At 40.9% G+C, this 265,511-nt stretch overlaps 17 protein-coding genes across 34 annotated transcripts; 9 read left to right on the forward strand and 8 right to left on the reverse strand.

Annotated features, from left to right (window-relative positions):
• The first annotated feature begins 31,248 nt into the window (after positions 1-31,248).
• LOC6541198 (protein bunched, class 1/class 3/D/E isoforms) lies at positions 31,249-122,974 on the forward strand. Of its 5 annotated transcripts, XM_001969689.3 has the most exons (6): positions 31,249-31,695; positions 37,344-40,491; positions 40,556-40,602; positions 40,855-41,960; positions 101,887-101,938; positions 120,630-122,974. In XM_001969689.3, exons 2-6 carry the CDS (start codon positions 38,583-38,585, stop codon positions 121,092-121,094), a joined length of 3,579 nt encoding a protein of 1,192 aa, XP_001969725.2. In that variant the 5' UTR covers positions 31,249-31,695; positions 37,344-38,582; the 3' UTR covers positions 121,095-122,974. The 5 variants fall into 5 exon arrangements, with proteins under 5 accessions (XP_001969725.2, XP_015014442.1, XP_015014439.1 ...); XM_015158956.2 differs by lacking the exons at positions 31,249-31,695; positions 37,344-40,491; positions 40,556-40,602; positions 40,855-41,960 and adding an exon at positions 79,641-80,036; XM_015158953.2 differs by lacking the exons at positions 31,249-31,695; positions 37,344-40,491; positions 40,556-40,602; positions 40,855-41,960 and adding an exon at positions 86,795-87,132.
• LOC6543125 (membrane-associated progesterone receptor component 1) lies at positions 81,096-82,028 on the forward strand. The gene has a single exon (XM_001969692.3). The coding sequence runs from the start codon at positions 81,243-81,245 to the stop codon at positions 81,894-81,896; it is 654 nt and encodes a 217-aa protein (XP_001969728.1). The 5' UTR covers positions 81,096-81,242; the 3' UTR covers positions 81,897-82,028.
• A 990-nt stretch (positions 122,975-123,964) lies between the features above and the next one.
• On the reverse strand, positions 123,965-127,360 carry LOC6541280 (solute carrier organic anion transporter family member 1A1). The gene is made up of 6 exons (XM_026979342.1): positions 127,272-127,360; positions 127,018-127,206; positions 126,273-126,429; positions 124,904-126,201; positions 124,183-124,840; positions 123,965-124,146 (listed from the first exon to the last, which is right to left on the reverse strand). The coding sequence occupies exons 1-6, from the start codon at positions 127,336-127,338 to the stop codon at positions 124,083-124,085; spliced, it is 2,433 nt and encodes an 810-aa protein (XP_026835143.1). The 5' UTR covers positions 127,339-127,360; the 3' UTR covers positions 123,965-124,082.
• Positions 127,361-127,854: 494 nt separating this feature from the next.
• LOC6541850 lies at positions 127,855-129,563 on the forward strand. The gene is made up of 5 exons (XM_001969697.3): positions 127,855-127,952; positions 128,009-128,114; positions 128,175-128,424; positions 128,584-129,204; positions 129,352-129,563. Exons 1-5 carry the CDS (start codon positions 127,855-127,857, stop codon positions 129,561-129,563), a joined length of 1,287 nt encoding a protein of 428 aa, XP_001969733.1.
• Positions 129,564-130,012: 449 nt separating this feature from the next.
• Positions 130,013-134,357, forward strand: LOC6542752 (solute carrier organic anion transporter family member 2A1). Its single transcript, XM_001969699.3, has 8 exons — positions 130,013-130,271; positions 131,300-131,649; positions 131,708-131,949; positions 132,011-132,260; positions 132,326-132,816; positions 132,873-133,066; positions 133,127-133,809; positions 133,866-134,357. Exons 2-8 carry the CDS (start codon positions 131,430-131,432, stop codon positions 134,021-134,023), a joined length of 2,238 nt encoding a protein of 745 aa, XP_001969735.1. The 5' UTR covers positions 130,013-130,271; positions 131,300-131,429; the 3' UTR covers positions 134,024-134,357.
• A 1,294-nt stretch (positions 134,358-135,651) lies between these two features.
• On the reverse strand, positions 135,652-141,705 carry LOC6541665 (eukaryotic peptide chain release factor GTP-binding subunit ERF3A). 3 transcript variants are annotated; one of them, XM_001969700.3, is made up of 7 exons: positions 140,685-141,705; positions 138,346-138,531; positions 137,503-138,272; positions 137,352-137,438; positions 137,110-137,286; positions 136,878-137,046; positions 135,652-136,817 (listed from the first exon to the last, which is right to left on the reverse strand). In XM_001969700.3, exons 1-7 carry the CDS (start codon positions 141,112-141,114, stop codon positions 136,774-136,776), a joined length of 1,863 nt encoding a protein of 620 aa, XP_001969736.1. In that variant the 5' UTR covers positions 141,115-141,705; the 3' UTR covers positions 135,652-136,773. The 3 variants fall into 3 exon arrangements, with proteins under 3 accessions (XP_001969736.1, XP_026835144.1, XP_026835145.1); XM_026979343.1 differs by lacking the exon at positions 140,685-141,705 and adding an exon at positions 139,325-139,604 and having other exon boundaries at positions 136,740-136,817; XM_026979344.1 differs by lacking the exon at positions 140,685-141,705 and adding an exon at positions 139,249-139,270 and having other exon boundaries at positions 136,740-136,817.
• A 520-nt stretch (positions 141,706-142,225) lies between these two features.
• LOC6542769 (serine/arginine-rich splicing factor 2) lies at positions 142,226-144,377 on the forward strand. The gene is made up of 4 exons (XM_001969701.3): positions 142,226-142,459; positions 142,584-142,714; positions 143,549-143,963; positions 144,044-144,377. The coding sequence occupies exons 1-3, from the start codon at positions 142,382-142,384 to the stop codon at positions 143,925-143,927; spliced, it is 588 nt and encodes a 195-aa protein (XP_001969737.1). The 5' UTR covers positions 142,226-142,381; the 3' UTR covers positions 143,928-143,963; positions 144,044-144,377.
• A 1,002-nt stretch (positions 144,378-145,379) lies between these two features.
• On the forward strand, positions 145,380-146,523 carry LOC6542479 (uncharacterized protein C1orf194). Its single transcript, XM_001969703.3, has 3 exons — positions 145,380-145,590; positions 145,649-146,064; positions 146,155-146,523. The coding sequence occupies exons 1-3, from the start codon at positions 145,550-145,552 to the stop codon at positions 146,274-146,276; spliced, it is 579 nt and encodes a 192-aa protein (XP_001969739.1). The 5' UTR covers positions 145,380-145,549; the 3' UTR covers positions 146,277-146,523.
• On the reverse strand, positions 146,314-148,401 carry LOC6542751 (probable tRNA (guanine(26)-N(2))-dimethyltransferase). The gene is made up of 4 exons (XM_001969704.3): positions 148,257-148,401; positions 147,746-148,200; positions 146,607-147,686; positions 146,314-146,551 (listed from the first exon to the last, which is right to left on the reverse strand). Exons 1-4 carry the CDS (start codon positions 148,281-148,283, stop codon positions 146,374-146,376), a joined length of 1,740 nt encoding a protein of 579 aa, XP_001969740.1. The 5' UTR covers positions 148,284-148,401; the 3' UTR covers positions 146,314-146,373.
• A 271-nt stretch (positions 148,402-148,672) lies between these two features.
• On the forward strand, positions 148,673-149,506 carry LOC6542202 (heat shock factor-binding protein 1). The gene is made up of 2 exons (XM_001969705.3): positions 148,673-148,935; positions 149,017-149,506. The coding sequence occupies exons 1-2, from the start codon at positions 148,837-148,839 to the stop codon at positions 149,176-149,178; spliced, it is 261 nt and encodes an 86-aa protein (XP_001969741.1). The 5' UTR covers positions 148,673-148,836; the 3' UTR covers positions 149,179-149,506.
• On the reverse strand, positions 149,502-151,604 carry LOC6543067 (protein FAM92A). Of its 2 annotated transcripts, XM_026979214.1 has the most exons (6): positions 151,327-151,604; positions 151,116-151,275; positions 150,911-151,051; positions 150,384-150,854; positions 150,082-150,318; positions 149,502-149,585 (listed from the first exon to the last, which is right to left on the reverse strand). In XM_026979214.1, exons 1-6 carry the CDS (start codon positions 151,464-151,466, stop codon positions 149,526-149,528), a joined length of 1,209 nt encoding a protein of 402 aa, XP_026835015.1. In that variant the 5' UTR covers positions 151,467-151,604; the 3' UTR covers positions 149,502-149,525. The 2 variants fall into 2 exon arrangements, with proteins under 2 accessions (XP_026835015.1, XP_001969742.2); XM_001969706.3 differs by having other exon boundaries at positions 149,547-150,318; positions 151,327-151,503.
• Positions 151,605-154,507: 2,903 nt separating this feature from the next.
• LOC6543049 (retrotransposon-like protein 1) lies at positions 154,508-172,526 on the forward strand. Of its 3 annotated transcripts, XM_026978841.1 has the most exons (5): positions 154,508-154,744; positions 166,456-166,611; positions 168,286-168,470; positions 168,560-168,832; positions 171,824-172,526. In XM_026978841.1, the coding sequence occupies exons 1-5, from the start codon at positions 154,681-154,683 to the stop codon at positions 172,421-172,423; spliced, it is 1,278 nt and encodes a 425-aa protein (XP_026834642.1). In that variant the 5' UTR covers positions 154,508-154,680; the 3' UTR covers positions 172,424-172,526. The 3 variants fall into 3 exon arrangements, with proteins under 3 accessions (XP_026834642.1, XP_026834643.1, XP_026834644.1); XM_026978842.1 differs by lacking the exons at positions 154,508-154,744; positions 166,456-166,611; positions 168,286-168,470; positions 168,560-168,832 and adding an exon at positions 171,512-171,578; XM_026978843.1 differs by lacking the exons at positions 154,508-154,744; positions 166,456-166,611; positions 168,286-168,470; positions 168,560-168,832 and adding an exon at positions 171,536-171,578 and having other exon boundaries at positions 171,885-172,526.
• A 1,866-nt stretch (positions 172,527-174,392) lies between these two features.
• LOC6543239 (polycystic kidney disease 2-like 2 protein) lies at positions 174,393-177,598 on the reverse strand. Its single transcript, XM_001969709.3, has 9 exons — positions 176,881-177,598; positions 176,349-176,812; positions 175,868-176,259; positions 175,585-175,816; positions 175,289-175,516; positions 174,988-175,230; positions 174,682-174,929; positions 174,572-174,622; positions 174,393-174,519 (listed from the first exon to the last, which is right to left on the reverse strand). Exons 1-9 carry the CDS (start codon positions 177,596-177,598, stop codon positions 174,411-174,413), a joined length of 2,685 nt encoding a protein of 894 aa, XP_001969745.1. The 3' UTR covers positions 174,393-174,410.
• A 929-nt stretch (positions 177,599-178,527) lies between these two features.
• Positions 178,528-231,686, reverse strand: LOC6541598 (CUGBP Elav-like family member 2). 9 transcript variants are annotated; one of them, XM_026979726.1, is made up of 10 exons: positions 231,395-231,686; positions 223,039-224,167; positions 217,692-217,912; positions 216,337-216,419; positions 213,400-213,448; positions 190,299-190,477; positions 186,325-186,805; positions 182,229-182,696; positions 180,152-180,292; positions 178,528-179,841 (listed from the first exon to the last, which is right to left on the reverse strand). In XM_026979726.1, exons 2-10 carry the CDS (start codon positions 223,872-223,874, stop codon positions 179,570-179,572), a joined length of 2,730 nt encoding a protein of 909 aa, XP_026835527.1. In that variant the 5' UTR covers positions 223,875-224,167; positions 231,395-231,686; the 3' UTR covers positions 178,528-179,569. The 9 variants fall into 9 exon arrangements, with proteins under 9 accessions (XP_026835527.1, XP_015014930.1, XP_026835526.1 ...); XM_015159444.2 differs by lacking the exon at positions 231,395-231,686 and adding an exon at positions 227,538-228,432 and having other exon boundaries at positions 223,039-224,164; XM_026979725.1 differs by lacking the exon at positions 231,395-231,686 and adding an exon at positions 227,538-228,431.
• LOC26526429 (ribokinase) lies at positions 218,087-219,520 on the reverse strand. The gene is made up of 2 exons (XM_015160019.2): positions 219,357-219,520; positions 218,087-219,303 (listed from the first exon to the last, which is right to left on the reverse strand). The coding sequence occupies exons 1-2, from the start codon at positions 219,410-219,412 to the stop codon at positions 218,097-218,099; spliced, it is 1,263 nt and encodes a 420-aa protein (XP_015015505.1). The 5' UTR covers positions 219,413-219,520; the 3' UTR covers positions 218,087-218,096.
• Positions 231,687-232,068: 382 nt separating the features above from the next.
• On the forward strand, positions 232,069-232,199 carry LOC26527041. Its single transcript, XM_015160108.2, has one exon. The coding sequence runs from the start codon at positions 232,089-232,091 to the stop codon at positions 232,197-232,199; it is 111 nt and encodes a 36-aa protein (XP_015015594.1). The 5' UTR covers positions 232,069-232,088.
• A 4,522-nt stretch (positions 232,200-236,721) lies between these two features.
• On the reverse strand, positions 236,722-237,258 carry LOC6541477. Its single transcript, XM_001969712.1, has one exon. The coding sequence runs from the start codon at positions 237,256-237,258 to the stop codon at positions 236,722-236,724; it is 537 nt and encodes a 178-aa protein (XP_001969748.1).
• Between the last annotated feature and the right edge of the window lie 28,253 nt (positions 237,259-265,511).

Consider the following 265,511-nt stretch of genomic DNA (forward strand, 5'->3'; position numbering starts at 1 on the left):
GACATTTTTAATTTTTTTGAATTTCATAATATCAAAAAACTACAAAAAAATTTAAAAAAAATTAATTTTTTAATTTATATGCAGTTTTTTAGAGAATTGCGCCAGAAATATTTCGAGGTATGCCACTTCAAAATCCGATTAAGATAAGTTGAGTTATGGAGTTTAGAACTTCAGCCTTGGGACATTTTTAATTTTTTTGAATTTCATAATATCAAAAAAACTACGAAAAAATGTAAAAAAAAATTTATTTTTTAATTTAAATGCAGTTTTTTAGAGAATTACTACAGAAACATTTAGAGGTATGCCACTTCAAAATCCGATTAAGATAAGTTGAGTTATGGAGTTTAGAACTTCAGCCTTGGGACATTTTTAATTTTTTTGAATTTCATAATATCAAAAAAACTACGAAAAAATGTAAAAAAAATTTATTTTTTAATTTAAATGCAGTTTTTTAGAGAATTACGACAGAAACATTTAGAGGTATGCCACTTCAAAATCCGATTAAGATAAGTCGAGTTATGGAGTTTAGAAATTCCGCCTTGGGACATTTTTAATTTTTTTGAATTTCATATTATCAAAAAAACTACGAAAAAATGTAAAAAAAAATTTATTTTTTAATTTAAATGCAGTTTTTTAGAGAATTACGACAGAAACATTTAGAGGTATGCCACTTCAAAATCCGATTAAGATAAGTTGAGTTATGGAGTTTAGAACTTCAGCCTTGGGACATTTTTAATTTTTTTGAATTTCATAATATCAAAAAAACTACAAAAAAATTAAAAAAAAATTATTTTTTTAATTTAAATGCAGTTTTTTAGAGAATTGCGCCAGAAACATTTAGAGGTATGCCACTTCAAAATCCGATTAAGATAAGTTGAGTTATGGAGTTTAGAACTTCAGCCTTGAGACATTTTTAATTTTTTTGAATTTCATAATATCAAAAAAACTACAAAAAAATTTTAAAAAAATTATTTTTTTAATTTAAATGCAGTTTTTTAGAGAATTGCACCAGAAACATTTAGAGGTATGCCACTTCAAAATCCGATTAAGATAAGTCGAGTTATGGAGTTTAGAAATTCCGCCTTGGGTCATTTTTAATTTTTTTGAATTTCATAATATCAAAAAAACTACAAAAAAATTACAAAAAAATTATTTTTTTAATTTAAATGAAGTTTTTTAGAGAATTGCGCCAGAAATATTTAGAGGTATGCCACTTCAAAATCCGATTAAGATAAGTTGAGTTATGGAGTTTAGAACTTCAGCCTTGGGACATTTTTAATTTTTTTGAATTTCATAATATCAAAAAAACTACGAAAAAATGTAAAAAAAATTTATTTTTTAATTTAAATGCAGTTTTTTAGAGAATTACGACAGAAACATTTAGAGGTATGCCACTTCAAAATCCGATTAAGATAAGTCGAGTTATGGAGTTTAGAAATTCCGCCTTGGGACATTTTTATTTTTTAATTTAAATGCAGTTTTTTAGAGAATTACGACAGAAACATTTAGAGGTATGCCACTTCAAAATCCGATTAAGATAAGTCGAGTTATGGAGTTTAGAAATTCCGCCTTGGGACATTTTTAACTTTTTTGAATTTCATAATATCAAAAAAACTACAAAAAAATTAAAAAAAAATTATTTTTTTAATTTAAATGCAGTTTTTTAGAGAATTGCGCCAGAAACATTTAGAGGTATGCCACTTCAAAATGCGATTAAGATAAGTTGAGTTATGGAGTTTAGAACTTCAGCCTTGAGACATTTTTAATTTTTTTGAATTTCATAATATCAAAAAAACTAAAAAAAAATTTAAAAAATTTTTTTTTTAAATTTAAATTCAGTTTTTTAGAGAATTGCGCCAGAAATATTTAGAGGTATGCCACTTCAAAATCCGATTAAGATAAGTTGAGTTATGGAGTTTAGAACTTCAGCCTTGGGACATTTTTAATTTTTTTGAATTTCATAATATCAAAAAAACTACGAAAAAATGTAAAAAAAATTTATTTTTTAATTTAAATGCAGTTTTTTAGAGAATTACGACAGAAACATTTAGAGGTATGCCACTTCAAAATCCGATTAAGATAAGTCGAGTTATGGAGTTTAGAAATTCCGCCTTGGGTCATTTTTAATTTTTTTGAATTTCATAATATCAAAAAAACTACAAAAAAATTAAAAAAAAATTATTTTTTTAATTTAAATGCAGTTTTTTAGAGAATTGCGCCAGAAACATTTAGAGGTATGCCACTTCAAAATGCGATTAAGATAAGTTGAGTTATGGAGTTTAGAACTTCAGCCTTGAGACATTTTTAATTTTTTTGAATTTCATAATATCAAAAAAACTACAAAAAAATTTAAAAATTTTTTTTTTTTAATTTAAATGCAGTTTTTTAGAGAATTGCGCCAGAAACATTTAGAGGTATGCCACTTCAAAATCCGATTAAGATAAGTCGAGTTATGGAGTTTAGAAATTCCGCCTTGGGTCATTTTTAATTTTTTTGAATTTCATAATATCAAAAAAACTACAAAAAAATTTTAAAAAAATTATTTTTTTAATTTAAATGCAGTTTTTTAGAGAATTGCGCCAGAAATATTTAGAGGTATGCCACTTCAAAATCCGATTAAGATAAGTTGAGTTATGGAGTTTAGAACTTCAGCCTTGGGACATTTTTAATTTTTTTGAATTTCATAATATCAAAAAAACTACGAAAAAATGTAAAAAAAATTTATTTTTTAATTTAAATGCAGTTTTTTAGAGAATTACGACAGAAACATTTAGAGGTATGCCACTTCAAAATCCGATTAAGATAAGTCGAGTTATGGAGTTTAGAACTTCAGCCTTGGGACATTTTTAATTTTTTTGAATTTCATAATATCAAAAAAACTACGCAAAAATGTAAAAAAAATTTATTTTTTAATTTAAATGCAGTTTTTTAGAGAATTACGACAGAAACATTTAGAGGTATTCCACTTAAAAATCCGATTAGGATAAGTCGAGTTATGGAGTTTAGAAATTCCGCCTTGGGACATTTTTAATGTTTTTGAATTTCATAATATCAAAAAAAATACAAAAAAATAAAAAAAAAATAATTTCAAAATTTAAATGCAGATTTTTAGATACTCCACCCTGAATCATTTAGTGGTATTGTACTTCAAAATCCGAATAAATTAAGTTGAGTTATGGAGTTTAGAAGAAAAGTGTGAACATGACAGTTTTGGGCGGCTTGTGGTCAGTAGAGCGGGCAGGGCCTACTTCTCTGTGTTTAAATAATTGGGGATTGGTTATTTTAATCTTATAGTGCACACAGAAACAAAATAAATACAGTAATACAAAATAATAATTTAGCTACTTATCCACTAAGTCCTCTGTTTTCCCTAACATTTTTAGCTAATCAATCATTAGACGTCTATTAGCGCTTATCTACGGCCAACAATCCATCAAGACCAGTGGAAAAAAGGCATTTTCCACGGTCATCAAATCAATATTCAAAAAGGCTCCACTACCAAATTGGCAACAATCTGTCAGATGCATTTCATAAAGCTCAAAGCGGTGGCGAGAAAAACCCCAGCTTCGTGCTGTAAGGAGTGGAAAAAAGACGAAAATTGCTTTATGAACACGTTTCAATTGCGTTTTGCCAGCTCGCCAGGCATGTTCGATGTCATGTACTCCATGGCTGTAGTCTAGGGAGAGACACTTCTCCGGGCCTGATGAAATCGATCATTTTCCCACGATCGACTGGATCGGATCGGCTAAGATCGGCTCGCCTGTCAGCGGCCCAAGTCTCAATGACTAACTCTAACTGCACAACAAGTGGCCAGTTGGCCAGTTGGCCGGGTAAAAAACCTGACCAATAGCAGGCATTACTTGATTTGTATGTGCTGCTATGTAAATGCTATAAAAGGATTTTGATTACGGCCAAATGCCGGCCCCGCCAGCTGGACGACATGGGCCCAAGGTGTCTGAATTCTACTGGGATGGGATGCGATTCAGGGGGGCTCTGTCTCCCAAAGGCGGAAGCATGACTAGGCGCCTTTCTTGGGTCGAAGGCATTCATTGATCGGTATCAGGAAACTACGATTCGAAAATTTAAATCATGCTCTTCACTCGACCTTTTTTCATGAGTTGTTAATACAATGTAAGATACACAAGTTCCTATTAAAAAAATATATACATATATACTTGCTAACTTACTTTTTGGCCTATTTTCTATCAAATTAATAAGACAGGTTTAGATATTTTGAATAAAAGTCATTTCGATTTTTAATATACATGTTTAAAACAGCAGTGTTTTCCCCTGTCAGTTCGTAAACCTTCATCTTGTTTTTAACAACTAAGTCCCCTTTCCCAACCACAAAACATGAATAAACACTTTTCCTTATTCTAATTAGCAGGTGGTTGCCCTATCCCCTATCAACACCTTCCTACCAATTTCCACTGGTCTTACGCACTCGCCATGACTGGTGAAAAAAAGTATTTGAGCCGCTTAATTGGGGCGGACAGTCAGCTCGATCCGCTCAGTTCTTTGACATGTTTTCTATTTGTCTAATTTGTCAAGTTTTGACTGGAATGTTTTCAGTTAGGAAAACGGAAATGAGCCGACAAAAACTTGTGGCTTGAAGACATTACAATTTTTGGAGTTTGGAATTAATTTGAAAGCGTGGCCAGTTTTTTGGGTTAGGCAGAACGGAAAAAATACATATTTAAATTGATCCCATTGGGCTCGTGTTCAAACAATGCTTATTTTGTGTCTTGATTGAGGCAAGCGTGCTTCGATGTTTATTTACTTGGTCGTCGATTCGTGGCAGGGCATGCACAGAGAAGTTTATCTTTGGAACTCACAAATCGAATCGTATGGTAACCTAATGAGCTTAATGTTTGAGTCTCTTCATATTGAGGCATTTGAAATTTAGCAATATCAATGTGTTTACGAATTAGTTCCTCTCAACATTCTAGCACAACTACTTCTTTAGTACGCAAATTATAATTCTAAAAACTATATAAAAATTCACTGAAACTTTGTTTGTATCAGATACAAATTGATTCTTTACCTTCCGTCCTTGTTTTTTTGGAGTGGAGTACCTAAAATATAAATGCTATTAAGCAGTTACGATTTTAATTATCTCTTACCTTGGCAAACATGTTGGAGTAGTATAAAGACACATATTTTGATGTTTAAAACTTTTCCTTAGCTTCATTTCTTTCATTTCAAGGTGTTTACTTCTTCAGAGTCTGAAACAAACTGAATGTTGGGAGTGAAAAAAACAGTCGAACCACCCTTTCCATAAAAAATGAACACCCATTCAACCCTTTAAATGGTCGCTCACTTCCAGTGCCTGAGTTTTGCATAGAGCCCGTGGTCTCAGCTTTTTTAGAACCATTCCAACCCCTTCGATAAGGAGTTGGAACCAGTTCCGGACGCCAGATGGCGCTGCTGGACTACTTTTGTGCGATTTCCACTGCGCTGACATTTCATTAATGGCACAAAGACTTGTGAATAATTTATATAATTAATACCCCGCTACGTTGGCCACGCACAGCTGGCATTTAGTCGCAACTTAAGGAGAGATCTCTCAGCTGCTGTTTAATAAAATATTTTAAATAATTCCGTAATCTAAATGCAGTCATCGTCAGTGCAACAAAACAAGCCCAAGAACGTTGGCGACGCTTTCCTTCCTCATCGCATTTAACAGGATGCTGAGAAGCTGGCACTGAGAAAGAAATTCTAAATACCAACCAGTCACAGCAGCATCCAGCAGCCAGCACAAATCACAAATTGTCACGTTAATAGTGGCAGCCATCCCCATTCCCATTCCCATTCCCAGCCCCATCTCCATCCCCATCCCGATCTGGAGCCCCATTCCCGAACCCACCTCCATCCTACCTCCGCCTCATTTGAGCTCGTCTTGCATTTCGCATCCGTATAAATGCAATGTAAATTTTTTTGTGTTCTGCGCGCCATTGCATATGTCCATTGCATACAACAACAAAACGCTGACGGAGTGGATGGCCAAAGATGAGGTTTACCAAGAGGAAAACTGGGGATGGACCCGTGAGTCATACACTCCAATTTTAGAGTCGTATGAGATATGCTTAGATTTTTCCTAAATTTTATATAGCTAAGTTAATTTAAAAAAATATTTGATTTTTAGTAGTAAATGAACAAGTAAAACTAAACTTGCTTAAATATATTTTTCATATATTTTGAAGCTTTCGATTTTTGCTGAAGGGCTGTTTTCATTTTCAGCTGGAAATTTAGAAAACAAGGACTGCAGTTGATATAGTTTTCCACAGTAAGTGATCCAAGTTCGTGCCCCAAGAATCCGGCCAGACACGCTGCCATCTCGAAAGTCTTAGCCCGATGGAGTGCCATTGGCTGCGTCTCTCAGCACGTTTCGCCTTGATAATTTATGAGACGCCTTATTAACATCAGTCAGCATCGGCAGAAGCGCAGATTCAGGCTTCGAGCCTGGTCTTCTTCGGCTTGGTCTGCGGCATCCAACTGGCTTTCTCGGTAAGGAATCTCCGCTTTTTGCCGTCTCTCGGCGACTGCCACATTTTCACTCATTTTAATGTAATTTCTGCTGTTTAATTTGTAAATTATTTTAATGCAACCTTTGTCATAATTTATTGTCTGCTTCGCCGGTCGCGGAATCCGCGTATCCGGTAGATACACAAACACACACACATACATACGTGTATGTATATAGTGTGCCCCTTTTTGGCGGACTATACGAGCATGCAAATCAGCTGGCCAAAATCCTCGGCGTATCTCATTCTATGCAAATCCGTTTGTCCCGGCCAATTCAAGTCCATTGAGATGAGGTGGCTCGTTAGGTGGTCAGCCGCTGGGACTTGCATAAGTATGCTGACTTTCAATTAAATGCCAAAGCTCGATCAGTTGTTAAAGGCATTCCGAATGTTAATTCTCAAGTGCATTTGATCGTAATGCCCAGCTTGCCAGGCAAAACTCGGAATTCAACAAGTTAACAGCGAAGCGTGGATACCCTAAAAAATACTTACAGCACTGCATTCAACGTAAGCATTTATGTATAAATTTCACAAAGAGGTAAGTATTTGATTTGTTAGGGATGATCCATTTCTATATTATTTGCTTGTAATATTAAGGATTCTCCATTGTTCTGGACATCAAATAAAACAAGTACGCATTAATCTTGATAGTTATTAGAGCCAACGTTCTGTGTTCAATAGTTTACAAACAACATTCACATTTATAAGGCCCAATCAATCGGTTCAATGACAAGCAGAGCAAATATGTAAGTTTCCGATTCGAATCGAGTCAATTGAGGGCAGCAAAATGTTTGCATAAATTGAAAAAGGAAACCTGGCCGTAATTGTGCTCGAACAATTATTAATTGTGCATAAGCACAGCTCGAATAATGGCAGAGTGAAATGCTTTAAAAGGATTTCAGACGGCGACAATTAGTTGGATGATTTTTTCATAAATGCATTCTAAATTAGCCACTCCAAAAGGACCATGACGAATCCCTGATAAATTGGCACTCTACCAGCGGCAAGTTCAAGTCCATCGTCTTCTTGCTCAAATTACAGTATTTAAAAATCTTCAATAAGCGCAAAATCAGCAGTGCAATATGCCACAACCCGACCCACTTCAGATGATGCACTCGACTGGGGCGTGTCGGCGATCTTGAAAAGCGCCGACACCTCAACACATCATCATCATCCGCGTCATTGAAGGCCCGAACAGTAGCCGTCAGATGCCAACATTCTTTTCGCCAGCTTCTGAGCCAATATTTAAATTAATTGAGGCCTGACTCACGCTGAATTGAAAGGCGAAAGGTCCGCGGCGGAAAATTTACATTCGTTGAAAATGGAAATTGGCATTGCGAAAATCATCAGAACAATGCGCACTTTTGTAAGCCACTTTGCAATCGTAAGTGATGTGAAACATTTTCAAATGTATGAATAGTGATTGTGAATAATACATATTCAAGCGGAAATACTCATAGTCATACACATAGGAAAATATTAACTTATATATCGTTGGAAGGATCGAAATCCTCTGTTTGCATGGGCGATTATTATAATGGTTTAAGGTGTGATTGTCGATTATTTCTGCTTTAGTTTTCTTGCCGTGTATGTAAAAGTTCACAAAATCAACAATTGGTCATTGCTCAATATCGACGTGTGCTCGATTTAGCCAGCATTCCATTTAACTTAGTTCATGGTAATAAGCCCCAATCAGCGGACTATTACTGACTAACTAGCCTCGTGATTTCTAAATAATTATGCAAATTTTCGATTTGCAATTGCAATTATTGCCGCGTTAATAAGCAGAAGTCTAAGCCAAGGCAGCAGCACCAGATCGAAAAAAACCTGGCAAATTATTCAATCGAAAAATTGTTTTCCAACAGCTGCAAGATCGAACTCAAATCTGACACATGGCGAAAAGAGAGAGATAGCTGGCGTGTGTGAGCGAGAGGCGAGTTGGCGACAAGGCGACATGGCCGTTGAAGTGTTGTTGGCCTGGGGCCTCAAGTTGGCAGCTGTCAGTCAGTTTGACGTTTTTGACCAAATCGTGTAAAAACCGTTGAAAACGACAAACGACACGTCGCCGGCAGCTGAAGTCGCCAACATCCAACAGATGCAAGCTTTTAAATTCAAACTTTTCGAGATGGCTGCGTGAGTGGTGTAAATATGCATGCAAATCAATTAAGAAAGCAATGCAATATTCAAATATTGATATATCATAACCTCAGTAAGTATTTGCTAGTAATAAAATGTATTACTTATAATTATTTGAAATATTATTATTGAGGATATTTATGAATATTTTTTCATTTTTATAATCAATTAAAATGTTTTTAAAATTTTAATTAAAAACTATATACTAATTTTACAGTAACTATTATGCAGAATTTTAATAACCTTTTGCCAAGTCAAATTTAATATATAAGAAAATATCTTTTAGTACAACAGATTATTCCAGACCTCCCATCGCTAGTTTCTTCCCCATTTTCATGCGATACTTTCGGGCTGATCTTTTAGCCTTTACGCCTTGTCACCAGCTCTTCCAGCCAGCCAAACACTGAGGAGTTTTCGACTTGGCCCCTTGAACCGATTAATTGTTGACAATGCGCAAGCGCGCGCCTCTGCTGAAAAGTTTGTTTCGTCAGTTTGGAAAATGTAAATTATGCTTGGTGGCATTTTTCCTTTTCGACGTTGCTATTGGTGCGGCTGCCCCTCAAGTTGCTTTTAATGAGGTACAACTATTTGCATTTTGATTGACAGCGCTGGAGATTGTTAAAATTGGACATGTGCACGGATGCATATTTGGCAAATGTGATAATGAGGCGGGTAAAAACAAGAAGAATTCCGCAAAACAAAAGGTAAAAATACTTTTGTCAGCCTCACAAATTGTATTTTGATTTGAAAGGTGTGGTATTTTTGTGCTGGCGATGCGGTTTCCAAACAAGGAGTTACACTGGAAATCCAGGGGTTAAAGTATTCTGGCAACAGGGTCACACTCAGATTGTTCTAAAAATGTTTTATTCACAAAAAAGGGGTAAGTACTGAGTGGGAAAAAGGGGTACGGAATGTACTCTGCTCATTTTTTATCAAAGGGTTGGTTAACCATTCCAGTGCCACCCCAAAAATCAACGTTCACCATTCCAACGAGTGGGCTACCTTCCGTTTTTTATTAATGTCGCGCACATTTCAGTGCGCATATTCAAATTTTGTGAGCTTCCTTTAAATTGGAAAACTTTCCAGTGCCTCAAATTTGTATAAAAGGCAAGCAGAGCAACAGACTTTGCAGTCAATCGCATTTTGACAGCGCTCGTGAACGGATCTTAAACTTGGAATACTCAGCCTTGGATTACACTTCATATTGGATAAATACATTTTGGTTTAAACATTTGTTAATTAAAAAATATTTCATATTGTGTAAAATTTGTATAAATTATGAGGAATTTTGTATTATTTTTGTAATCACTGAACAGTTTAAATTATACCGACAATTGCATTTATTTCCGGTTTATTGTATGCATTTATATATTTTGCACACATTAAATTTTGATTAAGCACCAACAAAATGAATAGAAATATATAGTTGGGCTTAGCTGTTTAATTATTCATTTTATTACACTTTTCAGTTCTGCTCCCGATTTCCACGAATATCATTGCATCAATAGCAGCCCAATTTCTTCTCGGAGATCTTTATCACTTCTAATTTGCTGTAATTAGCAATGGAAACATTGCAAACAGATGTATACTTAATTTAGTTTTTAGTTTCTGCCTCGTTGAAGGCCTTAAGCAAATACTCAGCCGCCTGCGAGTCGAAAAATGAGTTGGTAACAATTTGCGTGCCAAATTGTGAACAGAAGAGCCAGACGCCTCGGAAAGGCAGAAACTGTTTATGCATTTTGTGCAGCGAGTGCAACAAATTTAATTGTACCGATAGACATGCATTGGCAGTAAAAACCAAAACTAATAATACTGGCGCAAAAAAGATGGTAAAAACCTTTGCTAAGTGGCAATAAAAATGCACAGCACCAAAAATTTCAGCCCAGCGACCATGCAATGATATCATTTCGAATCCGCAACGCCCTGCGTGTTGTTAATTATGCTCATTAATTTTCGCTGCTGTCGCTTGCCAGCAACAACAATCCCAACTATAACAGCAACAACAACAATAGTTCTTTTAACAACAAAAAGGAAATATGGACGTTTGCCGGCTGAAAAAGGCAATGCAAAAGATACTCGGATGCGCAAAACTGCACCCAAACAAACATCTTTTATTTCGCCTCATAATTTATTTCATATTTCTTTCATTTCATTTTCTATTTATTTTCCATTTTATTATATTTTCGCTACAAAGCGATTTGCTGCCCCTCAAACATAACTGACGGTGTGCAACTGTGCATCAATCAAATTAAATACATTTTAAAAAAATAACTAAAATACATTAAACTCAAAGTATTGGTATAATTTACTCATTTCTTATTACTTTTCTGTAATACTTTTGCGCCTTGGGTCTTTTGTAGCGGTTAATTTATGAGCCCCAATCATAAAATTGTAATCTTGAATTTAATTTTGGTGGTTCCATTTGGTGGTTTTGGAGTTGAGAAATTTTGGACGAATATTTTATGAAAATAGTACTTGAATTTGGACCCGCGCGAATACAGAAAAAACACGCTTTATCTATAAAAAACAAAAGGATTGTGTAAATAATTCGAATTAAATTTAGGCAAATGCATATACTCTAACCTGCTACTCTTTGCTGCTTTATTAGATTTTACAGTACCTTTAAAAACTAAAAGGGAGCTATGAAAATGAAGCAAGGAAAAATGCCTAATAGATTAAAGAGTTATATAAATTCCCAAGCCTTGCTAGAACAATTGCCCATTTAGTTACAGTTTCATAATCATTTAGAGAAACATAAGGAATTAGCATATTCATGAACGAAAAAATAAACTCCAATATAAATATATAATAATAAAAGAGAGATCCCAGACCAGCATTCCAACTAAGTAGCAAACGTCATGCAAGCCAGCTGAATTTATACGAAAATGAAGTACATAAATTGTCTGTGCATAGATAAACTGTGAACGAAGTACACACCGCATAAGCCGGCAGAAGAGCAGATCAGGTCAGAACCAACCCATCATTATACCGCCCAAGATGGCCTATCTTTCCCGTCCATATATGTGCACTTTATAGGACCCGAGTAAGACATAAAATTATGCTAACTATGAAAATTGACGGCTGCCGCTGATGAAATGGAAATTGATAACGACTTGTCGACGACGAAGGTGGTTTTTAGTCAGGCCAGTCGGCGATTAGCATTTAATTCTAATGCCACCTTGACATGCAAATGATAAACTCACGTCAGATAGATTTTGCCGAGTTATTTATATGTAAAAGCGGCGAACACATTTCAAATTTGCACTCCAGAACGAAGATGACGCCCCAAAAAGCTCACTGATGCAGAGTTTAATGGGTATCAGGCATGCAAATCCAGCCAAGTCTAATCCATGGGCTTAACTAATTAACACATTAAAACCTAATTTGTTTTTAATACATTTTACAACAGCAAAATATTTGCAAGGCACTCTGCCATTAGTGGGCACACAAGCCATTATTAAGCAACGTAATAACATGTCTGTATGAATAATTTAATAAATCCACTGCGATCCAGTTAAGCTGGACTCTTGTGCCTCGCGTGAAACTGGAGCTGCACAAGCCGTAGTTTGTTTAATCACTTTTGCAGATTTAGATATTGTGGGGGCGTGGCCGTATCTCGTAATGATCTTGCGATCATCTGCGGATTACTTTTGGCATACTACCGGAACTTATTGCAGGGTGTAGATGGGATTAGCTACAACGAAAATGGTTCATAAACTGCAGGAATTAAACGATTTCTCTTTTTTATGTCCTGCAGCTTGATAAGCAGCTAAGATAAGCATTGAAACACTGGTGCAATAGTGTATACACAAAAGCTATGATGGCCAACATGCCATAAACTCATTATTATAATTACAATTCATGTCTTGGAATTGTTTCGTATCGTCAAACTTCGTGTTAGAAAACAAAACCCCATATATATGCGTAGGTTGCATAAATAATAATAAGGCCTTACGCAGAAGCTCTTTGGAAATGCATAAACTTGAATATTAACTCAAAATTAATTATAATCGGAGGCAGACTGAAAGCGCAATTCGTGTGGCACGGTGCATCATGCAAATTTACTAAAGTGTGAAATATTGCAAATTCATGCAGACAGGGAGCGGCGCGGGGTATTGGCACCGCAGGTGGCCATCGCATCTGGACCTCCAGACCAATAAATTAACACTCCATTTTCATACAATACTTGGCCAGATAGCATGCAAACGCAAGCTGGCCAATGCAGAAAATGCTCGAAAAGCACTTTAACTCAGCCACAATTAGCTATGCATAGGAAAATGCATTCCATTTCATTTCTGTTCCACTTTTGCATTGGGGCACGCTATGGCCGAGGAAATTGAAGAATTCATTTCTTCTTGGACATCTGTTTCCGCTTTACAATGAAGCTAGGAAATTCACAAAATTATTTCCATAGGAGCATCTGCCTTAGTAATATTAACTATTTTAATAATTGAAGGCAATGACGGTGCCCGTTAGATTTTGAAGGAAACCGGACGCACTTCATCCGGAAAAAACAGAAATAAAATTAGTGAAGCTTATCGGCTGACTCCAGTCCGTCAGTCTGCGACATCCGCAACTCTTCGGCTGCCTTTCGCCGTTGACAATGCAAGGACATACAACAATGAGCATTAGACATATGTCTGTTCTATCCAGCGATTCCATTTCCAATCTCATACCCATCAGCCCCAGCGGAAAACCTACCGTAAATAATAAAAGAAATCGTCTTAGGCACGCATCTCGGCCGGCTGATGGACATTTTCGCACACAGACGTATGAAAGAAATATAAAAAAAACAAATGGATGAAAACAGGACATCGGGACAACGAATGCCCCAAAGGACATCACTTTGAATATAAAGCAAGCGAATAAAACACAACACAACACAAGACAACAGCGAATGAGTGAATGGAATGGACGTGTGGCATAAAAAACACTTCGGACGGAAGGAGAGAAAATAAAAAAGAATTTCTTATTACAGTTATTTTGCTTATCTGCAGCAAAACATTCGTTCACACTTCCCACAGGACTTCCACTGCCCTTTCATGTTGGCCAAGGGTGAGCTCCGAACCCCGAACCCCGAACCCCAAACCCAGAATACGGAATACAGAATCCGGAATCCAGTATCCAGAAACCAGAACCCCGAATCCCACCCTCCAGCGAGCACACATGAAACTTGGATGGACACAAATCCGCTTTTATATTTTCAACTGTCAATCGTCGTCGCAATTTCCCCATCCTTCGCTGCGTCGGCTTCACTTTGTAGGTGTTGGAATTATAATCAAAGTCCAGCGTCCAGTGTCCAGTGTCCAGTGCCACCCTCAACCAAGTAAACCGAGTAAAAAAAGGAAAATACGCCAGTTCGCATTCCTTGCATTATCTTGGCTCACACACTCGTATGCTGTGTCGAAGTTTTCCCACTCGATTTTATTTCATTTTATTCGCTTTTCCTTTCTATTTTTTTTCCTTTGGCCCACAAATTGTAAAGCGAAAAAATTCCAACAAAATTCGTTGCTAATGCCCTCTTTTCACTTGACTGACAGGCTCAGGCTCCACTTTCTTCTCTTCTCAACTTCATTGAAAACTCCCTTTCGCCTTTCTTGGAATTGCTGCTTTTCTTGCAAAGTTACATTTTCCAAATTACTTTTTCCTAAAATGGATGCTAATCAAGATAAGATCGCAGGCCTTTGATCTAGAGCGAACATTGCAAATGCTACATCTAATATACAATATAATGTATTTAATGGCTTATGGCAGTTGCTTCTACTTAAGCCCACAAAATTAGAAACAAGTTAATGTACAAAATCAGTTTTCAGTTCAGGTTTACTTTTCGTCTTGATACCTTGTTTCAAATATCTTTAATAGATTTTGTTTATCAGCCGTTGCATAAGATACTTCTGGGTTATAGTTATATATGCATATATTTCTCAATTTATAAGTGGAACAGAGCAAAGCCCCATCAACTTATTCAAATGGCTGCATATTTGGGTTTATGACAGCGCAGCACATAAATCCAACAATGAAGCACTAAGGGTTCTTCGATGCTAATGAGCCGCGTCCAGGTCAAAGGTCGGGGATTCGGGGTCGGAAATGGCGGGATTTTGCTTCGGATTTCACCTTTTGTGGTGCGCAGAAAGTTTCTGCCAATGAATCACAAGCGGAACCAGCCAGCAGTCCACCCACGACCCAATGAAGCGTTAGAAGTGCCAAGTTTGCAGAAATCCTTGGATAGAGAGATATAGTATGAACGTATATCTGCGTTTGCCTTGCATGCATAATAATAACAATCATAAAAATTGCGGGCGGAAGGCGGGGGAAAGCACATTATGCATACAATAATCATAGTTCATGGCTTGCTTTCTGCGCTAAAGTTTTCCTCGCCATTTGAATTTATGACTAATCAAATGTATATAATTTTTACTAGCCCAAGATTTATGGATGCTGATTTGGTGAAATACATGGGCGGTCTTCACCCTCATGTACAATTATGCTACCCTTAATTTAAATGCAAATGAAGCGCCGAGTGATCGGGGTTAGCCAGAAGCTCATTCGCATAGAAGGGTGTTTTGAGTTTAGAATTTGAGTTTGAACACTTTCTTAAATGGCGGACTCTAAAAAATGGAACTCACTTGCGCATGCCTTCTATTTTTGTAGAGGAAAGTATTTAAAATGGCGGGATATTACATTTAAGTTGGAATTGCACTTACGCTAAAAAACAGCAGTTAAACCGATATATATTATAATATATGAAAAGTACATTACTTATATTTCTTCTGTGCTATTTTTCCACATCTTTTTGGGTAATCTTACAAGCAATGCAAGGTAAGCCCTCTTCATAATGCACACAGTCCAGGAAATATGTATATCCAAATGCTGCAAGACAGGGCAAATAAAATCGATTTTATGTCACTTGCCACGGTGGCTTTTTCCTCCATGTGTGCAGCCGGCAAAAAGACGTACTGAACGAGAAAATGCTCTTTGTGCCCGGGACTTCCCCTTTTCGGAGGTAAAACTTTCTTTTTGGGGGCCAGGGTATTGCTTTGCATGTGCGGGGGTATGGGACAATTCGTGGGGATTGTAGTTGCTGCCAGCTTCCAGACTGTGCGTGCAAGATAAGAACTCGGAAAAGAGGAAAAGTCTTGCGAAAATACGACGTAAGGGGAGCCTGACTCGCAGTTTCCTGCTGCAAGTCTACTTGTGTGTGTACTTGTCTGCTTGTGTGCGTGTGCGTGTGTGTGAGAGCTGTCTGCCCTGCAGCAGGATATCCGGTTTGCAATGTATTCACACAGACAGTCGGGGGAAAGGGTCCTGCGATTGGTTTTGGCCATCAGTCGATTGCAAATAAAGATACGCTATTAAAAGGGCATTACTTCGAAATGTTGCAAGCTGAAACTGGCGACTATAGCTAGGTAAATTAATTCGCAATAGTTATATATCATATATTTTTAATTGTGTAGTAAATTGAAACGTTTCACTTATCAGCAAGGAGTTGGAAATCGGTTTTTCAATCTATTTTTTTAGAAAATTTGTTCTATTAGAAAATAATATATACACCCATCTAGTTAATCACATTATCTAGTGTCTGTGATTCGATGTTCGAGAGCCAACCGCCCAAAAATTGTAAACAAAAACATTAGAGGCATATAACAAATAATTTATGTAGCCCGCTTTTAGGCGAAACTATCAATTTAGAAAGAAGTAAGGAAAGCTTATTAAACGTAAAGAGCGCAATTTAGCCATTGAATTTTATGCGCAAGCCAGCGTAAAATTACACGAAGAATTACCGAGTGATGACATGCTTTTAGTGATAATGCTTCAAATGTCCAAGGATCTGCTGACCACAGCAAATCCAAAAAAGTAGTGCTCCTTCGGCGGATGGCGAAAAAACAGGGCATAAAATCTACAGCTGCATAAAAGCCCCTTCGATTAACATAAAATTAGCATTCCAATTCAATTTATTTTTATATACGGCCTGCCATTTCCCCTTTCTGGACAAATGGGTTGAAGTTATTTACGCGCTTTCGGCTGCCTTGCCACTTGCGGCCAACAACAACAGGCAAAAGCCAAGGCAACATTTACATTCGCAAAATGTGGCTAAAAAGAAGAGGGCTAAATTCATGGGAATCCGTGAGGGTGTGTGTGTGTGTGAGAGAGTGTGGGAGTGTGTGAGGGTGCCGGGAAATGTAAGTGGTCATAATAATAAAAATAATGATGCCAGCAATAAAGCTGATTCAAGTCCTCTCGGCGGGAGTCCAGGAGCGAGCTGGTTATTGGCTCGATAGGCCTGGAGTGCCGGCGACGATTTGCGTAAAAAATGGCAGGGTCCTTGCGCAGATAAAAAAGCAAACACCAGCAAACGAAATGGCAAAGGCCGGAAAAGCGGCGCAGATGGGCCGCGGGGGGAGTGGAATTGGACCGAAGAAATTTTCCTGCGAATCAGCGTATTTTTCATGCTGCAGCGATTATTCACCACTGTGCCGGAAGGCAAATGCACTGAAAACAAGGTTGTTGGTAATCAAAGCAACTGGTAAGTTTATAAAATGCAAGTATTTGTTATATATCTTAAATGGAGTGTAAATATAGTCTAAGTTTCTAATTTCAAACAGCATAAATACGATTATTGTGTAATTAAAATGTCAAACACAATTTTAAGTTAAAAGAAAATACATAAAAACCTAATAACACAATTTTATCATGTTCAAAAGTAGTTCTAATAAAAAGCAAGCCCATGCGAGTTTCCCAAATTATTTGGGAATTATTTCTTACCAATGATTTTTCCGCGTGTGGGGGAAACACCGCCCCACCCACTCAATCCGGCAACCCATGCGCCTCGTACATCTCGGCAAAGTGTCATAAATTCATAATAACGCAAATAAGCACCGGCACTAGAAGAACGCAAAACTTATCGGGGGCATCTAAATCGCTGGGACCAGCAGCGGTGAAATCGGCTAAAGCCGTGGCCAAAGGCATCCTGCCAATAACAACATCGATGGGCTCGTCCTGTGTGTGTGCGTATGGGTACGTATGTGTATGGCGGCAAATACGTTTTTTACGACTTTATGCTAAGCACTTTTTATGCATAAAAAGCAAAAAGGAGCAAAAATATCAGCAGGAGGCGCAGGGAAAACAACCACCAATGGGCCGAAGATGATGGGAAAACCACCACGCAGACTCCACCGCACCACCAGCAACAGACATAACCGTTATTTTCCCCTCGGACGGGTCCTTATTTATGCGTTTTTTAGTATGGAAAGCACAAGGATACACACACACACACAGGCGGAGATATCCTTTCAGCATCGCGTATGTAAAGAACAAGTGCGCTTTTGCCTTTTATGCCTCGGGTAATATATTGAAAATAGCTGTCCAGCGCAATAAAATGTATCTTCACTTGAGTGTTTGTGTGCGCAAGGACCTCTCTGTGCCTCTGTGTGCGTGTGTTTGTATGCATACCAATAAAACTGCCAAATGTGAAAAGCAAAAGCAACGGGCACAAACAAAACTCAATTTGCTTACTCAGTCACAGTGGTCGCATTAGTGACGAATACACCAAATTTGTATATCACAATTTAGCCATTTAAGACAAAAAATTATTTATTTTTACTCTCTGAAAAACACTTTTATTGAGTTTTTTTATGAACTTCATTTTATAATAGATTTTTCCAAACGTCATAGATAACAAATAGATTCTTAAAGATACAAAATAATATAGTTTTATTCAATAAATTGATAAAGAGTGCCACTGTCTTTCCTCTTGAGACACCCTCTTCTTTTTGGCTTCATCCATTGTCATCATCCATTTGTCCATTTGGCAATCTCCCTGTCTGAGGCTATGTTTTTGAATGGCTGCTCAATGAAATTGCATCGATGATTATGTTGATTTTTCCTCCTATTTATCTTTTTTTTGTTCAATATTGCTTGGCTCTTCAATATTCCTTTTTCTATGGCATTTCAAGATGCAACTGTTTTTATGTTCATAAATAAGAATGCGTATATGTGCGAACTTAAATAAGCAAATGAAACTGCGAAGCTTTGAATAATTGATGGCATTGAAACTACCAAGCAGAACAAAGAGATATATTCAAAAAGTGCATCATGAAAAGCGATCAATTTTGGTTTTATACAAATCAAAATGAGTCAGCGTCTAAGATAGAAATGGTTCATAAATATTTCTTTCTTTTGAATTAGTTGAAAACATCAATTAGTATATTAATTTAGCATATTATTTTAGGCAATGCTTTCGGCTGATGTATTTGTCTAAGCCACAGCAAAAGAATGTTAAATTCACAGAATATAAACATTTTCCTTGAAAACACCCCTATTTATGAAAAGCCCACACACATATGCCATGTGCACGTAACTAATACAAAATAGATTTAAATTCCATTTGGGTCACAAAAGGGCACTCAGCACAAATCCCCCCAGAGACCGAATTGGGTGTAAACAAAAATTATGCCGTAAGTGTTTTCCATAAAAAAATGCTCAGCAATGCAAGGAACGTCAATGTGGTAAAAATGGCGAATATTTGAAACATTTTTGAAACGCTGGATAAATGCCAATATTTCAAATAAATATTGACCTTCGAGTGCGTAACGAATGGACAACTTCATTTATGCGAGAGCGTAATTTTATTTTTCCAATGTAAAACGAATTCGCAATTCATGCCCAACCCTGCCAACAAAAAAAATGTATTTACAAATCAAAAGGCCAGAGGTCCAAGAAGGTGGAAACAATCTAGCCGCAGAAATAAAGTACAAAATTTCAAATGTCCAACATTTTTTGGAGGGTGTCTGGCTGCAAATCCCACATGAAAGATTACCCAGAGGAAACCCCTAAAAACCACTTGATGCCAGACGCACATATGTATGTGGACAAGAGGGTAGTAAAGATGAATAAAATGTAAAAAAACCTCAAAAAATGTATAATTTTTGTGTGTGAGTGCGTGGCCATGGGCGAGTTTTTCCATGTTAACAGTGTTGTTTTTTCCGCCTTCTCGAACCGCAAGAAGGGGCAGCAAGAAGGGGAATTTTGACATGTTATTATGCTGAAATAATTTTATAATTTATTTATTTTTCTTGTGCCCTCATGTGTTGCCTTTGTGCTCGGCTCTCGGCTCTCTGCTCCGTTTGCCATTCGTTACGCCTGCCATCTTCCAGGGGACTAGCAGATGACATCTGAGTAAGCTTCTCCATTTGGGGAGCCCTTATTCCTGGTGGCACATCCCCACATCTCGACATTTTCACAATGTTGCTGAATGGAGAATGCTGAATGCTGATGGCAGCATCACACTGACATTTCCGCATTTCCTGTTTTTCTTGACTGCAAAAAATCGGAGTGGGTTGAATAACAGAGATAAATTCAAAGATATTCGCTATAAAATTAAGTTAGATTCAAAAATTCTGAATTTTATTGGATTTAAAAATATAGAAGTTTATAAAAATAAATGTTATACTTCATAAATTCTTCCTTCTTCTTTAAATTTGTCTCTTTCAATTCCATTTTTGCCAGAAAAGAAAACCTTTTATTAAAAGTACCCTTCTCAAAGGTTTTGACATACCAAAAGAAGCCATAACTTTTCAAATCAAATTACCAATTCTACCAACCAAACCAATTCCATACGCAGCATTACGCAATTGAAAATCGAATTGTGTTTTCATTTTCCATTTGAGGCCGACGCAAAATGTTCACAACAAATTCGATTTTACAATTCCAGATATGCGGCCATAAAAAATTGCATTTATGTGTAAGGAAACGAATCGAGCCCCAGAGCACGATAAAAATGAAACTCCCACTGATTAGATTGGCCAGGCCAGGAGGTAGTTTGTGAATGGTGGAAGTTTTTGGGGAGTTTAAGTGCCGCTTGTCGCAAATTTACATAAAGTCAATCAATCATGGCATTTGCCAGAGCCATTTTGCATGTGAGACAGACACTTGTGAGATTTCATTAATATCAACTCGGTGGTGGATTCTGGACTCTGGGCTGTGGACTCTGGACACTGGACGCCCCTGTCTCGAGATTAGCATTTCGTCGCTCATACGCCCTGGTGGCCATGGTGAACACTCTGGCCCCGGCATGAGCTTGCATAATAAACGAGGACGATGTCCTGGGCCCCGCCGCAGGGTGTCATGATGAATGACCGAGCTGTCCCCGGGTCTCTTCTGGTACGCAGTTGATCCTGCGCCATTGTCCGGCTCGCAGGACCATCATTCTTCATGCGTTTAAAAAAAGGCGCAGGCCACAAATAGAAAATAAAGCAACAGTATTCGGCAACAGTAGCTGAAAAACTGTGCAAATTTGATTTACTCACTTGATTACACGGACTTCACGGCGAGGGGCGCATAATTCCCCTGTCCTTTCACTTTGATTTACCAATGTATCGTATGGATGGCCCCCAAGGCCATTGTTGCCCAATTGTCGAGTGGCGTGTAATTTGCGTAAAAATGTCATATTCATATTCGGCTGGAGCTGCTGATGTTGATTGATGAGCCAGCCGCTCAAGTGGCAAGAGCCCCGAATTATTCCAATGGCTAAGACACTTTAACGAAGAAGGTTAAAGATTGATTTAGTTTTGGTTACCGCGCACAAATCTGAGGCACATTTTTTATAAGTAGCATTCTGTGGCTATAAACGGTTGAAGTTTACTTAAATAGGTTGCAGTTCTGCTTAATTGAATTGTAAGGTTTACCAGTGTAATACTTCAAATAACATTATATATACATAAAGAAAACATCCATACAATACATAAGCCATAGGCCCCTGGCAAAACAAACACAAGAAAATCAAATGAAAATTTTCCAACGCAGAAAGCGAAAGTTTGACTGGAGGGTTCTTCTCAATTTGATGTGCGTTTGTGGCAGGAGCGGGCCACAACAAGAACCTTTGACCCCAGGAGCAGAAGGCCAGGAACATAGCTCATGGCAAAACTTAATTTAAAATTTAGAAACGAAAGATACGCCCGAAATGCCCATGTAAGTCCTAAAAAGAACACACGCCTGATTGGCACGCACATGACACAAGCAGCAATATATATAGAAGTGCGTATATGTGCCATCTACCAACTAACACATACCATATACTCGTACAACATACAATACAAAGTCAAATATTTGACATTGGCGCATTTCTGTTTCAACTTTCTATTTGGCATTTCGCTCCCCGCACTCTTGTGTTCATTTAAAAAGAAAGCAGCACGAATTTTTGGGGCACTCCTGCCTGCCAGCAACGAAGTAAAGAAATTGACATACTCGTATATGTGCGAAAGTGTGTAAACTGCCTTATCTACAGGCCAAACATACTCGAAGCCATCCTTATCCTGGAAAACTGCCCTTTCATTTCCCCCCTCTCCCCCCTCTCTCTCTCCCGCCATTCGACACTCGTGCGTCCATTCAAGTCTGTGCTAATTTCCACGCATTTTCCTCTGGCGTTGACTTGGCGTGGGTATCAAATGAAAAATCCAACTTGATTACTCAGGCATTCAAAAGGCATTTTGATTAGTCGAAAAGTGGCATTTCACTTTTATTTCCAACTTTTGATTGGGACGGAAAATGGAAAAGGTTTTCAGCCATCAGGTTAATACTTCAAAGCTGTTTCCATTTTCAGCGAATGAAAGGAATTCGGTGTAGTGATTTTCGTTCTGATCCTTGATAATCCCCAGTCAAAGTAATGCAATTCATTTTAGGTTACTTTTTAAAAAGATTCGATTGCTATATTTATGAATTTTTCTTATTGAAATGAGTTGAACAAAGCTTAAAATGGCATTATAAATTCCATTATCCATAACGTAACCTTGCTGGCCTTTATTTATTTGCAAGAAACTGGTTCCTCATGTAAGTTCAATCGATATTACAAAGTTTTAGCCCATTTCGGGAGCTGTGTAAATTTGAAACGTTAAATAAACATGGAAAAAGAAAAACACGAGAATCGCCAACTCGAGTTCATCAGTATTGAAATTAAACTGATTTCTTGTTCCTTCTTATTTGGTTTGGTTGTGTATCTCGTATTTTATATGCAGGAGGGAATATATTGGCACAAGACAAATAATCACAGCACCCATTCCCAACTTTGTCCTGTGTCTCAGTGTAGTGTAAATAGAATGTTGCAAAATGTTGCCTCTTTTTTATTTGGTGTGCAGAATCTATCGAACCCGAGAGGTTGGGATGCTGGGGGTCTTCGAGGTTCCTTCCCTGCTTGCCACGGTTCGTTGCACGTTGCCACTGATTGGACACATGTCCGCAGTGAAAAATCTACGGTCAGGTACCACCCAACTAAACCGGAAGGCGGCACGTGTGTGGGCGGTGGGCGGTGGTCGATGGGCGTGGCAGCCATATAATGAGACATTTATTTAAAAAGAACATTTGAACATTTTTGATGGGCCATATCTTGGCTTGTCAAGCTCCAGGGCAGACATTTTCCCCACCGCCGCCGCCTTTTTTTGTATTTGAATGGAGAAGGTGTATGGGCAAAAAACGTGTCCTGCCTTTCTGAGCAGCACGAAGGATACGAGCCATTAAATTAGTTAATTTGGAGTGCATTTCATTTTAAATAGCTGTTGGAGAGGGAATAAATAGAAACGCTCGATACAAAAAATGCTGCAGATATAATGTGATGTGTAATGATCGAATGCAGAAGACGCCTAGAATGTTAAATTGCTAGATAATAGCAACTTTTCTAGACTTTTGTTCCACATACACACAACTTAGAAATGGTATTGCACATATATACTACCTGCGTGTTTTATATAATTCCTACAACCCTTGCGGTCACCATGACAAAACCAAAATCGTGCAATAGTAGCTTTCCCCGTTCCTCAGCCGATTCATAGTATTCGTAGAAATTAATATGAAATCAATCATGTATAATTTTCATTCACGTTATGCCGATTTGGTTTCGTCGATTTGCCGGCTCATCGTCGCCATTGTGTTAATGGAAAAGTTATGCCCTCCAAGGAAAGCTAGGAAAAAGAGTTGAAAATTCCAATTTTTGTCATGCTCATCGCGGGGGAAAGTTTCTCGGTAATTTGAGCTGCCCAAACGTTAACCCCTTATCGCCCCTTATAACCAAGCATTCATTAACTGCCCCCAGAGCGTAATTAATCTCCTTCGCGCAGAATTTGCTTCGCAGCCATGTACGGGGCGAAAGTCACCCCCCAAAGTGGCAGTTGCATGTTGTAAATTCGATTTTCGTCTGTCATGACAACCCTCGTGCGAGGGTTGCTGCAGCATTTCGAATGCAAAACTGCTTTTGGTCATTAACCTGTCTGAGGCACTTTGCTGCAAAACTTCTATTAGAATTCTCGCATTTCTCGCATTTCTTCCCCCAAATGCGCTGCGTACAGCAAAATGCTTTCAGCTTCCGAAGTTTTGCAACCCCAAAGTACAGAGTTTCCACGTTGTCACGATTCCGAAGCGGCGCCATTTTTGGCTCACGCAAAACTTATTAATGAACTTTAAGCAGACTGCGAGGAATGGGCTATAATGGCCACACAAAAGGGTTAAGCAAGTGTTAAGGGCTGGTGGGTGGGGAAAGTCATCAATCATATTTCCCGCATAGCAGAATCATTGACGCCGATCAGTTGGGGTTTCTTAATGGGTTTATTCCAGAAAGGAAACTGTGGGAAACTGTCTGACTTACATGAAAGTGAAATGAAAATTTGCCTGCAGATGGTTTTGAAAAATATTCAACAGTTTTAAACTAAATAGCTTTGATTAATAAAAAATTTCAATATAAACATTTTATTTTCATATAATAGGTAATGTTCTAAAGTGCATTAGTAATCGTAGCATTAGGTATTTGCTTATAAATTGGGAAAATCAAAATAAAAAACATGCTTAAATGGGATGCTGAACAAATCCCAAGACGGCAGTTTCTCTATTGCAACCTCATCTGAAGAATCTTACAGATACATTTCGAATATCCCCAGGCTCAGCGTGCAAATAAATCTTTTGGATCTTTGTAAATGCGAAATGCTTATTTTTATGCGTTTTCAATGCCACTGCCATGGCAAGCAAACCCAACAAAATCACATGGAAATAATGGAAAAGCAATTTCCATTTCTACAAGGCAGGCAGAGAGGATACAATTCCCCAGCAGCGATTTCACCATTAAAATTATACCCACAGGACGAGCGGGCATAAAAAGCAGAGGATGCGAGGTGCTCGGGGACTGTCTATATCTCCAACTTGAATATGAAATCGTTTGGAAATGGCCAGCGACCAAATTGGCATTTGGAAAAGTGCACAACGACGGAAGAAGATGTTTGAAAAGAGTTTCATTTCGTATCTGGTGGGTCACATTTGGGTTCTCGTTAACTGCGTGGGCGGTGGAGTAAAAGATGGTGGACTTCCTTACGTGTTGGCTGGTCATATTTTAGAAACTAATGTGACATTTCGATTATTCGATTGGATTTAATGTGTTTTATGAGTTTTACGCGCTCCAAACGTTGCGTCTTCTCTCCTACTGAGTGCGTGTGCTCGTTGAAAGGGATGACAACCCTGGCAGGAGCAGGGCGCACAAATGCTTAGGCCCTGTCATCGCCTTGATTCAGAGATAAATGTCCTGGGCGTGGAGGACACGTCCAATAAGAGAAATGTAGCCTACAGAACGGGCGATATCTTTTTTCTAATTTTTACATTTTATCCAACTATTAGAGTTCCATTTTTAAAGTCCAAAATGATATTTGATATATCTTAACCTTAAAGATACATCAATTTACATAAGACATGCAATCAACAAAAAATTTCAGCTTCTTCAAGGATAAATCAGAGAAGTGAAATAAATTATATTATTTTTATAAAAAACGTTTATGGTGGTAGTATTAAGTGCTAGTAGACTCGAATCCTTTCCAAGCACAAAACTACATTTCTACCCTCAAAGTCATTTAAATTGAAACAACAAATTTAAGCCCAGTACAGACCGCAAAATGTGTACTTGCCAGAATTCACTTATGCAGCCCAGCATCATCATCACGATCCTTGGAGAGAGAACCCCAAAAAAGTGGTCATATCCCAGAAAGTTGACCCCTGCAAACCCACCATCAACTGCCATTCAAAGTTTAACTCATTTGTATGCCAAACAGCAACAGAACTAAAAGTTTTTTCATGTGCCTCCCCCACTTGGATTTATTTATTTCACTTTTTTCCCTCATCTCTTCTTGCGCCGCTCGGCACTTATTACTTATTACTGGACACACACACGAGGACGAGGGAAAAACCCTAGACATGCGAGACATGGAAATTCATCATCAAAAATGAATAATGTCTACACTTAATGCGGCCCCGGATGTAGCAGACCCGAAACCAAGCCCCAACTCCAATCCAACTCCAATCCAACTCGAACACCCAGCAGTTTCTTCCCCTGGACACTCAACTGCGGATAAGTCGCATCGCACCCTGCTGAATCGCAATTCGCACCCCATCAAATGGCGGGGCGTGAAGCCAATGGAAGGACCCAGAGATGGGTCCTGCGGAAGGTCCTTTGGGGGGGAAGCGGTTGCTTGAATATTAATTGTGCATATGTAGACGAGGCCGGGATGAAAGACCCCAGCACAAAAGGGAAACAAATGCGCAGACTTACGAATGCAGGCGACGTGCATGGGTCCTGCCAGGATTGATGCAGTGTGTCCTGGCATTGGGAATGGGCACGGAGTCCTCGCATCTAATAGATTTCTTCCAAGTGTCGAGATAAAAACATAATGCGATGGCGGCGAGCTGTCAAAGGGAAATTACTTATACGATTTGGAAGGGCCGATTCGGATGATGGGCCAGTCTCTCAAGGGAACCCATGTAGCTATAGACCGATGCATTAAATACCTTTCCAAACTTTAATTAGATGACTTGGATCGAATCATAGTAGCTGTGAATAGATAGCTTTCTCCAATTATAATTTAAAATATATATCAATATATTTATTAATACCAGAAATCTCTCTTATTTATCATTAAAATATAAAATTATACATAAAATGTGTTAATACCATTCATTTTGAATAGTACCAAAAAAAACTAGTTCATGCTTGCCCCCATGAAGCACAATTTGTTGCGCCTTACGTGTTGCAATCATTCAACAATTGCGACACTTATGACTATGTGCACGCCCTCAAGACCGTCAACCCCCTCCAAAATCAGATGATAGATATCCTGGGATGATATACTCGTAGTGAGTCTGGCTGGTGGACAACCCCGAGGCGAAGGAAGCAGCCAAAAAAATTAAGCCATAGTTTTCGACTGCGAGATGCACGGGGCGCAAAAAAATGAAGGAAACAAAAAATTTAATGAGCTTTGAAATTGTTTTTTGGTTTATGTACGCCTAATTTAGTTCTGCAAAGTGAAAAGCATTCTGCTGGGCTTGAAAATGGAAGAGAGCTCCACAAATCAGGACAAGTTGTTGTTCCATAATGCCAGTCATAAATTATGGGCAATTAATATGTAACACGTTAGATTCGAATTCGATTGAACAGCCTCTAATGGCCAAGTCCCTTGGCCATTTGTCAGCCTGGATTTGGCCATAAAAAAGCAACCGCTGTAGCCCCAAAAGGCCTACGTCCCGGAAAACTCGTTCACTTTCGCTTTCGGTGCCTCCAGATAAATCACCATTAAAAAAAGAAACGCGTTTCGCCACGGACAATCCGCTGCTGGCCAAAGGACATAAAATAAAATTAACTTAAAAAGCAAATTCTCGCAGACATATTTTATGTGGCAATGTCCGATTTGGCTTTGCTAGCTCATAACTCAATGGACTAATCCTTTAAATAGGGCATTCATGTTATCCCGCCTAGACGTTGCGGCCATTAAAATTAAATTTATATCTAAAAAAGCTACGCAGCTAGTCAACTGTCTCTCATATTGATATTTATGACATTTGCAATGCATTGTAAATCCTATTGGATTGTTATTAATGCTTATACGCGTATATGGTTTTGTTTACTTGGCGCAATTCAGGGCGTGGGATAGTCTATTTGGTTTTAAGGAAACAAAGATCTATTTTTTATGTGGTTATATTCCAAGTGTTTAATTGAAGCATAAATTACATTTTGCTGCAGCTGTCTGTAAGAAAACACTCTACATCATCGCAGCATCTTACAAGAAGTTAATTAAGAAGTAGTTGCGATTGCAATTATCTGTATCTAAAAATATATGTAAGAATTTGCTAATAATGATCAAATGTTCTACGAAGATCACATCTCCTTACATCAGTTAATGACGCCTACATCAGCTGCTTACATCTCTTTACATCAGTCCATTTCCAGTTTTACAATACTAACTCAATTTACAATTCATTGCTTTTCATAATTGTACTGGCCCAAGGATTTGGTAAGGACTTCCCCCAAAGCAGCTGTTCAGAAATCCCACGCAGCAAAATTTTTGTGAGGGTTGATTGGAAAGTTTGTGAGCCCGCCCAAATCTAATTGGACGCTTTCGCCTTTACGTTTGACATTTTGCCCTTAAAAAAATGTTTTGCTTAAATTGTTGAAATCCGCTTACGTTTCTAAAAGGACCTCGGCCATTTTGTGTTCGTCCAACACGTTTGTGTTCCGTTTCGAATTTCGTTTGCCATTCGAAAATCAAATTGATCGGTTTAAGTTCTGTACTAAGCTACTTAAAGGTCCTTAAGTTTCTATAAATGTAAGATGAGCCTACTTCGTGCGCTTTAAGGATGTGTCTTCTTTTATCAGAATTTATGTGTACTCCGTACACTATTTCCCCCTCCAATAGCACCCAAAATCGATAATATGCAAATATTTTTTGCAGCCCCACACATACACACACACTCACACACGAGTAAAACAAACATAAAAGCGGCGAGTCCTGTGTCCTCTAGCCTCCCTCCCCCTTCCCCCAACCAAACACACACACACAAACTAAATAACTAAATACGCATTAGCATCCTGTCGGATTTTCCTTTATTATTGCCACGGCCGTCGGCGAAACGAAAGGAAACGAGATGCGTGGGAGGCGGGCAGGCATGGCACGTTGCACGCGCTGCTCCTGCGGCACAGTGGGGCAAAAGGAATTAGTCCGGGAATTTAGCGGGCAAGCCAATAATAGCAAAACCCACCCGTCAATACCATGAATTACATGAGGTCTTAAAGGTACTTTCTTACTATATTAAATGTGAGGGTGATCAGGAATATCTTAAACAAAATCATAAAGCCTCGTAAGTATATCTATACCATAAAAATTCCTTATTTGCCTATTTGCTTACATTTTCAACAAAACCTTTAGCAGATTACAAAGCATTGCCCCACTGTGCGGTACCCAGGAAAATACCAACAGTCCGAATGGCAACAAATTCAAGCGAACTTGTATGCAGAGTGTGACTGAAAGCATTATTAATAGAGAACGTCGGCGGCTAAACTCAACCACATATACTGAAAGCACTCACATACACGCAAAAGGGATATAAAAGCAATAAGGACATTCATCTTCATAATTACGGGCAGCGAAATGAGGAGAAAGTGCGAGAGGAGACGACGTGGTATACGCAGAGGAGGAAATTCAAATGAAACGCCAAAGTTTTGCATATGCGGTGGGGATGTGTGTGCTTCCAAGGGAGTTGGGTAGTTCCGCCTACACAGAAGAAAAAAGTTGGCATTCACAGTCACAAATATCGAAGCCTAAACTTGGCAAGCAAGAAAGATACCCATGGTATTGCAAGTACATCTGAAATAGTAATTTTAGTTTATTCTTAATCTGAGATTGCAAACAAAATGTGTTTTCTTGTTTTTAGTATATGCAAAATAAATAAAAATAGGCAAATTCGTTGACTGTAAGCCAAACATTTGCTTTTCGCTCAGTATGTGCTTGACCAAATGGGCGTCTTATGGAAATGACAGTTAAGCCCGCCGACGTTGGTCACCCTAATGAATGCCCGAGCCAGCATTTTCCCCCGAACGCAATCAAATGGAAATTGTTAAAGAAAAGGAAAACTGCCCGAGAGAAAAATGCTGCAGAGAGTGTGCGAAAAGCACGACTGAGTGGATCGCAGGACCTTTCGCATCTGACACAAGGGTGCAACGCATCCGTCTGCACTAATTACGCACAAAACATGTCCGGCAAATCGCAAACCTTTGAATGTCCAGTGCAAAAAGGGGCCGCTTTTGGGGGGGAAAACTGGTCCTCGGGCGTCTGCGTTTGCCCAATGTTTTTCCTGCCTGCTGCAATTTAAATGAGACGTTGGCCAAATGCGAGGGTGTCGCCTGCAGTCGGTGGGTGAAAGTGGGCGGGGCGGTTGGTTGGAATTAATTCTAATCCCGAACACGTTCCGTTGCAAACCAAGTGGTCAGTTGCACTACATACATACATATATATGACTATATACATACATATGTATATAGAACTCATTGGTTGAGTCGCAACTGGTGGAGGGTGCGTCGATCATTAGCGTGATTTCTTTCCGCTTTGACAAGAAAATCAGAACGCTTCAATGAACTCCACCAGGAAAATAAAAAAAGGACACAAAAGGGAATGTCTTAGTCGAGTGGCGCGACTATTAGATACCCGTTACTCAGCTAAAGGAAGTGCGACAAAGTTTGTGGCATTCAAAAATTACGCCTACTAAAGCAAAACGACTATTAATCAGCTAAACAGTTGCGTTAGGGATGGCTACAAGTAAGTGAGAAGGTGAAAATTTCGTAAAATACTCCAAAGTACTTACACATTGGACAATATTTTAATTTTATATTTACTCTTTAATTAGCACAACGTTAAGAAGAAACGTTTTAGAAAGAGAAAGAAGTATAAGCGAAATAAATATGCGGAAATTCTAACAGCTTTTAAGGTTTTTTTTAATGATTTCTTCTGTTGTTTATATATTTTTAAAAACCGCATTTTAGTCCAGGGCCTATAGAAGTTTTAATTCGCTTTTATTATTTGGAATTCGCTCCAAGATAAATAGCAAAGAACCAAACCATGCCAGTTGTCGCTTTAATTCGCTTTTATTAGTTGGAATTTGCTTCAAAATAATTAGCAAATGACCAAACCAGGCCTGTTGTCGTTTTATTTCGCTCAAAAATCGTTAGCAAAGAACCAAACCAAAGTGATATGAATGTATAATGTAAAAAAGGCGTTTTGTTCAGCGCTTGGAGCTTAAATAAATCGGTAATAAAGGCTATTTAAAAATATACCTAAAAAGACCAATTTAGATTTACGAATACAACTTGACACTGTGTTGCATGGAAATAGATAAATTCCAATGGTCCGTCGTTACAAGAATGCTCCAAATGTCAAAAAATTACAGGGTTGTTGGCTTGGGTAGCGGCAACGGTGGCCATTCTGAACTTTTAACAGACGTCTGTTTTACATTTTTTGGAACAACTATTGCCACAAAGTAAAGGACAACTTTGAATAAATAAGTTCAGTGGTCACTGAACTTTCCACTCACACGAAGAATAATATGTAATTATTCTTAGTTCTGCACTTTATTATTACTCAGTTCTAAAACTGAAAGTTAATTGTAAGGTTAACTAAGTTTTCAAAAATGGCTAAGCGATAATTACTCGAAATCGGATATCGCACGACAGAACCATCACAATCGATTATTTTTCTTAGCATGGGACAAAACCATATTATACTAAAATACCAATTGTGGAGAGCGTAGTGTGACCGATCAAAGCTCCGAAAAATCCCGTTTTTAGTATTTGGTATTATTATTTGATGTTATATTTTTATTGGCATTTGAGTTGGAACAAAAACGCAAGGCAAGTTGTTGGTGTTTTTCGCTGTCTGCAGACGGACAAAAAGTAAAAGAACGCAAATCGAAAGCGCCGCGAAAGTGTTGCAAAATCGCTTAACTCGCGGCGCCCTTGAAATCGAGGAAGAAAAGCGAAAAAAGGCTGCGAGAGCTAACGCAAAATCGAAGAAAAAACTGTGTATGTGCGTGCGTGTGCGTGTGAGTGTATGAGTGTGACGTGTGCGTCGCTGTGTGTGTGAGCGAGCTGGCATGCAGATGTAGAGATGTGTGTGTGCGCTGCTGCTGCGGCTGTGTGTGCGTGTAAATTGAATAAGAAAACGAAGCACAAAAGGCACTGATGGAAAATTTATATGTGCGCTGAAAAATTAATTTATTTGCAAAAAGCCAAAGAGCTGCGAAAAGTAAAGTGACAAGCGGAGAGATGTGCAAAATCGAAAGAACGAAAAAATTGTGGATTGCCGACTCTCTACCGATTTGAAGAGAGTGTGAGAGAGAGACACATTGGGAGTTTGTGAATGTGTGGGTGTGAGCCGCCTTTGCCAGGAAAACTAAAACGAAAAAAGTCCCTGGCGTTAAAAATTTGCAACAAAAATTGTTGTATTCGATTGTTTGCTTTCCGCAGTTCGGCGTATCGCCTTTTTTTTTTGCAAAAAACTTTTTCGCCAATCTTGTGCGTGCATAAACGCTTTAGTACCTCTCTATTTAATAGCTGTCTCTCTCTCTCTTTCGGCTCTCTTGAACGACATTCGACTCTCTTGAACGACTCTCGCGCTCTCCGAATCGGCTCTCGCGCTGCTCCCCGCATTTGCTTATGCACAGCCAACTGTCAAAACTGTCATTTACCTTCCTTTTGTCCGATTAGCAAAACGCAACGAAAAACTAATATCCCATCCAAATTTAAATCGTGGCCGTTCGCTTGTTTTTAGTTTATTATTTTATGCCGAGAAACGTAGTACTTTTAATTCGTTTGATCTACGCGTAAGTGTTGAAAAAGGGAGCAGTGATGAGCAGAGAGGCTCCTGCCGCAACGGTGCTACAAATCGATCAGAAAATAACCAATAAAAAGAAAAGCAAATCGAAACATGTTTAAAAACGAAGGAAAAATCAGAGAAATTCAATGAAACAAAAGTGCAAAACAGTCGCGTAATTGTTTGTGTGTGTGTGTGTACGCCAGAGTGTGTGTGTGTGTCAGCCCATCCTTTTGCTCTGCTTCTTCACTTTCGCTCAGTTGTTGTTGCAGCTTGCACTTTGTACCTTAGATTTTCCCATTTCCTCTTACCATTGCCATTTCTCCAAAACAGCTGGCCAAGCATTTGATTAACTCCAATATTCCTTAGTTTTCTACTGTATATTTTGTGCCATTTTCTTTTGTTTATAATGTCAGCTGGTTCTCATTGTTGTTTATTTTCTGTTCTGCTTCGCCTTGATTGTTTAGTCAAGTGTTAGTTTTGTTTTTGTGCCATTTTGCAATTTTCTGCTTATTGCCATCCGATATTATGGGGTACTTTTTTTTTTTAAATGTGATTTACAGTTGAAATTCAAATACAAAATTGTGTGTTTTGTTTGGTTTAACGGTAACTCGAATTACACACAAGTGTTTAGAAATTATGGATACGTATTAAATACCGGCGATGTGCAAAAACAAACCAGACTTTTATAATAACTTAGGTTTCAGTTCACTTAAAGTTCCTCTAAAAGTAATGGGCGTTTGTAAACTTTCTGTGAATATCAAGTTAAATATTAGGTCGAGAGATATTAGTTTATTCCAAATTCAAAATCACTTCGTATGAGAAACCTTTTTGTACCAACTTGAAATTAATAAATCTGATTAGCTTTGAATGCCCTTGAACCAATCTACTGTATCTTCACGATCATAATGATCATCCCTTTTAACGCATCTCCGATTTCAAAGCAAAACAAAATAAACCTCATGCCAGATCGTCTTTCTTGTCAAGCCGCGTGGCAAATTTTTCTGCTCACCCTGCACCATTTTGTAACTATCACTGGACTATATGTTTGCGTTTAGGAATCGGATACACTTCAGGCTTTTGCCAATCCTTTGGTACGATCGATGGCAACATTTTTAGCCATAAACGATTGGATTGTTCTGAGAGATACATTAGTATAGATTGGAATGAGTTCAAAAAATAAGCATATTTTTCTCGAATAGGGATCTATGTGCAAACAAAAAATGCGTGTGCAGGCAGTCACGTCTACCAAACCAGAATTCAATCAGTCCAACCTTTTTGTACTCTTTTTGTAGTGCAGGAATTTCGGGGTTGAAAGCAATCTTTTAGCAACTGGTTACACTTTTCGATTTTAAAGAATATATTTTATCATTAACATTTTCTGAATAATACCTTAATAAAATAAGGATTAATTATTTGATTTAGGGTATTCCGACTTTCGGTAAATTTAACAGCTATTTGCACCAATTTTCTCGGATGTCTTGTTGCTTTATTTACATTCTGCGACTCAATTCAATTGAGAAATTATATTCGATTTCAAATTGTATCTGAGTATCTCATGGATGCATTGTCATTGTAATCTCTAGCTTGTTGTTGTTCCTTTTGCAGCCGCCTCCTCCTCATCTTCGTGGCTGCTCTTTTCTCGTTTGATAAACATTTTCATTGCCTTCTCTCGACATCTCTCTCTCGCTCTTTCGGGTTCTTTTACTTCCTCCTATAACGCCTTCGTTTTTCTTTTCCTTTTCCCTTGCCATTTTTTTGCATTGTGAATCATTTCCTTGCGGAAAGGAAAAGAGAGAGAAAAAGGTGGGAAGTGCCTGTGGGTGAAAGACAGGAAAGGAAAGTCACTGATTGAAAAGTTATTAATTCGGTTCAATTTTCATTATGCATTATTTAATACTTTGGTATCCATAAAGTTCAGTTTTATATATTGTCGGCAAGGTTTAAATGAAATTTATTTTAAACTGCAGGATTTTCAAGAGCTGAATGTTCAAAGTTTAAATCAATTTGCAGCGTATTTTTGATCTAGGATCCTAATTCCATCTTTCAATTTACTGCCAAAGATTTGGTTCTATTCTTTTCTATTTGGCTATTTGGCTATTTACCATCTTTCGTATTTCCTTTTGAAGTATTATTCAAAGATTTGATTTTCAACCGAAGATATAAATGTTGTTTGGTTAAGTTTTTGTAGTTTTAGCTGTGGTTCTCATAATCACACTTTGTACTAGCGATATGTCCTGGCTTACCTTTGGTGCACTGCGAACAATCGGGACACCTTTCCTTTTGGTTTTCATCTTCGTTGGCTGCTGCTATCATCATCAATATTGATTACCGGCAGCTGTCTGCTGCGAGAGAGAGCGAGCGAGAGTTGGCAGCCGCTCTCCTTTTGCGGTTTGTTTGGTATGCGGCCCCCCACCCCGTCCCGCCCACTTGTAGGCGCCCACGTTGGAAGGAAGGAGCGTGTGGATGTGGACGGGGCCGGGGACGGGGATGCGGTGGGGGGCCAACAGGCTGCTCTCGCTCTTTTGCAGCTCCCGCTCTCCGATTGCAATTTTCTCAACGCGCATTCGCTCGCTCACACTCACTCTCTCTCGCTCGCTCGCTCTAGCCTCTTTCTGTACTATCTGTTGTAGTTGCTTTTCATTACATTTGTTGTTGTTGGCTTGCCATCGATTTTATGCTTTGTCGTTGCAATTAGTTCTTCTGTTGCTTGCTTCTTGTCTGCACTTTTGGTTCTCATTTTCTTTTTGCCCCATCTCCTTGTTGTTCTTGTTGTTGTTGTTGTTGTTCTTGTTGTTGTTGTTTTTGCTATTGAGGAAGGCAGTGAGCAGAGGCAGAAATCCTCATTTCCATTCGCCGATTTGTTTGTGTGCGAAATCTGGTGCCTACAGCGATACTTTGATTATTGACTGCCGTGGGGTTAAAAGGGGCCCCAAGTTTATTGTCCATAAGATGAGTTATAAGAATGGATACTCCACTCCAGAGGTCCTTAATGGGTTGGGCATTCTAAGTCGGTTTGTGTGTGCGCTTCTTAGTGGATTATATTCCCAATTGAGCCAATTTCGTCTAGTTTATACAGATTTTTAATGCCATTCTCAGGAAATAATGGTGTTGTAAACACTCAATTGGTGTTGTAAGCCTCAATTGCTGTTGTAAGCTATTGATTTTCAAATGCGTGTTACATTCGTTCACAAAAAGTGGTGCCCAATTAACTCGCCTTTACTCCCCCATTTTCTATCCGAAATCTACTCAAGATCAAGAAGATGCTTTGGGCCAACACCTGCGTGGCTCAAGAACAAGGCCAATAGACTCTTAAAGACCCAACAAACAACAGGCAAACACAGAAAAAATACAACAAAATAAGAGCCAAAATGCCCACCTTGACAGAGTGCTACGACCACTGTTGACCTATAACTGATTTTTTGTTCTTCAGTTGTTCTCCTGGTTTGCTGGTTTGGTTGCTTGTCTCTTTTCTACGGCTAATTCCTCTTCTAGCCACGAAATAGTCAGATTTTTTTGCGTCGTTTATAACTCGATTAGGCAAAAGAAATAAAACAAAATTAAGCGAGAGAGAAAGATTAAAAGAGCAGCGTCAAGGTCTTGACTTTGCCTTCTGGCAGGGCACACGCAGAGTTCAAACGCCACTACAGTAATCACTCGCAAGTCTGTCCATGAATCATTAGATAATGCCAGTAATGCTCGAGCTCAGTATTCAGATCAACAAATTCGTACTGCGAAGTGCCAACTTATTTCTGTAGGATTTCGGTTTTAGATATATTCAATTTAAATTTCTTCTCAGTTCCGTGTTAATATAACATTGATTTTGTAGTTATGAACAATACTGCGAGACATGAATTCTTATCGGGAGCCCACTATACTTACAAATACAAGTACACTCTCTTCTTGACAGTCCACGCAATTTATGAATGATCGTCGAAAAGTTTACGGTTATTACGCTTACCAACACAAGTGCGGAAGAGAACGGCGCGTGTGCCCGAAAATGTTTGCAAAACTCTTTTTTTTTTTGCGAATATCATTTTGGCGAATCATTTTGTGGGCTGCCTTTTTTTATCTCTTTCTCTTTGGTTAGCGGACTCATTTCTGATTTCCGTAAACGAAATCGATTAAATAATGAGTGAGGGCGAAAAAATCAATGCCGAGAGCAAATACATAAATATTTGAATATTCAACTGCAAATGCAAAAGATAATAAGACAGGCAGCTAAAATGGAAAGGAGACCAACAAAAAAGTATTTAAAAACAAACATGCGGTTATTTTTTTCTCACTGCTTCGGAAGGAAACCCCCTGCGCAAAAATCTCCTTCCTCTAATGTAGCACTTAACTAATTCAACAAAACTACGACGTACCCAAAACACCGACAACTCAATGAAATCAATAATAAAAAACGAGGCGAAACAAAAAATAATGAAAAGCACACAAAGCATCATCAACATCGTCATGATGATAATAAACGAACATGAACTACGCAGTTATGAAATTTAACTAGATACTTATAGAAAATCAGACAATACACAGTAGCCGAAGGTTGGGCTTAACTTCAGGGGAATACTAAAAAGTGGAATTTGAGCTATTTGGTTAATTTAGTTAGCTTGCTTGCTCGATTTATGCGCTGCATAATAATAATAAGCCTTTACAATTAGCCCATCTTACCTTCGAAAACTAAGTTTCACCTATTCCTGGTTATAATTTGAAATTAATTGAAATGTACCTCTTATTGAGTGCGACATTATTAATTTTTGACTATAAATAAATGCATTTAATTACCCAAACAAGCTCATGACAAATGTTATATCTTGAATATATTACGTATACGTCGCGTTGTTCGGTGCAATCATTTCCCCACCTCCCCCCGCGATCTGTGTGCTCGGCGGCGTTTTGTGTGCTTTTAATTTAATAAACAAATAATGGAAATTAATATTGTTTGTTCTTGATCGAATTTCGTACCTCTTGCTCTCATAATCATTGAAATGGATTCTAATGGTATTTCTTGTTCTGCTCTGCCATTTTACAGGAATATCATTTCTACAATTTACTGCAATGTGCTAGTAAAACTGAACCGAAGAAATTGATTAATTCTACGAGATAAAGCTGCAGAAAACCAACAAATTAAAAACCTAAGCGTAAGCGTGTGACGACAAAGTGGAGAAGTGCAACAAATATATGAATAGAATTTAGATGAATAGAAATCCCAAGTTAACCAAGATCACCAAAATATTTTCATAATTTATAAGAAATATTTCAAGTGTGATACCAAGTTCTGGAACCACATCAGGCAAGCCTACTTTCGAAAACGAATCATCCAACTGCAGAAACTGAATCAAATCGAATTGATTCGATTAACAGCTGTGCTGTACACATGCACCGGTGTGTGTGAGGGGGCGCGCGCGTGTGCGTGTACGTGTACGTGAGTGAACCGTGTGTGTTCGCGTATGTGTTAGTGTATGTGTGTGTCGGTGTTGGTGGCGAAAATTGAAACGCCCGCTAAACAAAGTCAAGCGCTAGATGGCGCTGTCGCTGCCGCCTTTGACCAGTGCTGTTGTTGTTGTTGTTGTCGGTGTGCCACACATTGTTGTAGTTGTTGTTGATGTTGATGCTGCAGCAGCAGCAGCAAACAAAACGCGGAAAGTCAAATCATAACCGCCCACCAGCCCCCCGCAACACGAAAAACCACCTCGCCCCAATAAATTACAATTTACCAGCCTAACAAAATCAACTCCCCCAACAAATAAATACACAATTTAATAAAGGAATAATAGGTAATAGTCAAGAGTTTCGCATTACCCATCGTCGGTCGGTTCAAATTGCATCGCGGCGCGTCGCGAACGTTGCTAGTCCTCGTATCGTATCGTATCGTATTGTATCGGATCGGATCGGAACGGAACGGAACCCTATAGTACAGACGGTTACGGATCAGATCGGATCAGTTGGCAGTCGGTGGCACCTGACAACGCAACGCTAACCGCTATTATGCATCGGCGTCGTCGGTTGGCCAGTGCAACAATCGCATTCGAATTGGCGGACGAGCAGCAGCTAATGCAACAACTGACAGAACTTAATTAAACAGGCTAATAACAAAGGCTGTATACAGTGTATCGTAGTCCGTAGTGGATACCCAACCGAATACCAAATCGAAACGAACCGCAAAGCTGGTAAAGCGTAACTTTTTCCGTGGCCCCAAATAATCCAAGAATCGTTAGCAATCCTGGATTATTTGCTAAAGACTTTGCGCACGCTGAAATCCAATTCGATTATGGCCGAGAATCAAAGTGCGGCCAGCGAAGATTCCGGTCACCAACAGCAACAGCAACATCAGCAGCAACAGCAACACCAGCAACATCAGCAACCACTAGCCACCACATCAGTCACGGCCGCTTCAACCACATCGGTCTTAGCTAACCAATCGCCCACTAACTCGCAGGCCTCATCCCCTGAAAATTCCCAGGAAGCACTGCCCTTGCTGCGACGACAGCAATCAGCCGCAGCAGCCACAGTAGCAGCAGCAGCAGCAGCCGCCGCCGCAACAGTTGCAGCCACAACCAGCAGCGCATCGCAGCAGCAGCATCGCAACAGCATCAGCAACATGTTTGATCGCACGGTTAATGCCAAGTTTAAGCCGGCCTCCTCAAATGCGGGACCTGGCAACAATCCGGGACGCAGGAACTCAATGTTGACACCATCCCGAGGAGTCAGTATCGGCGGCACTGGCGGTAATATCCGCAAGCTGACCAAGGTCAGCTCGCTGACCAGCAACCATCACTTTGCTGTGTGCTATCCACCCAGCAACATCTATCAGAACAGCAACAATGCCGGCAGCAATTCGGCTTTGCAGCGCACCACCAGCGAAAGTTTGCGTCTAAACTCGCTGAGTCGCGTGGCAGCCGCAGCGACACCCACATCGATGTCCAGGGCCAGTAGTAACTCCAGCCTGGCCACATCCACCTCCACATCGCTGGCACCCAAGTCCAGCAGCAGCAGTGGTGGCAGCAACTCGACACCGCAGCACCAACAGCAGCCGGTGAGCAGTAGCAACAGCAGCAGCAGCAGCAACAACAGCTTCACCAAGGCCAGTTCGCCCAACAATAATGGAGCACGTTCGGTGGGCGGAGCAGCTGCGGCAGCTGCAACTGGCATTGGCACTGGCACTGCCCCAGCCACTGCAGCAGGCAGTCATCACCATCAGCCACATCACCACCATCATCATCATCATCACCACCATCAGCATCACAACCACCAGCAGCAACAGCAACAGACTAGCCTCAGTCAAGGACACGCCTCGTTAACCGTCGCCGGTGGATCAGCTGCAGCCGGTGGTGGTGGTGGTGGCGGTAGTGGAAGCTCCTCGGGGACCGCCGCTGGTGGCACCAATCGCAAACCAAAGACGACTTCCTCATTCGAGATCACCTCGGTGACGGTGGGCCATCCCAAGCTGAATGCTGCCGGCGATACTGGAGACGAGTCGGCCGACGATCTGGACGAATCTCACACGGATGACAATAGTCGGATAACGGACCTGGAGAACGAGACGCCCTCAATGTCGGAAGACACGTTCTCCAAGGAGGAGGTATACTATGCCAACAATGCCCTCAGCACCAATGCGCCGGTGATACCGACTAGCTCGCAATACGGCCTCGTCGTGGTGGATCCCATAGCACCTTCGCTGGGCCAGACGATCCAGAACGTCCAGGTCAATGTGTCGGATAACATTATCAATGTGGTGAGCGGTGCAGTCACACCGGGTGGCACCAAGAAGAAGGACGACATCAAGGAGACGCAGCACCGCAGCGAGCGATTCAAGGTGGTCAAAATTGAGTCGACGGAGCCGTTTAAGCGCGGCCGCTGGATGTGCATGGATTACCTGGATCACTCGAGTGTGGGTAATGGCGGTAATAACAACGAAAAGACTGGCTCTTCTACTTCCGAGGCGCACCCAGCCACAACGGATGGTGCAGCAGGTGTTGCCGGTGGGTCTGAGGCTCCGGCTCCGGCCCACAAGACCACACAAAGTATGATTCTGCCACCCACCCAGAAGCTGAACGAGAACCATTTGGAGGCCACCTCGACCGATGCCAACTGGAACTATGCCGAGCAACAGCAGCAGCAGCAACAAACAATAGTTGGCAATGCCCTGACCAAGACATTGCCCGTGGCTCTTCGCAACGGTTAGTTTCCATTCGAGAAATGTTCGGATTCAGTCACTAATTTTACTTTATTTCGTTTAATCAGTGAGTCGCAGTTCCTCGGTAACCCCAAGTCCTAATGCCTCCGTCGAGGTAAGTTGATGCTTGTTTGTTTACTTAATACCTCGATAGTTTCAATTTGTTTACCTAATACTTCGATAGTTTCAATTGTTATAAGTGGCAGATGTTTATTACAATTTAAATAAATATTGAGCAAGTAGAAATGTTAAGGGAACCGCTTATTAATCTTAAGAAACTTAACATCAGACGCCACTAACATACTATTTGTGTCTGTCCTCCGGTCGTTTCTTTTCATGCCACCTCCTCTCCACCATCATGCAACAGTTCTTGTCTCCCAATTTGCTCGCCCAGCAGCAACAGCAGCAGCAGCAGCTCTTCGACAGCGTGAATGCCAATGCTGCCAGTTCACCAAATCCCGCCGGTGACCCCAACAACATGGACTATGCGCGAACGGCGGCGATGCAACTGCATCAAACGATGCAGCAGCTCAAGCAGCGCGAGGACGCCATGGACGTGCCGCCAGGTGGCTATCCAAACTACCAAAATGGGGGAGATTCTGCTGGTGTGGCGGCCAGCAACAACAACAGCGCCGGAGCAGCAACTGGAGAGTCGCAGCTAAGCACCAGCTATGTTGAGCAGCAGCAGCCATTATCCCCGGCACCACTAACGCCCCAGGGCGCACCCACATTCGCGGCGGTTGCTGCCGGGCAGTCGCCCAACTTCCAATTGGAGCCACAACAACAGCAGCAGCAGCAGCAAGCAACATCGCAGATAGATGGAATAGTCCCACAGCCATTTAATCCACAACAGCAGCAGCAGCAGCAGGCGCAGCAATCAGCAGCTCCGCAAGCTGCAGCCACTGCAACATCTGCAGTGGCTGCAGCACCACCACAACAGACTTCAAACACTTCCAATGCAGCGGTAGTCAATGTCCAGGGTCAGACAATGCCGCTGTTATCAAACATGACCAGTTACGAGCAGCAGCAGCCTAATCTTGGCGCAGCAACAGCAGCAACAGGAGGCGCAGCAGCAACATCGGTGGCTGCAGCGCAAGCGATTCCCACGCTGCAATTGCAGAGTGCTCCCGCCACGATTGCCGATCCGCAGCAATTGATGGTGCCACAGCAGCAGAAGCAGCAACAGCAGCAGCAGGAGGAGCAGCAGCAGCAGCCAACACAGCAACAGCAGCAGCAACAACAATCGCTTCCGCCAGCAAATATCGCGAGTGCTAGTGCCAATAATAGTAATCTAAACCTAACGAATACGAGTGTTGTGGCCACCGCCGAGGCAACAACAAACGCGCTGACCTTGACCGATGAACAGGCGACCGCGGCAGTGGCAGCTGCAGTTGCGACCGGCGCTGCAGCAGCAACGCAGCAGCAAATCCAACAGCTACAACAGCAACCAAATGCAGAGTCCGAGACTGAAAGGTGAGTCACAAGCGAAATATGTCACTTGATGCATAGCGAAAGCAAGACATTCAAATGAACTATCTGGTTTTGCAATGTGTGGAATATATTAGTAAACTAATTAGGGGTTACATAGTGGCATTTTCGACCTTTTGAAAGATACCCATATCTTGTTACTTTGGGAAATCAACAGTATTTAGTTCAATGGGTTAATGTATTTGCCCGCTATCTTATCGACTTTTCCATTTTCCTCTTCAAATTCATTCACAAAAGCTGCTGCCTTTCCACATTTGCTTTTCCACTTTTACGAGAGCCTGGCATTTGGCGTCTTATCTCAAATAGTATTGGGCTGATCAAATATTTACACGATTATAAACAAACTGCCGCTCTGTCTACTTTTCTTACCGCACGGACCTAATCAATTAACTCCAAAGACTGAGGTTCCGTTCCGAAAGTTATTTGTGGGCAGAGCCGGGTTTGCCTTTGTTTTGCATTCGACTATATTTAGAACGCATAAACGTTGTTTGAACAAGTTTTGAGAATGTCCGCTGGCCCCACAGCCCCCCCGGTGCCCTCCTCCCATCCCTGCAATACTATCGTTCGTCTAGGGCTAATTTCAGGTTCATTTCGAGCTGCTAAAGTGCCAACACGCGCCGCCTTCTCTTTCTCATTGTGTTTTGTCGTCTCTTTCGGTCGCAAGAAATAATTTCGCCACTCAAATAATTTGTTGTTGCCTCTTTATAGTTTTTTTTTTTTTGGTTTTGTAGTTTTGTTTGCTTGCAAATTTGCTACGTCCATTTGCCGGAATTGCTTGCTTAGGCGGGAAGCGTAAAGAACGAGAGGGAAAGACCTCTAATAGAGGGTAAACCTCATTACAATAATTTATTTAATAAAAATTCATCAATGAAATTAGCCATGGAATGTTTGCGCAGAAAGCGAGCGGTGTATGCTGCTTTTTATTTTTCGGCATCTGATGGGAAAGCTGTGGAAAGGGGGGCCAATGGGGCGGATTGTTATTTTTGTGGGGGCGGTGGCTCTACGAATACAACAAAATGAACGTGACACAAAAGGTCGCTTTAATTAAGTTCGTTTTAAAGCGTACAACAGTTTACTCAATTGCCATATACACTGCGAAAATACGAATTTGCTGTTCTGCTGTACAGACCATTTTAAAAGGCAGATTACATTGAAGATTGTATTGCAATCAGTATTTTGGGATTTATATCATATATTTGTTATATTACATTTCAATGCATTTAAATGAGCTAATTTGTTATTTGTATTCATTCATTGTTCATTTATTGCATTCATCCACCTTCTTCGCCAATCGAAATCGTTTTTATCAACATTGTTTTTAGAGTATTTCAAAACAAACTCATTGACCAACTTTTTTCAAGCTAAAAGTTGGTGACATTTTTTGTTTTTATTGGTACCTCCATGCGGCGATGACTAATTTGTTTGCCATAGAAAAAGTTTATTGGGTGACTCACTGTTTTGGGGTTTTGCATGTGATTAAACCAGTAAAATGCATACAAAAACGGGGAATCTTTTTCAGTAGTTTATACATTGAGCATATGCCAAGAGATTAGAGAGAGACTAAAGTCAAGGCAAATGAAACATGTGTGGATACAGATACATATGCAGATGCAGATACATGCAGATACGAACGATATGTGTATATCATATTCTTGGCAGATTGCGCATTTGCGTGTGACGAGGAGCTAGTCAAGTGCCTGTAACCCCCTTGCAACCACGCCCCCCCTTGGGCACTCCCCATATTTCAGAACGATCGTTTCTCCTTTTCGTTTCCCCACGAAATGCAACTGGAAAATGTAAAAAAAGGGGGCAGACTGGCAGCAAAAGGCAAATTACAATGAATTATGTGGCTTGGGTATTAAAAATAGCCGGCAACCAGGGCCGTGGGCTGCAGAGGGGGTTTCATGGAGGGGCCAGGGGGGTGACAATGCGTCGTATGAGTAATGCATCGCCATATGTGCGTTGTAAGTGGTTTGTTCGTGTTTGCGTTTGTCGGCTTAGCAACAACTTGAAGAACCAAAACGGCCTGCACTTGACAACTTCCCCACAGCCCACAACTCCCCGCTGAATCTTCATTTCACATTTATTTCCTCTGCAACTCGTCTTCCCCGGCCAGACAATTTGTCCATGCTTTCTTTATTAGAGCAACTGATTGATGCACTGGGCCCAAGGGCACTGGGCACCTCACCCATGGGTTGCCACATTTTCCTCACTCACTCCCTCCCCTGGAGATCCACTTACGTCACTTACTGTGGACAAGTGGCCATAAAGGAAAAGGAGAGAGGAAAACCAGTTTGAGCCCTGTCAAATGAAAAGGAAAGTCTTTGTTGAGTGCCACTCAATGTATGTGGCTTGTTGCAACAATGACGATTGTGTATCACTTTACCTTATAAAACAAACTCGAGGATTTTCTCCGTTGAAAATTGAATAATAAACGAATTACAACTGGTTAAGGGAGTTCAACAGCAATTGCAAGAATTGTTACAGTATATAACAGTTTCTTATAACGTTATTCCTAGAAACAGAACTGCAATGTAATCTATTAGTATTATCCGGTATTATCAACAGTTACCATATGCTGCAACCATTCCTCGGATATTTATTTACTTAAGCAACCTGAAATCCACTGATTAATAATCATTGTTTCCCAGAACGTTTATTGCTAGAAATAAATCGCTGCCTGCCTCCGACAAGCATCTGGAATATAAACTATATTCCCTTCCACTGAAATTTGCAAAATGTATTTAAATATCTTTAATGGCAAATCTACATACCATTGACTTCTTTTGCCCCACTTCGCCCCACGGTCAAATGTTGTCATCGTCCAATAGCTGAGCTCATAACTTCTGCTCAACACACACACTGGAAACTAATTTGCCTTTGTCCAAGCTGCCAATTAGTCGGGCAGAAGTAATCAAACTGTCTGGATAAAGTGGAATACTTTGTGCAGAATGGCTGAAGGAATTCCTTCATTACGAACCCTTGTGTTTTCAATTACATTGCGCATTTAAGGGATATTGCATAGTCCAATAAATCATTGCTTCTTTTAAAGGTTTTTAAGCTCTAAGAGAACGGTTATTGTTAAAAAAAAAAATGGCTAAATGTGAGCTAATTGTCACAGTAAATATTTATTCATATCTAAGCGGTGGGTATGCCTTGAATAATATCGAATTTCACTTTCCAACGACTGTTGCCATGCGGATTCCTTCCACTTTTTCGCAGCTTTGGATGAATCTTTTCCGCACTTTGTTGCTATAATTTATATTGAACAATGTTTCACTCAGCCTCAGTCCAGCGATTGTGTGCTGCTGTGTGTAGGCAATTGACAGATTTACTGCAATTGGCTTTGGTTTGCCCAAAGGCAACGACCCCATCCGATTGGCGTTTTCAGAGGCAGGCACAATGAGTCATCTGCGCCAAGAAGTGGCGATAAGGAGACACCTTTACCTCTGGCTCAATCCGAATACCCCTGGAAACACGAAGCTATATGGGTATATCACTGAATGTGTGGATGTGATGGCCGATTACCTCATGCGTTGCTTAAATCGCGACCAAGGCAGGGCCCAACAATATATGTATGTATAGATATATATCATTTGCTCATATATATATCGAAATAATGGTAACTTGACGCGTGCCTGGCATTGACCGACTTAGAATAATTGAGAAAGCCCCGAAACAGGAGCTGGGAATTGGGGAGGTTGGGCGGTTCTTGGATTCCAATGACCTCGAAAACTGAACTTCCGTAATGGGTGGAACAAGCCGCGGCAGAGGCGCCAAGAAATGCTTTGTCAATTACTCACTCTCCTTCGATCGAAGTTGATTCACTTGTGTACTATAAAACCCAGCGAAATCAACAATAATAAAGTATGCATAAAAAGGGGCCAACGAAATGTGGAAGGAAGAATCAATATGAGAATTCAACAGTGTTCCTAATGTCATTATTGTTTTGTTTTGCCATTTGTTTTTTTTTTTTGGTTTTGGTTTTGGCTACCGGCACTGCTACAGTGAAATCTATGTCAAAGTCACAGCGAAAGATATACCTGTCTCGGTTTGTCAGATTTTCGCAGTGAACCTTCAGAGAGAAATTGGCAGACACCTGCTCAAGCATTTTGCTGATCGGATTTCCAATGGCAATTTAAAGCACTTTGGGCACATATTTATTAAAATATTGAAGAAAAGTGAATTTATAGAAGCTTAACAGTGAAATGGTTTTATTCTCAAAAACACATTTTCATATTATGGAAGTATGCCTAAAGTAATAAATCATATATGGACCAACAGAATTTATCCCAATAATTCCAGTTTTCCTTCACAATACATTTTTGCGGAGAAGCGAAAATATTGAAAATACTTGAATTTATTTTTTGCCACAAGGTCAAAAACACGCCCGTCTCACATGTGCCAAATTATATATCTTTCCCTTGCTAAATACTTTGCCTTGACTAAATTTGCTGCCTGTTTTGCCTGTTTTTTCGGGGCCTGTCGTCTTTTGACGCATTGACCTACTAAGAGGGAACTTTCTGTGTTATTATTTCACGCTCAAGAACCTTTAGACGCGTGTGGCACTTCCGTTTGGGATTCTGCCTTATCGGCTGCCTTAACTAAATGAGCTAGAGTTCACCCGACAAACAACACCCAATTGTCAATCCAACAGATTGTACAAATGTATCTGCATGCCGGACCATAAAAGCCAAACAGCAGATGAGATTAGAAAGAGTGTATTGAACCGAAAAGGTTTAGAAAAAGTATCTTTATACGTCACGGAAAGTACCTACCTATAAACTGTATCAAGGCATGCCTATAATAATATAAGAAGATACGAGCACCCAGTGAATAATATCAAAATGTTGCAAACAACGTTGCTATCATCACTAACAGTTGTTGTCATTCTTTGTGCAAAAATTACTAATAATTCTTTTTACTGGGAAAATGGCATGAGTGTAAAAATTACTGTCTCCAGTGTTTGTTTAAGGATGTAAACAAATTTGTCAACGCCGATTAGAAAATATTCAGTTGCTGATTAAAACACATTCATTGATAGTCCTAATAGCTATCCAGCTTACAGCGTTTGTCATAAATATTTTTTGAATAATTAAAACAAAACTAAAAACACCTTTTTTGCGATAAAATCATCATTCACTTCCTCATAATGCGGTGCCTGCATGAAGCTAAGTAAACATGGGCACAGTATACAAACATGAATTTCCATTTATTTTCGTCTCGTTTACATCTAAAAAATACGCCATATTGGGGGCTTGGGGACCCCGTTCATTCCCATTCCCCACCGAACCCCCCTTTTGCTTACATAAAAGCCACGCTTTACGCTGAAATGAGCTTCGCCTTATGCGCTGCGCACTTACCCGCAGTCCGCGTGTGTGGGGAAAATTGTGATGTAAAAAGTAACGAAATGTAGTAAAAACTGGAAATAATTCGTTTACATCAGAGTGCGGAAAATGGGACGAAACCAAAAACACAGCTTGACCTTCGCTTGGGAAATTCGATGCTCTAGTGAGGTGGTGGGCGGGGGAGAAGGGGCGTCGAGTGTTTGTGTGCTAATCTAGGCGCCACAAAACTTTCCACTTGGTGGTGCAATAGTTGTGAAAGATTTAATAATAATATTTATAACTATTGGAAATATTGTGTAATGCGGTAGTTTTATTATTTTTTCTATTTTTTAAAAATGTTTTTTAAAAAGCAATGTAGAAACGATCCTATTAAATATAGATTTCTATTGGGAAACTAACACGATATTTAAGATGGGAAATACTTAGGAGATTAGGAAATATTCAACAATTTAGAGCAAGCCTTTTCTATTCATTTCGATTTTTCGAATACGTTGCATAAAATTTAATGCTGCATTACAATAATAAATACTAATTTGAATTACATTTTTAAAGCTTGAGAACGCAGTTTTTAAAATGCCTATTAATTTCTTAATTTCGTACTTACTAACTCACAGTGATGTTTGCGATATTTTGATTACGTTTAGTATACCCCAGTAAAAAGAAAATAGTGGGCACTAAAAAAACAACAACAAGATCGCTCTCTGACGTCGCTACGTCTGTCGTCTGGCGTCTCGCACACAGACGCACAAAATACGTGCACGTATTGATGAGAGAGATTTTGTGCAGTGCTCCTTTGATTCGCTGTTGTTGCTGTTGTAATTGCAAGTGATCGTTAACCGGCGCATTACAACGAGCGCTCTCTCGCTCTCGCACAACCCACACACTCTCACACAACACAATCAACGGTCATGCGTTCGTATCGCTTCGTAGTGTGTCTAAAAATAGACACAAATATTGAAGTTGATTTTTATACGGCCGTCGTCAGATACCCCGCCCCCCCGTTTGCCGACCCTAGGGTCGTTTGGTGGGTTCGTTGTTGCTATCAAACATCGCCTATCGGTGTTGTTGTTATAGCCATTATGTTGTTGCTGCCTTCATTATAATGCGTCGTTGTTGTTGTTGTTTAAAAATAAACTCTGCTGCGCGTGGCATTTTTTTTTTTTTCTATTTCAACTCTTACGCGCTTTTGGAGCGAAGAGAGAAGTGAAAGAGAGAGAGAGAAACCGCAGTCTTCTCATGCTTTGATTAAACTCAATGAAATAAATTAGATTTAATTCATGTTTTTGCTTCTCTCCAACTTGCCCAGCGCGTTACACTGAGAAATGATGTAGTCCATTTGGGTTCTTTTAAATATTTATAAATTTTAATATGAATTTCTAACTATAAATGGAGCCTAAATCGTTCTCAAGAACATCAAATGGCAATATTTAAAATCCTACAGAATATTCACATGCTGTATTCTACAATAAAATGATTTTTGTACCGTCTATCTACATATGTATGTATGTATACTTCTCATAGACAAGTTTTTAACAAAATTTTGCGCAGCATTTTGCAATATTTGTTTTCTGTTTTTTCGCGCCAATATTTTTAGCACCTCTTCAATTTTTCTCTGTCGCTGGCATTTTTTGTTTGTTTTCCTACTTAACGCCAAAAGCTGTTTTTCTCAGATAAAATTCAAGTGGATTGGAAAGAAGGGGGGCGGCAACTGGTGAGTGCAACAATGTTGCCTCGTTTGAAGTGGCTGTTTAACCCACTGATGGCCCAGAAGGCTAAAAGTGCATAATGGAAAGAGTTGGTCAAGTGTAAACCTGATTTTCAATAAAACAGCATAATAGGATAGTTTTGGACAAATAATGTAAATTCATCTCACGATTTGTTGTGATATTTAAAGGTATTCTATATAAAAAGCTGTTGACTGTCAATTTTTGTATGTATTTTGAATGTAAAATCCATCAGACAAATTAAATAAGCTAAAAAGGAAAGTGAACAAAAATAGGTTTTACCTAAATCCGCATATCTAAACATTAGAAGCCATCAAGTACTTGCTCATCCATTTATTTCCACGTGTACCAAAAATAAATCCCAAATCGAATTCCATTTCCATGCGAAACTGAAAAATCCACGATTTGTTGCCAGGCAGGAATGCTAACGAGCTGTGTGTGGTGTTCGCTCTAATCACACTCTAATCAAACAAATTTGAAAAGAACAAAAAGCCTGACTACTCACAACCTGCCCCACTGTGGTTGCGATGCGAACTGCGAACTGCGAAATGAAATGTTGAACAGGTGTTTCCATGTGACGAGAGCTGAACTTTCATCGCTCGAAATTAAATGCCGGCAGAGGGAATGCCTCAGATTACGACGGCCCCAAGTGTTTTTTTTTTCATTCGATTCGATTTGGTTTTCTCTGTCATTTGTTGCCTCACAAGTGACACCTCCACTTCCCCCGCTTTCGGCTTCTTTTGGCCATTTTTGCTGAAAACTGAAACCTGGACAGGGCGTGAAACGCCTTTTATTGATTTATGGGCGCCGTTTGGGAGCGCTCGAATCGCCTGATTGATTGATTGATTGATGATTGGCTTTGACTTTGGATATTGACTCCTTGCATATTTGCAAGTCAAATTTGGAGCAAGAAATTGCGAATTAAAAGAGTGCACCGTGGAAGAAAAGGCGATTCTCCCCCTTTTCTCTCAAAAGAGACCGAAAATACAGAACGATATAATTGATAGACGTCAGTTGTTGGCTGTTGTGATCTCACATGGGGATGGGTGGCATGGGAAGCGAGGCAGGGGCAAAAGTGTGGGACCCAGAGCACATGATTTAAATACTAAAGTAGAATAACAAAGAACCAAGTAAAACGAAAAGGAAAAGCCAAACAACAGACAATATCAGGCATATTTATTTGCTCATAAATTTCTACCGTCCGCGAAAGATAGCTAACATCCCAGTACCACAGGGAGGGAGAGAGGGATACAATGTCCCCATCTTCGGGGACGATTCGCCATCTCTCTCGCTCGCGCATTCGCCGTCCTTTTCTCCTCCTGCCAAGTGCCAAGTTTCTGGTGCGATTCTCCTCACAGTGGGTCAATAATCGCAATCAATTGAATGAGTTTATGTGCTGCGAATGCAAATGGCCAATTATTATAACGAAATTCATACAAATTGAATATATCACAACGTTTTGAGGACTTTTTTTAATGGATAACATATAGGGGGCTTAAAAAGATTCGCAGATTTAACTCTTTCCATAAATTGCAATCGATTCTGACTGTTATTTTACACGTCCTTTTAAAATGGATGTGTACCAAATGTACAGACCAAATGGAATTTCTTCAATTTTATTCTTTTTTTTATGTTCGGTTGCAAATATCTTGAAATCTCTCCAAAAACTTGAAGTACCACACAAAAACTTATTGGTTGCGCAATGTTTGAATGGATATACCAAACTTCATGGCCTGTAGCAAACACCTAAACTTCCAAATACTTCATCTCTTTACGTAAAACTTTGGTAACTGAAATCAGCATCTGCAACAGACTTGGCAAACTGAATCGAATTGCAGTTGGGAGATTGACCAAAAGTTTGTGTTCTCGCCCAATGAAAACGTAATTAAACGACTTCAGAACCGACTTCAATTCAAATGCTGAATGGTCATGTACATTAATTAACATTCCCTCTGCATTTAATCATGTCAGACGTCGTACAATGTCGGAAGTTGTCTGAGTTCGTTTTCACTCTTTTCGCATGTCAAACTCAATTTGATATTTTGTCAAAACAAAGGGCTGAAGCAGACCCTTCCTTAAACATTTTTGTGGCCAGGAGTTGGAATGTAAACAAAAAGCTTCCAAATCAAACTAACAAACGAGCCAAATTGATGGAGATTGGGATTGCATGGGGAACTGAGGAATTGGGTCGTTTTCGTAGGGCTACTAACCTTATAAATGTCATCAGAGACTACTATACTCTGCAAATTAAAAGGTTTATAGTCGAAATTAAACCCTATTTAGTTGTTCTAAAATCACAAAAGATTACTTCAATTATTAATACTAATGTATTGTACTATATTATACTACATGTATAGTTATAGTTTATAGAGGAATATTAATGTTTATATATAGAACTTTAGATACAATTAGGGAGCTGTTATTTGTTGCACTGTATTTCAGTAGTACGTAAATCAACTTGCAACGCCCCACCTGTGCCACCAATTGCACGGGGTTTATTGTCTGATAAAAGTGGCCCCAAATAGGCGAAAAGAACAACACAATTCATTTGGAAAATAGGGAAATGCCCGCTTAGTTAAATGTTGACTGTTGTCGGAACTTGGAAGGGGGGTGGCGGAAGTTGGGAGGCTGGGGGAGTAGGTACCGCCGCGGCGAAGAACGACCTTGACAGCGAAAAATAACAGTCGGCACACGGTTGGTTGGGGAAAAGCGAAATTATTACTATCGTGTGTGGGTAAACAGACGAACAAGCAAGCGAACAGAAACAAACAAACAAACAGCAAATCGCAGAAAGTTGATTATGGATTTGCATTTTGGGGAAGGCTCGAAACTGAACTGAAACGCAATTTCCACTTGCTGCCACAGCTGGAAAGTTACTCGAACCGAAAATCAATAAAAAGCGCCGGGAAAATGTCAAACGGTGCTGGGTGAAAAGCTGCACGTGAAAGTTGCCAGACACGAGAGGTGTAAAAAGGTGTTTACATCTTTTTTAGTTGCACCTTTCCTACAATTAGCATCGTGCGCACAAATTGCGGGGGCGTGGGTTCAGGCCGTACTCATTGGAAAAGGTCGTTAAAGCGCTCAATGCAAACTAGCGGATGGCTTTCCCTCTTTTCCCAACTTTATTTTTAGTGCGGCCTAAGGCGAAATTAGCGAAAGGAAAGCAAAATCTTTGGGCAGAACATAATAGAACATGTTAAGTACCCGCAGTTTGTTCGTTTATTTTTTTCAAATTTTAACTGCACCGCTGAAGTGTATTTAAATATTAAATTAGTATTCCTTTTTTATAGTTTTCATACAAGCATTACAGAATGCCATATGCACATTTTAGATGCAATTCATGTATAATTTCTGATCAAATTATACCAAAAGTATCTTTATACAAAATTGAGTTAACCTTTTGGCCGTTAGCCCGTTATTGTTATAGACGTGTTCTGATTGTGACGCACTTTGCTTAGACCCAAATGGGTTGACCTCAAATCCACAAGTGGGCGAGTGGAAAGAAAAACTTAATGAGCATGTCGGCGAATGGAAAACCTAGAAACCCCAAATAAAACCTCCACATTTTCCTAAACAGAAGGTGATGAACGAAGAGCCGGGACTCGAAGCGGCTCCAAAACAAAAATGTGCGTGACACAATGCATTTCTCTTATCAGGCATTTGTTTTGACCCAATACGGATTTCAACGGGCCAAGTTGGTGGGGCTTTCCTCCTCCCAACTCCCACTATTTTCGCACCTAATTTGCTATTTTCCTACCGGTAGGCCAGTCAGCCGGAGGTCGTTGAACTGGGAAAGTGGGAAAAAATATATGTTTTATTTGTTTTCCACCAGCGACTCACACTATTTGTTCGGCTTATTGGAATTCAATTCATTTCCGTTCCACTAAGCTCAAGTTGCATACTTACAATCGCGTTCCTTCGCTTCCATTCATATTTTTTAATCAACTTCTTTGTCTTGCCTTTCGTTCATTAAGAGATTAGTGCTCCCATTCAGTTAAACTTTCTATCGCAGATAATACAACTAAATCTTTTTAATATAAAATACGAAATGACTGGCCGAAAACTGTATTATCAGATTCTGATATTCAACACTTTTGGCGGTTTTATCTTCTTTGTCAAACTTGTTTTCCTTTCACATTCCTTTTCTTATCTTCTATAGGTGTGCATAATTTGTACTAATTAAATATAACATTGTCTTGTTTATTATGCAAACTGATTTCCGAGACTTTCAACTCGATTTCAATTGACTTGGACACATTTTCTATGCTAATAAATGTCATTTGTTTCATGTCTGTTTAAGTTTTCTATGGCTGACTAAAAATTTTGGACGACGTATATTTCTGCCCACGCAAATTGTCGGGAATTTCCCCTGAAAATTTCATTATTTTTAAAAATTACTTATTTGTTCTATCTTTAAGTGTTATCTACAGCTTCTTCAACAGATTTTTTAATATATCTAATTGCCAAGCGTTTTCCCTATTTTACTCTTCAATTGGTTTTGCTGAAATTAATAAAAATGGAATCATATTTTTCGTTTAAATGAAAAACTCTGTTGCTGCTTTATGAATACAATTTTGCTTTTCTTTTTGTAATTTTAACTCTTCATATTCGTATAGTTTTGAGCCGGTTTTTCCTTTGTCTGGCTGGGTTTTCATTTTCAGTTTTGTATTTAGCCGGCTTTTATTTTGTTTTTGGTGTCCGTTGCCTTTGCTTGATGTTTTATTGTTTTGTTTGTTGTTGTTTACTCCACAGAGTGCAGAGTCTCGTTGTTTATTAGTCACCATTCACACACACTCGACAATATACACTGCGATTTCCACACAGAAACTCCATAAATGTTGGGGCATTTTGTCTCCTTTCTGGCGCCCCTTTGTTTGCCAATTTATACATATGTATATATTTTTGTATTTTTTGAGTCTTTGTGGAGTCAGCAGTCAACAGCTGTTTTTACCGGTTTCTTCTTCTCATGACAACGCCCACACCCACACCCACACACACACACACAGACACGAACAAACGCACACACCCCAGAAATGACTAATACAAACGCATCGACAGAGGAAGTTACTTAAAGTTTCGTGGGCAGATTGCAGTTTCCAGATTTTGAAAAAGGAGTTTGGGGATAACCAAAAGTTGTGTCATTTGATGTTCAATGAAATCTGAAATAGATAAAAAGATATAAGGGAAACACATTGTAGAGAAATGCTTAATGATATCAGACCACTAAATACTACTAGTAGTTCAATGGAACATCTGTTCTAAATGAAGATAATATAAGATGATTATGACAACAAAAGAACCCAAATCTTGGGACTACAATCATTAAATACCTGTTTATTGGAAAAGATTAAGAAGTAATTAGGTTCAGAATGATACTGGGACTAGTCTTGATAGATCGAGAATGTATATTAAATGAAAATATTCCTGCAAATATAGGTTTTTTAATCAGAAACTCAGAAAATGTTTACTTGAAATACTTATAGTTACAATTTACGGATATACAATTCAATTATATTTTTACATAAGTATATGAGGATAAGGCCCATCGGTAAATAATAGCAAGAGCCACAAAGTATTAAGCAATATTTTATGAACTACACTTTACTTTCGATCTTCACTCCGTCACTTGTGTGAATCACTTTTTCTGCCGTCTGCACTGCACTGCTGTCCAAAGTGGCAATTAATAAATTGCTAATTAAATTGCAACCAAACACTTGGCAAATTGAATGGACGAGACGAACGGATATATGTCTATATGTCTGGGGATATGGCTGGGCGATTCAAGTGAGCAGTAGACGCCTTGCCGCTCCATTAATTTCGCATTAATTTTCTTCACGCGCGAAAATGCGAAATTAATTTATTTACTTTGCCTAATTATTGTGTGTCGGTGAGACAGCACACACACAAACAAACAAACACCAACACGCACACACAGAGGGGCGTAGAATTGAAAGAGACACATGCAGTTGTCATGGACACTAAAAAAACAAATGAAAGACAACAAACTGAGATAAATATAAATTAAATATATAAAATTGTTTGCACGAACGAACGGCGGTGACGCCAAATAATAGAGGGAAATGCAATTTTAATGAACATTTCTTGCAATGTCTTTCGCTTTATTTATTTTCCCCGCCCGTTGATGGGGTATATGTATTTATTCGAAGGAATCAGTAGAATTATCCAAAGAATTAATAAATCCCATTCAAAAATCCCAGTAATTTGAAAACACTTAATGCCGAGAAGTGCACCTAATGAAAGTGAAAATGGTAAATAAATATTTTTATAGCCATGCATTTCAAAGGAGTAATCTTTTGGTCTAATTCTCGGCCTCTTGTCATGAGTTTTGCACCACTTATTTGTACTTTCCATTCGAATTCACATCGCCTTGTGATCGGTCAATTTGTCATTGCCAAATTTAATTTCCGCCCAGGGTGGATTCATTAGCATGAGAACATTTTTAAAGATGCATTATTTTTATTTTACGATGGGCAAGCATAAATCAATTGGATATATTCGCATCTCGATGCGCTGTGCATTTTCCCAGCGATAATCCATTAGAAAATGCAATTTCCAATAAGGTAAATGGAGGTCATCAAACGATCTATTGATTGCATTCTGACGATATTGGTGATTTATTTGTGCGGTTATTGGTGATTTGTGGATCGAAACTGAGTACGCCGTTTGCGAACTGCATTTTTACAACTGTGTAAATATTTTATGACAATGCTTCCTGGTTGTCTGTTGTGTTTATGGCACTTCTAAGTGAAATGTGAATGCTTTTGGAGCCATAGTATTTCCTTTTGTTTTTCTGGGATGGTCAGGGCATAAACATTCAAATTAAAATATTTATTATTGGATTTTTAGTTAGGTTTTATATCGTTGAAGTGCACAGATATCACACACATTAATTTTTTTTATACATATATTATTTCTGGGTCTTCAAAAAATGAATATTAGTATACATATTTTAAAAGTCTTGTTAGAATTGATTTTCTTCTTAATTAAGAAAATTATTTTTTTTTAATTTAGGTGATGAAACATACTCATTTTGTTTCCCGGAAATACAGCAAAGCGAACCGAAAAATATATGTATGTGCACAGACTTTTATCAATTGGGGAAATTAAAAATCTGCCCGCTTGCAGCACGCTCGTGTTTCTCTTCACTTTCTCTGCTTTCCGCTGTCTTTCGTGTGTGCCCCGCCTTATCAGTGCGACAAGTGCTGTGATAAGAGCCAACCGGCGGGCAGGCCATCGATTATAATGCTTGTCTTACGCGAATTCCCCAGTCATTTGGACATATGGACACAAGTACGGCGAACTTGGTAGTCGGGGGGCTTTGCAGTTAAAACCACATGCAATACATGAACAAAATACAAAACAAAGAAAAACAAAAATGGAATATAATAGATTTTGTCGTACGTCGGTTGGCGCCAAGGCGCTTAAGCAAATGGTCATGTGTGCGCATATGCATATATACATACGTATGTATATGTATGTACGTACGTATATTGAGGGGGCGTGTGGGGGGCTGTTCTCAGTGGGCAATTCTCTTCTGTTTTGGCAAAATCTTCTATCGTTCTTTCTATTTATCCTTTTTCGTAGGGCATTTAAATGCTTGCTGGGAAAAATTTGAAATGTGCTTTATTTAGAGTGCAGTCTTAAAAGAAGACTTGTGGATTTTTTTTTATTAAAAAATTGAAAAATCAGATATTTGTCCTCTTCATGTTCCTAGGCTCTTTCGTGTTTTGTTGTTTCTGTGATTGACAGCAGCAACAAATTGCGAAGAGCAAACAACAAATGGTGTGGAATACAGGGAGCGAAAAAAATAAAACAAATTAAACAATTGCTCAAAACATTTAAAAATAGTGCGCAAATTGCTATTTTTATTATAGACTAAACGTAAAAAAAGAGAATGCAAAACAATATCAAAAACAAAAACAATACAAATGCGACAAAGTCTCGAAGTCAATCAATTCCGCGCTAGAAAGAGAGGGCATGATCACTCGATGGGCTTATCACCCGATTTTTGCGCTCCATCTCGCTCTCGCTCGGCCGCTCTCTTACATCGTTTGTCATTTACACACGTGAATTATTTTGTTTTCCTCTCTCCGTGTCAATCTCTCTCTCCCTCTCTCTCTCTTTCGCTATCTGCGTCTTCTAATTGCATTCTATCGTCGTCTGTTTTGTTTTGTTATTGCTTTCTGGCTTCTCTCACTCTTTCTGTCTACTTCCTTTTGTGCTCTCATCGATTTTGTTATTGATCGCTTTTGTGCATTGCACATTATCGCCTTGTTTGTATTTGTTGCCATATTTCTTAGCAAAACAGCAACAACAAAATGCGACCAAACGTAAACACATTTTTTATTGCGTTTCGGTTTTATATTACCGAATCAAATGTTTTTACCCAGGCAATACAATTTATTTTACATTTAACTCTAGTTCATTAAAAAGTGTGTTATAATTTTGTTTTAACTTTTACTATCTTGCCAGAAAAATTTTTATTTTCATTTTTTGATTCTAGGCAAATGCAAGACTTAAAATTTTGTGCTTGTTTTTTGTTAACAAAATGTGAAATATTTTTATTCTATTATACATATTTTTTACTTGTATGGAAAAATATTCTACATCCTACTGGTAACTTACATTGATAATCGAAACACTGCTTCGACTGCTTAAATGTTAAAAGCAGCACTCTGCTTCCAGTACAGTTTTGGAGTAACTGTGCCCAGCTACATACTCAAGCAGTGTGCTTAATTTTCTATAAGCTAAAACGGTTGAGTCTGTTAAACAACATTTATGTTAAAGTAGTGCTCAGTTTTCAATGAGTGTAAAACTGTCCGAAATGTTAAACGACATGACTGTTAAACAATTCTGTCTGTTAGCAGAGCGGCAGTTATGAAGCAGTTTACATAGCCCTCTATCGGAGCATTGTGGAACTACTCAGAAAGCAGTTTACCTCTTGTACCAATAACAGAACATGCAGTGCACTGAAATATTTGAATTTAAGGCGCCAAAAATGTGATCTTATAATTTCGTTAAGATAAAATAGCTTTAAAATTATTGCATTCGACTTTGAACAATATTTACTTAAACTGTTCTTCTTTTCTTTTCAGGTAAGCAAGACAAAGTCAAATGTTTATGTCCTAGTATCATTTATGTATGAGCATGTGAGTACTACGAAATCCTTTATCCCTGCCAATCCATCAAATGAACATTCATTACTTTTTGCTGGTTTGTCTTCCCTTTTAACGCATAAAAATAATTTGATCATACACCAACAAAACTAACTTGTACATACATTTAACTGAGTAAAACAGTCAGTAAAACAGTCAGTAAAACATGTTAAAGTCTTGTTTATTTCAAAAACTAAGTAGCTAACAAGCTTTAAAACAATAATGTAATATATTTGAATCGCATTTCCTTGATTTGATTGCCATTCTGATATCACCTGTAAATTGTAAATAATTGGTAATAAATGTTGTAGCTTTGCCTTGAATTATTTTTTGTCAACGTCATACATTTTCTTAAAGTACTAAAAGTTAAGAGAGGTCGCAACTGAATGCTTTGCGGATGTGTACCCACATTTGGAAATTTACTTTAGATTTCGTTTTTGGAGTTGTCCCCTGTTTTTCTTCCCTAATTTTCAAAGTTACGCAATCCTTTCTGCTGTCCTTTCAAGCTAATTGTGCTGTCCAATCAAACCGCCGAATTGCCGCTGAAAACCACAAGCATTGGAAATCGAATTACGTAAATAGAAACGAATGAAAGACAATTCGCAAATAAATTTCGGCTTGGCGGGTAAAAGTGGTCAAAAGCAGAAAACAGCAGCAACGAGCGATGAAAACTGGCAGATAAACTGCGAAAACAAAACGGTGAAGCGATTTCGATTCCATCGAAAATTTCCTTTGAGCTGACTGCAAATTTCTTCTCAACGATTTTTTGTTGTCTTATCTGCGATCGCAGTTTTCGAGGCTCCCGTTTTGGAATTTTCCCCTCGCTGCCCGCACTTTTCTTGCAGTTTTCAGCCGAGCTCCATTCACCTAATTTTCTTGAACAACAAATGCTTGTTTTTCACAACTTTTGCTGAATACTTTTATTTCCTTGTTGGCTCTGGGGCGACATACTGAACAACAACAAAGCGGGAAAACACAATGGCAAATGAAAATGGCAGTGGAAGGCGGAAAATGCTGCATGTAATGTGCATTTAATTTGTTGCTGCAACAACAATGCAGCCGCAATTTTCCATAGTTTTCAATGGGGTCGTTTTCTTGTTGGCTTTGCTTTGCCAGTGCTTTGCCCATTTTGTGTTGCTCATTTTATGCTAATTTTGCTACTTTGCCATTATGCAAGCTGCAAGTGGCGAAAGAAAGGATGATGACAATCCAGATGCCAGGATGACACTGCTATTTTCAAGAGGTTGACTCAAGAAAACGGGCGAAAGTATCGAAATTGGTGGGAATAAATAGTACGACACAAAATAAGCACTTTATAACCGCGAAAAACGTTGGCCCAAATGAGTAAATTATAAGTTCTGCTCATCTACCCATCCCGAAATTAAATCTTGCTGTGCAGAGGGTAACATTTTCGGCATGTGAGACAGAAAAAGTTTAAAAAGTTTCCTCAAACCTAAAATTAGCAATTAAAATCGTAGCAGGAAAACAAAAATAAAAGGTTTTAAGAGCAAAAACTTCGCTGCAGTCAAAAAAAACAGTTAACCACAAAACTAAAACACAAAACAATAGCTTTATTCCACTGAGAATTATGCACCAGCCCAAAAGGAAAACCTGCAATCAAAGGAAAATGCGACTGCACGGCAGCTAAAATTTCCACTTTATTCTTCAACTTATTACTATATTTTGCACTCAGTTTTGGGAGAAAATGGCCTTTAGCCTGTTGGCAGTCTGAACTGCAATTTTTTTTAGGAAAACTACTCTCTCCACGCCCTGTTGCATTTAATTTATGCGCTTAGTTGTGGGGGGAAAATCAGCTTGGCTTTGTAGAACGGAAATATGTTTTTCATCCTCAAAGGAAAACTGACTTGTCGTCACTCTGTCGCAGATCAAACATTTTGCAAAGGAAATGTTCGCTTTTACCCTATTTGAGGAGATTAATTTGCCACAGCGTAATTGACAAATTTCTGCACTTCCCCGCCATTTCGCTTTTTGTCAGTTTTATTTCGATGCATAAATTGCATGTGGCATGCCACATCCATCATCTGCCGCAGCAGCAACAGACTCCATGCTGCATCCTCGGCAGTTGTGTGTTGTTTATGCCGAGAATTGGAGCGCATCGACAAGTTGCCGCAAATGTTGCATCACAATGTCGCCCTGTTGCTTTTGTGCTCTCGTGCTGTTGTGCTGTTGTGCTGGCAAATGAAGTGGAAATTGAGTCTGATCTCGTTGACTTTGCATTTGTGGTTGCACTTTTTCTGATGCCCCACGCGTTTTTGTAGCTACTGTACAGGAACATTTTGAATGGAGTGAGTAAGTGCACGGCAAAAACATTTAAAACGTTGAATAACTTTCACAAACAATTACGCAATGTAACCACATTCATATCATATATTTTTTCAAATAATCTCCATGTTTTTAAAACACAAAGCAAACTTTATTGGCAGCCAAAGCCTTTGCAAATTCATTTGACTCGATACAAGCAAATAAGAAACAATTTGTCGCACAATCAGGCTTTCCTACTACACCAGATTCGTTCACCTGATTGTCTGGCACCGATCACAGTTCACTTTCGAATCGCCACTCGATCACTTCATTGCAGCAACACCGAAACGACTCCTGTTGCCTGGCACCGAATCCCCACCTATTCCCGCCCCAAAAGAACCTGCATTTTGATTTCAATTGGCGTAGAAAACGAAATTCAAATGATGTGACATCTATATTTATATCTAAGGCTACTTTCTTAAACCTTTCTCTTAAACCTATAAACTCTTTATTTTTATTTGAACTGCGTGCGACCTTTTGCTTTGCCAACACCAAAAATCCAAATTGACAAATCCAGCTTTGTGACCGCTTCAAATCCCGGCGGCAATCGGAAAAGGGCCCTTAGTAATCCGCACATAGGAGGGCCCAATGATCCCTCCTTCATGCACCGACTGAATCCCCAGCTCTACTACTACAACAAATCGCAGTCGGGCAGGAGCTCCTTCTGCGTGGACGAGTCCCTCTGGCCCACGCACAATCCCAATGGAGCGGTCAGCGATACGCACTTGTACATGGGCTCCAGCACGGATGAGGACTACGAGGAGGCCATCGATCAGTTCTCGCCCACCCTATACACTCGCTCCGCCAGCCGAGCGATCCCCATACCGAGTAGTGCTGGCAGCAGTCCCCAGCACCAGCTGCATCGTTCCCAGCCGCGGATTGCACTGGGCGTCGGCCAAATGGATCCAGCGAGTGCGGGTGCCTTCAGTGCCAGCCCCTCGATTTACGCCTACCCGCACTCGCCGTTCTATGCCAGTTCGCCGGAAACGTCGCTGTCCAGTGCCGCATTGCCAGGACATCCGGCCGCCAGTTCGCGCATATCCTTCAGCTATGATCCTGCCTTCCAGCGTCTGCAGGTGCCCGCCGCATCCGGCGACCGCAAGTGCAGATCCCGATCTCCGCTGGAATGTGCCACCGTGTTTGCCGCCGTCGCGGCCGCTGCAACTTGCGGTGGTGCAGGTGGTGCAGGTGGCGCAGCGGACACCATTATCAGCAGGTCGGTGGTGTGGGTCGATCAGTCCGCCCTTTTGTGGTTGCGGGTTCTAATTGCCATGTCCTACTACTTGTCGCTTGATTTTGTTCCTCCCCCGAACCCATTTTATATGTGTGTCCTCCTCGGCGAATGCTTGGTGTTCCTAATCGCTTGGCCTGTGGTGTTGCACGCTGAATATTGTACTGTATTTCCGGGCGGTTTCTTGTTCAAGCGAATGCCCTTGGCGATATTTAACACTTCCTAACGTGAAAGTTATTTACCAAACATATAACACAATTTATTTTTCAAATAAGTTAAAACATAAAAAGCACAAATTTACTGAGTTAAATACCAGCTTAGTTAACACATGCTAACACTTCAGTCCTAAACGTTATAAGAAAAACATTTGCCCTACTAAAAAATATATTAGGTTGTCTTCGATGTTTAATTCCTTTTATGTCCAATATTTTGGTTTTATTTTTGATGTGCTGATATAAATTAGGCATGAATTAACCATTGTGGTGCGTAAATGCATGTTTGCCTGTTCTAAAAATCAAAATCCAAAATTATGTTAATGTATTTCAATGTAATTTAGTTTTTAATGGAAATCCCCAACTTCAGCGATCAATCATGTTGCGTAAGTCCGCAGCTGATTCATGTGGCAATCAGAAAATGCATCCTTTTCGTGGTCCAACGCAATTTATAATCCAGTCGCGAGCCCTTAAGGCTTCTTCGCCTTTTTGCTTAATTATAAAAAGGCAGTTTGGCGGGTGGAAGGAGGTTTCCTGCGTTTTTCAATCAACATTCAGCGCATTTAAAAGTTGTGCGAATTCGCTCTTGGGTTTGGTTTGGTTTGACATGGCATGATGTCATTCCTAAACTTGGCCTCTCTTGTAATATCTGCCTCGGCTTTCGCGATGATGATGATGATAATGGTGGTGATGCCTTAGCATTTGTTGGCTCATAAGCAATATAAAAGCAATTCCTTTGAGGTGCTGGCCAGGCCGCAACGCAATTTCTCGCCAGCGAACTGCGCAAAAGTGAAAAGGGTCTTCCGATAGTTCCCCAATCCACCCCAAAAAAAAAAATAAAAAACATGGAGCCCCACAAAGGCGAAGCTTTGTGGCGGAATGGCGCACCAAATTAGGTATCCATGCGACTCAAGTTCATATGTTTTCGAGCATGATGCGAAAACATTCCATAAACGACATAATGGCCTTAGAATTTGTCTTTAAACATGTAGAAACAGTACTTCAACTGCGAGCTTTCGCTTGAATTGCAGATGATCACGCAAGTTTTGAAAACTATTTGAAAGTGTTGCTCTGATTGCCTTTAATGACTCACATCTGACTCAGTTGTAAAGTTCACGGATGGCGATTAATGTGTGTATATAAGGAGCGAGTACTGTGGCGGATGATTAATCGGAAACTTTTGCTCTTCCACCAAGTTGTATGAATTCTGCTGCTTCCCACACAGAAATAACACTGAAACGCTGTACTTTCTATTCCATCCATTCTCACTTATCATCCTTCACCGCTATTAAACTTGCCAAAGGTGGTAAAAATAGATAGCACTGCTGCTTGGAATTGGAAATAATGAAGAGATTTATAATGAACTTTAAGTGTATAAAGTGGTACTTATTACGAAATATCAATGGTATAACACGTAAATACCAGATATCATTATCAGCAGAATGGTAAATCCTTGAAAAGCCTGTTCGCCTCAAACATCTCGATCTTTCTGCCGAAATGCAGTTTAAATGCACTCAAAAAGCGCAGAAAATGAAATTCCGAAAACAAGTCAAAAAACAAAAACCCTCGACTTGAGTCCAAAATGCTGTATCAAGTTCAAGGTCAGTAATCCCAGGGAACTGGGTGCTCTCCTCATTTGGTTTCTTCAGTACACTTTCCATGTTCCGAGGATGGGCATCCATGGGCTGGAATGTGAGCTGCCGGCTGGCGACTCCCCAGACCAATTAGAATTTCAATTAGGCATCATCTAGATGGGCTGCTCCCCACTTGGCTTTATCTCACTCAAGAGAGAGGCTGGCGAATGAAATGTGGTGTTTGTTGGTGCCACTCTCCTTATCGAGGGGCTCTGCTCCCCGGTTTCCCTGCCCCATAAATTTGGGTGAGCTCGATTTTTGTGTGGCTGCGGCTGAATGGTTTGCTGCGGATGATGTCAGCATTTATTTTTGGCACAAATGCTTGCAGCCAGCCGAGCAAAACACAATGGCCAAAAAACGAGCAGACAAGAGCAGCAAAACAAAAAACCGAAATCCCAAATAAATGAGAGAAAAAAAGAAGCCGAAGGCAAACCAAAAAAGCCGCAAAACATGCCAAAAATAATATTCAAGCAAGGAAAAATAAGAAAAGAAAAGCAAACCAAAAAAGCACATAAACAATTATCTTATGGAAATGCTTTAAGGAGTCGGGGTGATGAAGTGTAGGCCAGATGCGAGTCTTTTATGGCCAACAGTAATGTATGTGCATATGTTGGCCCAGAAGAGGGCCTGAAACGATTCTTCTTGTTTACCTTTCTGTGTCTGGCTTGAAGATTTCTCTCGTATTCTTCTGGTCGATGGCTTTGTTTGGCTTTTGGGCCTGTCTAAGAGGCATTCTTTGGCCTTTCTTCGGCTGCCACCGAAGATCATTTGTCGTCGCCCACTTGTATCTGCAAGATACGCCGATTTATATGTTGGTTTTTTTCCACACATAAGTACATATATCTTGTCATGTCATTTCACATTATTGCCTACTCGATGAGTCGTGGTTATTTATTTGTTTTCCTTTTTTATACATTTACATTTATATTTATTTAATTTATTGATTACGGATTATTTAGGCCTATTCAAAAGTGCCTATTCACTGTACAAAATGTATTTTGATTGCGAATATGTTAGGTAACATTTTTATTTTTAGTTTTGGTGGCCCATCTTATCATCAATCATTTTTTCTTTGTTGATGAAACGTCCTTTAATTTGGGGGCGGACTTTTGCAATTTTTGCATCGCTTAAAAGTCACAATTAATATATTTTGTATTTCAACATTCACTTGGAAAGTCTAAAATCATCCTATAAATATTTAAATAATTTCGGTTATTTTGCAAGAGCTCTGATTAAAAGCACATCAATCACAAGTTGTATTACAAAACGCAGACCATTAATGCGAATTTCGGCTTCTGAATTATGTATGCCAGCGAGGGGAATCCAACAAACGCAAACCCATTTTATAATTACATAAATCAAAAAATCAAAATGCAAAATAAATTTTAAAAAAAGAGTGAAGCCCCAGTATATGCACTATATCATTGGCCTTTGGACTTTGCGATAACCGTAAGTCTAGAGTATAAGGAAGTGGTCGAGGTACTTCAACTGCCTAAGCCAACTGCTCCACTGTCCACACTAATCGATGTGATCACATTAGCATTAGTCGAGGGACATGGAAAACGGCAAAACGGCAAAACGGCAATAGACTAGACACAGACTTGGCTGAAATGTGCAGGCAAAACCGGGTACTTTGAAGACTAACGAGCTGAGCTACAACAAAGGCGAGCGATGGCGACGCCATCATGTCTGGCACAGTCGCTCGTTCACTGGAAGTCGTTAATTTCTCACCCTTTCTCCACAGACCTCCCACATCCGCGGTGGGCCACGAGCCAGAGACAAACCGACAGATATAGATACACTTTTCTATACACTAATTCCCATTGCAATGCGGGGCAAATTACATTTAAATGCCTGCCACTTTAAATGTCTATTCAAGGGGAGGCGGCAGGTTCAGTTGAGAGATGGCAAGTTGGGGCGTAAAAGGGTTGTTTATTATGTATTAGAAAAATGTCCAGGGAGGAGGAAGATGGGCGAAATGGGGGAAAATGCAACCACAAATGACACTGGCACATATACGAATTTGTAATAAACCTCAAAATTCCTAGGATGAAATATAAAAATGCAAATTACTATTGCATGACAAGACAAAACTTTGTCTTCAATTATTTCAAGAGTGGCAATTTTTAATTGCACTTTTTAGTTCCTAAGTAAAAATGTAAGTGCAGCTCGCGTGGGCGTTTCGAGTATCTTTTCATTGTTGTTTTTCTTTGAGATTTTCCAATTCGATAAATGCTTTTCGTTTCAATTAGTTAATTGCCATTGGCTTTGTTTCCACGAATGATTCGCGATGAGAAACTGTTGCATAAATGAAAATGAACAATTAACTGGGTATGGTCGCATCTCGATAGATTCCGATTGAAGTTTAGAACTCATTGATAATTCGCAGCCAGCCGCCACTTTGTATTCTGTAATGGCGTGAGCTGAATAATTCAGGGCTGTCAGGTGTCGTAAGTCCAGGTGGGCGTCAGAACCTGCAGCTCATACTGATGTGAAACGTCACTGATGCACTTCATCGATGGGTTCAGAGGGTCTGACTTGTGGTAGTATAGGCAAAAAGCCTCCTTTATATAGTTATATTAACTCAGTGTCACTGTTTTGTGACGGCACTTGCGTGTTTTAAAATTCGACTGATTTGGCATCATTGTCTTGTCTAGTTACGATAATTGGCATCACTCATGTTGATTTGCCATCATTAAAGGGACATTTATCACATTTGCACAAAAATGTAGCGTAGTAAAATACAGCAGTAAGCAGTCTAACATTAGTTAATTACAGCAACCAACTCAAGCGAACTTTTGCAGGCTGTCAAAATAAAGATTTGACTGATTTGGCATCATTAAATGGACTTTTATAAATTTAACATAAAAATGTAATTAATTACAGTAAACACTTGCAATCAGTCAAAATAAAGATTCGACTGATTTGGCATCATTGTTTTGCCTAGTTGCGATAATTGGCATCACTGATTTTGATTTGCCATCAAGGGACTTTAATGACTTTTGAATAAGAATGTAGGCTAGTAACATACAACAGTAAGCATTCTAGCATTAGTTAATTACAGCAACCAACTCAAGCGAACTTTTGCAATCAGTCAAAATCAAGAATCCCACTATTTGACATACACTTGATTCCAGACATTTGGCCAGACCCCCGTTGTCCATGATAAACTGAAGTTTTAATTATTTTTCCTAGAACCAGCGGCCACGTGGCAAATGTTAAACAGAAGCCGCCGAATGCTAAACACAAACACAGAGGCATGGAAAAGCGATTCTGCTCGCCATTTACCCGCGTCTATTTGGCCAAGCTAATGAGTCGATAATGGTAGAGGGGTTAAAGGGGGGACGTTGGAGGGACAGTTTAACCACAAAATAAGGCAAAATACATACATATATGCTGGCGTTGGCACATGGCGCGCTTCATTAGTTTGCCAGAGGGGAAAAAAACAAGCAACCAGCAACCTGAGATGAAAACTGTGGGGGTGGGAAACAACATTTGTAGAATGCTTAAGTTCGTTATGGTTTCGGGTTACAGAAACTCACAGGGAAAGACGTCAAGAGATGGCTAATAACGTGGCAGACATTCTGGCGGCGCAAACAAACTGAGGCAGTGAAAAATGAGGCACAAAAACCAAACTGTTGACTAAGCCAAGAGACATAGCCACAAGTTTTCACTTAATGCTCATTTTCATTTTTGCATAATGCAAAGAAATTCTTATGAAACCTCTGGCCACGCAATGTTATGCTTGCGAAATGTGGAAAATAATGGAATAGCTCGGCTTGAATAATGGTATATCAATTATTATGCAAGCATGCAGAGCTCGAAAAACGCTGGCAAAGTTAGCCAGAGAATCGAAATGCAGTTGTGCATACACTTTCTTTTCGGAAAGCCCACTTGCTATCGAGTTAAGCCTGAGTTTATAGATTGTAACAATTCACCCTCATATAACTATTACTTTATCGTATTTATTAAGTCGTAAAATCTTAATGCTCAGCGATTTGGCTGCAATTTCCCGGTAGACTTCGTTCCACCCACCAAGGAAAATTGCAAAGCAACCAAAGGAGGTCAGGTTTCGCCCTGCAGTCATCATCGGCACAATCACAAGCTCCATGACAAGCCCAAAATGCCTCAAGTCAAGCCACTGCAATAGAGAAAAAAAATTGAAAAACTTAAAGAAAAGTGTTGCCGCCCAGCTGAAATAATTGCATAGGCAAGTTCCCCAGTCTATGCCAAAATAAAAGTGCAACAATCCAACCGGCGGCCACAAAAGCGTCAAACTTCAAAGCAACTCCAACCGCAACAAAGAAAAGCATGAGTATGGAAAACAAGCTGAAATTATGATTAGTTGTAATTTGATTTTAGCCAGCCTTTTGCCTTGCGGTCGAGTTTTCCTCGCTGCCATTTTGCATTTAATTATGTGCGAAATTTGTGATTTTATGGGCAGCGATAAAAACAGCTTTGCTCGAGTCCAAACAAAAGCACGAAAACCTTGGTATCGAATATCTGTTGAGACTGTGCCATACCCTATACACAAGTTTGAAGTATAAGGTTTGAAGTTTACTTGTTCGTTTACTAACAATGTTTACAAAAGCATACCACTCTTGTACGTTCGTTTTAGAAATATGAATGAAATAGTATTGCCCAATATGCCAGCGGTATGCATGAGCCTACAGGGTATCAAGGAAAATAATATCTTAGAACGTGCCGCACTTTGGGACTCGAATCGTTCGCTACTGGTTGTTGTTGCTGGGGAATTAGAGCAATGAACTGTGGCCACGCTGACTTGTCTCAGCCGGAACTATGAGTTCAAAGTGCCCATTGCGAGAAATGCAAAATACGAGAAGGCAAAAGGCGAAAGGCCCAGAGACCACACACTCGCATGCAAACAAACCGATTTGAGCACGAAAATGGCACGGGTAAACATTCAAAATTTATAGAAACAACAATGGCCACCAGCAACTGCAGTCCTGCTGACCCACAAAAAGGGTCTTGTTCCGGAGGTGGTTGCACTACCCTCCTCTACCACTACTACTGCCATGTGGCACCCACCTTGTCCACACCCCACGGAACATTACAGAAATTGCATTCGAAGGCGGACGCACTGCACGCGATGGTGTCTCAAATGTCTATGCAGGCCTCTTTTCCACGAATTGTTGCACTCCAATGAAAATGCATTTGGTTTGTTGGGCCCAAACGGTCGTGCACAAGTAAATACACCCCAAAAGTCACAGTGCCACAGTGGGATTAGACCAAGTTGACTTTAGCCAGTCATCAATGGGTCAATATTTGCCATTATTTGTTCAGTCAACAGCAGACAGCGCATAATATTTGGCCATTTGCAAGCGAAGAAGATTGGAATGCGACCAAAACAAAAGGCAGCTAACTTAAATTAAACTCTGACGTGTTATGGAAGATCTATTGGTAACTTTGAAAGCCAAAAAAACCCCGAAACCAGAAAAGAACTAATATTTGACTTGTTACTTAGCCCTTTCCCTTCATTGTTCTTATTTTGCTAATTAGGTTCATTGACATTTCCAAGCACGCAGGCAAAACCACGAAAGAGAAAACTACTTTGTTTACTTACAAGCCACCACAAAATATATGTAGATTTATAAAAATAAGCCATGTATATGTATAATAGCGCTATTTTTAATTTGATCTGACACTATAACTAATGGCTTGGCAATTCTTCATATATTATGTATTTATATTTATACAACAAAAGTTTTGCTTTACGATGTGGATATATAGACACAGACTACACGTGTAATTGTCTTTACACTTATTACGCTTATGTGACAAACTTTCACTTTTTGACGAGTACTTATGGAGTGATTTTAAATTCGAGGAATGGCGTGACCTCATCTACATTTAACAATATATTTAGCCCAAGAAATATATTGGCTTTTCTATGAGAACGAAATTATTGTCATTTGTGAATGAAATAGTTGAAGTCATGTCCCATATTTAACTCTTATCAAATGCAGATACGAAGCAAGTAGCAGATAACCACTCTTAATATATGACAGTTGGTCGGTTTCGAAAGACATTCGTTTATGGCGCACAATAAAAGTGATAGATTGAAATACTGATATGAAGTTGGGCAATGCACATATGGGTAACTCACATTTGCGCAACACTGTCTGTTTAATAAATATAGTACATATAATAAATGCATATAATTGCTAGCAATACATATGTAGCAAAGACCACCAATTTTACAATACAAGTTGTTGCCTTAGCCCTCATATTTTTACCCCTACTTATTTTCTAAGTCGTTGGCTAACAACAACTCGGATTAGAGGCCTGCCAGTTGAGCGAAGCCAAGTTGATTTAATCGCTCAGAAAACTGGTTTTCGTTCCTAAATTAAAAACAGTTAACAATGGAATTGTGTGTAAGCCAGTTGAACCATGCCCAGCGCGTAAGAAACCCTTGACTCGCTTTTAGCTTTGTAGTTTATTTTTCCAGCTTAAAGGCCTAAACTAAACTTAAACTAAATATGCATAAGGTACGATTTCTTACATAATAAGATCTTTCATTTAAATCACATTGCACTTGCGTGCGGTCAACAAACAACGAACGAGATGGGTAATGGGTAATGGTAATAAAAACAATCAAAGCACATTTTTTCATAGGAATATTTGGGTGGCGCAAGAGGAATCTTCTGTTAATTTCCGATGATTATTTGGGCACACTGCCAGCGGATGTGTTGCAATTTGTGGTGTGCCCATTCTTCTTCGTTTGTGTTTACATTGTTCAACTACATAGCCACTAGAGTACAGTCATGGCGATGAACATGAGCAGTACGAGTATGAGCCAAGGGCAGATGAACATCAGGCAGGCGACTTCAAACATTTTGCTCTGCTTTTCTCCACCGATCTGCTGCCAACTGTTGCTTTTGTTTGCGATACGCAGGACCTTTTCCACAGAGCTCTCTTTGTTTTCGCCTGACACTTCTCGGTGGACAACCGAAAATCGTGGAAACACACACACAACAGGTACGACGTTCGCCGCCACACTGAGCCAGTCGAACCTTTTTCCTCGTGTTTGTCCACGATGTTGCTGATGGGCGGGCGGCGATGTGTTGCTGTTGTTGCTGCTGTCGCTGTCGTTCGGTTACTTGTCGCTTCGGCTCTTTGTTTGCGTGTGCCGGTTTTGGGTCTCTCTCTCTCTGCACTTCTCTCTGCCGCGCTGTCTCTCTCGCGCTTATCTCTGCCGCTTTTTGTTTTCGATCGGTTTAAGCTTTTGTTTGGCTTTAGCTGTACATGGGGCTTACCTTTCGAGTTCGCGCCGAGTTCGAAAAGCTTCTGACAATTGCACTTCAATTCCATTGACCCCACACATCAGCGATTTGACTTCTCGTAGTTTTCTGTTTGGCTTTCCTGCGCGTCGTTCTTATCATTTTCCTGTGGGCTATCATGAATAACCTCGATTTTCTCAGGTGAGACATAAGTTCTACCACGTGTTTGCACGCCTGAGTTGTAATACAAAGTTGCAAGTCTGACTTTAACTAAACAGTTTGAAAATAGAACTCAAAATTAATGGGATGATTTTGCTTAACCTCTTGAAAGCTGTAGTTGAATATGTGCCAAAGTGCACAAATTGTAGTCAAAGTCCTATAATTATCTTCCTTTTTAATACAAATTTATAATGCTTCCCAACAAGCTCTGCACAATTCCTAAGTGGCCCACATAAATCGCAATTATACTATCAGAAACATGACTAGCTGTTAGCTGTTCGGCTTTGTGGCCGAATGAGAAGCATAATTTGAGAGTGGAGCTGATCGTGACCTTTTACAGAACTGGTCTGGTAACTGCACCCATTGCCATGTGGAAAATTACGGGCAACCAGTTTTGTTTACTTTGGGCTCCTTAAGACCCAGACAGCGGCGATGATTGCTTTATAAAGTACTTTTGAATATGTGCTTACCGCCAATAAGGCGATAGAAAAAGTGGACAAAGCGAGGCATTCAAGCCTCGTCATCTAATCAGTTTTTCACTTACCACAACTACACATCAGCCTATCTTATCAAACGTTTACTTCTCAAAAAGGGTCTTCAATGATGATTGAATTGTGTTAAAAATATAAATGAACTGCATTGCATGACAATAACCTAATTATATAATTACATTTTAATCAATTCATTTAATCAAATAAAGAATTAGTTTACTTGGAATTTTAATTAATATATTTTCTCTTTTATTTACAGGTATGTATATGATATAAGATCTCCGGTTTTCCACCCTATATTAGTAAGTATATGCATATCTTTGATTGGGATACCAAACCAAATGGAGAGGTGTGCAAGTACCTAAATTATTAAAAAAAATACTGTAGAATAGTAAGTGCAGTCTTTTTGCTGGAAGTTTATAACAATATTCTGCTAAGTATGCTACACAAAATATAATACTACTTTAAATTGGTTTGGCTTAATAGTTCTCTTCTTAGTACCTTTACAATGGTATTTTACTTTTATTTCTTCTAATCTTAAAGATAAAATCAAACTAGGTATAATTTTGGTGCACCAACCAATTTAAAATATATACGTATACGTAATTTTTTAAAGAACATTAAACGAAGGAATCGAAGGTCTTAAAACATTCTTTGTGCATAACATAAGTATTTTGAGGTGGACACATGGCGCATGTTGCCTAGTTTTAAAAACGGCCATATCTTACGTTTCATTAATAATAAGCACATTGTCCCTCATCACGTATACGCCTAGTAGGCCAAGTGTTTTCAAGAACTAGTTCTTGCAGCACTATTTTCAACCATTTATTTAATTCTTCTGCATTGTGGTCGTTTTTATAACAATAATTAGTCTAAGTTTGCCCTTTTTTGGCTCCTTTGGAACTCCCTTTTCCCTGTTAACTTTTCGGACTTTCGGACTCACACGCAGCGAAATTCTATTGTTTTGTTAGGACTCTGAGCAGTTCGTTGTGAACATATATTCGCGTAGCTGATTTTTAGCTTTGTTTACTCAAGTATGTGGGTCATGCTCCACTTGCAATCAGGACAGCGAGAAATGAATGGGAAGGGACAGGCCCATATATAACCAATTAATGTTGGGATGTCCGTAGAGTGATGTCCACTAAAAAAAAAAAAAAAACGTGCTATTCATTTCGAAAACAAAGGAAATCCTCAAATTCCATTACTGACGTTGATTTACCTTGTCATTGAAATTCGTTCGCTGGCATTTCATTCCTTCATGCGATGTTACACAGGTTTTTGTGGCATTTCTCTGCCATTGCCTTTCCATGAAGCCTTGAGGAAGGACCTTTCAAATGGTTTCGCCTCGTTGATAATTTATAAATTGGTGTAATTATTTTGGCCAGCGGAGAACTTACAAAAATGGGGACAGTTGAGAGGCACTTCCCTCTCTCACTCTCTCTCTGGCTTTTTGTCTATTGTGCAGTGTTCATTTCTGCACAGACACATGCAATCGCTTCCTATCTCCCTTCCACTCATTTCACATGATAACGATGAATTTATGTTTTTCCTGTCTGTTATATTTATTTATATGTATATATGGTTGGGTTAGCACGTTTTCCTGTCCGATTTGCGCAGGCGTAGGAAAATTGAGAAATTGAGAGCCCCAAAACAGGAGCAGGTGTTATTTATGCTTCACTCAAATCCATATATATTCTATATTTATGTATACATCAACAGAGAGAGAGCAGAAGAGAGAGAGAGTGGGAGAGAGAAGTAAGGAAAGGGCCTCTGCAACACAGAGCTATTAAGACAGAAAATATATTCAAATTGGAAGGGAAAATGCAGAGGAAAAGCCAGATACAAATTTTCCTCTCGGCGAGAGCGCAAAATTCACTTTCTTTGCAAAAATCTAGCTCTCACGTGGCTCTCGCTCTCCCACCTTCTGGGGAAAATGAACTCGCGCGTGCTCTCTTTCTGCCTGGCGCTCTCTCATCTGCATGTTTGGGCGATGAACGCGCCACAAAAAGCTAGCAACAAAAAAAATCCTACCCTCAGTCAGTCAATCTACACTTTGGCTTCTTGCTAAACCAAACACAAAAACAAGCTGGCAAAAATATATAACATTTTCTGGCACTAAAATTTATAACAATCAAAATCGGTTCGATTAAGTTTAGCTAAAGTATTTGCGACACTTAGTTCGGGGACCTTTTCGCTTTGCAGAAAAAAGAGCCATTTTTGTGTGTGTGTGGCTTGTTTTTGTGGCAAACGCGGAAGTTTTCGCTGCTGTCGTCAGTCAGTCGTATTCGGACATCATCGCCGAGCGTTTGTGTGCGTTGAGTGTGCTGGGTGTGCGTGTATGTGTGCGTGCAACCAAATAAAGTTTACAACAATTGAAAAGTTGTAACGAAATTAGCAACAAAAATTGAAGCAAATTCAAACGGCATCAAAGTGTTTCGGTTGATTATATAAAATCAGCGAATAAAACGAATGCAGATTCGCATCTGGGCAATCAAAAAGTGAAAGAAAAGCGAGCTACCAAAAAATCTTTCATTCAAAACGCCTCGGTTGATTTCAATGTGTGCGTGTGTGTTGGCCTCTCTCTCTCGCTCTTACATCTTGCTCTCGCTCGCTCTTACTGCATAGATAATTTCTAGAATTTCGCGCCCATTTGTTATTTATCTTGTTTTTTCAACGCGAAAAAATAAAACAAAAAAAAGGAAATAAATATAATTATTCACCGAAATTATTATATTCTACAACAGTGATCAGCAAAAATTTCATTCATGGAAAACAAAAACAATTTAGAAATCGCTTTTAATAACGGAAATATTTTTATTAAAAGGTAATGTCACCCAATTCTAAATTGTAATTATTTGTGTTCGTATTGTTGGTTAATTCGTTTCGGTTTATGATTTCATTGTGTTAACCAGTACAAAATAAATGGCAAATTATCCAAATAAAATATTCCTCACATCCGATGAACATCAACGAACATCAAACATTAAAAAGCATTTTCCACAAATTGTTTTTTTACAAATTTTATTGCCGATTTTCCCTGTTAGAAAATAATGGAAGCGTTTGTGTTTAGAAATATTATTACATTTAAAATATCTGAAACTAGTAACAAATAATTGGAACTGGCACCCATGGGAAGTAATTATATTTAGTTAAAAATAAATTCCTCACAAAATTTGTTTGACTTTAATCGATATCAAGCCTTTGATCGAATAGCCTAATGTCAGTTCAAATAATTATTCTAATATTTAAATCTCTGCTGATAATTTTTATTCACTTGCATAGCAAACTACATAAGTTTTTCGCTGACACACTTCTGCTAGCCTAAATATTTGGATAATACCAAAGACCACATACGGCCAAAAACAGGTCCTTGTGGAGAAACCAACCCCAAAGTGTTCTAAGCATGCAATATCTACGCCCTCTATTTTCCACTAGTTCAGTACACTTGAAATCAATACAAGGAAAAACAAGTCATTGAAAAGGCAAACATTTAATCGCCTTGACTGGCACTTTGCCTTCAATGTCACGGCGTCCTTAATGGGCCAATGAAAGTGTCCTTCTGCCCAAAGCCGAATGGCCATTAATCAGAAATCGATAAATAGTGGAAACCAAACGGTTAATTCCCCTAGAAGTTAAGCGCAAGATGTTTAATTGTGCAAACATGATTGAGGGCATTTCCACAAGACCAAAGACAACAAGACCATTGATTTTTCCCTATCTTATGCTAGTTTCCCATATTCTTGCGCTTTCCTTAACGAATCATTGTTGTTCTTTTGCCCACACAAACTATTGGAGGTTGTCAGCTCATTTGTGTTTGTTGTAGCGTTTCCCACGCATTGGCATGACTAAAACCATAGAAAGAGCACCACCCCCTTTGATTACGCAACTCTTACTTGAAAGTTGATTTTCATTCATTTCCTTGGCGCTATTCGGTGGTATACCCTTGGGTTTTGGCTTAGTTTGTTTAACGTTCTGGCAGCCATAATGGCGTCACGTCAACACTGCGAATACGCAATATTTTGACTGGTGACCTCAGCAAATGGGAGGTGGAAAAAAAAAAAAAACCGATAATACACACCCCAAAAAAATTATCAACTTCGATTTGCGAGAGCGATCTTTTTCGCTTGAATGCAACTTTACCTATAATTTGCCCATTTTGGTAATTTGAACAAAAACAATTTAATTTGAGATCTATTCGTGCTGATAATTTGATTTAAACTGCTTAACAACATCGTTGGCTGGTGTACGTCATATATATCGAGAGATAGAACATCTGGCTGGTTCATTTAATCGATGTTTGCCTATTAAGCGGATCGCATTTGTGCATCTCTTCAATTTTATTTTTTTTTTTTTTTTCGATTTCCAGTAAATGAATCTTGATGAACTCAGCTGGCATAGAGCGGTTCTAGCCGGTATTTGTATCGGCTTTTGAAAGACTTTAATGATTGAATTCAATATTCACGTTTCTTTTATGTTTTTATTGATTTATAAATCAATTAAATTGAAGTATCGTTAAAGGAATTGAGCGATTAATTACTTTTACGGAACTTAATTGAGCACAAACTTGAATGCACCGTTGAGTTAATTCATCGGTAGTTCATTTAAACTTATAATAAAAGAGTACAAACTAAGAGCTTTCTTCTGTCAGACCATTATAGTTTCCGTGGCATAACTAGCGGTCCAGTTAACCTTTAGAAAGATTGTCCAAGAGGCAGACTTAAAATTAAACTAGTTTTTTGTTATTGCTACCAAAACCCCTTCTTCATATCAACCCGTGAACTTTTTCATATTCCTCCCATTAAAATGGAAATTTATGACCCGAATGCAATGGCATTTCGTAGATGCAAATCCCTCGTACTTCTGAAATGCAGCTTACGTGATGAAATCGTTTTGGAAATGTTGGCGTCCTTGGCAGCATTTGGCGCCAATTGTCAGTCGCTCAACTGCAGCTGAACGGCAACTGGAGATGCCATAAAGTCAAGCGAAGTTGGGGGAAACAATAAAATGTTATCATAAAAATCCAGGGGTGAATGGTGGGGCAGCAGAACATAGCGAAGCATCCGCCACGACCCACATTTGCCACCCACACAATGAATGCAAGCACTTTATGCTGTATCTGTGCGAATGTATCTGAGGCTGCTGCTGATTGTGGGCTGTATCTGTGTGTGCGCCAGCATCTGCATATGTATTTGTATCCGTATCTGGGCGAAGCGGTTGCAGCAAAGAACTGAACTGAACTAAACTCAAATAACAACATGTTCAGGTTTCGTATTTTTCTGTTGGCCCATTCGCAGGGAGATAGAAAGAGGAGGCGAGAGCGGCCCACCCATCCCACGATTGCTCCACATGGCGCAGTTTCCAGGTCAAGGTCAGGCTTGCTGGTTTGCATCTGTGTGTGTGTGCCTCTGTGGCAAAAACGATTGCGTTTCATTTTTTTTTAGTATTTTCTCTTGTTCCCAAAGCAAGTAATGCGCTTTTGGAAAGTTGACGAGTCCTTCGCCCGATCCTTGCCCGTACTTGTTTGGTTCTTTTTTTGTTTTCTTTGCTTTAGCTCAATGACGCGCACACACACATAAACACACACTTACTTGCAGATAGCCGCACACAGATACTTTGCATAATTCCATTACACACTGCGTGAGTTGCACTGAAATACGCATACGGATACCAAGAGTCGCGATGATGGAGGCTAGAAAAATGTGATTTTGACGTCAGCAAGGATTCAGAATGTGCATACATTTCACGCTTAAATGATTTTTATTGAACGCTTGGCAGAGCTGAGGTTTTAATTTGGGATAGTATTTATTGAAATGGCAACTTTAGTCCACCAAAATCGTACTGAATTTTGAATAACTATTTTACATCTCAATAAATATTACTGATTAACAAATACAACATAAAAACGAACAGAATTGGAGTCATGTGTACCCGTTGGACCTAAAAAAAATTTCAAAGTAGTGCATTTTCTTACAGTCTACAAGAAGCATTAAGATATTAGCGTTGTAATATACAAAGAGATTTCTTGAATTTTAACATTATGCTGTCCCATTTACTGTGTCCCATGATAATCTTGCATGAGCCTAATAAACATTACTTCCGCGGATCTCATCTAATGTATCAAAGCCCACTGGCACCCGCACGTGCCCAAGTAAACAAGAAAAGATCCTTGGCAAACATCCATTCATCCATTCCATTCCATTGTGTTGACTAGCTCTCAAATGATGCCCTTACAATGGGAACCAAGCATTAGACATGCAGTTCATTTCCAAACAGAGATTTCATTTTCTTGTTTCGCGCTGTGTTTAGTGTCGAGTTGGGTTCCATTATGAAAACGTTTTCAAGGCGAAATGGTTTTTGGTTTTGTGTTGTTTCATGCTGGGCGCCGTGTGTCAGTTTCAATTGAGTGTGGGGTGCTCTGTGAACGAGAATGTGAATGAGTTCGTTCTTTGGCATCGCATAGCATCTCAAGGTTTTCCACCAACTCTTTGCATGAAAATACTCGGCATGTTGGTGCCTCCAAACCTTCCGACCCCTTCATTCCTTCGAGGGCTTAGAAGTGTGGACCCTTGACAAAAAAAAGTGCTTGTACTGCCGCTTTGGTACGTGACTGGTTGGTTGGTTGGTTGGTTTGTTGCTTGTGTGGGCAGAGGGAAGTCAAAGTCAGGGTCGAGTAAAACATCATCGTTAGGGCCCCGCCACTTGACTATATTAAAAAGCAAAACATATGATACCTCAAAAAATATATAAATAATTCTGCCGAGTACTGCCTGCTAACCTTGCTCGTACCCTCGGTTTTGGGTGATTAAAAATGCTAATTAATGTGGGTAGCACATCAATTGTTACATTTTTGTGTTTTGGCCTGCTCGTGTAATGCCCATCTGGGGAGGCATCTATCGTCCTTTATTATTGTTTTGCTGAAATGTCTGTGCTTTTTGCTTATCGCATCTTAAACAAGTTGTTACACAGTTGTTGACACACAAGTGCCTCCAGCCGCAGCTGTCATATTTCTAGCCGCACTGTCAACTAGCTGTCAACAGACGCCATTTGTTGCAAGAAGCTGGATAAAATGGGAAACCAGCGACCCAGTGCTCGACTAACTTGTGTTCCCGAGACATATTACATTTTTGTACCACTTGACAGGCGGTCGAAGCAATTTCTATTGCGGTGGCACTCTATTCACTCGAAAGCGAACACTTCCTTGGGAAGGGAAGATCACATTTCCTGCATTATTTATTTTTCCCTGTCATAGCTAAAGGAATAGCTAGTGGATACATTGCTTTTAATTTATCTAGCTTATTGATTTTTTTCTAATTTTTTAATTTTAAACCATATAAAACCCTTTTAAAACTGGCTTCAGATGGCAGGCAGAAATAGGTAAATTATAAAATTCTTAAGGAAAATTCGTATATTAAATACATTGTTTAGTTATTTAAAATGACCAGTACTTGTAGCATTTGAAATTTCATTCATGCATCGAAAATGAAATGATATTTAACATTGGGTAACCCAGTTGTGTGCTACTGCATCTCGCATGCTCTTTCATCCGCTTCATGTGTGTTACGTAAGCGTTGTTCATCTGCCCATTTGTACGTGTGTTTTCTGTGCGGGGCATGCAACAAAACGCCTTGTGGCTGTGGCATGTCAGAGCTCTGTGAATGTTAATTAAATACTTTACTCCACACGCTGCAACTTTGCTTTTAATGAAGACACATGCAACAAACACCCACACTATCACCACAACACACCACAGAATGAAAGCTGAAACAGAAATTGATGGAAATTGGCAAAGTTTCAAATGAAAGCAAAATACAATTTGCCAATTGCTTTTGTGATTTCAATTTATATGTTCCTTTTTGGTTCAAGTCATTTTTGTATAACTGTTGCAGGAAAACCCAAATTTAGCAATATATTCTTAAGTTTCACAACAAATTACAAATTGTTATGTGATTTATTTTAATTGGTATGCAAAAAAGTGTTAAAAACCTTTGCAATAGTTATTTGCCAAATGGTAGACTTCTGTATTTCAATTTTATGGTCAATTTCATTTGAATTAAATACGAATTTGGCTCAAAGCAAGACAATGCGGTGCGCTACCAAACAGCACTACTAACTTTGATTAAACAACTGCGATAATTGCTAAACGACATAACAACAACAGTTGCATGAACATACGCGTTGCAAGCATGGCGGCAACAGTAGCAACAGTAGCAACAAAATGGCTGCGTTAGCCAATAAAATGGCTGCCAATATGGCGACGACCAGCAGCAGCAGCAACAACAACATCGGCGGCAGCGAGTCCACGCTGCAGCAACAACAAATGCTCCACCACCAACAGCAACAACAACAGCAGCAGCAACCACAATCCAATCTTATAATGCCCGCTGCAGTCATACAGCCCGAATATTTACTCAATAATGATCGGGGCTTATTTAAGGTTTATTGTTTTATCAAAGATTTCATCGGGTAAGTAAATGAGAAGCGACAGGCTGTAAAACACAAGACAAATTTCGCTTGGAAAATATGTTTCTTGGTAGTCAACAAATTTGCATTTTCCGCTTAGTTACAATTTCAATAGATCAATTATTCATATATATATACATCTTTATTTTAATTAAATGTCAACTAATACTAACTAATAATAATGACATTTGATGCCATTCATTTCGGGTACACAGTGAACAAAAAATTGAACTGTTTTAAACCAATATATGTTTAAAGGGTATTTTAAAATTTGTAATTTTCTGCATTGAGTCAGAACAAATAGTTTGAAACAAGTTTAATTTATTAATTAACACTTCTTCAGCAGCACAAACAAAACACAAAAATGTTTAGCATTCATTTTATTGAAGCGAATTTCGTTAACACCCTTTAAAAACATTAAACTTCAGACATTTCTGTAATTAATGCATAGACCTATGTAAACAAATATTGATTAACACCCTTACATTAAGAGTTTTTAGATTCCCCTTGATTTTTAACACCACCCTGTATCAGTAATATTGTTTTAAACTTTTTTTTTTTTTTTTGTATGCCGGCGCTTATCGTTTCTCGTGGCACACACACTTGTGCAACCCAGTGTTTGCGCCTTTATTTGTTCATATAATTCATATTTAATCAACTGATAATATAAGAAAACTGTTCAACTTGCTTTTGTGCTGACTGCCCGCCTCTGGAGCTCTGCTCCAATTTCTGTGCTCCTGATACACTTGCTGACATTATCACCTGCCCTCGCAGCGCGAATGATATGGCTACGAGTTTTCATTCGTTTGTTTGATAACAGCCTAAGGCAGCGGCGGAATATCAAAATACACCTCAGCTATCGCTCTGTGAGGTATTGGCAGATAAAATACAGGATGCGATTGGAGTGAAATCGACCTTCTTGGGCCTATTTTTCTATAATAATCTTTAACTAATAGATTTTTGATTTCGATTTGTTTAAAATCTATTTTCCAACTGCTGCCAATCTATGAATTCAAAAGCACTTCCATCAGGGAAGGCTTTCTTAGTCACACAAGTGTTGGGCAATACCATTTCGATTAAAGCCAAGTTAGCCTTGAGAGTTATTTCCAAACACTAGCTCACTCAAAATTAGTCAACTTCTGTGCTGAGAAATAAATTCCGAATTGCAATCATAAAACTTCGGCTAAATTATACATAAAAATATATAATATGGAGGACTTAAGTGGCTTGGGCTTTACGGTCAACATGGTGTTGATGATCTGTGCCGCCGTCTTGGGTTACTTGTACGCCTTTTACCATCAGCGGGGTGACAGACGAAATGCGGAGGTTGGTTCCAAAATTCTTGCTGCCAATCTGCCTGATTTGCCCCCAATCAAATTGACCCTGGATCAGTTGTTGGGATTCGATGGGACCCGAAGTGATGGCAGAATACTGGTGGCGCTCAAGGGAAAAATCTACGATGTGTCCAGTGATTTCCCGGAATTCGGCTTAAACGGAACCCTGTCTCATGTTGCTGGCAGGGACTTTACGAATTATCTGAAGTCGATAATGGAAACGCATAAATCAGAGATCAACTACGTCGATCGTTGGGAATCCATACTGGAAACGAATTATTCATGTGTCGGTATCGTCATCGATGAGCTAGGCAATCCTCTTATGGGCAGAATTGAGAATGATAATGATGATGTGGTCGAGGAAACTCAGGAAGACATGGTGGAACCAATCAATGCAAATGAGAAGTCAAAAAAGACACTAAACGAGGTTCTAACTGCCGAAACATTGCCATCGGATACCAAAACAGAGAAATATTTAGAAGAGCCCAACTCTGAAGTCCTTATCTGTGCAGAAGTTTCCGATTGTTAGAAATCAATAGTTATACTTAGCTTTAGGCCTAAACAATTAAATATTTTATTAGTATACAGAGATGATAAAAATGTAGTCATTTTATAGGTAAATCGCACTAACATTGTTCTATTAAAAATAAATTTAGAATAAGAAAACTGTTTAGCCGTTTTAAAATGCTTTTTAAGTGCTTAGCTATGAATACATGTAATAATACATGTTTATTGGAAGAAATTTCTCTATATTCAAATTGTCACGATATGTTTGATGTTTCGTTGGCCCACCTTTTTTGAGTATTCATTGAATTTCTAAGAATTGTGCCTGTTGTTTCCCAAAACCTCTTCACCTGTTTTCTGTGGTACTTGACGCTTAGTGCCAAATTAGGCGAAGCATTTCAATTAAAAGGCTAAACCAGTTCTGTATTTGACTCATCCTTGGGCTGTCCACCTGCCAACAGGCTGACAAAAGAATATTCAGAGTCGAGGAAAGGGCGATAGAATTGTGTGCTTATATTTTAGCCATCAGCACCCACACGTTTGGTGACACACGTCGTGCAGTTTTAGCCAAAATTGGCCAAGCTTGCGAAAATTGATGCCATTTCCCCTTTCATTTGGTTGGTGCACACTGGGATCTGTTGGCCAACAAATTACACTCGTGTGACGTCTTTTGGCAGGAAGCTGGCTCTTTAAAATCGCTGAAATTTATTTTTACATGTACCCAAGCACTTAATTTGTTGCTATACCTGATTACGACAATTAATTAAATCAATTTTTTTCGCATTTTGCTTTATTTTATTTTCGTCGTTATTGTCGACTACGGCGACGACCTTTTGCGTCGTTTCAATCAGTTGAAAATTAATTATTTGCCTAGGCATAAGTACTTGAAATTGATTGGAATTGAGTTTCACCTTATTAATTGATATTTATTTTTGCATTTTCTTTTCAGGTAAGCGTTTTCATTTCAAGCTACTTCAAAAGACAGTAAGTTAAACGGGGTGGGATACTTGGAAGCACAGGGTTAATTAAGCAGGGGAACGTGAAGTGATTAATAATACAGAGCAGCCCATGGTATGAACCAATTAATGAAGGGGTCTTAACTGGTTCGTATCAAATGAGAAATAACAAGAAAGGAAGCCACCATCGCCTTGCTTATGGACATGTAATAATAACTTACTTACTGACTAATCCACTTTAATCCACTCCAACACAATCATTTGTGTATTTGCACAACTTAAAATGGTGTTATAAGAAATGTAGAGTTCTCGACAGGTAGTCAAGTTCTACTCAAAATGTTGACTGTTAATCAGAAAACTGCTGGCAAATATTGACTTAGTGCTTTTAAGAGGAATGTGGCTGGAACACCTGCAAATTTTTCTTATTTAGCCCTTTTTATTAAAAACTATAGTTCAGAAACTATAATAGTTCAAATTATTATTAGCCAGTAACAATTCGGAAATGATTCTATTTTACTAAAACGAAATCTTAGTTTTTAAATTTGCGCAAATATCAGCTAATCTTTTGGAAATACTTCCCGTATCCAAATTCTTCTCATATTACCTAAAGTTGACTAATGGCCTATTTATAGAAAATGACTAAACAATACCAAACAAACCGGTCTTATCGGGCTCGACCATATAAATAATCAGCGGGGTGATAAGAGAACGTTCAACAGACTGCTGCCCAGTCCCAATGACTTTTAACAAACTGCAATTAAACGCCAATTAGACGTGTGTACGACAGTGTGCATTCTTTATAGATAGATACACTTTATAGATAGATATATTAAAAAGCAGCGCAGAAAAATATAGCAAGCATAAATTCGCCTTAGCTGCAAACTATTTTTGCCGACGCTTTAACGTTTGCTCAACTCTAATGAGCCAATAAATTCACATTACGTATACGCGCAGGTGGCCAGCTGCTGTAATTTGCTTAAATCAGAAAGCAAAACTGTATCGCTTGCATTTTCCTTTGCGTCGCTTTTCTCTGACTTTTCTTTCACTCAGGCGCGGACCGTTGTTGGCTATAAATTTCACGCTAACTCGTCACTTGTCGCAACCCATTTCCTCGAATTTTCCTGGTCTCCCCCTGCAATTTGCAGCATGGGTTATGAAATCTTATTCCTTTCCCTATTCATAATTTGCCATGAAATCGGTCTGCAGTCAGATGATCATACAGAACATTCGTGAAGTCATTTGAACATGTGCCCAGCCTTTTCATATTTGCATTTGACTTTTCGCATTTCCATATTTATTTGGTTAGAGTTGACTAGTCGAGTGGCTTATAATCAAAGTGCACACGCTTTTCCTGTCAGTTGATAGCCAATGTTTGCTTTGTGTTTCGTCGGTGATTAGTTTATATTAATGCTGTTGAGGTAGCGTCCAGTTAAAGTGCTTGGAAAGTATATATTAGTATAGTCATCTAGATAATACCATTGTGTTTTAATTTTATTTATACATTTATTATATTTATATAAGTTTGAAAATGGCAATCCTTTATTTTTTGGCGGTTACTTCAGTACAAATCGAATGCTATCAGCTCTATTTCCTTTTCATTCGCAAAGCGTATTATTAATTGATTTTGCGCTTGTCTTCCTTATCAATATCATTTACATATCGGCTTAATATTCCTAAAACCAACTCGGACTTTAAATTTTAAGACATATTAAGACCCATTTATTGACTGGGTGATAATGTTTTGGCAAGAAAAAGTTGGTTCAAAGGCGGCGAAGCTAAAGGTGTCAGAATGATTTGCACTGAAAAAAATGTTTTATCGCAGATAATTTATATCTAGTTGAGATTCGGTAATGAAGATATACAAGAGTATAGGACTTCTATTGCAGGCTTATTTAAACGTTGAGCAACTGAATCTACCCATCTATGTATCTATAACCTTGAAATTGTTATTGCTCTATTTCCTAGCTCGACCCCTCCTAGAAATTGCCACCCACGTCTATGGTTCCCAGTTTCTCTGCGTCCACTTGATTCCCAGTTTTTCTCTACCCCACCTATCACTCAATGCTAATTATCAGACGACGATTAGATAGAGTTATTGTTGATAAGGGGCACACGACGGTTCTTCGATGTAATCTGCTTTGTTTTTTGCCTGTCGAGTATGGTGTGTTTCTCCTCTTATCGTTCATCGGTGCTCCAAAAAAAAAACAAAAAAAGGGGAAAAAAGTGAAATAAAATATAAAATAGCTTCGGCTCCGGTCGTGTGCGTAAATTGTGTTTCTCCCCTATTATTCGGCGCTTTCGTCGCCGTCGTCTTCCCAAACTAAAGAGAGAAGAAACGCTGAAAAAATGTATTTTTGAAAATAATTTTATTGCTGGCGTTGAGCGCAGCCACCACTGTCGACGTCGCTGCCGCCTTTTTGGTTTTATTTTTTTCGTGTTCTGCTGGTCGTTTTTGGATATTGTGTAAAATACAGTTTTTGGTTCGAATTCAGTAAACAAAAACTTGTCGCCGGCGTGAGACGCAATCGCGGGCAACTCTAAGGTTGTTCTCCAACAAAAGTTACAACCGAATATCAGCGAAAGAGTAAAGACCGAACAGTATTTGCTTAAACAATTTGTTATAGTTTAAGAGGGAGCTCGCCATCCGTCCCGCGTGTCTGTCGTTATTTTGTATCTTACGGATACGCGTCGAGTGATGATGACGTGCGTTAATTGTAGCCGCTGTTCTTTTTCGTTGTCGATGTCGATGGCTCGGTACCCTGACCTTGTTACTGACTGATTGTGAATTCTTTTGCTTATTTATTTACCGATCTGCGTTGGGACTTCTATATACTTACAGTTGAGATACAAAATCTAGCTATCTATCTATGTAGTTGGCGATCGCACGCACTATTTGTCTAAATCGAATTCGTCTAAAAATAAGCCGCGAGCGAAAACAAAATGAGTGGAAAACGGCAAAAACAAATTGTGGAATAAATTTTGGGTGGTTCAAGAGTTTTGCTTTACATTCGGTTTTCTTGGTGGGAGATCGCTTAATTTGTTTTCACATTCGAATGGAGCCAGAAATGGTCCGGAAAAAGACCAAATATATTCTACAAAAAGTGGCAGAATTTTAAAATATTAATTTGCAAGTGTAGAGGAGTGAAATTTCAAAATTATTGCTGGAATTGTTCAGCTAACTCATAAACCACAATCTTTGGAAAAGTAAAGTACATGAAATTGCAACTAATACACACAAAATTTTAAAAACTTAAATTACATAAATGCAGCTCCCCACAACGTAATTTTAAAATACACAGCAAAGTCACGTTTTGCCATTTCGTATTTCAAATTCCTCGACTATCGCAGGCGCTTCTCTGCTAGGCAAAAACACTAAATTTGTCTGCAATTACAACTTGTATCTTTCGAGTGTTCGCGCGGCTGCTGTGCGTATCTTAACAGATAAATTTAATTGGTTAATATTTATTTTTAGTCAAGACTTGATTAATTGCCACCCGAGAGGAGAAGTTCCATCGGTGCTGCTCCGTTCGCGGAATTCTCCAAACGTCTTCCCTCATATTAGTTTTTGCTATTTGGCACGCGCTACCAGTTCCAGACAGCGCTTAACAATTTGTCAGAGAGAAATACAGACAGTAACTGAAAAAAAAATATATCAAGAGAAGGCAACAGCAACAATGTATGCAAAATATATAAATAAAATTATAAATACAATTGGCCAACGTATTGGGAGCCGTTGGTCGTGTTGTTGTCCAAGTTGAAGTGCATGTTTCTCTCGGTTTTTTCTCTCAGTATGGCTCTCACTCTCGGTGGCGAGAAAAATAAAATTAATGCAAAATTCGAAAATTCAAAGCAATTTTTGTTTTTAGTTGTCGTTCGACCGGCTACACAATTCGTTTGCTGTTTCTCCTTTCCGCGCCCGATTGAGTAAATACTCAATATTTCTGCCCGTCTTTATATAACAGCCGAATATCAACAATAACAAAAAGGGTCACATAAACCAAACAAGTTGTCCAAGGCGCTAATTTATCAGGCCAAAAATAAATAACCTTAAAGTGAAAAAGTAAATATTTACCAATAGCAAGCCATAAATTGTACTACAAATCCAATTTAACAACAAAAAGGTGAAACTAAAAAGTGTGAGAAAATGCTCAAGTATCCGCGTACCACCTCGTCCACTTCCTCGGGTTACTTCGATGATGATGAGGCCATCATGAATCCATATCAAACGCCTCCTTCATCGCCGCATTCCGTGCCCCAGTATCTGCAGCGTCACATGGTGCGAATGTTCAGCACTGAAGTTGATAAGTAAGTCGTCCTCGATCAGGCATCAATTTTATATATAAATTCCTTTGTTTAAAACCACAGGCATTTCCCAATGCCCTACTTAATGCTGATTGCAATATGGGAAGGGAAAAATAGTTGACTCGCTTAGATAAAGAAAGCAAAACATATAATATTAAATAATATTTTTTAAACTAAGAGCAAAGCATTGTTTCAAGGACATTTATAAAAGTATATATATAAATGATATTTGAGAGTATGCTTCTGGAAAAACAGAGTCCATACAAACTTAGTCTATATACATATATGTAAATACAATATCCAGGATCAAGTTGTATAGCACAAATTCCCAACAAGCCGCAATTGAAATGTTAATGTGTCATGAGATTTATGCCTAAGGCAAGGTACTTCTGGTTGTTCCTTACCCTACGGCTCATAAATATGCATAAGAAGCCCAAGAATCAGTTATTTATAGTGACTGATTTTAAATGGTGGCATTATAGTGCAGTTCATGTTGTTCATAGTAAACTAGTAAAGTCGCAGTCCAAGTCGCAATTTCTCTCATTTAAAAGCAAAATAGTACCCATTTTATTTTATATTATTATAACAAAACAATTTTGTAAACCATTTGCATAATCAATTTCCATAAGTGCAAACGCGACTAGCCTTAAATGAACTACCACAGCAGCGAAATGGCTTAAAATGCAAAAAAAAAGGGGTTTATTAAAAAGCTTAAGCTGAATAATTACAAAAAAATCAATGTACAATAAAAAACAACGCTGGGAAAGCAGCAGCAACAGAATCGCTGCATTTTATATGTACATATATCCGCTCGCCCTCAGCTGATTTAATTTATATACTCGTAGATATATGTACATGTAGAATACCTTATGCACTTTCGATTCTTTCCTCTGTTTGTGAACGTGGGAGTCTTTTGTTTATTTTAACAGCCACGCGCGCACATGTGCCTTGTCCCACCCAGTCCACAGTTTTCATTTACTTAGTTCTCAAAACAGAGAAGTCTACTTGTTCCACCGTTTATCGCATTCATCGCATCGCATTCTAATTGCACATGGCAAAAAGCGCTCTACTCTGCCCCTACATATAAAGTTGTTAATCGTTTTGCTGTAAATTTATATAGTTAACTAGATACTTTAATCTAAAAAACACACTTTTTCTATATGTTCATACTTAAAGATAGTGTAAGTTAGGTTAGCATTGCACACATGTTGGTAATTTAAATAAAATCTATTAAGATTAAAGGATTTGATTTTGCAGTACAACCAATAGTAAAGCATGACGTCAGGATCATTATTTTTAGCTGTTTCAGCAATTGTTTATAATAAATGCCATTACAACCATTGACTTTCGACCGATTCTGACGCAAACTTACGCTGCTACTTTTCTTTATTCCTTTGTGTTGCTGCCCTTAGAATAGATGTGTTATCTCTATAAGAAAACCTTGATGATAATGGCTCGCAAGCTACTAATTAGCTCAAGGTGATTTCATCCTTGGGTAAATTGTCATTGCCATTTCAGTCTGAAATATCGAAATAACCATTTTATCCTTTTAATCTTCCTAATACGAGATCAAATTCTTTATTATTATCAGAAAGCTAGTTTTCTTGCTTTTCTTGTTCAAGCGATGCTTGTTGTCTGCAAAACACAAAGTAATTTTCAATATCTCCGAGCAAATGATTATTAGACCTCTGATTTGGTGAACCCATTCCTTCGTTCTGCGGCTCATTTTGAATTCTGTCTGTTTGTCGTTTTACCTTTCTGGGTTTTCCCACTCTCCAGTCTTTTTGATTCACGCCTACAACTGAACAACAATGGGTAGTAATTAGGCGAAACTTTTCTTGGCTGTCGTTTTGCTGTTTTTATCAATGAACTGCCTTGAACTCGCATGAGCACAAAAATATCAACAAAAAGCTCTCAGAAATCTGGAAAAGCCCAGACAGACGAACTAAGAACTTCAACTACAATAATACCAAGTGGAAAAGGGCTTGAGCCACGCCCACTACAAAGCAACTAGAACGGAAAAAAAAAGAAGTTTTCGAGTCTTTTTGTGTCAACGACTGAAAAGGTAAATGCACTTCAAAAGGTCGTGTGCGACCTTTGACCTTTTCGTGCCCAGCAGCGCTTATAGCTGCGATACCCACTACCTACCTACCTACCTACCTATATGTATGCAGAAAAGGCGATGAGCACAGAAGAGAAGAGTTTTTCAAGTGGAAAAGCGGCGTGAAAGCGGCCACACATGTTCTTTATTGCGGGAAAACCTGCTAACCGCTCAAATGGTTCGTTCCAGCTTATCAAAATGAATCGAAAACAACTTATTTATATCGCGATTATCGATTGGATCTATAAATATTTATGCGGTGAACAAATTTGCTCCTAAATGTTGTATAATTTATATTTGGTTATCGAAGTTACTACTTTATACTACTTAATCATCCCTCCGATCGAACAAAGCAATGCGCAAATGGAGATTATACAACAACCTTGACATTGTCTTAATGTCAAGTCATGATAAATGAAACGAAATGCAAAACAGTATGCAACAATTAATCTTTCCTACCTTCTTCTATGAACGTGTGAATACCCACTTTCCCCGCAAAATCATTTCAGGAGGCGAATGAATAATGTTCAATAAATTTTCGCTTAACGTGAACACAAAATGTGAACAACAAGAGGGCGAAGCAAAAACGAAACGAATATAAACAGCAAAATGTTAGCGAAATATAAACAATAACAGCGGGGGAGGCATGAATCTTCGATTCCAGAGGATGGGTCAGAAGGGTGATGAATATGTTCATTTCAAGGTGAAAGAGGCGCCACAGAAGCGGCTTTCCACAGAGCCATCTGTTCATCGCCACTGAAGTGGAGCCAGCCGAAAAGAACATAATAAGAATTGCACATGCTGGCATGGAACCAGCGACTTTCAAGGTCAAGAGCTGTAAAAATACTATTTTTAAAGAAAACTTATTAAAGGATGGATTTTCCCAACATTAATTATCCAATAAATTAGATTTCCATTTAGATGTATTCCAATTTTCTCTACATTTCCTTCCTCTTGTCCTCAGTCGACGATGAAAAAGTAAAAACTTTTTTTGATGGCTCCCTCATATGCACTACTATATTTACATCTTTGGCGCATACTCAAATTATATTGACCATGAAAAGTCTTTTCGCTTGGGCGCTCAATTTTCTTCAGGTGTTCAATGGCTAAAAAGTTATTTAGCCGTATGTGGGAAATGGAATTTTGTTTTCGCCGAAACAGTTCGTGGTTTTAGGAAATTAATGTTGAGGAATGGTGTGCCAAAATACGAAAAACTCATTGAGAGATTTCTTTAAGCATGAATCAATTACACTGGCTTACAAAGTTAAGTCGATAAGTTAAATCTTAAATCAGTTAGCAAGATACATTTTAAACAGAAGTAGTATTCTTCGTTGACATAATTAATTTAAATCCCTATTTCAAGTAACATTGATAAGAATTAATATTAGAAAAGATGGGTGGCTTCGTGTATAAAAACAGGTTCTCTCTTAGGTAACAAAGTCTATTTATTTCCAATTACTTTATGGCCTAGACAAAGCAAAGAGGATTTGAACAGACTTAGAATTGATAATTCACAGTCCATAATCGCTTATGGCTGCGGCATTATCATGGGTCGCAACTTAAGATTGATTTGATTGCACAAACACGTTTCCAATTCCATATATTCCTTGCCACTTACACGATTAGCACGTGAAACATGAATGATTGTCTATAGGCGGCCAGGCGATGGTGCTATATAGTAAGTGCTGCCTGTAATACGTGTCTTTCCTGTCGATTTGTTTACTCGGCTGCGGTTAGATTACGTTCGCCAGCCAGAGTCGTAAATAGTAGGAAGATCTAATAATGCTAAAATGTTTGCCACGAACTCAGGTCTCACCGATGACGATGATGCGAGTATATAATACATATTCGTTTGCCGCCAGGCTGTCTCAGTTGTAAATCGAAAATCAATCCACTTATGAAGGTGCGACCACAACCTTGCACCTTGATTAGTTTTACCCACCTTTTTTCACAGAGTTCAAAGAGTCCTCTGCGCTTTTCCCGCCACTTTTGACGTCACATTACTCTTCTTTTCTTTGCCCATCGCAAACCGATCGTATTTTGACTGTAAATATTTCCACTTTTCGTCTTTTGACTTGGCCCCCTTTTTGGCTTTTCGTTGATTTTATGACTCAATTAAAAGATAAATACGCAAAGTGCAAACATTTCAATGTTCAGTGAATGCGGCCGACAAACGAACACATGACGTCAACCATCAAACAAACAAATTGTTGAAAGATTTATGAATACTACGAGTGTCTATATTTGGCTATATCTACGCAAACACGCACTTTTCAAAGATGAAAGCGAAAGAGTTTGCCTAATGTGACATTTGCTCCTAGTCGGTGTCATTAAACTGTATGATTAAAAAATTTGGAATTCGGAATAGTTCGATGTTGCCAACAGATTTTTATGACAGGCATTTTTATATGGAAATTGACTCCTTATGGAGTCACCAAAACATAACGAAATTTAATTACACACACATTACCCAAAAAAAATACACAACCTTCAGGAAGTATGATGTAAATATGTTGTAGTCAGCGAAATGGACCTGATTATTTTTCTGTATGTATGAACTGCAAAAGACTATAAATTTGATTTACAAATATCATGTACGATACTTATTTCCACGGGGCATCCTGTTCTTGGTGCTTGCCATTATGTATCTGCTTCATTATTATTTACTTTTATGAGTATCTTTATTTATCTTTTAAATTTACGACTCTCGACTGCGTCAGCAGTGCGTGAGTGAAAGGCAAAAGTTGCCAACAAGTTAACCTTAACATTTACTTGCCACCTTTTTTTTAATTTATATTTAAATGGCTGCCTCAGATTTGCATACAAATTCAATTAAAACGCGTGACGGAATTTTGTAAGCGAAATTTTCCCAAGGCAGTTGGGGGAAACAAATATTTGATTAAAAGACTAAAAGGAAAATTAAAAAGCAACGTTATGGGTCTTTTTCATAAACAATTAACCAAACCTTATCCATTGATTAGCACATAGTAATGAAGCTAAATGTCAATTAGGTCTTCATTTTTTTCTTAAGCGACCCAATGTCAGGGAAAATTATGTTACATTTATTAATGGCACTCAATTCGAATTAATGTTGGATTGACATGTCAAGTGGAAATTAGAGAGCACAAGCATTCGAGTGGCTAATCAGTGTTCAAAATGTTTTTCTTGTTGTGCGTTTAACACTCACCACCCACACCACACTGCCGCAACAACAGCACAAACAACAACTGAGTGCTGAGGTCAAAGGTTGAACTTGACGTGAGTTCGCCTTTCGCTTTTCTACGGTCTTGGGTTGAGGGGCAGGTTTTCACCGGGTCAGAGGTGCAGGCGCCACCTAATGACTTGCAGCCTGGCATTAAATTGCCATTGCCTGGAAAACTCTGAAAATGAAAGTAACAAAAAAAAACCCCAAGCCGAGCTCACGATTTTAAATGCATAAGACATAAACAAGTTGTTGGAGTGAATCTTGAATACCCTTCTATTTTATTATAAGTACTGATAATAAAATTGAGTTAACTTTTGGATTTAATATCGGGTCCGTACTCATTCTAAGTTTGTTATAAAGTAGTGCTACAACTGAATACATATTACAGACTCCACAGACCTTAATTTCTAGAGTTATTATATGATCTCTATCAAAATGCTATTTACTGATTAAAGAACTAGGTAGACCCTCTAGGAAAGGGCATGCAAAGATGCGCCTAAGACGTGCAGCCCCAAGCCAAACGATTAAATGTTGCTATGTCTCCTGGGTTGTTCGTTTGTTGTTTCGTTTGTTGTTCGTTCGTTGTTGGTTGTCTTGGGCTGTCTTGGGTTTCATAACAACAACAAGACAATGCCTGGAAATATCCATCTATCTTGTTGTGGGTTTGTCTCAACGGCCACCACACTGTTCACAGCTATTAGACGCTGTTTTATGTTACACAATTGTTGCTTTTGCTGGCCAAGCAAAATCCGGCTGGCAACATAATGTTGCCAACTGGCCGATCTTTTGGACTTTTCACCGCTAATGACTGGGCCTTTGCTAATTGGCGGGGCGTGGCACGATCCACACATCTATGTTGTTTTGTGCGAAAAATCAACAGGCTCATTGCTGTTTACCACCCAATAAAATCACACTCGAAAATAACACTCGTTAACAACAAGGAGGTTCCAGTATTTTTTATCCATATAGACGGCGTTACATTGGTATGGATTTTTATGCGAGTTTTTTTTCGATGAGACTTGGCACACGTTCGCCTTTGTCAGCTATGAATACAAAATATCGCCTTTGCTGACATTTATTTGCACTTTTTGCAGCTGGCAAAGAAAACAATTTGCACAAATAATTTGCATATTTTCGAGATTTATATTTATTGTGGTTTCCATCGAGGTGGAAATCAGCTTGTTCAAGGCAAATATTGAGGTTACGGAAAACAAGGTAAATGGGATCAATTCAGGTCAGCAAAGGAAAAGGAAAAGAATGGGTAGCATTTAAGTGTAAATTGTAAAAGGTTCTCTATATTTTGACAATAATTTATGCTATTTTCCCCTCTATAGCTTTTATTGTTTAATTTTCCTGCACAATCTCTACGCACGTTTCTTTTACATTTCTCTGCTACATTTTCATTGCGTGACCGACAAAACTTTCCTCCAACAATTTCGATACGATTTCGTAATGGTTTAGTTTCGGGGTGTTGCAAAAGTCGTAAAGTTAGAAAAGGCAAGAAAATGTCGGGAAAGTGCGAAAGGGTAAATAATCTTGATGCGTGAGCGTCCGGAAATAGACGTGTTTGGGTGTCCATGTGGAAAATAAATTAAGTTTAATTATACACCAGATACACATTTATTAATGATTTTTCTCTTTTCCTTTGCAGGTGAGTTTTATTGAATAAACGTTGTTATGGTAAACCACGTCGCAGAGGGTAAGCTTTAAAGGTAAACCAGAATTAATTGGATCAAGTAATGCAAAGTATTGGTAAGAAAGTTCAGACATAATCATAAACGATGTGTTTTTTGGATCAGTAGATTTTTGAGGGGTTTATCGACAGACCCACCCGTTTTACCAAAATAAAACCAGCTGATTTGGAAGTAAAAACCCAAGCAATATATTCAATATTCCACAATGCAACAGCGTGGGAATATCTTGAAATGTGTATGGAAAATCTACAGTTAGCACACGGGTTATTGAGCCTTCAACGTGGCAACTTGTCATAGTCAAGTGGCATAGAGAGTCTCTAGCTGTCCCTTTCTGTCGCTGATGCTGCTGCTGCTACTGCTGCTGCATCGCATCACTGGATTTCAAAAGTTCTTTTGCCGTTACAGCCAACATTCTCTCTTCGGCATTCGCTCTCTGCTGACAAAGTCGCATTTGTATGGTTTCTCTCTCTGTGTCTGAAATTCAGCTAAAAAGCTTTTGAAAAGCAGCCATGTTGCTTTTTTATCGTCCATGTGTGTGTGGGTGTGCGTAGGTATCTCACAGAGAGAGAGAGAGTCTCCCCTCTGATAAATTCACTGATTGGAAAGATTCGTTCGTCTGTTTTTTTTGGGCATCCACTGTCTTCTTTCAGTGTTTATATCTCTTGTTTGTTTATTTTTCATGCATTTTTGTTTGCCTTTAACACGAGCCCAGCGAAAACGTGGTGCGGCCATGAGAATATTGCATTGAGTCGCTGTCGAGAAAAAGGGTTCCGTAATAAAGATCGCAGACCATATTTACAGTAAAGCCTCTGTAGGAGTATTTCTTGTTGCTGCTGGTTCTGTTGTCAAGTTGAAACCAATGCCAACCGATCGACATTTTCCGATCTGTAGTTGGACCAAAATACTGATGATTTAGTTATGGAAAATCTTAAGTAAATATAAACCTTACAGCGTAATTCGCATATTTATGCATTTATGTTTACCACAGTAGAAACTTTTCCTTGTCAGAAAAAATACCCCCTTACCCTTTAGAATGCATTAACTTTAACCTTTTTATATGAAAAGTATATTGTAGTATTTATTGCAAGCTCCACTTTAGCTGCTAAGCTTTGCTTTGTTGTGCTCTCAGGGGCTCTGCATTTGTGCCAAAACAACAGCTTAGTAAAACTTCCTCTCTCTCTCTCTCTGTCTGTGGGTTTCTCTTCCACCAACTTGGAAACTTCAAAAAGCCACCACCGAAAAGCTGTTGAAACCATTGTTGTAGTTGCTGCTGCACGTTCAGCTCTCTTTTTGGCTCTCGCAGTGGCAGTGGCGGCAGCGAATGTTACTGCGAAGCGCAGCAGCGACGTCAACATTTTCAGTTATGCTGAGGAGCTCTTTCCATTCAAACACGAAAATCGCCTAGAAGTTAAAACTTCGGGTCGCTTTTGTCGCTTGGCCTTTAATTTTATTTCGTTGCTCAATTGTTGTTAATTAATTGTGTGAAAAATACCTATTATTATCTGTGCGTCTGTGTTGCAATTCGTGTAAAAGAGAGAGAGAGAGAGAGAGAAAGGGAGAAAAAGAGACAAGGCGAAACATTTTTAACAGAAAAAGAACAAATGCTGGCAAATTGTTTACACCAGCAGTCTAAACAATTCTCAAAAGTTCGCTAGACACTGCATATAAAAATTCAGAGAAAAGGAAAAACGGCGAAAACGTCTCGCGCGCATTTTTTCACTCAGTGAGAGAGTCCAGGAGAAAGCAGAGAGCGGGAGAGGGAGTTGCTGAATAACGAAAACAAACGCATTCAGCAAGAGAGACAACCTCTCTCTGAGCACACAAATAAAAGAGCTCCCCAGTTCGTTGTTTTTGTTTTTTTGGTGTGTTAAGTTAAAACATTAAGAAGACCGAACAATTTCGAACGCCTAAAATGCATGTGTAAATGCAAGTGGAACTCATTAAAAGGGAAGCTGTTAAAAAGAGAACAGAATTAACTGTTTGCACACATGCACATGCACTGAAACCAGTGTTTTGGCTCTCCCAACTGTGTGTGTGTATATCTAATAAGAAAAAGCAGCTGGGACCTCCCCGAAACAAATTTGTCAAATTAAGCAATCGGGAAAAACGAAAATCCCAAGAAATTTTTGAACATATCGCTAGTGTGCATTTTAACTATAAAGTTCTTACAACTTTAAATAAGAGTTACGGTAGAGGAAGAAGTCGTATTTAATTATCGTAATATCGATAATGAAAACTGAAACCGGCAGCAATAATAATCATAATAATACCATCGTCAATATGGATTTCGATATGTATCCAAGTATTTCGGGCAAGCAACAGGATCCCGTTCGCGAGGTCGTTATGAAATATATCGATTACTTTCTGCCAGAGTGAGTATGCGATAGTTTTTTTTTTTTTTTTTAGTGCAAGAACAGCACTCATACTTTCTATGTTATCAATTTAATATAAACAAATATAAATAATGATTTCAATTAACGAATTTCTTAAAAATAGCCTGTGGGAAAGCAAACATTGGTTATATAGATAGAAAGGGGGTTATTGTCCAAGCTGATAACAACCTGGGCAGAGGTCAACCCGAGAAAAAAAAAGTAGATATTTTTTCAGTGGGAACAGTAGCTCTTTGTTCTGCACTTGTTGGCAAACGGAATTATCTCTGAGATAAAATTGCTTACCTACTGGATTCAGCCAGAGAGTTTTGCTAGGTAAGCTGCCAGCTGGAACACTTTATGAATCTGTTTATATTGGTTGCTAGCTATTTTTGTTCAGATCCGAAATACTGCTGTACTGCCAGATTAAAGTTCTTATAATAAACTATAACACCTAGGATATCTTTATGGATACTTTGAAGCTGGTGAGCATTATCTAGGGTAATTTTATTTGAAATTGTTACTACATGTAACTACTAGATTTTAATTGGTACCCAACCCCAACCATAAAGGCATCAAGTTTTGTGGCACAGTACTCATAGCGCTTAGTAGAAAACGTAGTAAAATCAGAAAATGGTTGTACATCATTATTGACAAACCAAGTGATGACTAATTTTAGATGTCTCTCAGGGCTGCTTATAGTAAACTGTCAAATTGGTGGCGGCTAATTTAAGCGAATTTGTGTGAACTACTGCTAGGAAAAGGAAAACAAGACTTCAGACGTCTAAGCAAACGACAATTGAGCGCAGGTGGCTATAAATACATATATGGCAAAAATATGTACTTCCGACCCACAGCTGATGTGATTCCCTGCTTAGAAAACCAATTAGCGAGCCCCAGACATCATGAAGTTCCATAATGGGCCCTATATTATACCCCGTGCATGGCAACGCAGCTGAGCTTTGATCTTTTATCAGATCTAAGTATGGCAATTTTACTTGAGGGTGCTAAGTTGTGGATGGCGTTGATAAATATCGGTGGGTTGTAGTGTTGATTTCATAAGCACACATAAATATTTATCGGTTGGATAAGTCGGCGGCTACTCTAAAGATATTGGTAAATGAAGTGTGCGTTGAATAAGAGAATATATATGTGCATAAATGGTTGATCTCGCCGGGTATTGGGTGACCAGTATGGTAGCCGTGCAAATGAATTTAAACGGATTTTTATTTGGCCTGGCACTTAAGACACTGATCTCCGATCTCCTAGTGGCTTGGCGCTGGAAAATCGCTTGACATATCCACTTTAAACTGTACCGAATAATCGAATTATGTGTGGAAGACTGGTTGCTGGCCGCTGGCCGCTTCCTGTCTATGGGGAGCCTTACATCACCGGGAAAACGGGCCAACGCATCGCATCGTTAGTTGAATAAAATACTATTTTTTGTTTTGCACTGACCCCATTTTGTTTTTGTCCGTTACGTCCAGTTAGGCAACTTGTTGCAAGTTTGCGTTTGCATGGGCGTGGAAGATTCGGTGAAGAGGGGGCGCGTCGAGGAGCAGGCTGCCACGCGCCTCTTGCCATGAAGCCTGCCAAGTTGGCGACATTTCTTCGCTGGTTTCGCTGGCACTTTAAGGCTTCCTACAATAAGGCGGCTCAACTGAACCGGTCTTGGTCTTGGACTTCCATTTCCATACTGTCTACTCTTTATCGACTCTCTTTTCAGGCAGTTTTTCAAAACCGCCTTTTGTTTTCCTTGCAACCCTTTTTTTCGCCGTTCCTATATATAGACTCTTATTTCATTTGTGTACTTTTTCACGAATTCGGTTTTATTTGGGTCAGGGGCACATGGTTCCTTTAATTATGTTTTGCACAGTAATTTAATCTATGTATTTGCCGCTATGTACGAGTATAATTGTTTATTGAAACACGTACAAAACATATGTATATTCGGAATATGATAAACATTTCATTCAGAGCCTATGTGCATCTGAATGCGCAACTGAAACTTTGCTATAAATTCATTTCCCGTTTTGCGATCGTTTTTGCATCTATTTTGCTGAACACTTTGTACGATGTGTTTTGTTTGCGTTCGCCAACTTCCTGGAGTCGTAAACTCAGTGTCATCGTTCCCGACTTTTCAGAGCCCCAAATGCAAATAAACACTTCACAAATATGCCACGCCAGTGAGGGGAAATCATCGACGGCTTCGAAATGGCGAGGATGGCATGATGTACATACGAATGTTCATATGTATGCCAAATTCTCGTTTCGCTTACATCAGCAATGGCCTGACAACAATTTCGATATTTGTTTTTACTATGCATTGTTCGATTTTGCCAAGTCAGCGGAGGTCGTTTGCTGGGCAAGCAATTTGTATTTTTAGGGAGAATTGCAGAGTCGCCATCCGCAAGTTTAAAATTTCGGAAACACTTAGAACAATTTGAGCCGTGTGATTCGCACAAAAAGTCGCCGGCGTATCATGATATTTTGAATGAAAATAGCCAGTGGGAAAATGGCAAAGAGCAGCGACATTCTTCAAGGGATTAGCCTGGCAATTGGCCAGACTTTCATTCACAGCTATCAGATCGCTTCAGATCGCATCAGATCGTTTCGATTGGATTTGGATTGGAAACTACTTTTCATTCGGCGCGTCAAAGAAAGAAAAAGTGGCACGTTTCTAAAAGGCGCCAACACGCCAACTGCAACATAATACAGAAACGTAAATTACCTATTACTCAGTAAGTTTGTAAGGAAATGTGATAGCAGAACTCTGATACCGAAACTCTAGTTAGCTCACTAGCTGCCGAAACTAAAAGATGCCGAACATAAAATAAACAAGTTATATTTAAATTAGCACAAAAGCTGAAGCAAAAAAGTAATAAATAAATGACATCACTGATATTTTTACGTGCGTTCGATGTCGGTTTTTGAACCCTAATAAACTTTGCACTTTCTTTCCTCACTGTATTGTTTATTCTTCTTCACTTTGCTCTTTTTTTTACTTAAAGAAAAAAAATAATATATGTATATATTATTGGTGTTCGCCGCGTGATTTTGTTTCTTCCTTTTTTCGTTTTTCTTTCTTTATTTTTGTTTGCCTGTACTTTCATGCTTTTACCATGTCTAATATTATTTGCTGGACTTCATGCTGATAACACCTGCCGAGATGATAACGAAGCAAAGCAACAATAGATGCTCTAATGATGGTCTTGCGGCCGCCAGCTGTGCACGATTGTTATGGTTTGAATAGAGTAGTTGGAAACTATCAAAACAGTATCTCAAAGTCGGTAGTCAAAACGCCAAATGTGCAATAGTTTACTAACTTAGCAATGACTTTTTGATTATCGATCCAAGTCTGGGAGCCAGTAATTCATTATTGAACTAAACATTTTCCTTAAATTCAAGTTTGCTTACATCTAACTTTAAAGCTCAAAATTCAATTAACTAGTATTCAATTAAGAGTGATTTCTGAAGTGCATTTTAATGAGTACTTTACAGTTCCCCTCACTGTGCCGAATCCTGGTGTAATTAATGCACCCATTCACCTACAAATAATTGAGTGTGTTATTTGTTCAAATTGCTCCCCACTTTATTATCGAACGAATTAAATTTAATGGGCATGCGAATAGCGAATTTTCGCCAAAAACTCCGCGTGTCCAGCGAAAACAACTACAGCAACAATGGCGCCGTTGACCGATGTCCAAAATGACATTGGCGAATAATTGTTATTTTATTTTTTTCTGCCTTTTGTTTGTGCCCATAGCCCAAAGAAAGAGAACAAAAGTCACGACATGAGTCATTGCACCCGTACTCATGCGTGTGGATGCAAAGGCGAGACTTTTACTTTTTCCCCCGTCTTGTTTTTCCCAGGCAAGGCGAGAGATGATATGGAAAGTCGTAAACTAAGTTCCCTTGACTCCTCCACGCAGGTTAAGAAACTTGCCGGCTTTCGTCCTTGTCGGCTGACTCAGGGGGAATACTCACAAGTATTCACTGCCCGTCGGCTTTCGAATACGAAACACTCATAATTCTGGCCCGCCGCTCGTTCTTGATTGCCCAACCAACCGTCTTCTTCCACAGACTTTAATTATTTTGCACGATACTATTCCATTTCATTTTAATTGATGGCTTTTCAGCAAAAGCATCAACATCACGATGTGTTTATCATAAAAGTGCATTTGCAATCGTTGGGGTTTGCTTTTGTCACACTTAAGTGAAGAATGAAACGCTTCAAAATGCCTGGATACAAATAATTAGCAATGTGTGTTTTGCCAAGAATTGTAAACCATTTTTATATTCATACATCCCTGTTATGTTCTTTCTTATAGATTTATTTCCTACATGCCCAGGGCATTTGGCAATTTTGGCAACCGTATAGATATGGATTTCAAATGACTCATTACTCTATTATTTCACATTGGTGTAACTATCTTATAGCCATCTACCCTGATGACACACTCCATTGTATCGTGCAATATCTATTATTAGAAGCTATTGCGTATGGCAGGCATTTCTGAAGCACATATCCAATTCATTTGATAACGTAAGGGACAGTTAGATATGAACAATATACCATTTCTGATTGATTTCTGATGGAATAACACAATATTATTTTGCACTTCGTATCTTAAAGAAGCAATACCACTTTGTTGATAAAGTTTTATTTACACTTGTTTCAAAATTTCTTAAAATACCAGAATGCTTAAAGCAACGAATCGATTGATTTAGTATTTTACATAACATCATTTCCTGCGTCTTTTCTACTCTCCTTCAGAGTTACATAATGGTTTGTCAATCGATCGACCGGGCAATGGAATAATTTGCACTTTTGCTTGCACTCAATAATTAAAGAAATATGCCCATATTGATCAAATAGTGGTGGCACGGGGAAAACCCGATTTGGTTGCATAAAATTCACTACATCGGATTTAAATTCAATCAAAATGTCTGTGCACCTTTCATACCATCAAACCATTCATCTTTCACTTTTGTCTTATGACAACTTAATTGCTCATTTGGCATTGCAATTAGATGGGGAGATTTGCGTTTTATTCGGAGTTGGCGGTTTTTTTATTTCTTTTTGCGAAGTAGAGGAAGTTTTATTGTCATATTGACCTCAATTTTCGGCTGTCATCAGCAAGGTCGGATCGCCAAAAATAACTTCCATTCGAAGGTCTTCAGCTAAAGTTTTCGTTAATCAGAAAGTAGGCAGTAAAAATAGGAATTTGATTCGTTTTTAATTGAGATGTTAGTTGATGAGGGGCTATTAATATTTGATGGAAGCTTAGCTTATATTTGCAAAAATAAAAAGCAACGCAAAAAGACATTTGTAACTTGTATTACTTATCTGTTCATTTGTAATAACTATTTACTCCTTTATTTCAGTGCATCTGGAACAAGTGCAGTTGCGATTGATAACAAAATCGAGCAGGCAATGGTAAGTTTGAAATAAATTAATTTTTCTAGCTTACTTTAAACATTTACAAATACAACGATTTAGTCAATATTTGAACACAAAAAACAGATTAAAATTTTCAGCGAAAAATTGATAAGACGTTGAAAAACATGAAATCGTTAATCTTCACAAAGGGGCAACCAATGTTCATAAAAAAAAGTGTTATCAGGCAAAAATTAAAAAAAAAAACGGCAGCAGACGTCATGAGCTGAGCCTTCAGCTTTATTAAACTTTTGACCATGAAAAGAGTCGCTTTTTTTCCAAGATGGTCCATTCTTAATCTCGATTAGGCAAGGTCTCAAGTCTCAGCAATCCATAAATAGCTCAAGAAACACGAAAAGCCCAGCGAAAAGATGTTCGAGTGGGGCGCCATGCTCACAAAAAAGATACAATTCAATCAAGTGGCCCTCCTTCTTCATTCTCGGCATGAAGTACAAATTTAGTTCAATTGAATTGAATTTGCTTTGTACTGAGATGGCATGCATTTCAATGGAGGATCCTATATTTAGACCCAATTAAAAGACAGTTCTTAAAACAATGAACAATCCCGAGAGATGACAATTGCTTTTGAGTCTTTTTCAATGAACTGAAATGAACTGTGGTGCGCGTTATGAATGGAAAACCATTGAAATTCGTAGTTTATGTCTTGTTCGCAATGAACAATCGAATTTATCTCAAGTGAACAATCTAATCGAGCTTATAATCGCTTTTGCAATCAGTCAAAATAAAAGTTTCAATGATTTTGATTGCCTAAAGTCAGTATTTTGTGGCTAACAGACAATATTGTTGCCAGCCCTAATAAAAAAAGTATCTTAGGAATTGGCTATCGTAGAATGATGTGTATGTGAAAGGATGTGTATCTTTGATAAATAACGAGACCATCCACAATGCTTCATTGCGATAAGTTTAAAACTTCCATGAATTGTAGGCCTCTTTTCACATGGATTGGCTAAGCCCAATTCATATTGCTCCCTCAAAAAATCAATATTGATAAATAATAATAATATATAATAATATCAATAAATGTGTTGCGTATTTATTATACCGAGTAGCGGAGTTAATAGAAAATTCCAAGCGGAACTTGATGACACATTTTGAGCTGTGGCAACTGGCTGCTGCATGTTGTTCGATCTTGCCTCATTTAAAGTCAATCAACTTTTCCTTTTCCACGAAATTCAATTGAGAGACAGTGTACAGTGTCTGTTGCAGTTGCAACTTGCCACCCATAATGGTCATTTGGGTCAATTCAATTGCTCTCCCCACTTTCTTTTGGCCGACGCATTTCATTTCGATTCTCTTCTTGCTTTTATTTTATATTTTTTGTTACTGAATTCCTTTCTAGCCACCTAGAAACATTTTCCCTCTTTTCTTCACTTTGTGAAAGTATTTTCCCCAAGCGCATTCCGTTTTTCCTTCAATTTAACTCTTGTTCGCCGCAGAATTTATGCGTTTAATTCTGTTGTTGCGTTTGACCTTGGTGAGGAAAGAAATAAAATAATATTTTATACGAGGCTTTTTAAGGCTGATATTTTTATGAGCTCCCTTCCCAGCGGCGCTTATCAGGCTTTTGTCTTGTTTACAAAATGGCAGACTGTTTTTTCTGTGTGGATTGCTTATCTCACAACCCAGAGCGGACAAATGCCACACTTCAAATATGCCATAAATTGTTTGCCAATTCAAAACCAAATAAAGCCAAGAATGTGAATATGCTTGCAGATAATTATGAAAATTACTCAACTCAATCACCGAAATAAAATTGGCAATCTGGCAATTTGCGATACAAATCTCCTCCTTTTGTTATCTTTTTAACTTTTTCAAGTGACGTACACTAATTTAATTTCTTATAATTATAAATAAGTATATTTCACTTGAGTCATGATACAAATCTCCGCCATTTGTTATCTTTTTAACTTTTTCAAGTGACGTAAACTAATTTAATATATTATAATTATAAATAAGTATATTTCACCTGATTCATGATGCTCTATTACATTTTCCGCCAGGTGTAGCCCCAATTTTATTCAGGAAAGTTCTCTAACCCCAAGCAGATGTCGCATATCAGTCATATTTTAGGACACTTCCCATTTCTTGATCTGCTTTCGTATATATACATATATATAGTATATAAACTCATTCCGTTTGGTTCACTTGTCACGTAGTGGACATGAGCAAACAGATTGCGGATTACGGACTGCTGATTCTACGGATTGTGGCGTATTCCTTGCCTGAGTCAGAAAAAAAGATGAGTTTTTTAGTCATTTGTTGCCTACGCCCAACAAAGGCGCGTCAAATGAAATGTAATTTATTTGCACCAGCCTCTGCGACAGTCTTTTCCTGTTTTACAAATGCATAAGAAATGATACGGAAGCGTTTTGCTTCCTTAAACAATCGTTTTTATTTTCCCTTTATTATTTCTTTAGCACTTATCAATCACATCGAGTGACGTCACTTATTTTGGATTTTTCATTGCATTTCTTTGTTTTATTTAGCCGCGATCAACATGTAATGATGATAAGAAACAGAACATGCGATCGCAGACTTTGTCATTGCTTATTGCTCTACGAAATACAATCTGAGGCTAGACAGCTACTCACACGTTCTACTTTCCATGCTAATCTCTCTTGCGTTTACTGAAGAAAACAATGTTTTCTTTAAATTGAACAAAAAAATCAGAGCAGAAACCATGGCGCCAATGATTAGGTTGTTCCTCCCATGCTCAAGTAGATTGATAAGGTTTTTAGATTATACCAATATTTAACAATCGATTTGAACTGGCGCAAACAATAGAAATAGAGGAAATATGTATTATAAACTACTTATCAACTTAAACTACTGGAGTGCTGTAGTCATGGAGGAATGTAAGCTAAACCTTGATGGTGTATGAATTCTGATATAGCGAATCGAAGGTTTAATGAATTATTGGCTATCTAACACTTTACGCCTTTACATTCATAATTTCTTCTTACAATTGTTTTTAGAGCCCATAAAAAAAGGCTTTCGTTTTTCTTCGCAGTGCGGATATCATAAAGCCCCAAAATTTCCCAACCAATCTCAACAGTTGAAGAAAAAGTTGTGAAAAACAACATGATAGCGATGATAGGTTGATTTGCTAAGACAACTTAATGACTTAATGACATTAATGTAGCTTCATTTCGCCCGATGTGCGGATCGAATGGCTTGACTTTTGCCGAGCTCCTCGCTGGCTGGCTTTACTCTTCCCCTTTTAGTGAACAACAAAATGCAGAACCCATAAACAAGACCATAAAAAGCATGACAGATAAGATAAAAATACAACCTATTGGCCTGGCCGGGTTGTGTTGGGTTTTTACCACTCGATTTGTTCGGCCTCTGTTATTTGTCCAAGTGTGGGGAGTTTCAGTTGAAGCGAACTGGAAAAACAATCCCTAAGAATAGTGTTAAATAATTTACTTTTCCTCGACAGCCAGACATCAGGCGATAAGAACAACAGACAATCGGTTAAGGGAATACAAAGATGGTTGCATAATGCTGGCACTGGAATCGCCAGAAATATGGGTAAATATCGGCCTAAGTCTGGTTTCACACTACACATATATCTATTAATCTCTTGCACACAAAAGTGTGTTCTGGCCACGTGCCTTTTTGAAGTCTTTCCCTGATCTCTTATGGAATCATGGAATCACAGATGTCCGCTGCGATTCATGTGCGGGTCTGTTCAAGTATCCATAACCAATGCTTAAGTAGGTGCAACGCGTCATTATCCAGCAATAGATGTATCATGATCTGTTGCTCAGTCCGTCTAATTGCATTGACAATGCACAGCACCGCAATTTTCAAACAATTGACGTCAGAATCGATACAATATCGGGGGTCGGCCGGAGTCGGCCAGTCGGTCGGTCACTTTTTCTATCCCAACCCCAAATGGTTCGGGCCAGTTAAGTGCTAATTAGACGTGGCACTGCCGCAAAGGCACCCGCTGAGTCGCCGTTGGTGCTCCGTGTCTATCAGTAGATCTAGTCTGGTCTGTAGTTTATGGCCCTCACAGCTCTAGCGATGGACTCGTGACTTCAAACAATGCAGCATAAGCAACCGAAAGAAGAAATAATATGTGACCTAAAAGCAGGTCTTCTTTTGTCCTCAATATTAAAATAGATGTGTTGATAAGGTACTTCATAAAATAAGTAAACCATAAACAGACATCGATTTTTGTTCTATTTTCAATATAAACATCGATAGCCAAACAACTATGGTAAAAAACACCGCGCGATAACAAAATTCTCGATTACTTATCGATTTCTCTCGATTATTCCTAATTCTCTCGATTATAGAATAGAATTTAATTAGGCCTGCTTTACAGTTAACTTAAAACCCACAGTTAGCTAGTGTTGCATCATTTCAACTAGAATACATTTAAGGTCAGGCTCTGGACTTTGTCACAGCCACCGCTCTGACGTCATCTACCCGGTCTTAAATTGCGTCACAACGTGCAGTATCACGATGCCCGTATGATGATCTCCGGTGCTATTGTAAACTATAATGCATAATACATGTGGACACGTCTTACACGAAATCCCCACCACAGATTCTTTAGAACAAGAAGAAATTCGATTCTGGCCTTTTGTTATATTTCCCCCACTTTGTCTTCGAGGTCGGCGACTTTCAATTCACGCGAAATGCAACTTTAATTGTGGGGAAGTGTGGCAAGTAGAAACACGGAGAAAGGTAGCCAGGCAATGAGCTAAACATTTTTGAAACGGCGATGAGCTCACGCCACCAACATGCTACCTACAGCAGTGAACTCCCCTAATGACTCACAAAGGCCACAGTTTTCCGAGAAAATTTCACTGCAATTAGAGTTCATGCGAGCAAAGTTCGCCCGAATCGAACTTCAAGGCTGAATCCGTGGGTGTTTTGCAATTGGGTGTGAAGTTCGGGCTTGTGTGCTTGCAATGCGAGCCTTGTTGTGCTAGGTTAAAACTTGTTTCGCCCCACCTCCTGCCCCTTCTAAAACCGCAGCTAAACACTCTCGACCGGACCAGACGTTCAACATTTATTTATTTTGTGAGTTTTGTCATTTTTTTATTTTTTGCAGCCAGACGCCCGACTACGAGATAGCCTTTAGTTTAAGTTGCAATTGTCGTTCGAGCTGGCCGCTGTTTTTGTTTATTTGTACGTGCATTGCAGCTCCAAAAGTGGGTCAGTTTTATCGCCAATACATGTCTATATGCCCATATACATGTAGTACTTGTATATGTACTTGTGTAGACCCGGTGCCGTTGATTTTCGCTTATGTTTGCCTGCTAGCTGCAGTCCACTGTTGCCAAGCGCTCTCAATTTCCACAAACTACGAATGCAAATGCAACAAACTTTGCCACTGCGGTCGTTACTGCACAAAAGTGCACTGTGGAAGCCTCCATGCGAGAGATTTGAGAGATTCTCCTACTTTTATTCCACTCCACAAGCACAAGCTATTTATTATATCGTTCTTTCCCATTTCTAATAATCCTAATGGAATTTGAGTTGCATTTACTGTGGAAAACTTTGCCTAGAACACTTCACAATGGTGAGGATAGAGCCAGATCATTAAAGACATCTGCTGTATCTGCTCACTTTGTAAAAAAGCTTTGTATGTGCATTTAAAAAATTATCTAAGAATTTTGAATGGCCCCAGAGCCGGAATGTTAAGTGGAATTAGTACATACTCGTATATATCTTATATAGATTTTTGCAAAACATCAGAAAAATAGATTAATTAACATAGGTCTGTCAGCAAATCTGCTTCTAAAATATGTATGTACCATTGCATTTTAGTATCATATATTTTATTAACATATATTAGCAGATAATTAGCGAACAGTTTGCTAGCCAAAATGATTTTCCTCAATATCAAAATTAATTAGCCATCATCAGCGCATCACAAGGCAATGAATCTGCTGTTCGGATGTTTGCAATTTTCTCTAATTCGCCGGTTTCCTGTCTGCTTTAATGCGGAACTTAAAAACCAAAATAAACATACCTAATGCTTGCCAAAAACGTTTTTCAATTCAAAACACTTTGACTTTCAAACCGATATCGATGTGGCTTTATAATTCACTGGGCAGTGTTAAATATTAAACAAGTTTTGTGAACGTCACAATCTGGTTTTCTGTCTGAGTTTGGTTAAATCAAAACGAAGTAAAATCTCTAGCACTAGACGGAGTCGTTCGTTTTGAACGTTTGCCTTCGGTTAATCCCCCAGTCGGAGAAGTCAATGTGATAAATGTGGCTTAGATGTATTGACCTTTGTGCCATATACGCTGAACTCTAGCTGATATCTTCCGTCTTTGTTTGCCACGCAATCAGGCGAGAAAAATCATAAAAAAGCACGCTTAAAATGCAGGAAGCAGAGCTCAGTGTATTCTTAATCGCTTTTAATTTGCAAACATGTGTTGGATGATAAATCAAGCGAGACAAAAGGTAATCAAAAGTAAGCATTAAGCTCGAGACCCTGAAAGGTGTTTTTCAACTTTAAACTGTCCTAGACCTTCTCCTGACCTCTGGAGTCACATGAAAACTATATTCGTGTGTAAAATGTTTGTGGGAGGTGTGTCCAAATAAAGAAGGCGTGCTTTCACAGAAACGATTTCTCCCCTCGAGTAAACAATTAGTTTTTTGGCCCATGGCCTGTGTGCCATTTTGCACAACAACTAAATATGTCAATCAGCTGTCCAACTGTCACACACAACTGTACTTGACAACCACTAAGGTTTTTCAATTTTTGTTTTTGCCCATTTTTCGATTCTGCAATCATCGTGTTGCCAAGCAGAAAACTCAGCAAATTATTCATTCACGCAAAAATTGTTCAAAAACCGAAATGGAAATATTATTGGGAAATGACAAAAACAGTTGCTGACCTAATTATATATATATATATTTTTTTTTTTGTCAGACAATAATGCCCCCAATAAACATGGGGCAAAAATTAACTAAAAATGCTATAAATAAACAAGAGATTAAATTTTTTGCAAAAGCTTTTATCTTTTGCCGTTATATTCATTTTAAGTAATTTATTATGGTTAAATTGATGGAAGCAATTTGTCTGCTGGTTCAGGGTCCGATTTGTGGATCTGTTTTCGCGATTTTGGCGGCACTTGCTTTCTAATTGGGTTAGTGACATCACAGTGAGGGAACAAAAACCAGTTTGGCGGAGTTTAAAGTTGTTCAATTTCGTATTGTTTATATGTGGGCTACCTGATGGATTTGCCAATGAATCCGCGCAGGGATATAAAAACGCTTTAACGATCTCAGATAAGTTTCAGGTTTACTCTGAGTCAAGGATGGCCCATTACGCGGTCTTTGATTGCTGTGCTACGATTTTTGAATTGAGACAATAAACTTGTGGGGGCAGTCAGTGTGGCAACTAAAAAATAAATAAATTTCAATTTCTCTCTTATTTCAATGCAGATAATTAATCATTAACCAAAGTCAAAACCAAAACGATGCATAATGGGCCTACGAGCGTGCCTATTAAGATACCGATTTTAACATATTTTCAAGTGCACTGCTGACATAAATTAATCGTAAATCGACTGATTTAAAAAACATGCGTTAATCGATTTCAGCTGAGGTGCGACCCGACTTGCTTTTTTTATTTATTTCGGGGACCTGTTCGACCACTTACTTGCAAATGATCTTAGCTGGACCCAGCTGATCTCAAATCTCAAATCTGAAATCTCAGCCGAGTTGAGAAAATCACAAATGCGCTGCGTGTGCGTGGCGTGCGCGTTGGCAATTGGCCGAGACACACCTACCTCACCTGAGTCCGCCAGACTTATGTACATATGTACATATGTTTGTACATACATATGTGATTTAAATTTGGCCATGATCGAACGCCAACGCGAAACGCGTTTGGCCCGAGACATGGCGATCTCACTCGCTCTCGAATCGCCAAACTTAAAAAAAACTTAAAATTTTGCAATTGATGATTAATGTGTGCGTTGCTTTGTTTGCTGATGCCCTGGCTTTGTGTTTCGCTTTATTTTTGGGCCTTTTGCATTTTAATTGACACCAATATGTCATTTGAGGCAACACGAACCCAACTGGCAATCTGGGGCCTGGGGCTTGGGGCCCCCACAGAAAGTTTATGCCGATCCAAGCATTTCTATTTTGTTATGGCCCCGCCTTTGCTCTACGTCGCTGCGAAAACAAAACGCCAATAAATATATCACAGATATGTGTGTTTGTGCTTTTATAACTATGTGTGTGCTTAGACCCCCACATAAAACTGTGGCGACTTTAGCTTCCGCGTTATAACTCAACTGAAAACATATTAAGAAACGTTTGGCTGACATGGAAAATTTCTCAAGAGAAATTCCTGAGGAAATTTCAAAGCATATCCACAAACGAAATCATTCGAATTTAGTTTTATATTCGATTGATTGCTTTTTAGTACGTTTCATTGCCCATTACTGGTTTTTTAAAATCAAACCAGAATCTATCAATGACTTAAAAGTATTTATTACTGGGACGTATCCGGTTTAGAACTGAAATAATATCGTTTCATTAAAAGTAAAACCTCTTGTTGATTAGTGACGACTACCTTTTTTCGAAACAACAAAATTTTCCACTTAATATTTACTCTATTCACCGGCGTAAACATTCCCAGAAATTTATTTTCCCGCTGACTGTTTTATTTATTTCTCTAAGAATAAATTCGACAATAATTTTGTTTACATCTTTTTGACACTCTTTATTCTGCTTCTTCTCTTTGCAGGTAAGCAGAACAATATATTCTAAGATTAGGACAACAAATTTTGTTGTTCTCTGGTCTGCGTAAGTTAATTAGTTACCCATATATATTCATACATATGTACATTTGTATGTAGCATTCACTCAAATGGATGGATAAAATTATTCCACACACAAATTGAATAACATCCAATTAAAACAGAAACGGGAAAATTCACCAAAAATATTCCGCACAATAATTGAGGAATGCAAATTATGTTGACATCTTTGAATAGTTCTTGTTAGGGAAAGAGGTAAACTGTTCGATCTGACGACGTTGTGCCAAAAATAGGCGGAAAATATATAGCAAAACAAAATAATTAAGTTCTTCATCCCCAAAATATGTCAACCAAAGAGATAACTTGAACTCTTGAATACTCTATCCAGAGATCCCACTTCCATTGCTTACTGATCTATTAAAAGTTGATCCGCAAAATGTGTAACCCCTTTGAAGGGTATACAGTGTATAAAGTGCGAATAAAATGAGTGGGGAACTGAACTATTCTGCCGAAAGCTTTAAGGCCCCATATATTTGGGCGCAAAACACTAAATAGTAAACACACATATCGAACGATACACACAGACTTATATCAAATAGTGTTATTGTGACTGCCTCGATTGGCCTTGAATAATTCATGATTATTTGTGGGCATTTTATTTGTTCGCTTTCGAGTTTTAATTTTTCATTAATGGTTGTTTTTGTGGGCCTCTTCATTTGGCTTTGTTTGTAGTTCTCTTTTCTTTTTTTTTATTGATGGTTCCTCTTTGTTCTGCTCATTTGTTTACCAAGTTTTGAGACCCTTTTGCCATAGGTGGAAAAAGAACTTTTGATTTGTGACCAAATATTTGATAGGGGTAATTGTATTCTTGGAAGGCACAACACGGTAAAATATGCAGGGTCTCCAATTCTGGTCGGTATATTCCTCATGACTAATATTCCTCCATCGTAACTAGTCCATAGATGCTCCAAGTTAAAAATACTTTAGAAATGTTTATAAAAAACAATGACAGTTGTACCCGAAAACAAATGGTTTCATGTTCTAACTCAGCGATTTCAGCTAGTTAAATTTTTTGAGTAATTGGTTTTTAGCGTGTTTGTCCTTAACCCAAAATCTGTATGTCGCCAATGGTCAAATAAATTCTCGGAAATTTGTTCAATTAAATTATAGTGCAAAAAAATGGTCACAAGGATAAGAGCCACGAACAAATTCAGTGCAAATTCAATGAGTTTTTATTATTAAACAAAAATAAACAAGAGAAAGAAGCCAAAGAAACAAACAAAAAATAGAAGCATCGGAAAAATTCAGGTCAAGATGAAAGTCTATTCAACCGAATTGTCTAAAAATAAGCCAAGAAAATGATGCGTATATCATAGATATATCGTTTATACCGAAAGGATTTCCAAGTAATGTTAGATATATAAACCTTGAGAAGTCGCGACATCTTTGCGATGCTTGCCACTCGGCCATAAGTTAATTAGCCACACGTGTCGTGGTCGTATCTCCTTACAACAAATTCGTGGGCATTCGAATGCAATTAACAGACGGGCCCCTGTATCTCTACCTGTATCCCCTGTATCTTTGCTTACCTGTGCGCACCTTTTGTGGCTGTCGAGGTCCGAACTGCGGGCCCATAAAACGCTTTAATGGCTCTCACCGAAACTGCAGCAGCCGGGCAATTTAAATGCAATTTGCACTTTTATTTTTATCTTCCTCCTGTTCCGACTGACGTATTAGTTTTGCATGAGATGATTGTCCCAAAAAACAACAAGTTTGAAACGACCTGTATTGTCATTTGGGTTTGGTGACAGAAAAGGTTAGGCTCTAATAACTTGGTGTCGATTCTACCACATGAAGGGTTAATTTCAAAATATTTGTTTATCCACGATTGCAATAAAATTAAACTGGGATTTCAGAATTGCAAATATTCTATGAGAACTTTAAAGAATAATTAAACTTATGCAGTTGATCCATCAAATCGAAAACAAGGAAATAAGAAAATAAAGTCCGAAATTATAATATTTGAGCAACTGCACATTTAGGCGATCCACTTTTCCTGTTAATTTCCCTGTTCCATTTTCTTGAAACTTATATGCCACCAATTCCTTGACCAATTTGGGTCCCACGTATAAGTTTGTAGTTTTTCTACTTCCATCCTATTTGCAGTTCTCACCATTTTACTCATTTTATTGCTGATCACGTCACACCTGTCGTTCATCTGCTTTCAATTTCCCAAATCGAACATATACCTTTTTTGCTTGTGCCAAATAATGTGCCAGACAAATGTTTGTCTCAGTCGAAGAAGGGAAACCGTTTGATGGATAGATTGACAGACAGCTGCTTCGACTTTTAGTAGCCATTATATACTGAAATATACAAATATTTATAAATGACCCATGTTTCAAGGTGTTCCCTTGGAGGCTCAACACAACTAAAAGCCGTTATCAACCTAATAGTAATGAAAAGAAAACGGAACTTCCAAATGTACTTATCAAAATATATGTGGAGGCAGAAAAGTGAGCTAATCACAAACGAAACTTGTTCTAAGCGGACTCAACTCAATGCGAATTCTTTGTTTTGATTTCTATTCGATTTTGTTGTTACTGTGCTGCTGACGTATGCCTGCTAAATGGCAAACAATTGAAATTCATTAAAAGCAAATCAAAAGCGAAAATTGTCTGAAGCATTCCCCATTTAAACAAAAAACTGAACCACTATCAACTCATCTGCTTATGCGCCTCCTTATCAGTTTGCCTATTCGTCTAGCTAAACTTTGTGGAACGCCTTTAAGAGCAATTCGTTTCCTTATCAGACAGCTCATTCCATTTCCCTGTTGCGTGATTCCAAGATCCAAAGCTTATATAGGCAATTTCAAATCAGCAAAGTTTGTTTGCCTCAAAAATTAGTCCATCCAAGGCTGGAATCGTAAAAGATGTTTAAAAATAGTGAAATAGAATAGTATTCTCTTTTGCGTAGGCTTTTCGATTTGTTCAAAGATATGTGTATACATTTTTCTAAATGATTTATTTAAACTAGGGCAGAAATATGTATTTCATACAAATACCAAATAATTACCTATATATTTTAGACTGGCGCGTGTCTCATCCGATTTGAAGGCACGTGGATAGAATGGGGGCAAGTTATCCATCCTCCTTTTAAACTCTCCTCACACAGAGTCTTATCAATTTGTACTGAGCCGTCAGTCAGTTGTAATTGTCTAATTGTATCTATTTGATACTGATACCGATAGACACACGAAGATGTTTTTTTCTTGTCAATATAAGGAAATCACTAATCAAAACGTATTCTGTCGATTGGCCAAAGTAAGAAAGGGAATTTCTAAACGAGCTCAATAAATATTATTGCTGGAAGTACGAGATGTTAAGTGGGAAAAGAAACTATTTCAGTATGTATGCAGTACATGGGGATATCTTTGGATTTAATAATTACTATATAATATATTTATAAAACACTATCGTCGTATAATTGCTTTTTCTACAAGAAAATCTTTTCAATTTATTTGTGGCGCGTGGAAACTTACCAATCAATTTAAATAAATTTTCCGCTGATATCTTGAGCGTCTCCTCTTGAGACCAGAGCCCCTTTAAAACTCAGTCAAAGGGCTCTTGATATTTGAATGGTTACCTAAAATTTTACTTCAGCGTTTTTCTCTCCTCACCCGTTGCACCGACTGAGTAGAGGAAAAAACACTTGTAAATTTCCACTGGATCCGGGACTGCCTGTCTCCCCACCAATCCCCTGGCTCCACCCACTCCCTTTCGCTTTTACAGGTGCTTGGGCTACCACATTTGTTACGGATTGTGTATTATGTCGGAGACTGATGGACGGCTTTGGGCACCTTTACCCCTTGCTCCAGCCTTTGCCTTTTATAGCCCTGTTTTTGTGCGGATTGCAACTTAGACAACCTGTCAAGGGGTTGTTGTAGGTTTTGTACGGCGATAACAGCCTATCTTATCATCCCTTGGGTCTATGGAACCAATTAAAACTCGTTCAAATTGGCGTCAAAGTCCAGTCAAAACTAACGACGAAAACAAAGCCTATGAATTTTCCCACACGAAATCGCGACTCTTCCCCCGTTGATCTCACAACTTAATGACACGCGCCGTTAAATGAATCAGATTTAATTGTGTTGCATGTTAGATTAGCTCTTAATCTTCGAGTCACGCTAGACTGGAAGCCAAAGTAATAGATAGATATATCAAAAGGTTTATAGATAGATAGTTGAACAATGCAATGCCTAGTCCTGTAAACTTCTTCCAGATATATGTTTCACTAAGATGCCTAACGTTAAGATCTCATTTTTAATTCAAATATTACATTATCGGTAATCTTTTTATCCATTCAACAACGAGTCAACAGCGGCCACACCCATCAAAACCCACCATACACATACGAACACGTGTTGGGGGCGTGCGAAAATCAACAACGAAATCAACCACAGAGAAATGCTGTAATTTTCCACACGCTTTTCAATTTTTTATTCCTCGGACTTTTCAAATATTTTATAACTTTCCGCATGTGCTCAAATGTATATATTATGAGTGTAAGTTCGGGTGGTGGGGGTGTTGATGATTTCCTTGGCACATCCCCCTCTTTATTATCACCCTACTTTGGGATGGAATCAGGCTGTTACAAAACATTTGGACTTGTTATTGTTGCTCGCTCGCTCTATTCTGGATTGCCTCTCGCTCGCACCTCTCCCTCCCGGTTGCGATTCAATTTTTATTGATTGCCAGACGCGGCGACGATTTCGACATTTTCATTTGTTGATTCCAAACACAAATACAGAAACAAAGAATATGCATTGTTTTTGTTGTTGATTTAGTATGCAATATGTGTATGTGTATTTTTAATGAATATTGTTTACACACACAGTCGTTCACAAAGTGCATGCAAAATCTGTGTGATCAGAAAAGCTGTTAGAACTGACATAAGCCAGCAGTAGAGGAAAGTTTTCTGAATGGCTTTTGTAAATTTGTAAATGGTTTGCAAATATAGGTGATTCTTCTTGCCGACTTCCTCGTCTTTGCATCGAGTAATCTATCGCATTCAATGATAAGCAACACCTGCTTATCTTAAAGTTCGTAATACGACTTGATAACATAGCCCACTTTGGTATATTTTACTGAGTTAGTAGGGCAGGTAGAGGTTCTTACATGAAACTTTTAAATACTTGTGCCGGTACAGTACTATTACAAGTGTTGGGTTTTTCAATTTCGCATCCGGAATCGTTGTTCTCCATTAAGCCCATTAGAGCCCCTAAGTTCCTTAAAAAAAAAAACTAAAACACTCATCCCTTTTACTCAGCACTCTCAGCTTTCAAGACCTCCCTTCAAAACCCCAACCGACAAATACGACACCACCCATGACGATCCCAACTTTATCCCATCTACGCAGTTTGTGTAGCAATTAAGGAACTTCTCTTCCTACCCACCTACAATTGTTGACTTATTATTTTACAGCATGCCATTTGTTTATTTAAATGTGCATTTAATTGCTGTTTTCTCCGCCGGCGACTGACTACTAAAAATATTGTCTTCTTTTATTTTTCTTTTATAATTTTTAACGCGGATGTTTGTTTCGGTTTTTGTTAAATAATTTGTTGTTGATGCGTCAAGCATTTGGTTCGTTCCTATTCCTATATAGATTGAAATCTATATGGAATGTGGGGATTGACAGAAAATGCTTCCTTCAGCATGCGCGTGAAATCGATACGTTCCGTTCATGTTCTGCTCGCTTATATAGTATATTATACATTTTGTACTGCGGGCTCTTCAGCCAACTCTATTCTACTTTCGAAGCCCTTGAATTTTTGTTCCAATTTTGTCATTGTCATTGGTATTATAAGCAACGATAAAAATCCCGTGTATTATATTTTATTCAATGACATATTACTTTAGCCCACATACCCTACATTTGTTTGGTATCAAACATCTATAAAGATTGGGTATTCTTGTTATATAATATAATTGGAAGGAACAGAACCTTTATACGAATATTTTACTTTATAAACGGAAGCATGTAATGGCTATCCTTTCAAATGTGCTTCGTAATATTGAAAAGTATTACATTTTATCGAGGAATTTTGTTTACTGTTGACTCCAATCGGCTTAATTCGGTTAGTTGGAAAACGCAATGCGCAAAAGGTAAGAAAACCCACCCCACATCCACATACACACATAATTCCCAGAGAAGTGCCAAAGTAATCGAAAACCAGAGCGTGGCAAGCGGAAAAGTATCCAAAAGAACGTCCAACAAAATAATAAAATAAATACAAAAAAAATATGAAAATAAAAGAGCTAGCGGGAGAACTGGCGAGCGAGAGATAAACAAAAGTGTCATAAAGTTTTTGCGTCGTAGTGACTGGAAAAAACATATGTATTTATTTCTTAAATAACAAAAAAACCGGCTGGCTGTTTGGGAATTCAGTCAAACATTTTGGCAAATGAGCGGCACCAAAGACAAATAAATACGTGAATACATACATATATGTGTATTGAATAAATAGTGGCAGTCTTTGTAAATTGATGAGAAAACACGCGTCAAAACAAACAGAGAGTATCTGAGTACCCTTTTTATCTGGCAAAAGCTGATGGATATACCCATAGTCGAGCGGCCAGTTACAGATACACAAGAGAGGCGCAGAGAGCGCGACTTGGAGAGCACTGCGCAATGAGAGAGCACGCTCTCTCTCTCAAAAGGCCTGCCATTTCATATAAAATGCGCACTAATTGCACGCAGACGTTCAGTCGCCAGTACAACTTGCTACACGCCACATCGCCAACAAATATAGCTGGCACCACTTTTAATATATGTAACAAAAGCAACAAAATAGAAACACTGCTAAAACAATTATTTTTTATACCAACCAAAAAGAATTCAGAAAAGCCAACCAGAGACTCGTGAATTATATTAATTCGTTACAAGCAGACGCAAAACACTCAAATCGCAGTAAATTCAATCGAGAAAAGCTCGAAAATATCAAAAAAGCTCTGCGCCGGTCTCGTAAATCTCACAAAAAGCTGAACAGCAAACTCAGTTATTGCTAAACTTTTGCCCCGAGGAGAAGCGCAAGAAAAGAAGTGAAAATACACAAAATACAATATAAAACCCAACTGTGATCCAACTGAAACTGATACATAAACATACTTGAAAAGTGCAAGAGTGCAGAGTGGAAGAGTGAAAAGTCTCCGCCAAAGAAACCAAAAATTATTGATACACACCACCCAGTGAAAATCCAAATAAACCAATAAACCCAAAGCCAAATATGATGGGCACAATGTCGCTGCGCCAGCCAGAGAATTGGCTCTACGAGATTTGGCAGAAGGGCTACGACAGCCCCTGCTATGTGATGGTGCCCAATGCAAAAGTATGTATACCTCGCAGAAGACCAGACCCCCTACCCGCTCTCCATTCCCCCCTCTCGAACAAAATAGAACCCCATTTACCTTGACTAGATGCACTTCTATCGATTTTCCTTCGTTTTTCCTCGCATTTCGTGAGGCTGCGCGACTTTTTCTGGCGACTTTTCAATGTCGTCAAAAAGGCAACCGAAAATAAAAATACAAAAAAAAAAAAAACGAAAAAACCACCGTACTTGCGGCTGTCACTTGTCAATTTATTTTCGCTGATAAATTACTCTGCGCTAAGTGCAAAAAATGAGACACACCACTTCCTTTGCTTTGAGCGAAAATGAGGGAGACGAGTCCTTTGTTCTGTGCAACAAAGGCTCTTATAATTCCTACCTAAGGATCTCCGGACAAGTGCACAAAATGGGAAAAAAGAACCTCAATGCGCCATGTCCGCCATGTTTGTTTGAGCAATGCAACCGAAAAGCGAAAACCGAAAAAACGAAAAACCAAGAAAACCAAAACTGAGAACTGCAGGAGACTTGGAGAGCAGAGATGATACCTCTGGAGAAGCGCGTGACCTGACCCCAGCAGGAGAACCCAGCCCGCTTTTCCGCCTAGGTGTCTCTCACTCTCTCTCTCTCTCTCTCTTCTCCTCAGCCCGAGTGTGTGTATCTTTCCCCGAATGTGTATAATTAGCATTTAGTTTCCCTTACCTGAACCCAAGATAACCCGTCGCACGCTTATCTACTTCGATATTTATCATAAACCCCTCAAGATGGTGCAAAAAGCTGATAGCATGCTGCAAACGCCGAGTCTTAGACACACCTGCCTTGATTTCTGAGCAATTTACTCCCTTATGTGCTATATATACATATCTTATATATGCACATGTACATATGCATGTATTTTTGCACCTCATTGTTAACATGTCGAGGCGGTATCAACCGGTTTGCATTTGTTTAAAGCGGTTGTCAATGTGGTTTTTTTGAGTCGACTTTTATCAAATCGTTTTTCCCTCGTTGACTTCTAATTTTGGTAATTTTTGCACTTATTGATCGGTCAAGCGAGCGATCTAAAAATACAATATGGTATTTTTATAAACATTATTTATTGGCCTGCCTCGAAACAGCCGAAAAACGTGCAAAATATGATTTCTCTTGCGATTGCTTTTGGCACTGGTGCCAGAATATGCGACTTTTCGTTGGCTTTCCATGCCTCATGCTCATGCCTTTTCCTATAGATATACTTTATATTATATCGTATAGAATTTGGTGTGTGACTAATGACTAATGAGCAGAGGACGTACGAAATGTTCGGTGCGGTTCAGAGTTCTTAAATTAATATGATATTTTTTAAACACTTTTATCGCTTTGCCAACGATTTTCTCATAATGACGTGCACGATTTCTTAATACGTTTTTAATGTATTCCGAAACTCATATCCTTTTGCTGATTTTGTGGACTTTTTCTTTGCGCGATTTTTACTTTTTACTTTCAACTCTTAGTTGTTGCATTGCCTGAAAAAACCAGGCCACAGCAACAAGAAAATGTTGAAAGAAATTGTTGAAAGTGAAGACGACGACGAAAGCATTCGAGCTGTGACTATTTATAGAGATCGCAGTGAAGAGTCGATAAAGAAAAAAAGAAAGAAAACTCTTTCGTGAAACGGAACTGCCGCAGGCAACATTTTCCTCCACAAAATCAGCAGCCTGCTGCCCACTTTTCCATTTCATCCACGAGCATTCGGTCTGTTGACATTTCACATTAAACATGGGAAAAAATCACCTAAACACGTGCCGTTAAATGCATGGAAAACGACGATTGTTCTATTCGTCTGCACGCGTTTTCCTTTCGGTTTTCCGCCTGCCTCTTTAATGGGCTTATTAAATTTTCACAAGTTGCATGGGCAGCCAGGTGAGCCAGGTGAGTTAGGTGAGCCGTGGATGTTGTGTGCCGATGATTCGGTTTTGTTTCGGTCTCCTCGGTCTCCTCGGTCTCGATGACGTGTTCTGCGGCTGTGGCATTGACAATGACACGAAAGCATTTGATTCTTGGGCGGAGCATTTACATTTGCATTTACACAGCACATAAAGCAAATATACTCGTATAACGCGAACACGCCACATTGGGCAAACATTCGCCACGTTGCTGGCACCAAATGTGATTTATGAATGGCCCCACAAATTGTGGGTCTTTCTTGAATCGCAGCAATGAGTCAGACCGACCCAAACGCTCTTAAAAGTGGCTACAGGATGTAAGTTGAGCTAAGCCAGCACTATGCCACCGTTAATCTGTGGGGTAAATATTGTAAATGTACTTGGCCACAACGAGATACTTTACAAAGGGTGCAATAAATGCGATGCAAACCGCAGATACTGCCAGCTCGGAAGCCCATAAAGCGTGTTAAATCCAATATAAATAAGTGATATATACAAATATAGCCATGAAGACGACATGGTTCCCATTTAACAGCATTATGTTCTCAGTTTTCTAAGCAAACTCCTGTTTTGCACACCATACTCATGAAACCGTTGTCCTCTTTCTATTCCTTCAGGATCTGGTCAAGTCGCATCTCATGATAGCGGTGCGCGAGGAGGTGGAAGTGCTGAAGGAGCGCATCTCCGAGCTGATGGACAAGATCAACAAGCTGGAGCTCGAGAACAACATTCTCAAGTCGAACATCCCGCAGGAGACACTGCAGCAGCTGCAGATGCAGCTTCAGATCGCCGCCCCGCCGGCCACGCCCGCCATTCAGGCGGCGCCGGCGGTACAGAGTGCCGTTGCTCCAGCTGCCGCGGGTCAGGCAGTTCAGCAGCAGCAGGCCGCTGGAGGAGCGGTAGCGGTAACGGGTGTGGCCACCAGTCCAGCGTCCGCGGCGGTACCCACGAGCATTCCCAACGGCAGCGCCGAGAACGGCAGCAGTGCAGTCGAGTCAGCGGTATCGGTGGAGCAGCAGGTGCAGCAGGTGACATCAGCAGCGGCGGCAGCAGTGGTCACAGCCAATGGTCCCATGTCCTAAGCTGTTGCTGCTGTGGCCCCAAACACAGTGTTTGTTTTTTTAAGGCGCCCACGCACCACCGCGGTGTGGGGGGAAAATGAACGTTTTTAAGAATGAAAACCAACCGTAATGTTAACTCAGCCGCAGTCTCTTTCTTAGCCGGAGGAGGCGGGGCCGAGTAGAGCAGCGAAAGTATTGGGCCAATAACAACAAGAACAGCAACAGCAGCGGCGGCAGACTCACCAAAAAAACATGTTAAGCGCGTGTTAGGTAGACTAACCTCCGGTTAAGGACTGTTCTGTTGTTGCTGGCTGTTAATCTGCTGCAGCCGCCGTTTTGTTAATTTCTCGATTGTGATATTTGTTTAACACCCACACATGCAGACCACACAACCACACACACACACGCCCGCATTTACACACACAAACAAAAACAACCACACACACACACACACATCCACAAGCACACAGATAGACTGCACGCTAACAGCGGCTGCGGCTGGCGCTGTTAACGTCCGCTGTTAACTCGAAGCGAGTATAGGAGCTCTTTTAAATATCGCGCTGCTGCGCCTCCACTTTTTGTTTAATACTTTTTATTTTTGTTTACCCGTTTGTTTCCGCGTTGTTAACGCTACGAATAAAAGCATAAGAATCATAAACAAACACACCCAGCACACCACACAACCACTCACCAAGCTGGCTGCAAAATAATACTTGATGAAAGTAAAATTTTTGGCCAACGGAGAAAAACAGCAGCAGAAATTCAAATACAAATCGATAAAGTGTTCTAGAGTGCCAGGGAAAAACACAGAAAAAGAAAAGGGACAGAAGGGAAATTAAATGAAATAATATGTGATAATTTGCATTGTGCAGTCAGAGACATAAGATGTAAATTGTAAAAAAAAAACAAAAGCAAACCCGAGAAGCAACGGACAGGAAAGTAGGATTCAAATTTCCAAACATTCAACATTGATCGATAAATACAAATACAATTTAGTGAAACAAGAAAAGGCCAGCTGCTATTTTTATAATTTACCTTTAATTCCAACTTTTATTGTAAAAATACAAGAGAAAATATTAACTACATCATAAATATGAATATGTTTCAAATTAAACAATGCGATAACAAAACAAGTAGTAAATTATAGTAATTCTAGCATATTCTCAAGCTATATTTAAAAGATTGTATAGCTATTCAAGCAACAAAAAAAAAGAAAGGAAACAACAGCCAAACAAAATAAAAGCTTATCAAAATTGTTTGTTAAACTTTTAAACTATCTGCAAACGAAAAACCCAAAAAATATCTGTATATATTGTGTAAAACTAATAACTAAAATTGAGAACAAACTTCAAAAGTCACGACGATGAAGATACATTGCAAAGAAAATGAAAACACACAAAATCAACAAGATGAAAAGCTAAAATTGTAAGACAAACTCGTCCTATTTTGTTATAATTATTTAGTCGATAATTTTGCATTACTCCTAGTTTGAAAAGTCCTTAATGTTTATACGAAATCTGTTATAGGATTCCCCTACACATCATCTCTTTCGTTTCACACCCCGCACTCTCAGACCGACTAAACCCACAAACCCAAAAGATAAACCACGAAAAGATGCTGAACTGCTGCAGCCATGAGATGGAAGTGTGAAAAACTAAAGGGGGCAAAGCTCCAAAGAGGTCTCCCACCTCCCGGAGTTGCCCCAGTCCGAAGTTGGCCGCCCTGTAGACGCCAAGTTTTGCAATGCCCAAGTGCACTCACTCGTTTGGGGCAGGACATAGGATCCTGCCCCAGAGAACACAAAATGCAGCCTGCGGAGACTCAAATTGTCTAGGGCTAGCGTGGATTAAACAAGAAAATGATCATCCAAAATGGAAACGGATTGAAATGTGAAGAGAAACCAAAAATAATACTCCCACTCAAGTGCCGAAAACTAGCTGTCTACAGGGCAAACACCAATGAACGGACAGATCAGATAGACGGACGGACGGACGGACAGACAATGTCATCCCCCGAACACATAGTAATTCTGTTGAAAGTATTTCCCTTTATGATTTTTGTATTTAATTCAAAGAACCATCTTCATGCGTTTCATGTTTAGTTCTTCTCCTATGAGTTTTACGACTTAAGTCTCTTTTTAAGCTAACTATTAATTTATTAATTAGTTTGTAAGCGCAAAAACAATTAAAATAAATCTAAACAAAATAACTGCAAGCAACCTATATTAAAATAAAGGAAAAAATAAAATTATACTGAAAACCAAAACGATCTTCTCTCGTAATCTTTTTCGAAAACGTTGTCTAATTTGGAAATGGAGGAAATATATGCAAAACGTGGCTGAAAGGATCTTAAAAAGATTGTTAAAAGCAATTTTTTATGGAATCTGATGATTATTATAAAATTTTGCCTTTTTATGGTTTATTAATTATAACTTCTTTCTCTTGAATCCTCTGGGAACTAATGAAAATATAAGTACTTAAAAAATGTAAGCAAAGAGTACAAAAAATTAAGTTACTTAATTCATAAACTCAACGTAACGAAAATTTAACGTAGTCACTTTGATCCACAATTTCGCCAAAAAGTATGCACTCCTTTTTTTCATAGCGGAAATTGACATATTTTGACAATTTAAATGAATCCCTGTAGTTAGGCTATTTCGCAGTTGATAGTCATAGACATTCGATCCGAATCGGACCCAATTGGTAGCCTCCAATGGAAGCTAAATTCGCTTTAAGAGCTTCCACGATTTTGAACGATTTAATCACAGTTTGTGGGACATTTGTCCACCTCGCGTTTAGTAACCAAAAACATAGGAACTTAGCCAGCAGAATGGGTATATTAATCATCGGAACTACAGTGGGAGCTCTTTTTAATAGATACAACTGATATTTGCTTTTTGAATGAAATGAATAGTAACTTTATTTGTTCAAATGATTGTCCTGGCACATTGGATCGATCTTAAGAGTAAGAATGAAGTAAAAACAGATTAGAATACTTTGGAGTGGCCCCTCAGAAGTCCGTTTCTGGGCTTTGTGGCCTCGGACTGTCGTGGTTCGGGTGGAGGTCTGCGGTGCTCGGAGGAACTTCCGTTTCAACCTGGCGTTGCAACTGGGGATGCACAGCTTGGACCTGCGGTTGGGTGACCACCACATCGTTGGTGTCTACAGTGTCTTGACCCATGTCCGCCTCCTGTTTGGGCGGATTGAAGGAGTTCAGGTTGCCCAACTGGCCGCGAACGTCCGACTCGGAGAGCAGATGCAATGGCACGTTTGCTGGGACGGCCAACCGCTTGGGACTGGTGCTACCGTCAGCTGGCTTGCGTCTGTCTGGTGGAAAGACCACTTGTGCATAGGTGACTCCACTCTCACTGGGCTCCACAATGCTCTGTGCTCCGCCCGACGAAGTAGTCACCGAACTGGGATTCCGGAATACCGCTGCCTCTGTGCGTGGCTCTGGATGGGCATCCCTGCGTTGCAGCGGCGAGGAGGTGGTGGTGGTGGTCACTGGACTTCCTCCACGAGGAGCACTGTGCGACGCAGTCGTATCCTCATGCGGAATGGGGGCATACAGAGAGGGTGTGTAGTTGGTATCCGTCACCTTGCAGTTGTACAGATTGAGTCCCTTGGCGAATATGTAAACGAATATGTCGAAGAGCACACTGGCCAGGATCAACGAGGCAGTGAGGATATCCAGGATGTTGCCATGCTTTGGCGTTTCTCGCAGCAGACAGCGCTCATAATTGGGTGCCCAATAAACGCAGGTAGTGCCTAAACAGAGAAAGTTTATGAACTTTGGATTCCACTTAACTGCAGCTTAGTAATTTCACTTACGGGTGACTACGTCGTAGCTGAGATGCACCGGAACATAGGCGAAGAGGCCGACGATCATTAGTTCAAAGGCCAGGGCCAAGGACTTGTCCTGTGGCAGGACAGCCCGCAGGGTGATCAACGTCTTGCCAATGGCTGCCACGCCCATCAGAAACGCCACCGAAATGCTCATAATCTGGAAGAGGATAATGGCTCCCTGGCAGCTGTCGGCGCTGCACGCACCCGCTGTGGCCCTCATCTGACCGGTGGAGTTCAAGGACTGATCCCCGCTGCAGCTGCAGCCCTCGAACAACTGAAAGCTATTGATGGTGGTCTGCTTGGTGCAACCCGCGTAGCAGGGCGAGAAGTAGGTGACCGCACTGTTTTCCGGGCAGACGGGCATGAAGGCGGTGGGCGTGCACAGGCACTGGCTGGAGCAATAGGGCTGCTTCAGCTTGCCACCCTCCACGCCGGCAATGGCGCCCACATCGCACTGGACAAAGACCAGGCCGACGAAAATCGCCACCAGGTTGATACTGAGCGCTATGTTGATGGCCGTGATTTTGCGAGCCGATAGGCGAGCCTTCGAGATGACCAGGCCACTGATCAGCATTCCCACCGCCATCACTGGCGGCTTGAGGAAGTAGGAAACGAAGGCCGATCTCCACTCCGCCGCTAAGCCATCCTGTTCGTTGTAGGGCAGGAAGAACCTGCTCTGCAGATAGCTCTCCTCCTGGAGGCCATAGTTCACGACTGCACTCTGCACGCACATGAGGCTCAGCAGATTGAACATCAGCAGGCGGTTGTTGAAGAGCCTCTTCAGCGATGGCCAGAAATCTGAGTCATCCATGTAAGTGGAGAACTGGCTGCCAAAGTTACGCATGGTGGACTGCTCGATGATCCGCTGAGCCGCTTGGTGAATGACCGTCTTGGGCAGCCGTTTGGGAAACAGTCCCAGGAGCACAGCGCCCACGAAGATGAAGGGTGCCAGTATCACCCAGCCGAGCCACCAGCCCACATGGGTGAGCCCCACTCCCAGCACCAGGAAGGATCCCGCCTGCTGGCCAAATACGCGCGCAGCCAGGGCAGCGCCTATCACCGCCGGACTATCGTGTGACAGGGAGTTGTCATCGATGTAGCTGACCCCCAGCGTGTAGTAGGCCAATCCTCCCATTCCCAGCGCCAGCTGAAGGACGAAGAGCATCGCGAGGGTGAGGCTGCTGCTCTGCGCCTCGGTCAGAGTGAGTCTCTGGAACTGGGCCAGCGATGTGGCGCACATGTTGGCATCCAGCAGCGCATCCTTTGCCTTGTGGCCATCGGCACTGCAAGGAAGTTGTGGGAAAGGGTTATCTCTTGCTAGTTAAGTACATTCACTCGTACAAGTGTTACTTACAAGTTCATAATGGCGGGAATCACAGCCACCACACAGGTGACAGCCTGCAACATCAGAGTTCCCACCAGCCACTTGATGGGATGATAGACGTCCGCCCAGTAGGCGAAGGCCAGCGCGAAGACCGCCTGGAATAGTCCACCAGCCACCAGCAGCCAATCTGTATGTTTAAGGAATTGAAATACTAGGTAGTGAAACGCTCGGGGGGATTTTCTGTGGCAAAGTCTCTATAACCCGTTCACCAACTAAGATATGCTGCATGAGTAACGCGGCAGTGAAATAAGTTATTGGTATATGTAAGAACTTTCATTGGGGTAAACGCCACTTCCGCTTAAATTCTTTTCTGTGTCAGCTTGCAAAAAGATATAACAAATGTATTACGCGGCCATTTTTACTACCATAACGCGTTGCTTATCTATAAAATTGATGACGAATGAATAATACCCGAGTAGCACCTGAGTAGTGCGGCTATAATTAAATATACTTTTTGGCATGTAAAATTGTTAAATTGAACATTGTTTTGTTTTTAGTATTCAGTAGTTCACCACATACCTCGTAATTAAATAAAATGAAGAAAGCTAGCGGGAAATAGAGAGTCAGGCAGCTCCCAGGCACAGACAATCGTGAAGAAAACCGCAAAACTGATAAGATAGCTGAAATCTCCACGTAGGACCGGGCCAACACCTCGTTTATATTTCCCTGGTCGGGTTAGCATTTTGCCATTCCTGCGATAAAGCGGCTTACTCACCCACTAGCAGCGGATTCCAACCGAACTGAAAGGAAGCCTGTTTGGCCGACACGCGGAAGTAGGACTCGCAGGCGCCCTGCAGGGTTCCCGAGAGGGCCAGGACCAGGATGAAGGTGCGCAGCCTGGCGTACTTCTGGCATCCGGGACCGCGGCACCAGCCCAGACCCTTGATGCCACAGTCGACGCTGTCTGGTGGGGGTAGAAGTTCTGTATCAATTATACGTAATCGGAAATCGGGCATTTGGGTCACCCACCGTCGGGTATGTTGTTGGCATTGACCGCTATCTGCGATAAATCGGAGCTGCGCGTATTCTGCGCCATATTTGTATTCGATTTCGGATTCGTTTATGCTCACTACACTTCAGTTCACTCGCTTGTTCTATTGGCTATGGATTACATTAGTCAGTTGGCATCTTAGCCGCGTTAGGACCGCACTAACGTCTATTCGAAAAGAGGAACGGGAGCAAACTGAGGAGCCGCACCTGGCCAGAACCAATGCCCTCTCTTTTTCCGACTTTGGTTTGATAAGCCAACTCCTATCTTATCATATTTTTGGACTTTGTTGTTTTGTTCTTAATTGCAACTTTATTGCCGTCGCTTACGCATAGTTATGGATCGTGGGCAACATGTGGAAGCAACAAGTGTCTCAACATTGCTCAACTAACAAAAGATCGTAATTGAAATTGAACTAGTGGAACAGATGAAGAATAATTGTTACCAAAATGAAGTATTTATTAAACCTTTAAATAGGTGTTAGGCTATATAAAAGTATAATACCACATAAGCAAGCCAGGCCTATGCTTCAAATATAAGTAGTCAGAGCTTCTAGAAGTCAAGATGTATTTCTTTGCAAGTCTCCTATTAATAATTCCTTTCTCCTTCGCCTCCGCCCAAGTGACTAGTTCACCGCCGGTTTTGGTCTGGGGAGTCGATACGTAAGTTTAAGCAATCAGAAATATATGTAGTTTACCAAAAGGACTCCTCTTTGCAGCCCCAAGCCCACCAGTATTTTTCGGCCTGTAAAAACGACACAGTTTGAAAAGATAATACGCAATCTGCAGACGAATAATATGATAATTATCTACTTGGCCACGGAGGTAGTTCGTAGCCCACTTACTTGAGAGTGTTCTTGTAGATACAATATCTTTTCAATTTAGCTGGCTGCCAAGGATATAAACTGCGACGTGTGCTTTCCCTACCTCAGCAAGATCCAGCCCATGAACTACTACAGCCAGGTGGAGGAGCCTCTAAAGGCCGTGGAACAGGTGGCTGAACAGACGGACGAGATTATTTGGCACACCCCCAAGATCTCAGAAATGGACAGCTTGGAGGCGGAAATGGAGCTTTCTTGCCAAAAAGGGCAGATACACGCGTTCCGCTTTAACGATCGCAATGTGGTAGCTCACGGTAGGTCACGCTCAAATATTTTAATAATTAATTGTGAAGAATGTATAATATAATATAATAGCACATATTTACTGATTTCTTCGCGTTATGAAGACTTGGCGGCTATACAAATTTAACTACTTGCCCGCTTTATTTACACAATTAAATTGATTACTCCAGACGCGGCAATGGCGGTGGCCACCTATCAGTTCACCGACTGCCCGGTGGTGCATGTGTACACCGCTTACACGGAGGAGGACAAAGCGCTCCAGCGTCGCAGAACCCACAAGACCCAAGCCATTAAATCGGAGCAATCGAAGAAGGTCGGTGGAACGTCGAGCCACTATGATGACGGATTCAATTTAACGCCGCAGCTGGGCAGCTACAGCAAGGTTGATAACATGACCGTGCTGCGTCACGAAATGGTCATCCTCACCTTCCGCAACATCCTGTTGGCCACCAAGAAGATGCCCTCCGTGTTCTCCCCCTTCAACCGAACGAATGTGCTGCTCACCCCGGGAAGCGAAGAAGTGGAGGTGGGCCTGCTCAATGGCCAAAACATTTTCGGCGGCATCGTGTTGGTGCTGAATACAGAGCTCAGTCCGCTGATTGTGGAGCTGATGCCATCGCAGGGCAATTGGTACCTCACGCGCATAATCTTCATAAACCAGACCCACTACCCACGCGATCTCATCTTCTTCGGCTTCGAGTTCAGTCTCTGCTGCAGGGACATCACTGTATACTCCACGGCGGCGGGGCGCCTCAGCTTCTTCGACTTTCATCTGGATATCCTGTGGCAGGGTGAGTGGGGGGCTTGAACTAAGAAATCCGGGAAAGTTACCAGAACTTGAAACATTGCATACGTTGCGGCGACCATTTAGAATGGTTTTGTTTCCCTTCTCATTTGTTATTAGCTAACTACTTTAGAGTAATTTGATGTTCTTTCAGACAAGCAGACCGGCATGGACGTGGAGCACGAGGTGAAGCCCTGCTGGGACTGCTCCATACTTATGACGCCGACCCTGACGCAGACCATCTTCGTGATGGTGGTCATCATGGCGATACTCTGGATGGGCATGGCCATGTTGCTTTCGATCGGCCAGAACCACATGCTGCAGAACGCCAACGATCCTGACCTGCACATCAAGACGGACACCTAGACAAGGCGCAACCGTGGTGGCGACCCTCGCCCACGCTCTTTGATGCACATGCGGCACAGCAGTCCGCACATTCAGCTAATTCACTTGCTTACAATTCTAATCGCCGGGCATGGGGCTGCGCCGTGGGATGGGGACGGGCCAGGGGGTTAGAGATCGTAATAATAATGTCATTGTCGCGTTCCTCTATTGTCTGTTTTGTATTGTCATTGCGATGCCGCCTGAACTCTCCACTGAGCCACGCTGCACGAAGAAAACAAAGCGCTGCGGCATGCCGTAGGTATACGAGTATACGAGTATATTCTTGGATATTCCGACATACTCGTATGTCCAAAAATCTCTTTTGCACGTGGGCCAGCGTCGGGAGCAGCGATTGTCCCGCTCCGGTGCCGCTTTTATGGCCTGATAAAGCTTTATCAGGCTTCGATTGGCACCGAGCGGCCAGGGCGGCCTGCCTGCGAATTCTAAGTTCCATTTCTCAGTTTAACTCGCGCCTCGATTCGGAACGGATCGGCCATCACTATCTTCTATCGTCGCCCACTCCACTGGCCGCCGCATCGGGACCAGTTCCTGCAGAAAGGAACTCGAGCGGCAATTTAATTAATCGCCTAAGTGCCGCCGATTAGATTGTGCGCTGCACGAGTGTGACCACTATTCGGCACCTGATACTATGCCCACTATATAGGCGGCTCTTACCTCGCGTCTGGAAACGTATGTACACCTGCCTGGTGAGCGGTTTGTTTGCATTTCGGGGCGGCACTAGTAGTTCGGCATTGGGGTAGCTCACCATGCGGAAGGAACCTCTGTGGATGCACTCGTGGCAATTTCAGGGTCCAATCGTGTTGCAAGGCGTTTTGTCAAAAAATCCAGATCTTTACAAGTATACCTTCAAGTGCAACTCATTTCCGAAGTATGACTAAACTTCTTCTGCCACTTAAAGCTAAAGTTTTTCAAGTGGTTCACCTTACACCTGGCTTTTATGCTATTTATGACAAATGAGATATTACAACTCGGCAGCGCGAAACCGTTTTTCCGACCAATCAATCATGAGTATTTGAAATCCAAATTTTGATAAGCCTTCTGCAGCAGACAAATTTGTTGCTGGCACACTCAAAGCAAAGGGAAAGCAGTAAACAAATAAAATAGCCCTGAAATAGACTGAGTCACAATAAAAGAGCGGTGATAAGCAACGGATTTCAATACGGAACATATAATTATCACATCAGTTGGTTGTAGCCCAACGGTCTGAGTTCATTAAACTGATTTCAGTTAATTGTAGTACGTGAAAAAACGAAAATATTTCGTAAATATGATTGATCACCAACTGGCTACAATTCGCGATTATTAGCTCCCTGGAGTAGAGTCCTTTTTATTAAAAAATGTCGCATTCTTGTGATTTGTGATTTCAAACATGTAGAGTTATGCGGTAAATATAGCTACCCCGACCATATAGATATCGTGTATTTGGTATGTTTGGCAAAGGAACTCCGGTTTATCTAATCGCCTCGGCCTAGTCCCAATGTGATCTTGAGTAGACGCCACTATCGACACCTAATCAGTACCACGAATTTCCCTATCAACTACTTTTATAAGTCCTAAACGATGTTTGACGATTTCTGGAACCGGAGAGTCATGGTTACCGGAGCGATTTTCAATGATGAAATTGACTCTCCGACTAGGAGCCCTTTCCAGGAACCCCTAATGCTTTCTGATTTACAAGAGCCCATTGTCCCTTGCAGTTTGCTCGCTATCACTGCCCTGCCTATCAGGAAGCCGAGTCCGCAATCTTATCGAGCGCAATCGATGGTTTGGTGATTCCCGCAGACAAGACAGTAGCATCCAGCAGTTGGTGGCGGCACGGAATCGAAGATGGCGGAAGTGAAGCGCCGGGGCTCGAATCCCCCGCCGGGGCACTACTTGTGCGGCATGGCCAACTGGCATCCGGCCTGGCTGCAGAAGTACGCCACCACCAAGATGTTCATGGGCGTCTACGGGCTGCTGGGCACCATCCAGGCGATGTCCTACATGTACTTCATTGTCACCCTCACCACGCTGGAGAAGCGCTTCAAGATTCCCAGCCAAACGACAGGTATTGTTTAAGATCTATATCTTTTATTTTCAATCTCTTAAGCTCGTGGTATTTGTAGGCATAGTTCTAAGCGGCAATGAGATCTCGCAGATCATGCTCTCACTCATCCTTTCCTACATCGGTGGTCAGCGGAATCGTCCGCGCTGGATTGCCTGGGGCATTGTCTTCTGCGGCCTGTCCTGCTACATCCTCGTCCTGCCTCATTTCATCTACGGAGCGGGTCACGAGGTGCTGCAGTTCACCAAGGAGTACCAGGAGAGCCTGCTGAATGGCACTTCTGGCTCGGATTACACCTTTCAGGTGGGTTAACTTCTCCACCGTCCACCACTGTCTATAGTAAGGTATCTACATATGTCTGCAGAATATTAGCTCTGTGAAAACCGAGCGACTGTGTGGAGTAGGCAAAGCCGAGGATGACTGCGACGATCTCTTCTCCTACGTGCCACTGGTGCTCATCTTCCTCTCGCAGTTTGTGCTGGGCGTGGGCAACACCCTGTACTACTCCCTGGGGCAGACCTACCTGGACGACAACACCAAGACAAACACTCCGCTCATGCTGGCGGTGGCCATGGCACTCAGGATGATCGGACCAATCGTGGGCTTCTTTTTCGGTAAGCCTTAAGAAAACACAATATAAATGTAGTCAAGTATGCCCCTAAACTCTTTCCCCCTTTAGGCTTCATATCGCTAAACACCTTCATCGATCCCACCAAGACTCCTTTGATCGACAGCAAGGACCCTCGTTGGCTGGGCGCCTGGTGGCTCGGCTGGGTGATCCTGGGCACCCTCATGTGCCTCTTCTCGGGTCTTATCGGACTGTTTCCCAAGCAATTGCCCAAGATCAAAGCACCCAGGACCAACTCCCACTTGCCGTTGGCACTGCGGCAGACGAAGGAGGAGCTCAAGCGGGAGGAGAACCTCTCCCTGAGCAGCCGCTTCTCCTCAAACGCCGCTCTGGACACCATTGGAGCAGCTGCGGGGGCCAATGCAGACCTGCCCAAGCTGAAGGACTTCCCACGTGCTCTTATGAGACTGCTGCGCAACAAGCTGCTGATCTTCAACATCCTCTCGGCGGTCTTTTATATCCTGGGTGCCTCGGGCTTCATGACCTTCCTCACCAAGTACATGGAGGTGCAGTTCCACAAGGATGCGCAGAGTGCCACAATTGTAAGTTATTCCTCGAATTCGTTTGCCCAATTATTTGTTATCATTATTATTTTAAGATCGTTGGTCCCATATCCATCTTTGGCATGGTCGTGGGTCTGATTGGCTCCGGATTGGTGATCTCCAAAAAGAAACCCAGCGTTAGCAGGGTGCTTCTGTGGAACATTATCGTTGGTGGGATCTCCATCTTGGGTCAGATCTCATACGCATTCCTCTACTGTCCGAATACTTTCTCCATGACGCACGTGGGACAGTAAGTATCAGTGGAACTAATATATTTTTCAATATGATTGAAATCGTTTCCACATTAAAGACTCAACCTGACGAACAACTGCAACATGAACTGCTCCTGCGAAGGCATCAGCTACACACCCGTCTGCCATGAGCCAACGGACACCACCTTCTTCTCGGCCTGCCATGCGGGATGCCGGGATTACAATGCCACATCCAAGTTGTACGAGGACTGCAGTTGTGTGGTCAATGATGCCCCACCAAGGAGTGCGGCGCAGCGTCTGCTGAATCTTTTGCAACCCACTCCAGAACCCGAACTGGATACCACCACGTACTTTGATGATTATCTGAGCGGAGTGCCACTGCTCGACGACAACGGTGACTTCGATGATCAGCTGCTGATCACCAGGACGAGGAGATCCACACCCGATTCGGTGCTTCGACCGGGCATTTGTACGAAGAACTGCGGCTGGAGCTTTTGGGCCTTTTCCATAACTTCCATGATCGTTAGCTGGTTCGGTTCGTCCGGGCGCGTGGGCAACGTTTTGGTCAACTATCGAGCCGTGGCCCACGAGGACAAGTCCTTCGCCCAGGGACTGGCCCTGATGATGATCAGCCTCCTGGCCCTCATACCGGGACCCATCATTTTCGGCCGCCTCATCGACTCCACGTGCCTGGTGTGGACACAGACCTGCAATGGCAATGGCAACTGCCAGTTGTACGACCAAACCCGCTTCCGTTACTCCCTCAACTTTTTATCCTGCCGTAAGTTTGATTCACAATTTATGAAGGCATCTCCCTACCTTCTGGCTAACTTTTAGTGCTCACCTTAATGGGACTGCTCTTCGATTACCTCGTTTGGTACTATGGACGCACCCTGGACATCTATGGCGACAAGGAGGCCAAGGAGGAGGAGCGTGCCAACAGAAAAGACCAGCCCATTACTCCGCTCCTGGCCAAGAAGTCCGAACAGGAATAATACGAAAAAGGCAACCCATCCGTGATACTCAATTATAAGGAGTAGATTCATATAATACACGACAGACACGAGTATATCATAATAGTAAATCAAGGCACATTCCTAGAGTAGGGTTTCGCAACCAAAATATAGAAAACTGGGGCAAAGCCTATATTCCAATGCCATATGTACAAATCTTCCGCCTTTCGAGGGGAATTTAGCTGTTGAACTCGCGCTATCAAATGTTGTCTTTCAGTGTACAATTATTAATTATTTTTACTTTGTGCTAAGAACAATTAAATATACCATGCTAAGTCTAACAACAAAAATAAAATGAATTTATGTGTACGTGTAATAAAACAACATAGAATGCTATAGTCGAGTTCCCCGACTATCAGATACCCGTCACTTAGTTAGTAGAAGTGCAAACTAGAAATTTAAACATTTTCTGGAATATCGGTAGAAATTGGGAAAAAATAATGAACTGAAAAATTTCTTAAAGTGTGGGCGTGGCAAAAAGTTTTTTGCAAATCTATAGAAATTTACAAGATATTTAAAAAAGTAAAGAAAATACCACAACATATTTCAAAAGTGGGGGCCTGACAACTTTTGGAAACAAATCTCAACACACTAGCTTTTGTAGTTCCTGAGATCGAGGCGTTCACACGGACAGACGGACGGACATGGCCAGATCGACTCGGCTATTAATCCTGATCAAGAATATATATACTTTATATGGTCGGAAACGTTTCCTTCTGCCTGTTACATACTTTTCAACGAATCTAGTATTCCCTTTTACTCTACGAGCAACGGGTATAAATATACATATGAATATATGAGGTGTTTAAAAGTATAAAATCATGGTAGGCTTATAAAAATGAAAAACTTCTTATATATGTATATTGAATAGACTTTTGTGCAAATGTCGTTTTGCAATCCAGACATATTTCCAAAGAACCAAAAAATGATTTGTTAGGTTTCATTTTTTTTGAAATTTTTCTTCTCACTTTTATTGATAAAAAATGTTCAAATTTATGCAGATCGTTTGTTTTTTCATTCCATACGTATATGTATAATAATAATACACTTTAATTTCGATTTTTGTATAAATATTCTCGTTTGTCTATATCATTTCCGTTATTACGATCGCTCTTATTCCCCAGTGGCGTAGTTTTCGACTTCCGTTTTCCGATTTCGCGTGTGATTTGATTGAGTGTCCGTGTTGGGTGTCTGTGTGAAACATTTGAAATGAGTTTCCGCGTTGTCAACAATTATATCGCACTTAGTATTATTACAATAATAAGAATTCATTATCAATCGAGTTCGATTCGTAGGAGGCTGCGAAAAGCGTTAAAAGCTGGTTAAAGTCCTTCACTTATTAGGCCCTCAATGTAAGTACTAAACAGTTAATTAAATTAACTTCGATTCATGGGGACTGTTCAACGTGCTTAATTGATATTATTTTATTTACTTGTCTCTGTTACGGCTTTCAAGCAACTTTCAATTTAACAAAGACTGAATTTTCGACAATGAATAGGGGAAGACAGATTTTAAATAATGGGGGTAAATGTGTTGAAACCGCCTTGGACCGGGATTTGAATGAGTGAATAAACAATACAGGGTTAAATTTAAATAAAAACCTGCGATAGTTTGTGTTTTTTTTTCTGCTCGGTAGCAAAAGGCATTTTATTTTTTCATAAATGGGGTTCGTGTTCAACTCGCACGAATTCTTCAATTAACTAAATTATACAAAATCAAAGGTTTTTTAATCAGCAAAATAAATGGGTTTAATTAGAGGGCTATATTAAAGTTAACAATTTAATGTTTTCGTAATTGTGTTTTTTCTCTGTTTTGCTTTTACCAATGCTTGTTCTCCAATGTTTGAAAGACATTTCATTTTGAGCTTACAAATCAAACCGACTTTACTCCATGTTCTTTAAGCTTAAACTTAAATTAAAGCCTATAGATTATATCATTTTAAAAGAAGAGCAGAAATATCGTATTGTATTTTGCAGGGTATGTAACAAATTTGCAATTTAAAGGCGCATACAGGAAGCTGGATTGGGAGGGGGAGTTTTGGGATCGTGCTTTCGCATACAAATACAAAAGTTGGGTAGCTTGCAGCTTTAGTTTTAGTATTTAAAATAATTCACGTCTTGAGCGCGATTTAGGCATGTACGTGTACGCTATTTAATGCTTACAGTTTATACAAAGTAGTAAACCAAAATAAAACGACGACGGCGACAAATGCTCAATATCCTTGCGAGAGGGGCTCAACAATCAAAATCGTTCCAAGTAACTTTTAATGCCTTATCAGTTATCAATGCAGCTCCTCATCAACTCTCTCCTTGCTTATATACGTGTGAGTGGTTTGTTTTTGTATACATATATAAATAGTTCATCTTGTTTCGCATTCGCTTCCTCCGATTTTGCTGCTTAGTTTTACATAATATAGTTTATAATTCGTATATAATGCATTTCTGTTTCTATCTCTGAACTGTCTATCCGCGCGTCCTTGTAAATTAACGTTTCGCCTGCCTACTTTGCGTTTCCGTTTCGATCTGGATCCTATAATCAATTGCTATTCCTGGTTGAAAGTAATGTGAGTGAGAGCTCGAGCGTTGGTGCGTACTGTTTTTGTGGATTTGTCAAATGTGAAGAAAGCGTGGCGTGGCGTTGCTGTTGTTGTGGCTGTTTTTTCTCGTCGGGCTTGCAATGCTATCTCAAAAATCGCAATGAAAGGCGGGCGCTCGAATTCAGCTAGGCTCAATTTATTCGACCACCTTCAGCACCTTGCCAATGGCAATGGTTTTGTCTGAAAAGTAGGAATAGGGATTAGGCGGGGTTTTCGGTTAAGAGTACCCAAACGACTTACTTTCATCTCTGAGCGTAAAGCGGCCCATTTGAGGGAAAAGCTTAAACTGTTCAAGGCAAATCATTCCAGAGCACTCAATTCGCATAATTGCAACCTGATCCTGCTTAACGAACCGTGGACGTGTTTTTGATTTGTCACCAGACTTTTTGTCGACCAAACAGATGAGGGCCTATGGAGAAAGAAAACAAGTTTGGTACTTGGCTAATGTATCGGAAGTATAGAGACAACTAACCTTAACTGTGACTTCTTCGGCAGCACAGTGTATGTGCATGACAGCCGAGTAACCCGCACAGATAATTGATTTGTGTTCTAAAATTACGACCTGAGCATCAAAGATTTTTCCCGTCTTGATGGGATTGGCTGCATCGCAGAGCACAAAACCGGGCGAGACATCCTCCTCCTCAATACCCTAAGAAAGTGCACAGAATAATTAAAATAATGCAAGGTTCTAATTGAGAAATAGGAGGTACTCACTTTCAGCTTAATTTTTACGTTCTCGCCGGGGCCAACAGAAGTGACTTCGAAGTCGTCGGAGAACAATTGATCCACCGCCACTTGCGTCTATGAGAAACGACAATTTAGTTGCAAATTAAATTCCGACTATTTACAAAGAGGAAAAACTCACCCTATTTGGCATCACTAACAGGTTCTGACCCTTGCGCGCTGTTCCTGACTCAACCTTGCCCATCACCACAGTTCCCATATCCTTGTACTTGTCCACAATTGGCATGATGAAAGGCCCGTCAGACTTGCGGTTGAGCGAGGGCAGCTCGTCAATGAACGGAATGAAGGCGGGCCCCCGGTACCAGGAGCAGAGCGTCTCCGGGATTTGGTCTTTCAGTCCGTATCCGCTGAGGCCCGAGCAAGGCATAAAGGTAAGGTCCTTGGCCGGGTTAAAGCCCAGCTTCTTGAGGTATGGTAGTATCTTGTCTTTGCATTCGTTGTAGCGCGTCTGATCCCAATTGACCGTTGGGTCATCCATTTTGTTGACCAGCACGACCAGATGCTTAACGCCGGCGGTCTTGGCCAACATGGCATGTTCTCGGGTCTGGCCGCCGCGGTCGAAGCCCGTCTCGAATTCACCCTTTCGCGCCGAGATGACCAGCACTGCGAGATCGGCCTGCGCCGCTCCACCGATCATGTTCGGCACGAAGCTCTTGTGACCGGGTGCGTCGAGGATAGTGAAATGCTTTCGGTCCGTTTCGAAGAAGGCTCGTCCCACCTCGACGGTCTTGCCCTTGTCTCTCTCCTCCTGGTTGGTGTCCAGCGCCCAGGACAGATACCAACTCTCACGCGACTTCTCACGTGCCTCCCGCTCGTACTTCTCCAGTGTCCGCTTATCCACCATGCCCGTGAGCGACATGATCTGTCCGCCAATTGTTGATTTGCCAGCATCTACACATCGCAAAGTACCAACGTCAATAATGGCTTTTGGTGGGACATATGTATATAAGTCATGATAACTCACCAACATGACCAATGAACACAACATTCACGTGTTCACGCTTGCTCCTATTTTCCTCCACCTTGACCACTTTCTTCTTGGACACCTTCGGCGTGGCTTCGCCTTCCGTGAACTCAGCATCTTCCACCTCTTCGTCCTCAGGCGTGATCACGGCATCATCCACATCCCAGCTGTCAGCAGGATCGGTTTCTAAACGCAAAACACAAACAAATGGTCATTAGTCCAGTCATTTGTCGGGTGGATCTACTGTGCTTGAATGTGTTAAAATACTATTAAATATTATTATTTACATTGGACAATCTCAAAAACTAGTAATTTTAAAAATCGCTAAAAATGTGTGGTTCTCTCCAGATTAATTCAGTTTAAAGCCGAAAATTGTCCACATCATCGTACAATTTTAAGGTGTTGGTAGTGTTGGGTATACAATTCACTGTAACTTTCTCTATTTGTACTTTCTGTAGTATTTTTTAAAGACAAACGTGTCTCTTTTATATAGAAAAATAAAAATGTAATGGCATTTGTTTCCATTTTATTTTGGCACATGAAACAACTGTGCAAATAATTTAATTTAAATTTAGGTCGACTTGTTGAGAACTTGGTTTCCTTAGAGTATATTTAGATGATTTAAACTCGCGGTAATTGCCTTGTAACCAAGCTGAGTTATTACTGTACTAATTATATATAGTTCGTTCACGGCCGATCGGTGATAATTCTGTAAATACTACTGTAAGTACCCCATGCGCTCGTCGTGTTTGACCTGGCGGCCACATGCTAATTGGTAATCACTGGCTCTAGCCACCCGGTCGGATGAGTCATGTGCGGGATTGGATTGGATTGGAGTGCTGTGCTGGTGACAACGTGCTTGGTTAATAGTACTTTTATTGTATTGGGTTTCCGAGCCTTTACCGCACATATCCGAGGACCAATTGACCGCCTGGAGCGGGGCTGTAACGAATTAGACATCGACTCCCCGATTACTAACTTTTTCTCCACTGCGACACCGATGGCTTCTTGGAGTAAATGTAGCGAGATCCGGCGCCCTTACTCATGATTGCAATGTGTAAAACTCAATTCGAATAGGATTTCTGAACTAGGAGCGGATATAAGTATAGCCGAGGGAACGAGCTGTGATCGTGCCAAAGTGTAAGAGCCAACAGCAAATGCTATGTATTTTTTTAGGCGCTTTGGCAAGCACGCCGCACAGCCAAACGCCATGGAATCAAGTTCGAAGCGGTTTCAACCGCCGGCGAGCTGCACTAAGCGCTTCCATTCGGGCCAAGCAACTACAAAAGTCGCCACATTGGAGTCGCTGCGATAACGACGAGTGAGCCATTCCCAGCCTATGCCATTCCAGTCCAGACCGCCAGTCGAAGCTGGCTGGGGCAGCGTAGGCCCCAATGAATGGCTGGCAAAAGAGTAAACGTGTCCAAAACACAAGAGTTCGGGGCAAGCATTTGCGAGTGTGAGTGCAGAAGAAGGGGACATGGCAATGGCCAAATAAGCGACGGCACAAAGCGAAGCGGCAGTAAAATGGCAGCACGAACAGCTGGTCGTCAACGTCGCCGGGCGAATGGCAAGTGGGTGAGTGGCCACCAGAGATGCGCTGTGATTGGGAACAGTCAACCAAGTGACAGTGATTGTGATTGTTTCACCAAAACATTAAGCCTTAAAGCCCAATCAGACAATATGTTTTTCTATTAACAAAATGTGTCCAAATACTGGATTATACTGGATTTATGGCAAAGTTTATAGAACAGAAATGTACCAATTTCAAAGATTTACAGACAGTCCTAATTTTTTTTTAAGAAAGAAAATCCTAAAGTATTTATATTATTTTATTATGCCACTGATTTGCGGTTATTTCACCATTTGCTGACATCCCCTTAGTGACTATGGCCGTGATTCCTGGGCATCTCTGCGATGAGCGCTTGCTGGCGACACGACAACGAGAAAAGCGGCCAAAGAAATGGACATGACCAGATGAACTGTTTTTGCGCGCAGGCCGAAGGCGATTAGCCATTTGTTTAACGGCACAACAATGCCTGCAAATCGAATAGAAATCGAGCAACACATGCGACGCCGACAACAGCAGCGCTGACGCAGATTGAGGTTATGTGCTGGGGCCAGCGATAATAACCTAAACGGAACCTGGTGAATGCAACCTATCTTTGGGGTTTTCCCTAGCCCTTTCCCCACTCGCGAGTCTCTGTCAGCGGTCTAGCGAGCAGCAGGTAGCAACAATAACACGCTTCTTTGTTGACGTCACAGAGGAAGCGAGTTCAATGGTCGTGGGTCGTGTGTATTTGGCAGGGGGTATTTAGGTGGCTAGTAGCTCTATTTACCATTGTTTGCGATTTTGTCCGAGGGGTTGAGACCATCGATGGGCGTTGGAGCCGCCGCCGCTGCTCCTGCTGAAGGCGTGGTGGCTGGCGAACCCGGCGCTGGCGATGCGGAATTGGAGGATGATGTGGGCGGCTGTTCTGAGGGTGCTGCTGCTGCCCCCGCCCCTTGGGCAGTTGAAGGCGGTGGAGCTGCTCCCGCTGTGGATCCCCCGCTGCCGACGGAATCGGGTGTGGTGGCTGGCGTGGCTGAACCTGAGGCGGGACCCGGATCCGCCGTCTCCTCCGCCACGACCGCTGCAACCACTACCGCCGCCGCTTCCTCAGCTACATTCACAACGCTGTTGTAACTGAAACTGGGCACAAATTCCACTGCGTTCACGTTCAACGTGGAGAACTTTGTGCTGATCTCCGTGTTTTCCTGGGCGGCCATCGTTGCAGTGCGTCCGTAATCCTCCACAGTGGTTTCCTCCGATGAAAATCTCTCTCGCTTTTTTCACGCGACGACACACTTTCGCCCTCCTTCTTCTAACGGCTTCTTCTTCTTGCTGCTCCCGCACTCACACAGAACACACGCGGTCGTTCGGAATTCTTGGGTTTGCCAATGGAAATGGAAATTGGGAATGGCAATGGCAATGTCACAAACACACGCACGCCTCGATGGTTAATAGCCGGGGGGTGGCTTGTGGGGGGTTTAGGCCAGACTTTCGACTCAATGTGGTCTACACTTTTGTTGTGAGTCGGTGTTGTGTTTGTTGTTTGAGGTTTGCTAGCCTGGCCAACTCTGTTTAAACTCGAATTCTCGTTACTTTTCTCGGCTGTCGACTGTTTGGGGCAGTGTTGACCACCTGGAGACCTACAGGTGCGATTCGACTACCTGAACACTAAATGCAGTGCTCGGAACTAGCAATCTTCTATTATTTTTACACGTTTTAAGCCACGCATCAAGTCAGGGTTGCCACTTGTATGCGGTGTTATCGGTGCATCGATAGGTACGGGTACACTGGGATCCAATTGATAGGGGACAAAAATCGAAAAATTTAACAAAAATAAACTATTGCTGTTCGATAGTATTAACTTATTTAATCATGTTATTAGTAAGATTGTTTAGTTAATTGTTCTGAACATTTTTATATTCATTTCGAATTTTGTACCTTATAATTGAATTTGTTAAGACTAAATAAAATTTGAATAGTTAGTTTACTCACAAGATTTCTGTTCTCAAAAGTAAACGAGCATTTATAAAGGTGAACCCACAGGATCTATCATCTAGAACCCTGTCGAGAATAATTGTTTATATAAGATGTCATAGATATTAATATATATGAAATATGTATCTTTGCAAATAAGTAAAAACCGTTTACGTTATGTCTAATAATAATTACTTAATTACTAATTCACCTTCCTCAATATATAATTGTATAGGCTGCCTGAAGGTCTAAAATCTAAAAGGGGCAAATCTTTTAACAATAACGAAAAAAAAAGAAAGTGAATAAGTGTGAGCCTTGGTTTTTCGATATATTTCTAATCGACATATCGTATGAAAAAGCACATCAATGGCATCGAATAATAATCGATGTTGTTCCAGCTCTAACGTCGTGCCTGACGCCATTTTAACAGAAAGGAAAAATTCGTGTGGAGTTCAGCTCGCTTTTAGTATTCGTGTATTATAAGCCGTAAAAAAAGTCCCCATATAAACAATGAGCAACGGTGGTGGTGCCGGGGGATTGGGCGCGGCGCGTCCACCTCCACGAATCGATGGAATGGTCTCGCTTAAGGCAAGTATCTGCAAAAGAAATCGCGACCAAGTAGCCCACAAAATGGCGGCCGGCCGACAACGTTGTGTGGTTAGATAACCTCTAAAAGACATGTAAATCAATCCGCGTGTACTAATGCCCACAGGTTGACAATCTCACATATCGCACCACGCCGGAGGATCTGCGTCGGGTCTTCGAGCGATGCGGCGAGGTGGGAGACATCTACATACCCAGGGATCGCTACACACGTGAGAGCCGCGGATTCGCCTTTGTTCGGTAAGCATTCATTTGGAAATCTCTTCCGGGAATTTGGTGAAAGCCGCAGGTCTCTTCTTAATTCGTTACTTTCACTCACCGGTGGTTAATTTTAAATTGTATAAAAATATATACATACTATGTATATCTAGAGAGCATACTTCGAAAATCATGCAACACATTCGCTCCTCAGTTCCGCTTTCACTATCTTCTTTTTAATGTTTCATTGAAAATTAAGGCATTGCTTTCCTGAACTAAACAGGTAATGCAAGGAAATCACATAAATCCCGGGGTGATCATTAAAATGTCATTCGATTATAGCTGTCGTAATAAGTACACCTCTTGTTTGAACTTATACATATACCCCTATCATTTCATTAAGAGTTTGCATTATTTGCTATCATCGATTGTGTATCAGCTGCTAATCTGTACACTTTCAGTAGCGAAAGGGTGCCAGATCGAATGTGTTCACTTGCAACCGTTGCCTACTCAACTTTTACTAGCCAACGTACAGAGAATACTACATCTAGATATTAAGTTCTGAAGAATAGCTATAATGCTAAACATTAGGTATACACAAGTTCCCTTATTCTTGATATTTTTTATATATTAAAGTATCTACTCGTATTATGAGCATTATTTGCCACCGTTGAATGTGTATCAGGTTTTAGTCTGTACATTTTCTTTAGCAAAATATGCTAGATTGAATGTGTAAACGTGCAACAGTTGCCTACCAAACCCCTGCTAGCCAACTTACCGTAAGCCCCACAATTGAATAAAGATTTCAATTTGAATAAAATTAAGTGCAAATACACATGAATCTAATTTAATCGAATCATGTGTTTAATGTTCCAGCTTCTACGACAAACGGGATGCCGAGGACGCACTGGAGGCCATGGATGGTCGCATGCTAGACGGCAGGGAGCTCCGGGTCCAGATGGCCCGCTACGGTCGCCCCTCTTCGCCCACTCGCAGTTCCAGTGGTCGTCGTGGAGGAGGAGGCGGTGGTGGATCCGGCGGACGTCGTCGCTCACGATCTCGCTCTCCAATGCGCCGCCGTTCGCGCAGTCCGCGTCGCCGCTCCTACTCTCGTTCCCGCTCGCCTGGTAGCCATTCGCCCGAACGTCGATCCAAGTTTTCGCGCAGTCCAGTACGCGGCGACAGCCGCAATGGAATCGGGAGCGGATCTGGCGGACTGGCCGCAGCTGCGTCTCGTAGTCGCAGTCGCTCCTAGATATCGACTTAACGTTCCAACTAGTGGGAGTGCGAGGTGAGTTCATATCAAGATACGCTTAAAAAAATGTTAAGTATTACATTACGTTAAATGGGGACTTTTTCTTTTGCTTCCAGATATGACTCGCTGACTAGGCCGGATTTGGTATCCTGTTCCGGATCTGTGGCTCGATCTGTGTCATGCTGTACCCGAACAGCAGGTATACAAACCATTATACAGTCTTACACTTTACACATCTATTTATAGCGAACTATTTTAAGTTTCGGCAGAGTAAAAAAGTAGAGATCAGGCATGATTATGTTCCGAGCGAGATCCCCGCAACCTGGGCGATCCCTCGATGTCGGTTCTTGCACATTAGGCTTTCGTATACTAAGTAGAGCGTAGTAGAAATCCTTGAACAAAATCAGAAACAGAACATAATAAACTCAAATTAACACGGCTTCAATTCAATACCTAAATATCAAATGACAGACAGGACAGGAGGAGAAAGAGAGGAGGAGGATGAGTGATAGAACTGCTCTAGGACTCTGTTTGTTTCGTTGTGATTCCATTCGATTGCGTTTGTGTTGCTCGTTTCCGTTCTTTGTACCTTTTAACGACAAACTTATTAACAAGCTTCTCCCACACGTTTATTATATATATGCAGGCAAATGGTGTGTGGCAGTTGTTGCGGTTCAGATAAGATTGTGGTTAAATCGCTCGCGATTGAGGACCAGCAGCAGCGCATCATCTAAGCTACAACTCCTTCCTCCCGGAAGCGGACATCGCGTGGCTCCTGTTTGTTGCTGCTGCTGCTGCTACAGATGCTGATGCTGCTGCTATCGCATGATGCTGTTGCTGGTGCCGCTGATGCTGCAGTTGCAGTTGCCGTAGCCGTAGCAGCTTCCTGTTTCCTGTTAGCCGCTGGCGCTGCCACAGCTCCAGATTTTGAGAGTCCAGCTTGGGAGCTGGGAGCAGCAGTCATTCATAGTTTCCCGTTTCCCGTCACTTCTTCTCTCGTCTCGTCTCATCTCGCGATTTGTTGCTGGTTGGCGTTGTTGGTGTTTTCCTGTATCTTGGTGGGCGTCCCTTTTGAGTTTAGGCGAAAAGTCATCATTTCCAGCAGAGCCACATCGACAATGCGATGAATGCTGGAGCTTGGACTGCGGACTGACTCGAGGAGGATCCCTTAACGACTTGGTAAATTCGGTGAGTGAGCGAACTAACTATTTTCATTTCCAGCCTAACTAAATGGTTCAATAAAGTTTTACGTGATTATAATTTAACCACTAATGTTATTAATGGGTTGGAATGTGTTTTAACAAGACATGCCCAAAGAAAGGTCCAACATTACAGTACATTGTACATCTTAGAATATATTAACTAGTGCACCCAAGCTATTGTAAAGATTGTGTTAGTATCTTCGAGTAATATAGGGTTGCTGAGAACATCCATCCTTTATATGATTCGGTTTCTATTGACTCCCAAGCAACATGGTAGTCGGGTGGTATATTGACAAAACTGTTGCCGGGAAACCGAAGGCAAAATCACAAATCTGAGTTCTTCTGAAGCCGATTCAGATTCAGGTTCACGTCCAACCCCTTTACACTTTCTTCTAAATTAGATTGTTTGCTCCCTTAAAGATGATTCAGTACGATACTGTGCAGATTAAGAATGTGTCATGGTAAGCCTTAGCTATTCCTAACTCGGCTACAAGATAGATGAAAAGTGCGTGTTCTTAGGCAGCCCGAACTGCATACGGAGGGCACCTATGTGTGCTCCTTTCCGGAGCCCCCGCTGCCAGAGGCCCACCTGAAACCGGGCACCTGGCATGGCCATCTGGAGCCGTATCAGCGGCTCTTCTATCATCAAACGATGAACTCGGTGCGCTCGAGCAAGCGGTACCGTGCCAATCCGAACATCCCGAAGGATACGCTGGACTTTTCGCTGCAGTCGCGGTACGATCATACCCGTGAAGCATTTCCGGGCAAGGTGGACTACGTGATGCAGCGGGAGACGTGCCGGGCCATAAGTAGCTGGTCAGCTCCTGGGGCGGCCAAGGAAGTTGGTTCCCAAATCAAATCATTTCGGGTGTTGCGCAATACGCGCTTCATTCGGCGCAAGCAGGAGGACATATTGGGTCATCCACTTCGCATTGGTAAGGTCACAATGTTGAGGCAAAGCTAAAGCTATTGTCCCATTGTGCAATATTACAATACCCACTTTGAAACTAATGATGTTTTTGCAGGCGGTTGTAAGGAAAAGATTCATCCGCACAGCGTGAAGCTCATTTGCAGCGGTGTCCACAACCAGCTGGTCAACAATGGATTCTCGCGGCAGACCTCCGACGGCAACTTTTTCCGCTATTAGTTCCACAAATCTGTTTGCTTTCCCAGAAAAACTACCATTTTGCGTTTTGGGTTTTACAAACATTATTGGAAATAAATTTGGGACACAGAAGCAGTCGTCACGCAGTCGCCTCCAGCTTGGGCTGCTTTGGCAAGTGCTCCACATCTTCATCATTCTCTTCCTTCACCGCTTGTGGATTGTCCTTATGGTCGTCCTCCGGCTGTTGCTGCGACGCTTTGTGACGCTGTTTCTTGTTCTGGTTACGGTAGCTCTTGGGCAGTTTATTGTCGCCAATCCTAAAGGGGTTGAAATTTAGTGTGCGAACGTGCATGGCTCGATTACTTAGCTTACATGATAGTGGCTCTGGTTCCCGGTCCCCAGTGTGGGGTGGGATTCTCTTGGAAGCGCGATAATGCCGATTTGCGGCTCTTCGGGTTCGCCTCCGGATGGAGTTCATCGAACTCATAGACAGCAGTGCATTCCTTCGAAAGTATGGCCGCCAGTGGAGTCCCAGGAATCATCCTTTCGGGATTTACCGGATGTCGCTTGCTCCAGCTGCGCAGAATGTCCCATAGCACCGCTGGTGGTGCATTGGTTTTCAATGAGTTCTTCGAGGCATGCGAGTATGAGACTCGATAGCCAGCGTGGAGAATAGCAGACCGGAACTTCAGCATGGGCACGATTTCCAGCTTGAGTACACAGCATAGCTTGTCCGGCGTGTAGTAAAGGGGAACATCTTGCAGCTCTTCTTGGACCATGGAAAGAACTCCTACGATTCTCCTCTGGGTTCCCAGCGATTGCAAGGTTGACTTCTGCACGGCCGTCAACAGATCCTGCACGAACTCAGGGCTATGAATCGGAGCCGACCAGATGGGTCCACCCAGATGATGCCTGTGACCGCAATGCTCGCATTGCGAGTTGACCGCCGGGCCAGTGGGAATTCCGTACTTCAGCTGCTGGGGATTACCCGCCGTGGGATTGGGCTTGGTTATACCCAAGGGTTGCAGCGTAAAGGTCTCACATCCGGTGCATTGGTATATCCAAGACTGCTTGCTCATCGACAGCTTGCATTGGGCCTGACCAACGTACACTCGCACAAATATCCGGATGTAGAAGTCCGCTGATATGCTCAGTAGTGGTTCAATGTACTTTCCGTACCTGTTCGCGTGGCTCTCGATGCAGTGCAGCAGAATGCGCAATGCCATCTCGTGACAGCACTTCATCCGCAGCGGAACTGATCCGTATTTCACATAGCAAGCTTCCGGAGCATTTCCGGCCAGCACGGCCATGTCGGTGGCTGTCACCAGGAGCAGACCACCGTCAACTAGGCACTGCATAGCACCATCCAAAAATCGGTTAGGACACCCGTACGGATCCAAGTCCACTGCATCAAAGCGCTTCTCGTGGTGAGTCGAAAGATACATGAGGGTCCTGTGCGATATGTTTAAATTTAGTATCCTATAACACAGTTGTGTTATTTATCAACTTACATGGCATCCGAGTGACTGGGCTCGATCAACTGCTCCACTTTATTGTGCCGGATATTCGTGCTGATGGAGTCCACTGCCTGGCGGGAGAGATCGTTGGCCACGATCTGGCGCACTCCAGCAATTTCCTGTGCGTATCGTATGCTACGCAAGCCGGTGGCTGCCAGTGCCTCCAGGATCCGAAGCCCATCCTCATAGCGAGTACCGGCCTCATAGACAGGAGGATCCTCGGGGAGGGGAGTGGGCTTCTCATCCTCCTCCTCCTTGACCTTTTTCCGCTGCTTCTTTAGCGCCTTTTCGCTCCGCTCCTTCGTCAATCTCTGGCGGTAAACATTCAGAACTGCGATGCTCAGATCTCGATTGAATTCCTGGACGGGATTGTAGAATACATTGCCGCCGGAGACGATCTCTGCATTGCGCTCGCGTATAACGCTTCTATTGGGGTTCTCCGCAATAATCTGCAAATGGAATGGTAAGCTCTTATGGTTTAATTATCCTGTTTTTCTTTAACAACCTGCGGATTTTCCTCGTCCACTTCCATTTGGATGAGAAAAAAAAATACACGTGGGGCAGTGTTGAATAACGAATGTCGGCTATGTACATAGCTTTTAAGCTTTATAGCTAAATCTACAGGTCAATAGCTAAATACGTACAACCTTTTATATTTCTATAAGAAATGTTCATAAACGATATCAGATTTTTAAAATTTAATTTAAAAATTTACAATGTGTACTTTCTTTTAATTAATGATCAGTATTCACAGCTTTGTTTCTTTGTAATATACAAATATAGTTATATTAAATGTTATTGATTAAATATGTGCCTCAATATTTATTTGAATACTTTAAAGACTAAAAATAATCAAATTAATGTAAATATAGCCTGCACTATTGTATGGTTGGAAAATTTCTAGAGAAGAGCTATTTTGGCATCCCTAGGATTATCGAAAGTACTATCGAACAAAAGTCCGCCCCTATGCTTGATAAAGAAATAAATTTGCAGAAGTGAAACAGCCGCAGTCGCAAACAGAAGCAAAACAGCTAGAAGCGATTGGAATTTTGTACTTTTATACAGCGCCACAAAGAAGCCACAGAATGACCGATCTGCGCAACGAGATGGACAGCGATCTGGACCAGAACTACTCCCTGAACAGCAATGCGGACCCCAAGAACATGCAGGAGCTGACCATATACGTGAGTAATGCCCGATCCGGGTGCCACCCAGCAAATAGAGACCCGAAATGAGCACCCAGTAAACCCGCCTCCTGTTATCAGGTACAAAATCTGTTGCAGAACGTTCAGGACAAGTTCCAGACGATGTCGGACCAGATAATAACGCGCATCGATGACATGGGCAACCGCATCGACGATCTGGAGAAGAGCATTGCGGACCTGATGAACCAGGCCGGGATCGAGGGTCAGGGCCCGGAGAAATGAGATCCGTAGCGCTGGTCCAGCCACGCCCATCCGGAAACTGCATCCCAATACCATTAGATACATACATACATACGTACATCGAACACCTGGCACCCAGTCACCCGTATCAAGTTTACAATTCCGGGCTCTCACATTCACTTAATCCCCTCCGCACCCAGCTGCTCCAAAAAACACATTTGCTCATCCATTTTTTGCATAGTTTTAGGTTTCGCCCGCTCGGGGTACATCATAATTTAAGTAAAGTAATTCATTTGTGAGCAATGGTCAATAATTTTGAATTATTGCCGTTTAGTTTATATTTATAAATTAAAAATTCGAGAATTGTAAATTCCCTGGTATTTGGGTGTTCAGGACTTCGATTTAACAACGGTTACCAGGCGACCAGTTCCCGATTTGTGCTTCCTCACCTGAAAGGTTATTGCGGAAAGGGGAAGAGAAGCGCGTCGTTTCCGCTTGATTAGTTATGATATGCATATATTTATTATTGTTTATCTGGGGCAAATAATGCAAATCGTGAGCCGTGTCCATTAAAAGTGTATGCAAATCAGCTGGGAGTGCTCTGCATAATATGGAATTTTAAAAGGAAAAACAACATTGATTCGTGAACCAGAATGATTTTCTAATAACTGCAATGGTTCGCCTTGATTTTGTAAGCCAACTGTCTAAAATGTGAGATAGTGAGTGAAAATACATTCTGAATGCAAAGATAGAAAAGCTTCTGCGAGGTTAAACAAATCAAGTAAGATACTCCATTATAAATATGTTCCTAATTTAATTTTATTTAAGCTCTTGCTATGATTCCATAATGAGTCTGCAATACTGATGTGACCTCTAGGAGCTCTACTGCTGGCTATAATTTGAGTGCTAGTGCTGGGGCACGTGGAACTGCTTCTGCAGCCTTACATGGGTGGAGGCCACCGCCTTGAAAGGATGTTTGACCGTTTGTCTGCTGGGTTTCGTAGAAGCAGACGTGGCACTGGCGCTGGTCGATGGTGTAGCGATATCCTTGCTAGCAGATCGGATCTTTGCCCCAAACACATTCTCGCGAGGAGTGACCTGAATGCTCGGCTGCGTGGGCTCCCTCTCGTCATCCGTTGCAGACCCAGATTCCTCTTCCTCATCGCCACTTTGCTCGGTTTCCTGGGGAGGCACCGTAATTAAATTATTCTTATGGAACAATCATCCAATAACGTGCCAAATCTTACCTCATCTTCATCATCCTCCTCTTCATCCTGATCGTCGGTTTCATCTTCGGGTTCTGTTTTACTCCCATGATTGATTCCGGCTCCGGCCAGATTCTTGGTGCTTCTGGATAGCTTCTGGCGCCTCTTCAGCGGACTGACCAGGTGCTCGTGCTCCAAGCTGTCCATCGACTGCGAGCGCAGTCCCTTTTTGAGGGCAGTTTTGCGGGCAGTGGGCTCTTCCTTGGACTTCATCAGTTTCTGAAACTCTAGGAAATCGTCGCGCTCATCAATGGTTCCAATATCATAGTAGCTTGCACTGAGGATCTCCAAAGCCTTGGTGTGCTGCTTCATGGAGATTAGTATAAAATCGCTGATAATCTGCTTCACATCGCGCAACTTCCGCTGCTCGAAGTTTCCAATAATGTCGTCTATCTCTTTGTTTGTGCGCTGCACCTCCATTTTGGCCTTAAACAGCTCCGAATCGGCGGCACTCTAGGGTATGTTTTGGAATTATATAAGTACTTATCCTTTTTAATACCTTTACCTACATTGTTCGCAGAAAACTTTGACTTGAGCTCAAGCATCTGGCGTTGGCGTAGAACCTCCTTATCCCGTGCAATGACAGCCAGACGAAGATTGTCCCTTGTGGACTTGCAAAGCTGTTCGAACTGGGCCAACTCATTGACAATCTAAGCGTGGTAAGTAACATGGTATATGTAATATAAGAATGCAGTTTCAGAAGGGTTAACCTACCTTGTGTTCCAACCGGTGCACATTGATGTCCATGTAATCACCCATTATGGTGACCGCATTGGTGAAGCTCTTCAGTCCCTGGCAAAGACTCTCGTTGATTTCCTCGTCGTCGGCGTAACTCTTCACACTCTTGGCCAACTCATCAAAGGAGTCCCGATATCTGCAAGGGATTATGATTATCCATTCCGATTTAATAATTTACCGAACTCACTTGGCCATTTTGCGCGTTAGCAAAGCAAACGAAGAACACATCTCCATTAGATGCCGTTCTGTAATGTTTATACGTTCGTTTATTATTTTAACTCGGTCATCTTTGGTGTTTAAGAAGGATAGCTTTCCACGACGAAACATTTTTATTTTGTTTTGCCTATTCCTTTGTATTTATTTTGTTTCGACAATAAAATCAAGTGAAAACCGTTACTAAGGCAACGATAAAATCCATCTGGCAACTTTGAATCACAATGGCTCTGTACAACTTACAGAAATGTTAGGAACAGCAGCAGTGCGCTAGGTGGCGCTAGTGTCAGCTCCTTCCGAAAGTACATAGATGGCGCAAGAATAAAGTTTATCAAAGAAATTTAAAAATTTCTTAAAATATACAATCCTAAAATAAATACGTGAATATTGGTACTTCATTTGTAAGAATGTGTTTGTTTCCTACGGTGTCAAGGTCAAGAGCACGTTTTGTTATAATCTGTGAGTGTCTGTCCTGCGGTGTCTAAATTTAAATTGGAAAGACTTATGACTAATTAAGAGGTTGCACATGCTCAAGAAAAATAAACACATTTAATATATATAAATAAATCATATACTGATGTCGCTTTCCACGATATTAACTTAAATATCATTTCATTTTAATTGTTTTATTTCAAAAGAAGTACATTTTATACTAGTACCTGTGGTCGTAAAAGATAAGCATCTTTTTAGAAAACTGGGTGATACTTGCATATATTTATGTGAGACAAAACTGACTCAAATTCTTCTCACTTCGGAGCCTTGACAACCAAATCTTGTTTTTTTGGGGAATTTATTGGCTCGACCGCAAGAATGTTGTGTCAGCAATTAACCGAAAAAGGTAATTTATTTTAAATGCTCCTCTGCCAGTTAAAGGCATAGTGCAATCAAACCTGTATTTAGTAAAACGAAAATAGCAGTCCGAACAAAACCAACGAAAGTGTTGTTAAAACAGAATCCGGTTCGTGGGACCACCACAAGAATTACAAGTTGTAGAAAACGAAGAGCAGCCTACAGAAGATTTCAGCAGCTGTAGCTGCGCCGATCGAGATTTCAATCTGGTCGAGAACTATAAGGGAACACCCGAATCCCAATGGTGGAGTTCAGGTAAAAGGGGGCAGGTGGATTTCATTGTCAATCCAAGAACGTCGCTTGGCGCGCGTTCCTTGTCGCTATCTATATGTCCACCTCTTTTCCATCCTCTGTCTCCTTCCCATCGTTCGCCTCTTTCGCCGGCGCTGTCGGCTATCCGCTTTGAATTTCTGATTTCTGATTTTATACACCTCGAACTGCAACGGTTTTGGTCAAGGGATTGCCACTGGAGGACACTCGCGTTCCGCTGGCGACATTCACTTTTGCTCCCACTGACGTGTCAATGAATGCACCTTTTTGTTTAATTTCTGCACCTTCCAAGAGTTGGGTAAACAGCTGGGGCACCTTTGGCATGGGATCTGTTGTGAAAAATAATGGATCTGATCCTGGAGACTGATCCTTAGACTAGAGAACAAATATAATGTAAAAGTGTATAATTTAAAAAATGTCAAATGTACATGGGAGCACTCGGAGGCACTTCTTCTCTCGGATTCTTCTCAGCGTCTCCCCTTTCCCACTCTCTCCCCTCCACTCTCTTCTGAGTGCCAGCGACGTGAGCTGGTATAAATGAAGCCGAAATCGTACGCAACCGTTTAGTCCGAAACGTTCCATTAAAGCCGACGCACGCTGAAGATCGCGCGTTCTTCTCCGACCTTTCGAAATCGAGTGATTCAAGCGAGCCACAGAAATAACTGTATGACACCGGTAACAATAATAAAGTTTATGCAAATTCGCGGGTGTCGGCATGTGAATGTGAATGTGCATGGAATTGTGTGCGTGAACAATTTCCGCTTCGGCGCTGACAAAAATGTTTATAAACAAACAATTTGATGCTTGTTTAGGCTGTCTGGGCAATGATTTGGACCCCTAATTTACTTTACGCAGTTGCTTTGCGAAATATTTACTTGTGCTTACTTTTATGCTGAGCCCAACATAAACAAAGGCTTTCTAAAACTATCAGACAAAAAAATGCCATTAAAAGTTTATAGTTGCTATTCTTAAAGACCTTGAAGCATTTATTTTCGTGCAAGAGATTAAAATTTTGTATATTTCGAGTAAACGTTTAAGTAATATTCCATTCTGGTTGTAAATCAGCGTATAATTAAACTTTTATCGGCAATATCTCTTGATATCACTGAAAGTTGAATACATTTAGGGTTCAGCTTATATCAGACTTTTAATTGGGTGTTATGTCAAAAAGATCATTCCTAATCGAACTAACACTACAGATTCCCAATAAATTGCCGATCTTTGGCATACTCGTTAGTAAAATCGTGATTAGGCCCGGCCCAATCAAGACGTGACTATTTTATGGGAGGAATTAACAAGAAGCACTCAATCATAACCATTTAATTACTGAGAACAGCCCCTTAGTTAAGTCTTTAGCTCCGTTTTCATTTCCTTGGAAGAAAATTCTCGATAGATGCCCTATTCGCGAATAAGCAAATGATGCCTTTGTTTTCAGAAACTAGCACCTTGAACTCTACACGTCGTCGAATAGACTCAATGCAATCGAAGTCGAATTGAATTACGAATTGCGAACGAAACATTCAGCAACTGTGACAGGGACACATTTAAAGTCTGAAATAAAAATATAGTGGAATAGAGAAGCCCGCGTGCAGTTAACGAAGCATAGACAAAAACTGATTAAGTAAATTGAAAACACAACTTAATGTACGAAGGTTCAGTGATCAACGGCGACTTCCAAACACCCTTTCAATCAAAAAGATCAAGAAAAGTGTATATATTATTTATGAAACCTCTTCCTAACTCCTTTTGGAAATGTAAATCATTTTTTTACTTTCAAGAAATAAGTTTAGGGTGCTTTTTGATGGCTAAAGGTAGAATGAACGAATATTACTTATACGCTGCATTGAGTACAGTGGAGTCCGCGAATATTGCACCCAGTGGAGGGGCACAGTGAAGCGCTCATCCCACAACACTTGTCTGCCATTCGGAATATTTATAAAAGCAGCGACTAATTGAGTGAGAGGGAGAGCGAGAGAGCGGTCAGCTAGTCACTCACTCGGTTTCTCACTCACTCACTCGACCGCCCGCCGTTTATTTGCCGCTTCCTCAAATCATTTAAGCGCATTTGACGATTGTTTGTCTTTCCGCACAGAACAGAACAGAATCGAATCCGGTTGCCGGTCCACATCAACGCTTCAAAGCTTTCAGCCCTAAATAAACTATACAAATTAAACAAATTATTAGCTGTGAGCAACGAGAACTAAACAAAATGAAGCTGTTGTTCGGTTTGCTGATGACCGTGCTGGCCCTTAGCGGAGTTTTCACCTTGCCAGGTAAGTGAAAGGCTTAAATCCATCCAGTTGTTAAGGTCCAGTTTCGATGCACTCCATAGTGAGCTATAAAAACTAACCAATATCCAATGTGCACATATGTTATATGTTATATTCCCGCCACATTCCTTTCTCATTTCTGAGTGAAAAATAAGTTATTATAAAGCATCGAGAACCTTTTGACATCATAAAGAAAGAAAATTGATAAGAGCTGGGAAAACCCATTATTCTTTGTCGATCTGGAATTTTCTGGTGGAACCTGAAAGATTACTTTTAAGCAGTTGAAAAAAAGATTGGAATTTAAATAACTGTGTTATTTACTACAGAATCTATAAATACTTACACACAGAATGCGTAATTAACAGCGCTTGTCAGTAAGTACAATCTGAACGATTCGAGAAAGGTTTTAATTCCACTCTCCACTGTGTAGCGGAGTGAAGTATAAAGTCGTTTCCTTTGCCAGATAATGATGTCAGCATGCTGATAACAAAGCCAGGCACTTGACAATCAGCCAAATGCATCTTGCAGATACATACACAAGTAACTACAAATGGCAAAATATCAGGAATGCTCGGCAGCATCACGGATTCAGCGTCCTTTATTGTCATCATCAGCGTTTGCTGTTTGCTGTTCGCTGTTCGCTGCCTTTGGCTGCCACTTGAATGCATAAATTGCTGAAGAAGCTGCCAGCGAGTCGCAGATGATGGGCGGGCGGTGGGAGTGGGCGTGGCAGCGGGTTGGCAGCTGCCACAGCCACTTGAAGTTGTCAAATTCGGTGCAGTCGAAATCATTTGCAAGGAATATACAGATTTTATGCAACACTCGGAAATCCCAATTTTTCGGTAAATGTTGCTTGAGAATCATCTTTGCAGTGAGTGCTTCAAATTGCAGTGAAATATGTCGCAAATTGATGAGAGAACATGCCGGCAATGTTACTTGTTGTTTCAAAATACATATATAAGTTGGTTTTGCAAATAGTAGTTACTCTAACAATAATGCATATAAGCCAGTTTATTACCGCTTGAATATCTTATTCTCCATTTAATTATTCAATGTTTTGCGACCTGAACATGCTTAGAATAAAATCATACTCAATTAAAATAATTTACGTAGCCAAATGAATCACTATAAATGTGAAATATGGGATTTGTCTGCAAGTTAATTGGTTTTTGATTATATACTTAAAATTTAAATTAATATAAAATATTATATTGTTACACTTGCAAACAACTCAGAATCGGTTGAATGAACTGACACTCAAGTCATCCCATTTCTCTGGCTGATTGCAAGTGAAATTCTTGAGCACTTTTCTCTGCTTGTTTCGTTTTCTTATTTTTCTTAATTTGGTTTTTATGTGAGCGCTCCATGTCAGTGTCCCATGGCCAAAAGAATTGGGTTAATTGTGGCCATAATTCGCGTTTAAGGCCTTTTTCCAAGGAATGTCTTTCTCTGCCCCAGAACAAATTGCAATTGCATGTTCACATAAATCACTTTTTTTGTATTCTTGCTGCTCGTACGTGGAACTATTTGTGGAGTAATAAAACTCAAAACAATTATGAAAATTATTGGTGAATTATTACTTTTATTTTCCATTGTTGGCATTTGCTGCTGAATAGACCGGCAATTTGTTTAATTTAGACGGATATTTATTTATGCAAATTGAAGTTAATTTTCAAACCCATACAAATGTTTCGGTTAAATTGCATGATGTATAGTCGGATAATTAACATTTTGTGTCTGGACTAAATCAGTTGCAATTGTTATAAACTGTAAATATTCACTGCTTAGCTGATTATGGAAAATTTGTGGCGACACCGAGAAAGCGTCATTTAATTGAGGCTTAATTCCAGAACCTAATCAACCGATAATACTTTTACTTATTATACAAGAATATTTAAATTATGTGTTGCTCTGTTTTATTCTGCGATCGCTTAATTATAATTCAATTAAAACTAAACTACGCACTGATAACAGAAATAATGTACAAATATTATCAGTTGCTCTTAGAAATTTAACAGGTCAGACAATATTATATTAAAGCAGAAACAAAGCCGATTGAATAACCAAATCATTTGAGTAGAAAACACTAACATTTTCCGAACTAAACAAAATGCGTACATCTTGGGGTTTTAATTAAAAGTGACTTAACTTATTGCCTTGGAATTTTGAACTTTTGCGGTGACTTGAGGGCGAAGAAACCAAATAAATTGAACTTTGTTCACATGAATTGTAAATTAAATAAAAACAACAGCGTCGACTGTCTACATATAAATTAAAATATATTTTTTTGGAATTTGAGCTGCCAAATGTAATTGGTTTATTATACCGAGCAGTTTTTGTATTGGCCTTGTCACTTTGGTTTTACATTAATTCGTAGAAAATGAAATCAACAGCTTGGCAATTTTTGTTTGTTTTTTCGGCTTTACCGCAACGTCCTTTGGTTTGTTTTAAATCAAACAATTAAATTTAATTTTCCTTTGCCTTTAGTTTGATCTGTATGAATTTTAAAAGATGCTGCAATTTTAAGCGACACTGAAACTTGTTAGTTTTCTATCGCAACAACTGTTTTGCATCTGCAGTCAGATGATTAATCACTTTCAATGGAAACCCATACAATTTTAACCGAAACCTCTATCGCTGTATCGTGATTGCGATTTTTAATGGGATAAAAAGCAAACGAGACTTTGTTTTTCTGGCTTTGGCAATTGTAAGCCAGCTTAACGAAAATTCGCATTTGATTGGCGAATATTTACAAAGTTTATTGCGGCTTATAAATAATACTTATATTCTAAACTAGGAGGTAGCTTTGCAATGAAGCAGCGTACTTCAAAACTACATCATATTCATTGGAATCTGCGCACTTCCCATCTCAGCTTGAAGCTTACAACAAACATGAGTCATTGGCAGTTGTAAAAATAAACTCGTTGTTTAACTAAGCATTTTTAGTTGCTGCCTAGTATTTGCCCAATCAACAATGAAATGCAAACAACACGCCCGTGAGACAATAGACCAGCGGACTGGCCAGACTCTGGACTCTCAATGGATCGCCGGCTAAATTGCAATTGTCAGATGTCACGAAGGGATTAAGTGCCCCCCTCGTCGGCGCCCCTGTCCAATTAGACGGTGACTCGAACACTCGTCGTCTGTGATTGAGAACTACTACTGCAACGGCAGACGAAAACCATCAGAATCGGCCACTTTGGCTCTGGTTCAATGTCACGTAATCGCCGCAGGGCCTCCCTGGAGGGTTATCCCCCCTGTACCCCATTCGCCGTACCCCTAATAAGGCCCACTCTGCCACGCCCCCGGGCCCCTTTCACCTCGCAGTTTGCCGCCTCTTTATGTTAATTTATGTGCTGGCAAAATGTGCAAGCGCCTCTAATGCTCAGCCACGCATGGCGCAAACCCGAAATCAGAAATAAATTACAGAAGCCAGTCGCCGGAGAAGCAGAGGCAGTTGCTCATAGTCAGCACAAACTGGGGGGAATTAACACGGAGCACACATAACCAAGATGGTTATGCGGAGCGGTGTGTTAGTAATTAACCAGCAGCCATTTCACGATTCAAAAACCTAATTAACTGGGTTCGATTTCAAAGGATGTCGCAATGGAAGAATTTACGATCAGTTAACAAGGAGATTTCGCAATGAGCACTTATCCTCAAATCGTAGATAATAACACAAGTTTAATTAGTGTTTTTAAATGTCATGCTGGCAATTCACGCGCTGAGCGAACGTGTGAACATCATGATGCACAGGAATAATTGTATATTATAATGAAATCCCGCACATTACTCAAATGCTCGGTAGGCAGTTGCAATGTCAACGCAATGCAGCTTTAAACGATTTGCGAAAGGGGATTTGCGGATGCTGAATTAGGATTGCATGGGCGTAGATGGAGGAGGGGGATTGAGGATTGCGGATTGGAAGTGGGAACGGGCTTGGCATCGGATTCACAGACCCGTCAGCAGCTGCTACCATATGTCCTTTTGGCATGGCTGTGAATTTAATGAGATTCCTGTCAAATTAATTTCCGGTTATGATTAGATTTTCGTTAATAGCAATTTGCGGTTTTTGCAGGCACCCAAAAATATGCGAGCCTCAACTTCCATAGCGCCCATGCCTCGGCATCGAAGTTTTCCCCATCTACCCAGTTGAATTGATTTGATTTGCATTCACATGCAACACTGTCACCATGCAACATTTGCAATGATTGCAGAAAGTGTCTGCAGCAATTATCTGTCCAACAAATTGTGCTCATCGTCGTCCTGAATCTGCTGCACAATTGATTAACATTAAGTAGTTTAGTAATCGTAAATCATGTTCAGCACTGAGCCCACAAATCCATTGCTGGCAGTGGAATTTATGAAAATTTTGCATATCTGGCGAAGACCACGAAACCGAGCAATCGTTTGGATGTATGCCAAAATTGAGGCTCTTGTGGAATGGTTCTGAAGTTATTTGGGCGAATCAAAGTCTAATTGGAAGTTTGCTTCTTGTTCCTGGAAGACATTACACCAAGCTACTTCATTGCTTGACTATTTTAATGGATATTAGGTTACGTCGATTACTAAAACTAATTTATCGGCATAATTTATGGGAATAAGTACTGAAATTTATTTTATATAAATTGGAAAAAATAATCTTGGCCCATATCCGGTTTAATTTATTGGTATTTAGAAGCGAGAGAGCACATATAAATGTTATTACACTCAGTAACTATTGCTTATATAATTCTGTCAAATGAAATATTGATTTTGGAGCCCAGTGTTCTGCTCCATCGATTGCCATTTGCTGCCGAATTTAAAGTGAAAGCCTTCGGACTGAAACTCATACTCATTCAGGCCAAGCTCAGGCACACAAATCATTAAGAATTGCACCACCTGCCGCACTCCCCTGCCCAAAACCATTTACAAATCGAGCCCAGAAATCAAATCTGAACGCTTTTTCATTCTTTATACATTTTCTGCACGTACTCGGTGGCAAAAATGATTCTGGATCCAGCAGAAATAATGAAGGCTGAGGCAGACAATGGACGGGGAAAGCCTAAAATTAAACAATTTTACTTTTTGGCAATTTCATTTTTGCTGCTTTCCAGAATAATTTGTTGCATGTGGCGACGACGATATGACAACAACAACTGGCAAGGGTGTGGGTGTGGGAGGGGGCGGGGGCTTCGTGTCCGGGACCAAACAATCAAAATCAAATTCAGTTGAAAAAACTCATTTTAAACGCGACAAACGTAACGTTCAATCTTCCAGAACATTGAGTACGTGACACGATTGTCACATTTCGGGATCGGGAGAAAATTCCCGAGGGACAGAGCGAGATGGATTGATTACACAGAGAGAAATAGGTAAAGCCACTTTAGAAAGCATACAGGAAATTTGTTAAGAAAACCACTCTAACAGTAACAATGAGATACATATTTGTTTGGATTTTATTAGACATTGGACAAAATATTTAGCCTAATAGAAAGTTATGTATATGTGGTTCTTGGTGACTGTGAACTTTATAATTAGTTTGGCTAATAAAAAACTTGTGTAAACAGAACGAATAGAGTGAACTGTTATATGGGATTATATAAATTATCGTGTCGCTGAGGGAAATGCTCTTCAATCCCAGATGTCATTAACTTGCATAACCTGAATTAAAATCTAATTAGATTATAAAATATTTTTCTTGCTGTGCACTTCGCACAGGAGCACTCGAAGTGTTTTTTCTCCTGTTTGGCTTTAGGCTCAGCTCGCGTTTTGTTTATGTTTCGGCGAAATGCAAATGAAGAGGAGTGAGAAATGAAAAATGAACGCAGCACCTGACTTGACTTGTGGGTGGGAAATTGGGGTGTAGGCCTTACGGTCTGACCTAGCGACCCAAAATTAATTGAATTAAATTTGATTTTATATTTATTTCGTTTTGTTTTGGTTAGCGGTTCTTTGCCGGCTTCCGTACTGCCAACTGTGGTCACGTAAAAATGGGTTTGTCATGCAAATCTTGATTTTATGGCACTCTTATTATGGAGCGCGAGAAATGGGGTTGCTGAAAGACTCAATCGCCAAGTTATTTGTTTGTTTGGTTAATGAGGCTGTATTGTGCGCCAAATGAGGGAATTGTTTATGAATGATTATCAGAATTCTCCCCAAAATTGGTTCACTTTGATCAAAGGACTTAAATTACTTACCTTCAGTGAGTATAGAATAAATTGTAAGTATTTGGGATCCCCACTTGTTTGACTTTCCAGCTCCAATCAAATATCCTTCAATGTAATCCCGAAAATTTGTTCTGTAATTCAGCGCTAAATCGCGTTTGTTATCTGCTCCCGAGTCATTAACATGCCCAGTCCAACCGCTTTTCCATAGGACATCCATTGAAGCCTCCGCGCAGCCATATAACTCGAATCTGTCACAACCCATTCTTCTGACTGCGCCCCAACTTATCACTGCCCCATATGGAGTCGCCACTCAACGCGACTGCCAATCAATTGTAGACAGGGGGAAATAACCATGCAGATAACTAGAACTGCACCGCATCCCCTAATAGACAGCGCATCCGCTACACTTTGAATCATGCACTTAAAAAAAAATGCCTGTCTTTAATTAAAAAAAAAATTTAATTTGTATCTTCGTATAAGCTTTATAGTACTTTGACTTTGAAAAACAGGTTATATTGTATTTAAATTTTTTATAATGTTACCGCTTACTTAGCTTTTTGGTTAAGATTTCAAATGGAGATGTGTATACTTTAAAAACCGCTTTGAGTGTATCTAAAACCCAAAGAGTGGCAGCAGAGTGGAGACAACCGTGAAACGAGACCCGCGTGTGGCCCCAGCTGTTGTTGCAACGCGTCCCATTAATCAAGGCACCCAGTGGCTCCAAGCCCACCCACTCAACCCCTTCGATTTGGTCCGCAGTGGGTGCGGGATGGGTGCCCCATCCTCAAAGCTAACGTCATCACACATCTCGCACATCCAGGGGATGGCCGAAAAATCATTGTTGACATTTGTAATTAGAATTGATAGCAAGCAGACAGACAGCCGCCCCTAAAAAGGGGTTGGTCGGCGTGAAGGGGATGGGGGAAGTTGGGGATGGTTAGCCAGGGATTCAGACGTTAAACTAATTTCGTTTTCGTTTTTCCAAAGCTCCAGCCAAAGCGATATGCGCACTTTGCGCTGGGGCTCTGCACGTCCATCATTTGTTAAACTTTTGCTTCTTTTTGCCGTACCGAACTGTGATTGGAAGGAGATGATAGCATGTGCGTGGGATTTGCACTGAGCAAAATTGTAGAGAAGTTCGTTTGCCAATAGTGCGATCTCTTCAACCTTAAAATGCATTTTCTTTAATCAAAGGATTCTAGGAATAATTTGAAATTATATAAATGTGTAAGAAACTACACAGGAATTTCTCCAGGTGATCGATAAATGCGGGCTAGCAAAATAGCAGAACACACAATCACGCAGGTCAATTGAAAGGCATTTCACTTGGAGAATGACAGCAACTAAGCTTCAGTCTGCACTTTCACTCGATTGGGGCTGTCAGTGGGTGGCGATGGGCGTTGAAGGTGGGGCGCTGGGCTTTTGGGTGGCCAACTCAAAAGCTGGCTTTGATTTCACTTTCGCCTCGACTGCTGTTGACATTTGCCCCATGAACCCCTCTTCAGGACCTCAAGTGTCGTAGATATGCGTCGGTGTGCTGGGCATCAAACTAATTTTCCCCCTGTTTAGAGTTCTTGAACGTGACACAAGTCTGCACTCGGGCCACGCCCACTCCTGGCCACATGCGCCCACTCCCCACCCCCCCGTTTGGGCCATTCCCATCTGGCTTGGCTTCGACAGGCCTCCGACTGTCTCTGGTCAGTGGTTTTCAACTGATTTGAAATCATTTTAACCCAAATTGCATACAATCGAGTTTGCCAGCAGGCGGAATCCCGACATCCTTTCCGCACACTTCAAACGGAGGAGCACAAATGTTTTGCCTGCGTTTGGGTTTGGGCTTGGGCCTGGACGCAAAGGCGTTGATGGAACCTCTTTGGCAGAAGCGGGTGGCTGGATGGGACTGGGCTAATGGATTAGGGTAGGTGATTTGAAAAGCGAAAGCAATTGAAGCAGCGAGTGTTGCGGGACAGCGATTCATTGGGTCCACTTTCTATTTTTTATTCACCTATTAAGTTTATTTATTGCATTTTATGTGGTAGCAACAACTTAAAATAGAACTGAATGTGGGATAAAGGCTGGAGGTGCTTTCGTTACTCTTGTTCTCCGCTGATGACCGCGCCATTAAGCCGCTTTCTTGTACCTTTTCGCTTTTAGTCATAACTTGGAACGTGGAGAAAAAGGAAGATTCTGCAAAGATTTACATAGTTAACTAACTTTCTGCAACTGCAATCATAGTTACAACTAGCCTAAGTCCCCCCACCCGTCTCCCCCTGCGGCATTAGGGGAAAACTTTTCACATTAACCGAAGTGCAGCTATTAAAAATTCATTAATTGTGTGCAACTGCAAAAAAGAGCAACAAAATCAAGGCAAAAATTCGCTGGAAAAGTTTAATTGATTTGTGAGCGTTAAAATGGTAAAATAATTGATAGATGGTCGAAAGGGATGAGTTTTAGGGTAGGACGTTGGGGCCAGCCCTTAATGAGAATGCCCTGCAGAAAGAGTTGAAAAGTTGTTGTTTATTTCCAGCATTATTTTTTTGCATTTTATGCGCTACTCTTTCTATTAATTAGAAAACTTTTACCGCAGCAGAGGGAAATGAAATTTTTTGCGAATTGAATTTGCAATTTTGAATGGGAAAGCCGGAAAATGGCAAATGAATTGTGAAAAAGTGGTAAGCTTGTCTCGGCAATAGACGAGCGAGTATTACACATATTTCATCAACAATTTGATCGTCAAAGTAATTGAAAACGCATGCATCGATGATGGCCAAAAAGCGAATTGCAATTTTGTATGTTGGCCAAAACCATTTTGGGGCCACTCATCTATGTTGGCCCGGCCAGCCGCAATATAAATTTGATGGCCAGTTCTGTGTCTCATCCCCTGGATACGAAAATGCAATGGAAACCCGATGCAGCCAACCCGATGCACTTTGCCAGCAGTTTAATTACCATTTTGGCGCTGCAAGTGGGGCAATTCAAAGAGCTTTTGATATTTTCAGCAATTTTCCACAGGCAACGAAGAAATAACCATGTCAGTTGGCTATTATCTTCACTTATTTATTTCTATTCTAAGTCACATATTCTAGTTTCACTAAATTCTCAAATTTCTCATCGTGTCTTTTAATTATGTCTCGATGACTTTGTCAGTAAGGTAGAAGCCATTTTATAAAACAAATCATGTGGCACCATTGTCTTTGATAATAACTACTAGTCATGGCTGCAATTGCTCGGTCTACCTGTCGATTTATTGAAAATTGTATTTGCTCTTCAGGAAAATAATTTGACTAAGCGCTAAACATACAATTATATCGTTGGTAAAATCAATTTCTCTAAACAGAAATAGAAGTCATGACTTTTCTGATTTAATTTCTGATTTCTCGTGATCTAAAAATAAATTCGTTTAAATTTCAAACTCCAGTCACCTCCTCAAAGAACCAACTTTAGCCACTGAGCCCGGATATTCCGAGAGCCAAGGCAAAGAAGTCCGGTGCACAAAATCATCATTGCTGCTCACTAAATTATGCAAAATTGTACAATTATGTTAATTAATTGACGCAGCCAGCCAGGCACTCCCACTGCTGCCCCTTGGCCAATTAGCGCCATAAAACGCAGGCCAAGCGATTGTCAGGGATTTTATTTTGGCCTCCCAGGAAAGCAACAAAAGTGGAAAGCCACTCCAAAAAAAACCGAAAATGAAAATATATATGAGTGCCACGCCCGCCGCTTGTTAACCTTACATAATTAGCTACAAAAATGTTCGTTGTGTTTAGAACAAAAGCGCAGCGCATTGCAGAAATTTCCACAGTCCTTTTTGGCTTTCCCGAAAATCTGCCAACTGGCTTTATTAATTCCATAATTCAGGAAGGGCAGAGCGGTTGTAATGCGAAAAGTCGGGAGAAAAGCCGTAGTCCCCTGTCTGGGCTTAATTATTGGAAAATTAATGAAACTGCCATGTTAGATGTTTTCATATTTCCGGTGTGTTCCACGTTTCGCATGATTAATAGCCTTTAAAAAGAAATGAGGGCTTGGCTTGCTGAATGAAGGGTTATCTTTTGTTTTTCCCCCTTTCCCACAATGTGCGAAATATTTCATTTTATTTTTATCTCGCAGACTTAAAGTTTAAGCAATATAATTTGTTGATTTATAAGTACCTAAAGGCTTTTTACGATACGAATACTTTAAGAGGCATCTTTATGTGGGAGATGTGAGCTGTGCACTTATGTATACTAACAAATATATCCATGGTGCATATTTGCCAGCAGGTAGCCCACTTTCATATGCACCACCAAAGGTAAATATTTGCACTTGTAAATGACATTCACGTCTGCCAATCCGCCCCCTTTCACTCGGCGCCTCTGGCCCACATTTGGGGTCTTTGTTTTTGCTTCTTCAATTGCTCCACTTTATGTTTGAGCTGAGTGGGACTTAAGGGGGTGATGGAGGTGGTGACATTTTTTCACAAAAACCCAAACATATTGCGGACATTGCCGTGTATATTTCTCATAAATCGGCTTAAAAAGCGAATGTAAAAAGGGACCCGCAAAAGTGCATTTGTTTTATGCACCCCTGAATCAGACATCATATCGCATACCCCCATGACCCCTTGGGGTCACATACGTTCGCCTTCTGCGTACGCAATTTCACGCAGCACATGAAGCTTTTCATATTTCACATTTTCACATTTCATTTCAACTGGAGGCGAACCCAGTTGCCCCGAGATGAGTCGAGGAGAGTCAACTGGGCTTGACTTATTTTTAACGTCGTTATTTTGGTTGAAGGTGCCTGATGCGGCAGGGTATGCAGGATTCGCAAAGTGCCTGCTTCAAATAATCAAAGAGAGCTGCTTCAAATAATCCTAAATATTTGGGAAACCCAAATTATCAAAGATAAGGCTGTACTACGTTTTTCTGTAATGCATAGATCTTGGACGTACTGAGTACCACCCTGGTCATCATCCCATCTCCACTCCCGACTGGTGTTCCTCGTGCTTCCCCAGGACACTTGTTGTATGATTGCATGGTTGTGTTGCGTTGTTTTGCCTGTTGTCGCTGTCAGTGTCAGCTGTTGAGATTTATGAAGTGCAACATGCCAGGACTAAAGATTGAGGGGTAAAAAGATTGAGCGCCGGCGGAAAGAGGGATGGGCGAATTTATCTACGCCTGCAACCTGACGGCACTTCGCTCACTCCGAAATCCTGGCGAAGGACTCGTTATTTAGGGGCTTTCAGATGAAGCCTTGGCCCAGTTTTTGAAGTGGCGAGAATAGTGTTTGAAATTAAAATAAGGATGCTTTCTTAAATTTTCCAAAGATTAAATAAAATTTTAACAATCAGGAAGGGGGTGAAAAAAGCACTTGCATAATCTGAGACCTTCAAGCGAAAGAGAGATGGGAAAAATGATGCAAAGCAAAGATTGCGTAATCAGCGTTAATGGGGCAGGAAAAAGGGTTCTTTTTACCGCTGATTTGGCTAATTCAATCCAGTTTTCGCCAGCCAATTTGGCTCTTAATGATGACTAACAGTGCTTAATTTCTACTGAAATAACTTTTTCTGTCTCTTCATTTCAGCCCGCAACGACCCACAGGATGATACAGAGGTGGATAAAGTTCAGCCCGAATCGGATTTCAATAACTTCAGCGGCGTCATCGATACCGGCTCCGGGTATCCCTTCCTTCAGCCGCATCCTTCGAGCTTGAATGTGGGCTTCTTCGACTCCTTCGATGGTGAGTAGCGCGCGTCACACGCGGCGTATGCGTGATGCAATGCTTAATCGGCTTGAGCATTTATAATGATATTTTAATTAAACAATATTTTAATGGGTCGTCCAAGCTGCATGCAACATGCAATTATATGACTCGCATGCGCTTAATGTCGTCATTATAATTCTGCTTAACGATGATCGAACGGTTGACATATTACGTATACGTTACATTGGCGCGGTTGAACCGAGCATTTTGGCTGTGCAAAAATGTTTGTAACGCCAACATTTTAACTACCACGTTTTAACAATATTTCTGACTTAATTATGCATCATAATTCCGAAAGATCCTGTTTCTAGCTCGTTTTTGAGTGGGCAGTGTATTAGAGCGGTGGACTTTGATGTTGATTATTGCTGGCCATGGCTTAAAAAAGCCATCCCCTGGGCCAAGCCAATTAGCCAATGTCCTTTGGGGACTTAACTTTTAACTTATCCATCTCTTTTTCTGCGTAGTTCCCACTCCATCCCACGGCAGTGAAATGAAAAACAATTTATCAAAATATTATGTCAAGTTCTTGTAGCCAGACAAAGTTTATTTATGCTCTTGTATTTATTTCTATATTTATGGTGGACCCAAGAGAGTGGCGTGGAGTAGGTCAAACAAGTCTGTTGACCATTAAAAGTGAAAAGTTTTGCGCCTCTTCTTGCCAATTTGTGCTTAACTGAGACCATAAGACATCGCAGATGACGACGATGAAGCTGAAACTTCATAAATCTTCTCCTAATACGTTCGAGGTCGAGGGGTAGGATAAAAACTTCCAAAAGCCTTGGGCATTGTATATGCATAAAAGTTGTTATATTCTTTGTTGTCTTATTTTTTGGGTCGGGGGCTTGAAGATTGCAGGTCAATGATTACGAAGCGTAGAAAATGGCATATCTGTCTGATGGAAAGTGGAAGGTGGCGGTGCCGAACAAAGTTACTTGTCAGCGAATTATTTCTGATAAAACAGGATCAATTTCATAGAACTGCGAAGGGGCTAACTTTTTGCTTTAAAGTGTATGTGATGTATGTATTTTATAGAGGGAGAGCATTTTCTGGGCCGTAAACTATTTCACGCTGCTATTTAAACGCATTAAAATGCAGCAAGCAAATGAATTTGTCGACAAACGGCAATCAGCAACCGGGCCAAAACAAAGTCGTGCAAGCAATGCGGTCAAGAATTTATGGCAAGGTTGAAGACAACAAAAAAGCCACTGAAAAAGGCCAAAGAACTAAGCAGAAGACAGACTTATAGACCAGAATGGGGAGGGGTGGCAGCCAGGCACTGAGGATTACAAAAGTGCAGACAAGAAAATGACAGAGACGCCGGCGACACAGAAAACGCTTTTTAGTGCGTTTACGGATTAGGGATTTTCAAGTTGAAAAATACATTAGCAGCAGGCAGGGACGACAACGGAATGCCTCTTGCTTCTCAAGGATTGAAATATAGATAGAGACTCAAGGGAAATTTCATGAGCCAGTCTAGACCAGAAACACCTGTTCCGTTTCCCAGCGAAGGTTTGCATTTCTGTAGTTTTAGCAGCGCGGTACGTTGCTTCTTCGATTTATTCAAACCGAAATAATCTTACAAAATGTTATAAGAGATATGAAGCCTTTTCCAGATATTCCGATTAATTGGTAATTAAATATATTCTAAAGATATCTTCCGCCGTCTGCGCGCCCGTCTGTGGCCCGTGATTGCCAGCGATTCTGGTGAGGATGGAGCTGCTCGAACTGGCGCCTTTGACGACTCCAGTGATGGCAGCATAGCAGGCTCCCTATTTGGACTGCCTCCAATCAATCCGCTGGATTCCCAGAAAGCCAACACTACTTCCACCATTAAGGTAGGAAAACATATTTAACTGCAATGCATGTTAATGAAATAGTCCTATTGATTGGCTTGAGAGTCATAACTAATACAACTCACCACCAGGTTGTCGATGGCCATAAGGTTGAGATCAACGAGACGGTGTATGGTGATAGCAACAGCGTTTTCAAGGTGCGATTGGTGAATGTGCGTCCTTTGGAGAGCGGCGAGGAGGTGGCCCAGGGAGTTCACACCAGTGGAGGTGACTTCCAGCCGGCGGTGAATCCCAGCACCTCTGCCCCGTCCAAAAAGTTCGAGGAGTTCGACGAGGAGGACGACGATGATCGGCGCGAGCCGCTGGAGAAGCAGCCGCAGGAAAACGAGGTGCTCAACATTGAGGTATAAACTTATTTGCGACAAGCAAAAAACAAAGAAACATATTCTTTGAAAGACATTTAACCTGGAAATGCTTGGCAAGCGCTCTACTAACCAATAAAAAACACGAATTGTATATTGATAACTTTCTATAACTTGTAATATACCTATCTATATACAGATTTCTATTCTTTTTTAAATAAAGTTTTCCATAAAACTAAGCAGTACACATCGTATATACCTACTATAGAAATTGCCTGCGTTTATTTTATTATACTAAATATTATATCTACAAATAATGCAACTGAAATAACACATTATTGGGGAATTGGTTTGGTTGCGGTATGCTTTTATATTTCATTCACTTCTGTTTGCTTAAAGCTTTTATTTGATTCTATGCTCTTTATTTTTAATGCAGTGTTTTTTTAGTTCCATTTACTCTATAATTAAGTTTTGCTAATTTGTCAGGCCAATAATCTGTTCAAACCGCAATCGTAAATATTTTATTAACCCGACAAAATGTTTAATTGTACAATTAGATGGTTTTTTCTTCCTATCTGATAACGATTTTGCAGTCATGTAATATGCATATTGGTTCATTGGGCTTGTGAGTAATTTGATCCTTTTTTTCAATGGCATTGCAGTGCATCTAAATTAATAATGCAAACAAATTATAGTTTGTGGCCACATTATTAAAAAATAGATGCAACAAAATATTATGCAAATTTGTAGACAAGTAAAAAGTTAATGTGATGAGAGAGAAACAAATATATTTATTCTGTAATTGACAGCTGGAATTGAATCATGACAAAGTAACGCACAATAAGTTAGGGCTTAACTGAGATTATTTTAAAGTTCATATACATCCAGCAATAGAAAGAAAACTCTTATAAATGTTTCAGGCAGAAAAGCTACATTGTTCACGTGAAATCGTACGGACGGACATATGGACATACGGACAAGGGTATAGAGCCTTTGTTGCGTTGCAAACTTCTGGCATTAATCATTATACTTTCTGTCAGGGTATGTGAATACTTTCCTGCCCCAAAACCTGGCCACCCTGGCAATTGGTCACTGCCACAACCGATTCTTTAGCGGTCCATGCATCACATGCGACCATTTTTCTTGGCATTTTTGTTGCAAGTCCATTAATTACTTTTAGTCCATAATAAAAATTAATTTTTATTAAAAGTCACGCGCTCCGCTCGCATAAATCCTTGTCTTGGGTCGCGGTGGGCGTGGCTGGTGGGCGGAGGCAGGGCCGTATTTATGAGAATTTATTGTGTCGAAATCGACGAGTACCGGTTGGATAAATTTGTTGCAGCTTTTTGTGTACCGGCATAAATCAGCGAGAAATTAATAAATGGCCGTAAAAAAATTGCAATGTTGCGTAAAGCGCAATTATTAACAACTTTAAAGTTGTAAGTGACATGTCAACGTTTAAATACGCTATTTTAAATTTAAATATTGCCAGCGGTGACATTTTCATGCCCGCAACGGAAGCAGGAGGACGGGAAAAATAAAAACTATTCGCACAAGTTGCGAAAGGCAGTCGATTTGTTTTTATATTTCCATTTAAATTTTTTGTGTGTTCAACTTTATATTTCATCTCGCGCGGATATTGAAAGTTGTGGTTTGTGTTGTGGGTGGGCAAACGGCCTGGCTTCTCATGCGTTTATTTGAATTTAATATTCATGGTTATAAATATTAATACACATGGAAGGGAGTTTTGGGGGGTCATGGCAGAAGCACGGCAATAACTACTTCTCCAGCTGCATTGAAATATTGCAAAATGGTTTAAGGCTGTTAAACAATTTGGCGTTTGACGCTTTTGCAAAAGGCATGTGCTATAATCGCAATCGAACAATGTGAACATATTACTTACTAAAAACTGGATAAAACCAATTGCACATTCCCTAAAATAATTAAAATATAATATCATACCTATCTATTATTTTTTACTTAAATGAAATGAAAATTAAATGAAATAAACTGTACATATGTACATACGTAAAGAGATGCCCTATAGCAATAAATTGTAAATAACTCATTGGCTGCGCAAGAACCGTTGCCATATTTAGATAACAAATAAGAATAATCATCCAAAAGGTAATTACTCAAACATCGCTTTGAATTCTCGGGAATTTCCCAAGAAATAATCTCGGTGACTCAGTCTTCGTTGATCTGCATAAAGACTATAGTAAGTAAGCGGTACACCCCACCGGCTTTGTTCCATCTCAGTCTACCCCGATTTCGAAGCTCTTCCGTTGTGATAAATCTTCTGATATACATACATGATACTAAGGTGATCCCAAAAACCGAAATACACAAATGCGTAAAATGTTGTCGGCATTATTAATGCGAATTTCTAAGAAAATACTACGAGTGTAGAGCAAAGTTGTACAAAAATCGCCAGGGGAATGAATGACGAGATGAGTGAGAGGGAACTATTTTGAAAGCTGATTTAACAGACAGGGAAGGTGACTCACTAATTGAGCGTGAGTAACGAACGAAAATAATGAATGAAGCCAAAAATGAGAGAATTATATCTAAACACGGGAGAAGAATTGCTGATAAGTGTATCTGTTAACAGCGTCATGTTTCCTGCTCATTCGCACGCGCTGCGAATTAGCATTCGCGGTAGGCTGCTGTTAATGTCCCCCTCTCTTTCCCTTTAACATAGTTGCCATTGTGCTATAAAAGTTTAAGCTCGACTTGCCGGCAGTTCAGTCAAAGAATTGATCACTACGAGTGAAGAGGTGTCATCATTGTGAGTGCTCAAGCAAATAAAAAATACAATTAATTCGCCACATTTGTAAAAAATTAAGAACTGATTTTAAAGTTAATATTACTTTATTTGCATTCTGCATGTTGCTGCTAAATTAAAAGTTAACCAATTCCTAACAGAATAGATCGGAAAAAGCCATCAAACATTAATTTCAACTTTCTATCATTGTTTATTTCGCACACACGCACACATATGCACCACTACACTCACAACGAATCGATGCACAGTCCACCACACCAACAACCACCACAAGTTATCCCACAAATCCTCACACCAGCTCACCCATAGACTCCGAATTCGAAGCTTCTGATATCAGTGAGGATATAGCGGAGCCCTTACCGGAAGGACAAAAGAACACCATGGATCAGCTGCAGCAAATGATGTCATCCGTGCGAGAGGAGATCAGAGATGAGGAGGAATTCGGGCAGGATCACGAGGACAAGGAGTACTTGGAGAAGAAAGAGAAGAAGGAGCGCGAAGAATTCGATTCCTCAGACGATGAGGACGGCGAGTCTACAACTCCGGTCGTGATGAGCGATACATTCAACGATGAGTGGGCCGAATTCGATCAGGATCAAGGTCGAGACCAGGATCCGAATGAGGATCAGGTTGCCGAACTGGACATTGAAAACGATCTTAGCAACGATATCGATATCGAGGAGAACTTTGGGCCCATTGACCTATCCAACGACATAGCCGTCAACGATGTGGCTGCCGCAGATCCCCATTTTCCCATTAATGCCGATGCCGAGTTTATTGTGCACCCAGCTGTGGTTAGAACTATGCCCATGTTCGAAAAGCTTTCCTTAGGAGAGCCTGCGAAATGAGGATTCTATAGGATTCAACTAGTCTAGGCATTTTCTTTAATCTTAACTTCATAGCTTGTAAACATAAATCGAGGATATCTCTGAGAGATCCAAAGAAATCGGCGCTCACATCATCCGTAATGTATCTTATTTATTTTCACAAAGAACGAGTATTATGTGTGCAAAGTGGCATTGGAAATTATTTATTGTTAAAATACAAGAAATCAAAAGTAAATTTATTAATATAAATAGGCCTTTCGATAATAGGTTTAATTTATAATGAAGTGAAATAAAATATATGCGATGTCTTTGATAATTCGGACTACTATAAAAATGAACGCCATTAATATGACAATTTCAGCTGAACAGATTATTCCACCTTGATAAGGTCTTGATTCAATCTGAACAATTTAATTGATTAACCACTTTTACGCAGAGCTCAAAAAGCTTTAAAAAATGTGCAGCATATTTTCAGGCTTTTGCTGGAGATTTCAGTGGTTTAAATTGAGTACGGGCATAAAACGCCTGATAGGCATTATATGCCTCATTAGTTTTCCCTGCATTAAATAAAAGCACTAGTTAATTATTTTTTCCATACTATGCATCGAGGTAATTAATTGTGGCCAACTTATGGTTAACTTAATTGCCTGTTATTCTTTTGTCAAACAAAATCATCGGCCAGAAGAGCTTATTAATTGCTGAATTATAGCTTCGGAAAATTATCCGCAAAATCATCCGATTGTCCTTGCAAATGACCAAGTCCTTGCATATCGAAAGATCAGGATGTAGTACATATATATACCACTCTTAACTCAAGAAGTACTTAATAATATTCCATTAAATGAAATTCTGAACCGTTATAACAAAAAGATAAAAGTCTATATAGTTTGCCGTTGTACTTTGAAAATGCTTTAAAAAAGTACCTATTGAAAATAATTGCACGAATGAAGCGAAATTGAAGCGAGAATGGTACAGAATTACTTTTAAATTTCGCTTCGGTTGGATGTCTACCGTTTGGGGGCTTGCAGGCCCATTGAATGCATAAGTGGCAGACATATTTGTGCATTACAACGAGAGCTGCCATCCTCATCATCATCAGCACGATCCGGTGAATAAAGGATGTAAACTGTTTTTGAGCTCATCGGAGTGTGAGTAAAAAGCATATCAGTAATTATGGCTCCTGTGCTCCCAATCCGTGATTCTTCATACTGGTCTGGATGGGACGGGCTTTTGGGGCCTTTCAAGTGCTTCTCTTCACCTGTCTGCTGAATGGCATTTCATCCCATCCTCATTTTTGCGTGTATTTGCTTTGACCGGTGCAATGATTGCAACTTTTCAATTTTTATTTACAAAAGCGAAACAAAGGCTGGCAATGTCTGTATAAAATGAGCTCCATATGGCCGTATCGTTCGTCCGCTGAAAACAATGCGATGGTGATTTTAAATCAATATATACATATAATGTATTACATTTTAATATATTATATTTTTACATCTACGAGTCTAGTAATGGTACTATTTACTGCTCCTATCAAGAGCCTGCTTTCTTAAGCAACAAATTGTCTGCCCACAGTAATACTAAGATATAAATTAAAAATCTTTAAAATAATTATAGAATTAATTCTTGTATTTGTTTTTCTAAGGGTATAGATCGGATTTAACTTAGAACACTGACGCCTTCTCCTATGTTTTAATTCATCACGCCTTTGTTGCCAAGTGTGCAAACGTGCGAACGTGGGCAACAAGGGGTTAAGGGTACACGGCAGTCACGGATTTGGCAGAGATTAGCGCTCCGTTCTTGTGGCTTTGTCGGTTTTGCTTTAGTTTTCGGTTGCTGGAGCTGAAGTTAATTAATTTTCGCTTATTTGATTGTTTGCCAGGTGAAATGCGTGTGCATGATTATAAAAGGTTGGTAATCTCAGTTAAGTTTTAATGCTAGTTTACAAGCAACGTAATTTAACATCATAATGAATATGGAAAGGTTTCAACGGTTGGGCAATTAGGTGATTCTATTTTTTCTTGTTATGGTGATCTTTCTCGATGCGTTTTAGAATGTCATCCATGTTGTTGATCAACTTTTCCAAAATTTCCTCCAGGAGGCCCACACGGTTATTGAGACTAAAATGAAACTGGTTGGTGAAAGGTCAAGAAAAAAGAATTCGATTCTTACCGAACCATCTCCTGGTTCTCTCCTTGTGGAATATCCTGAAAGTACTGTTGCCTAAAATATAGTTAGTTACAATGATTGGCAAGAAATGGGTAAGACTAAAGCGAAATTACTCGGCTGGTGTCATGTGCTTTCGCATTTCATGTGCCTCATCCTGCGCAGCGCCCACATCATGATACGCATCCTTGTCTTCGGTTACAGACGCTTGAGGATGAGGGCGTCTCTTCCGCCCACAATGGGTGATCCAGTAGAGCATGCCCGCCAGTTTCCTGTAGATATACGATCCCAAGTGACTGCGTCCTTGGGTGATCTCACCCTTCACCGTATTGTACGTCTCCATGATGATAGCCAGGAACATGTTCTATGTAAGTAGAAGTCTCACAGTTATGCTAACTTATTGTTTAACTGGCCAAACCAACCAACAAAATGAAGAACACAAGCAGGATGTAGGTGAGGAAATAAATGGGACCCAGCACACGATTCGCTTGCTCAATGAGGTTGTACTGAAAGTCGCCAAGGATCATCCTTATCATGGTCAAGATGGAGGTTATAAAGTTACGGAAGTCTGGATGCTTAGTGCCAAATAGAAGTAGGCCCAATTGGGCATAGGCCAAAAACACAATGCCGAACATCAAACTGAAGCCAGCCAAGTCCTTGGAGCACTAGAAGAAGATTTACCCATCAGAAATGAAGTGCTAGGCTTATTTTTGTGGAACAAACCCTTTTCAGTGTTGTTGTGAACTGCACCAGTGTCTTGTTGAAGCTGATGAACTTGAATATTTTAATCCACACAAGAAAGGCCAGAATGGCCATCATATCGACATAAATGATGTTCCAGAAACATAGAACGTCCAGACTTTGGTAGGTGGGATCTGTGTGGGCTCTGGCAGTGAGGGACATGACTTTAAAACTGTGCCAGATGTTGTACACTAAGGCTAGGTAACAACCCTTGAAAAGTAACAAGTTTAAAGGTTAAGACGGTTGGAACTAACGTATTAAGAAAGACAGGACTTTACCAGTAATATAGCGCAATCGAGAATGTTCAGCATCGAAAAGAAGTAGATTTTAATTCCAGATTTGCGAAGTTCAGTGATTTCATAGATGGTGTAGTAAATAACCATAATATACCAGAAAATGTAGATAACCGTCATGAGCATACTGCGGTCCGTAAAGAAGGAGTACTTTTTCACCGTTTGAAGATGGGCTTGTGGTATAACACCACCCGTGGGCGGAATCTCCGCTATCAACCTACAAGTATAACACATAAAATATACATAGAACACTGCCATTTGAACTTACTTAACGCTCTGGAAGATGTCCGTGTTTTCGTTAAACAAATTGAACTCAACCAAACAGAGGCGTGAGCCGCGATCCAGCCAGTGATCTTCCTTCAGATCGTTTATGATCTTCACATTTGTTTCTTTTTCGTAGGCCAAGTTCACCGTGTATCCGCCGGTGCGGTAGAAGGCCAGTACCGTCCAGATGGGCGTGGAATCCAGGTCGTTCATCGTCCGGAACGGGGAACCCTTGTGCGTCGCCTTACGGTCCTCGGCTCCGGCGGAATACGCAGCATAGCAGGTGTTGAAGTACCGGATAAAGGCGTCGTTCACGTAGCAGCTTTCCTTTCGCACTCGAATCTGCCGGAGACGTGGCGGTCCCAAGAGCAGGTTTTCATATAGGAAGACGCGCCCCTGCAAGGAAAGTATATCAAATTTACCCCACATTTACATCTCATTGCCAACTATACGATGATTTCCATGATTTCGATGGTTTAGCTCACCTCCAGATGATGCGCGCTTATGTTGGCGGGATCAAGTTTTGAATATTCGCGAGATACATCTTCGCTGCCGTCCTCGCTGGACTCATCGGATGCCTGTCGCTTAGCTCTGCCATGCCCCCGTAGGTCAATGTACGGATTTCCATTATATTGGAAATCCTCTTGCAATCTGCCCACTTCTGGGGAATTTTCAGGCGATCCCGCCCCACTATCTTCGGGTGATTTTTCAGTTACTGGCGGTGGCATTGGGATTTCTGACGTGTGATTGTGATTATCCATAAAAGTCAAATCGCCGTGGAGTGTTACAAGAAAGTTGTATTTGAGATAGTCCCACCAATCCGGCACGGTAATAAGTTTCTCAAAACCAACCGTCACCGAAGGAGCCACCACCATTTCCCGATTCGTGAATAGTCTCTTCATCGTGTCGTTGAAATAAAACATATAAGTATGCCGAACGGACAAAACAACTTGGAGATACGCAAGGATCACAATTAAACTAAATTAAAAATTTCTAATTTCTGCTCTCTATACTTACCCAGAGATGTTAGAATCAGAAAAATTATGAACACAGAGAACTCCACGAGGGCTTCGCGTACCTCCTCATCGGTTGTGTACAGAATGCGGTTGGTTTTGGCCCTATTTTGGAGGGCTGAAGCCGCGGTTACCGAAGGCAACCTATGTCCACGGCCTGGGGTCCGTGACGCATCTGAGTCTTTGGGTTTCTTCTTCCTTTTAAAGAAGCTTAATTTCTCCGTCTCTGGTGGCTTTGCAGGACTGGGCTCAGCTGCAGCTAGCTTCACCACTTTTGCAGACGTCGAAGTTCCAGCTTCCTGAACGCTTATACGGCCGGATTCCCGAGTGCTAACGGGACGAGAGGGAGATGCCGAAGGAGCCGGCTCCCGAACAGATGTCCTTGCAGATGTCGAAGGCTTATCGGAGGGCGATGGGCCAGGATCCCGAAGACTTGGCCTAGACGATGCCGAGGGACCAGAGTCTTTCACCGGTTTTCCGCCAGCTGGTGGTGGACCGGCAGGATCAGTTGCTGGCGGCGGAACAGGACGCGTGGAACCCACTCCTATCGATACGCGTTTGGGCGCTGGCGGAGGTCCTCTAGCCGGAGTCACATCGCCCGGGGTCGTGGTTGCTGTTGGCGTTCCACGTGGCGATGTGCCCGGAGGCGTTTTCGGCGGACGTGGTGGAGGAGGTCCTGGCGGACCACTTGGAGGTTTGCCACCCTGGCCTTGCTGGGCCATTTTCAATACAAATTGTTGTTAGCTTTGCAAGTTTCTCGATGAACAAAAATATTCGTTCCAGTTGCACGTTCTGAGGCAGACTGAATAATGCTGCGAAGGGACCCCGACGACAGGCACGTGTTTTGAAGTTTAAGCCATGTTTACTTGGATCTGGCTAAGAAACAGAACAGTACACAAAGACTTTCCAACCAAATGTGTTTTTTATAGAAGAAAATGGAAAGCGGATTTTGGTTACGTTTAATTACTTCAGGGGTATGTAGACTTCGGCTTGATTCCTTTCTTGTTATGTTATTAACGGTGCCATTGTACTATTTACTAAACACAATATATCCGAAAGCATAAATAACTGAAATATGAATTTTACCGTAAGTTCTGGCCATTCATATTTAATCCAACTCGGCACAGGTAGCAGGTGAAAAAAACAAGATCCAGACAACAGCTGCACATTCGGCGACCCTAGCATATGCATATTTCATGCGTTAACGCCAACATTTGAATTGCAGCAGAGAAGAAGTGGAGTGGTATGGAGTTTAAGGACTCCAGCCAGCGCAGGATGCTTTTGATTTATGGCAGTCGTTGCTGGATTCCCCCAGCCACAGCCCCACCCACTGCTCCACCCACTCAAACATCCTGGCCTTCTGGTCCGCACCTATCAGCGCCAGTTGAGTTGTCAGTTGGCGCATAAAGAATGCATGTAAAATAGCATAAAAGTGATAAGATCTCTCTCTCTCCATCAACTTGCCCATATTTGTTTTTCCGGGAGGATGCAGGTTCAGATTCTTCAAGCCGACTCCACAATCTTAACTGAATCCTGCATTTCTTAGACCGTATTGAACTTCACTTTTACTGGCAGTATCGTCTTATTAGACAGAAAGGACTCCACGAACCCAATCTATAATCTTTTCTTGAAAGTCAAAAGACGTTAGATATGTTTTGAAATATATAATATTTTATTTGTAAATCTTTGAAACCGCTTGACTTTATTTATATGTTTTCTATACCTTTCAGTAAAATGTTAAACTAATTACAGACTACATTACATTTTACTTTTTATTTGTCTGACTTTATTCAAATAATTCTGCCCTCTAACATCAAGAACAATTTAAGTACAAATATGACAAAATTTTGTTTTGCATTAAGATATCCTCTACATATATAGTTTTCAACTATTAATGAATAAAATATAAGTTTAAATAAGAATAAAAAGCTAAACCAGAAGTGAATGTTTAGCTTAAGCTTCATCAGCTTTATTTTCATTTAGCTGGACAAACTAGTTACTTGTTCATTTTTTCACATGGGTTTCAAAATGTTTGTTAAAAATGTACTTTAGTTGAATTATTTTCAGCTTTCCCCTTAAATGTGTTTCACTACGAGCGGAATTTCGAATGTTTTTTGTTGGATTGCGCCCCGGTACATTTTATTATAATATTTATTTCCTTAAATTTAGCTAGTTATTATTTTTCTAAGTTTTATCTCTTGGTTGGTGCAAAAGTTACATTTTCTCTTCATTATTGGTTTTTCTCTTCTATTTGCTTAACTATTTGGCTTTGAAAAATACTTTGGCGCCACAACGCAGTTAACAATTTCTGTATTCTATGTATCTATATTTTATTCTGTAGGATTTGTTTGCCGACCACGTTGAATAGTTAGGTAGATTTAATGAAAATGTTGATGGTATTCAGCAAATGTGATTACAAGGGGGATGCAACTTTTAAGCTACTTCTTTGGTAGGGTTGATTTTGCGGTTTGTTTTTGTGCACTCGAGAGCTTTATTTGTAAGCTTTCTATTTAACTTTAGTTTTGTGTTCGCTTATTAGATACATTTTTGTAATTGGTCCTTTGGTTTCAGAACGTTGCTTAAAAGGCACAATTGTTTAAACTAGTTTCATTCCATTATTTGTGAATTGCTGGTGTGCTGGGTGCCTCCGTGGCCACGCCCATTTAAGCCATTTCAGCCCAGTTCTTAGCTGCCTAGTACGGCTTGGCCGCATCCTTGGAACGTTTAAGTTGGACCTTCAGCCGCTTGGCGCCGATCTGAAAGCCATGCATCGCCTGGATGGCCGCGTTGGCCGAGTGTGGATTATCGTAGGACACAAAGCCGAAGCACTTCGACAGGTTGGTCTGCTTATCGATGAACACCTTGGCCGAAAGGACATTGCCGAAGGGAAGAAACGTCGACGCGAGATCTGTGTCAATGAACTCCTGAGGTAGGTGATAAATGAAAAGATTGCTGCCATCGGGACCTGGTCGGAGAAAGTAAGATTTATTTAGTATCAATAGGACATTCATGCTATGTTTTAGGTTAAGAAGATTTCTTTAATTGATAACAGCTATCTTCACAGAAATTTAATGATGCTAATTTTAAAAAAGGATTAAAAATGTAATATGCAAACACGGATAAATCCGTTGAACATAAATTAAACTGCAGTGCTGCTTTATAAATATTTGTAAGAGCATATCATTTTTGTGGCCCTACATTTCTCGTTGGAAAAAGGTGCCCTGTGCAGATATTTGCAGTACCAATCAAAAGTGTTCTCCGTAATTGAACCTTACCCTCGATCTGCTTGCCAGTCACGCCGGCAGCTGCCGCTTGAAGGGCGCTGGCGGTCAGAGGTTGAGATGCGGCTCCGTAGGCGGCTCCATTTGTCAGTCCGCTCAGGGGGGATGAATAGGGGTCAGCGGCATTTGGAGGCCCTAAAATGTTGGACGAATCAATTAAAATTATTGCCTACAAATATTTACCTTGAACAACTGAAAATAAGTGTGTAAACAGTTATTTCGTTTTCCCACAGAACGGCTTTTCCACAAACAAACACTTACAAGGAGGGACATGAACAAACACATACACATACATACACACACACATACAGTGGGACACAGAGATACACGCAGAGAAATATGTATGCAAATATGCACGAGAATCATATCTGAACAATAAACGAACCCGAGTTGACTTAACGCATATGAGATCTCGCTCCTTTATTTATGATTATTTTTAGTGTTCCTTCTCACACATTGTGCTCAGGCATTTCATGCTATTTTTTATGCCCTTTTTGTGGCTCTCGTCCTTTCATTATTAAATATTATTTTATTTTTTCCCTTTTGTTTGTGTATCAGGGAAAAATTGGTTAGCCTTTGTTGTTCGGGTCTCCCCGCGTGGCGCCTGTTTTTTAATTGAGCCTGCCGGGCCATGAAAAACAACAATTTTGAGGCGCCCCAGCAGTTCGCTTTGTGCATTGCCCAAAGTGGTTGTTCTTTTTGCATAATCTACAACAAATTTATTACTTTCTTTTGGTTCTTAATTTTATTTTATTGCATTTGGTGATGGAATTTTTTGTAGCAAACGAGAGCTTTGCATTATTTCCCATTCGGTGTGTAAATAAATAGAACAAATTTATAAATCCATAAAAGTTGCTAATTGAAAAGCTAATTGCAGTCGGCAATGTAAAAAATGCTCCCAAATTTATTACTTAATACTTGAATTCTTGTGCAAGTCTACCAATTTGGATTTGAGCGTATGTAAGCTCCAGCATTTAAATTTGACTACTATAAGAACGTCCACTTTGTTTTAAATATTTTGAAGAGATATCATATAAAATCTCTACATTTCTTTAAAAGCTTTTTACTTTGTTACTTAATATGATATTCCTGCTACAAGTCAATTTTATGCATACTCCTCCGCAAATCTTCCCCTTCTATATTGTTTTCATGTTTCTGATTTCGTGTTTTTTTTACTAATTTTTTGCTCCTTTTTTGCAACGCAATCAAGAATGTATTGTATGAAGCGCCATTTATTCATTGTTGTCAGTAACGGGTTGCTCTGGTTTCCTACCATTTTCCTGTTTTATCAATTTAACTTTGCTTTGTTAGTTAACAAAAAAATATTTTGTCTTATTGACAGAGATGTTCAGAACGTAAAAATACAAACATCGCAAGTAAAACGAGTATTTTGAGCTAGAAATTTTCACACAGAAATTTAGCCGAAAATTGCAATCAACTGATCGAAAAAGAGTAAGTAAAGTAGTTTGTTTTGACACGGGAATGGCTATATTTTATAGCCTCTGCAATTGTAGATAATCACCTGCAACATCAACTAAAACGAGTTTTGTGTAGAATTAGTACTTTAGTTAAAAATAGGACAGGACATGGCGGGGCAGGGTTGAAGGCTCATGCTGTTGGCAGAAGGGTTATATTACTTAGGATAATACCGCGTTTAGTTAGTGTGGTTAGGGTCCAGAGGCAATTCTCTGTTTTGATTACAATACACAACAGAACAGAAGAACACAAAAAGATGTACGAAACACATACAAATACAAGAAAAGAACAGATCATCCCAATACCCAATACATAGTGAGTGATATATATTTGCACACTTCTTTGAATTCCTAAAATTTTAATTTTTCGAGACCCCTTTCTTTAATTATTAAATCTATTAACATTGCCGAAAAATGTGATTTTAAAATTTTGTTTAAAGTATTCCATCAATAATTCATTAAAATAGGTATCTTTAGGTATCTTTCTGGGAAAGTTGAAATCAAATCTGTGCAATGATCTACAATTTAGAAATGATTTAATAACTAAACTGTCTTCAAATCATATGTCTTGCAACCCTCTTAAATGATCTACTTACACAGCGCATTGAAGGTCAGCGGTTGGCCGCCGCCCCCCTGCTGAGTGGGCGTGGCCGAGTGACCGATTAGCTGCGGCATGTTGTAGGGGGTCGCGATGGATGGTGGTGGGGGGGCGGCCGCGAAGGTCAGCCGCTGGTTGTGGAGGCCGCTGGTGGCGCTGCTGCTGTTGTTGTGGCCGCTGCTGCTGCTGTGGTGGAGGGACAGCTGGTGGTGGGCGGAGGGCGTGGCTAGTAGGGTTACCAGATTCTGCATAGACATGGATGGAGCGGCGAGCAGTCCAGCGCCAGCAGCATGCCCGGCGGCACTTGTGGGTGTTGGTGTGGGTGTGGGTGGTGGTGCGCCGCCAAGTGGGTTAGATGCTGCTGTGGCTGCTGCAGCCGATAGAGATGCTGCTGATGCGGCGCCGATGCTGGGACTGTGCTGGCTGTGGTGGGCACTGTTTTCCGGTGGGTGGTGGAAATTTAGTCCTGATTTTCCATAGTTATTTTTTTTGTTTTGTTTTTGTACAGTTTGAGTTGGTTGGTTTATGGTTTAAGGTTTTGGTTGAGTTGGTTGATTGAGTTGATTGATTGTTTTGTTTTTTTTGTTTTTTTTTTTTTGTACATGACCACAGAGTCAATCATAGACATACCAAATAATGTTCAACGAATATTTATATATAAAAAACATAGAAGAAAACACACACCCAATTGGATTATTTACATATACAAAAAAATTATAAAAAATTAATTTTGATTTAATTTTTTGGTTTTGTTTTTTTGCGTTTTAATTCATGTAAATACATACAAATCAAAACAAATAGGAATTAAAAAATTAACGAAACATGAAAGTAAACAAAGAGGGGAGGGAGAAACAAAAACAAAATGAAAATGGGAATATGAATATAAACTAAAAAATTTAAATTAAAAAGTAAAACTGAACAGCAATAATAATGAAAATAGTTCAGAAATAGAAGAGTTCAAATAATAAAATTTCAATTTTGTAATTTCAATTGTGTATTGTAAAAGATAAAAACCAAAAATAGGAAATCAATTTAGAAAAACGAAGATGCAATAAATACGTAGGTATAAATTAAAAATCATCAATAAATAGTAATCAAAATCAAACATATAAATGCAAAGACATAAATTCAGTTCAATCGAATGCAGTTAGACATAAACTATAAAATGATGTATATTAATTGCATAAAGTAATTAAGATTCTAAGAACGCTAGCGGAAGGAAACAGGAAATGAAAAATACTCCGTTTCCCATTTCCGGCTTCAGTTATTCTTTTATATTGCATACTTGGCGGCGCTGGCAAAAGATTGAAAGCTGTTCTACACAAAACAAGAATCCTAAAAACACACAGAGACGGAAAAAGAGAGAGAGAAGAGGGAGGGGTGAGGGGGGGGGGGGGGTATAGAGGGAGCAGGCAGGTGTGGTATGTGTGCGAGGGATACAGATGAGCACAGACATTCACATAAGGAGCCGGGCATTGTCTAGCATATTTAAGGAATATTTTTCAAATTGCTTCCTCGCTTTGAATGAGCTGCCAGTAGATGGTTTTATATTCTGTGTGTGTGTGGGTGTGTGTGTTGGTGCATAGTTTTCTCATTCCTGGGTGCCACGCCCCCTTCAGGCAGCTCCCGCTTTTGTGGGCATAATAAAACTTTAAGTGTTCTCACCTGCGGATAACTTCAGGTTGTTGCTGTTGCCACATTGGAATTGCATTTGTTTACCTGCCAGACCTCGGGCTATTGGGGCAGTCTCTTTTGCCATACACTATGTATGTATATATGTGACGCCCTTTCTTTCGGCCACCTTTGATGGTGCCTTATGCCCTTGGGGCCTTTGGCAAAGTCTTATAAAAATTGCAAGTCGGAAAATGGGCAAAGAAAAGCAGGGAAAACGGTAGACGAAGGCGCTTTTTTTCGGTATTTCCTTTGTGTTTTCTCTCAGCTAAGTATGTCTTCAAAACTTTAAACATGGCTTTGTTTACTTATTTGTGACCAAGTTAGGTTGTGGTTCGAAATGTATTTCAAAATTTCCACGCATTTTTCTTGGCTTTTCAGCCCACAAATAATAGGTATTTACTAGAAGACACAATTAAATAATGTTTTCTACAATCTCCGGCTTGCCGAAAGTGGTCAAATCAACAAACGTTTAAGGGTCTGCCGCATCCACTTAACGGTTTCATTCGGCACTTAAATACAGAAAAAATAAGGAAAATAAGGAGCGCACAGGACACGTTCCCTGCATTTGCTGGCCATCACAGTGCGGAGTCGTCGAGTCCTTTCTGACCCCTTCGACCAGCGTCTAGCTCCTGGATGTGGCATTTAAAAACGTCATTTGTTATTCAAGTGGCATACGTCGTCGCTCTAAGTTCCCCTAACTGCCCAGCAGTTGCCCCCACTGTCCGCTTACGGTTACTGGCGTCCATCGGAGGACATCGCCTCCTCCTTCTTTTGTCACTTTTCCCCAGTCCGATGCCCTTTCGCATATCCTGTTTCTTTGATGGATGTGTCAGCTATGGGATGGCCTTCGACTTTTCTGGTCTACCATTTGAAGCCATCTATTTCAATATATATTATTGCTAATTAGCTTTCAATTTGAGCCCAAGTCCAGCTATTAAAACATCTCATAACTTAATGTAAGTATGAGCAGGGATGTTCCTGAAATATATTGATTTAGCCCTAAAACGGTCGAATATAAATTCGACACTTGTACACTCTATTTTTGTTAGGGAATCTCGTCCACCTCAAAGTCCCCCTCAAATTTCAGTGGCAGATTTTTTGCGCTTTGTGCGATTACATCACGCGCCGCTCAACATTTGGTTGTCTGTGATTCCCCTTTTATTTCATTTTTTCCCCTCGCCGCTGGCTTTTGCTGTTTGTTCAAGCTCTCGAGCTTGATTTGTTATGCGCAAAATGTCCACGTTCCCGTCGAGACTGGCCAGGGGGCGGGGTGGGCGTGGCACGTCGGTCATTCTAATGAAGCGGCGTTGCATATGCAACACGTTTGCATGGACGCCAGAAATCTGGAAGCCCGTCTGGGCCCATCATCCCCATCATCGTGTCATCTCGTCATTGTCGTTGTCCACCTTTTAATCCTATTACAATGTTTTTGTTTTATTCATCAGGCAACTGAAGAGCTGGGCCGCCTATCCTTTCCTTCCCAACTCTGAACTCCCAACTTTTCCGGTTTACTTTGCCTTCCGTCTCTTTCGGCTGCATTTATGCAAATTTTGTTGCTTAAATTGAAATTAATTATTTGACAGTTGTTGCTGAATTCTCTTCTGCTACACTTCCCCTTTGTTTTTTTCCTGTAAATCTTATAAATTTAGTTGGGGGCGAAAAAAGCGGAGTGATTTTAACCTTGTTGAGCAAACTAAGCTTGCGGATTATGAATGTCGTTTATTTTGTAGGCTACAACATTTTTAACTTTTTGAATGTTCAACTAAGCTTTATTTTCAGCTTAAAAGATTGATATGCTACATACTTAAATAAGAGATCAAGTTTTGTTTCCCTTTCAGTTAGTTATAACCCAATAAAGTGGATTTAATAATGTTTAGTGATCTTTTAATGCGAGTTCTTATATTTTTTGTGAATGTAAACACTTTGGAGGTTAATATTTTTGCAAGCTTTACACAATATTATTACACACACATAGAATACCACACATATGTATAATAATTAACAGGCTGCTCATTCAAATTTTTCTCAGAAGCCATAGGAAATATTTTGAATCGAAGAACTTGCAATTTAAAGTGCTCTATCCCGTTGGGTTGCAATAAAAACACATATAAAGTGCGCGATTGGAAAAATTAGGGATAAACAAAGAGTAGAACACACGTAGTAGACAACGAGCAGATGTGTGCAGGAAACGAGGACAGATTGAATGAATAGTTACGGATAGAGAGCGAGGTTTAAAGAAAGGAAGATGCAAGGCTTTGGATTTATTCTGTGGCTGTGACTAAAACTGATCGAATCCGATTCATTTTGACTGGTTTCAAGGGTGTTTTTGGGGATGGGAGAAGAGTCTTTGGGGTTGACTAGAAGGCCGAGTCCTAACGGATTAACCTAGGCTGGAACATTTTTTCGCGGAATCCACTCACCTGGCAGATAGTGTCCCGGACTCAGTCCGTATCCGTGAAGTTGGTGGTACAGCTGAAGGTGGGCCGTCGCAGCGGGATCCGCCCCCAAATAGGCGGCCGCTGCTGCCGCCCCCTGGTGGGCGGCGTTGGTGGCGAGCAGATTGGGGGCCAAGGACGCACTGAGGGCGGTGGTGGAGTTCAGGGGAACGAGGGTGGTTGGTGCCGTTGCTGCAGAACCAGCCTGCTGAACCTGAGGCACTGCGGCCAATGCGGCCGCCATCGACGGATTGGGACGACCCGCCGAGGACGGAGCGGCTATTAGAGCCGTTGCGGCATTAATGGTGGGCGTGGTCGCACCTGCTGTCGCACCGCTCGGCGTATTGATGCCACAGAATGCGTGAATCTGCTGCATCTTCTTTTGGTCCTTTTCCTTCTGCGTGTCCGCGAATTTCACAACCAGCGGAGCTGAACAGCCCTCCATGGTCTGACTCTGATGGAGGGCCTGAAACGGATAAGAAAAAATCACAATAGTTAATAACAAATTGCTACAGCTGGACAACGAATATATAATTGTCAAAATCCGGGCAAAACCATTTCGTGGCGTCCCCACAAATAGCTGACTAGTTTCGGGCTGTTTCATTTAGCTAAAAATTGTTTTGGCTGAAAGGTTTTTTGGCTGAATTGAGCATCCCTGTACAACTTGTTATTTAAGGTTTCAAAGTTTTTATAGTGCACACCTGGCGTATACATAACGTTTGTTTATTTGTATTACTAATACGCAGCGTTGGCACCAAAAGAGCAGCGTTTTAGTCACTATGTGTTGTTTATTAGTGCACTTTAAAACCTAGTCTTATAATATTGCTAATATTTTGTATTGGCGTTCTTCATGGTTGTATAAATTTAGTCGGATTCAGCAACGCGATTGAAGTTTTTTGCCTAATGATCACATTTACTTTCAAAGCTAGTTTTTAATTTTTATGAGTCTAGGTACAGGCCAAAAATCCAGCCACCCCACTCTGTGGGAAACTCAGCTTCAACTGTGCAGCCATGGCGACCTGTTTAAAAACTCGGAAATTTCCCTAATTACTTTGTAGCCAAGAGCAGCAGTGTCGCGATGCCTGGATGGGGTGGAGAACGGGGTGGGGCAAAACAATGCGCCGGCCATAAAAGTCGCGCCAGAGCCGCAAGAATTATAGCCAATGTAATTAAAGAGCACTTCTGGTGGCTGCCACGATACAGGCGAATGGGACGCAGGATAGGATGCAGGCCAGAGTTGCCACCGCCGCCACAATTGAGCGGAAGTTTCGGCCCGGGTCGCCATGGCCCCGGCTGAGTTTCAATGATAAAGTCTACATAAACCGGAAAATAAGTAAAGTGGCATGCCAAACCCCCCCTCCAACGCCCCAGTGCCCGGCAGCCCCTCATCAGACCACAGCCTAAATGCCTTCGCTAAATGTTTGGCCTGGTTTTCGTGACGCGCCCAGAGTTGCCAGCCTCCCCGTTTCTCGGCCCCATTCCCATTCCCATTTCCAATCCCGTTCCCGCGCCATTTTGTTTGTTTTCGGGCTTAGCAGAAAGGTGTAAATTAAGTCGCCTAAGCGGACAAATGGCTGTGTGGCCTAAACTATCTGGGGGGTATGATGTTGGGTGACTATGGTTGGATGGGTGGTTGGATGACTGGGTGGTTTGATGGTCGGGTGGACATGCGGAGGCGGCTTAAGTGCGCGTCATTATTCTAATGCTGTAAGTCGACTTGCCGCTGCCATAAAACTTATCAAAACTGTTTTCGACCTCTAGATGCCGCGAATTTGTGGGTGGCGCTTGTATAGAAGTCCTTGTGGTTTTGCATCAAGGAAACCTGAGCGAAGTATATGTTTAGGGATTTTATCAGAACTTAATTTAATTCCAGTCGATTGACTACTGAGCATTTTATTGTAATGGTATTGTTATTGTTCTTATTTTCACAGAGGCTTATTTTCTTGATTTAACTTAGAAAGATGTCGATTACGATGCCTTATGTTAATATTTATGTTAAATAAATTGGTAAATCGACCAATGGCATTGTCTCCAATGTAAACGATTAATGTCAAAGGTTTATATATTTCCTAAAAATGTTCTTCTTGTTGCTCCAACCTAGCTTCTTAAAAGCACTTAATTTTTAAAACATTTCTACTTGGAACATTCCCAAGTCACCTACTAATCCTCAGTCATTTTTCACAGCTTGGCCTAACATTTCACTTCCCCCGGAGCAGCAAAAAACGGGTTAAATGACCCGTTGGGCAACAGTGGGCACTGGAGACTAGACCGCACTCCCAAGTTGGCCAGAACTCAGCGTCAACCACTTGACAAATTAGCGAGACGAATGCGAAAAATAAAATCTGCATGCGTTGAAAAATGCTATCATCATTTGGCCACCCACCCATTCTAGCTCGCATTTTTTGCTTTCATTTGGGTTTTTGTAAAGAAAAAGAGACTTAATGGTGGGGCAGAAGCCGAGAATGAATTGCAGGGCTATAAACATGGCACATTAATATTAAATGCACTTTGCCAGCAGCTTCAGCTGGAGCGTCTTTGGCTTGGGGCTTCGTATTTTGATGGGCACTTGCACAGCTTTTGCATTGCATTTCATGGGGCTGCATACTTTCAGGCGTCAATAGACTTTGCAATGACTTTGCAACCCTTGCTTCACTGCGTCGATCCAAATCATTTGCTCCTGGACAGGCTCCTCCTGCCTCGAATCCTTGGACCACTTGGCCCCAGCTTATTGCTGGCGTGTGCGTGCCCAGCATCCCGTAATTTGACTTCAAATGCATTAAAATCGCTGGCACTCACACATGTAAGGGTACAGTGGTAACCGCGGTGAAGGAAATGGGCTTATCAGCTACATTTGTGTTCCTTACTAAATACTGCAATAAATGATCTGATCGGTTTAATGGGAAATGAGCATTTCTGGTTCAAGTAAGCCAACTGACAGAACTGCCTAATCATTCCAGCTACGAAATTATAAGTTCTATTATGGCGTCTGCCGGTCTATCAAGTATATTCGAGAGGCATTGGAAAATATCCTTGAGGCATGTTGTAGCCGGTTCAGACCGTACTTTGATGTTTGTGTTTGTGTGTGTGTGCTGGCGTATCTGTGTTTCTGTGTGCTGTGGTGTGCATGTATGGCTTTATAATGGCAGTCCGCCCACAACAACATTCATCTTGCAAAAGGCGACAAATTATGTGCAATATACTCGGGACAGAGACAGCATGCTCGGACTGTCCTGCTCTCTCCCTCCCGGCCCCGCTCATTTCCCCCACTCCCTGCATCCCTGCATGTGTTTGTGTTTGGCTGTCGGAAGTTTGTAATTTTGCCTGTTTCCGGCACAAAACTTGCATTAGTCTCTGCCATTGCGCTAGTGTGAGTGTGAGTGTGAGTGTTTGCTTATAAGTGGGCGTGGCAGGAGCGGAATGTGGAAGCAGGATGGGGGTTACTTGGTTGCCAGGATTACCGTTGACTTCTTCCGCTGCCAGAGGCGGCGTCTTGCTTGCGTTCCAGCTTCCTGTTTGCAGTTGCATGCGGCTTTTGTTGTTGCTGCCGCCGCCATTGTGGAATGAAGCTGTGCTCGTATGCCTGCATATGTGTGTGTGCGTGGCAGCGACTCTGCCTTGGTATGTGTGCCGTGAAGAAACGTGTTTTATATGCGCGACTCTTGCCGCCGCTGCAATTAATCATTGCGACAGTTTTTCCCACACTAGCCACAGCACCAAAAAGCAATGCTGCGCTTAAAGAGCCAAAGTGACTTTAATGGCATCGTTTCGCATTCGCTCATCTTTTCTAACACTTATTCTTTATTTAGTAACCCATCTGGTACAGTTTAATAAGGTTATCGGTTCTTATTTTATATTTAAGGGTCTAATTTTAGACAACTTAAAGCGGATTTCCTATTGGTTCCCTTACAGCTTAGTGACTCGATATTAATCGCTTTTTTGTGTTCATTTTTAGAGCTTACCTTGATAGCTCCGATGGCGTTCTGCTTGGTGGCGAATGTGACGAAGGCGCAGCCCTTGCTCTGACCAGCCTGATCCCGGAGCACCGTGCACTCCTCGATGGTGCCGTGGCCCGTGAAGAGTTGCCTCACATCGGCCTCGGTGTACTTTTTGTTCAGCATGCCAACAAAAAGTTTGCGTTCTGGAAATACATCAGCGGAAAATGCGAAATGAAAGTGGGTTTTCAGTGAATGCTTACAGAAATAAACATAAAATAAATGCAGGTTGAAGTAGAGTGGTGAAATTAGCATAAATAACAATTGTGTTTGGGCGAGAGCGGGTCAAGGGGCCATCCAACCACAAACATTTGGCTTAAAGGCTCCAGCTGAGTAGGTTGCCCATGTGGCACGAACTACTATGACGCCCTGCACGGTGCTTCATTCAGAGCCGTAAAAATGCTCTGCCAACTGAGGCTGCTGACTGATTTACTAACGTACTGACTGACTGACTGGGAGAGTTGCAAACGTAATGGTCACCATAAAAATGTCATTAAAACCGCGAAATGAGTACATGTTTGTGGGGCTTAACAGCTTTAAGGCTTTTGTGTAGCTCAAAATGACATATGAATGAAAAAACAGCAGTTTTCCAGACAGATTTTAAGGTCGAAACGAATGTTTTAAAGAGCTATCTATTTAAAAATATTTAAAAAATATTCTTAGAGTGGTCACTAGTAAAAGCTACAATAATTTCTAGCGTAATGGCTGCTTATGGTGTAAAATAACAGCTGATATATGGCCAAATTGCAACATCACTGACTTCCTTTAACCTACAACAGGTAACCACATGTTTGGTGGATTTTTTATGAACTCTTAGCTGACGCTTAAATTCCTTAATGAGTGTTCGTGTGGGCTCCAATTTAACGATCGGTCAGCGGGTATTTAACCTAAATTGTGCAACACCCGGCGAATGAGTGATATTTTGGGATATTTCTTTTGGGGCCCTTGGTGCGAGAGAGTTGCAATTAATCAGGGAACAACTTTGTAAGCAGCTGGGACCAGTGAAGGCGAGGCAACTTTAAACTGCTCCAATAAATCGCTTTCGCCTTTGGTCTTCCCATAGATTTGAGATCTCTCCCCTCATCGAAACGAGAACATTTGTAAGGGAAAAGTTTTTGTGCATGGCAATTGTTATGCTTTATCTTGGTCCCCATGTGAGGAGGGGGCGTTGCAAAACTTTTTTGGGAGCGCACATGCAAAAGACTAAAAACGCAATCGCAACAAATCGAATCAATGCAACAAGAACTGGGGAACTGCAGCAATAAGAAAGAGGAACTTTTCATTCTGCAACACTTTCGAGCACACACTTCTGCCTTCCACCAACTGCCCTATCTTGGCTTAAAGTTTACCAGAGACAGCACACACTAAGCAAACAAAGCGTGCGTTCAAGCCACTTTTGGATGCCGTAACTTGGAATAGGGTGGACCAAAATTGCAGGTTGTTAGGGGAAACAAATGGCACATAAGGCATTTTCAAATGCGTAAAATATGAATTTAAAATATTACAAAATTAAAATTATTGTTATTTTACCGAAGTTGGTGAGAGCGAAATTTGTATATCGATCGTGGATTTCCTGGTAATGATATTTTATTTCAGGCTGAAGCGAGTTCCACCATGGCCCACTTGGCATCGTAAAGTATAAATATAGAAAATGGTGTCGCTGCAAGGGAAGTGATTGGAAATTGTTGCTTTCGCCTGGAGTTGGCATCGGAGAAGGTGATGGTGATCCTTGGAGACCCCCCCCCCAGCCAAGGCACTCAGAACGCACTCAAGCCGCCCAAGGGGGCGTTGGAAATGGGTGTTATCTGTGGGTGGGTGTGGATGAAACTTTTTTCGAAACAGGGTGCAAGGCATTCCGGTGTGCTAAATACATACGAAGTTGTAGTACTTCCTCGTTGTATTTGCCATCCACCACATCGACGTGCAGCACTTGCCCACTTTTTGGTCTCTGTCCGGCACATGTGGAAAATTTATTTGAGGTTAGTTCAGGTGTGACACAGGAAGTAACATTTTATATATTTATTGTATGGATTTGCCATTTTAAGTTGAAACTTTGCCAGCGAAGATACGAGTGGCACGAAGGAAAAGGGCTATGACAAAAGGAGGTTAAAACTTATTGCAGGCACCTGAGTCTCCCGCGTTTTCCACCCTTTCCCCATTTTTCCCATTTTCCCCATTTTTCCCCTTTTGAGCAGCTTGTTAAGGACCTCTTTTGTATTTGGCATCGCTGATTGGAAAGTTTTATGCGCACGTGATTTTTTCAGCGCTGATAAAAGCTCGTTGGGAAAGTCCAGGCCAGCGAAAAATAAAACCCTAAAGAATTTCCTTTTGTTCTCGAAACTGATGTGCGCTAAATTGCCTGAAGTTTTGCCACATATTTTTGGATATTTAAGGAATTTGTTTAATTTGAATACTACTCTAAAAAGGTGTCCAAATGTAAGCCCAATATTTAACTACACACTTGTGTCCCATTACACGCAGCCTTATTGTTAGTGAAATAAATTCGATCGCTTTACCGGGCTGTAATTTCCATTGGCCCTGTTATTGCCGGCGCAATCTCCGCATTAATTTGGCTTTAGGCAGTTTATCATTTTCACCTTTTTCGGCGTCGGCCAAGGAACCAGAGTGTGGAAACTGACGCCAAATGGCAGGAATCTCATTTAAGGAAAGTCACTGCCTTCTGCCACCGCTGGCCCACACTTTCGGTGCATCTGTGTGTCATTCCTGCGGGCCATTACAGTTGCAGAAATTGCAATTTCACGACAATTACCACAAATTGGTTTCCTCAACTGGCTGGGCGAACATTTTCGTTTCGTTTCGTTTCGTTTCGGCGGTCCCTCTTCGTGCCTTCCGCCCCACAATTATGCAGCAAAGTTGCACCCCCTTGGGCATTTTTCAGGATGAGGGGCGATTGGGGGAAGGTGAAGACTTCCGCCTGTGGCATATGCATTGTAAGTTCATCCTTGGGAGCCAACTCTGCCATATGATGTCGTTAACTGTCTTAAGATTTATATGCACAGTCAGAAGCGGAAACTGCACTTATGTGTGTGGGCCAAAGAAGGCGGGGCGGCTCAAATCTACTGGGTCCTCATATATTTCACTTCACACTTGAGACATCAACTTTTGTGTCAAGTCGGTTTCTGGCCCCCGAAAATGGTTGGCCCCGGGCAAAGTTTGTCATGTGCATAATTTACTTTTTCCACACACATGAATTGCGTATCTTTTATCTTATTAGAGCTTTTCTGTGGAGTCAGCCGAGCATTAGATTGCATTCAATTTGCATTGCCATTAAATTGCTCGCCTCTTGGCTCTTGGAAAAACCTTCGACAGCTCTTAATTATTTCCCCCAGTTCTGTTTGTTTGGCATAAACAAATTGATCGCCTTGTGCAAATGCTTACGAGCCAGGCTCCTCGATTCCGAAATCCCGCGCATACTTTTCAGCATTATTGTGGCTTACAAGGACACCCTCTAAAAGATTGCTCAAAGTGCATCAAATAATATGATTTTAATGATCTTAAAGTATTCCTACTGGTTTATGTGTATCAGTATGTACGTTACCTTCCCTAAAATGCTTTTTCCACAGCCAATTTCCCCGATTCCACTCTCACACGGTGTAAGCCAAAAACAATAGTTAAACGCATTAACCAGAACAATGACATCCGTGCAAACGAATGGAGCGCATAAAACTTTTGCCGAACCCACAGAAAGTGGGGTAGAATTCCTCCGGAGGGTTGTCAACCGAGATTTGCATACATCGCAAGTATGGATGGAGCAGAATTTGCTACTAATGCGGAGCACATTAAAACGAGGACATGCGGAGTGGCGGAGAAGCGAAAGGATAAATGTTAAACACGCCAGCCAGATTTATACAAAACACACACTCAAATCACACTCGGATATACGAGATGTGGCACTCGAATTGGAGGAATGCAACATTATTCAGAGCATTTTGGCCAGGGGCTCAGGAGGAGCTGCAAAGTAATACATATGTAAAAACAGATGTGAACAAGTTGGCTAATGGCTATGACTTTCTCGTCCCCCAATAAATGGTACATAAATGCCGTTTAAGCTGGGCATTCTTAAATATCAAGCATATATCAAGGTTTTGCCTATAGCCCCGACTTTAGTTCTCTTTGCAGTTCATGTGCTGCAGCTTTGCGTTGAGTCTTGAATGGAATCACGTATTAATTAGGGCGCACTATGATGGAGCTTGTCTCAGACTGCGTCTAATCACATATTAAGCTACTTAGGCGGCATCCCAGCTGCAGCTCCTCGTCTATCAGGTTTCAATTAAAATTTAGCATCAGACGCGGCCAGCCTTAAGCTCAATGGAAGTGGATGCTTCACTCCTGATCCGCCATCTCTAAAAACAGTTAACGTTTTCAATTATAACATAAACACGCCAGCAACACTGTGCATACAACAATGCATAATCAAGAGAAAGACTTAACGCATTACACTCGGCATAAACTGGGATGTCAGGCATTTAATTACGATTTGACCTGATATGTGTATGCTATTGAGTTTCACAAAGGTAATGGAATACAAATTTGCACACTGCTCTTTAATTGCATTAAAGCTGCTGAAGTTTTATTACTTGAAATCAAACCTTGGCTATGCGCTAAACCTGGAATGTTCATCGGATTTTCGAATTTTCAAGCCATTCCTTAATTGACAAATGCAAATTGCTTGCATGCTGTCAAGGAAATTATTGTTTTTTCAACTGTAAGTGGCATGGGCTGCAGCTCCTGCTGTTGTTATTACTGTGTGTGTACTGTACAGATTAAGCGCTGAGCTCACACGAGGCCTGATAAATGAAAATGGCATGCACACATGTGCAGCAGCAGCAACTACGCAGCAGCAGCAGCAGCAGCAGCAGCAGCAGCAGCAACAACAGCAGCTGCTGCAATTTTGAAGTGCTGCACGAGTTGGAGGCAACTTTTCACATATTTGTATCTGTTTGTGTTGTTAAGTAGTTTGGGCGTTTTCAACTCGCAGTCTCAGCTGCATAAATATTTATTGCGGAAAATGCATGTGTGCCGTGGAAGGCGCAACCATTTCGCATAGCATACTTTTCGCCGGTCTTGTCATAATTAATTTAAAGCCCCGCCAATCGAGAAAAAATGTTGTAAACTGCTGAAATTATGATGCTCATTCGTGGCCATCAAAATGCACTAAAATGCGAATTACATACTTACAGCCACATGCATGTATGTGGGACTGTCCGTCCCAATTGTTTATATATTTCCCCATGGGCGGAGTTTATGGCCCGGCCCAAAGGGGGCAGCAAACTTATTGCGGTGCAGAAATTTTTATGTTTTAATTCAATTAAGCTCCCTGGCGGTTCCAGGAGGAAGGATCCCAGACGAGAAGTTCAGCGGTGGGGATGCCTTTTGTGGGCGAAGCATTTAATGCGCACAAATTTTCGACATTTCTTTTCCGCCCTTTCCCGCGCAGCATATTTGCATAATTTTGCAATAATTGACAAGCGGAAAATGTTGATGCGGAAACGGAAATTAAAATGGAATTTTCAACTAAGCTTTTTTCATTCACGAGACAGAGTTTCGCCACCCGGTGACGTTTTGTAAGGAATAATTATGTGCATGTAATTAAGTTGTAGCAAGAAAAGCGGACTTGCAGGTGAAAAAAGTTGCCATTTGATATTTTCATAGAGCGTAAATAATTTAAAAAGTAGTACCTTATTCTAAAATTAAATGTAAGATTAATCAATTAGTAAGAAATATACATAGTACGCTGGTATATTAGCCAGCTCAAACACTTTCCACAGCCCAGCCAGTTCAATACTTCACCACTTTTCCCGGCCGCAAAATACAATTAACCGTCATAAAAGCTAATGCCATTGGTTGAGCCAACCACTGCGACAAATGAGCGAAGTCATTATAATCATCCTCCCCGGTACGAGTCCCAATCCCTGTGGATGGACGCCCACTCCGCTGACCACGATCCACTTCCACCCCGTTGACAGGAGCTGGGAGCCCGGGCACGTTTCGATTACGTTGGCAACACTTCCGGCCCGCGAGCGCCGCAATTTCCGCAGCTGCAGCAGCAGCAGCAGCAGCAGCAAAAAAAGGGGCAGCCCCCCGAAGATGATGTGGCAGGAGGAGCGGTGGCAGGAGGAGATGTTGCAATAGGCAAAATGCCAGCAGCCAAAGGGGGATTTCGACAGGAGTCAGGGGAGTTGCTCATTTCTGGCATTCGCTTGAAGGGTTCATTTGTGTGTTGTGCGAGCAATATCTCTTGTGCTCCATTTCGATGCCCTTCATAAGCAGCATGCTTATTTTAGGAACCAGTATGTGCCCGATTTAATTGGGGATTCACAACTTTAAAATGATTAATTTAACTGGCCGCGTGCTGTAATCGAAGAGCTGCCCATTGACATAATTATCTAAATAAATAGTTATTTATTTATGTTTGTGGAAAGTAATAAGCCTGGCGATCTTAAAAGAATCCTAACTTTTGGTCGTAATTTAATAATTAATAAATTGATCAAGCAAACGAATATTGAAGGGTGTTCGAGAGTTGCGTTTTCCAGCTTGAGACTTTTTATAAATATTGTTTCGCTGCTGTTTTGTTTTTTATTTTTGCAGCCATTCGATGACCGCTTCTGGCTGCCTTTGTGAACTTCATTCAATTACCGCTGCCAGTGGCTATTCCTATTCTAATGCTTTCCATCCTATTTTCCCTGCCCCAAGTTTCCTTGGCCCCCGACGATGTGCTCAAGTGCTTCACTGGCAAGTTGCCCTGAAGATGAGAAACGCCTGGGAAAATGGGGAAAGGGGAGCAGAACAAAGCTGCAAGTGCAATGAGGAGGGGGAGGGCGGGTGGGGTATGCCACCCAGTCCATAAACATATTTTTCCTAATTTTTCCTATTCCTTCTATAATATTTTTTTATGTATCAACATTTTACTTAAGTTCTTGGCAAGAGCCACCACTTGGAGATTGTTGAAATGAAACTACAAAGAAGTTGTAGTCTCAAGTGGAACATGGAAATGACTTAATGAAAAACCACTTGACCAATATCAATCAGCAAAATGTGCACTCTGCGTTGGATTTTCCCTCTTTTTGTTGCCCATCTGGCGTCGGCTGGCTAATTGACAACATAATCAAGAACTAAAACGTCAGCTAAATGCAGCAAAGCATCTTTTGTAAATGCAGTTCGGACAGGTTAAAGACAAGAGTACCGAAATAGCTGACAACTTAAGTTCATTTGGCTGCTGCTACACGAATAGTTCCAATATCCAATTTGAAAATAAATAATTTGTTTGCTATCTCATTATTTGCCAGGTCTGGCAAACTGGTTCTGTGACGCACGTGCTCCGTAGACAATAAACGTTTTTGTTTTCTCGCATATTGCTGGAGGTGGAGCGTTCAGACATTCATAAGATACATTTTGACGTCGTATCTTATGTCATTTTATAGCTCATGCCCTGCTGCACATTTAATCTCGTAGATTCCCCACACACCCCCGACCATCCGGAGCTTCGAGGTGTTTCTGCATATTTGCGGCTGTGAGATGTCACGTCAAAGGTAATTTTGATTGCCAGTCAGTCAGCCAGTCAGCCAGTCAGCATCTTTCCAACAAGTTGCTCAAATCTTCTACCCGACACTCGTAAAAAACTTCAACGTGTCCCTGCTTCTTTGAGCTGATTTTTTGTTTTTCTCTTTTTTTATACTTTTTGACATGCCTCAAAATGCGCTTTGCATAGTAATCAGTTGGGTGTCTTTAGTACATTTTTGAATGGCCTTATGTGATTACTTTACGGCAAAATTACAGTGAGGGTGTGTCTATAATAGTGCTGATTTTATGTAATACTATCAATCAGTATTTTTGGTAATTATTCCATCACAGTTTAGGTTTAGGACTTAGGATCTTTTGGCACATGAAATACAATGCCCATCAAACGTGCGCACACAGCTTACGATCAAAGAGATAAATTTAATTGAAAATTCAAACTTTAGCTTATGACTAGATCCCGAGCACATTGACCACTAAGGCAAATGGGAATTTGTTTAATCCTCTTCATGGCATCTTCTTCGCCATCTGCACATATTACCAATTTGTAGCAGCCCGGGCTTATAAGGCATTCCTGGCACATTCTAGACTTCCAGACCTAATTAGCTTAAAATTCCTGGAGCGGAATTCATCTTCCATTTGCGTAGGCTGCAGGCTGAAGAACCCCAGTGCTGCAGCTGGAGGATAACAGTCCACCAGATGCTAGTGCATTGTATTTGCGTGTATGTAGACGTATTAAGATGCTTTCGTGCCCGATTTTGCTCAGATAAATAGGCAATAAATGCGAATTTGTCGGAAAGTTTGCATATCGGCAGCATTTTCCAGCAATCTAAAGTTTGGTGCTCGATTGTTGCGAGCTCGCTTTGTTTCGGGCTACATGTAAATATATGCAGATACGCCTCACAGCTACGAACGAAACACAGATACGAATGTATCTGTTTGAGTTGCCCCCTTGCCACATCCGAATCAATTGATTACGTATTCCGCATTGTTGTGTATTTGTCGCGACAGAACTTCATTTCGTTCTTATGGGACGCTCAGTCGATCAAGCGACCCATTGAACCCCTCGAGCCCCGCCGCACCCCTTAGACCCCTTAACCCCTAGGTGCCCCACCCCAGTCAATCGCTATTGAACTGTAACGCATTCACCATTTGTTGCACTCGTGTATTGTCTATGCAAAATTGTGGCTGCTGCTCATTCTGCGGTGTACGTTGAACTCGCTCGTTGTTCAACTTTTCGGTCACTTGTCGCCCGGCATTCGATGTTTGATTTGCCGAATGGCTTTGGGCTTTGGGGCTACCAAGGGGTTAAGGGACATGTGTGTGCCAATTGTCCCGGCCAATTGTCAAATGGCTAAGAGTTCGCCGGGCATTAGCTGCTCATAAAGTGGGAAGAAAAAAAATTACAAATCAAACTCAGATTCCCCATGCACATTACAATCTTTTTTATGTTGAATACTACTTATCCTATGTTTCTTTGACAGTACCATTATTAAATGGCCCATATTCTGTGTATTCCTGTTTCACATTCATATTCCAATTTGCATTCAACTCTGTGAAAGCTTTTGAAGCATCAAGAACCTTAGCGTTTGGGGAATTGCAATTTGTGCCTGCTGACAGGGGCTCCTTTGCTACTTCTTCATCTGCCTAGTAACCCCCTCTTCCCAGGAAAACCCCACCATGCCCATGTTAACCCATCAATTGTGCTCCGTCTAACTCGGCGCATGACTTGCATATTTATGCGATGTGTTTGCGAAATGAATTGTTGACTTCGACTTTGCGTCCGACTTTGACTGTGACCGAAAGCAGCCAAAGTCAAAGCGTTGATAAATAAGCAGCCAAAGGGGAATTTACTGGCAGACACGGAAGAAATAAAGAACAGCCGATGGTGAAAAAAAACTATAAATAAATAAAGTGCATCTATTTCGAAAGCAATTCGATGCAGGCGAGTGTGTAGCGGGAAATAATAATTGTACGGCGAGATCAAGTGACTTTTGGGGGCGGAGCCCAGAAAAGGGGGCGTGTGTGTCAAAATGGCTGTCAGTCAAAAGTGAAGTGTAACAGCTGTATGGATGGGGAGTGTTACGTAAGGTTGATGGTTTCAGAACTTGTGGCAAGGCATTATAAATGAATTTTCTCCCCTTCCTTTCTCCAGCTCCAACTCTCTCCGCCTCTGCCTCTTTCTCTTTTAACGTGTGCAAATGCGTTAACATAAATGTAACACGTTTCGCTGTGGTAACACAACTGCAACAGCAACTATCCACATGTCACGTAGCTTTTGCATGCCAACGACAGGGCCCAGAACCCCAAAGACCCCAAAAATCATGTGACCCAAGGCATCCCAAGGAACTGTCACATCTCAGAGAGCAGACAGGAAACCAGTGGCAAGAGGAAGAGCCGAGGAAGGAGCGGAATCAGAAGGCTAAGTCACTTTCTTGCCAGGCCCTACAAAATATTCTAAATTATGTTACATTTCACTCTAGCAGAGGTTAAAAATACGAATCTAAAACCACTTCGAATTGATTAAAGTCAGTCTCTGTTGCTAGTTGATTAAATTTTTAGCACAGCTGTGCTAATCAACGAGGCACGAATGTGGTACTCAAGTTACTTCATACATAAACGAACTTGAATTTGTTGTGATGAAACGTTAAAAAAAAACATCACGTATTTTGAATACTGCCTGGTTAAGGTCAAAATGAGTTACAGAAATGAGTGAATTCAAATATTTAGTCAGAACTTATTCCTTACCACAAACAACATAAAGTTACTTTACAAAACCGAATAAAACCCAGTCAAACCGTGAAGATCCATTTATCCAGGATTTTCCCCACCGAAGCGTTTTTTATCCGCTTTTGCTGGGGAGTTCAAAAGTCCCATGACAAAGCTAAAATTTAATTAGCCGCCTAGCAAGTGGCGTTTGCAAATGAAATTACCCAAACACATTTACACACAGGCACACACACACACATAAAGGAAACGAAATGCAAGCTCAACATGTGCATATACCCCCCTCCCCACAACACACACACACACACATACATATTGGTTTAACATTTAGCCACTTGGCGCGAAAAGGAAATAAAATACACGACAATCCAACAAAGAGCCGGAAAATAAAAACACGAAAGTTTCATCGAAACATGGAACCCTCGCTGCCCCGCTTCCCTCGTCATGTTTTCTCCGGAAAATTGCTCTGCTGGCGCCCCCTAGCGGGCAGTCCGCCCACCCGCTCTTGGCTTTGTAATCCTCGCGAGCTTCACAATAAACACGAAAATATAATTTGCAACGTTTTTGCAGGCGACGCGCTTCCGCTGCCAAAGCGTAGAAATGCAATGAGTTTTAGACAATAGTAGCCACAGTGAATGATCATTAAGAGCAACGTGTTGAGTGCAAAGTTGTAATTAATTATAAATTGTTAACAAAAAACAAAATGCTTTAATACAGTTGTTCTGTATAGGTTTTATACAATAGAAGCCACAGTGAATGATCATTAGGAACAACGTTTTGAGTGAAAATCTGCAATTAATTATAATTTATGAAGAAAAAGCTTTGTAATACAGTTCTATATATGTGCATACCTAAAACCCTTAACGATTTCATTTATTATTTATAGTTTTTAACTGTCTTGTTAAAGCGAAAAGATGTTATCAATATCTACCTCCTTATAAATCAAACTGGTGTAATGTGTACTTATTTACGGTTAAAGAAAATCAATTCTACATGTGTATTTCTGGGAACTAAATATATGTTAATTATATGACTTTTTGTAATGAGTTCTCAAGCGGATAAAGTAGGTTATTTTTATATATATCACCCCGTATCAGTGCAGTTAAATGTGTTTTTGGCGTATCCGCCTTACGGAGGCCCCACTGTGCTCGGACCGACTGGGCTTAGCTGGACGGTGGTCCGTGCGAGTAACACTAATTACCTGGAACTAAATATGGCGCCGGATTCGGCGGCGGGAGCCAATACGTTGCCGTTATCGCCGGATACAACTGATGGCCATTTGTGGCCATGTTTGTGGACATGGAGGACGGCTGGAGTGGGTGGTTGGGATGGCTTTGGTGGTGCATCGACGGTGGTGGCGAGTGCTGCTGATGATGTGGCGGCGATGAGCTCGCGGAGGAGCTGCCCGAGCTTAGTTTGTTGTAGCGGACTATCAGATTATTGTTGTTGTTGTTGTTGCCGACGACGGGCGGAGGAGATGCTGCATGGACTTTGCCCGATAGGGGGCGCTGCTCGCTGACTCCGCCATTTCCATTTCCATTTCCGTTTCCGTTTCCATTGATATTGGAGCCAATGCTGTTGTTGTTTAAGGAATTGCCGCATTCCATGATATTTGGGTTTTTCATGTTATTTATTGGCCGCTAGATGGCGCACCAGCACATACAAAAAATTGGTTGGTCGAAGGGCTTAAATATTTTTGTCTAACTGAAACTTTGCTTTGCTTTTTTATGGGCCTCCTGGGCTAAATTAAAAACGAAAGGCAATATTTTATTTGCAATTTTATTAGCAAGGGTCGCCATTAAAATGCCACAATTATTCACTTGTGCATAATTTGAATTTTATTTGCGCACACACACACGCACACACGCGACCGTTTCACTATTTTTCAGCACGGCGTTTTATGGTCTACCATTTTTGTATAACTAATTAATTTGCCATATTGTCCGGCGAGTGCAGTTGGCCTTTTGCAATAACACCGTATTTTTTATTGTCGTTCTGTGTTATTTACTTTCAATTTGTTGCACATCCCCCATCAACGCACCGAGTGCTAATGGGTCGGACATGATCCGCCCGTACGGGTTGGCCATTCAGATGGACCATATTTGCTTTAATTGTTACGATTATTATGGCGATCGCATAGCGCAGTTGTTTGATTTTGCATTTTTATGTACGTTAAGGAGCCCCGCCAGCGTTATTAAAATCATTGAAAAATCCAAAGCAAATAAACAAAAATTTTAATCCATCCAGCTTTCGCTTGAACAATTTTTATTGCCGTTCATATGACTTTTTGAGGGGTATCACTTGGATAATAGCAATATTATGTCATTGGGCTTTGTAAAATATTCACCAAACGTTTATAATTCAATTTAAATGTTGAAACTAAGCTATTGAAAACTATTTTTGCATGTAGCTTACTTGTCTTAAACCTTTTCTCCCACAACTGTCGCAACTTAGCACCAACCACTCCCATTTGCCGGGCTTTCTACATAGCTGTGTATATAACACCTGTGCGAAGCCCTAATCAGCCTGAACAGAGTTTTAAAGAGACGAATGTCTATGTTTATACAATAAATGAGAAGGCAGCCCAGGGTAAATAGGTAACTTCAGACCCAGGCGGGGAGTTTTGAGATGGAAAACTAAACAAGCCGACAACTGTTCGACACCTAAGCATATACGAACGATATGATTGTGAAATTTCAAGCTTATTTATCCAGCTACAACAGCGGCATTTGCTTGACACTGAAGCTTGGCTTGTTTCCTTGGGAAGTTCCCTAAAAAGTGAATAATATATCAGATGGCGTTTGAAACTATTTGTATTATACTATACTTGGCATTTTGTCAATTCATTTGTACATCAATATCTGGCAAAGTACTTGAATCATATAGAAAAATGTACTGTTTCCCAATAATTGCACATTTTTGGGGAAAAAGTTCCTAAAATTCCGTACAGTAGTTTCCAAGTCGTTGAGCATTTCACATCTATTCGAAAAGCAATTGGTCTGAATTGATTTTGCGGCTTCAGCTGTATTCCAAATTCTATGAAATTTTACATTTTTCTTGAAGTACTCGTATTTTCAAATTTTTAGCCTCCCTCCGAACTTTTCCCCCGCTTTCCACCTGACTCGACTGTCTATTTTCAATTTCTTCTGACCCAGCTGAAATTGACGTTTGCCAGTCTATTGACAGACTGCCTAAAGAAGATGATGATGACGATGATTGCGATGATTACGATGCTGGGACTGATGTCGAAGCTGATGGCTTCTTGTTTGTACATGGCCAACATATAGACATAAATATGCGTAAATAGACAAGTTTGCCCGCCTGTCGGCCGCAGCTCTCTTCTTGGAATGTAACTCAGAAGAAAGTGCAAATATTGACGAGAGTTTCCATTTTGCAGGTGGCCCAAAGTGGAACAGTTTTCTGTTGATGGTTGCGACATATGCGAAACCAATTGATTCGTCGCCCGAATGGCTATTACTATACATACGAGTATGTACATATATACACGTGTTCCATGGGGACATTTTCGTAATCACTTTGTTAACGCTTCGCTGCGTTCCAGACGATTTTCAAATGTGGAGTAATTTTTCTAAGTGAGCTAATTGGCTGTGTACCTTTGTAGCATTTTCTAACCTAGTTTTTGGTTAACTTTGTATTATTATCTTGCTGTCTCGTGCGCCTCAAAGTGCAATTTACCTGGCAACAAACTCGCTGGCAATTATCGCATAAACTTCACATTTACACTCTGAACTTTGCTTCTGCCGCAGCACCTCATGCGTTTTGTTGTTTGCTGTTGTTTTATTATGGCTTTTGTTATTATTGCTGTTAAATGAAAATTTTCAGAGCGGAAAGTTACGCTTTTCCATTATAAGCGGGCCGTTCGAGTCTAATGTGAGGTCTCCATTCCGAAGAATATCGAAAGTGAGTTTGAATAATGTGAGACGGAAGAGGTTTCAGCATAATTCGTCATAATAGCCTAATTATGTAATTCGAAATAGGGTAATACTCAGATCAACCTTACTCTACTCAGTAACTGAATATTCAGAAACCAAGGAAAGTTCACACAATGTTAGGAAGTCGAGAATCAAACAAAATTGAGCTCCCGCTTTTGTTGACTTGTGTGGATTTTAAAATGCGTTCAAGTTTGTACGAAAACGTATTTGGCTTTTGAGGTTTTGACGAGCCGTTGACGTTTTGTATTTAATACGGCCTGCACTCAGGTTTTCTTTGCGGCCGCGTTTGCCTCGTGTGAGGCTCCTCGAAAATGAAAGCCAAATGAAAATTTGACAAGTGACAATTTCCGTTTGTTGACTTCGTCTTTTGAGTGATTATTTTTTGAGGGACAGTTTTACCCAGTCCCAGATGATTCATTTTCGTTACGTGAAGGAAAAATCGGATTACAATTAGTGGAATTTAGTACTAGAGACCTATACGCACTGGCTGCGTTTTTTTTGTTTTTTCACTCATTAGTGCACACTGGAGTAAGGGTATTTCAATCACCTAATGGGAAGCTGAGTTCGGATGACCTTGTAGGTGAGAGCGTGTCGTGGCCAGCTGACGAAGGGTGCTGAAGGGGCAGAGCTCATCGACAGCCTTCATTGGAGGCTATTTATGGCTCGACACACCCAGCTCCAAGCTCACACACTCGAGTCAACCGACCGGAACGCCAATTGGATCGGAAATCGCCTTTTCGCCTGTTATATTTGCCAGCTTACAACGTCTGCCTGACCCATCCCTCCGCCCAAATGCTCGAAATGCCCATTGACTGTTCTGTATTCAGTGTGAATTCAATTATTTCCTATGCGATTACTGAGGCTATTTTCACAGGTAAATATACAGATAGTTTGGCACTAAGTTCACGATGTGGGATGACTGCAAGAACGCAGTTTTTGCCACTTTTCAAGAAATAAATTGTAAAAAAGGTTTAAAGCCTTAAATGCAAATGCTGGCAGTCTAACACATTTTTACAATGAGCCTCGCTTTTATCCAGTGCCCACTGTACTTTCGACTAAGTCAAGCCAAGTTCTTATCGTCCACTAATTATGCAAATGCTATGTGCATTTTAAGTCCCATTTACACACTCAAAAATGCGCTTGACTTGCGTATTCGAATCGAATTTTCTCAGCTTTTCGTCGAGTATCTCGATCCGAAAGATACCTGGTAATTGATCGCACGTCTTGAACTTAAACTTTGACACGCGCGTGCGCGGCAATTGTAATTTCCGTTTGGCTCACAAGTCGCTATATTTCCCCGATTACGGCGACACGTCTCCGAGCTGAGAGTATCTGTTAGATACTCGTTGAGAATTTCAGCGATTTGTTTCTGCTATTTTTTCGGCGCTGTATTTTTTTCGCAGTCGATCCGAAAACGCGACTGATGTCTGGGCGATTGAGTGACAAACTGCTGGCGTCGCTTATTTTTCGCTGCCGTTTTTTCGCTTCGTTCTGCGGTTTATTTTACTTGATTTTTGTAGTTGTAGTTGTATCTGGTATGTACTTTAGCCATTGTGTACTCAGTTCACGATGAGCCGCATGGCGACGTCAAAGCAAAAGCAATAGCAATAGCAATAGCAACAGCTACAGAAGCAAACAGTTCGAATACAAACAAATATTATCATTATTGCCGCTGCCTTTCGGGTTTTGTGTCAAAATGGCAATAAGAAAAGCGTGCTGGGGGAAATGTGCTCGGAAAATGCGAAAATTATGAAGATTAAATGAGTTTTACAGTGCACTACGGTGGAACGAAGGTTCCAAGGAAAATGGCCTTCAGTGTTCAACAGGTTCTTAAAGGTATCACACTAAATTCCGCTTATGAGCCTTGCCCATATTCACCTTACAATTACACCTTTACAACACTTATATATAGGGATCTTTTAATTTCCTTTATTCGTGCCAAGTCTACGAACTGTATCTGTTGTTTCAGTCATATTGCTTATATATTTCCATAATTACTCATGTTCCTGTCTCGGAAATTCTACCTGAGCGAGGCACCAACTTTATGTTTGTTTTCGTTTCGCATTTCAGCAGTCAGATACAGTGCGTCCCATTCGCGTCAGTTGTTTAATTAAACAGTTAACAGCTTTGGGCTAAAAGCTTTGGTAGCCAGATCATAATTCCGCAGAACGTTATACACAATTCTGTCAGCTGACTCGTGAAGAGTAATATTTTGTGTAAATGCATGTTGAAGAACCACCTTTCTTATCGCGAATGGAATAGAAAATTTCAATAATATCAAAGGGGAGCATACAACCAAGCCATATGCCACCAGCAAATGTTGAAAAAAGGGGCGTTGGGACAGAGGAATTATAAAACCATACGCCCCCAAATTACAGACAGCGATGCGGATACAGATACAGCTACTGCTGCAGATACAATACGAAAGCACTTGAAAACAACAGACGCACAGACCATTTTCGATAATTGAAAATAATAATTAAAATTCCCTGAATTGAAGGGGAGGAAGGAGGAGCAGAAGGATCGGAGCTGACGTCCACAATTGGAGTGAAAGAATCCCATAAAGGCGGCAACAACTGCAGGGCATACATAATAAAATTTGTATCTGCTAGTGTATGCAAAACATGTCTCAGTATTCCCTCATTCTTTTGGGTCATAGAGCCCGTTAGCCGTATTTGTCCATCACAAGTCATCATGGAATTGGTTGTCATTCACTTTGCGCCTCTGTTTTGTTCTCGGTGCCCCTCCTCCCCAGGCCCACATTTCCATAGAATTTATTACCCCTTTAGACCCTTGGGCGTGCGTGATTTCTTCAATTAATTGTTGTCTCCAAGCACTTTGAACACTGCACAATGTAGTTCTTTACAGAACTTTTTCCCATCATTGTCCACACCTAATTGGAGGTCCGAGAAGAACTAGTCGGTCCATTGTGTTCGTTGCAACAAAGGTCCATGAAAATATGCATAATTCTAACTCAAACAATGACAATTGTCAAGGTATTGCAATTCATTCTGCAAAGAGTTTTGTGCAATACGCATTGCTCAAGAATCTTGGTAAATATTTGAACGAGAAACTTATTAATTATGATGGATGCATGTGCATGTAACAAAAGAAATTTGAATTTATCTGAACATGATCAACTTACTATAGTACTTGCCAACTTATTGATTCTAATTCAAATGTAATGTCGCGTCTAAGCATTTGGCTACGAGTATATATTTCAGTAGTATTGACCTAACGATTTTCATTATTCACCAAATGGATACAACATTTCAGTCAGGTATCTAATTTGTTTAATTCTTGCGAAGAAAAATTATTAATTGTTCGAGTTTTGATTTGACTTAATAGATTGACTTAAGGCGATCAATGCAGAAATAAACTAGCTTTATATGAATCTTTAGGATACGTCGCCTAAGTATGCCCAGTATCCATAAGCCAGCTCCATGTGGAGAAATTTCCCCAGTCATTTGTCATCTCCACGGCTTTCCCATGCATCTTTCTTCGTGCGGCTTGCATTTTGGCTCACAAATCTAGCAATTATTCACATATTTCAATTACCGCTCGTCAAGCGTAAGAAATGCCTTGTGCCACACATGACAAACTGCAGCTGCGACTGCATTTGCGATTGCGATTGCGAATGCAACTGCAATTGCAACACAGAATGCAACGCACTTTCAACACGCAACCAACGAAATTTCTCCAATTTCAGTGGTATTTCCCACTCGATCGCAAATGACACGCAATCTTTGCCTAGAATTTGTAGTCCCGAGAAAGATATAGACACGAGATGTCCGAAGCAAAACAAACTGCAAACCAAAACACCAAACAGCTGACTTGACTTATATAAACGGAAGCCCGGAGAAAAACGCTAATTTCTTTGCGCAAAAAAACCATTATAATGAAAATGAATTTAAAACTGGTTGAGACCACAGCCGGTTCGCCAGCGAGAAGCGGAGAAACTATGAGGAGAATCTTGGGGAACTGGGAGAAGCCGGCGGAGAATGACTCAAACTGCAGCTGAGATTAAAATTTATTTAGCTGGCTTTTGTTTTTGCTCCTTTTGCACTTAATTATTCGTTTGGGAAGAGCTTTGCATATTGTTTTCGTTTTCGATTTCATCGCATTCTCTGTTGTCATTTCTTCTGCCGTGTTTACTTTTTGGCAATTGCCAAACGGTATGACAAATCCAATCGACTGGGCTGTGACCGCCTGTGCTGTTCTGGCATGAGAAATTAATGTTTTAATGGCATTTATTTCGGGCACCCTCTAGAAATCGAAATGGAAATATGTCCGTGGTATGCCTGCCCGATATTTGCGGTAGATTTAGCAAAGCTATTAACTTAATGTGGGCTAAATTTTGAATTATGGGGAAATTCTTCAAGTCGGCCAAAGAAAATAATAAAGATAATTGGATGGATAACTTAATTCCTTTCATACTTTTTTGTTGTTAAATAAATGCCATTATTTGGGTTAGATTTTAAGAAGAATTTTACCAGCTATATTCAGCTAAGAGCTTTTTTTTTAATCTAAAAGTTATTTTGCCACCGTTCTTATACTATAACAAAATAATGATAATCTTTAAATGTTTGTGAAATTGTGTAAGCTTTTTCCACAAGTAGATTGTATTACGTTATGTGGTTAATTCATTTCATTTATTTATTTTTAGCAAACTAACAGCTAGTTAGCACACCGCACAATTGTCAGTTTTCAAATCGATTTCTTAATTATTTATTCAATAATGATTAAGTTCGATCCACGCGTATAAACGTAGAGCGAGTCATATGGGTAAAAGATTTAATCAATTGGCTGTGCCAATAGTTTATCAATATCTTCGAGATACACAGGGCGAACGTTTCGTTTTTCAATTAAGGCTTTGCGGTCGGCGTATATTTAATTTAAAGAAATTCATTTGTAGTTGACCAACCACAACGTGCGGCGAAGATACAAAGATACGGCGATCGTGTCGCGAATAAATGACACACTACGGCACGTATCTTTTGGATAGTTGAGCGCGACTATCGACTAACGAATTACGAGTGACGAATAACGATTCCCGATCGACGATCACCGATCGACTGAAAAGCCCGCGGGCACGACACTTTGCCCCGCGATCAATTGCGCTGCACTTCGAGATACAGATACATTTGCCACTGGCAACGCCGCTCTTGCCGGCTCTCTCTTTTGCTCTCCCTCTATATATGTATATTTCGATCTCTTTCTGTTTCGTTATTCCCCTCTTTGTCTAAACAGCTGTTGCAGACACTTGTAGCTCGCTCACATAAAAGCCAATTAGCCACGCTTGTTGCCTTTGGATGTTTGTTTATTTATGTTTGCTGGGGAGTCAGCGGTTGACAGTTTTTGGTACTTATGAGTATGAGTAGCTCTCTCCCGTTCGTGCGCTTCACTCTGTCTCTCTCGTGGGGCCGTATTTCTGTCTCTTTCGCATCGATACCGGGTTGACTCGGCAGTTTTCCGCTCGGGATCGGATACTCGAATCGATTCCTCTACGTTTACGGTTTGATTTCATTATTACTGGGTTGGTTTAGTCAGTATTATGGGAGATGTAAAATATATATTTTCTATTTTTGAATCAAATTGACTTAACTCTTAGAATTTGAAAATATGTTTGCTATGAAGTCATTTGATCAGCTAACTGATGAGCTTAGTGGCTTTTCATTTGCAAGCCAGGTAGACAATATAAATAAGTTTGTGAATTTACAGCAGCTTAAGCCAGTATGACATTACATAAATCACTGCACTTTAGCTTAAATCTCTTTTGCACGTCTTCCCAAACGAGTCTCCCCCTGAACCGCCCCGTCCCGCCCCCTTTTACGCCTCATGTGAAGCCCAACCGAGATTTAACAGCAACAACAATGACAATCGTCTTTTTTAACACATTTAATACCAAGTCAAAGTTGTGTGCTCGCTTGACAAGATCGCTACGACCTAAAAGGTTTCGAGACGCGAGCAATTAACATCAGAGCTACAAAAAATACTGGGCGTATAGTTGTGTATCTTGCAGATGTATCTACATCTATGTATCTAGCTAAACGAGCGATCACGCCAAGCGGGGAGCTCGAAAATCAATTGAAGAGCAGTGCGGAGCGGTCAAGTCAGTGAACATAGAAAAGCGCTTTGTTTTCGCTGCCAGGCCCGCAGAACTCTTAATAATTGAATCGAAAAGTGTGCTAATGCGACCGGCAGTTGAGCTTCTCAGTATCTCGCAGATATCGGGTCACACACATCTGTGGGCTGAAACTGCAAACATGAAAATGCATTCTCAGATCTGAAGATACCGCCACAGAAACATTCGCTTAAGTGCTGAAGTATCTGACGAATGCTAAAGTGGCAGTGAAGATTAATAGCCAAGTAATGAATACATGTTTGGTGACTTATATATAATATTCAAATATGCTGGGTTTAATTTAATGCCTTATATTTCTTATTTCGTAGACATTTTTCAACGAAAAGCACCCTATCTATATATTCGGTCCTGTCATCAAATCAGAGCGCTGATTTGAAAATTGATTCGTCGTTGTCGTTCTCTGACAATTTGCCAAGCATGGAGCCCATTAATTCGAAAGCCAAAAGGCATAGCAATAAAATTGTGTTCATAAATAAAAATCTGCCTAGGAGTTTCTACTTGCATTTGCTCGCATATCATTAATTTGCGATGATTTTGCATGCGGATAGTTGGCCAAAATGTGCGACAGAGATGGTGACAATCGTTGGCCAAAAGATGCCGGCAAAACCAGCAACAAAACAAGGCATCCTGAGCAACTCGATAACTAAGCCAAGCCAAAAGGGCAGGCTAAAAAGGCGGACAGCTACACAGACGACGGCAAACGGCAGCTAAAAGTATTTAGAATTTCTGGCATTTTGTCAAGTGTCGCCAAAACATTTCGCACAACACGCACGGTTCTAAAGAGAGTGAGTGAGAGATGCACAGAGTGAAAGAGAAGGCAGGCAATGGAATGAGAGAGAGGGGCGAAATTTGTGTGTAGTAAGGCGAATCTTGCACTTGTTGCATTTCGGGAAATTTGTGTGGCATTTGAAAATGTTGGCATTTTTTTTGCGAATACACTGAGCGGAGAGGATAACGTTAATTTGGAAGAAAGCATTTTAAATATAGTTGACGAATTTTGTATGTTTGGCCTAAGAACCTTAAGTACCCATCAAAAATCATACTTATATATCATACATCATACTTATGATTATAGATCATACTTATATGATAAGAAATTATACTTAAAAAATTTACTTTTATAAAAAAATATCAAAATAAAATGTTAACTTGTAAAGCAAGAACTGTTTCCACATTTTGCTACAGATTTTTAATTCAAATAGTATATTAAATTTTTGTAAGTGCATGTAATTATCTGAGTACTAAGTGTGTTTTTTTAAATTGAGCAAACTGTTTGTACTCTTATGCTAGGTTTAGCAATTAATTTCCGACAACCCGTTTTAAAATAAAGTGAATTTTTAAATTTAGCTAATCGAATCGTTAAGTTCATTGTGCAATCATGTTTTAAGAATTCGCACACTCTGCTATTTATCTTAATTTTAGTGAAGCCATGTGCTAATAATTCGTTTATTAATCGACGAAACCAAAAGCAAAAACACAACAAGCGAACTGAGAGCGAGATTCTCGCTCAGCTGGGTGCCAATTTTTCGTTAATTTACCATAAAATTTCCGTGTTACGTATTTTTAATTTTTTGATTTATTTTTGTCACGCGTACACACTTGACGCAATCGGACGCAATCGAGGAGAAACAAAAGCAGCGGCAAGAATACGCTCAAATGGCTTTTGGATCAGTCGGATATCTATCGTGAGCTGCGGTGGATACGGGGAAAAGTACTCACTGCGAGGTGGTTAGCCCTTCATCCACTTGAACACAATCGCTGGCGAAGGAAACCAATTACCTAAGAAGGGGAATACGGGGAAACACAAAAGGAACAGCAATCGATGGACATCGAGGTGAATGCGAACGATGCCCTAAACATTTCCGTTGCATTCGAGCAATGCGAGAGACAACAACAAATTCCGAAGTCACATGCACGCACTGCTACACTAACACACGCGGAAACACACCAAAGCGGAAACGGAAACGGAAACGCAGCCCATAAGCGGAGAGCCAGAAGGAGACGCAAGAAGGACACGGCGAACAGTAGCCGTCGAATTTGTGGGAAGGGATTTTGTGATTTGAGCTGGGGCGTTCAAAAAGGTGGATAAGTTTTAGCAAATGAATAATGGTTTTGCTAATCCAAAAACTATATATACGTGAAAGAATTTTGAGTATTTTGTAAGCGCTACTTGAAGAGCGCAGAAACTTAAAACGTAACAAAAAATAATATTCTGCAAGCCGCACAAAATCCTCTGTGCAAGCTTGGGGCATTTTTTTTTCTAAAAGTAATATTTCATCGCTCTTGGGCCGGAGAATCAACTTTTGCTGGCATTTTTTTCAACGACAGACTTCCATGTTTTCCCTTCTTTTCAGCACTCACCCTAATCGATTTATTGGTCTCACACAATCCAACTAATACACGATTGTAGCCAGTTAGCCTTCTCCATTCCGCTTTTTTCCATCCACCCGTCCTGTCAGTTTGAGCATTATTCATTTTCATTGCCGCATTCTCTGTTCGAATTTCTTTTCCATGTGTTGTTTTGTGTAATCAAATACAGGCACCACCACCCCCCATCCTTGCTTGTGATTAAGCCCAAAAGGCTCATGCACACTGATAAAAAAAGCAGGAACTAGCAATCAACTGAGCGGAGACAGAGACAGGAGCGTGGGACAGAGACGGAGGAAGAACAAATATCCTCGGATTCGATGTCTAAAAAGGAACTTACCATTTCTGTTCTCACTATCCGCCGGCTTCATCTGAATGGGATGGTGCATCTGTCAAAGAGAAGGAAAAAAAAGAAGTTAAAAAAATTGGGTAATATTTTTGAGATGTGTGATTGGAATACACAAAAAGTGTTAACTTTAGTATAGATGAACTCTTTCAAAACCGTAGACGAAGAAAAAAGCTACGTAAATTTTCCTATAAACGGGAAAAACTATTTTTCTAAGTTTTTTTAAATATAAAATTGAAAAGTTCTGTGGGAGAACTTAAAATTTTGCGTTATTTGCTTAACCCAATCCCACAGATTCAACGAGCAACAGATCAGAACTCTTGTTAGACAAACAATGATTTCAATCGTTTGTTGAAGTGTTGTTCAATCTCATTAGATTTGAATTTGGCCAAATGCAAATGAAAATCGCTAATGAAACAGCACGGAATGAAAAAGGAGTGGGCGAAACTAAAAGGAACCGGAGAGCCCATTTCATTAACTTGGCCATTAGCACTTGAAAAATGCAATTCAATGCGAGAAGCTTTTAACAAATTTCCCATTTATTTTACATTCGTTGTGCGAACTGATAAGGTCCTGGGTCCTTGATACTGGGTTCAGTCAGCCGGTAGTGGCCATTACTTTGCTTTCAATTAACTTTTCATTCAAACGGTTCGAGCAGCGGAAATGATAATAATAATACTTACAACGATATTAGAAAATGAAGCTTCAATTGCAGGAAACTTTTCCCATTGGCAGGACGACAAAATAGGAGGGGGTATGTGGAAGTCCAACTCCGGACAAAGTGACTCAATGACTGAATGATGTTCAGACCAAATTGAAATGAAATGCTTACGGGTTGAGGCCTTCCCGCATCTCTATTCAAACCAAATAAAACCGAGTCGAACCGAACCGAACCGAAGGGGGGACCAAAGGGTTTTTGCACAAATTACGAGAAAATGTCACCGCCTCTGGTAGTTGGTCCTTGGTCTGGTCCAGCCACCGACTTGCCCCCTCGGAAGCCTCTTCTACTTATATTGTTGCGCCATTTTGCTGCTCTATTATTCAAAATTGACAGTTGAATGAGTAAAATGGCCGTCTGCCTCAATTCGAGTTGCTCTTTTCTGGCATTTCATTTAGCTGTCCGTCTAGCTAGTGTGGATGTTTGTGTTGGCTAAATCCTAAATGGAAAACCCTTTTCAATTTAATGGCATAGAGGCTATAATGCGATTTGCAGCAAGTTTGTTTTTAGACCTTCTCTTATTGTCAATTAGCTTTCCAAATATTGTGGTTAGTAGTTGGTTTTTGAAAAAACAAGAACAAATTGCTCGAATAAATTGTGGAAACACTGAAAACAGAGTTTCATTTGAACTGAACTACTCCATAACCTGAGTTCAACTACAACTCTAAATATTTAAATTATAAACTAAGAAATTGTATTGAAAAAGTCAAGAAATTTAAGATATCTACACGTCCAAGATGATTTTTTTCAAACTATTACCACACTTGAAAGAACTTGACTTTTCATTGCATACTTGCCGGCTGTTTATTTTAAAGTTCTGAATAAATGAAACGCCCTATTTTCTTGGCAAGGCAAGCAGCAACTGTATCTTTTCACACGTGCCAGAAAAAAGGAAGAATGTGGAAAAGGACAGCACTTGCCCTGGACACTTAACACTCACACATGTTTATTGAGGGAAAACGGGCAGTTGAAAACAAAATATTTATTGTGGCCGTTGACAAGCTGGCCCTTTCCTGCATGTGTGTGTGTATGTGGAATTGGGGACATTTTAACGTCTGTTTACCTATCGATTATTTCAGGTAAATTAAGTAGCTTCGGAGCTGATGGGGACCCCACGACCTTGTCGACATCGATGTCCCTTACGTTAAGGGCAGCCTGCCAAATGCATTAAAGGATCAGACATGCTCACACACTCACACCCAGTAGCATGCATACCCACACAAACACACATAGCTGGCCGACCAGGCACTTACTTATACAAACAAAGATCCACCTTGCCCACACACACACACACCTACACATGTGGTCATTATTTTGACAATTACACACGTGGCGCCATTTGGCCAGGTCCGTTCGCCCCACTCCTCCCAAATTCACTGCTTGAATGTGTGAGTTGGGGTCTTTGTTTTAGTGCTGCCGAACGTTCCTATATGGATTTTCCATTAACGATTTGAATATGTAAATGATGGAGCGAGTGCCAACTGTGGTTGTAAGATAAGCAAAAACTGGCTGAATGTGGTAGCACATCCCTTAAATAAATCTATAAATTAACATGATTCTAAACATGTAAGTTAATAGTACGTTGTTTTACATTTAAAGTCAGACAACCTTGACATCGGCATCGTTCGCCGATTTCAGCCATTGAACCACTGTGCAGGGTAACATCACTCGGTGGCTTTCCCGCTCCTCGTGCCCCCCGGTGATCCAATCCGCCCGGCAATCTTAGTGTGTTTGCTTGTGCGTGGAACGCTTCATTTAATACGTTAACAATGAGATTGTCCTCAATAATTGAATCCACTAATTGACTGATGATTACATTTTGTGTTGGCCATAGACCAATAGTCCACCAATGTCCCAGCGCACCCAATTTCGATACCCAACCCCGAAAACCATGCGTTGAAAGTATGTCATCGATCGATCGGGTAGCAAGCGGTTGACTTTCTCAAGCTGTATTATTCAAAAGGGCGCACAAACAGTAACTGTACTAGGTACAAGTGTGTGTATGTGAACTACGAAGAAAAGGCACACACACGCGCACACATACATACGCAAATACGAAAAGAAATGCACACATACATACATGGAGACAGAGAACAGGAAAACGGGCAGAACTCAAAGCTACATAGATGGCTTGGGGGTGTTCAATCAGTGTGTGTGTGTGTGTGTGTGAGTGGGTGTAGGGTGTAGGGTGTAGGCTGTTGGGAGGTACTTACCCCGTCCAAGGTCTTGATGTTGTGCAACGCGTCCTGGGCGCGCAGGGCGGCCTTTCTTGTATAGTAGGTGACAAAACAGCACCCTGCAAACGAAAATGAAACAATCGAATACAAATCGAATACATCTCAAACGAGTCGATAGACAGTGGCACAGAACATATGGATACAGAACGAACATTATATATAAACTGTACTATTAATTAATCGGATGCAGTTGGGATTATTTACTTGGGACCAATACAAAGTTAAGCTCTTATTTCGATAAATATTTGCTAATAGCCTTTAAAATGCATCTGGGGCAAGGCTTATCGGGTCTTAAAGCTAGATATATAGATCTATATTGGCATGCAGAATTTTGGACACGGGACGAGCGCTTCATGCAAGCCATGCGGAGCAAATGGGACGTGGACAAAAAATCATGGAGACTACGGACTGTGTGAGCATTCGATTAAAATATATTATTCCGTTTCTAAGTCTAGAAGTTTTTTTCGTTTAGGTTTGGTCAAAAGATTCCAAGGTCCGCCTGTATTATTATATATTTCAAGTGTTGCGAGTGTAATTAATAGTTTGCCTTTATAATTTGCTATGTATCTATCTAAACTGAAATTCATTTAAAATAAATAATGAAATGTGTGTAATATATGATAAAAAATAGTTTAGCACTAAACGAATATGCTTTCCCTTATATTTCTGTATTTGACAATATTTATTTATTTTAATTGGTTCACCAACGATAAGTTCATGGAACTTCGCATCCACATAACTATCCCCCGCTCCATTATAACGATTAAATTATAATCCTTCTCCGACTCGGAGCCACATAAACCAACATCCTGAAGGGGTGGTTATCATCGAGTTAGACGTGCTCGAACACCTTGCTCTCAGGATTAATCCACCCATACGCACACTTTTGGGCAGGATGAACACCAACCCCTCTAGACCATAAATATGCATAATGGAATTTACCTTTTCGCTTTCGAGGAAAGTTTGCAAGCAAATGCGCATATTATTCTAATACAGTCAAAAATTAACCAGAGCAACATGCTCATGTCCTGCATCCTGCCACTGTGTGGGTGTGTGGAAGTTTTTCCCGTTCATATACGCACAATTATGGCCAATTACCGTGGCCAAAACTTTGCCCAACACTGCATTCCTGCCGCAAACACCTGTGTTCTGGGTTGTGGGCTTTAATGTTGATGGGTTCGCCATCAGCATAATCATATTACTTGATGCTTATCCGCACTGCCCGGGGACCCAGAATTGATGGGCATTGTTAAACTTCATTGGACCCCCCGAGTAATACGCCCATTTGTATGCCCCGGGTGTGCCTAGGGCTTCCATCTTGTGAGACTCACCTCGGCTAATCGATGTGACCTTGTCCCGGAGCACATTCAGTGTGTGGACGGCTCCAAACTGCTCGAACATTTGGCGCAGCCTCGTCTCGTCCCAGGTCTTCGGTATTTGGCCCACGAACATTTTGATATTGTCCGCATCCGGCTGATCCTTGATCGAGTCCGGACTGGTTGATTCCATGAGTTCCATTTTGATCGAGCAGTCGCGCGTGGGGCTTTGGGTGCTGCAATGCAGAAACAAGTTTCAGGATTAATAATTTCATAGATGCGTTTACCAACTAAATATTTATTGGTGCTATATATTTGACCACTAATGCTACGCAATAAGAAACTATCAAATGCAAGTATTGCGCTCTTAAGCCTTAGATACTTATTAAATATTTTCTATGCACATAATATATTTGAATTTTAAGCCTTATTAGCAGGTGGTTCATTAGCAGTCTCCACGGCAGGTTTCGGAGCTTCATCTGCATTCTCCGCAGGCTTTGGAGGTTCATCAGTGGGTTCAACCGTGGGTTGCGGTGGTTCGTTGGACGTTTCGACTGCCTTCGGCTGACTTGCGTCCAGAATCGGATCCTGCGGTGGAGCTGCTGGCGGTTCTTCCACAACTTCTTTTAGGGCGGGAGCTTCCTGGGGAGAAGGACCCACTATTGAAGGCGGTGAACTTTTGGGCACCTCAGGATCCTCTTCGTTTTGCGAACTAGGAGGTGGAATGACACTAAAGGTGGGCGTCGAATAGCATAGGTCATTTCTGGCGCCCTCCTTGCCCGGAAAACTTGGCTGAGTGCCGCGGCGGCCCATGGAGTAGGCGGCACAGGAGTGGGCCGCACTGATGTGGTGCTCGGTGGACAGTTTGGGGAACCGAGCTATATGATAGGCCAAGCTGCCCATAAAAGCATCTCCTGCCCCCGAAGAATCGGCCAAGTGCGGCACATCGGAGGCGGGCACAAGGGTGCACGTATCCTTGCTCTTCTTGGACATGTAAGCCGCTCCTTGCTCGCCCAGGGTAATGATCACGCTTTTGGCTCCCTTTTCAATAAGGGAGTCGGCTGCTAGTCGGGCCTGATCCGGGGTTTTTACTTCCTCCATATCGGTTAGACTGGCGGCTGCCTCCTGGTTAACAACCAAAATACTGGGCAAAGCAATCATGCCTTTTGGAATGTCTCTCCGCATGGGCGACATGTGGAGCAGGGAAACCCCTTTGAACTGGCGCAACGCACACATGGTGGCATTCATGTTCGTTTCCAGTTGGCAGAGGAGCACCTTCGCGTCCTGAAAGGATTTCTTGGCGCGGTTCACATCCTTAGCCGTGAGTAGGTCATTCGCACCAGCCACGTTGATCTTGTACTGCTCTCCATCCTCGGAAACCGCGATTTCGCTCATGCCCGTGGGATTGTTCTCCACCTGCTGGACGTGCGTCACATCCACCTCCTGCTGCTGCAGATAGTTCAGGTAGCCATCGCCGGATTCGTCCTTGCCCAACTTTGCGACCAGGACGGTGGAGGCCCCCAGTTTGGCTGCTGCCACACATTGGTTGGCCCCCTTGCCACCGAAACAGGTCTCCATGTACGTTCCGGCGACCAGTTCACCGGGCTTCGGCAATTCCGGAACATAGCTGAGGTAATTACTTGGCAAATTAGGGATTTTCTTTTCCTACGCAGGACTTACGTTATGTAGTCGATGGTTGCCGTTCCGAAGACAACCACATCCAGCGACTTTCCCATTTAAAAGAGCTGCCTAGGCCGTAAATTCCGTACAAAACTTAACTGAGAATTTGGTTTGGGGGAAAAAGTCTACATTTCTGACTTATAACAATACAGATTACTTGACCTAAATCTGAGGTATAACTTGAATGCGCCGAAATATAAGTATGTTATTTTTAGGACAAGTAAATGAGTTATTAAATGAATTAATTTCCCATTGATGCTGAAGAAATGCCAGCTAGCCAACTGCTTATTCTCGATTTAAACATGTATTTCCATCGCCGGCAAGTAAAGTGATAGAAACTCTCAAATGGAAGATGGGAACTTTTCATTGAACTTTCATGGACAACATATTGTATTGCCGACCCCACAGAATACAGCTCCTCCGCTTCCTAACTTCATTTGCTAATGACCATAAAAACGAGAGGGGATAACAACAAGCTGAACCATTTGTTCTCCGTCCTTGTCTGATGCCGAGTTGGCTAACAGCATAAAATACAAATACTAATTGTTATTAGCAAACTAATCTAATCTAAAAAGTTGTAAACGTTGTTACTTTTGTTTTGTGGTTGACCAGTCTCTCACTGCGAGTTCCAGGATGGCGGCTCCGTTTTCAGGGGAGGATTCGGGAGAGCTGGTCCTTGAGTGACTGGGAACGCATTGAACGCTCCACTTTGAGGTCACTTTCAGTTGGTTTTTGTGTGCTGCCGAAAAAGTTTTCCCTCCTTCCCAGCCGGTGTTGTTTTTGCTCCTAATGGGGGTTTATTGGGTGCTCTTGATGGTGTACGAAATTGACTTTTGGTTGGCTGTCAATTTGGCCGGGTCTCTGGTCTCCGTTACGGAACCGATTTGCCGTAAGCAGAAGTTGTCAAGCAGTTTGCCCAATAAATTTCGGCGCTTAATTGGCTAAGCCAGTTAGTTGAAATCGCTGGGCGACAGCGGCATGTGTCTCACTGATATAACGTCTAAGTTTTATGTTTAAGAGTGTATAAATGTGAAAATTTGAAATGAAGAAATACTTTCATGGTTTCCACCTCATCAAATGGCACTTTTGGACATTTTCCAGTAGCAAAAACATCACAAACACCTCAGTTGCTCTCGTTCATGCTACTCTGCATATTTTTATATGTGTTTTATGTGCGGCAATGCCAGCATTGCATACTTTCAGGCTGCCGATTGAAATTGCCATATAAATCTGGGCAAAGTGAGTGACAAACTTCGCCCCTGCTTTGGTACATTATTAACTCAAGCTATCGCGCGGAGTCATCTGAAACGATGCCATTTAGGAAATTACTTCCCATTTACTTTTAAATTTCTTCATTTTCCAATTTCCTGCGTAAGTAATTCCAGCGCTTGCAGCCGCCATCCATCTACTCCACTCCCTTAGCCAGTTATGAACTGCCTCCGTACCCTGAATGAAAAACCTGCGACAGTCGGTGAAAAGCCGCGTGAAAGGCGACGCGGCAGCCGCGGGCCATCGAATGACAAAACGAAATTAATCTATTAGAGCCGGAACGAGGCTGAGCCAAATCGTCTATGTCAAGGTGATAAATTCGGGCCTGCCTGCAGGTGAATTAGCCAAAATGGGGGCGTCGCCTCACTGGGGAAAAAAAGTGAAGGGCTCCCGAGGTAATCCATCGCGATTCCTGTGCCTGCAGCGTAAGCATTTACGCAGCAGCCAACTGCTCGGGTGTGTTACCATAAATTTGAAAAAACGAACAAGGAATTCTAAATATAAAATTAAAAAAGGTCACCAAGTGTTGGAGATTTCTGGCAAAAGGAGCAGCGACAGGTGTGCTGCCCCTGGAGTCGAACAGGCAATTATTTCAGCCGGGCGCGAATCCATCGGGGAATCAGGTGAACACTCCCCGAGCACCAGCCTCCAACTAACTATCACTCTGCTCCTCCTCCGCCTCCGCAGCCTGCTTCCAAGTTATCCCTGTCGGTCTCTCGGGGCTGCGCCTCTGCATTAATAATTCAGTCTATTTAAATGCGACCAGGCCTAATGAGAAAATCGCCTGCGGTGGGAGCTGAGGTGCGTCGCAAAGTGCGAAGGGAGTGGTGGAGGGGATTTGGGCCAGGACAGCAGGTGTTTTCCAGCTCCACCGCCAATGAGCTTGACGATGATGCTGATGACGATGTTGCCAGCGCAGCTCAATGCGCGAATCAACAGCTTGGTCCTCGTCGAGGGGCATCCAATGTCCCCGGACAGTGAGTCAACAAAAAATACACTTTAATATCTTGAGTCGAGCGATATAGATGTCTTTGCTCCCTACAATTACTGTGCAAAGGCTGCTTCCGCAAGTAAATGAAGCCAGATTTGCCAGCAAGTGTTTGGATTACAAGCTATCTTTAGCCACACAAACTATCTTTCAGAATCAAAAATATGTATTTTCAATGCCCCACTTGACTAGATTTTTATGACTATGTTATGGCTTTATTCGCAACCACTGTGCAGTGCGGCGACATGGCCGTGACGTGGCACTTAATTTATGATGGCAGTTTGTTATGCCGCGCCCGTCACAACAAAAACAAACAGCTGAAAGATAGAGGACGCAAAATATATATATACGTATTTACAAGAAGTCGGGTGTGGATAAGGCTGCAGACTCCCTGCGTGGAACACAGGCCGTATAAAAATGACCCAACATAAATTTAATCATTTCAGCTTTATTATTTAATGGTGGAGCTCGACAGCGGAGAAAGTTGTATAGATGGTAGTGGCGTTCGGCAGAAAAGTAGGAGTGCTCTTGAAGTTATCATCCTTGGGATCATGAAGATGCCACAATATTATAATTACAATGTCCTGTCAATAATCATTCGCCATTATCGCTGATGACTCGGCCGATGTGAAAATTGTCGCAATTAATAACATTAATGCAATGGCAATTATCATTAGCTACTTGATGGCAGCCTCGACCTTCCGCCCACTCCGCCACCCAGTATAAGCCCCGCCCCTTGCCCCCGCCCCTTGGCCAATGCACATTGTCACTTATTTTAATTAAATATCGCTGGGCAAGTGGCAAGGCCGCCGATGGATTCAGCATTCGGTGGGATTTTTTTATAATTTCCGGCAAGGAAGCGCACAAATAGAAAATGTGGCGCACGTCCGAGAAATAACCATTTGAAATGTGATAGCCAAAGTTGTCGGCAGGATGGTGGCAGGTGATGTCCTGGTAGCTATAGGAAATTGAAATGCTCCATAACGGCAAGGTGATATGCAAAGTGATAAGCAGCGAGGATGTGCTGATGGGTTGGTGCGGCTTCTTTGCGGCACAGGACAACAAAAGGGCTTACGTACTGCCGTATGTTTCCTATCTGTGGAAAATGCTTAAATGCAGTACTTAAATACAATAATAAAGTGACTGTCCGCCTTTGCCGTACATTAAAAACTTATCCCCTATATGCAAAACGAGGCTGCATAGCTCGCAAATGAACCGTAGTATACTTTGCAGAGCTTAGACAAATGGAAACGGCTATCTGCATTTCCCGCGATTTTCCGCGCAGCATTACCCGCTGCAGCATCAAATCATTTGAGTGTAATTAGCAGTCATTAGCCAGCAGTGATGCAAAAAAAAACAGAAAAAAATCAGGGCAGGAATTCGGATTCGAACACAGGGAGGCGGGAGGCGGGGAGGGGCACTCACCGATTTGGGCCGCCAGTTGATGGTGGTGGTGGTGCAGCAACCGGTGGTGCGGGGGTGACAACAACAATTGCACCACCCTGGTCGCCTAATGAAGTTCTGGAATTAATGCTGGAATTCAGCTGCGTGGACGGCGCTGCTGCTGCTGCTGCAGCTGCTGCGGTTGCTGCGGTGCCTGGTGTTGCTGGTGCTGCTGCTGCTGCTGCTGTTGCCGCTGCAGATATTGCTGCGATTGCCGTGGCTGCTGGCAGTGCTATTGGGCTGGAATTTATTTGGTTGTGCAAGAGTGTCTCAAACAATGTTGTCGACATTTTAGCCGCAGTTGCTGCCGTTGCCGTTGTTGTAGATAACGCTGCAATGCTGCTGCTGTTGTTGCTGTTGCCACTGCCGCTGCCGCTGCCGCTGGGCCGCAAGTAGGGATGGAAACTTTTTGCAGCGCCCGTGAAAGTTGTTGTCGCTGCAATGGCACCTGAAGTTGCACCCGAGCTCGTTAGATTCTCTAAATACTCGTACTTGACCGGCAGTATTTGCGGATGTTGCTGCTGCGGATGCTGCTGCAGCTGCTGGCTATTGTTGCCTGTATTTAAATTGTTATTGCTGTAGAGGCTATGGTTGTTGCTGCTGCTGTTGCTGCTGCTGCTGCTGCTGCCGGCACTTGAATTGCTGTTGTTGCCATTAGCAACATGGGCAACAGGTGCCGTTGCAAGCATTGTTGTTGCTGCTGCCGCTGCTGCTGTTGCCTCTGCAGTTGCTGCTGCTGCTCCAGTTGCTGCTGCTGCTGCTGCTGGTGTATTGCCACTCAGTTTATCCGCGTGCAGACTCAAGGATTGCAACATCATTTATTACACCTCTGCTTTGTTTTTATTGCCAACTCCTGCCGCCTCTGTCGCTAATTACTTTTAGTGCCGCATTTGGCGTCGCTCGCTTTTTAATTTGCTTCGGGTTTTAGTTTTATTAAAATTGTATATTATTTTGCTGCCGACGGGAGGGTCCGATCCTCTTTCTGTGTTTAGTTGTGTCCTTCCTTGTTTATGCCTTCTTTATCACAGTTTTTTCGCTTTCACAATTAGCCTCTGCGTTTACGCTTTTTGTTTTTTTTTAACTTTTATAGAGCGCTGAGCTGGAGTTTCTGCTGTAATTAAATAGAGAACAAAGTGGTTGCCGATTAAAAGACAAGTCCTTTTGCGTTTCATCATTAAGCGGGGGATGAGCTTAGAATATGAATAGGGAACCCTGATGATATTAACTGATGAAATAAGTTTGAGTGTAGCCTATCAAAATTTTGTTGTGTTAGGGTCTTTAAAGTTGCAATTGATTGCAACTGTCGCTTGAAGTGGAAAAATGGTCATTTCCCAAATATAAGCATTTATTTATTAATATTTTAAGCATCCACCTGGAAAACCGCAGTCAAAATGGCCGCTCCTGCTGCCCAAACCACGCCCACTTGCACTAATCCCACCGCCCACGTAGCCAAACTGCATAGCTAAGCGCATTTGAATGGCAAGCATATTGACTGACAGACTGACCACAGTACTTCGGCCACTCGACTGTCTGCATTCAAGTGCCCGCTTTGATGTGCACACCAAAGTACCCCACTACACACACACTCGGGCACTCGGACGCACACCAGTGCAAGCACACTGCGAACAACTAAGACAACTAAGACAACTATGTTAGGGAAATTCAAGTTTTTTGTGTGAAGCACTGGCACTTCAATCCCAGTTTCATTTCAAAGCACTCAAAGTTTTCTTAAGGTGATTTCAAGTAATATGTGCGCACTCACATTTCTCTCTGTGTAGATGTTGGCATCTGCCGCTAAACAGATAAGCATGTCGAGTGCTCACATGCCGAAGAGCGAGGGCTCAGTTGGCCGCATAATGTTGAAGGCTCCAGCTAATTAGTTAAATTGAAATCAAATTATTTGTTGTCGCACTTGACTGGCCACAGGCATGGGCGCCTTAATTAACGCCCCTGCATATACAGCGATTCCATAGATATGTGTGGCTATAGACGCTTGGCGGAAAAGCATATATGTATAGCACACATGGTGCACTGGCAAGGAATGCTATTACCGCTGGCCTTATTGCTTTACGTTCCGAGCAGCTGCATTAAAGGCCAGATTTAGGCGCCAAGTGAAGCGATTTTCTGGTTATCACAGAAAAATTTTCGCTGGTTGCAGTTCCTACGCACATCAGTCAAAATTCCAAGCGACTTTTGTTGGAAAACATTTCTCTGCATAATACAATTATCTCCGCTTAAACAACATTAATAAACTTAAAGGGGTATTTGCTACTTTATGCGGCTTAAGAAGGTTCAGTGGAATAGTTTGCTGAGTACCTCCATTAAAGCTGGCGATATCCTTAAACTCTTCATCGACTGACAACTTTTTGCCCAAATTTAGGGCTCACTTAAGCACACACTTTAAGTCCACCCCACCGTGGAAAGGATGCTCTCGTCCTCCGGATAATCGCGACAGAATTCGAGGGTTTTTCTATTATTTTTTAATAAATTTCAACGCTTGCATATTTTGGCGCTCTTCTATTTACGTTGCCCGCTTATTTATTTTCGCTTGTTTTATTTTTTGGCTCCGTCCGCTCCTCTTGGCCGGGCTGTGGCAACTGTCGTCGTCATCATCCGCATCCGCATAGCTGTCGTGCCACGGGGCGCTTGTTGCATCCCCCACAATTCCGCCCCGAGCTGAGGCAAGCGTGTTAGGAAGGCAGTCATCGGTTCGCCGGCGGCGTGCTCCTGCTCCTGCTGCTGATTCTGCCTCAGCCACGCCCCTCAGACCACCGCCCACCGCCCAGCGCCTGGCTCCTGCGGATTCTTGCCACGCGCTTATCCCAGCGCCATCAAACGATGTCGACGACAGCCACCTCGTTGGAGGCAGGGTATGCGATATTTGGGAAACATTTCGGCTGTATCAAACTTTTCGAAGCGACCAAATGGGATTTAAAAGTTGAAGGGCTCATGTAAGGTAAAAATATGAAAGTGTTCCGCTTAAACTTTCAGTTGAAACGCAAAAGTTGGCAAGGCTTGAAGTTGCGCTGCTTTGCGACTTTTAAGTTAAATGCAAAGAAACAAATCAGGAGACTACTTTTTACTTAATAATTATTAATACACGTTGGTGTATCAATCCAGGCCTTTATTGCCACACTAGCTGTTATTGCAACAGGGTATTAGCCGGTCGAGCTTAAGCTGCACGCGATTAGCCTGACTGCTGCATTATGAGCAGTTATCGCCGCTCTTGCCTCTCGTGGCTTCAACGCACATAGAGCCGGGGGATATAGCCATATACTCGTAGGGGGCAGGAGATCGGCGGGGAGGCGACCAGCTGTGCCGTCCTCAATGCTGCTGCTGTCACCTTGTAATTTTATTTATCTATTGATTATTGAGTATCTCTTTTCTATTTATTTGCCTTTGTTTGCCCACGCAGCGCTGACAGAGAGCTACCCCAAAGGCAACCAACCAGCGTGCCTCCCAAACAACCCCAACCCCAACCCCAATCCCAACCCCTGGGCACCCTTTGGCATTTTTATTAAACCAGATTCCGATCCGTCGTGGGGGCGAGCGTGTGTGAGTGGGCCCCTGGCTGTTTTTTAATTAACTTTAGTGACAATATTTTGCCCAGCTGCCTTTGAGCTGGGCAAGCCATCACCATCACCATCACCAACGCCATCACCATAGCCATAGCCGTGCTCCACCCATCGGAACCGAGAGATAATCAAACTTTGGCCATTGTATGCAAATGTTGGCAACGGAGTCTTGGTCGTGCTCTTGGTCCCAGGGACACTTTGACCCGATTCTCGGTGTTTTCTCTGTCAGCGTCTTGCCATTCTGACAGTTGACATTTCGTAAAGATGTCACTTGTCCATGGTTGCATTGTGAACTGTAGCTATAGCAATAGCTGTAGCTGCAGCTGTAGTCGTCGGTACATGCACTTTGTGTACATATATATGGGGTATGTGTGGCATGGTGGTGGAGTAGCAACACATGTCTCGTTCACACATCCCCGTATGCCCGATTCACAATCCGACCCTCCAGAGTTCCCCCATTCACTTGTTGAGCGAGTTGCCTTATCTTATCTCGAGTTTTATACGTTTGCTTTATTGTGGTTTTGCTTTCCCCTGCTTTTTGGAGACAATATGGTGTACCTTTATATCCAAGTAACTGGAGTTGGAAGATCGCGGATGAGCAGGTCTTTATCTTTAGTGCGGACAAACTTTAGATAGTGTCTTAGTTTCTGCAGCAGTATGACTAATCCCGTTTAAATTGCAGAGGGACAGGTGAAGATAAGCAAACTTTATATATGAAGTAGAACGGTGTGTCACTTCTGGGATTAAGAGTTAAGCCAGTGCAATCTGCGCCAGCTATTCGCTATTAGTTTAACTGCGCACTTCTTTAGTATATTAAAAATAATGAGTTTAAAAGCCCCTTGGTTCACAAAAGTGTACATTAAAATGTGTCACGGGCTGGTTTTCCTCAGAGCGATGAGTACTTACATCAAAATACGGAATGGTTCAAGTTCCTGGCAGGTACACTTAATTGTAAGCCAGTTCTGTTTCGAATTTGATCGCGCCTTATGCCACAACGCCCTTATCTGGGCCAGATATCAAGGACGCCTAACTGCAGATACCAGGTAAATCAATCAGGGGTAAATCACTCAAAAGCACTCGCGAACTCGGCACAGATCGAATTCAGCGAAGGGAACAACCGCACGTAGACGCCAATGGGGTACAACTAACGCAGCCGAAATTCCGGTTCCAATTTCATAATTCTCGGCCACAAAACTCAACCGCCGCTCGCTCGGAAAAGTGTTATCTGCGGCCTGATAAGAGCTTATCGCATAATTGCCGCTGATTGCCGTCAGGTAAGTAATTTCACTCTGGCTTTCTCTCTCGCGCTGCACTGTTTTCTCTGTTTTCTCTGTTTTCTCTGGGACAACATTTGCTCCGTCCGGAGCGACGTTCTCCTACTGCCGCCTCCAATTTCCTATCGCCGCGGATAGCACAGGTTGTCGAGCTCCTTAATTGACTATCTTATCTATCGAGTGCAACGTTGACTGGGGACGGGCAGTGCCATCCGACGGATGAGCGACCGGGCTTAATCAGTGCCAACATTTGGCCCAAAATGCATGACGACAACAAATCCGAGTGGCAAACAGAGTCCCGTAAAAATATCACAAAGGAGTGCAGGAGTCGCTGCATTTACTTTCCAACTACCGACTTCGCGCTCCATATATCCGCACTATAATGCTCATAAATATAAACTAAACCCATGCGAGTGGCCGCTCTGAATTTATATGTACGGATATATCCTCGGTCCGGTCCGCCTGTCCGCCCGTCCTCCTGTCCGTCCGTCGGTCCGTGTGTCTGCAGGGCCATTACACAAATACCAGTGCTGCCGGGGAAAACGGAGAAAATGGAGACCAATGAGCTTGCCACGTAGCCAGACCCAGAGCCAAAGCCAAAGCCAAAGTATCGATGAGTTTCGAGTGGGTGACTTGTGGGGTCGTGTGACCGGACAGCCGTTCTCAGCCGTGGCCATCGACTCTCCCGAGTTGGTCGGTTGGCCGGACTATATACCCACCATATATATCCTATATAGGAGCGGTAAATAACCGATACGTGTTGGTGAAGGAAAGCTCGGTTTTGTGGGTTTGTTTGTCATTGTGCCATCAAATTATAATAAGCGACTGTTTAGTGGTAAATGTGTGTCACTTTACATACGGCCTATGTCTCGCTCTGTCTCCCTCCCACACGCTGTTGCCATCCCCCTCCCACCTCCCCCCACCAAGGGCTATAATTATGGGGTTAAGGTGGGGTGGTACACTTGGTTTCTAGATGCCTGGGGCGGAATCGGAACTGAAAAAATCGAAAATGCAATTATCTATTCGTGGCCTGAGTTATAGCTGGGTTCTATTCATAGACAGACTAATTAAGCGACAGTTCTGAGATAATGACACCAAACACATTACATTAATAAAAATCAATTGATTTGATTGCATCAAGGCTATCGAGTACTTGAAGTTTTCAGACATCCATTCACAAATTCCTCCTCAGCCAACTATCAGCTGATAAGAAGAAAGAAGTATGAAACTATTCTATGAAATAGTATTGGAACTCCCACGATAGATTAGTAACAATTCAATTAAGGCGAATACAAATGGCTGGAATAGAGATCATCTTCAGTCAGAGTTCTTGCCAAATAGGGTTAGATATAAGGTACACATATAGAACCCCCACCACCGCAGCAATTTTAGGCCAAATATAAATTAACGCAGTAGACCAAAATGTTCTGATTCCAATCTGCTGCTTATCGGGAGCTAGCGGCTGTGCCTAACTGTTTGCCGATTTATCTAATCTGAGATTCTTATCTCGACCAATTACTCCGCACTTCCTCCGATGCCATTTGCCTCCGCAGCCATCCAAAAAACGAGTTGCTACAAACACAGTGGGTCACGTCTGCTCCCATCGACTTGCAGGTACAGTGGGCGCTGGTGAATGACCGCCATAAAAAGTCCGCCATTGAAAACCATGATATACGCATGGATACTTACTTTGGCTACATGCATAGCTCCTTTACACGGAGGAAAACTCAGCAGAAAGGAGTGAGTCTGTCTTTTCGAAATACATTTCTCCAACCAGCATTAGTTTACACCAAAATCCCTAGTAGCGTTTTTAATTAATGCCCAGAATGATAAAAAAGATATAATATAATGATATTTTAATAATATTATACATATTACATATACATATTAATAATATAATATGTACTTAGCTGCTCCAAATGGATTACACTTTTATAAATACTACTTCGTAGAACTATAATATAATATATGTTTCTTTATAGAAAGACTCTTTTTTTTAGAGTGTTTATGTAACCCTTTTTGTTTTTGCCACTCGATGTTCGTGCCCTTCTGTTTCACCTGCCCCGAACAGCGATCAATACTGAATTGAATTTGACCAATGGTTATAGCCACGTTTCGGCAAAGTCCTCGGACAGTCCTTGGTCTGTCTGCGGAAAAGCGTGTTGGTAAGCGGAAAACGTTATTTAATAATTTACGCCGAAGCATTTCGGAACTGGAGTTGATGGTCGAGTCGAAATATGAAACGTAATATGAAACTCCTCCCCTAAACTCAGAATTCACTCTTTGTGCTCGCTGAGAGAACCCTTCAATTTCAATAATATTATTAGAAACTCAACTGGAAAATCGAAGTTGAAGAAGCCACAGGAATGCGGTTGAGAATGCAACAAAAGCCAAAACACAGTTTAGTGGTTGAATAACGACAACAGCAGGACATGGCCAGGACATGGTCAGCTGAAGGGCGGTCGAGGAGGGGTCGACCAACCGACAGACCGACCAACCGACCGACAGACAGACAGTGAGCTACTAATAAAGCCAGGTGAACGCAGGTGGAGAGCGGGTGGGTCGCCGGCCAAGGCAGACAAAAGGAAGCACAAATAATATAAATTAAATGTGGGGAAAGTTGCTCCATCTCCGGCCGCCCACTCCGCCCACTCCGCCGTGGCCCACTCGAAAGAAAAGCAAGCTGAGTAATTATTTCCGGCAGAGCGAGCAGCAGAGGAGGAAAATGCCGGAGCCGGGGAGTCCTTGCGGCTTGACTGCAACACATGGCCGGACACTTAAACCGGAGTGGAAGTGTGGCAAACGGGGTTGGAAAATCTATCTGGGCAATAATTTCGGTTGACATGCTTGCGGTAATTATTGACCGTAATGACAAAACCGTATACGAATACGGCAAATGGAAGCCCCAAACCAGAACCCAATCCAGAAACCCCGACAAATTGCTTTAGTTTTTGGGGTCATCTGCGTGTGCTTGTGTCTGCTAATTGGATATTGGATTCGGGATAGGCATCGCCAGCGGCATCTGCATAAATTGAGCCCATCTCACCTCTAAGCAAATAAAAATTGTCAACGGCATCGCAATATAAACAAGCGATTCGCGAGCCATAACTTAAAGCTTTTTCTTGTTATTTGCACTGGACGGCCGAGATTTATGGACCACTGGCCTATTTATAGCCATGTTAACGAAACGGAGCTGTCGAACACAACACGGGCCGAAAGTTTGTCCAAAAATTAATTAATAATACTTTCTATTGCTTATTTTTGGATGGCTCTCTTCGCAATCCATGCTCCTCCTAATTTTCCACGATCTATTTTCCGATTTTTTGTCTGATTTTGCTGAATTCATTTCAATGCCGGCTATTTCTGTTGCAATATGGCCCACATGTTGGACATTCGGGGGCAATAAATACTGGGTAGAGTATCCCGAAAACATATTCCCCAAAGATCAGCTGGAATTCCTTTGGGCTCTTACTTAACTAAGTCACTTACTTCGATGGCAATTGGCTGTATGTGGGGTTAGGTGGGGAACTTCCGTGGACTAGAACGATTCTTTTGTGTGACAAATTGGCCGGGTGATTGTGTTTAGCGCAGATACAAGATACAAGATACAAGATACAAGATCCCAGAAGACACACGACCGATGATGACGAGGAGCAGACGGCGGATCGCGTGAGTTGAACGACAAATGAATTCACTTGATGGGTGAAGTGCGAGGTCAAATCTCTCTTGGATGCGGCATGCCGAACGCACTCGCGGAAACACAACTCGCAGATAAAGATACAGATACGCACACGATGCGCTGCAGATACAATCAACAAACAATGGCCAAGGCAAATTACCAGCACTGGGAAATTAACTTGGTTTTATTGCATTCCTGGAGTCGTAGGTAATTCTTTGTTTGGAACTTTTCTACAATTTTTTCGTGTTTTTTTTCAATTTTGATAATACTTCATAATATTCATTTTGAATTTCTTTTCTATTTCGAGATCAGTTGGCACTTTAACTGCACTTCCTCACACGCGGTGGCTAGAATTTCCACACTTTTGAGCTGGCACCGCAAGTGACATGATTTCCAAAAAAACTGCACTGGGCCACAGAAATATTATTTCATATACTCGTGCTCGTATATTGCACTTTATATCCGTGTGTGTGCGCTTTTCTTTTCGGCCGTGTAAACGTGAAAATGCGAGTGGGCGGCGACGAAGCGGCGACGACGATGCGCGCGATTTTCTCGCGTTTGGCTGGCGGAACGTTCAAGATGGCACTGCCGGGCGATCCGCGGCGATCGACTTGACAGTCCATGGAGCCGCCCAGCGGACCCGTCGTTATTTATTCCGGAATATAAATTATAAGTATAGATAATATTGCGAGGAATACAACTTATGCATGTTCTATGTATTTATTTCGAATTTAATTGAATCTGCCGCCGGCGATGCTGCGGTGCTTATGTGAAAACTGCTTGTGCTGACCATAATTTAAATCAAAACACAAATTAATTTGACGCTCCGCTCTCGCTGCACTTCTTGCTCTGTTTAGTACCCCAAGTTTGTGGGGGGTGGAAAACTGTCGGCAAGTGTCCACCGCACGGAGAGAAAAGCGTCGGTGAGTGGGCGTCATCGGAAAATCAGAGTGAGGAGCCGCATCTCTTGGGTTCTCCGATCGATTTGCTGTTTCGCCAGCTGTCCGATCAGAGCCAAGCAAAACCATAAAAGAACATCTGTTCCCTGTTATTTAAGTGTTTTCCTAATTTCTTCCGATGCTAGGTGAGTTTCCTGCTATTATTTTTATTTTCCCATGACATTTTGTCAGGCGGATTAGTTTGGCCGTTTGCTTGACAGGCTCTATAAGTAGACACTCAAGTGGGTGGCAATCTAATTTGGCTGCGCTGCTCGAACAATTTGAATATTGCTCGGGGGATTAATGGGTGTGGATATGACCCATTTGGACTGCACTCTATAAACTAATCGCGCGGCGATCACTGGGCGCCGAAGAGTGCCCATATATACCTTTTAAAAATTGAACTGTATTATAGATTATAGAAAGTTGAATGCATTGAAATAAGTTGGGTTAGTATATCGCCCCCTTGAAATATTTGTAGGTTTTTAGTGGATCATTCATCTCGCAACAATGTCAAGTTCATTCCCTCTTTTCATGCACATATGTACCTATAAATCAGAGCAGAAGGTCTTATTTTATCCCACAGACATTGATATGGTTGGCGGTCCCAAAAAGGCTAAAATTAAATGACATCGCTAATTATTCAAGGCACTCACGTTGCGTTTAATGTCAATGGCTGCGAGTTCCATAATCTTTTTATTATTGCGATTTTGCTTGCAGCTAAAGTGAGGGGACTTCGAGAATATTTAAGAGCCTGAAAATTGCGAAAACAGGAAAAATAGCTGTTGGGCGTACTTATTTTATTTACTCCTTTGCTGGCCTTCTGGTCAAATAATTATCAGTAGTCAACGTAAGGTTGCGACTATATAAGTACCGCACTTTTATTCAAAACTCACACAACTATTTAATATGAGTACAACATTTAAAGCACAATTTATTCAAAAGACATTCTTGCTGATTTCCCTCAAAAATATATAAACAAAATAAAAGGCATTTTCCAATGGACCCAACCAAAACGCAGCACACAGGGTATGCAAATCCGAGAGCGGCCAGCATAATTTTGCACGTGTTTCGAATAAGTTGGAACTTTCCTTTGGCAAACTTTGTGAGCAGCCACGAAAACCAGCAACTCAAACCCTCGGATAGTTTTGTGGGCGTTTAAAAATGCGCGACCGCATTCATTAGAGAAAATGGCTTAAATACTTGGCCAGTCGAAACTGATGAATGGCGGCTTAAGAACCCGGGACTCAGCAACCAGAACCAGCACCAGAACTCCCCCAAATTCAACTCCGAAAGCAAGGCATTTGTTTGTTTGCTTGACTTTGGGCTCTGGGGTCTGGGATTAAGTTTTCTGGCCGGGCAAAGTTTCGCTTTCCCCTTCCCAAAAACCACTCAATGGATTTGTGTTATCGCCCTGGCTGCATACTTTTGTAGCTCAGTGTCGACCAGCTGCGAGTGCATTTGCGATTGCATACTTTCGGGCGAAAATATTTTTGCCCGCCGCTATTGGAATTTGCAAATATTCTTATAAATTATTATATCAAAGTTCGGCATTACTTATGGCTGGCTGGCTTCGACAGCAAACTTTTCCCTACTCTGGGCACTTTTCCTGCACTTCGGCTCACTCTCTCTTACTTGACACTTTAGTGTAATTAGTTCTCCTGCGGTTGCAGCTTTGTGGGAAAATCTCTTTGGCATCTGGCGGTGAGGAAAATGCACTGGCTTGAGCGGGCTTCCGTGTTTTTGCGGCTTTTTCGTGCCCTTTGATGTGGCAAAAATTTCAATTAATGCAATGCAAAATACCTTATAACTCGATTGCTCTAGTTCTTAATCTTGGATTATCTTGTGCAGCAAAAACTGCGTAAGACTCAACTTTGCTAAGGTATTTATAATTGCTTGATTAAGCGGCCTTCAGGTTTGCTGGACATGTTAAAACCCAAAGTTATTCATAAAAAACATTATATAATGTTAAATATGCCTAAATAAACTTGTATATCCTTTTCCAATAGGAATTGGACACTTAAAACATATTATTAAGCAGGTCAAAATGTTTGTTGAAGCTATATTTGAGATATCTTGGCATATATAAATATTTAAAATTTATTTGAAGATTTAAATGAATATCAACACACCAAAACAGCCTTTTATTAGTAATATCCAGAAATGCTTTCAGAAAAGAAAGCATTTAATAATAAAACTCATTTTCATGAATTAATTTGATGGCCGTAGTAACGACGCAAGTGATCAAATATGCCCCAAGAAACTTTTCTTTTTGGGCAGCTTTAAAGAAATTACACTTGACACTTTTCAATTAGGGAAGAAAATTTATTTTAATTGTGACAGTAACATGTTGTTACCATCGCCACCCAGTCCAAAAAGCAGCAACAACCCGAGCAACTTTGCCAGGACAATACAGAAGCCCGGCAAACTAAAGCCGAAGTCAAGGAGCACCCTAGGAGCCACAAAATGTCAAAAGAAAACTTTCCTGGCCAAGATTAATTACAATTGAAAACAAATGAATGCAAAAACGATAAGCAGCCGAAAGGATTTCCACAGCAGTTTCCCGGAGCGGGTTGCGGGAAAAGCCGAATGGAAATGAAAACCCAAAACTGAACTTTGCCAATCGAGATTGTAGATGGAGTGAGTCAGCTGAAGGAGCTCTAATCAGAGAAATGGTGTTGAAATAAATGTTCACACCTACAGCAGCAGCCAGAAGTGCAAGAGCATTAGCTCTGCACTGAGAGAAACTGGTTGGGAGCATTCCAAGCCACTTTTCCAATGACATGAGTTATTTCAGCTAAGACAATCTAGGAAGGTATGGTTTTTTTTTGCTTTTGTAATTAAGGAACTTTATAGATAGCTATGATACAGTTAAATCAACTTTCCTTTAATAATGTTTTTCCAAGTGCTGGTGACAACTGTTGGGTAGTCCAGTTTTTTGGGGACTCCAACTTTGGACCGAAAGAGGTGGCAAAGTTTTGGTGGGGCTCGCTGGCTGGGCAAATATTTTGCAGGCCAGCCACGTGACCTGTTTAGTTTTTAGCAGGGAGTTGGTCTATTTGGGGCTAACTTGAAGTTTTGCACTCTTTGTTGCTGGTGTGGCAGCGGTCAATGGGCCAACATTAGCACCACTTAACCCGCAGCCCGGCGTAGTGTTTTCAATGTGAAAAAGTGCTTTGGGAAAGTTTTCGTGCATAAATCATGAAATTAATTAATTTTGACACACATTCCCCCCAGTCGTTTTCTTATGGAGTAGCGCCATAAGCAACTTTACCATCAAAGTATTTCATTCTTTCCCTTTTTTGCAGCGCTCCTCTTTGCCAGAAATTAAAAGTAGAATTGAGAAGTGAAACATTAACACCAACAACAACTAAACGGGGAAAAACTTGCCTTGCCACGCAAACTTTTCCAACGTGTAGCGGGGGGTTGGGGGGCAAAAGGAATCAAGTTGGAAATATGTGCAAAATTCATTCAGTATTCGAAATATTCCCAACTTGCTATAAGTTTCGTATGTTTCGCCTTTTTTTTCGTTCCTTCCAATTTTCGCAGTTTTTGTTGCTGCCAAAAATAAAACTTGCGCCGTGAGTTTAATTTTATTCATGCTGCTAAGTGAGTGTTGAGTGAGTTTTCTGGGGAAAAAAACGAGGTAGGAAAACGGAGGTAGGCAAAGTTTGCGCCCAAAATGTTTCACTCTTTAATTGCATAATTTGAGAGCGCACTGAGATTACACCTGCCGGAAAAATAAGTTTTCGCGGACGATGGACAGACATTGAGAGCGTGTATTCACATAAAGATAAAGAAAGAAAATAATAAAGAAAATAGAAGGCACACTTATGATTGTGGCCTGAAAATGGCATGCTCTCAGCCATCTTCTATAAGAACGGAATGAGATGGTCAACTCAATAGAAGTCAACTGGGTCGACAAACTTGAAAAAAAGGCTCAAAAGATCGTAGAGGTGTTACCTATGTTATGTTCATACATTAGAGAAAATTATCTTCAGTATGAATTATAAATCTGCGGGCTCTTAAAATTGATTATTTATATTTTTCCAAAACAAGAAGTAGGACAAATATGCGAAATATGGAAACTCTGGTCATATAAACCATTTTGATTATTTTAAATGCCAGAACTTAAGCAAAAGTTTATGCTGCAATATTATTGTTTATTTAGGCCATAGAAGAAAGATGGATATATTAGATCAAAACAATTCGAAGACATGGCCCCACAATACGTCCTTGTCGTTATCCTTGTCCTTATCCTCCTTTCCCAACTCGTCCAGCTTCTTCTTCAGCTTTCGCAGCTGCATTTCATCGCTGAAGATGGCGTTGAATACGCGGGCAGTGAACCTATCGTAAATGCCAAGCCTTCGAAGGAGTCGCAGAATTCTCCTTTCGAACATGGTGAATTCCATGTTCTGTCGCAAGACTGCTCCATCCGTCTCATTCCGGACCGCTGGCTCGCTGGTTGAGCCCGAGGAGGCGTCAGTTCGCTGGAGATGATTGAGCTCATTATAAGCCATTATTTTTTCGTCCAGCTGGAAGATCGGAAGATCGGCAGCTTGTTGAAGTCTTTCGTAGTGGCCGGCAAAATCGGCAGCTGAGGCTTCCTTAAGGCGCTCCTTCAAGCGAGAGGTGACGACAGCGTTTAGCTTTTTTAGTGGAGCCGAGGATATACTATCCTGGCACTGGATCCCCTGGGACAATACCAAAATCGTGGCCAAAACAATGAATGCCATGACTGCTCTCAAGCAACTGCTGGGAAATTTACTGATCTGTCGCCTTATAAAGCTCGTTGGTGGTACTGACAATCGTGAATTATGTCTAACTGACAGCTCGTATAATACGCAATGGATGTGGGCAAGGTGAAAGATGAGTGATTTGTCGAGGTCGCAGCATATTTTCATTTTATGGGCTGCGCTAGTACGTTGCATATTTACGACCTGCCAAGAACTCTGTGTTCTGCTTCTAGTTATCAGTCAACTCATTGCGAGAATAATACAACCAAACTTAAAGGTCATGTCGTAGGATAGATGACATTGTTTCAACCTGTGGTGTTATAATTGCTCTCTGAAAGCTTGGAATAATATTAGAAAAATCTTTACGTTTTCTTTCGAATTTCTAAAATAACATGGCACGTTTACTCCACTTCATACCTTTCACTGGTTTCTCTCAGGCAATTAAACAAATGCAGCAAAGTCTTTTACTGCTGCTGGGTGGCAAAGCAAACACCGGGAGAAGTGGCGCAGCTGGGGTATGCGAATGAAATGCAAAAACATTAAGCCCGGCCCAGAACTCGGCCCAGAACGCGGCCCAGAGCAGAGCCAACTTTGCATGCAAAGAAAAGCGGCAACTGTGACAATGTAAGCAACAGCGGAAAGCACTGGCGGCGGGTGGAAGGGGTGAGGTGGTAGCATTTGGGGGCTGGTGCGGTGGGTGGGGCGGTGTACTGGGCTCGGGGGGGTGGTAAAAGTGCATACAAAATTGGCCAGCATGGGGGAACAAAGGGAACAAAAACGACGCCGTCAGCTGCAACGCAAAACTGCAGCTAACCGAAAATGGTAATGGCCTTCGATGGGTGGCGGAAAAAAGGGGTGGGGATGGGGGAAGTTTCAATGTTTCAGCTTAATGCGAAAATCTTGTTGCACGCCGCCTGCAGCAAACGATTCAGCCTCCAGACCATGGCGAAAAGTCTATTGTTTCACAATCATAATTCTCCTGTAAGCTCTCGGTGGAGGGGTTTACGGGGGATGGGGAATTTTCCCGGCTGAAGGAAATGAACATCATTAATTTTGCCATTCTGCATTTGCATTGGAAATGGCATTTCAATATACGCTTCGCTTTCAAGATTGCCAAAACCATTTTCCGCTCAGCCAAATAGCCTTTATTCCAGCTACAAAAGCACCCCGTCTCGCTCGCTCCGACTGTCGACCCTCTCGCTCGCTCCCCCAGTCGGCGGCTCGGAAAAACTTTCAACTGCTGTGCGCGATTGCCGCGACGTGACTTAATTTCCACCGCTGGCAGGCATACGGCTAAATATTTGTTCTATTCGCAGGGGGAGGGGCAATCGGCAGAGGTTAGTTAGACACCTGCACTGCGACAAAAAGTGGGGACTGCTCAATCGATTACTTATGGGTTAACTTGGCTATGTATCATATCATAGCATATCTGGATTATTTTAGCCATTTTCAATTCCAAAAGAATTTAACTAACTTTGATCGGAAGTAGATATATTTTAGGAGAATAGTAAATGTTTTCTCCGATTCCCCTTTCATTTCAATCTTATTAAGTCATCTAAGTAACTATGTTAACACTAGTTTCTGCCAGTGTGTGTTTCACTTTGAGCATTTATCAATATATGGACATGTCCTGATAACTCTGTCGATGGGAATTGCGGCACGTAACGCTCGACACTCAAGTGTCCAAGTGTTGAAAACGCCGTGCATAAAAACCTACACGTACGCCCGATCCGATCCGATCCGGTCCGAACTAAGCTCCAAGTGGGGGGTTGGCTAGCTGGGGGACTAAGCCAGTCCAAATCGGACATATACTACAAGTATATACGAGTATATGTATATATATACAGCAAGAGAAAGTCCGGCAGTGGGCTGAAGAGCGAAAATCAAAGCTAAGCACTTTCAATTGGATTTATGCGTTTGCGATGTGCCCAAAGATGCGAAACGGATTCGGATTCGGAATCTGAATCGGAATCGCGTGCCCAGCTGGCTAATGTCTCAATTTCCCTGGTTATGGGCCTCCCCCTTTTGTGCCCCCCGCTGCCCCAATGGACTTTCTTATTAATCAGCACAAAAAGTTTGCCGCACCAACTTGCAATTCTGCCGATAAGCAAATAGCCCAAAAAACTGTTTACACAACGCATACATGCCCAATTATCCTTATCCCAATCCACATCCCCATCCCCATCCCCATCCCAATCCCTATCCGTATACCAAGCAGTGCCCATGTGTGCGTGCTGGAATTTGTGTTTGAGTGCCTTTGGTTATTAAGTTTTATGATCAGTTTGTGTTTTGCGTTGAAACGATTTATTTAGCTAGGCGGAATTAATTGGAATTTTACGTGTTGATTTCCTATGCACTTACACAAGTGGAAATGAGTTGGCAGGCGGGGAAAACCCCCGGGGCCAGCCAGGAAAATCTCCTCTACGCTCAGTTTGTCTAATCGATTATAAATTTGAGCGAATGGCTTGGGGAAAATGTAAACATTTCACAAAGGACCTTTTTCCATCTGCTTCGCTTCTTCAAATAACTGATGGGAGTCTGGAGGGATTTATTTAAACTACAAGAGCACATGTTTCCAACTTGGCGAAAAGTATCCGCAGTTATATGTAATTGTAATTAAAGTTAATTTCTTTGTAAGACCTCTTAAGCTACTTAGGTAGTTTAAGCTTTAAAGCTAGTTATCATAGTTATCATATCATTATAATAGGAAGTGGCAATAAACTTTTTTTTACTTTGAACTTTTAAATTCGGCAGGAAAATACCTTCTTCTAAGGAGCAGTTGCCATTCTTTAATCTTTGTATCATGTTACATGGGTCTTAACTCTTTTGGCGATAAGTGCAGCTTCCAGGGTATTTAAGAGGAATACCTTAATACTGCAGCATTTTAGGCGGGAAACCGCAGTTAGCGGCAGCAACAAAAGCGACCCAAAACCAAATCGCTTAGCAAACAATGAGGTCCTTCGTCCCCAACTCCTCCGCAAGTCGAAAAATGGCCCTTACGACCACACATTATATGCGATCCAGCAGCTGGGCAGTCCGAAATGCTTTATGCGATTATTTGCTGAAATGTTGCGAGCGGGTTTCGTTATTTGTTTGCCCTGGGCAGTTTCCCTCTCTAGTTTGTGGGATTGGATTAGGGCGGTGGCATTTCCAAACATTCCTGTGGCCGGCAACGAAAAAGATTCTGTGGCATATTTCATGTTTGCTTCAGGAGCTTTTCTTGGGTCGACGGATCAAAATCGCTCAAGTGTTAAAATTTCCAGGCTGCAGATTTGCATGACAAGCGGGGTAAAAGTGGCTGTAGTGGCTGTAGTGGCTGTAGTGGCTGCCACATATACCTTTATTGAAAACATAATACGCCTTTCGCATGCACGGTTTCCATTTCATTGCTTTCGGCCCCATTCGATTCCATCCTCTTCGATTTCGTTCTGGTTTTTGGGCTATTTTTTCGTACGGCGCGTGACAAAACTCAACTTATGCCGGCTTTGAAATTTACTTTGCCGGGCTAATCCGGGTGATGTGCCAGTCCTGGCAGAGACGTCACAGAATCGAGGCAGCAGGGCCAAAAGGAGTGGATCCTAAGCCGACTGTCCAGTGCGTTTTTTCACCGCTCCTCCGGTTCGAGTGGCTGTCACAAACGATTCTGGCCAAGAGCCATCGCAAATGGTCAGCACCATGGGGTCAACGATGGGAGTCGGCCATGTCAATGGCCATGAAATGGCAGGCTGGCCAGGAAGGGCGGATTACCGAACCGGAGCCCAGGACTCGGGTCACAGCGGCCAACAAAGCCGTTGGCTGCAATCTCATAGGAATACGTAGATTAAAGGTACACATTTTATTGTAAACTATTCTATTCGCAAAAGAGTTCAATTAAATACGAGTATCTTTTCAACTTATTAACGAGTTTTTAGGCAAACCATTAAAGTTTCTGTCCTTTACCTTGAGGTCCTTTTAAAAAACATTTGCCTTAAACCTCGAGTGTCCCCTGGTAATCCTTTTACGTCTCGTGCCCCAAGTAAACAATCTGCGCACTTCATTTGGCCAACGAAAAACAACACCGGACACGCAATTTACAAGCTGAAAATCTCTGACAGCTTACAAAGACATTTGGTAAAAAAATTTAGGGCCCACAACTTAATCGAAAACTTTTTTCTTGGAAAACTCTTTGCAGGGCTTGTCATTCCTGTTGTTTTTTTCGAGCTTCAACTTCTGTGCGAGCAATGAAATTAATGCAAAAAGTTTGCTGCTTGTTGCGGTGGCCGGAAAAGCGAAAACCTTTCGCATTTCTAATGAGCAAAACAACTTTTTTCGGACAGACTTCGGCAAGGTGAGAGGCTGAAAAAATTTGATTTGAGTTCAGTTGAGGGCCAGCCAAGCAAAAGTTTTTAAATAAAAATTAAAAATTGTCAACGCGTTAAATTAGGGTCTGAGATGTGGGGGTTAAAGGTTTAAATTGAAATTGAATTGGTTGTCTGCCACTGACAGTCGGGGCAGATATTTTGCCAGCAACATATTGGAGATTTTCGCTTCAAAGGAAAACTTGCAACCAGCCAAACTCTAAAACTGAAGGGTTCGGCATTTTTTGCCTTTCTCTCTTTGCCCTCCCACCACCCGGGATTCATAATCTCCTCGGTAATCTTTTAATCCAGTCGAGTGAATTTCGTACTCGATTGTGCAACAAAGTTGCCAAAGGCTGTCCAAGGAGCGGCCGGAGTTAACTTTCGACAGCAGCTAAACATGTGAGGCAACTGGCACAGCCCAGTTTGCCGCACTTGCCATTACATTAAACTCACACAACTTTGATGTCATCTTTGTGCTTAGGCCCCACAAACAAAGTTTCCCTGGCCGCTCTAAAAAAACTTTTTTAATAGTAATGGACTTTGCTTCCCTGCCACTCAGAGCACTCGGCCTTTTTCACCACCAGCGCGATTGCTCTTTTTTGTGCAGTGTAAGCCGAGCGAGCAAAGAGAGTTTGCAGCCAGGTAAAGTAAAATGTGACTCCACAGCTTCAAAAAGTTATTTCCGCCACAAATGAACACGAGATGCATTTTTTTAGCGTCTCCCATCGATACGAGTGTGATGAAAGTGGTCCTGGTTTCGGGTGCTATGTCCTGGGTTCTGTGTCCTGTGTCCTGTGTCCTGGTTCCTGGTTCCTGGTTCCTATTTCCCCAGCACTTAGCTCTCGGCCAGACTGTCTGCCTGACTGAGCTCCTTTTTCATGTTACCTGGCTGGCTGGCATAAGCCGCTTAGCTTTTGAGCAACTTTGAGCATGTAAATGGCAGACAAATTCTGGCATTTTTGCCATTCGGCTGGGATATTTATTAAATATGATGTGACAGCCCGAATACGTTTGACATTTGTGCAAATGATTTTTTACAAACTTTGCAAAGCGGGCATTAAGGTAAATTAAGTCGATTTTAATTGCAGATCTTCCGGATTTCATACTCATACGCCCAGTTTTGCATGTGTTTTTTGAACACACAATGAAAATTGTATGTGTCTGCAAATAATTAATTTATTTTTTTGGTTATTCAGCATGAATAATTTAAGCATTTATGATATCAAAATTAATGTAAAGGGCTCTTATTTTTACGTTTGTTTTCACAGTCTAAGTAAAGATATCGAATTAGTGAAAAAACAATCTGTTTAGCTTTCTATTTCGTTGTAAGAAACCGGATATTACCTTTTGTTTTGGGAAAAATTGATTGAAAAGTTTACAAACATAAAGGTATGTGTATTTGGCACTAGTGATAAATATAGCTCAAACGCAGTGCGTAGAATGTTTATCAATTATCACAGCTTAAAGTCAGCCGGTTGGAAGAGAGACTGAAGGAAATAAACGAAAAATGGACCGAGTTTTAATTCTTGGCAAGTTTTCCAGGGTTACAGGGCACATGAACTAAGCTCTAATGCGCCAGCTAAGGATACAAATTACGAAACAATGACGTCAACGTGCCTGTCAACAACTTGGCCAGACAATAGTTTTGCTTGGGGCAGACAGTCTCGGAAAATGGAAAACGGGAGTGGGGCAGGATCAAGGGAAGGGCGGCGGAAGGAAAAGGGAGACGAAGGTTAGGCGACAGGTGCAACGGACATTTCTGTCGCATACATACAAATTACGTGCGAGATTATGCCGAGTCCGGTTTGGACTAAGCACCAAGGACCTGGGAGAAAGGACGCAGGACGAAGCTGTACGGTTTCTATTGGTGGTTACAGCACGTACGGAAAATCAACAGCAAGCAACGCCACCTGGCGGTGACAGCGTGACTCACGATCGGCTGTATAATTGTATTAACACACAAAATTGCAACTACCATAGTGCAATGATACATGACTATAGATGGTGCTAATAATTTGGAAAGCCCCTTGTTAATATTTCCCAACCATTTCGAAACACATCTCCATTAACACTGTGAAACACACAAAACTATCTCTGGCTTCCACCCCCGCCGCCCGTTTCAAGTTCAAATGGAACAATGCCAAAATAATGCTTTCACTCCGATGGAGCTGAACTGAGGTGATAGGTCATGGGAGTGGAAGTGGGAGTGGGCAGGTGCATTGGTTGTGAGTACGAACGCCTCCAGTAGATTTAAATGAGCTCAACATGCATTTAAATGCAGCCTGATTTGATTACGAAATACGGGCGCCAACTGGAGGGGAGCTCTGTGGGGATTGGCGACTGCTTCTTTCTGATATTAGGGCTGTGCAGCCCTGTCACAGCCATCAACAATGGCGCATTGTGGCATCGGCTGGCTGCCTGGGAGGCCAAAAACAATGCAAAACGCTGCGAAAACAACAGTCAAAGGTGCGAAAATTAATATTTGCCCTGGAAAACAACAACCACAGCAGAGGTCGGGCTCTGGCAGGTGTGCTGGAAACTACTACATCTGGAAACGCATTGTCTGCCCCAGCAAGTGTCTAGTAATTAATTTCCGTGGCAGGCACAGTGAGGTTCGGGCTTAAGATCTGGGCTATAGAAGTTGCAGAAGCGAAGATGACGATTCTATGAAGATTCCTATTAATTATCACCACAGATTGTGTTGTTTGTATGATCAAGGTTTAGTTTAGTTCAGAAAACTATCTCAAAATATTATTATTTTACTTAAATAGAAGAAATGTGACATTATTAATTCGGAAGATATGTAAAGAAATAGATAAAAAAATTAAAAAATAAAAAATATATTAATTTATTTAAATAGAAGAAATATGACATTATTAATTCCGAAGATATGTAAAGAAATAGATAGAATAATTTAAACATATATATAAATAATAAATTATTAATTTATTTAAATAGAATTTAAATCCTGAAGATATGTAAAGAAATAGATAAAAATATTTAAAAATATATATAAATAATAAATTATTGACTTATTTAAATAGAATTTAAATCCTGAAGATATGTAAAGAAATTTTTAAAAATATATATATTAATTTTTTTAAATAGAAGAAATATGACATTATTAATTCGGAAGATATGTAAAGAAATAGATATAAATATTTAAGAATATATATAAATAATAAATATTTTGATGATCACCTTGCAAAACCTTTCGTAAGGCACCCAATCAGCAAAGAAGTAAATGAAACATGGCGAACCAGTGGGCCGAGCCGAACTTAAGAAGTTCAAGTGCTTGGCAGTTCTGAAACGAACTCCTTGGCCCCGAGGATATCCAGGATATCCCCACACCCCGCACTCTGCCACTTTGCTGGTTTCAGATCAAATGCATCACGCGGCTCAGTTTGGGGTTTCTGTTCAGTTGGGTATGATTGGGTTGAAGAGATGGAGGGATGAGGTGATGAGGTGATGGTGGGCTGCTGGGATGTTGTGATGCTGGATTTCGGTTGGAGAAGTGGCTGAACTGCTGGCAGCTGTTGAAGGAGCAGCGATTGTTGCTGAGGAGTGGGTGGATGTGGATGTGGGTGCGGTGCTGCCCTGCGGCGGCTCATTGTTCGACTGCAGCGCGAAGGATACGCATGTTGGTGGCAAGTAGGGGCTTGGATTGGATTTGGAAATGGGTGGGGCCAACTGGGGGGAGGGCAACTTAAAGTGAGCTGAGTGAAGTGCCGGCGGGTGGGGATTTCGGATGCTAAGCCATAAGATTCAGCCTGCCAGTGCCTTTGACTTTGACTGCACTTGGCGAGGAGCCTCGAATATGGCTAAACCATCGGCCACATGATACTCAGGGAAAATGCATTTTCGAGAACTTTCCATTAATTAATTTAATGAACTTTTGCCCGGGCTGCCAGTCCGCCAGTCAGTCAAGCCAAGTCAAGTGCATTAAAGCCTTTTGGACAGACGCATTTCGAAACGGTTGTACAGGCTTTGCAACCCAACGAAACTCAGTATGTGGGCTAAATAAAATAGTTGTTTATAGAGCTCAGTATAAATAATTCGCAATCAAATTACCTGCAGCTCAAATTAAATGAGAAATACCATGCTGAGAACAAAAGCTGGGGATTTATGTTTAGTCACAGCAAGTTTTTATAAACCAGTTCAATTTCATTTTTAGTTTCGAATTTATGCATACTTATCAAGTATGTATATACATATATTTGCTTAACTTATTAAATTTAGTATCTATAAATGTTGTGAATTTTGTATTGATTACCAAATTCGATTCCGATTACCAATTTAATTATATTAACTGAGCCTAAAAATACTATTACATTTATTTAATTTTGCAGTAAAGCTAAATTGACCTAATTAAGTTGAAAATCTTACAGTCAGAAGTTAGGTTCTTGTCACATTATTTCATTTAATATTCTTTGAATACTCGATTTTACTCAAAATAATAAGAAAAGCCGTTTCATTACCTTTATTAATTTTCCACAATGGCTAGCCATTAAATCCGCGCCATCTGGAATCGCTAGCCATTTTCCTTTGTACAAAATGGTCTCTGCACTGGGGAAATCTTTCATTATTTCGTAAGCTGGATGATGCTTTCACCTTCGTGATCATAACGTCCTCGCACAATTAAATTCGAATCGAGAAAGCTTTCAGCTGCACTCTGGGCCACAAATTATGGCCATCCTCCCCCAGCTCTCCATGCCAATCATTTTGGCCCATTCAATGGCAGAACAAATGGCCAAAAGCAGCTGCCAAATGTCGGCCTACAAAACATATAGAGATGGATATACAAAGGGAAGACATTCGGCCGGAATTTAACTGCTGTGCAGTCGCGCATGAAGATCCGCTGGCAGTCCCCCGCTTCCACTCCCCTCTGTCAATTATGGTCTATGGACATTAAATGTCATTACGCAGCAACAATCAAAAAGAGCGACAGAAGCCGCAGCTGGGGAAAGTGGGAAAACGGGGGAAATCGGGGGAAAACCGGGGAAATGTGGGGAAAACTGGGGAAAAGGGGCGAAAAGGGAAAGCCAAGGCAAGAACGAGCCAAGCAAAGCATGAAATTAAAATGCGCCTAAGATGTATTCCCCACTGTCATGATGCTGATGATGCCAGGAGATGTCCTGGCAAAGGAGTTGCTCCTGCATCCCGTCGTTCTGCTTATAATTTCATTTTTCACACCCAACTCTCATTGACAAAGTGTGAAGGACGCAGGCCAAAGGCGAGGATACTTCTTGGCTCTTTGCCTTTGCATACTGTGGCCAGCAAGGAAAGGCAAAGATTTGCCAAATTGGGCTTACACAATGCAGAATATCTACTATTCTACAGGACGAAAAACAGTTGTCTTACAATTATTGTAACTATATATATGCCACATTACTTGTATTTCTATTAAAAACTACTCAACTGAGTATCCATCGCTCTTTATAAAGTTTTAGCTTTCCCAACATTTTATTTATAAGATTTTCTGTAAGGGAGGGTACTTCAAGTTCTACACACTATTGCTATAATTTCGCAGCTCAGCTCTTGAATTTTTGTGGCAGCCTTGCCAAGCGATAATAATAATAAAATAAAATGATGAAAATGCCAGCGGCAGTTGAGAATCAGCCGGTAGGAGCAAGGACAATGCTTGGCAGCCCTATTAAATTTATATTTAAATTTCTGGCACTGCGGTTGGGTACGTGAGGGCTGGCAGTAGAAATTTAATTAGTTTCAAAAACAAAAATTGAATTCCCGCCTCATTTGAAATGCAAAACCGAAAGAGAGGAGTCAATTAAATGAATGTCAAAGAACAACTCCGAGCATTCGCAATGTGTCTCCGGCACGACTGTCCTCGCCCCGACTGCTGTGTTTTCAGGTCCTGCCTCAACAATTCCTTTGACACACACTGGAATTCCCCAGAAGGAGGAGCCTGGCCAGCGTGTCCTGTCAGTGGTGCTGTTGTTGTATTTATGGCAGGCGCCTCCTGTGGCCGCGCCCTCTGTTATTGTAGCCATGGAAATGAATATTAATGCCGCCAGGACTCTGGCAGTCGATGCCGAGAATCGAGAATCGAGACTGAGGACAGGACACCAAAGTCCTTTGCCCACAAGGGCTCAGTGCGCACTTTGCACAGCATTAATATTTATCAGCCCGAATTCGGAGTTGCTGTTGATACGGGCACCCCCTCTACACCTCCGTTCACGGGTAGGACAACATATTTTGCATACCCTTTGTCCTTTGCCTATAGTATTTCAATAAGCGAATGAATGCGAATCAAGAAAAATGCCTGTGGTGTTCGCAATTGCAGGGCATGAATGCACAACTAAATTTAATAAATGTTCACTTTTTGTTTTTTCGCTATCACAAATACTCAGGTGCTATCATCATTCGAAATTCTTCGTCCAATTGGTTGTTATTAATTTGAAATTTATTAATTGGCTGCGGTTTTCAATTAATTTTCATTTAGTAAAAAGATACTTTCTGGTCAGCGTACTCAGCTTCAATTTAAATAGAAAAATTCCAGTAATTGAACAGGAAAAAGGAAATTAATTTCACCAAAATTTGAATGCACTGCCATGGCAGTTTGGCCAGGGAAAGCGAGCAATCTGTATAATCCCGGGGCTCTGGACATCAGCGGCTATCATTACCCGACACTCACTGACCTCTCACCCCACGTCGCTCGAGGACACTCTCTTTATATGGGCCCATTATCAAGGGTAATGAAATTTACTTGTACACGAAATAAAATTATATCATTAACACCTGAAGCGTGCAGACTCACACATGGGTCCACACATATGCACATGTATCGATGGAGGCGTCGGTGGAGGTGCATTTATTCCACCCACTGTGCACATGTTTACACTGTCTGCTCGGCGACTTTCCGTGTCGCTTAAAACACTCAGAAAAAACGGCTGCAAGTGGGGGCAGTGCGGAATGTCTCGATTGTGGCTCGAATAATGCAATTTGTTAACATTGGCTATGCCGTGTTAATCAGACCCGCTGCGACGGCGTTAAAGCAATTTCCGGCAGTTTCCACTCATTGGAATTGCACTTTAAAATTGAACTTGGTCTGCGAATGGATGCAGTACTGTGGCTCGTAGCAGGTCGGGCCGATGGCCGGAAAACCCCCAAGTGCAGGAACTTAATTAATTAGCTGCCTAAACTTCGTTGTGAAGTTTTTGGCCACAATCTGATTTCTTTTGAGATTTCTGCACTGAACCAAGCCAACAGATGGCATGGCAAGACCATCCAAACCAACCTGGAGCTGGCCACAAGGATCATGACCTGTAGTGGCACCATCGGTGATTTGGAGGGCTTATGGGTAAGCTCAAATAGATGAACGTGGGCCATATTCCTAATTTCGCATATATAATTTAATGTTACAACAATTTACACTAACTACTGTTAACTTCAATTGCATTCCTGAGTGTTTAGTATGTACAAGCCCTTTTGTTTTTATTATACTGAAATATACGCTGGCAGGTACTCACACAGCCTGAAACTAGTTCAAACTTTTCTAATTAGAATGTCTAGGGTAACTCCCCGTCGACTCCGTGATGGCGTTCCCTTGTCCACTTGTTACTGTTTTTCTTTGGGATTTTCGGCTCGGTTTTTGCCTGTTAAGTGCAGGACCTGAGCCGGCCGGAGCTTTTGTGTTTTAGTTTCCAGCTGCAAGCCGGACACGAATGCGGCCCAGTGAGTGGCCAAAGAGGAAAGTCGGAAAAGGCGGAAAACTCGCTGGGGGAGCGGGAGCGGATTCGGAAGGGAAAGGGCCACAGCTGAGCCCTGACCGCAATCGCATTGTGGCATTGTCCACATCGATGTTGTCGCCCTTTATTTTTGTTACCGGTTCGGGCTTTCCAGGCTTAATGGCCTGCAAAGAGCAAGGGGGCGAAGAAAAGGGGGAGCCTCAATTGATTTTTACTTTTGTTTTGCGATTTCCGACAGCTGAAGGCGACTCCTCGAAAAACTCTTGCCGGAATCGCAACACTCAGCACACAAATCCGCAGTAAATGAAAACCAAAGCTCGAAAACTTTCCACGGAACTTGTCATCGTTTCTCGTTGCGCTTCCCTTCCGTTAGCCGAAATTTAATTTTAGTTATTAAATCATCAATTCAATCAGACAATTAGGAAAGTTGTCAGCTGCAAAGTTTGCCAGCCACACAAACTTGCTGACATATGTGAAAAGCCAGGGCCCTTTACGCTCTTCCCCCATTTCCGAGTGACAAAAACTTTACCGAAGAACATTTAAGGAAAATATTCCTTAGTTAAAAACTCAATTTGTTTTTCGAGAAAACTCAATTTGCGGCTTTTGAAGTAAACTGCAAATTTTCAACATATTTTGAGGGGAATTAGAGTCGGTGTTTTTAGTGGGGACAGAAGCTGGTTGCTGCGGTCACTCTGCCGTCGACTTTTGGTCTCTCGATTGATTTCAATTTCATTAACGCCTCGACTTCCACCATTCCCAACCTCGACAAACTGTCTGTTTGTTTGGCTGACAGCTGTTGCCAATTTCTGCTTTTGCCTGACTCCACGACCCTCGAAGATTGGCAGATGACGTGGAAAGAGAAGGACATGGTGTGGTCCTAAAGATAATCCCGATTTTTCAGAGCACGAACTGCAAATATAAGTTTAAAGCAAGATAGAATGCTATAGTCGAGTTCCCCGACTATCAGATACCCGTTACTCAGCTAGTGGAAGTGCAAAGGAGAAATTTCAACATTTTCTGGAATATCGCTAGAAATTGGGAAAAAAAAGGATTGAAATGAAAAAAAATTAAAAATTTTGTGAAAGTGTGTGCGTTAAAGTGGTTAAAGTGGTTTGGAAACAAACTTGCGCTGTGTCTAGTCTCTGGAAACTGCATGCTTAATCTCAACATTCAAGCTTTTGTAGTTCCTGAGATCGAGGTTTTCATACGGACAGACGGACATGGCCAGATCGACTCGGCTATTGATTCTGATAAAGAATATATATAAACTAAATTTGAATGCAGAAACACAACATTTAGAGGTATGCCACTTCAAAATCCGATTAAGATAAGCTGAGTTACGGAGCTTAGAAATTCAGCCTAAGGACATTTCTTATTATAACATCAAAAAAATAACAAAAAAATTATAAAAAAATTAATTTTTAAATTTGAATGCAACTTTTTAGAGAATTGCGCCACAAACATTTAGAGGTATGCCACTTCAAAATCCGATTAAGATAAGCTAAGTAATGGAGCTTAGAAATTCAGCCTAAGGACATTTCTTATTATAACATCAAAAAAATAACAAAAAAATTATAAAAAAATTAATTTTTAAATTTGAATGCAACTTTTTAGAGAATTGCGCCACAAACATTTAGAGGTATGCCACTTCAAAATCCGATTAAGATAAGCTGAGTTATGGAGCTCAGAAATTCAGCCTAAGGACATATCTTAATGTTTTTGAATTTCTACATTATCATAACATCAAAAAAATAACAAAAAAATTATAAAAAAATTAATTTTTAAATTTGAATGCAACTTTTTAGAGAATTGCGCCACAAACATTTAGAGGTATGCCACTTCAAAATCCGATTAAGATAAGCTGAGTAATGGAGCTTAGAAATTCAGCCTAAGGACATTTCCTAATATTTTTGAATTTCTACATTATCATAACATAAAAAAAATAACAAAAAAATTATAAAAAAATTAATTTTTAAATTTGAATGCAACTTTTTAGAGAATTGCGCCACAAACATTTAGAGGTATGCCACTTCAAAATCCGATTAAGATAAGCTGAGTTATGGAGCTTAGAAATTCAGCCTAAGGACATTTCCTAATATTTTTGAATTTCTACATTATCATAACATCAAAAAAATAACAAAAAAATTATAAAAAAATTAATTTTTAAATTTGAATGCAACTTTTTAGAGAATTGCGCCACAAACATTTAGAGGTATGCCACTTCAAAATCCGATTAAGATAAGCTGAGTAATGGAGCTTAGAAATTCAGCCTAAGGACATTTCCTAATATTTTTGAATTTCTACATTATCATAACATCAAAAAAATAACAAAAAAATTATAAAAAAATTAATTTTTAAATTTGAATGCAACTTTTTAGAGAATTGCGCCACAAACATTTAGAGGTATGCCACTTCAAAATCCGATTAAGATAAGCTGAGTTATGGAGCTTAGAAATTCAGCCTAAGGACATATCTTAATGTTTTTGAATTTCTACATTATCATAACATCAAAAAAATAACAAAAAAATTATAAAAAAATTAATTTTTAAATTTGAATGCAACTTTTTAGAGAATTGCGCCACAAACATTTAGAGGTATGCCACTTCAAAATCCGATTAAGATAAGCTGAGTTATGGAGTTTAGAAATTCAGCCTTAGGACATTTCTTAATATTTTCGAATTTCTACATCATCAAAACACCAAAAAAATAACAAAAAAATTATAAAAAAATTAATTTTTAAATTTGAATGCAACTTTTTAGAGAATTGCGCCACAAACATTTAGAGGTATGCCACTTCAAAATCCGATTAAGATAAGCTGAGTTATGGAGCTTAGAAATTCAGCCTAAGGACATTTCTTATTATTTTCGAATTTCTATATTATCATAACATCAAAAAAATAACAAAAAAATTATAAAAAAATTAATTTTTAAATTTGAATGCAACTTTTTAGAGAATTGCGCCACAAACATTTAGAGGTATGCCACTTCAAAATCCGATTAAGATAAGCTGAGTTATGGAGCTTAGAAATTCAGCCTAAGGACATTTCTTAATATTTTTGAATTTCTACATTATCATAACATCAAAAAAATAACAAAAAAATTATAAAAAAATTAATGTTTAAATTTGAATGCAACTTTTTAGAGAATTGCGCCACAAACATTTAGAGGTATGCCACTTCAAAATCCGATTAAGATAAGCTGAGTTATGGAGCTTAGAAATTCAGCCTAAGGACATTTCTTAATGTTTTTGAATTTCTACATTATAACATAAAAAAAATAACAAAAAAATTATAAAAAAATTAATTTTTAAATTTGAATGCAACTTTTTAGAGAATTGCGCCACAAACATTTAGAGGTATGCCACTTCAAAATCCGATTAAGATAAGCTGAGTTATGGAGCTTAGAAATTCAGCCTAAGGACATTTCTTAATGTTTTTGAATTTCTACATTATAACATCAAAAAAATAACAAAAAAAATTATAAAAAAATTAATTTTTAAATTTGAATGCAACTTTATAGAGAATTGCGCCACAAACATTTAGAGGTATGCCACTTCAAAATCCGATTAAGATAAGCTGAGTTATGGAGCTTAGAAATTCAGCCTAAGGACATTTCTTAATACTTTTGAGTTTCTACATCATCAACTTACTCTACGAGTAACGGGTATGAATATTTCAAGAGCAGCCAAAAAAAAACATAATAAATAAAATCTGTAGTGGTTTTTCTAAAAAAAACTCAGATAAGAAATATTTCCTATTTCATAACAGTACTCTAAATTTGACATCTTCATTCGTTTACCTCCTGTCTCACCGCATTTGTGCAATTGATGGAAATTGCCTTTGAGCAACTAATGAAAATGTCAGAAATTTCTAGTCCATTTCCCAGCCGCCGTGGCCAGAAGGAAATGCTGAAATGCCAGGGTCCGGGCTCGACCTGGGCATGATTTTCAATTTGTGATCTTAATCAGCAGGTGTCCTCTATGGCTTTCTCTTTCACTTATTGCCCCACCTGCAGCTCCTGTGGTTGCCTATCAACGGCACCGTCATTGTCGTCAGCATCGTCATAGCTTTTTATTATTTTCATTCCGGCTTGACTGCCTACTAATAGTGGATGTTGCTCTTGCTGCCGATGTTGCCTTTGTTGAAAGGTTGCTATGCATTAACTTTTGTCATTCGGACCATCCTCCCAATTCCTCTCTTTGTTCTCCATCGGCCAGCGAACAATGCAATGTGAATTGGCAGGACTACGTCTACTTTTACGGCGTTTATGCGGAAGCCGTATAATGAAAACCTGCTATTTCATGATTACTGCCTAATTACCAAGGAAGAACACTAACTTATTGCTGGTAAAGAAAAGTATTAATATTATTTAAACAAAGTTATCAATGGACTACATCTAACTCTACGGTGGTTTTCGGAAGCCATATAATGAAAACCTGATATATCATGAATTCAACTAGAATACCTAATAAGAATGACAAAGAAGAAAACTAATTTTTGCTGCTAAAGAAAAAGTATTAATAATATTTAATAATATTAAGTCTTAATGAGGTGATAGTTATTTTTTGTTCGAGGATTCCTACAAGTTACATTACACTTATCTTGCGCAAAAATGGCCTGCAATTCATGAATTCTGTGGCATAAACTCAGTATTCCATCTAGTTAGGCCACTGTGGTCCACCGTTCCCGCCACCAAGAATCGGACCGGAGTGCAGAGTCCACGATCCAGAGTCTAGACCGACTTGAGAGCTCCTGCCAGTCCCGCTGCTTTTTGGCCTGCTGCTGTGCCCATTTAATTAAATTACACCAAATTGTTTGGGCAGTCCTTTGCTCGCAAAAAATTAGATGGGGCGAAATGTGTAGAAAATGATAAAAGCATCAAAAACATTTTTAAAGGCGGGTTAGGTCCTGGTAATTGCTCTCCGTGTTTCCTCTGTTACACTTTCACAGTTCACGACAAATATTTGGCAATCTGTTTTAAATTTGGTACATTGCTGATATTATTTAAATTGATTTAAATATTACAGTGTCTAAATTTAAGGCCTATATTTGTTTCTAAGCTGCTTAAGTACTTTCGTATAGAATACATTTGCTAAAACTAAAGTTCTGCAGTTGTCAGTTTATATTTAAATTTGTGTACAAATTGAAAATCTAATTTGAAACATCTGTTACGCACATAAACTTCTTGTTTGACAATTCAATGCGTGGCTGACTTCCATACGAGTGCCTTGTGCGTGTGTTTCTGTATGTTATTAAAATACAATTGACGTTTGAGTTATGAAAACTTGAATGTGGCACATGTTCAAGTGTTCTGTATAAAATATTTTGCCGCAAATTCAACACGTTGCCAAGCCAAGCAAATTGTTTGAAAACAGAAGCGAAATCAAATCGCAAATAACGCACAGAACTCACTTTGGAGTTTTTTCCTTTTCCCCAACCGGAAAACTTTTACATTTTCACTTAGTGTTGTCGAAATGCTAGCTAAATATCATTATTCCGCATAAGTAATATACTCGTATTAACAAAAGTAATATAAATGAATATAAATATATAATTTAAGATTCAAAATAGCAAACTACATGATAGTTGAAGGCAGTCATAAATCGAAATTAAAATAAGTTTGTCAGCATTTGGCTTTTTCTACCACTTATTACCCTTGGCACACAAAGCTATACACATCCTAAAAATTTGGCATCTCTGCAGCCCCACTTGAAATTTACATTTTCCCTTGCCTACTTTTTGGGGCACGCAATTCAAAGTCATAAAATATAAGTTTGCACTGCGTAAATTGTGGGCGGGCTGGTCACAGCTGCCTAAATGTATTTTAATTTGTTTCCCTCGACTGCCGACTGTGTGCAGCAGTTAAATGGCAAATACATGAAGCTCAAGTTTTTAATTTTTCGGGGAGGGAAAACTTTTCCGAATCCCCCCAAATGATTAATCGCCGGAGCGGAAATACAGCCGGCAGCTGGCTCTCCTTCGCCGGAGAACTGGAGAACTGTAGCACCGGACAGCCCGGCAAGAGTTGACAATTCAAGCTGGGTTAGGTAACTGCGGCGCTCATATTGATCAATCACTGTCACCTGGCGAGGAAGTGAAAGAAGCGGTGAATCGGTGAATCGGGGAGGGGAAAATCTATAAACAATATGATAACCATTTGGCAATAAACTCGAATGGGATGTGTCTGGCGTTGTCTCTGCAGCACTTTGAGTGATTTGATATGGCACATCTATATCGGCGATGGATATATACGCGGACATGGCCCCGCGGCTCCTCTTTGATTGTAACAAATTTCCAATCTAAGCGGACGCGCAAGAACGGAATCGCAGTGACGGATGCGATGAATGTGGAGTGGCAAGTGGAACAACTGGGAAAACTGGGAAAACTGGAAAGCTGTCGGAGTTTCCCACCCAATTTTCCGCCTTCCCGCTCTGCGGAGCGCCAAAAAGTGTCACTTTTTATGAGCGATCATTTGTATTTCCCCCTTTCGCTAGTTGTATTTGCTTGTTTGTCGTTTGTCAATACACTTTTTGCCCTCCTCCGGGTTTTCCGCATTTTCCTTGCGTTTTCCTTGTAGCTCCCATTGTAACTTTATGCTCTTGACAAATTCGAGTTTAAGTGGATTACTTTCCACTGTTGCATGTTGTTCGAGGAGCCATTCTGATTCCATATCTTCGTCCTTCAGCTGATGACTCATTAATTGTCCGAACGGAGCGTTCTTTGCGCAATTAATTTTCATTTTCATTTGCATTTTACGATGGCGAGTGTTGGTCATAAATTCAGCTGAGATTCGCTAGTTGTGAGAAATTCCAGCTCGTGCTTAGCATTTGTGCTAATGGTCGCATGGGTTGCATTTTGAATGATTGCTGGTTAATTCATTTGAGCGCACTAATGAAGGTGGATAATTTCCTTATCGGTTTGAGGAAAACTCTCTTGAACGCAGGAAATGTATGTTTATATATTATTTAGCAAGAATATAAATACACTGGCGAGAATTCAAAAAACTAGTTAGCTACTTTTAGTCATAGGCTGATTTGCCAAGTACCTTCTTATAGCGAACATTCCATTTCCAATTTCCTGATTCCACCCACCAGTATCGGCAAAATCTGCAAGCACTTGGCCATTCCGTTTGAAAAGAAACCCTTTCGCATTCTTTAAGTCCTCCCATGTGAACAATTAGTGCCCCAAATGGGCTTCGACGTCCTGCGACACGTGCGTAAGTTTTCAATTTCGCTTTCATTTGGCCCCATGTTATTTGTGCCACACGAAAAGGAATCGCCACTCGGCAGAGCACACGACCAGAAAAGGAGGAGGACTCATAAAAGATTTAGGCCTCGCTGCCATTACGAAATGCAATTTGCAGAAACTTTTGATTTCGTTGGCAAGCAGCAGGTCGGGGGTCAAAGGACCAAACCTTTTATTGGTCTCATTAAACGAAAATGTTTGCGAGCTTTGAGTTCCGAGAAGCGAGAAGCAAGAAGCGAGTCCTGTCCCTTTCGACTCCCAGCTTCCTTGCCCCCAATCCGACCACGCCCCCAGTTTATTTTCCAGTCAGTCCACGTTTTCCGAAAGGTGAGCGGCGTTGTTTTTGAAAACTTTCTGCGGCCCACCTCGAGCAGCAAAGTACTCGAAAGATTTGAATGCTCTCAAGGCTGACATTTTTCGTTGAAGTGGACGTGATTCGATTTGGATTCGCTTTGGTTGCCTTTGGTGGGCCGCCCCCCAGGAAAAACCCGCCTTTGGGGCGGTGAAACTTTGCAATTAAGCTGGCAATGAAGCGCAAGCAGGAAAGCCGGAAAATGGAATCGAGAACGCAAACTGGAAATCATATTAAATTTCAACAAATTATTTGTAATTTGTTTAGCTCGGCAGCGAACCCAACCCCATATCTGCATATTCATATTCATAGGAAAATTGAATTTTCCCAAATTATTTGCTTGGTTAGTTTTGTGGCTTCCACAAAATTGTTCGCCAGCCACACAGAGGCGCAGCAGCAGGGGGCATCTTCTTCATTATCTTGCGGGCACAATGGCTGCAAACCGGACCTCTGTCATATTCGGAAAACTCTTTGAGCCGAGTCGTAATTGAAATGTGTGATGGCGCACACAATAGGCATTAGTTTCCCAGCACAAAGGAGCTGCAGAATGGAAATATTGCATTGCAGAAGAGTGTGTTCCGATAATATAATTGCGAAAGTACGGAAAACTTTGAAATACGCACCGAAATGTTGAAACTGCATTAGGTCGACTTTTAAAAGTCGCGCAAATCAGAGCTACAAATTTTGTATGTTTTGTTATAATTACTTTTAAATTACAAATGGTATAAATGTTATAGAATATTGCAATACGTTTTGATATCACTTTAATGGGCATTAAATTTAATTTGGGCCTTCTACTCATGTGAGATATCATCGACTTTCCGTCAAATGCAATTTCGCTTCAAAGGCAGAAGGTCCACCGCCATCAGCAAATCGTGGGACAAAAATCGATTGTCAGTATACCCTTTACTCGCTGAGTAAAAAGGTATACTAGGCTCATGTGGCTCGTCGAGATCGCAGGTACTACCAGCTAAGCTGTTAATATCGAACTAAAAGAAGGGTATCTAAAGCTAGAAAAAGGTTCATTGTAGAGCATTCAAATTTTGTCGGCTTTGCTGTTTGCTGCTCTTTTTTGGGACATTGGGATGGGGTGGCAGATCGAGGGCGAGGAAAATCCAGCTGGCATGGGTATCGATAAGAACACGAAAATGACGACTAAGTCGCAAAATCCAATAATGAAAATTAATTTCCACACGCACATACACGCACACAGAGTGTAAGCCACAGCCCCGTAGCAATTTATGCCAATTTGGCAGGGGCGGCGGAGTGAAGGATGTGCAGACAGTCACTTCCATGCCTGAAATATTTTTGACACCTGCAGAATTCCTATTGACAGCTACAGCTGTGCAGGCGCAGGGGGCGGCGTGGGGGTGTGGGCGTGGTCTTTGGAAAATTCGCGTTTGAATTTGAAGCGTTTCGAGTTCGGGCTTGGGTTTGGGTTCGGGTTCGGGATTTGGTTGCCCAAGAAGGGGTTTTCCACGAGTTTTTCCACGCCGCGTGTGCGGGCATACGTGAACATTTTTGACAGTTATTTTAATGAAATTATGCAAGCACACTTTCACACATTCAGCCACTCAGCCACTCAAAGAGTGACGAAAGGCAAGGGTGTGGCAAAAGGGGCGCGTTTCGCCTGCAGCTGATTCGTGGGCTTTTCACTCCACATGTGGGTTAATCATATGCATTTCCAGGTTTTGCAGGCGGCCAACGCGTTCCACGCAGCATTTTGGTTATTTAATTAGCGCCTCGCAGGAGCACACGCAACTAAAGCTTACTTTCTGGTAATATATTAGTTACAAATAGGTTGATTTCCCTGACATGACTTAAATATTCATAAGCAATCATTAAACAGACTTGTTAATGCATTTTTAGGTTTGTTCAGCCTCTGCAGTTTCGGCTTACAAGTGCTTGGTTTGTTAAGCATCAAGACTCGAATAACTCGTACTCATTCAAATTCGCCCAGCTGTGTTTCTGAATTGAAGTGAAATCGGTAACAATTTTGCTTGCAGCTTGAAATCGAAATCGTACTTTCAAGTGCGCGCCCCACTTCCTTTCCGGAATTTTCTAGGTTTTTTTGCCGTGTACCCTGGTTATTACGCCATGTCATCTCTAGTGCGCCATCGACTTTTGGGAAATTCCCCGAGTGGCTGGGCTGCCCACGAAAATTGTCGCACTGCCGGAGAAATTATCCCCGGGGGCTGAAGAAGGTGAGCACGTGTTGAGTTCGCAAAGGAACACGGAAAATGGGGAAAAGTACAAAGTTTTATTTGATACGTTTTTGATTTGCGTTGTCAGACAATGTCAATGTCTATCCCAGGATCTGTCGCCAGCTCCTGTTCAAAACAATGACAAGTCCTCCAGGAGCTGGCAGATTGGGTGACTGGGGATGGGGAAAGACTTTGGGACAGACAAATGCGCCAAAGTCTCAAGTGCATCATGACACGTGAGTTTTTTGCTGAACATTTCGGTCGAGTTTTTGGCAATTTGATTTCCACACTGAGATTTTGCCGGCGGCAGGCGAGGAAGTGGGTGGAAGTTAAAGTTAACGCTACATTTGATGCCAATGGCAAAACAAATGCGACAACGTGTGAGGAATTTTCAAGTGGCCATCCGCACTTCACCTTCGTCGGGATGCGTATTATTCTGCATATTTGATATTCTGGGCTAATAGAAAGAAAATTGCTTCGATTTTCCTTGAGCCAGATAATTGGTTTGCGCAATTGTAATTTGTTTACGTCGCTTTTGCGGGGTGAATTTCAGTCGTAAGAGTGTGAGTCTCTCTGCTTTATTCCAAGCTAGAACCGATTTGTAAAATTGTAATTCGAGCAACCAGCATTTTAATTGATTGTTTTTCGAATGTATTTAAAACGAAGAAATTTGTATTTATATCACAATGCTTAAAGACGCCATTTAATTAACATGATCCCACTTAATGTGAATCCTTATTGTACTCGTATTTAAATGGCTTTTGACTAACTGGCTCGTTAGTTTCGCTGTGTATCCTTGATATTTTTCTTCGTGCTACTCACACTTGCGCCTTTGCCGCCCTGTGAGCTTTAACATTATTTTTTGAAAAACATCGCACGTATTTGTCGTTTCCATTACAGTTGTGCTGATTTTGATTTGCTGCCCTGATGTCGTCGGCTGCCTGATGTTTCCCCCAAAAGTGCCACCCACACCGCCACTGTCAGTCAATCTCAAATTCACTCAATCAGTCAGCCCAGGCAGTTTCAGTTAGTCGTTGCGTCAACACTTTGCCAACTGGCAGGGGGCAGGGGGGCGACAAACACCTGCCACGCCCACACATTTGGGCTATATGTTTTGTTCGAGTCACGTCTGTTGTTGTTGCGAATCCAACCATTTTTTGCAGCTCGTTTGCCGACTTATGACTTTTGCGCCAGCACTCATAGGCAATTTCTATCCCCAGCCGGAGGTGGGCGGCTTCGGCTTCAGGTGGGCGTGGCACATTTGTCATACTCAAATTTAAAATTCAATTTACTTGCGTCATAAATTTAATAGCATAGCCAGAGGCGAACGCCACAGGCCCAAATGCCAGTTGATTTTCCCATATGCGAGTATGCGAACGTCAACGTGCGAAGGGTTAAGACTGGCGGAATGGGTTAATGGGGGGTGGGAGTGAGTTATATTAGCCAGGGTGCCCTGAGGAACACATGAAAAGCGTCAGTGGATCACATATTTTATTGGTGCTAACGCAGTGAAATCAGAGAAAATACGCGGAAACGAATACCCAAAGGCAAATCATAAGCGGGATTTTGAATTTTATAAAGAATATTCAACAGGAACAGGATTCTAGAATACTGAAACAAATCATTAAGTGAATAGGTTGCAAAAAAAAAGAATTACAGACATATTAAAACCATTATAAGTTTAAGTGCGAATGTTTATTATCTTAAAAATAAGAAAGCACATCCAAAATTGCACATTTTGGCCGAAGAAAGAAGCCGCTTTAAGTGGAAGCCCCCATTTACTTGAACTGCTTCTCATTAGGCATATAAAACATGGTAATTGCTCAGCTTGTTAGACGTTTGCAAGACTTTTAATCCACACACATACTCTAACCGAAAAAAACGTGTTGGAACTAAAAAGGAAATCTCTGCGCAGTCCCCAAGGCGTATACGTAATATGCTAAACAAAAGTGCGCCAATTAGAAGGAAAATTCCGTTTTTAAGCCCAGCCCCAACCCCAAAAACCGCAAAAGCCAGAAAGTTGATTTCTTAACAGTACCCCAGTATCCCCACTACCCCAAAACCCGCAAACCGAACGTCAGAAGGAGACAGTCGACGAAGTTGGAGCAGCTCCAAAACTGTAAACTCTAAGCCAAAAAATGTTGCTGCAGTAGACCACAGAATTAAGCAGAAATAAGTCTGGCCCAGTGTGTGTAGAACCGGGTGTTTGATGTTTGGTGTTTGGAATGGGCGAATAGGGCCGAGGGAGTCTGTGTGTTGTCAGTAACTTGTCTACTTGTTGTCCGTATCGTGTGGCAGTTTTTGGACACAGGGAGCCCAAATTTCAAAGCCCCACTTCGAGACATATGCAGGAAAAAGATGAATGCATTACAAATGAAGACAGCACAGGCCGGTCAAATGCGAATGCCCTCTCAAAGGAAAAGGCCCCTTTACATTGCTCTTACTCCTGTAATAGTTACATTTTTCAAATTGCAAATGGGCGCTGAATTGCGCTAGATAATTCAGTAATGAGATAGGCAGCATAACTTTGTAACTTTGCTCTTTATATCTTAAATAAATATATCTTAAGCACAGGGCATCTAATGTTCTTTCATCTAATTTTTGGAAAAGCTCAGACCCATCTTGCTATATTTATATTTGATGTACATTTTGCGGCTCGGACAGAGTTTTGAACAGAGCGTTGCAAAAGTCGACTGACAGGCGGATGGAAATGAGTGAGATATTCTGATTTGCGTCTTGTCACGCAGAAATAAAGCTAAAGTCCATTTTAATTGAGTTTTTCTCATGTTGCAAAATGCTGGCTGCAAATTTATGACTGCACACCGAGCAGCAACAAATTGGACAGCAGCAACTGAACTGAACCAAATCCAACCGAACCGAATCGAGCCGTATGAATGTGTAATAAAATGCATTTTAAGCCATTTTGTCACATGAATTTGATTTAATTTAGATTGGGACCGACAGCCGGCAAATATCAAATGAAATGAAAGGAGCGTTGAAGAAAATGCTGCATATGAGTGAAATGAAATGGAATTTTGTGTGGCTCAAATTTGATGGTCGAATGTGAGGCAGTTAAATTGAGCATCGAAAACGGCAAGTATTTTCATGGAAATATGCAAAAGTTTTTCTCCCCTGGGCCTCCTTATTTTCTTGCTGGTGTATGACAAAGTTTTCCTCGTCTGGCGCTTGTTATTTTCCACGTGCAGCGCTCGATTTCAAAGAAAACAACTGGCAAGATTTCAAGCAGCGGATTTCCCCGCTCTTCATTTCCATTTTTCCGACCCCTTCGCTACTTCAATTGAGCGGTGGCGGCTGCTTTTAATGTTTCTGTTTTTCCGTTGTTTTATTTTCCTTTTTATTTTGATTTGGCCAGCGGCTTCTTGCACCCGCCCCGGAAAATCTGCGTAATCATCGGCAGACGGGAACGGGAAATGCGAAGCAGGAAAATAAGTTTTGCCGCAAAAATAAATAAATAAATAACATTTTGTATAATAAAACGCAGGCGGCGGCGGGGAAAACTCGAGTCAACAACAGGAAGCATAAATTGTGTTATTGTAACTAAAAAGGAAAACCGATGCAAGCGGGAAAACTGCTCGAACTTTGATGTGATTGGGATGGTTGGGCGGAAGTGGTTAGGTTTGACCACGTTGGACTTGGCCAAGATTGCCAATAAATTTTCCAATTTTAAAGGTGTATTTATATTTATTCCTTTTGGCAAATTATGCATTGCAGCCTATGATCTTTTAATCAAGTCGAAAATAATGGCGTGATCCCCTTGGGATCATGATTTAATCACAGTTTCAGGAGAGGGTTTTCCAGAAGTAGCAAGGATCTCCCATGAATTCAACTCCCAACAGCAACTCCCCGGCACATTTGCGAAATCAATATGCAATATGCCACAAGTAAGGGATTTCAAACTCTCACTCGAATCCAAACACACACACCCACACACACACACACACACACACTCAGTGGGCAAGGCAATCATATTGATGGGGGGAAAACTGAACCGCCTGTCATAAAAGCCGCACACACAAAAATACGAGTAGTTGGCTGCATGAAGAGGGAACTGTGGCATGAAAAGCACAAAAACTAGGTTAGTTGCCGAGATTTTTTACCTTCGCTAACATGACCCCCCTCCCTTCCTGACCCAGGAGAACCCCCAGAAAAATAACAATTGCACCTCCTAACCCCTGATCTCTTGCACTGCCACTCGCCGTCCCAAAGCCATCCGTTCATGTCTCTGCCAATGCATTTCAAAACAGGAGCTGCAGAAGCAGCGAGTCGGGAAAGGCGTTCGGCCACGCCCCCCGCCGCCCCCACCATATCTGTCAAGTGAACTGGAAGTGATACGGATATATAGGGGTCGGTGTGGCGGACGAAGAACGCTGAGCGTGTTCACGTGCAAAATTGCAGCGATTCCCCAGCGAGTTTCGGTTTCTCCTTCAAAATCGAATTCACTTTGCTGAGTACACTGAGAGGAATAAGCTGGATTCCACATGCCGTGCAAAGCCCTCCATTATTTTTAGTTCCGCTTACAAATGTAATGATTTACAACGTAAGCAGACATATTTTCGCACTCCTAAGTGAATGAACCATTTTAGGAACGAAAACCAACATCGTTCGTAAAAAAAGTGAACTCCCTTTTTTTCAGTGCACTGCATGTACTGTATGTGTGTGGCTGCACCGTTGTGCGTATGCGAGTGCAATTCGAGTTCGATTTGGAGTGTGATCGATGACGATGACGGGCAGGATGCGATAAGGGCCAGGATGCGATGGGAACAGGAAACGGACTGCCAAGGGTTTTAATCAGCTGTTGTCGCTCTCCATGAAGTTGGGTGCATGGGAGAAAGCCGATCGGTTGCGGTGTCCTGCGAACACCAAAGATATGGCCAGTAGGAAAAGCTATTGGGCTGCTGATTGATTTGCGCTAGGAAAGTTACGATGCACTAGGTAGGGAAAACAAAGGAAAACCTAAAGCTGCAGAGGGGATAAATATTTTCTTAATTTCTTTTAAAGAACTTAAGCCGCTGGCTTGTAATTATAATATATAATTAGAAATTAAGTAATATATTAGGTGTATTTAAAGTCTTATTTCTCTTCTCCCTAAATTAGTTGTTATATTGTAAACACAGTTTATTTATTATAGCTAAAAGAAAAGTTTTTTTTGCCAATTAATACCACCTGTTTTTGTCCTTTGTGAGTCCGCACAATTTCCAGTGGGCTGAGCAATAGAACCCATTAGCATTTGCCTTGTTTTGTGGCTCACTTCCCACTTCTAAGTCAGTGCCACAACTTTTGCTTTGCACACCATCTTCCTGGCCACAGATTGTTGGTCGACATTGCAACGCCGCTAAATTGTTTGTCTTTTCTGTGTGTGTGTGTGCGTGTGTGCGTTTGTATCTGTGATGCTGCAAGCCCACCCCCTAACAATCTACACCCATCTATACCCGGCCTCTTGATTTTGGGGGAGCCCATCGATGTGCGTGCAGTGCCATTAACAATACGCCCAATGCCAAAAACGGGCAAACGCGCCAAATCCATTGTTATTTCGGTGGTCGATTGTTGTTCTTCCGGCTTGCGTGAGCTTACTGTGGCCCCAGCCACGCCCCTTACTCCTCACGCCCCCGTTGGGTAAATTGTGCAAACAAACAGCGGATGCTGGAGCGCAGGATGGGAATGGGCCATTCGGGAAGGATGCTGCTAGCTACACTCGGAGAAATGTTGTGTTTTGCTAAGTACTGGCAGTCACGTCCATTTCGGTTTCTGCTATCAAATCTAACACATTGCATATGGTTTTTTTCCGACTGTATGCAGAACTTGTGCCACAAATCGGTTCAATTTTGGCGCCCCAATCTGCTCCCATCTCATCCCATTCTCTGGCGCAGTTGGAGGATAATTTGGCGGATTGGAGGGCGGTGGGTGAGGGGCTGGGCTTTTGTTTTTTCAGCTCGGTTTGTTCTCAACTGCAATAATCTTATTAGCAGTTTGTTGTTCGAACCTAATCAATTACCAACGTAATTACAAACTTTGCTAATCTGGCGCTGTTTCCCCAGAAACGCTTTTCCAGACCAGGCCTTTTCCCCCATATTGTTCATGACCGTGTCAGTGTTGGTGTTGGTGTTGCTGTGGGTGTTGGAGTTCGTGTTCATGTCCCTGTCCGTGTTCGTGTTCACGTCTAGATGGGAATACATCCTGCATACATGTTCTACCAATCCCACGGGGGCGTGGGTGAAACGCGCTTCGCTGATGCGGCTCAAATTTAGTGGCCTAAATAGCGATTTAGCCAGTGGAGCATAACAAAAGATCTCATCAAACGTTGGCAAATTGTTAACCAGAAACTGATGGAGATGGAAGCGAGAGCGGTTCAGACTAAGCGCTAGTTGGGAGGGTTTCCATGGAAACGC

Source organism: Drosophila erecta, unplaced genomic scaffold (assembly GCF_003286155.1).
Source record: "Drosophila erecta strain 14021-0224.00,06,07 unplaced genomic scaffold, DereRS2 tig00000055-arrow-pilon, whole genome shotgun sequence".
NCBI classification, from domain to species: domain Eukaryota; kingdom Metazoa; phylum Arthropoda; class Insecta; order Diptera; family Drosophilidae; genus Drosophila; species Drosophila erecta.

What these genes read in the sequence shown, in the direction of transcription:
- LOC6541198 (XM_001969689.3), top strand. Translation starts at nt 38,583, where the DNA reads ATGGCCGAGAATCAAAGTGCGGCCAGCGAAGATTCCGGTCACCAACAG. An exon ending in GCAGAGTCCGAGACTGAAAG is followed by an intron (nt 41,961 to 101,886) that starts GTGAGTCACAAG and finishes CCTTTATTTCAG; the next exon opens with TGCATCTGGAACAAGTGCAG. An exon ending in ACAAAATCGAGCAGGCAATG is followed by an intron (nt 101,939 to 120,629) that starts GTAAGTTTGAAA and finishes CTATTCCTTCAG; the next exon opens with GATCTGGTCAAGTCGCATCT.
- LOC6543125 (XM_001969692.3), top strand. Translation starts at nt 81,243, where the DNA reads ATGGAGGACTTAAGTGGCTTGGGCTTTACGGTCAACATGGTGTTGATG.
- LOC6541280 (XM_026979342.1), bottom strand. Translation starts at nt 127,338, where the DNA reads ATGGCGCAGAATACGCGCAGCTCCGATTTATCGCAGATAGCGGTCAAT. An exon ending in TTGGAATCCGCTGCTAGTGG is followed by an intron (nt 126,430 to 127,017) that starts GTGAGTAAGCCG and finishes TTAAACATACAG; the next exon opens with ATTGGCTGCTGGTGGCTGGT. An exon ending in CAGCTACGACGTAGTCACCC is followed by an intron (nt 124,841 to 124,903) that starts GTAAGTGAAATT and finishes TTCTCTGTTTAG; the next exon opens with GCACTACCTGCGTTTATTGG.
- LOC6541850 (XM_001969697.3), top strand. Translation starts at nt 127,855, where the DNA reads ATGTATTTCTTTGCAAGTCTCCTATTAATAATTCCTTTCTCCTTCGCC. An exon ending in TTATCTACTTGGCCACGGAG is followed by an intron (nt 128,115 to 128,174) that starts GTAGTTCGTAGC and finishes TTTTCAATTTAG; the next exon opens with CTGGCTGCCAAGGATATAAA. An exon ending in TCGCAATGTGGTAGCTCACG is followed by an intron (nt 128,425 to 128,583) that starts GTAGGTCACGCT and finishes TGATTACTCCAG; the next exon opens with ACGCGGCAATGGCGGTGGCC.
- LOC6542752 (XM_001969699.3), top strand. Translation starts at nt 131,430, where the DNA reads ATGGCGGAAGTGAAGCGCCGGGGCTCGAATCCCCCGCCGGGGCACTAC. An exon ending in GATTCCCAGCCAAACGACAG is followed by an intron (nt 131,650 to 131,707) that starts GTATTGTTTAAG and finishes TGGTATTTGTAG; the next exon opens with GCATAGTTCTAAGCGGCAAT. An exon ending in TCCATGACGCACGTGGGACA is followed by an intron (nt 133,067 to 133,126) that starts GTAAGTATCAGT and finishes TCCACATTAAAG; the next exon opens with ACTCAACCTGACGAACAACT.
- LOC6541665 (XM_001969700.3), bottom strand. Translation starts at nt 141,114, where the DNA reads ATGGCCGCCCAGGAAAACACGGAGATCAGCACAAAGTTCTCCACGTTG. An exon ending in GGACAAAATCGCAAACAATG is followed by an intron (nt 138,532 to 140,684) that starts GTAAATAGAGCT and finishes TTTTGCGTTTAG; the next exon opens with AAACCGATCCTGCTGACAGC. An exon ending in TGTGTTCATTGGTCATGTTG is followed by an intron (nt 138,273 to 138,345) that starts GTGAGTTATCAT and finishes TGCGATGTGTAG; the next exon opens with ATGCTGGCAAATCAACAATT.
- LOC6542769 (XM_001969701.3), top strand. Translation starts at nt 142,382, where the DNA reads ATGAGCAACGGTGGTGGTGCCGGGGGATTGGGCGCGGCGCGTCCACCT. An exon ending in ATGGAATGGTCTCGCTTAAG is followed by an intron (nt 142,460 to 142,583) that starts GCAAGTATCTGC and finishes TAATGCCCACAG; the next exon opens with GTTGACAATCTCACATATCG. An exon ending in CGCGGATTCGCCTTTGTTCG is followed by an intron (nt 142,715 to 143,548) that starts GTAAGCATTCAT and finishes TTAATGTTCCAG; the next exon opens with CTTCTACGACAAACGGGATG.
- LOC6542479 (XM_001969703.3), top strand. Translation starts at nt 145,550, where the DNA reads ATGATTCAGTACGATACTGTGCAGATTAAGAATGTGTCATG. An exon ending in CAGATTAAGAATGTGTCATG is followed by an intron (nt 145,591 to 145,648) that starts GTAAGCCTTAGC and finishes GCGTGTTCTTAG; the next exon opens with GCAGCCCGAACTGCATACGG. An exon ending in GGGTCATCCACTTCGCATTG is followed by an intron (nt 146,065 to 146,154) that starts GTAAGGTCACAA and finishes ATGTTTTTGCAG; the next exon opens with GCGGTTGTAAGGAAAAGATT.
- LOC6542751 (XM_001969704.3), bottom strand. Translation starts at nt 148,283, where the DNA reads ATGGAAGTGGACGAGGAAAATCCGCAG. An exon ending in CCCAGTCACTCGGATGCCAT is followed by an intron (nt 147,687 to 147,745) that starts GTAAGTTGATAA and finishes CATATCGCACAG; the next exon opens with GACCCTCATGTATCTTTCGA. An exon ending in GGAACCAGAGCCACTATCAT is followed by an intron (nt 146,552 to 146,606) that starts GTAAGCTAAGTA and finishes CAACCCCTTTAG; the next exon opens with GATTGGCGACAATAAACTGC.
- LOC6542202 (XM_001969705.3), top strand. Translation starts at nt 148,837, where the DNA reads ATGACCGATCTGCGCAACGAGATGGACAGCGATCTGGACCAGAACTAC. An exon ending in TGCAGGAGCTGACCATATAC is followed by an intron (nt 148,936 to 149,016) that starts GTGAGTAATGCC and finishes TCCTGTTATCAG; the next exon opens with GTACAAAATCTGTTGCAGAA.
- LOC6543067 (XM_026979214.1), bottom strand. Translation starts at nt 151,466, where the DNA reads ATGTTTCGTCGTGGAAAGCTATCCTTCTTAAACACCAAAGATGACCGA. An exon ending in CTAACGCGCAAAATGGCCAA is followed by an intron (nt 151,276 to 151,326) that starts GTGAGTTCGGTA and finishes AATCCCTTGCAG; the next exon opens with ATATCGGGACTCCTTTGATG. An exon ending in CAAAGTTTTCTGCGAACAAT is followed by an intron (nt 150,855 to 150,910) that starts GTAGGTAAAGGT and finishes AACATACCCTAG; the next exon opens with AGTGCCGCCGATTCGGAGCT.
- LOC6543049 (XM_026978841.1), top strand. Translation starts at nt 154,681, where the DNA reads ATGAAGCTGTTGTTCGGTTTGCTGATGACCGTGCTGGCCCTTAGCGGA. An exon ending in CTTCTTCGACTCCTTCGATG is followed by an intron (nt 166,612 to 168,285) that starts GTGAGTAGCGCG and finishes TATATTCTAAAG; the next exon opens with ATATCTTCCGCCGTCTGCGC. An exon ending in ACGAGGTGCTCAACATTGAG is followed by an intron (nt 168,833 to 171,823) that starts GTATAAACTTAT and finishes ATCGATGCACAG; the next exon opens with TCCACCACACCAACAACCAC.
- LOC6543239 (XM_001969709.3), bottom strand. Translation starts at nt 177,598, where the DNA reads ATGGCCCAGCAAGGCCAGGGTGGCAAACCTCCAAGTGGTCCGCCAGGA. An exon ending in GACATCTTCCAGAGCGTTAA is followed by an intron (nt 175,817 to 175,867) that starts GTAAGTTCAAAT and finishes TTATACTTGTAG; the next exon opens with GTTGATAGCGGAGATTCCGC. An exon ending in AAGCACATGACACCAGCCGA is followed by an intron (nt 174,623 to 174,681) that starts GTAATTTCGCTT and finishes ACTATATTTTAG; the next exon opens with GCAACAGTACTTTCAGGATA.
- LOC26526429 (XM_015160019.2), bottom strand. Translation starts at nt 219,412, where the DNA reads ATGGGAAAGTCGCTGGATGTGGTTGTCTTCGGAACGGCAACCATCGAC. An exon ending in GCAACCATCGACTACATAAC is followed by an intron (nt 219,304 to 219,356) that starts GTAAGTCCTGCG and finishes TAATTACCTCAG; the next exon opens with CTATGTTCCGGAATTGCCGA.
- LOC6541598 (XM_026979726.1), bottom strand. Translation starts at nt 223,874, where the DNA reads ATGATGTTGCAATCCTTGAGTCTGCACGCGGATAAACTGAGTGGCAAT. An exon ending in ACATCAAGACCTTGGACGGG is followed by an intron (nt 213,449 to 216,336) that starts GTAAGTACCTCC and finishes TCTCTTTGACAG; the next exon opens with ATGCACCATCCCATTCAGAT. An exon ending in ACGCCATCGGAGCTATCAAG is followed by an intron (nt 186,806 to 190,298) that starts GTAAGCTCTAAA and finishes TATCCGTTTCAG; the next exon opens with GCCCTCCATCAGAGTCAGAC.
- LOC26527041 (XM_015160108.2), top strand. Translation starts at nt 232,089, where the DNA reads ATGCGAGTGGGCGGCGACGAAGCGGCGACGACGATGCGCGCGATTTTC.
- LOC6541477 (XM_001969712.1), bottom strand. Translation starts at nt 237,258, where the DNA reads ATGGCATTCATTGTTTTGGCCACGATTTTGGTATTGTCCCAGGGGATC.